The sequence below is a fragment of the Pelodiscus sinensis genome, chromosome 22 (assembly GCF_052426305.1).
Source record: "Pelodiscus sinensis isolate ZL-2025 chromosome 22, ASM5242630v1, whole genome shotgun sequence".
Classification (NCBI taxonomy): domain Eukaryota; kingdom Metazoa; phylum Chordata; order Testudines; family Trionychidae; genus Pelodiscus; species Pelodiscus sinensis.
The window spans coordinates 2,340,621-2,563,482 of record NC_143073.1 but is presented as its reverse complement, the minus strand read 5'-3'; the positions used below and the strand labels follow the sequence as shown (position 1 = coordinate 2,563,482).

General features: G+C 62.3%; 9 protein-coding genes across 38 annotated transcripts; 6 read left to right on the top strand and 3 right to left on the bottom strand.

Annotated features, from left to right (window-relative positions):
* The first annotated feature begins 17,817 nt into the window (after nt 1–17,817).
* On the top strand, nt 17,818–61,562 carry TPM3 (tropomyosin 3). 16 transcript variants are annotated; one of them, XM_089772504.1, is made up of 10 exons: nt 17,819–17,996; nt 19,389–19,514; nt 41,436–41,569; nt 43,335–43,452; nt 43,683–43,753; nt 45,111–45,186; nt 45,720–45,782; nt 45,996–46,065; nt 53,223–53,301; nt 60,463–61,562. In XM_089772504.1, the coding sequence occupies exons 1-10, from the start codon at nt 17,883–17,885 to the stop codon at nt 60,464–60,466; spliced, it is 855 nt and encodes a 284-aa protein (XP_089628630.1). In that variant the 5' UTR covers nt 17,819–17,882; the 3' UTR covers nt 60,467–61,562. The 16 variants fall into 16 exon arrangements, with proteins under 16 accessions (XP_089628632.1, XP_089628630.1, XP_075763433.1 ...); XM_075907318.2 differs by lacking the exon at nt 60,463–61,562 and adding an exon at nt 53,893–54,396; XM_075907320.2 differs by lacking the exons at nt 45,111–45,186; nt 60,463–61,562 and adding exons at nt 44,551–44,626; nt 53,893–54,396.
* A 140-nt stretch (nt 61,563–61,702) lies between these two features.
* On the top strand, nt 61,703–117,597 carry NUP210L (nucleoporin 210 like). Of its 3 annotated transcripts, XM_075907314.2 has the most exons (40): nt 61,703–66,857; nt 72,789–72,925; nt 73,476–73,607; nt 74,658–74,751; nt 76,118–76,268; nt 77,274–77,406; nt 77,946–78,104; nt 78,659–78,727; nt 80,984–81,090; nt 82,505–82,645; nt 85,732–85,869; nt 86,626–86,781; nt 87,300–87,498; nt 88,086–88,231; nt 89,076–89,297; nt 89,797–89,970; nt 90,378–90,570; nt 91,472–91,560; nt 91,877–91,981; nt 95,767–95,868; nt 96,756–96,884; nt 97,769–97,896; nt 98,821–98,953; nt 99,588–99,650; nt 100,129–100,308; nt 100,862–100,942; nt 102,605–102,736; nt 103,637–103,795; nt 105,555–105,646; nt 106,865–107,039; nt 107,621–107,796; nt 108,053–108,273; nt 111,095–111,231; nt 111,808–111,934; nt 112,541–112,690; nt 112,774–113,024; nt 113,864–114,068; nt 115,376–115,480; nt 116,876–116,950; nt 117,450–117,597. In XM_075907314.2, the coding sequence occupies exons 1-40, from the start codon at nt 66,595–66,597 to the stop codon at nt 117,539–117,541; spliced, it is 5,721 nt and encodes a 1,906-aa protein (XP_075763429.2). In that variant the 5' UTR covers nt 61,703–66,594; the 3' UTR covers nt 117,542–117,597. The 3 variants fall into 3 exon arrangements, with proteins under 3 accessions (XP_075763429.2, XP_075763430.2, XP_075763431.2); XM_075907315.2 differs by lacking the exon at nt 100,862–100,942; XM_075907316.2 differs by lacking the exon at nt 115,376–115,480.
* Nucleotides 117,598–118,801: 1,204 nt separating this feature from the next.
* RPS27 (ribosomal protein S27) lies at nt 118,802–121,316 on the bottom strand. Its single transcript, XM_075907331.2, has 4 exons — nt 121,170–121,316; nt 120,515–120,623; nt 119,703–119,813; nt 118,802–119,046 (listed from the first exon to the last, which is right to left on the bottom strand). The coding sequence occupies exons 1-4, from the start codon at nt 121,173–121,175 to the stop codon at nt 119,018–119,020; spliced, it is 255 nt and encodes an 84-aa protein (XP_075763446.1). The 5' UTR covers nt 121,176–121,316; the 3' UTR covers nt 118,802–119,017.
* Nucleotides 121,317–124,969: 3,653 nt separating this feature from the next.
* Nucleotides 124,970–132,555, top strand: RAB13 (RAB13, member RAS oncogene family). The gene is made up of 8 exons (XM_075907337.2): nt 124,970–125,220; nt 129,349–129,409; nt 129,742–129,802; nt 130,378–130,455; nt 130,914–131,003; nt 131,135–131,200; nt 131,620–131,670; nt 132,388–132,555. Exons 1-8 carry the CDS (start codon nt 125,097–125,099, stop codon nt 132,460–132,462), a joined length of 606 nt encoding a protein of 201 aa, XP_075763452.1. The 5' UTR covers nt 124,970–125,096; the 3' UTR covers nt 132,463–132,555.
* Nucleotides 132,556–138,278: 5,723 nt separating this feature from the next.
* Nucleotides 138,279–140,775, bottom strand: LOC142819484 (cocaine- and amphetamine-regulated transcript protein-like). Its single transcript, XM_075907062.2, has 3 exons — nt 140,559–140,775; nt 140,127–140,210; nt 138,279–138,734 (listed from the first exon to the last, which is right to left on the bottom strand). Exons 1-3 carry the CDS (start codon nt 140,682–140,684, stop codon nt 138,627–138,629), a joined length of 318 nt encoding a protein of 105 aa, XP_075763177.1. The 5' UTR covers nt 140,685–140,775; the 3' UTR covers nt 138,279–138,626.
* Nucleotides 140,776–145,530: 4,755 nt separating this feature from the next.
* On the bottom strand, nt 145,531–155,956 carry CREB3L4 (cAMP responsive element binding protein 3 like 4). 2 transcript variants are annotated; one of them, XM_089772428.1, is made up of 10 exons: nt 155,852–155,956; nt 155,085–155,219; nt 152,040–152,196; nt 150,356–150,465; nt 149,468–149,563; nt 149,031–149,137; nt 147,795–147,863; nt 147,543–147,627; nt 146,609–146,702; nt 145,531–146,302 (listed from the first exon to the last, which is right to left on the bottom strand). In XM_089772428.1, exons 1-10 carry the CDS (start codon nt 155,921–155,923, stop codon nt 145,989–145,991), a joined length of 1,239 nt encoding a protein of 412 aa, XP_089628554.1. In that variant the 5' UTR covers nt 155,924–155,956; the 3' UTR covers nt 145,531–145,988. The 2 variants fall into 2 exon arrangements, with proteins under 2 accessions (XP_089628554.1, XP_075763176.2); XM_075907061.2 differs by having other exon boundaries at nt 149,468–149,560.
* Nucleotides 155,957–159,040: 3,084 nt separating this feature from the next.
* Nucleotides 159,041–167,504, top strand: SLC39A1 (solute carrier family 39 member 1). Of its 2 annotated transcripts, none has more exons than XM_075908128.2 (4): nt 159,041–159,195; nt 162,302–162,601; nt 163,923–164,053; nt 165,062–167,504. In XM_075908128.2, exons 2-4 carry the CDS (start codon nt 162,403–162,405, stop codon nt 165,704–165,706), a joined length of 975 nt encoding a protein of 324 aa, XP_075764243.1. In that variant the 5' UTR covers nt 159,041–159,195; nt 162,302–162,402; the 3' UTR covers nt 165,707–167,504. The 2 variants fall into 2 exon arrangements, with proteins under 2 accessions (XP_075764243.1, XP_075764244.1); XM_075908129.2 differs by having other exon boundaries at nt 159,052–159,195; nt 162,307–162,601.
* A 3,493-nt stretch (nt 167,505–170,997) lies between these two features.
* CRTC2 (CREB regulated transcription coactivator 2) lies at nt 170,998–187,808 on the top strand. 2 transcript variants are annotated; one of them, XM_089772276.1, is made up of 14 exons: nt 170,998–171,191; nt 177,715–177,816; nt 178,010–178,128; nt 178,262–178,321; nt 179,556–179,624; nt 181,447–181,550; nt 181,922–181,951; nt 182,255–182,337; nt 182,550–182,599; nt 182,805–183,049; nt 183,541–183,932; nt 185,516–185,716; nt 186,034–186,244; nt 186,838–187,808. In XM_089772276.1, exons 1-14 carry the CDS (start codon nt 171,054–171,056, stop codon nt 187,041–187,043), a joined length of 2,010 nt encoding a protein of 669 aa, XP_089628402.1. In that variant the 5' UTR covers nt 170,998–171,053; the 3' UTR covers nt 187,044–187,808. The 2 variants fall into 2 exon arrangements, with proteins under 2 accessions (XP_089628402.1, XP_089628401.1); XM_089772275.1 differs by having other exon boundaries at nt 171,000–171,218.
* Nucleotides 187,809–190,711: 2,903 nt separating this feature from the next.
* DENND4B (DENN domain containing 4B) lies at nt 190,712–220,586 on the top strand. 10 transcript variants are annotated; one of them, XM_089772293.1, is made up of 29 exons: nt 190,713–190,851; nt 191,535–191,651; nt 196,173–196,490; nt 197,456–197,708; nt 197,829–197,898; nt 198,474–198,643; nt 198,854–199,095; nt 200,365–200,431; nt 200,909–200,967; nt 201,735–201,879; nt 201,952–202,127; nt 202,569–202,669; nt 203,734–203,949; nt 204,062–204,207; nt 208,169–208,308; nt 208,379–208,502; nt 209,339–209,545; nt 209,631–209,759; nt 210,030–210,180; nt 210,517–210,672; nt 210,819–211,279; nt 212,969–213,091; nt 214,391–214,566; nt 214,789–214,939; nt 216,539–216,784; nt 217,305–217,410; nt 217,752–217,917; nt 218,271–218,335; nt 219,509–220,586. In XM_089772293.1, exons 3-29 carry the CDS (start codon nt 196,192–196,194, stop codon nt 219,652–219,654), a joined length of 4,491 nt encoding a protein of 1,496 aa, XP_089628419.1. In that variant the 5' UTR covers nt 190,713–190,851; nt 191,535–191,651; nt 196,173–196,191; the 3' UTR covers nt 219,655–220,586. The 10 variants fall into 10 exon arrangements, 8 of the variants coding, with proteins under 8 accessions (XP_089628418.1, XP_089628419.1, XP_089628415.1 ...); XM_089772292.1 differs by having other exon boundaries at nt 190,712–190,851; nt 198,474–199,095; XM_089772289.1 differs by lacking the exon at nt 191,535–191,651 and having other exon boundaries at nt 190,729–190,851; nt 198,474–199,095.
* The last annotated feature ends 2,276 nt before the right edge of the window (nt 220,587–222,862 follow it).

Genomic DNA, 222,862 nt, shown 5'->3' with positions numbered 1-222,862 from the left:
CCCAGGAGTCCTGGCCCCCATCTCCTCGCGCTGTAACCAGCAGCCCCCTCCAAGCTGGGAATAGAGCCCTGGAGTCCTGGCTCCCAGCCTGCCCTAACCACTAGATCGCACTCCCCTACCCAAGCCAGGACAGAACCCAGGAGCCCCGGCAAAGGGAATTCCAGGAGGCTCCTTGGCACCAGGTAGCAAGTTGCGACTGCAGCCACTGGGGGGCGCCCGTCCCAGCGGTGACGCGTGGGTGACACCCGGTGGCCAAGTGGGTTCATGCGCTGGGCGGAGAGACTGGGGGGCCTGTCCGGGACATGCCAGCGTGGGGTGGGCTTAGCTAGAGCTGCGGGGAGCCGCTGCCCAGGCCAAGGGCAAGGCAGCCGCACCCCCAGCCGGTGCCCAAGGAATCCCCCGCCCCAGGAGGCCTCGGCTAAGGGAAGGGATCGGGCCCGGCAGCCGCTGGCTGGAGGGATGGGGTGGGAGCGGGGAGGGGAGGGTCCGGCACGAGAGGCAGCGTGTCTGGGCACATGACACAAGCACACACGCGTGTGCACTCACGCTCCCTGGGGAGAGCCGCACGCCCAGGTGCCACAGGCTCACGCAAGCCGGCGCGGCCCCACCTCACGCCAGCCCTGGAGCGCCCGGCCCGGCCCTGGGGGCACTGGCTGGGGCAGGAGATGCCAGACAGCGCTGTCAGGGGGGGGGGAGCAAGGGGATCCCCATCTGCCCCCTCACCCCACCCACGAAGCTCTCCAGTGCGGCAACCACGAACACCCCTCCACGCAGGCTCACACCTGCCAGCCGGGACCCGTCCCAGCAGCCCCCCCGAGCCGGCCCAGGGCCCCCGCTGGAAAGGGCAGATAACGAAGGGGGGCGTCAGTATTTAGCGCTGCTGATCGCTCGGCCTGCGCCCGGCTGCTGGGTCTGCCCCTTCCCCCGCCCGGCTGCTCCCCGGGGGTTCCCTGCCCTGTCCAGGGACGCGCCGATTCGGCCAGTCTGAGGCCAGGAGGCTCCCGAGCGATCAGCTGGCCCGGCCGGGGCAGACACCCCCTTTCGCAGACCAGCCCGGCTGGACGCAGCAGGCCAGGCCGGGACAGCCCAGCCCCGGGCATCGTTCCGGGGGCTAATTACAAATCTGCTCCCTCGTGCGATGCCCCTTTACACGCCAAGGTGAGCGCCAGTCCCTTCGGTCACCCCCCAGCAGCTGCCCCCCCCGACACATCCTGGGGCCCGGCTCAGCCCAGAGCAGCCGGGAGGGGCAGGTTGTGCTGCAGAGACCTGAGGGGCCAACTGAGGCAGGGTGGGGGCCTGCCAATGGGGGAACAAGGCCTAGCGCCCCTGAGGACACTCATCCGGGGCCGGGGGGCACCCTGCTCCCCATGCCTGCCAGTGGCTCACAGGCCCAGCATGGCACTGGGGGGGCTTGGCCCGCAGCCTGGGTTTGGGGTGGGCGCGACCAGTGCGGGGGCACCAGAGAGTCCATGGAGCGGCACCGCCAGGCCTCACGCGACACCCCTGGCCACAGGCTCGGGGCAGGGCTGAGCCGGGGGTGCTGCCTTTGCCCAGCCCCGCGGGCAAGGGGCCGGACCCTGCGGAGCTGATCAGCTGTTCACCCCCTGGCCCTGGGTGGGGGATGGGGGCAGAGGGCAACGGACGTTGCTCTCGCTCGGGGCCAGGCCCCCAACACGTGGTCCTGAGGGGTCACCCCAGGGCGGCCTGCCCCCCGCTCTGCCGGGCCCCGACACCGCCCGCCCCGGGGCCCGGGCTTTGCCCTTGGCTTCGGTGCCCCCACGCCCGGACACGGCGCGGAGCCCCGCCCCCCGGCCCGACCTTGGCGGCTCCCCGCCCGAGGGGCCGTCAGCGCCCGCCTGCTCAGCGTATTGACAGGCTGCGCGGGGGCCGCACGCTCCCAGGAGGGGCCTTTCATTAGCGCGGCTGTCAGCTCCCATCAGATCAGCCCCAGGGACACGCGCCAGGGCCCATGCGGTGCCCCCCTGCCCAGAGACCCTCCCCCCGCCCGGGCTGGGCTGCCCCGTCTGCCCCCCTTGTCCCCTGCCCTGCCGCGCCCTACCGTGTCCCCAGCCTGGCTTTGCCCCCTCACCGCATGGGGGGCAGGGCAGGGGGATCCGGGCCTGGGGCTCTGCATTTCCTGTCTCCTCCTCCTCTCTCCCAGCCTGGCAGGGGGTGTGCGAGGCCCCCCAAGCCCTGTTCTTCCTCGCACATCTGCACCAGCCCGGAGCAGCTCCCTCCCTCGGCCAGCAGGAGGCGGGCACAGCCCGCCGTAGGAGCTCCATGCTGGGGCTGGGGGGGCAGGGGCCCCGAGTCGCCAGGGCCGAGGCTGGGGGGGGGCAGAGCGGTCTCCATCTGGGCCTTTCCCAAGGTCAGCGTGTCCCGCCGCGGGGAAATCTCCATCAGGACCCAGGGATCGATGCGCCAGCGTGTCAGCAGGAACTAATGGGCCGCACGCGGGCTGGGCCATGGGGAGGGGCACCCCGACACCCCGGAGTCACCCCAGCCCGGAGACAGCCGGGGAGCACGGCCTGAAGGGGGGCCTGGTCGCAGCCGGGCATGGGGGCAAACTCAGGGGAGCTCACGGGGGGGGGGCCCTGCGCTCCGGAACAGCCCCCCCTTCGCAGCTGGGCAAACAGGAGCACAAGGGGGAGGGGCTGGTCCACAGTCACTCACTTGGCCCATGTCTGAGATGAGAACCCAGGAGTCCTGGCTCCCCCCCCCCATCCAGCAGACCCCAGACTCAGAGCCAGGACAGCCCCAGGGAGCCTTGGCTCCCCCCCCACATCCAGCAGACCCCAGACTCAGAGCCAGGACAGCCCCAGGGACCCTGGCTCCCCCCCCATCCAGCAGACCCCAGACTCAGAGCCAGGACAGCCCCAGGGAGCCCTGGCTCACCCCCCCCCCCATCCAGCAGACCCCAGACTCAGAGCCAGGACAGCCCCAGGGACCCCTGGCTCCCCCCCCCATCCAGCAGACCCCAGACTCAGAGCCAGGACAGCCCCAGGGAGCCCTGGCTCCCCCCCCCCATCCAGCAGACCCCAGACTCAGAGCCAGGACAGCCCCAGGGAGCCCTGGCTCGCCCCCCCCATCCAGCAGACCCCAGACTCAGAGCCAGAACAGCCCCAGGGAGCCCTGGCTCCCCCCCCCCATCCAGCAGACCCCAGACTCAGAGCCAGGACAGCCCCGGGGAGCCCTGGCTCCCCCCCCCATCCAGCAGACCCCAGACTCAGAGCCAGGACAGCCCCAGGGAGCCCTGGCTCCCCCCCCCATCCAGCAGACCCCAGACTCAGAGCCAGGACAGCCCCAGGGAGCCCTGGCTCCTGCCCCCCCCCCATCCAGCAGACCCCAGACTCAGAGCCAGGACAGCCCCAGGGAGCCCTGGCTCCTGCCCCCCCCCCATCCAGCAGACCCCAGACTCAGAGCCAGGACAGCCCCAGGGAGCCCTCGCTCCCCCCCCCCCCATCCAGCAGACCCCAGACTCAGAGCCAGGACAGCCCCAGGGAGCCCTGGCTCCCGCCCCCCCCCCCATCCAGCAGACCCCAGACTCAGAGCCAGGACAGCCCCAGGGAGCCCTGGCTCCCCCCCCCCATCCAGCAGACCCCAGACTCAGAGCCAGGACAGCCCCAGGGAGCCCTGGCTCCCCCCCCCCCCATCCAGCAGACCCCAGACTCAGAGCCAGGACAGCCCCAGGGAGCCCTCGCTCCCCCCCCCCCCCCCCCCATCCAGCAGACCCCAGACTCAGAGCCAGGACAGCCCCAGGGAGCCCTGGCTCCCGCCCCCCCCCCCCCATCCAGCAGACCCCAGACTCAGAGCCAGGACAGCCCCAGGGAGCCCTGGCTCCTGCCCCCCCCCCCATCCAGCAGACCCCAGACTCAGAGCCAGGACAGCCCCAGGGAGCCCTGGCTCCCCCCCCCATCCAGCAGACCCCAGACTCAGAACCAGGACAGCCCCGGGGAGCCCTGGCTCCCCCCCCATCCAGCAGACCCCAGACTCAGAGCCAGGACAGCCCCAGGGAGCCCTGGCTCCCCCCCCATCCAGCAGACCCCAGACTCAGAGCCAGGACAGCCCCAGGGAGCCCTGGCTCACCCCCCCCCATCCAGCAGACCCCAGACTCAGAGCCAGGACAGCCCCAGGGAGCCCTGGCTCCCCCCCCCCCCATCCAGCAGACCCCAGACTCAGAGCCAGGACAGCCCCAGGGAGCCCTGGCTCCCCCCCCCCCCATCCAGCAGACCCCAGACTCAGAGCCAGGACAGCCCCAGGGAGCCCTGGCTCACCCCCCCCATCCAGCAGACCCCAGACTCAGAGCCAGGACAGCCCCAGGGAGCCCAGGCTCCTGCCCCCCCCCCCATCCAGCAGACCCCAGACTCAGAGCCAAGACAGCCCCAGGGAGCCCTGGCTCCCCCCCCCATCCAGCAGACCCCAGACTCAGAGCCAGGACAGCCCCAGGGAGCCCTGGCTCCTGCCCCCCCCCATCCAGCAGACCCCAGACTCAGAGCCAGGACAGCCCCAGGGAGCCCTGGCTCCCCCCCCCATCCAGCAGACCCCAGACTCAGAGCCAGGACAGCCCCAGGGAGCCCTGGCTCCTGCCCCCCCCCCATCCAGCAGACCCCAGACTCAGAGCCAGGACAGCCCCAGGGAGCCCTGGCTCACCCCCCCCATCCAGCAGACCCCAGACTCAGAGCCAGGACAGCCCCAGGGAGCCCTGGCTCACCCCCCCATCCAGCAGACCCCAGACTCAGAGCCAGGACAGCCCCAGGGAGCCCTGGCTCCCCCCCCCCCATCCAGCAGACCCCAGACTCAGAGCCAGGACAGCCCCAGGGAGCCCTGGCTCCTGCCCCCCCCCATCCAGCAGACCCCAGACTCAGAGCCAGGACAGCCCCAGGGAGCCCTGGCTCACCCCCCCCCATCCAGCAGACCCCAGACTCAGAGCCAGGACAGCCCCAGGGAGCCCTGGCTCACCCCCCCCCCATCCAGCAGACCCCAGACTCAGAGCCAGGACAGCCCCAGGGAGCCCTGGCTCCTCCCCCCCCCAACCAGCAGACCCCGTCCCTGCACACAGGTCTGTGGCTCCCAGCTCAGAATGGCTCCGCTAGGGGCTCCTGGCTGGCCTTGGCACTGTCCCTCCCTCTCACTGCCCATACTTTCAGGGATGCAGACCCCACAGCCCCCTGCGGGGTCCTCTGGCTCATCAGAGCTCTGCCCCCCATGACTCAGCTAGCGATGGGGGGTGCCAGCTCCTGCCCACTGTGGGGTCCCCTGGCCTATGGGCACTCTGGCCCCTCCCCGTGACCCGGCTAGCAATGGGGGGCCAGCAGTACCCTCGGCTCCGAGCGACCAGCCTGCACGGACCCCTGGCAAACCCACAAGGGCTGCTCTGTGCGCCCCTTGCCCGGACACTGTGCCCAGGCTGGCGAGGGGGCGCTGGGGGTCGTTCGCCAGGGACCCCAGGGTGCCCGTAACCTCCGTGTACAGACAGTGAAATGGGGGGGGTGGCTGCTTCCCCCTGGAGATGCCATGTCTGGGGTGGGTCTTGGCAGCTAGTTAGGGGAGGACTGCCACCCCAGCTCTGAGATGCGGCTGCCTCTGGGGTGGGTCACCACCCCTACAGAACAGCCTCCGGAGTGGGCATCCCCGCAGGGGGATGTAATCGCCAAGCTGGGTGCAGGGTCCCCTCCCGGTGCCGGGTGCTGGCCGCCAGGGGAGGGCAGCGAGGCAGCTTTTCAATGAAGTCCGGCTATGGCCGAGGGTGGCCGGCGGATGGTACGAGTCCCCTAGCGCCCAGCACAGCTCCACTCGCTGCCCGCAGCACCTGAGCCCCACCTGCCTGCCCCCCGACAGCTCTGCCAAGCAGGAGTGAAAGGCCCATGGAGGGGAGCTTTGCACAAGGGCTGGGGGGGGATCATAGCTGGGGGGGCTGTGAGCTCATTTGGCTGCTGTGTGTGAGTGCCCCCTGCTGGAGCAGTCTGCGCCCTGCATGAGCTGGCAGCCGGCTGGGGGCAGTTTGGTGCCACTGTGGCAGGCTGGCTGAGGGCAGAGTGAGGGGCGGGGTTCACCCCGGCCCCGGGGGTCACATCCAGCTGGCTTCACCCCCGGATTTCACACCTCTGCCCCACGTGGCCACGGGGGTGGGGGGCCGGGGTCGTGCTCCTGGCATCGGTGAGGGGAGAGAGCAAACCCGGCGCGTGGCCGTGGGCAGCTGGCCGCGGCGCGGGCGGATCGAACGGCATTGATCAGGGGATAATTTGCCTCGGAAGGCGGGGGTGGGGCCGGAGGGGGGTAATTAATGGGAACGAGGACACGTGCCTACGGTCCGGCCGCTCGAGTGTGCGATCCCCCTCCCCCCCGCATGCAGCCGAGTACGTTTATAAAGCGGCGCGGCGTGTGGGGCCCGACCCAGAGCCGCCGGGAACCGCCCGGCCAGCGCGCCCGGCTCAGGTAAGGCCCCGGCTCCGGCTCCCCCTTGTCTGAGCAGGCGACGGATCCCGGCACCAGCAGGCCAGGGACCCTGGGGAGCCCCTGCTGTCCACAGCAGGCCCCAGGGTGCGTGGCTGGGCGTGGGGTGAGCTCCCCTTCCCGTCCGCGCTGCTTCGGCCGCTCTCCTGAGGCGCGTGCTCCCGGGCGGCCGGTGGCTCCTCTCTGCGGCAAGGGGAGGGGGGTCTGACAGCCTGGTCCAGCCCCAGCCCTGAGCCCATCCCGCTGGCTCTTCCCTGAGCTCTTCTCTCTCCATCCACAGGACACGGCCACTCCCACGAGCTGCCAGGCGGCCTGTCCTGTGCCCATCCCCATAGCCTCTGGGCTCCGCCAGGTATTAGCCCTCCAGGCTGGCCAGCAGGACTCCTCCTGGGACAAGCTGCAGTCAGAGCCGGGGGAGACCCTGCCCTCAGCCGCACCGCCTGGAGGTGCTTCTGTGAATGGGGAGGGGCCTTGCACCCCCATCTGCCAGCCCCCTCCCCAGCAGGGCCAGGCAGGTGACTCTAGGACCCCCCAGTCCATCTCCCTCCCTCCCCAGCATCCAGCATCACTGTGGTCCGGGGCAGGAGGCTCCCTCGCCCAGGCGGTGGGTCTGGGCTGCGGCGGCCCCCCGGCCACACTTGGGCAGCTGGAGATGAACCAGCAGGAGCCATGGGAGGGAGGATTAGTCATCAATAGCCCGCAGGAAGCAGGGTTGGAGCGAGGACGCAGAGTTCTCCGACCACTGACCGACTGTGCGTGCCTCAGTTTCCCCTGCAGGACGATGAAGCTAATGCTCCTACCCGTTGCCCGGCGTTAGCCCCGTCTGTAATGCTGATCGGTGCCTGTCAGTGGGATCGCAGTTAGCAGCTGGGGGGCTGGGGGGGCTGTGAGGTGGGGGTGGGCTGTGTGGGCGGGTTGTGTGGAGAGGCATGGGGCATGTCGGTGTGGGGGGCCAGGGAACACGTGGGGGGAGGTATCATGGGGTGACGTGGGGGGCCAGGGAGATCAAGGGGGAGGTGTCATGGTGGGATGTGGGCTTGGAAGGGCTCTGCACCAGAGCAGGGTGCACTCCCAGGTCTAATGGCCACCCCCAGGCCCGGTTCCCTGCCGGTGACTCCCTGGCTGCTGGCGCCCTGGGGTGCTGGTGGGGCTCCTGGCTCCCCAGAAGTGGCCCACTTGGAGCTCCACCTGCTGAACAAACACCAAGGAAGGAGCCCTGCTCACTCCGGTCCCATCGGAGGTACAGATGGGAAACTGAGGCACAAGGTGGGGCAGGGGCTTGCCCACGAATGGAGCAAGAGCCAGGAGTCCTGTCCCGGCCCCTCCTCCCCCCCGCGGAGCCCATTGGGGAAGGGGTCAGCCTGCGGCTGGGGCTGCAGAGGTTGGCGTTTGGGCAGGGGCAGGGACGGGGTCCGGCAAAGGGGGGGCGGGGGGGAGGGGGCCGAGCAGGCGCAGAGCTGGGGTGGAGCCCGCCGGGGCAGGAGCCGCGACCCCTCACGTCTCCCTCTTGTCTCCGCAGCGAGCCCAGGCCGGACCCTGCCCTGCCGCCGGCTGATATGTTTGATATTAGGTTGTTTGATTGGAAAACCAACTAAATATCAAACATATTCTTCTGGCGCCAGGGCCCCTCAGCGCCACCTGACCGCAGCCGCTCTGCCCGCCCGGCACGGCCCCGGCGAGCCCCGGCCTGGGGCGTCTGCAGCCCGGGGACCCCTCGCCCGTCGGCTCTGGCCAGCCCCCCTCCTGGTCCCCTCCTCCTCCACAGCCCCCCGTCGGCTCTGGCCAGCCGCCCTCCTGGTCCCCTCCTCCTCCACAGCCCCCCCGTCGGCTCTGGCCAGCCCCCCTCCTGGTCCCCTCCTCCTCCACAGCCCCCCCGTCGGCTCTGGCCAGCCCCCCTCCTGGTCCCCTCCTCCTCCACAGCCCCCCCCCCCCCCGTCGGCTCTGGCCAGCCCCCCTCCTGGTCCCCTCCTCCTCCACAGCCCCCCCCCCCCCCGTCGGCTCTGGCCAGCCCCCCTCCTGGTCCCCTCCTCCTCCACAGCCCCCCCGTCGGCTCTGGCCAGCCCCCCTCCTGGTCCCCTCCTCCTCCACAGCCCCCCCCCCCCCGTCGGCTCTGGCCAGCCCCACTCCTGGTCCCCTCCTCCTCCACAGCCCCCCCCCGTCGGCTCTGGCCAGCCCCCCTCCTGGTCCCCTCCTCCTCCACAGCCCCCCCGTCGGCTCTGGCCAGCCCCCCTCCTGGTCCCCTCCTCCTCCACAGCCCCCCCCCCCGTCGGCTCTGGCCAGCCCCCCTCCTGGTCCCCTCCTCCTCCACAGCCCCCCCCCCCCGTCGGCTCTGGCCAGCCCCCCTCCTGGTCCCCTCCTCCTCCACAGCCCCCCTGCTCTGGCCAGCCCCCCTCCTGGTCCCCTCCTCCTCCACAGCCCCCCCGTCGGCTCTGGCCAGCCCCCCTCCTGGTCCCCTCCTCCGCCACAGCCCCCCCGTCGGCTCTGGCCAGCCCCCCTCCTGGTCCCCTCCTCCTCCACAGCCCCCCCGTCGGCTCTGGCCAGCCCCCCTCCTGGTCCCCTCCTCCTCCACAGCCCCCCCCCGCGTCGGCTCTGGCCAGCCCCCCTCCTGGTCCCCTCCTCCTCCACAGCCCCCCCCCCGCGTCGGCTCTGGCCAGCCCCCCTCCTGGTCCCCTCCTCCTCCACAGCCCCCCCGTCGGCTCTGGCCAGCCCCCCTCCTGGTCCCCTCCTCCTCCACAGCCCCCCCCGTCGGCTCTGGCCAGCCCCCCTCCTGGTCCCCTCCTCCTCCACAGCCCCCCCGTCGGCTCTGGCCAGCCCCCCTCCTGGTCCCCTCCTCCACAGCCCCCCCGTCGGCTCTGGCCAGCCCCCCTCCTGGTCCCCTCCTCCTCCACAGCCCCCCCGTCGGCTCTGGCCAGCCCCCCTCCTGGTCCCCTCCTCCTCCACAGCCCCCCCGTCGGCTCTGGCCAGCCCCCCTCCTGGTCCCCTCCTCCTCCACAGCCCCCCCGTCGGCCCTGGCCAGCCCCCCTCCTGGTCCCCTCCTCCTCCACAGCCCCCCCGTCGGCTCTGGCCAGCCCCCCTCCTGGTCCCCTCCTCCTCCACAGCCCCCCCCCCCCCCGTCGGCTCTGGCCAGCCCCCCTCCTGGTCCCCTCCTCCTCCACAGCCCCCCCCCGTCGGCTCTGGCCAGCCCCCCTCCTGGTCCCCTCCTCCTCCACAGCCCCCCCGTCGGCTCTGGCCAGCCCCCTCCTGGTCCCCTCCTCCTCCACAGCCCCCCCGTCGGCTCTGGCCAGCCCCCCTCCTGGTCCCCTCCTCCTCCACAGCCCCCCCCCCGTCGGCTCTGGCCAGCCCCCCTCCTGGTCCCCTCCTCCTCCACAGCCCCCCCGTCGGCTCTGGCCAGCCCCCCTCCTGGTCCCCTCCTCCTCCACAGCCCCCCCCCGTCGGCTCTGGCCAGCCCCCCTCCTGGTCCCCTCCTCCTCCACAGCCCCCCCGTCGGCTCTGGCCAGCCCCCCTCCTGGTCCCCTCCTCCTCCACAGCCCCCCCCCCCCCCCCGTCGGCTCTGGCCAGCCCCCCTCCTGGTCCCCTCCTCCTCCACAGCCCCCCCGTCGGCTCTGGCCAGCCCCCCTCCTGGTCCCCTCCTCCTCCACAGCCCCCCCCCCCCCGTCGGCTCTGGCCAGCCCCCCTCCTGGTCCCCTCCTCCTCCACAGCCCCCCCGTCGGCTCTGGCCAGCCCCCTCCTGGTCCCCTCCTCCTCCACAGCCCCCCCGTCGGCTCTGGCCAGCCCCCCTCCTGGTCCCCTCCTCCTCCACAGCCCCCCCCCGTCGGCTCTGGCCAGCCCCCCTCCTGGTCCCCTCCTCCTCCACAGCCCCCCTGTCGGCTCTGGCCAGCCCCCCTCCTGGTCCCCTCCTCCTCCACAGCCCCCCCCCGTCGGCTCTGGCCAGCCCCCCTCCTGGTCCCCTCCTCCTCCACAGCCCCCCCGTCGGCTCTGGCCAGCCGCCCTCCTGGTCCCCTCCTCCTCCACAGCCCCCCCGTCGGCTCTGGCCAGCCCCCCTCCTGGTCCCCTCCTCCTCCACAGCCCCCCCCCGTCGGCTCTGGCCAGCCCCCCTCCTGGTCCCCTCCTCCTCCACAGCCCCCCCCCCGTCGGCTCTGGCCAGCCCCCCTCCTGGTCCCCTCCTCCTCCACAGCCCCCCCGTCGGCTCTGGCCAGCCCCCTCCTGGTCCCCTCCTCCTCCACAGCCCCCCCGTCGGCTCTGGCCAGCCCCACTCCTGGTCCCCTCCTCCTCCACAGCCCCCCCCCCCCCCCCCCCCCGTCGGCTCTGGCCAGCCCCCCTCCTGGTCCCCTCCTCCTCCACAGCCCCCCCGTCGGCTCTGGCCAGCCCCCCTCCTGGTCCCCTCCTCCTCCACAGCCCCCCCCCCCCGTCGGCTCTGGCCAGCCCCCCTCCTGGTCCCCTCCTCCTCCACAGCCCCCCCGTCGGCTCTGGCCAGCCCCCCTCCTGGTCCCCTCCTCCTCCACAGCCCCCCCGTCGGCTCTGGCCAGCCCCCCTCCTGGTCCCCTCCTCCTCCACAGCCCCCCCCCGTCGGCTCTGGCCAGCCCCCCTCCTGGTCCCCTCCTCCTCCACAGCCCCCCCGTCGGCTCTGGCCAGCCCCCCTCCCGGTCCCCTCCTCCTCCACAGCCCCCCCCGTCAGCTCTGGCCAGCCCCCCTCCTGGTCCCCTCCTCCTCCACAGCCCCCCCCTCGTCGGCTGGGGACAGCCCCCCTCCTGGTCCCCTCCTCCTTCACAGCCCCCCCATTGGCTCTGCCCTTCCCCCTCCTGGTCCCCCTCCCCCTTCACATCCCCCCCATTGGCTCTATCCTTCCCCCTCCTGGTCCCCCTCCCCCTTCACAGCCCCCCTCCCGCTCTGCTGCTGCAATAAAGGAGTTTAAGACCCTGCCGGGCGCTGGCTCCTGCTTCCCTCGGCCCCACGCGGCCTGGGGCCAAGCTCTGAGCAGAGGCGCCCATCCGGGCCAGCGCCGCCAGGCCCCGCACAGCCAGGACTTCGCCCTTCCTACCGGACCCAGTCTCTGCAGGGGCACCAGGGTGGGCCCCGCTATGGGGCGGGGAGCAGTGCAAGGAGGGGCCCTGCTATGGGGCGGGGAGCAGTGCAAGGAGGGGCCCCGCTATGGGGCGGGGAGCAGTGCAAGGAGGGGCTCCGCTATGGGGCGGGGAGCAGTGCAAGGAGGGGCCCCGCTATGGGGCGGGGAACAGTGCAAGGAGGGGCCCCGCTGCGGGGCAGGGAGCAGTGCAAGGAGGAGCCCCGCTATGGGGCGGGGAGCAGTGCACGGAGGGGCTCCGCTATGGGGTGGGAAGCAGTGCAAGGAGGGGCCCCGCTATGGGGTGGGGAGCAGTGCAAGGAGGGGTCCCGCTATGGGGTGGGAAGCAGTGCAAGGAGGGGCCCCGCTATGGGGTGGGAAGCAGTGCAAGGAGGGGTCCCGCTATGGGGTGGGAAGCAGTGCAAGGAGGGGTCCCGCTATGGGGTGGGAAGCAGTGCAAGGAGGGGCCCCGCTATGGGGCGGGGAGCAGTGCAAGGAGGGGCCCCGCTATGGGGCGGGGAGCAGTGCAAGGAGGGGCTCCGCTGTGGGGCGGGGAGCAGTGCAAGGGGGGGCCCCGCTATGGGGCGGGGAGCAGTGCAAGGGGGGGCCCCGCTGCGGGGCGGGGAGCAGTGCAAGGAGGGGCCCCGCTATGGGGTGGGGAGCAGTGCAAGGAGGGGTCCCGCTATGGGGTGGGAAGCAGTGCAAGGAGGGGCCCCGCTATGGGGTGGGAAGCAGTGCAAGGAGGGGTCCCGCTATGGGGTGGGAAGCAGTGCAAGGAGGGGCCCCGCTATGGGGCGGGGAGCAGTGCAAGGAGGGGCCCCGCTATGGGGTGGGGAGCAGTGCAAGGAGGGGCCCCGCTATGGGGTGGGGAGCAGTGCAAGGAGGGGCCCCGCTGTGGGGTGGGAAGCAGTGCAAGGAGGGGCCCCGCTATGGGGTGGGGAGCAGTGCAAGGAGGGGTCCCGCTATGGGGTGGGAAGCAGTGCAAGGAGGGGCCCCGCTATGGGGCGGGGAGCAGTGCAAGGAGGGGCCCCGCTATGGGGTGGGAAGCAGTGCAAGGAGGGGTCCCGCTATGGGGTGGGAAGCAGTGCAAGGAGGGGCCCCGCTATGGGGCGGGGAGCAGTGCAAGGAGGGGCCCCGCTATGGGGTGGGGAGCAGTGCAAGGAGGAGCCCCGCTATGGGGTGGGGAGCAGTGCAAGGAGGGGTCCCGCTATGGGGTGGGAAGCAGTGCAAGGAGGGGCCCCGCTATGGGGCGGGGAGCAGTGCAAGGAGGGGCCCCGCTATGGGGTGGGGAGCAGTGCAAGGAGGAGCCCCGCTATGGGGTGGGAAGCAGTGCAAGGAGAGGCCCCGCTATGGGGCGGGGATCAGTGCAAGGAGGGGCCCCGCTATGGGGTGGGGAGCAGTGCAAGGAGGGGCTCCGCTATGGGGTGGGGAGCAGTGCAAGGAGGGGCCCCGCTATGGGGTGGGGAGCAGTGCAAGGAGGGGCCCCGCTATGGGGTGGGAAGCAGTGCAAGGAGGGGCCCCGCTATGGGGTGGGGAGCAGTGCAAGGAGGGGCCCCGCTATGGGGCGGGGAGCAGTGCAAGGAGGGGCCCCGCTATGGGGTGGGAAGCAGTGCAAGGAGGGGTCCCGCTATGGGGTGGGAAGCAGTGCAAGGAGGGGCCCCGCTATGGGGCGGGGAGCAGTGCAAGGAGGGGCCCCGCTATGGGGTGGGGAGCAGTGCAAGGAGGAGCCCCGCTATGGGGTGGGGAGCAGTGCAAGGAGGGGTCCCGCTATGGGGTGGGAAGCAGTGCAAGGAGGGGCCCCGCTATGGGGCGGGGAGCAGTGCAAGGAGGGGCCCCGCTATGGGGTGGGGAGCAGTGCAAGGAGGAGCCCCGCTATGGGGTGGGAAGCAGTGCAAGGAGAGGCCCCGCTATGGGGCGGGGATCAGTGCAAGGAGGGGCCCCGCTATGGGGTGGGGAGCAGTGCAAGGAGGGGCTCCGCTATGGGGTGGGGAGCAGTGCAAGGAGGGGCCCCGCTATGGGGTGGGGAGCAGTGCAAGGAGGGGCCCCGCTATGGGGTGGGAAGCAGTGCAAGGAGGGGCCCCGCTATGGGGTGGGGAGCAGTGCAAGGAGGGGCCCCGCTATGGGGCGGGGAGCAGTGCAAGGAGGGGCCCCGCTGTGGGGCGGGGAGCAGTGCAAGGAGGGGCCCCGCTATGGGGTGGGGAGCAGTGCAAGGAGGGGCCCCGCTATGGGGTGGGAAGCAGTGCAAGGAGGGGCCCCGCTATGGGGCGGGGAGCAGTGCAAGGAGGGGCCCCGCTATGGGGCGGGGAGCAGTGCAAGGAGGGGCCCCGCTGTGGGGCGGGGAGCAGTGCAAGGAGGGGCCCCGCTATGGGGTGGGGAGCAGTGCAAGGAGGGGCCCCGCTATGGGGCGGGGAGCAGTGCAAGGAGGGGCCCCGCTGTGGGGCGGGGAGCAGTGCAAGGAGAGGCCCCGCTATGGGGCGGGGAGCAGTGCAAGGAGGGGCTCCGCTGTGGGGCGGGGAGCAGTGCAAGGAGGGGCCCCGCTATGGGGCGGGGAGCAGTGCAAGGAGAGGCCCCGCTATGGGGCGGGGAGCAGTGCAAGGAGGGGCCCCGCTATGGGGCGGGGAGCAGTGCAAGGAGGGGCCCCGCTATGGGGCGGGGAGCAGTGCAAGGAGGGGCTCCGCTATGGGGCGGGGAGCAGTGCAAGGAGGGGCTCCGCTATGGGGCGGGGAGCAGTGCAAGGAGGGGCCCCGCTATGGGGCGGGGAGCAGTGCAAGGAGAGGCCCCGCTATGGGGCGGGGAGCAGTGCAAGGAGGGGCCCCGCTATGGGGCGGGGAGCAGTGCAAGGAGGGGCTCCGCTATGGGGCGGGGAGCAGTGCAAGGAGGGGCCCCGCTATGGGGCGGGGAGCAGTGCAAGGAGGAGCCCCGCTATGGGGTGGGAAGCAGTGCAAGGAGAGGCCCCGCTATGGGGCGGGGAGCAGTGCAAGGAGGGGCCCCGCTATGGGGCGGGGAGCAGTGCAAGGAGGGGCCCCGCTATGGGGTGGGGAGCAGTGCAAGTGGGGGCCCCGCTATGGGGTGGGGAGCAGTGCAAGGAGGGGCTCCGCTGTGGGGCGGGGAGCAGTGCAAGGAGGGGCTCCGCTATGGGGCGGGGAGCAGTGCAAGGGGGGGCCCCGCTATGGGGCGGGGAGCAGTGCAAGGAGGGGCTCCGCTGTGGGGCGGGGAGCAGTGCAAGGGGGGGCCCCGCTATGGGGCGGGGAGCAGTGCAAGGGGGGGCCCCGCTGCGGGGCGGGGAGCAGTGCAAGGAGGGGCCCCGCTATGGGGCGGGGAGCAGTGCAAGGAGGGGTCCCGCTATGGGGTGGGGAGCAGTGCAAGGAGAGGCCCCGCTATGGGGTGGGGAGCAGTGCAAGGAGGGGCTCCGCTATGGGGCGGGGAGCAGTGCAAGGGGGGGCCCCGCTGCGGGGCGGGGAGCAGTGCAAGGAGGGGCCCCGCTATGGGGCGGGGAGCAGTGCAAGGAGAGGCCCCGCTATGGGGCGGGGAGCAGTGCAAGGAGGGGCCCAGTGCAGCCCCCGTGCCCAGGTCCAGCAGGCTGAGCCCCTGGCCACTCACAGACAAAGCCGGGTCTCTCCGGGCCCTGCTGCCAGGCCTGGCTCGGGTTACCTGGCCCCTCAGACTCCGCTGTCCATGGCAGCTGGGCTCAGGCCGGGCGTGGGGCTGGGCACGGGCCCCTTCCCGCCCCCTGGCGGGGCGGCTGGAATATCCTGGGCGCATGGTTGGGATGGCCGGGGTGTCACACGCGCCCAGCTGTCCGCTTTCGGTTTCAGGAATGGAATGAAGCCGGCCTTGAATAAACATGGCCCCGCGCCCGCCGCCCTCCCTGCGGGGGGCTCCGAGGCGCCGGGGGTTATTTCCAGCTCCGGAGCAGTGGGAACAAAGGCCTGGGGGGGGGGGGCTCTTTGTGGGCCGCTCGCCCCCCCGCCAGGCCCCTAGCTCGCCCATGCCTGGGCTGGGCTGGCAGGCCAGGCCCCCTGGCCTGAGGGAAGCCACGTTTCTGGGCCGTTGGGAGCGGGTCCCCGCCTGGCTCGGAGATTTTGTCTGGGCAGAGCCCTCACCCCCAACTCCTGGCACCATCAGCCCCTCGAGCCATCGGGCCGGCCTGCCCTGTGCCCCTTGGAGGGCTCCGCACAGGCCCCTGCAGTATCAGAGGGGCTGCCCTGGCTGGCCACGCCGCCCTGTGGGACCGCTCTGAGCCACGCCCTGGGCAGGGCCCTGGCACTTACTCCTGTCCCCTGCTTGCCCAGCAGTCCCCGGGGGGTGCCCCCACTGCGCCAGGCTCTGCCCAGCCCCTGCGGGGAAGGGACACACCAGGCTTTGGCTGGGGTACGGTCTGGAAGGAGGAAACAAGGCCGGCGCTGAGGTTCCCCACCCGCCGGGGGTCTCAGACACCCCTGCCCCCCAGGGCACGTGGTGGGCAGGCTGCAAAGTGCCGCCGGGGTGGTTCTTACCGCGCAGGGCCGGGCTGACCTCTGCCTGCCCGCACTGCGAGCCGAGGGGCCGACGGCCGGAGGGGAGAGGGGCCTGGCAGAGCGAGCGCCTCAGCCGCGCAGGCGCCTTGGCCCGGGCACCTCCCCGACCGTCTGCCAGCAGGGCACAGCCGGGGGGCTGCTCCTGTGCCCCCAGAGAGGCCCCTGCCCGGCCCCACATCACACCGAGGCCCTGGGGGCCGCTCGCACGCACCCCGGTGCCCGACAATCGCTAGGGAGCCCCACACGGACGCTAAGCCCGGCTCCCTCAGCGCAGCTGCCTTCAGGCCCTTGCTGGTCCCCTCCTCTGAGCCAGGGCAGGGCAGCCGCCCCCACAGGGGCACCGCTCCGGCGGATGAGCCAAAGCCCAGCCCGGGCAGCCGGAGCCGTTCCGGCAGCTTTGGATCGGGCCCATGGTGGCTGCAGACAGAGCTGGGGACCGAGTCTCGCCCGCCGCACCTGCAGGGCCTCTGGGCCCCCAGAGCAGGGTCGGGTCCCTTTGCCCCACTCGGTGAGGGGAGGGCAGTGGCTGGCTCCCCCGGGGCAGCCCCACTGAGGGGCTCGGCCTTTCTGTGGCGCCTTCCGGTGGCAGCAGGGGAATCGCCGGGCAGCAGCGCAGTGCGGGGACAGGGTCACCCACCGTCACCGAACCAGCCACTTGTTCAGGAACAGACCCCAGGCACCCTGGCTCCCAGCCCCTCCCCCCACCGCTCTAACCATTAGTCCCCACTCCAGAGCCGGGAACAGACCCCAGGCGCCCTGGCTCCCAGCCCCTCCCCCCACCGCTCTAACCATTAGTCCCCACTCCAGAGCCGGGAACAGACCCCAGGTGTCCTGGCTCCCAGCCCTTCCCCCCACCGCTCTAACCGTTAGTCCCCACTCCAGAGCCGGGAACAGACCCCAGGTGTCCTGGCTCCCAGCCCCTCCCCCCACCGCTCTAACCATTAGTCCCCACTCCAGAGCGGGGAACAGACCCCAGGCGTCCTGGCTCCCAGCCCCTCCCCCCACCGCTCTAACCATTAGTCCCCACTCCAGAGCCGGGAACAGACCCCAGGCGTCCTGGCTCCCAGCCCCTCCCCCCACCGCTCTAACCATTAGTCCCCACTCCAGAGCGGGAAACAGACCCCAGGTGTCCTGGCTCCCATGCCCCCTGCTCTAACCACTAGCCCTCCCCCTTCCAGTGCTGGGAGCTGGGCCAGGAGTTCTGGCTCCCAGTCCTGTGCTCCGACCTGTCGGCTCTGCTGCCTGTGTTGGGGGCCAGGAGGGTCCCTATCCGCTCCCTGGGGCGGGGAGATGAGCCCGCCCGGCTGCCCGCGGCCTGACGCGACCCCAGGGCTGGCAGTGGCGGCCGGAGCCCAGGGGCCCGCGTCACACAGGTCGGTGCAGGGCGCTGCCTCTGGGAACAACCTCCCGTGGCGGGCCGGGGGGCATGGCCCTGGCTGGACTACGCCTTGGCCGGTGTCCCCTTAGAGTCACGGGGGCAGGGCTCCGGCCCTGGCTGCCCTCTGGCCTCGGGGCTCTGGGCCAAGCCGGGCATCTCCCCCCGTCGCCCCCGGCCCCCAGCACTCCTGTGCTTTTTATAACCAGCTCCCAGCTGTCCCACGGGGGCCCAAATATGGCCCTGGGCATGAAGTCACTGGCCAGGCATCCCCCCACGCTCCCCAGCGGGCGCGGAGACAATGGGTTCCTGCGAACAGACGTTTCGGCTCGGCCCAAGAAAGGCAAAGGCCCCCGGCCACCTGGCAGGGGTGAGCTGATAAAAGCCGCGGCCGGGGAAGGGCTGGCACTCGGCCGCCACAGCCCAGCCCAGCCCAGCCCAGCCCAGCCCGCTCCGGCGCCCCCAGCCCCAGGCGAAGATGGAGGCCATCAAGAAGAAGATGCAGATGCTGAAGCTGGACAAGGAGAACGCCTTGGACCGGGCCGAGCAGGCGGAGGCTGAGCAGAAGCAGGCGGAGGAGAGGAGCAAACAGGTGGGCGAGAGGCAGGTGTTCTCCCTCCCCAGGGCAGGCGCCCGCCCCTCAGAGACGGGGTTCCCAGGCCGTTATCCCAGGGAAAGGGAGCTGCCCCCAGGGGCCCAGCTGTTCCCCCTCCGGAGACTCACTTGTACGCTGAGGTGGTTCCTAGCCCTCTGCCTGGAGGCTGGCCCCTCATCCCTGGCACAGGAGGGCTGTCGGGGACCCTCAGGGTGCAGGGCAGGACCTGCCCTCGGCTCCGGGCGCGGGTGCACAGGGTTTGAGTCCGGGGGTGCTCGTGGCTTTGCCTTGAGCCCCAGTGGGTGCCCGAGAGCCAGGAAGGCAGGTCCAGGAGCTGGGAATGCCCGGGATCTCTCGGACAGGCACGCTCCGCCACCCCATGGCACCCAGCCAGAGAGGCCAGCGCGCCCGTGCCCGCCCGCAGCCAGATGGGCCCCTGGGCACACCGACTGGCACCCAGCGGGCTGGCGTCCAGGGCTCAGCAGTGTGTCGCGAATGTACCGCGCACAGGCACACGGCTCAATAGACACGGCACTCACCGAGACTGTGTCCCAGCACACCCACCCCGCGGATTGCGTCTCTGATACACACCACACTCACAAACCCACCCCTTTGGAATGGGGTCACACACACTCAAAAGATTGCACAAACACACATACACTCCATAGATGGGGATCACACACATTTACAAACCCACTCCCATGGGTGCATCACTCTCTCTCTCTCTCTCTCTCTCTCTCTCTCTCTCTCTCTCTCTCTCACCCACACACTCCATAGATTGGGGTCACGCACACACTCGGTAGAGTGGGGTCACACACACTCACACACATGCCATAGATTGGGGTTACACACTCACACAGACTCACACACACAGTCCATAGAGTGGGGTCCACACACACAAACACCGTAGAGTGGAGACACACACACACACACACACACACACTCCATAAAGTAGGATCACACACACACTCCATAGATTGGGGTCTCTCACACACACTCCATGGAGTGGGGCCGCACACACTCACAACCCAGCCCACGCGGGGATGTGGCTGCATGGCAGCAGGAGAGGCGGGAGGCGGGTTTAGCCCTTCTGGGCTCTGCCGTTTGGCCAGCGGGGGCCGGTGGGGGGGGAGGAGGGAGGCCCCTCTGCAGGCAGTGGGGGGGGGGCAGATCCTCCCCTGCTTCCCAGATACAAGCTGGGGCGACTGTGCCAAGGGCCAAGGGGCCCCACTGTGTCAGGGAGCTGCCAGCCGGGCCCTTCGTGCCAGAGTGGGGCTGACCGTCCCCACCGGTCCCCAGCCAGCCCTGGTCAATGGGGCGGGGGGCTCGGCGGGGCTGGGGGGGGTGGGCAGCAGCCAGGCGCCGGTAACAGGCCGCCTCTTGCTGCAGCTGGAGGACGAGCTGGCGGCCATGCAGAAGAAGCTGAAGGGGACGGAGGACGAGCTGGACAAATATTCCGAGGCTCTGAAAGACGCCCAGGAGAAGCTGGAGCTGGCCGAGAAGAAGGCAGCTGACGTACGTATGGCAGCCCAGGCCCACCGCCTGCCTGGCAGCACACACACCACGTCGCACACATGGGCAGCCACACGCATGTCCATGCTGACACACGCCTGATCACACACAGGGACGGGTCACACGCCCACACCCCCAGGACACACACCTCTGGAGTGACACACGCCTGATCACACACAGGGACGGGTCACACACCCACACCCCTGGGACACACACCTCTGGAGTGACACACACCTGATCACACACAGGGACGGGTTACACGCCCACACCCCGGGGACACACACCTCTGGAGTGACACACACCTGATCACACACAGGGACGGGTCACGCACCCACACCCCCGGGACACACACCTCTGGAGTGACACACACCTGATCACACACAGGGACGGGTCACACACCCACACCCCCGGGACACACACCTCTGGAGTGACACACACCTGATCACACACAGGGACGGGTCACACCCCCACACCCCCGGGACACACATCTGATCACACACAGGGACGGGTTACACACCCACACCCCCGGGACACACACCTCTGGAGTGACACACACCTGATCACACACAGGGACGGGTCACACACCCACACCCCCAGGACACACACCTCTGGAGTAACACACGCCTGATCACACACGGGGACGGGTTACACACCCACACCCCCGGGACACACACCTCTGGAGTGACACACACCTGATCACACACAGGGACGGGTCACACACCCCCAGGACACACACCTCTGGAGTGACACACACCTGATCACACACAGGGACGGGTCACACACCCACACCCCCGGGACACACACCTCTGGAGTGACACACGCCTGATCACACACAGGGACGGGTCACACGCCCACACCCCCGGGACACACACCTCTGGAGTAACACACGCCTGATCACACACAGGGACGGGTCACACACCCACACCCCCGGGACACACACCTCTGGAGTAACACATGCCTGATCATACCCAGGGATGGGTCACACGCACCCCCCCCCCATGACACAGACGTCCGCCATAGCAACACACCTGATCATACCCAGGGATGGGTCAGACACACACCCCCTGTGACACACACATCTACAGTAACACACGCCTGATCACACCAAGGGACGGGTCACACACACTTGCTCGTGACACACGTCTGCAGTAACACACACGTGATCACACCCAGGGACAGCTCTCTCTCACACGCAGACACCCCCCTCAGTGACACACACATCTGCAATACACACCTAATCAAACCCAGGGACAGATCACACACACACCCCCCTAGTGACACATGCCCACGGTAACACACACCTGATCACAGCCAGGGACGGGTCGCACACCCGCGCTCCCTCTCTGTCCACACCCGGGCTGCTGAGACCTGACTGCACCTCCCCAGGCCTGGGCCGGGGCTCAGTCCCGCGTCCTGTTTCACCTTCTGTTCCTGTCTCCTTGGAGAAGAAACTCCCGAGCCGGCGCCGAGGGGCAGCCCGAAGCCCCAGCTCAGGCAGCTCCCTGGGGTGAGAGGGGCCCGGGGCTGGGCACACGGCTCACATCTGGGCCCTGGGCCAGGACTGCGGTGAGGGGAGCCAAGGGGCAGGACTGCCGCCATACGTCTTGGGGTCGGCTGCGGCCGCGTCGGTGCCCCAGCGTGAGTTCCAGCAGTCTCAGGGCTCCAGCCAGCCCAGGGGCCGCACTGGGAGCCAGAGCTCCGGGCTCGCGGGCTGCTTCTGCCTTCTCCAAAGGTGCGAAGGGCGGCGGGGGCGTGGGAACGGCCCCGCCCGCGTGGTGCCACCCAGGGATTGCCCCAAGCAGGAGGCAGGGGCTGCCCGGCAGAGAGCGAGAGCGGCCTGCGGGCGCCCGGCGTGTGCGGGGGGATTAACAGGCCGTCAGGCAGGGCTTGGCCACAGGCTGACATAAGAGACGAGCTGCCCGGCGCTGGCAGGGCTGCGGGAAACAGGTGCAGCTTTGTTCCCGCAGGCGGGAATTTGCCACTGCTCTGTGTATCCCCCCCCCCCCCCCCCCCCCCCCCCCCCCCGCGGGATGCAGGGCTTAGGCGCCTTGCCGGCTCTGGGAGCGTCAGCCCTGACCCAGCAGCCGGGAGTGGGGCAGACCAGCACCGGGGGCGGCCCCCCCGCGAGACCAGCCGAACCTGCCCCAGGGCAGCCCTTGCTCCGAGGGGGTTTTGCTCCTCTGCCACTGGCCCCCGCAGCTGGACCAGACTGGAGCAAAGCCCAGGCTCGGCCGGGCCTTGGCCACGGGGGCCAGCCCCCAGCTCTCCCCGCCCCTGGGCTGGGTTCCTTCCCAGCTAGGGGGTGAGGGAGGCGCTGGAGGTGAGAGTGGGGGAGGGGCAGCAGCACCCCAGGGGGAACGAGGAGCAGGGGGGCAGGAGTAGCAGAGGACAGCTTTGTGTGTTTGTGTGTGAGTGTGTGTTTGTGTGTGCGTCTGTGCACTGCCTGTCTGGTGTGCGTGCAGGGCCTGGCACTCGCCCTCCGCCCCCGGCTGCTCAGTGGAAGCCCGCGAAGGTGCTAATCAGAGGCGGGGGAGCCAACGGCCTGGGATTTTCTCCTTTGCCCAGCTGAGCGCCTGCCCGGAGGCTGGGCTGCCCGGCTCCGGGAGGAGGGCGCTTATCCCCGCTCTCGAGCACAAGGCATCCTGGGAGCGCGGCGGCAGCGTGGCTGGGGCTAGGCAGGGTCCCGCCCGAGGCGCAGCCCCCTAGGCCCGAGGCAAACAGTGTGGGCGGCGCGTTGGCACGAGGGTGAGGCACTGCCAGGCCGGTGTGTCAGGGCCCTGGGCTGTGTCCAGGGCCTAGCATTGGGGTGCACGCTGCAGCTGACTGGGATGGGGCTTGGAGCCTGAACTCCCCTCTCTCTGCTAGAGGCGGTCAGGCTCAGAGGTGGGAGCCCGGTGCCTAGGGAGCCCTTCTCTTGGGGGGAAGGGGCCTTCGTCCCTAGGGCTGACACAAGGCCACCTCTCACCAGCAGGAAAATCCCTTGTGGAAGACTCGGCCGTGCCAACTTGACAGTGGGTGTGCGGGGTACAGGGTGTGCACAGGGTGTGAGAGGGTGCACATTGTGCAAGGTGTGCAGGGGTGTGCGGCTGTGCAGTGTGCAAGGTGTACAGGGGGTGTGCAGTTGTGGAGCATGCAAGGTGTGCAGGGGTATGAGGTTGTGCGGTGTGCAAGGTGTACAGGGGGTGTGCAGTTGTGCAGCGTGCAAGGTGTGCAGGGGTGTGAGGTTGTGCGATGTGCAAGGTGTACAGGGGGTGTGCAGTTGTGCGGTGTGAAAGGTGTGCAGGGGGTGGGCGGCTGTGCAGTGTGCAAGGTGTGCAGGGGTGTGAGGTTGTGCGGTGTGCAAAGTGTGCAGGGGGTGTGAGGCTGTGCGATGTGCAAGGTGTATAGGGGGTGTGTAGTTGTGCAGTGTGAAAGGTGTGCAGGGGTGAGCGGCTGTGCAGTGTGCAAGGTGTGCAGGGGTGGGTGGCTGTGCAGCTGTGCGGTGTGCAAGGGGTGTGCGGCTGTGCGGTGTGCAAGATGTGCAGGGGATGTGCAGTTGTGCGGTGTGCAAGGTGTGCAGGGGGTGTGCGGTGTGCAAGGTGTGCAGGGGGTGTGCGGCGTGCAAGGTGTGCAGGGCTGTGCGGCGTGCCAGGTGTGCAAGGAGTGTGCATCTGTGTGGTGTGCAAGGTGTGCACAGGGCTGTACCGTGGGTGTGGCGTGTGCACGTGGAGTGAGTGAGTGAGTGTGCAGTGTGCACGGTGTGCGTGAGTGAGTGAGTGTGCAGTGACACAGAGGCATCCTGGCTCCCTGGGCTGGCCGGCGGTGCCCGGAGCAGCCCTGCAGCGTGGCGGGAAGCAGCTGCCTGCAGCGATGTGACACTGTGGAAGCACCAACCGCACAGCCCGGCCACAAGGAACAACTGGGACAGATAAGGGTATTTTCAGCTGCTGCGTTTCCTGCCCGGCTGCCCGGGGCGTGCGGCTCCTCACTACGCTCACAGGGCCGCCAGGACAGCAGGGCGGGAACCTGCACTTGTGCTCTGGGCCCTGGGCACGCGGCAAAGGGGCAGCAAATCCCACCCAGGCAATAGCGGGGCAGGGGCAGGGGCAGGGCGCGGCTGGGACGGAAGGGCAGTGCCTGGGAGGGGCCTGGGCTCTGGTGGGCCCCTGCCTCTGCCATGGAACCAGCTCCAGCCCCCTGCCCGCAGAGGGTCTGCTCCCAGGGCCGCCTCAGGACGGAATCGGGGCCTCGTGTTGTGGCAACTCCCGGGGCAGGGGCCTGGCTTCGCTCCCTCCTGCTACTTTCCTCCTTCCGGGGAGCAGCTTCCAGGCACCCTGGGCGGGGGAGCTGTGCGCAGGCAGAGTCAGAGGGCAGAGTCCGGGCGGGCCGGCGCGCCGGCGGGGAGCGGGCAGGGCGTGTTCCAGTGCCGAGCTGATGGGCCAAGTGGCCGGGGAGCTGAGCTGTGGAGGAGAAGGCTCCGGGCCGGCCGGGGATGAGAGGAAGGGGCAGTCAGGGGCAGTTTGAAAGCAAAGCCCGGGGGGGGGGGGGTAGGTGAGGGCTACGTGGCTCCAAGGCACTGGCCAGGATCCTGGGCCTCTCCGTGGCTGTAGGAATCCTAGAGCCATCCGAGCTGTGGACGGAGCTAGGCCCTGTGGAAATAGAGAAGGCGCCATGGGCCCTGGCGGGGCAGGGGACTCGCCGCGGCCCCCACTGCACAGCCCGGCTATTGTTGGCCGCGGTTTCCAGGCAAACAATAGCGCGGGCGGCATAGGGTTTCGCTCCGTGCCGCCCGTCCGGCCCGGGGCTGAGCGCTGTCAGAGTGCCACGCAGCTGCTGCGGAGAATTAGCAGGGGACGGGCTGTTCAGATTTATCATCCCCGGGGATTTGAGGGATGCAGGAGCTTTCAGCACCTCTCGCCGCCCCCGCCCGCTGCCGGGTGGAACAGGATGCCCCGCGGAGGATGCCTGAGTGGACACAAGGAGGAGAAAGTGGCCCCCTGCCGATGGGAGCCAGAAACGAGTCCTGGGTGCAGCCCGCAGGCTCGGCTGGCTTCCCGGGACAGCGGTGTGCGGAATAGTCACCTCTCCGCCCGGCACGGCCGGGAGCACAGGACAGGGAAGGCAGGCTGCTCCCGGGGCGCCCTCCCCTCCGCCCCAAAGGCCAGCCCTGAGAGCCGCCTAGAGGCTGGGGAGAGCCCTTGGGGAGGGGCAGGCACTGGTGCGGTGAACAGGAACACGCTGGCTCCGCACCAGCTTCAGCATGGCCAGGGGTGACTGTGACGGCACATGGGGGGTCCCTGACCCTGCACCCCCATTTGCAGCCAGATGTGACTCTCAGGCAGCCGGTAGAGTAGAAGGTTTTATTGGTTCTCAGGGACACAGCGTAGCACAGGCCCCGGGAGCAGACAGCCGTATCCCTCGGGGGGAGGGGCTCACAGGCCCTGAACCCCCCTTTCCTGCTCTCAGTCTCCTCACCTCATCCTACCCCCCGAGACTGACTCAACTCCCAGGCCCTACCCTCCCAGCCTGGGGACAGTCCCCACCTACATCCCATTGTCTCTCTCTCTCTGGGTGTCTAGACTACAGGGTTTTATCGAAAAAAGGGGACAGAACTCAGCAGTTTTGTTGACGGCTGTAAACCTCATTCTACGAGGAATAACGCCGTCTGTTGACAGAGTTCTGTCGATAAAAGGCGTTATTGCATCGACACTGTCCTTTGCGTCCACACTGTCATGTCGACAAAGCGCCTTGCTTTGTCAGCAGAACTGGATGTCGTCTAGATGCTCTTTGTCGACAGAAGCTTTGTTGACAGTATCTGTTGACAAAACTTCTGTTAACAAAAGCCTGTCATCTAGACGTACCCTCTGGGAACAAAGTTGTTATCTTCTTATCTTCTTATCTTCTGAGGCTGGCCCTTAGGAGTCCACCACCAATACCCATGTGGATGAGCCATTTGGAATCACACGTAACACCATACAGAACAGGCAGAAACACCAGGTTACAAAGTAGACAGCCCCCTCACTCTGTCACGATGCTTCTACCCGCGTGGCTTTGCTCAGGGCTTGCTCCTTTAGTACCGAATCAGCCAGCTGCTTCAGGAGGTGAAAAATCCCCGTGTGCTACTTCGGTCCTTAAGGGTAGACTCGTGTTTAGGGACCGTTCTGAACCGGGACCCCTCTGGTCAGTGGGTTCTGGGGTTTTCTTTCCTCTGCAGCTCACCCTCTTTCTTTCCACGTTCCCCCGGCCCCCCTCTCACTGTCCTGTCTTCGGACTGCTCTTTCCAGGCCCCTCTTGCGATCACTTTGTGGACTTGCCAGGTTCTCAGGGGCTGGGTCTCACCACACACAGCAGGCTTCAGTCTGGATGTCTTTGCACGGGCCGATCTCTCTGTTACATCGGTGGGCATTGTCTCTGAACGTGGCTGGAGCATAGTGCTCAGGACTCAGGCGCTGCAAACCACGGCAAAGGACAAACCCACCGCTTAGCTGTACCAGGCAGAAAATGGGCAGTTTCTCTAGAGCCTGTTTACACACTGCTGTTGTGCTGGATTAACTTCAGTCAGATTGAAAACGTGTTAGTTAAACCTCTGTGTGGACACACGCATATCAGTGCAAAGCTGGTGCTAGAGGCTTGGCTTGCTGTACCTTCCCCAGTGCCAGCCAGGCTGTCGCCAGTTTCAGACAGATAAGTAAGCAAGCTGGTGTGAAATCACACTGCCACCACCAAGCCAGGAACAGGCCTTGCAGGGGATGTGTCACACTTCCCAGCCTGACCATGTCTGCAGAGAGCACATCTGAACTGGGTCAGCACGTGGTTATAAATTAATAGAGATTGCCTATCTCCTAGAGCCAGAAGGGACCTTGAAAGGTCACCAGTCCCCTGCCTTCACAGCAGGACCAAGTACCAGCCCTGACAAATTTTTGCCCCCAAATGGCCTCTGCAAGGATTGAACTCACAACCCTGGGTTTAGCAGGCCAATGCTCATACCACTGAGCTATCCCTGCTTCCCCTTGTGCTTGCTCCTGTGCCAAGGCTTGTGGGAAGGTGTTGGTGTGCTGATGGGCACATTGTGTTTTGGTGGTAAAGCTCTGTGGGAATGGGGCAGTAGCGCAAATCGGGCGCAACAGGGGTTCTCTTTGGGAGTAAAAGCCGCAGGCCCCGCACCGGGCGCCGCTGACAGATTCCCAAGGCAGAGGGGCCGCCGTCTGGGCGCAGGCTAGAGGTGGCAGAGAGGGTTCGGCGCTAGCTGAAACGGCTGGGCTTCCCGGCATGCCTGAGCCGAACCCTGCTGCACTGGAGAGCACAGGCTCGGGGGAGCTGTGAGCTACTGGGGGAATGTAGCCCTGCGAGGGGCAGAAGCTGGTGGCAGAGCGGATCAGGCCCCGCGCGACCCGTTCCTCACATGGTGCTGGGCGCGGCGGCTCTGTGGAAGACACCGCTCAGCCGAAGGCTTGTGTGGGAGCTGGCCCCATGGCGCGGGCCCAGGGTCACGGCCGCTCAGCGGCCTCGTCAGCCTGTGTCTTTGGGGACACGGTTGCCCCGTGGCGGCAGGCAGCTGATGGCCACATAAGCCAGCAGCCTAGGGGAGGCCGAGGGCTGCGTGGGCCGTGGAGTCTGAACTCTCGTCTCACCCTCTGGAGAAGGGGGGGGCAGAGGCTGGATCTTCCTCAGCACCTGTTTTGCTGCCTGCCCGTTCTTCCTTCCGCGCTGCCCGCCACAGGGGCCAGAGTGGGGCTGGCGGAGGGCGGGCGGGGGAGCACATAGGAATCCCCAGCTGGCATATGGTCCTTTGGGGACCCCAGCCATCTGGTGCAGTTTAGTGCAACCCCAAGGCGGCTGGGTGGGGGTGGGGAGACTGTCAGAGAGCTGGAACTCATTCCCTGAGAGCCCCGCCTGTGATGGGTTGGATCACAGGGGGCCCCTTGGGGCTGTGACCCCAACTCTGCACCTTGGCTGGGGGAGACCAGAGCTTCTGGCCCAGCAGACAGGGAGGTAGAGCACCCCAGAGGGCAGGGGGGTGGGCTCAGAGGCATGCCCAGCACCCAGGGTGACACCCCCAAGGGGATGCCTGTGATCCACTCCGTCCCACCACTCTCCATTGTGCCCAGCAGAAAAGCTAGGCTGGGGGTCCTTCCAGGTCAGGGGCAGAGCAGGTGTGTATCTATGAGTGGGCCATGGCCCATGCACTTCGCATCCAGGTCCACCCCTTGCCAGCCCACCCAGTGCTTCAGCCAGGGAGCGGGATCAGAGTATGGGGTCTGACCCTACTCCTCCTGGCAAGCCAGCTGGGGAGCGGGGCCGGGGTGTGGGGGCTTACCCCCCTCCGCCCATCACTGCAGCTGGGGAGCGGGGCCGGGGTGTGGGGGCTTACCCCCCTCCGCCCATCACTGCAGCTGGGGAGCGGGGCCGGGGTGTGGGGGCTTATCCCCCTCCGCCCATCACTGCAGCTGGGGAGCGGGGCTGGAGTGTGGGGGCTTACCCCCCTCCGCCCATCACTGCAGCTGGGGAGCGGGGCCGGGGTGTGGGGGCTTATCCCTCCCCCATCACTCCAGCCAGGGTGTGGAAGTAGCAGGGCTAGAACATGCACTGGAACACCACCCCCGGCCTGGAGCGCCAGGCAGGCGGGGAAACAGGGCAAACCCTTGCATGAAGGCCCCGCTCTCCAGGTGCAGCCCTGTCCGTTCCCCCCAGGCCAGTTGGGGGAGGAGGTGGCCCCATCCCTACTGTCCTGCTCCCCTGCCCCCCATTCTTGCCCACCCACCCAAGTGGCCTCTTGTGGCTACACCACTGGAGCAGAGCCCTAGAACAGAGGCAGCTGATCTTTCCCGAAAGCTAAAGACACTTCAGAAGAAAAAGGGTGCTACAGAGTGTGAGTCCGGTTCCCTTCCAGAGACAATGGAGCAGCAACCCCTGGCAGCTGGCTGGAGCCGGAGCTGGAGCCATGGCGTCCCCCTCATCCTGCTGGGGGGAAGCCGTGGGAGGAGTGAGCCATGTGTGAGCCCAGCTGAATGGAATGTCTAGCTGCACCCGCAGAGGCTTGTGCTGCTGTTCTGGGAGGGAAGATGATGAAGTCTATCTTCATGCCCATATATGCATATGATCTCGTGGGCTGGGGTCCGTGTGGGTGGCCGGGGGACTCCTGGGAGTAGGGCTGGGTGCTGGGATGATGCTGAGGCATGACACTGTTAGCTGGCAGCGCGGGCTGAGCGCCCTGAACGATTTCTCAGGGCAGCTACCTAACGAAATGGAGGATCATGAGGAAACTGGGACAGGCAGCAGGGCTACAGGCATGCGGGGGGACTGTTCGTAGCTTGTCTGTGTGCGGCATCAGCGAGTCCTAGGTCTATTATTAGCAATGTTCCCTCCAATTTATTCCTGTGCAGAACAAATGTTTTTCTGTGCACCGAGACATGGGCAGATGTGCACCACCAGTAGACACATCTGCTGCCAGCTGTGGGCGCTCTGCTAATCAGCTGGGTGAAACCTGAATCTCTCCTGAGTGGCCACCCAAGGGCTCAGCTTACAGGCAACACTGATTTTCAGTTGAGTTTTTTTGCCCCCACGGGGTGGCTGGGATTGGTGGGGCTATGAGCAAGTTGTAACTCTGGGACTTTGGGGATGGGTTCATGGGGGGAGGGGCAGGTTGTGGCTTTTGGGGCCTTAGTGGGGACTCTGGCCTTTACACTCATTAGCGTGTGTTCCCTATGGGGGTTGTTTTAGGGGCAGGCTGAGAGTTGGGGGGGTGCGCCTCACACATTGGGGTCTATGGGATAGGGGTTTCAGGGTTTACCTACACAGTGTAACTTTGAGCACAGGGACCCTGACAGACTGTGGGGTACTGTGACTTTGGGGTGTGACAGATTGGGGATAAGAGAGGGGAAGAGGGTATGGTTTGGGGTATCAGACTGGGGCTTGGGAGTATGTGGCTCTGGGGTGTCAACGACGGGCTCAGAGAGGGGGAGGGATGTGGTTTGGGGAGTCACAGAGTTATGTGGCTCGGTTTGGGGTGTCACAGATCGGGGCTCAGAGGGGGAGGGGCGCGGTTTGGGGTGTCACAGATCGGGGCTCAGAGGGGGAGGGGCGCGGTTTGGGGTGTCACTGATCAGGGCTCAGAGGGGGGATGGTGTGTCACAGATCGGGGCTCAGAGGGGGAGGGGCGCGGTTTGGGGTGTCACAGATCGGGGCTCAGAGGGGGAGGGGCGCGGTTTGGGGTGTCACTGATCAGGGCTCAGAGGGGGGAGGGGCGCAGTTTGGGGTGTCACAGATCGGGGCTCAGAGGGGGAGGGGCGCGGTTTGGGGTGTTACAGATCGGGGCTCAGAGGGGGAGGGGCGCGGTTTGGGGTGTCACAGATCAGGGCTCAGAGGGGGAGGGGCGCGGTTTGGGGTGTCACAGATCGGGGCTCAGAGGGGGAGGGGCGCGGTTTGGGGTGTCAGATCGGGGCTCAGAGGGGGAGGGGCGCAGTTTGGGGTGTCACAGATCGGGGCTCAGAGGGGGAGGGGCGCGGTTTGGGGTGTCACAGATCGGGGCTCAGAGGGGGAGGGGCGCGGTTTGGGGTGTCACAGATCGGGGCTCGGAGGGGGAGGGGCGCAGTTTGGGGTGTCACAGATCGGGGCTCAGAGGGGGAGGGGCGCGGTTTGGGGTGTCACAGATCGGGGCTCAGAGGGGGCGGGGCGCGGTTTGGGGTGTCACAGATCGGGGCTCGGAGGGGGAGGGGCGCGGTTTGGGGTGTCACAGATCGGGGCTCAGAGGGGGCGGGGCGCGGTTTGGGGTGTCACAGATCGGGGCTCAGAGGGGGAGGGGCGCGGTTTGGGGTGTCACAGATCGGGGCTCAGAGGGGGAGGGGCGCGGTTTGGGGTGTCACAGATCGGGGCTCAGAGGGGGAGGGGCGCGGTTTGGGGTGTCACAGATCGGGGCTCAGAGGGGGAGGGGCGCGGTTTGGGGTGTCACAGATCGGGGCTCAGAGGGGGGTGGGGCGCGGTTTGGGGTGTCACAGATCGGGGCTCAGAGGGGGGCGGGGCGCGGTTTGGGGTGTCACAGATCGGGGCTCGGAGGGGGAGGGGCGCGGTTTGGGGTGTCACAGATCAGGGCTCAGAGTGGGCGGGGCGCGGTTTGGGGTGTCACAGATCGGGGCTCAGAGGGGGGCGGGGCGCGGTTTGGGGTGTCACAGATCGGGGCTCAGAGGGGGAGGGGCGCGGTTTGAGGTGTCACAGATCGGGGCTCGGAGGGGGAGGGGCGCGGTTTGGGGTGTCACAGATCGGGGCTCAGAGGGGGGAGGGGCGCGGTTTGGGGTGTCACAGATCGGGGCTCGGGGGGGCGCAGTTTGGGGTGTCACAGATCGGGGCTCAGAGGGGGGAGGGGCGCGGTTTGGGGTGTCACAGATCAGGGCTCAGAGGGGGCGGGGCGCGGTTTGGGGTGTCACAGATCGGGGCTCGGAGGGGGAGGGGCGCGGTTTGGGGTGTCACAGATCAGGGCTCAGAGGGGGCGGGGCGCGGTTTGGGGTGTCACAGATCGGGGCTCGGAGGGGGAGGGGCGCGGTTTGGGGTGTCACAGATCGGGGCTCAGAGGGGGAGGGGCGCGGTTTGGGGTGTCACAGATCAGGGCTCAGAGGGGGCGGGGCGCGGTTTGGGGTGTCACAGATCGGGGCTCGGAGGGGGAGGGGCGCGGTTTGGGGTGTCACAGATCGGGGCTCAGAGGGGGAGGGGCGCGGTTTGGGGTGTCACAGATCGGGGCTCAGAGGGGGAGGGGCGCGGTTTGGGGTGTCACAGATCGGGGCTCGGAGGGGGAGGGGCGCGGTTTGGGGTGTCACAGATCGGGGCTCAGAGGGGGAGGGGCGCGGTTTGGGGTGTCACAGATCAGGGCTCAGAGGGGGCGGGGCGCGGTTTGGGGTGTCACAGATCGGGGCTCGGAGGGGGAGGGGCGCGGTTTGGGGTGTCACAGATCGGGGCTCAGAGGGGGAGGGGCGCGGTTTGGGGTGTCACAGATCGGGGCTCAGAGGGGGAGGGGCGCGGTTTGGGGTGTCACAGATCAGGGCTCAGAGGGGGCGGGGCGCGGTTTGGGGTGTCACAGATCGGGGCTCGGAGGGGGAGGGGCGCGGTTTGGGGTGTCACAGATCGGGGCTCAGAGGGGGAGGGGCGCGGTTTGGGGTGTCACAGATCGGGGCTCAGAGGGGGAGGGGCGCGGTTTGGGGTGTCACAGATCAGGGCTCAGAGGGGGCGGGGCGCGGTTTGGGGTGTCACAGATCGGGGCTCGGAGGGGGAGGGGCGCGGTTTGGGGTGTCACAGATCGGGGCTCAGAGGGGGAGGGGCGCGGTTTGGGGTGTCACAGATCGGGGCTCGGAGGGGGAGGGGCGCGGTTTGGGGTGTCACTGATCAGGGCTCAGAGGGGGCGGGGCGCGGGGCCGGGGGCGGGGCTGCCAGCCCCGCCGGTGGCTCGTCCCCATGGCAACCCGGGCGGGAGGCGGGAGGCGGGCTGCATCCGGGGCCCGGTGCGGAAGTGAGGTCACTTCCGGGCGGGCGGCTCCCGGTATTTGAGGCGGGGCGCGGCGCGCGGCCGCAGTCGCTCACAGCCATGGCCGGGGTCACCACCATCGAGGCGGTGAAGCGCAAGATCCAGGTGCTGCAGCAGCAGGCGGACGACGCGGAGGAGCGCGCGGACCGGCTGCAGCGCGAGGTGGAGGCCGAGCGGCGCAACCGCGAGCAGGTAGCGCGGGCGGGGGGGGGAGGGGCCGGTCGGCTCCCTGTGGGGCGGCGGCTCTTCCGCTCGCGGCTCAGGAAACGAGGCGGCACATTGGGGGGGGGGGGGGGCTCAGTGCTGCGCGCCCCCTCCCCCCACACGGCGGGCTCACGTGCGCTTGGGCGTTGGCGCCGCCATCCCGCCCTGCCGGCCGCTTCCGCCGGGGCGTGGCCCCCTCCCCCGCGGGCCCGGCCTGGGCGGGGCCGGATGGGGCTCTGGGGGCCCAGGGGATCGGCCGCCCCGCCTCTGCAGCCGCGGGTCCTGCGCGGAGCCTTGGGGCTCCCGGCGCTCGGCTTGTGGTCGGGAGTGGGCCCCACGTGGTGGGCGGGGAGGGTGGGTGCGTGGCAGCCCCATCCCCTGCTCCGGCTCCGGCTCTGGGTTCGGCCGGTGGCTGCTCCCGGTGTCCCTTGCCCGCGGGCAGCCTGGCTCTGCGGAGGCTCCGTGTGTCCCTGGTAAAACCAGTTCGGCGTCACCGACTGGTTCTGTGGCTGACTGGCTGATGGTGACTCCAGGGCTGTGTGTGCCAACTTCCAGGGCTTAACACCCTGGCTCCTGGAAGCTTTTAACCAGCAGTTTTCCCTCGTTGCTAAAAGAAGTCTTCCTGCTCTTAGTCTTTGGTCCTAGCAAACGGGCATATCCGATCCAGAAGTAGCGTTCACGAGCCGGCCCATCTTGTGGTGAGCTGCTCTGACAATGGCAGGGATGCTATGCATGGCAGAGGCTGCTGCACTAAGCTGATCAGTGTCTAAATCCTAGAGGGCGTGGGAAGGGGTTCTGAAGTATTGAAGAAAAACTAGTTTTCTGGTGGGTTTTTAATCAAGTGGGCTAAGATCTATCACCACCTTCAGACATGCCAAGAAAGCTCCCTAGTACACAAGACTAGCTATGTTAAATCGTGATTGATCAGCTAATCGAGTAGTTGATGGGGGGGGGGGATGCGATGGGATTTCCTTGACTAGTCGATGGGGGAGGCTCTTGCTATCCCCACTAAAGCTTAGGTTAACTCCCTGGGGACAATGTGAGCCGGGACTAAGCAGTCCTGCCTTGTGCTGGTCCTGGGGGCTAATCCTGCTGTGGCTCTTTTAAATGTACTAAGAGTGGGGTGCTTCCACCGGGGCGTGGCGCCCCCCCTTGCAGGCCTGGCCTAGATGGAGCTCTGGGGGGCTCAAGGGCCTGCAGCTGGTGGGGGGGGGGGAGGAATAGGCCATGTCCTGCTCTTAGTACATTTAAAAGGCAGAATTGCAGCAGTTGAGGACCTGGTACCGGCAGTGGCTGCTTCAGTCCCTACTTGTACCTGGTCCCCATGCCCCACGCTGGAGACTGTGCTGGGGGGACGGGGGCTTTTAAGATGGCTCCTGCCAGCTCCCGCTTCCCCCTTGCTGCCTCTGATATAGAGGCAGCAGCAGACGGGGAGAATGAGTAGTCGACTTGCTACCCAATAAGCCTCGTGTATTTGACGGTTTTACAGCTCTACAAAAGGCAATCTGTTTCCCTTTCCTGAAATGCCTTTTCAGAGTCCTGAGTGACCCAGTTGTGTTAAACTAGGGATGCTAGAATATAATCAAGAAACCATTTAACTAATAAACTGATGGATAATGGCCATGGTTACACTCAGCTGGCTCCTGGGGAGGTGGCTTTGCTGTGGCAGGGCAGTGAAGCCACCTCCCCGGAAGCTGCGAGGGTAAGGGCTGGCAGCCCCGATCCTTGGGAGGCGGCTCTGCTGTACAAAGCTAAGCATTATACTACAGAGCCCACAGTGCGTAGCCATGTCACTGTTGAGATTTTCAGGGGTTACACGGTTACCTTGTTGTAAACCTTTCCCTTCCCATAGGAAGATTCCCACTAATGGGTGCAGAGAAATCGTTTCTGTTCATGACCAATATGGCTTATTGACCAACACTACATTGGGCAGCTTTGTTGGCATAGCTAAGTAATACTCGTTTGAAGCCAGCGTGGAGGAGGGGCTCTGGCAGTTGGAACAATGGCATACCCTGAATGCTTTCCCAGCATGCAGACGCCCAGCAGAATGAAGTGGTGGCAGAGCTGAGAAACCTCTCTGGAGTATATGCCAGGACACCCCCGTTCTCCTCCAGTAGAGCAAGCAACTGTGCAAATGGCTAGTAGGATTAGGCAAAACTCCCTAGACTCTGCAGTCACTGGCATGCTCCTGGCCCACTAACTTGGTGAGGGGCAGAGCTTCAAACCTGAACAGAGAAACCTGCACTTCTAACCAGTGAGTGAGAGATGAGAAATGGGTGGGCCAGCCACTGAGTTTCTGAAGTGGTGAAAGCAATAACTTCACGTTGCGTCACTTCTGTGTTCAGCTGCACTGGCATGTACTGCTGGAGGGGATGTCTGGTCCTGCAAGGACTCTCCTCTGGTGGTTATCAGGTGATCTTGCTTCTGGTCAGCCATGTAGTGACAGGGACTGAGGTCTGCATATCTCCTTGTGGCCGTGGCTGGCCTACAGGTATACCAAGCTCTAGGCTCGAGACTCGCCCCTTACAAAGGTGGCAATAGGAATGTGCAAACTGGGTCACTTGTTTAGTTACTAGGTCTTCAGAAAGACAAGCCTGATAATTCTCGTGGGGGGTGGTGTAAGACTTTTTCAGAGCTCCCTTTTAAAGACTTCCTTCAGGTTTTGATCTCATTTATTTCCAGAGATCTGATTCCACCTTCCCTTTACAATCTTCCCTTGCTGAGACTGCCTCCTTTGTCTCCGGGCTCTGTTTGAAGAGGTGTGTAGCTAGCATTGCTTGTTCACATTCCAGGCTGTTCTTTGTTGAAAGGCTGCCCAGGTCTACAGCAGTGCTGTACGGGGCACTCCCACTAATCCGAGGTCTTGCTTGGAATACTGGTGTGGTTTTCTGCTCACTGTACTGTTGACTCCTTATGAGAAATTCGGGTGACTCATGTTGGGTATTGTGTCAGTTTAGGGTAGGTAACTCTCTCAGGAAGCTGTAGTGATTGGCTAAGAAATCCACCTATTTGTGTGGCATGACTGTACTAGAAACTCAGATCTGTACAGCAGCACTCCAATGAAGTCTGGGCCTGTTTGAACATCTGTGTAAACTTAGTCTGGTTTTCTACAAATTCCAGCATTACCTCAGCACACAACTATTTGGAAGCTGCTGCTCCAAAATGGTGGCTGTCAGCAAAGGCGAGGTGGAGTTTACTTTTCTCTGAATGGTGCTGGCATACCTCACTCAGCCAGATGGCCCTCTGGCCAGGGGCTCACCTAGCCAGGGAATCTCTTCTGGCTCCATTTAAGGAGATCCAATTTGAGGATATCCTGAATAGTAGCAACTGCATCTATGGCGGAAGGAAGGGTGGGGTGGAGTCTACTCTGACCCACAGTGTTGTCACACTGCACTTCTGCATTTGTCTCTGCTTCACTGATTTCTTGGTGTGCACTGATGAATAGGCTGCTCTGGGTTGTCTGTTTCACTCAAACTCTGAGCAGAGGCCTAAGAATCTGCACCGGGAAATGAAGTGATTCCTTATGCTTGCCTCAATCGGTTTGTCCTAAGATACCCAGAGCCCTCTCCCAGCTCAGACACATGGTATCCTTGGAAGCCTAACTAAGCACGCTGGCAGAATAATTGCCCAGCTGTGGAAAGGGTTCTCTAGACAGTTGGTGGATTTTCCCTTACTCCTGAGCTTTCCAAGTCAAGGCTGTTTTGGCCTGGCATAGCTTGGGACTTGCAAGGGGAGGGGTTGTCTTATCAGTCTGCATCTCTCCTGTGTCTGGGTATTTCCTGGTCTGACTCAGTCCTGAACCATTGAGGGGAAATAGGGGAAGGATGACAGCTAGGGCTCAAAGCACAAAAGGTGTGAGTGGTGCTTGGCATGGACTGAAGTGTTCTGGGAAAATGCAAGTGATAGCAATTGAGCTGCCAGTGCAGGAACTCTGGGGGGAACTCCCAGACTTTCCATCCAGCTGAAATACTGGCTTAATGAGCAGAGCAACAAAATTGCTCCGTTCATGGTGCTCTTGAATACTGAAGCCCTTGTTAGGAAAGTACGTGAGGCAGGGTTGGATAGACAGGCTGGTCTGGAATTGCTGGAATCAGGGCAGGAAGAAGTAACCACATCAAGGTCTTAGTGCGAGTGTAAGTTAGACTGAAGCCGCGGTAACTTAGGTTGACGTATGGGCCTAGTCTACACTGCTTCCCCCATCAATCTAAGACAAGTCATGTAGCTGATGTCAGCATATTTAACGTGGTGTCTTCCATGCGGGCAGAGGCAGCTCTCCCATCGACTGACGTCTCTTCTCGGTGTGGTGGCATACAATGGGATTGTGCTTGGAGGTGGGCTCATAGCGTTTAAGCAAATGCGATAAATTGACCACTGATGGATTGATCGCGGCAGTGCCCGTCCACCATGTAGTGAAGACAAGCCCACAGCCATGGCAGTAATTGCATCCTTTCCACATCCACGCTGCACTGCCTGTGTCCTCACGAAGGGCACTTCACCAATTTCACTGTCAGCCATGGGCAGTAGCGGCAGCTTCTGAAAGGCAGCAATACTCCAGGCAGGTGATGCAGCGGCAGCAAAGCGCCATGCCTCGTGTGGAGGTGAAGTTGAGTTGCAAAGGTGGAGGCTGCATTATAGTGCTACCCTAATGCTGGTGCAGACCAGGCCATAAGCTGACCAATACGGTGTCCTTGCAGTCTAGTCTGACACTGACCACAGCATGTGAACTGGCTGTAAGGAGTGGCTGTGCTGCCTTCTGGTCAGCTGTAGAATATGGAATGGGCAGAGGGCTTTCCCTGCCTTCTACTCACTGGGCTCCTACTCACCTAAGTGCCTTCACAGCAGACTGGAATACAAACTGTGGAGAGACCTCAGAGCTCTGAAGGCACCCACAAACAGGCTGCCATCAGTGGGAGTTGGAAGGGAAAATTGGGCTCCAGGTTCTTCATGCCTCACCCTGGACAGCCCTGGCTGAGAGCAGGTCAGAAAGTCATGACCCTGGGGCTGACCTCTGCCCAAGCTGGTCTGAAACCAGATGGGTTTCCTGAGGGCAAAGGGATAGTCGGATCCGGGTAGCAAGGCCTGTGGAAGACGAGGCTTGGATCTGATGCGCTGATTGTCTTGCTGTCGGTCGCTGGCCTGTTCAGCCAGATCAATAGAGGCTTTGCTAGGTCTAAAGTCAGCTGGGAGGGGGACTGAAGTGAGGAAGTTGGCCTTAGGGCGGAAGACACACCTAACTTGTGAGTGAGTGGAAGGAGGTGCCCTGTGAGATAAGCAGGCAGCACTGCAGCTAGGAGTCCAGGGACAGCCCTGCACTTGGCTGGTGCAAATCTACTCTAGCTGTAGAGACTCTGCTGTGCAATAGGGGTGGCCACTCCCAGGCCTTGGTTCAGCTCGTTATTTGCAGCCTCATAAGGATTCTTTTGTAATTGGTATTGTCATATTCTAGCTAAGCCAGCAGTTGTCATGGGAACATGGACACTGCCACCCTGGCTTGTTGCAGCCCTGTGTGTTCTGGGTAGAGTGCAGATCACAGGAGTCGGGCCCAGATGTCTTCTGGCTTTAGGCTGCCACTAACAGGGCCTTACTTGTGTGAGGAGCCCTCTTGGCCCATGGGCTGTCTGGCCTGTCGGGCCCCTCAGTTCCTTATGGGGAGTAGGGTTGGGACTGCCTTGCCTAGGAGGAGCTAGTACTGGCCCCTCCCCTGCAGGCGCCGCTCCCCCAGCACCTGGGCAGCATAGTTATTGCACTGCCAGCCCTGATCTGCAGCTCTGCCCTGGGTGGCGCAGTCAGGAGGTGGAGAGCCTGGGGGAGCAGGGAAGGAGTTGGGCCATACCTGAGTGTTTGGGAGGCACAGCCTTCCCTGCCTCTAGGCTCTCAGGCCAAAATGTCTGCCCACCCCAGTACTAAGCTGTCTCACTCTGTCCAAGACTCTAAATGCAAGTTTCTGTACCCTGAGCATCAGAGGGCTCCACATGCAAAGTGGCTTATGGTTGCCTCCCTGAGGCTGGTGGCAGTCGGCCCCAGCTGCTGCTTGCTCTGCAGGTGCATTGTGACATGGGGGGGGGGGGGGGGGGGCGCTCCTGCACAAGGTAATGAAACTAAGCAGGTTTCTGTTGCCTCTGCAAAGCTGTCGGGAATGTCCTGCCTTCACTGTGGGGGGGGGAAGTGGCAGTGTGCGGAAACCAGCTGTGAGGCGAGTGGTGAGAGGGTAGAACCCCAGGGCAGCTGCTGGGCCGAGGCAGACTTAAAGCACCAAGTAGCCAGAAGGGAAGTGACGGTAGGTCCCCCCTACAGCCATGGTGTGGGGACGACACCTCGCCTCTCCAGCGTCTGTGCACAAGGACATAGACCTTTCCCTTTTGGTGTTCCTCTGGCCATGCGCGGACTGGAGCCAGACCCGTCCCTGGCCAGTTCCTTTGTTTCCCAACTGTAATCACCGCCTGTGCTCTGTCACTGGCTCCTGTCAGCTCTTCTGGCCTCCAGTGCTGTGCAGAATTTCAGGGGAAGCTGGGGTGCAGGCTTGGTTGAAACCTGCCACAGAGGTACTGGCCTCACCCCTGCTAATGGTCCAGCCAAGGAGAAGAGCTGACAAGGCTCTTGAGTGATCACTACAGACACATTGGCACTGGCTTCTCCCATTGCTGGGCTGTTAGAGCACTGCTGCGCCGCTGCCGGCTCCCTGGGAAGCCACAGGGCCTGCAGGCTGCTCTGGGACATGTGGCAGTTAGGCTGGGTATTTCAGCTCTGAAGGCCATGCCAGACTCACCAGCTCTGCTGCACTGGAGTGGGCTCCTGGATGGCCCCCCCATGACTTCTGAGCTCCTAGGAAGAAATGAGACTTCCCTGGACAGGGGGGGGATGGCATTACTGTCTTAGAGCAGTGGTTCTGGGGGCCAGGCCTGGGGTACGCTGCCCTCGCTGCTGCTGTTGGGAGAGGCATGTCCTGGCCCCTTGGCCCACCAGGGCAGGGTCTCCTCCCCAGTGCAGAAGTGCTTTCCTGCGTGTCAGGAGGGCCACATGAAGCTGCTCCACCCAGTCCTCGCACAGTGCAGGAAAGCACTCTTCTGCAGCTGGAGGAGACCCTGGCATTGGATGGCTGCGAGGCGGGGCAGGACACGCCTCTCCCAATAATCATGGGGGGGAGGCTGAGCAGTATACCCTGGCCCCCAGAGCTGCTATGATGTGGGCAGCAACGCAGGGCTAGGTGAGGGGGGCAGAGCAGGCACCGGGGGCTCCAGGGACAGGGCTAGTGCTGGGGGGCTCCAGAGGCTGAGCTAATAGTGGGAGGGCTATGGGGGCAGGGCTGGCACTGCAGGGCTCTGGGGATAGGGCTAATACTGAGGACTGGCCTGGGAGTCACTGGGGGTTGGATGTAGTGGGGCTCTGGGAACAGGAGGCTGGTAATGGGGAGGGTCTGGTGGTGGCTCTAAGGGCTGGCGGGGTTGGGTGCAGAGGACCCTGGGATCAGTGGCTGGTGTTGGGGAGTAGTGAAGGGGTGGGGGGGCTCTAGGGGTTAGGGCTGGCTCTGGGGGCTGCACTTTTGGTGGACTGGCAATGTTTTTGCCTATTCATCTGCATAATGAACATGCAAATGTTGCCGGTCCACCAGGAGTTTGTCTGGGTATCGATGGCTGGGACCCAGGCCCTAGAGTGGCAGGTGGATCTCCAGAGACGTGAGACGGCCATGAGTCAGCAGGGAGCAGTGGGCCGTGGCTCCGTGGGAGTGTTCATCGGCAGCCCCAGGCTGGGCGGTAATGGGCCTGAGTGTTCTGCAGCCCCTCTGGCATCTTTCAGAGGCTTGTCCCCCACACAGGCTTGGCTGACCCCTCCCCTTGGCCCAGGGGAATGGCTGCAGTGGCAGCTATGGCAGTGAGGGGGTTTCCTTGGTCACTGCTGTAAACCCGCCTCTGGCAGCAGCGTCACTGGGAGAATTGTCAGCCTAGCAAGATCTGCAGCCAGGCTTGAACCAACATAATTGGTGCACAGGGCATGAAATCTGTCACTGATCTGTGCTGGAGCTAGGTGGCCCAAATTGGGTGGGGACCAGGCCTGAGGCTCCTTGTAGCTGCAGTGACACCTCTGCAAAATTCCCTGTAAGCTGAGCAGCTGCCTACTTAGCCTTAAGTGCCTGTGCAAGGTGGGGAGGAGGGCTGCCCCACCCTAGCCTCCAGCTTGATAGCCAGGAGGGAGGGTCTGACCCAGGCACCTCTTCCCTAGCCCAAAGGCAACAGTGGCTGGAGGGACCAGCCCCTTACACTTGCCCTGCACCCCAGACAGAGCCCTTGCACCCAATCCTCTGTCCCAGCCCTAAGACCATCAACCCTAGCCCTGTCCTAGAGCCTGCACCTCAGTCCTGCAGCCCAGGCCCAAGCACTCAGAACCCAGTGGCCCTGCCCCACCACATGAGTGTATAGTCACTGATATGAAGGTGGTGTGGTGCACCACCTCCGTATTTGTGCCCATAACAAATTTCATTCCGCTCAGGGAACCTGGCTCCTTAGTGGCCTGTGGGGCTGACTCCTGCCGGGCCTGCACTGTTGCTGCAGCTGTAGAATTCCCTTCACGGCATTCTGAATTAGAACAGTTCTTGAGCTCCCCCTCTGTCCAACGTCCTGCCAAGTGACTGAACAAGCGTGTGGCCACATGCCAGGCTGCTGTTCAGGGTTCCCAATGGAAAGGCTGCTAGTGACCAGCCCTGGACAGCACCTCGGGTGCAATCCCGCCTGGTCCAGGGATCCCCCAAGCTGCTGCCTCCAACAGTTGAGCTCAACTTGCACTTGCTGGCTGACTTGAAACTTTGCTCCAGCCATATGGTCACAGCTCTGCTGGCCACATGGCTCGTTCTCCGGCAAAGTGCTGGCTGCCACATTCACGGAGTGGTAGGCTGCTGCCAAGATAAAGGAGCAGCGTTCATCCTAGTAGCCGGCCTTGCACGGTTCTGGGTCATGGGGAAACGTGGCAGGTCATGTCCGTGCAGGTAGAGGCTCGTTGGGCAGGTACCTGCCTGGATTCCTGGTCAAGTTAGACTTGTATTTGTGGTATGTGGGACACTGGCATGGAGCAGCTTCCCTGCATCAATCTCGGCCCATTAAAGAGTGCCCAGAGTCTCCGTGCTGTAGCTGGGTTGAGCGATGCTGCTTCCGTAGCAGTCGGTGGCTGCAGGGAAACTGACCCAACAGCACTGAGGCCCTTCTAACTGCTAGACCCACTGTAGACTGTCCTCTCCTCCCTAGGCTGAGGCAGAAGTTGCATCCTTGAATCGCCGTATCCAACTGGTAGAGGAAGAGCTGGACCGCGCCCAGGAGCGTCTTGCCACGGCGCTGCAGAAGCTGGAGGAGGCGGAGAAAGCAGCAGATGAGAGTGAAAGGTGAGCTGCATGACAGATGCATCAAGTCTCCTGCAGGCTCCACTCCTCTGGCTCTGCTCTAATATTGCAGAGTCGGCTGTTGGAGATGAGGGTGGGGGAAGCAAACAGCAGTGGGGCAGGACGTGAGGGACTTGCTGTGGGTCTCCCGAATGCTTGAGCACAAAACACTGAAACCTACAGATGGGTATGGGTTAGGGGATGTAAGCGACTAGTCAGCTGCCTGACCAAGCAAATGCTTATCTGGTAGCTGAGTAGGAACTCGACTAGTCACTCCCCTCCCCTCCCCTTGCTGTCCGAGGCAGCATGGAGATATGGGGAGCGGGAGTTGGTGCTGGGGCAAGTCGGCTTAAAAGCCGGTTCCTGCAGCACCATCTCCACTGGAGGCAGAGGGCAGGGAAATGGCAGGAGCAGGGATTGACAGTCCTACTAGCACTAGTGCTGACTGCAGCGCCTCTCCCTTTGAAACATAGAGCAGCCCATGGCTCTTGTACATTTCAAAGGGAGAAACGCAGCGGGGAGAGGGAGTGCCCCCTTATGGACTAGTCAGTGGAAATTCCATCGACTACTCGATTGACTGACTGAAATTCCACATGCCTAATGTGGATCACGGGCTGACGTATGTAGTGGAGGAGACTTGCCTGACTGAGGAGTTATCCCTTTCGAAGTCTTTTCAGGCGTCCATCCTCTACTGGTCACAACCTCCACCTTGAAAGACTTCATGACCTGATCTGGTCAGGTCATGCTCTAGACTGCTTCTGCTTGGGCCCCTTTGGGGTCTTTGTCCATGAGCAAAGATGCTGCTTAGCCAATGTAATAGCCCACTGTGCAGACTAAGGCAGCTCAGCCTCCTGCCTCAGCACTTGGTAAGTCTGCCTCCGTTAATGACTTGGGTGAGGCTTTCATCCAAGCTTACTCAGCACAGCTGTGTCCACATAGCTGTGGCTGTAACGTCACTGTAAGCTCTCCCATCCATAGAATATAGTTGCTGGTGCTCAGGGAGCTGGCTTTGTCAGCAGTAGCAACTTCCCTGAGTGTTGCATGCTACCTCTTAGACCTATGAAACTGTTGCTTAGGGAGTTGTCTGTCACACCCCTGAGTGAGGAAGCTTTGCTGAGTAATTGCGTAGACATGGCCTTAAACCAAGTCTGTTCAATCTTGCATACCTACCTGAGCAACATCCAACTGATGGAGTTTGACTTCATGGCATTCTGCTTCAGTGTTACTCACCCGAGTTTCCCTGCAGGTCTGAGTTGTGGGAGCCTGTTGCCAAAATGGGTGATGGTACCAGCAGTGTCCCAGTGACCCTGTTGTACCAAACAGCCTGTTACAGCTGAACCTTGGATTGCCTTCTCCAGTTACTTGGCTCTGCCATATACAGCTCACTCCAGGTGTTTAGGGCTTCACACTCAGCTCCTGCACAAGGAGAGCTAGGTAGGAAGGGGCTGCATGAATCCAGGATGGGTTGGTCCCATGAGCTCAGCAGTGTGACAGTGGTTCAGTGCTCTGGTGTAAGCTATGCCAGATAGCTGGCCTTCATGTAACACAGGAGTTGAGGTGCTCGTCAGATAACAAATAGGCTGCTGATGTGGCAAGCGTCTTGGATCCAGGTCATGTTCCCCATGAACCCTAATATGCTGGCTAGGTAGAACCCCCAGTGCCGGCCCTGCATTGAGCAGACTCTGAAGGCACTCGAGCCTAACGGCATTTCCATGGGCATTTCCATGTCCGTTGTGTGCGTCACCTCACTTTCTGTTGGCTTGGGCAGGGGCATGAAAGTGATTGAAAACAGAGCCCTGAAGGATGAAGAGAAGATGGAACTGCAGGAGATCCAGCTGAAGGAGGCCAAGCACATCGCAGAAGAGGCCGACAGGAAGTATGAGGAGGTGAGGCTCACAGCTGGCTTGCCTCACTGCTTGGGAGCAAGGTGGCTTTCCCAGTGGATCCTGCTGTGGGAAGTGTTGAGTGGGCCCCAGGAGTAGGTGTCTCTCCTGGAGGACATGCCACACCTTTCCTGTAAGGAAACTTCTGTCCTCAAGCCCAGGTGGCCCAAGTCCTTTGGGAGCCCTGTCCACAAGTCCCTAACTCAGCCACTGCCCATGGCTTCCTCTTGCAGGTTGCCCGGAAGCTGGTGATCATTGAAGGAGACTTGGAGCGCACTGAAGAGAGGGCTGAGCTTGCAGAGTCGTGAGTATTTTGCCATGGACCTCATCTGCATGCCTCCCTTTGCATGGGAACTAACACTACTGAGGCATCCCCAACCTTGTTAAACAAGGCCTGAAGCATAGGCTGAGGCGTGGCCCTTCGTGCTCTCCGAGTGGGGTCTCTGTGGGCATGGGTGCAATGTGCATATGGGCCAGTTTGCCTTGTGGTGGAGGCGGCCAGCTTCTGTGCATGGCGCCACTTTGTACTGGTAGGATGAGTCCCCCTCTATCTCGCTCCTGTGCCCAGCACTGCTTGGTGGGTCACTACAGCAGCTGGTCTTCTAGCTTCCCTGGAAACTGCTGTGGGGCATGGAGGCCAATGCACAGTGCCCCTGCTGCTGTTGCCAAGGCCCCTGGACAGGGAATTGAAGCAGCACAAGGAGCCATTGAGCATCAGCCCCAGAGTCTGATCTGGGCTTAGGATCCAGTTCCAAATCGCTAGAGACTCTTGGGCAGAGCGTCGAGTAGCAGGCTAATTCCTATGCGGGATGTGCACCGACACAATGGAAGGGCTTTTATTTCCTCCGGTGTGGCTGCTTTAATTGGTCTAAAGAGGGAAATCGGGGCCTTCCTGAGGCATCTTTTAGGCCTTGTATAACAAAGTCCCTTGTGTGCATGTACCGCAAGTAGTTGTGCTTCCCATCTGCCGTGCATGTCGTGACCATGACTCTTCTTTGTTTCCCCTTCCCTTTTTTGGCTCGGCTTTGTTTGTGGTGCTGCTGCTCCTTTTGACCCTTGTCCCTTGCCTGGCTTGTGCCATCATGTGACCGTCCCTAACAGTCGTTGCCGGGAACTGGATGAGCAGATGCGATCGATGGACCAGAACTTGAAGTGTCTGGCTGTGGCTGAAGAGAAGGTACTAACACGTAGTGTCAAAGGCCTTGTGGCCTCTTCACACGCCTGCCCTCAGCTCCTTAATAGCATCTCTCCTTCACTTCTCCTTCTGGAATGCTCCCTTCTGTCTCTCCTGCTGCCTGGCAAACCTCTCCCTCTGAGCGGGCAGCAGCCGTCCCTCAGAACAGCTTCTCTCCCCACAGCAGACTCACTAATGGTCAGTTTTTTGCGTGCAAGACTTTGGGTCCCGCATGAATCTGCATCTGGCTCTACCTGCTCCATTCCAGGGCCTTGCTGTCAGTGTGGACAAGGCCCTAAGTGTCCTGTCAAAGAACCCGTGTGGGTGTTCTGATGGCTTGGACGTGAAATCCCACCTGGCGTGCTCACGAGAGATCGGTCTCCAAGGAGCTCTCCAGGCTTCTCTGCTCACAGATTCACTTTTCGTCTCTCCTGTCTCCCTCCCACTTTTCTTTCCTCCTCTCCTGCCTGTTGTAAAACCTCCACAGTAAATGTTCCGAGCTGGAGGAGGAGCTGAAGAATGTCACCAACAATCTCAAGTCTCTTGAGGCTCAGGCTGAGAAGGTAGGGCTGCCTTGCAGAGGGCCTGCATGGGCCTCCTGGCTAAAGAGCACCCAGTGAGACGGGATTGCTCCCTGGGCTGTAGTAATTGTAACGGCCTTGGTATCAGGCTGATGGTTAGTCCATCTGTGCAGCTGGGGGAGTGGCAGCTGTGGGTGCCAATGGCTTTGGATGCAGAACTAGGTGCCATAGGCTGTGACCAGTGCTAGCAGGTGAGGTCATCTCCCAGCCTGTGCATTGGTGGCGGCAGCCGTGGTCAGTGTCAGACAGTGGTCGCCTGGCTACGCAGCAAGCTTAACGCTGCCTGTCAGACATAGTCTCGGGTTTGTTTCCAAACCACCTCTAGGGCCATCCTCCCTGTGCTTGGCTCATTGGCTACAGCGTCTGCAGGCAGGAATGTTGAGGTGCAGGAGCAAGCCTCTAACCTCTCTGCAGCCAAGGTCTGGACTTAGGTCCTGAAGTCTGAGTTGCTCTTTGTGGAAGGCAGTTCCTAGCCATTCGCAGTGCTGGGATTTGACTCTCTGCCTCTTCCACAGTACTCTCAAAAAGAGGACAAATATGAAGAGGAGATCAAGATCCTGACAGACAAACTCAAGGAGGTGAGTGGATGGAACCCCTGTTCCTGGGGTTATGGAGCTTAGCTAAACCCCTAAAAGGGGCTGTCTGCCACCAGAGGCCATCCCAGAAGCACCTCGTTCTGAGGCTGGCTAAGCTAGCTTGACCTCACCGTAGACTCCCGTATCCAACTCCTAGCACCATGTGTTGCAAAGTGCAGCAGTGCTGATGGTCCATCCTATTGGCTGTTTTGTCAGGCGGAGACTCGTGCAGAATTTGCTGAACGATCAGTAGCCAAACTGGAGAAGACCATTGATGACTTGGAAGGTACGTTCAGGGAATTGGGAAGCCAAGTAATTTAGGGTGTGGCCAAGATCACTTAAGATGGGCCAGTGGGGTCTGTTGCCCCGGGTACCATGGGGCATTGGTGCTGGCGCTTGTGGGGGGAGAGCTGATGGGCTACCCAATCAAAATCCTCTTTGTAGGTATGGCCTGTAGTGGTCCAGCCAGTGCCATGAGCTGCTGTTGGAGCAGCTTAGTCACTCAGCCTGGAGGCTGAGTAAGTGTTGGTGTGACTGTTCCCCGGTTGTGACTTGGCAGTTGGCCTGGAATAGCAGCTGGGATTCATTCCCATGAGAAGGAGCTATCCTGACCACACAAATGCAAGTAGAGTGCCTGGGCTTGAGGAAAGGCTATTGTATGGCATCCTGAGACAGCGGGATGTCTGTCAGATTAGTGCAGCTGAAACCATGGTCTAGGTTTTTATAACTGGGTACAAGCAAGTACCCAGTGTCTTCAAGTCAGCAGGGCCTGATGTCATGCATCCTAGAATACTCAAGGGGCTGGGGGGGCGGGGAAGAGGAATACCTGAGCCGTTGGCTGTTTTTGAAAAGTCATGGACTACAGGATTGATCCCCAGAAGACAGAAATGGAAACTGAGGATAACCCAGGAAATTACAGGAGTTGAGGTGACTGGTCTTGACCAGGAAAGGTAATGGAGCAAATAGGAATTCATTTGCAGACATCTAGAAGATAAGGTGATAAGTCAGCATGGATTTAAAGAACTAAGCATGTCAAACCAACCTGATGACCCTTCTTTGGCTAAGGGGGAAGTGGTGGACATGGAACGTGTAGACTTTAGTAAGGCTTTTGATTACAGGTATGACCTTTTAACTAACTAGGCTAGGGAAATACAGCCTAGACATGGCTATTAAGGTGGGCATGTAACTAGTTGGATAACTACTCTGGAAATTGATCCATGGTAGTCTCTGCTGGAAGAGCATAATGAGTGGGGTTCCACAGGGATAGGGTCTGTTCAATCTCTGTGATTCAGGTAATGGCATAGAGTACACTTACAGTTTGCAGATGATACCAATCGAGGAGGGTTTCACGTCCTTTAGAGGATAGCATAATTCAGAGTGATCCTGAGGAATGGTCTGGGGTAAATAGAATGAAATTGAACAAAGACAAATGCAAAGTCCTCAACTTGGGAAGGAACAATCCATTCCACATATGCAAAATGGGGAGTGACCATCTAGGAAAGACCTGCAGAAAGGGACCTAGGGGTCAGAGGACCACAAGCTAAATAGCAATCAACAGTGTGACACTTGCAAGAAAAGCAAACCCCATCCTAGGATGTATTGGCAGGAGTATTGTGAGCAGGACACAAGTAATTGTTCTGCTCTGGGCTGATCAAGCCTCCACTAGGGATATAATAGTGTAGTTGATTGAGAAGTAAAAACTTATAGGTTAATGCTATAGGCCAGTGTTTCCCAATTTTATTTGGCCGAGGAACCCTTTTCAGCTTTTCAGAATTTCAAGGAACTCCTAGGTTTGTCAAACAAAAGGGGGAAGGGGACGGGAGGAGAGGGACCCACCAATTCATGAAAATCACATTCCTTCCCCAAGACTCCCACCTCCCTTCCGTGAGGCCTCATCCGCTCTGTTCCCCTCCCCTCCATCACTTGCTATCCCCAGCCTTATATACTCTCACTAGGTTGAGACAGGAGGGGTGAGGTGGGAATGAGGGATTTGGGTGTGGGAAGGGGTGAGAAGTACAAGCTCTGGGAGGGAATTTGGATGCAGGAGAAGGGGCTGTTGGCTCGAGGAGGAGGCTCTAGGCTGGGGAGTGTTGGGCTCAGGTGGAAGGCTGGGGTGCTGAGCAAGCCAGGGCTTGTGCATGTGAGGGTGCAGGAGTTTGGGCTGGATATGAGGGACTCAGGGCAAGAAGGTTGTGAGTATGATGGGCTCAGGACACAGATCTGTGATGTGTGGATGGTGGAGGAACGTTGTGGCAGAAAACTGAGGATGTGGGGATGCAGGGGTTTGGGGATGAGAGGCTCAGGACAGGGTTCCAGTGTATGATAGGCTCAGATTTGGGGTCACGTGGTGCAGGAGTGTTATGATGCTGCAGTGAAATGGGGGTTTGGTCCCAATTGGGGGCTTGTTGGCCTGGCTTCATTTTTAAATAAAATGTCAAACTCAAGTTTTTAGCATTGTCTTTATGAGAGAGGGGTGAGGAACCCGTTTTGGGTCAAAGGTCACTGACCTGCAGAAAAGTCAGTTGGGGCCACATGAGTGAGATGCAAAGAACAAAAACCAAAAAAACTCCTCCAAAAACCCCCAAGCCTCACTAATGTGGCTCCAAATGCCCTGGTGGGGGTAGGGGACAGAGTGCTAGTGGGTGCTGCTGGGTGGAAGGATGCTGGCTCAGGTGGTGGGGTGCTGGGGCAGGCAGGTGGCAGGGTGCTACGGTCAGGGACATGGTCCTGCTGGGCACTAGTGGGACTGGCAGGGGGCTGGGGTGTGAGGCAAGGTGCTGGGGCCAGAGTGGTGCTAGGTGCTAGGGTGGATGGCAGGGCTGCCAAGGAGCAGGATACGGATGGGGTGCAGGATCTGGGAAGGATGTGGGGGGCAGAAGGTGTCAGGATCTGGGTGGTAGGGTGCAAAGGCAGGCTGGATGTAGGGTGTCTGGCCAGGGGGAGGGAGCAGGAGCAGATAGGGGGTAGGGTGTCTGGCTATGAGGGAGGGTGCAATGTAGGGGACTTGGGTAGGAGTTGGACCTCCCTGATCTGGCACCCTCTGGACCTGACTGGTCCCAGATGAGGAATTTTTGGACCAGGGGAGGTAATTTCAGGGCTCCTGGTCTCCCCCCCCCCTCAGGCTGCTTTGCACCTCTTTCCCCTGCAACCCAACTGAGCTGCCCACCCCTGCTGGTTCCCTGTACTTCCCCCACAATCCAAGGGAGTGCAGCACCAGTTCCCTGCAGCCCCTCAGCCCTGCTGAGCTGCCTGTCTGTTTTGTATGCCCTCCCCATCCACCTCAGCCCAGCTGAGCCCTGCACTGGTTCCCTGCATGCCTCCCCCACAGCACAGCTGACCCCCGTTTCCCTGCACCTCCCCCAAGTCCCACAATTGCTGAGCCAAGTGCCAATTCCCTGCTCCTTGAGACTAGCCCTGGTTCCTGACATCTCCCTCCTCCTGCAGCCAAACTGAGCTCCACACACACCTCACCCCACAGCCCAGCTCCCTGGACCTCCCCACTCTGCAACCCAGCTGAGCTCAGTTTCCCTGCACCTTTCCCCAAACCATGCAGACATGCTGAGCCAGTGCTGATTCCCTGCCTCTGCCTTCCTCCCTCCCCTTGGCTGTGTCTACACTGGCACGATCTTGCACCAAAGCAGCTGCTCTTGTGCAAAAATTTGCTGCCTGTCTACACTGGCCGTGTTCTTGCGCAAGAACACTGACGTTCGCATGTATGAAATCAGGGCTTCTTGCGCAAGAACTACAATGCTCCCGCTCAGGAATAAGCCCTTTTGAGCAACTATTCTTGCGCAAGAAGCCAGTGTAGACAGGCAACATGAATTTCTTGTGCAAGAAAGCCCGATGGCTAAAATCAGCACCTTCTTGGGCAAGTGTCCACACTGCCATAGATGCTCTTGCGCAAGAAACAACTAGTGTAGACACAGCCTAAGAGTTCCCTCCCATGAGCAAAACGAATGTTGTGTTGTGCACCAGTACTGAGCTCATGTGGCTTGTTTGGATGTGCCACCCAAGTTAAAAACCTCGACCTTCTCCCTCTGCTGCCATGTCTCCTCCCCTTGCTCCATCAGCTCCCCTGGTACCTGCTGCCCCCCACTCCTCACCCTCCTCTGCTGTCCTGACTCCTGCCCTTCTCACTGCCCTCAGCCCTCCTGCAGCCTGCCCCCTCCACCAGCCCTTCTCTCCTCCCTGTGCCCACTGCTCCAGTAGCCCCACTCTCATGTGAGCTACCCCTCCACATTCCCTCTCCCTCCTCATCCCCTCTAACACCTCCCTCTGGAAACCTGCCCTGCATCTCTGATGGTGGTGGTCTCTCCCCTGCAGGTGTCTGTCCTTCTGCTTCACCCCCAGAATCCCTTGGCACCTGCCCCTTCTTACCCCTGCACCCTCCTGGTGCCTCCCCCTTTGCTCCCTTTTTCCCTGATGCCCTCCCCTCACCACCCTCTGCTCCCATTCCCCTGTGCCCTCTCACACGACTTGCTCCACCCCGGCCTTCCTCATGCCCACCCCTTCTTTCAAGCCTTCTCCCAGCACCTCCCCTTGCCCCTCTAGCCCCCAATGCCCTTCCCCTCTCCCCTCCCACTGACACCCCTCCCCTCCTGTCCTTTTCCTCATTGTCTGCACTTGGCCTCCTGCCATGTCTCTCCTCCACCCCTGTCCCTTTGGTGCCTTCCCCTTTCTCTTTCCCTTCCCCTCCGCCTCTGCACAAGCACCTTCCTCTCCCAGCCCTTCCCCTTTTCCCTCTGCACAAGCCCCTTCCCTCCCTCTCCCTCTCCCTCTCCCGTACCTTCTGCCTTCCAGTTTGTGGGGCCGGAGTCTGTGCTCTGTCCCCAGACTCCAAACCCACAACTCAGCCATGCAGCATCACACAGCGTCCAGGAGGTTTAAAATCCCGGGCCGTGACGTTACGTCACGTCCGGGCGTCTCCCCACCCACAGGTTTGAGCACGCTGCACAGGGCAGCAGCAGCCAGCAAGGGGGAGCTCAGAGAAGGTTGCTCACGGCGGGGACGGGGGAGATGCTCTGGGGCCGGGGGGGGGGGGGGGGGGAGAGGACCTGCTCTAGCTCCAAATATTGCTGGAGCATGGGCACCACGAGCCCCCACAAGTTGCCGCCCTAGCCAGCACACTCTTTTTTTCAGAGGGGGCGGGGGAGTGCCGGCTCCTCGCAGAACCCCAGGGTTCCGTGGAGCACCAATTGGGAAACACTGTTATAGGCTACATGCGTTTCCCTTCCCCCACTCTCTTGCAGGCTGGCCAGCAGCCTGCCTCAGTTCTGGCTCTCACCGGATCCAGGAGCTCAGACCCCCTTCGCAAATTGATACGGGGTAGCAGCAGTCCGAGGCAGGAGCACAGGGTGCCAGGTAGCCAATCCACAAGGGGAGCTGGCTTTTAAACTGGCTCCCCTTGCAGATCAGCTCCCGCCTGCATCCCGCGCTGCTCCCTGTGTATCAGAGGCAGCAGCGCGGAGTGGCAAGGGGCTCCCTGGGAGTGGGGTCGAAGCGCACCTGCCCCTGGGGACTCTAGACTAGTGGAGTAACTAAATTCATGAGGTTACTTGACTGAGTTAGCTGATATTTAACATCCTGAGCTTGTACTGTGTCCAGTTCTGGGCTGTCATGTCAGGAGAGAGCTCGGTGAACTGGAGAAGTTCAAGAGGAGGAGCAAAAATATTAAAGGGTTAGAAAACACGGCCTGAGGGAGGATTGAAAAGTGGGTTGGTTTAGTCTGGATTAGACTGAGAGGACACAGCTGCTTTCAAGTACCTAGCAGATTCTTCCTCTTGTAACAAAGTATTCTCCTTGACTTCTGATAGAAGGAATGGGCTGAAATTGCAGCAAGGGAGATGTAGCTTGGAAGCACTGGAATAACTGGCCTAGGGAGGTTATGGGATCTCCAATCACTGGAAATCAAAGAGCAGGTTAGACATGGAGGGGTCTAGATCAGCAGTTCCCAACCGTCTCCAGATGGGGACCCATTTTGGCAGTTCAGGAAGACTTGGTGACCCAAGGCAATTTAAAAACGGGGGGAGGGGGGCAGACACTTGGTGACCCTTATGAAATGTAATGGCGTCCCATATTTGGGTCCTGACCCATAGGTTGGGGAAACCCTGGTCTAGGTGGTGCTTGGTCCTGCCATGAGTACAGGGGACTGGACTTGATGGCCTCAAGGTTTTTTCTTCTGGTTTTGATGAAGTAATCGCACTAGTCCTGTTGAGCCCTAGGCCCATCAAGCCTTTGCTCAGGGGGTGCCAGCCATGCAGTATGCAGAGCCTCTGCCCCGCCTTGTCGAACAGCAGATCTTGGCTGCTTCCGGAATGATCCTCACCTGCTTCATGTCCCCCACACGAGAGACCTGGCTGGGGGCCAGAAGCATGGATGACTCTGGTCTTCAGCAGTAGCCTCAGCCTGTTAAATCCCCTCTGGAAAGCTGTAGTTCAGGCTTCAATACGGTCCCAACACAACCTTCCCTGCCCTAGGGACTTAGGGAGTCTGAGTTAATCGCTGACCTGTAACTCCAGACTTGGCTCTAACTACCCTCTTGGCTCCATCAAAGCTTGACTCTCAAAGGTCGCTTCAGGCTAGAAATCCTGTGGTCAGTACAGCGAATGTTGCCCCCAGAGCTGGACCTGCATATTGGCTTCTGGGGCTGACACTGCTGCAAGCCACTTAGCCCCGAAAGGCTTCACTCCATTACAACTGCAAAGAACCTGCAGGTTCCGCTTGGCACGTACGACTCGTGAGCTGGCTCTGACCTACAGGCTGTGGCTGAAGTGACGTAGTCTGGCCTCTGGGCACTTGGTTGCTGTACTGTAGCTAGAAGTCTTACTCCCTCGGCATTGTGGCGCTGACAGGGTGGGTCTAGGCTGGATTCCGCATCTCTAGGGTCCTGCTGATTTTTCTCCTGATTACTGGACAACAGGTGTGGCTTGTGTGCTAGGATTTCTCCTAATGGTAGGCTCTTGTAATGGGCATTCCCTGGATCTGTAGACTAGACCATGAAAGCACTAAGCACGGTAACACTTCAGTGGTGTTTCATATTGAAACGGGGGTAAATACCCATTTTGCTAATCTCTGCCCTCGTGTTGGGGGAGGACCAGTTCAGCCCTCCCCCAAACTGGGGGTTCTTGCTTTCCTGCTTACATCTCTCCATTAGTTACTATGGATGCAGTCGACTCGAGTCAACCCACCTTATGTTGCATTGGCTTGAAGTTATTGGCTCTGCTCATCTAGGGGCTGGTATCTGACCTACAAGGCAGCTCTGGAATAATGTCAAAGCTGGTTCCCTGTCTCCAAACCAAGTGGATTGATGGGTTCCTAATGACGTAGTTGCAGCTTTTCCACCTCTGACTTCATTTTGTCCTGTTCCTGGATTCCACGCTTCTGGGTATTTGCACTATTCCCCTGCCTTTCCTCATTCCTTCTGTTCTCTTCAAACCTCTTTAGATGAGCTCTATGCCCAGAAACTGAAGTACAAAGCAATTAGTGAGGAACTGGACCACGCCCTCAATGATATGACTTCCATGTAAATATCAGCTGCTGCGGTGGTGTTTGCCTCTGCTTGAGCAGGCTGAATGGCCAGGACTTGCTTGGCTTGCTGTGACTGATAGTCTGGCTATGAAGCTGTCTTGTGTGTGAGCTTGGTAGTTTTTCTGCAGGTCTGTGCCTCTAGATGAATGTGGCGGTGTCTGTCAGCATGCTGTGACTAACTCCTTGTGCCTGTACAACACTAGTATGTTGTAGGGAACTGCCGTGAACTCATTTTAACTTGTCAGTAATGCAGTTCAGTCACTCCGCAGGAGGCTTCCTGTAGGAGAGATGTCACTGTTTTGCAAGATCTACTGTGGAAGAGGCTGCAGTTAGTGCTAGTCTTAATCCTGGGAGCGTGGATCCCTTTAGACTGTCTGCAGAGCACTCCGTGGGGAGTAGCCAGCAGCGGTTACTGAAGCTAGCTTTGGCTTGTTGTGGACTCTGCATGCTGTCTTGCCCACTAACCAAGGAAGGCTGATCTTCTCGAGGATGCTGCCTTCTCAGTGTCTAACATCCAGAAACCCAAGTTTGCTGTGTACTTACCTTAAGGGCTTCTTAAAACAAGTGTCTCTTCTGTTTCATACAGATAAATCTGATTCCAAACTCCACTTTGGATTTGCCTCTCTGCTTGGTGGCTTGTTCTGCATCAGCACCTTTCACTTGTCTGCTACTCTCCTGTCCAGTTAGACTGTGCAGGGCATCCCTGGGAATAAACACAAGCACGGGAGCAGTTACAGCCCCCAAGTTGTGCTGCACTTGCACGCAAACAAAGCTTCCTCTGTCTGACCTATTGTGCCAGACACGGCTGTGCTCAGAGGGGCTGCTTTTCCAGGGGGTCTGGGTCCAGGGGCTGAGTGGAGCGGGAGGCTGGCTGTTCTCATCTGCATATTTCATGTCAAATCAAAGCTCCCTTTGTCCTGGCCGTTGCTTGAGCATGATGTCACTGAAGGAACAACGTCTGTGTACGTCGCTGGGAGTGCCGGGGCTGCTGCTGCTGAGCAGTGGATTGCTAGGCTTCCAGGAACCGTTTCAGCGTTACCTCCAGGCCCAAGTCACTTCCCTGTCAGTGGAATATATAGCTCTTCATGCACTAAGTTCTCCCTCTGTCTGTTCTTGCTCACGTGTCTGAATTGCATCTGAGCGCTCGGTAAGAGCTGAATAGCTCCTTGTGGTTGCAGCGAGAAAGGGGAAGCTGCATTTGTCCTGGTCTGGCAGCTCCTGGTTCCCCTGTATGAGGCAGTCAGCATGGCCACAATCGAAGGCTGGCTTTCTGGAGTCTCTACACCAGGTCTTTTCCCCCAGGCGGGTGGGGGTGGGGGGGGGGGGGGTGACAAGCTTAACAGAAAAGCGCATGTGAATTCCTGCTGGTCGGGCACCCACTGAATTGTATCTTAGTGGCACCGAGATCCTGGCATCAAGCTGAAGGGTGTGGAAGCTCCTGTGTGAAATCCCTGGATGCCACATGGCCAACAGTCTGCCGGCAGATCTGGGGCACTGTAGGGTATTCAGCCGAGCATTGCTGGGTTCCCAGCTGGGGACAGGAACTGGTCACATTGCATACAGATCCTTGTCACATGACTTAGCCTCCCCAAAAGGCTAGTGACTATGGGTAGTTCCAGGAGGCCTGCCCACTGCCTCACCCAGTGTCTGCTTCCCTGTTATTAGAGCTGTTACGCCAGGGCAAAGGGGAACCTCAGCCCATAACCCTGCAGGAGTCGGGCTCTGGGTAACAGTCTCATTTATGGGGCCCAAAAGACGGGCTGCCGCCTGCTCACCTCATTCATCTGCACTTCATCTGGGCAGCCTAGAAACCTGGCTGGGTAACAGTGAGGGCAGCCGTCCTGCAAGGAGTTGTGTGCAGGTGGCACGGATCCCTGCCCTGAAGCGCTCGCGTCTGAGGTTCTCGGCGTGAGCGGAGCTTTCCGAGTGTACCCTAGGAGGACACGGGCCCTGCCTCGTCGCCTTGCTGTAAGGCTCCTTCAGCGGCTCACGCTGGGAGGCTGGAGACCTGTTAGCCTAGTTAGGCAGAAGCAACTATTCCTCACGCCGCTGCCCTTGGAAATGACTTGTCCGGGCCAGAGTGCAAGTGCCCTGCCTGCCCTTGTGCTAAACAGTCTCATTCTGCGCCGGGGAGCTACGCAACAGCCACTCAGCCAACCTCTCGCTGAACTCGCAGCTCCGGGTGGCTCCCCTGTGGTCTAAGCAGTGTAAATGGAGCCAGCCAGCGATGGGGCAGGGGTGTCAGCAGGCCCCCTCCTGCCAGTGATGCTAGCTCACCCCGGAAGGTCATTCCTGACCGGCGCTTATGAAAGCTTTATGGGGGGACCTGCCAGGCTGGGGTGTTCAAATGCAGTGGATTCTGTAAACCCGTAAGGCTGCACTGTACAGCCTTGCCATATAGGCTCCCCGCAAGCACCAGTGCCCGCATGGCCCCCTGCATTGCTGCCTCTATCAGTGATGGGCATAGGTGGCTCTGCGGGAGCCAGTTCTCACCTGTCTTGCTGCTGCCTCCCCCTTGCCTCTGGGTGGGGTGGGGGGTCTGCATAGAACCATTCGGATTAATCAGTGAGCACAGGCTTATCAAACGGGTACATGCTCACACCCCTAGAATCGGCTCTTCAGGGGACAGCTGTCCTCACCTGAGCGTCCCACAAAGGCAGGACAGATACAGGTTCCAGAGCACTGGTACTGTCTGATAGAGGTCTATAGAATCAGGAGTGGTGTGGAGAGGGCCGATAAAGAAAAGTTATTTATTAGTTCCCTAAATAGAAGAACTAGAGGTCACCAAATGAAATTAATGGGGAGCAGGTTTAAAACTAATAAAAGAAAGTTCTTCACACAGCGTGTAGTCAACCTGTGGAACTCCTCGCCAGAGGAGGCTGTGCAGGCTAGGACTGTAACAGAGTTTAAAGAGAAGCTAGATAATTTCATGGAGGTTAGGTCCATAAAAGGCTATTAGCCAGGGGATAGAAATGGTGTCCTTGGCCTCTGTCTGTCAGAGGCTGGAGAGGGATGGCAGGAGACAAATGGCTTGATCATTGTCTTTGGTCCACCCTCTCTGGGGCACCTGGTGCTGGCCACTGTCGGCAGACAGGATACTGGGCTAGATGGACCTTTGGTCTGACCCAGTACGGCCGTTCTTATGTAGTGACACTTCTCCCTTAGGTCTGGGCAGTAAACGAACTTGAGGGAGGGAGAGATCTGGTTCCTAAGTCTCCCTCCGCTTCCCAGTCTGGGGATAGCGTCTCTGGCTTGTGGCTCTAGTTAGCCTAGCCCTGGTGTTACACTTCCATGCTTTGCTTTTTGGGGCTCGCACTTGGGCCTCCCCAGCATGCTGAGTCTGCCAGCACAGGGCGTGGGTCCCAGCAAGCAGCAGTAACCAGGCTTTTAGCTCCCCCTCCTGCTCCAGTGCTGTGACCTGTTCAAGGCCAATTGTTAGGCACACTCTAGATAACGGTAGGCTTCAACCCACGCAGCCCACCCCCAAATCCTGTAATCTGGGGACTGGCTGCACAGGCTTGGTGTGGAATCAGCAGAGGCGCCTTGTTAAAAATGGGTGGGTTCGTGTGAAACAATCAGATATCCCAGCCTTGGGCTGAAGACCAAGTAGAAGAAACAGCTATTTGGGGAGCAGAAAACACCTGTCAGCCCCTAGATCCGTGCCCTGCTCTGTCTCACTGACATGTGCTGCTGGGAACTTGGACTCCCACTATCCGGGGTGTGTGTTGTGGACAAGGAGGGGCCTGCAGTTGTCAGCCTAGTCCTAGGGCTGCTTTGAAGGGCCTATCAGCTGTTACTGACCAGTGTACACCCATCTGATCTGTGCGCCATGTTGGCTGGACAAAACCATGCCCCCTCCCCCCGGGAGTCTAGTGCTTCCTGCCCAGCAAGATGTATTGCTGAGCACTGCCTGACGGGAATGTGGTGCTGTCAGGACTGTCTGGGGGGGCGGTGTTCATTCGGACTCTGGAGGGCAAACGTTCCCACTGGGATACAAAGAGGCGTCTCGGTGACATGGCCTTGCAGCTGAAGCGACAATCGTACTCTTGCCAGGCCAGGGCCTGCTTAGCATGACTGCTGGGTGGGGACCTCCAAGGGGAAGCCCAGGCTGCTGTAGGGAGTGAGGGTCTGCAGTCTCCAAAGGGGATCTGTCTGCCCTGACCAAGCAGCTTGGCGTGGGGCCGGTCCATTGCCGGCTGGTGTCCTGGCTGGCTGCCCTGCTGTGGCTCGGCCTAGAGGAGCTGCTCTTAACTCCCACCACGTTAAAGGTGGCTGCTCTTAGCTACCTGGGGGAGTGGTCCCCAACTGGCCTGGGGGGCCTATGCCTGAGCTGGGCTCTTGGCTGCCACAGGACCCATTGGTAGGAGAGCTTGGCTGGCTGTCCTGAGTGCGTGGCTCCGCTGCCTGGGGCTTCTCTGGAAAGGGGGGCAGGCTCCTGTGTTGGCCGCTCTGCGGGAAGCCCAGCGACCCTGTCTCGTCTCTGGTGCTTGAGGGGTCTCCCTGTGGCTGACCACCCTGCTGTTGGGCGCTAAGGGCCTGAACCCACCTCTGGTCTTCAATTGGCTTTGGTCCTGTCTGAGTTGCCAGCCTGGCAAAGCCAGGGACGGGCGAGGCTGTGCTGCTCCCTTCGGGGGATGCTTCCTGTGCCTGTCAGTGTCACAGCTGCTGTGTAAGCACATGGGGTTGCCTGAAGGCTCGTCCTCACTTAGCCATGTCCTCCTCGGGTGGTTGGAAGCCTGACGTGCCTACCCAACAGCTCCTATTGCTGGATGCAAGACACTCCCGTCCCAGCCCCCTCTTCCGGGGCAATCCGTCTTCCTTCCTCTGCCTCTGCGCACCCTCAATACTTCCACTCTCGCCACGCTTGGCTTCTGTCCCCGGCTTTGAGCTGGAAAGCAGGTCTGCGGTGCTGGCCGCCTCCTGTCTCCGCTGCCTCTGACTTGTGACCCTCCAAATCCCACATCCTGGGGAGGGGTGGTATGACTCGCTCCTCTGGGTACTCTACTAACCTTCCCTTTCTCTTTTCTCTCTTCCTCTTGTTCCCCTAATGCTCCTGTTGCTGATGCAGAGCGCCTGTACAGCCAGCTTGAGAGAAACCGCCTGCTCTCTAACGAGCTGAAGTTAACGCTGCATGATCTGTGTGACTGAGAAGGGGGCCCACTAATGACACTAAACGAGCTTATTGTGAGCACGAGCTGTGGACCACAGTGAAATCTGATCACTCTTAAGACTGGCAGATTAGCAGATTTTGTGCAGTTACTGCTATTTAATGAGGCAGCTAGTCTATCCTCTAATGTACTTTACTTTCAAAGGTAACCTCTGTTCCCAGTGCATCCCCCTCCCACTGGCTGGAATTCTCCTGATTCCGATTGCTCTGGGCAGTCGTGTGGCAGGGAGCCTCTGGTAGAGCCGGGAGAGCAGCCCCCAGTCAGGTGTGAGGGTGGGGGCTAACTTGGAGACCTGTCTCCACTAGTGAGTTGCTGTAGATGCTGCTTTTGATGATGTCTAAGTGCTGTGATTGACCTAACACGCTGTATGCCGAATTGTGTGTAGCATCTCCTGTGGTGCGGCTGGAGGGCTGTTCCTAACGACAATAAAGTGACCTGGTGGTCTGAGAACTGCAAACCTGTGCTGCTTTCACAAAGCCGTGCTCCACCCAGACAGCCTGGGGAGAAGCCAGAGGGCGTGGGGGGGCGCAGGCAGGTTCCACAGCTGAGACTGCGGATTGAGAGCTGCTGTTGTCCGAGGATGTACTGAGGCATTGGAGGCTGTATCCTCCATTCTGCACTGGCAGACTGGGAGGGGGCCCAGGAGAACTTGTGCAGAGAAGCCCAAAGACCCGGCCATCCAGGGGTCATGGGCAGAGCTGCCTTGAGTCTCCAGGGCAGTGGCTCTTTGCCTTGGGCTCACTGCATCTGCTCTGCAGTGTCCTGAAAGCCAAAGCAATGCTCGATGCTTTCGCTGATCACCAGCACTGCCGCGGGAGACCCTGTGCATGGGGGAGGGGGGGGCGTATGCTGCTGCGGGAGACCTGGTGTGTGGGGGGGGGGGCGCTGCCTTGGGAGACCCTGCGTATGGGGGAGTTAAGCTGGCAGCGGGAGCCAGGCTGTGCAAATAGCAAACAGCTTGAAAGCATGTGCAGTGCTCCTGCGTGCTAGTATGTCCGGGCCATTCTTCCCCGTCTTACTCCAGGTCCGCTGTGGGATAGAGCAGTGGTTCTCCAACTTCCCTGACAACCCGGTGGATGAAACTGGATGCTGTGACCCAGCTTAATGTGGGCTCCCCGGGTGGGGCTTCAGGCTGCAGGAGGGGGCTCTGGCTTTGGGGGCAGAAGGGGCTCCAGGTTAGCGGTGCAGTGACCCACCTGTCCTGGCACCCTAGAAGCAGCCAGTGGCAGGCTCCCAGCTGAAGGGAGCATGGGGCAGGGGCAGTGCATGGAGCCTTGTGCTCTCCACACAGGACCTGGGCCTGCTACCAGCTGTTTCTGGGGCACAGCACAGTCTGCAGTGCCAGGACGGGGGAGAAGCTGCTCACCTGAGCCCCAGTGCCTGACGTGTCCCCACCCAGCGCTGGGCCGCAGTACCTAGCTGGAAAACCCCTGGGCTGTGGACTCTTTCCTGGCTTCAGAGATGCAGGCTGACCCGCATCCCCTGCTCTGCCGTCTGCTGTCCTAGAACAGGATTGCTGTGGGCAAGAGGCAGTGGCTTGTAGACAGGCTTGCTAGGAGCCAGGGTGGCTGGCAAGACCTTTCTGACCCACCTCAGCATGGGCTGTGGGGCGCCCCCTGCAGGAGGACTCTCCTCTGCCTCGAAGGAGCAGGTCATGCTGGGGCAGGCAAAGCTGAGCTTTGGCTTTTGAATCTGGAGACAGGCAAATGTTGATGCGCTGGGTGCCGGGGGAGGCTGGCTTGAGTCTGACATCTGCATGCAGACTGCGGGGGGCAGTAGCTGGGGGTCCATGGGGAGCCTGCCTTCTGTGGAAGCAGCAGCACTAGTAGAGGTCAGGAACAAGGCAGGCAACTCCCCTGCTTGCGGCTGCAAGTGGCCCTGCCTCCCCGGCCAAATGCGCTCACCAGAGCAGTTCTGGGAAACTGAGGCACCGTCCTGGCTGAGATGGGCATTACGTGACTGGTAACTGTGACTCTTCCTCCCACTAGATAAACTGAAATCCACCAAAGAGGAGCATCTCTGCACGCAAAGAATGCTGGACCAGACCCTGCTCGACCTGAACGACATGTAAAGACCCTGCCATTGCCTCTGCCCCACACAGCGGTTTGCTGGGGGCCAGCCCAGCCAACGCTGCCCTCTAACCCCACGGGTCCTTCTCTTGCCAGGCCAACCAAGCCAACTTCTGCCAAGCCTCCTGAGGGTTAAAGGTCATCTGGTTGGGCAGAGCTTAAACAGCATCATTAAGGGAAATGCAACCAATGCAGTAATGTCTGGCGGAGGTGTGAGATGTACACGTTTTGTAACGATCTTTTGTAGCAATTGTAAACATTCCAAATAACGGGCTCACAAGCTGCACCGTGAGCTGTTGGCTCTTCAAATTTGAGATTAACCTCTCCTGCTCATCAGTGCTGCTCCCTTTGCCGGTGCTGGGGGGAAGCAGCAGTGGGGGGATGGTGCTAGCTCTGGCTGCTGAGTTAGAGTAGCCAGGCTGGGCATGCAAGCTCTTGCCACGATCTCTTCTGCAGGGCCCTCACGCTGCCCTGTCTGATCTAGGTCTCTGGCAGGAGCACCTGCCCCCGAAAGAGGCATTCAGTCTCAGCTGTGAGGTTGCTCTCCTTGCATTGCAGAACCTTGGCGCACAGAGCAGGCTGGCTTGCTTTCTCTAAGACCAAACCTCTTCAGAGAAGACTCGTGAATGGCAGAATTAGTCAGGCGTCTTGTCCTCCTGCGTGCCACTCGTTCTCCCCTCGGGCCACAGGATGCCGACAGCCTGCCCCCCTCCCCCTGGCTGCCCCTGGGGGCATGTCTGCCTTCACTAAGTGCTGCACAGAGCCCTGTGCATGCAGAGCTTTGCTTACACTGAGGGGATGCTGCCAGCCGCCTGCCCCAGGAGCGCGCTCTTGTCTTGCAGCAGGTCCCAGTCCCTGTGCAGCGCGGTGGCACAGTGTGCTGGGTGATTTGCATTGTGTTGCGGAGAGGCATGGTGGTTGTAGGGGCCAGCTGGAGGAATTCCCATATCAGGTGTTTTGATACAAAAATTGACAACTGTCTTCTATTGTCTTTTGAAATAAAAGAACCATTCCCGCCATGCTGTTTCTAGACATAATGGGCTTTGATTAAAATGAAGCAGCTGTACACCCCGGCTGTTTCCATGTCTAAGGATGGTGGTCTGCAGGAGTCAGTCACCAGTTCATCTCCCACCCACCACATCGGGCCCCTGTCCCATATCACGGCCCTGCTGCCTCCTTAGCCTAGCCTGCCCGATGCTCTGTATGCTGTGGCTGGGGGAGGGCACTTGGACATAGGGAAGCCATTCACTTGCTGGCACTAGCGTTTCCAGGTCAAGCAGGTGACTGTCTAGTGTAGAGATGGGGAACCTTGGGCCTGATCCAGCCCCAGCTTGCCATGATCAGGCCTAGCTGAGTTGAGTTCCTTCCCCTTTGTGCCTGTACTGTACCCCCCCCAGCCTTGTGGCCCCCTCATGGTGCTGGAACACCAGCAGTGGGTCTCTGCTGTGGAAGATGGGTAGGGAGGGGCTCTGCTGTTCTTCCTTCCCCAGCTGGGCAGCACAGCACTTGCTTGCAGGCTCCAACCCATCACAGCCAATGGGAGCAGCAGGGAGCCCAATGCCTCCAAGCACAGGGCCCTGGGGAGCTAGGCCAGGTAAGCACCCCTCCTACCATGCTTCTGCTCAGACCCCCATGCCCTGGCAGCCTGCACACTGAGCCCCTCCTCATTGGCTCCACGTCTATTAACTCTTGGGAGCCTAGTGCTAACACCCCTCCCCCCTCGCTGCATGAGGGAGCTCTGAGCCTTGGGTTCCATGGGTGGGGGGAGCACCATGGGGCGTGGGAGTTTAATTCTTCATTTTGCTTCTCAAGGGTGGCCCCTGATTGATTTCAAGCACTAGCGGGGCCCCAGCTGGTCCTGTCAGATGCCTCTGTCCTTGCTATATGGACCTTTACTGCAGCTACAGGGCAGGGCACCTCAACAGGCCTCACCAAAGGTATCTTGGAACTGGTGCTGGCTGCCTCGGTCCTAGTGTCAGTTTCTTCCCCCAAGCACAGAAACTGCTGTAGTCTCCACCCCGTGGAGTCGGGAGGAGGGGAATGAGAGCACTGCATTCACCCTTCTGGAGAGCTGACGGCAAGCTGTTGCTACAGTGCTCCACGCACCCTCCCTCTTTCCAAGGACTGGACGTCCGCAGGCTTAAGCTAGTCCCCTGCTCAAAAGCCCACCCTGTCCGTGTACCCTTGAGCTGATCTTATCAAGCCTGTCACTTTTCAGAAGATAAAGGAATTGGTCTTGCTTTAAGGCAAGACCTACCCGCACCCGCCACTCTTGCAAAACCTGTTCAGATAGCTGATAGGCACCCAAGGGGCCAGAGTCCAGCTCCCTCGGGAATACTTCTCAAGCCTGCTGCAAAAAAGAAAGCCCCACTAGCCTGGGGAAAGTGTGCAACTACCTAATGCACAGTGCCAGAGGCCCTTTTCTGCAGAATAACCCAGTCTCCTTACCCCCACCCTTTGTTCCCACCCTGTTGGGGGTGGGGGGAAGCAGCTCCCCATCTCTTCACATTTCTTAAAAATGCATCTCACTGTCATGAAATCATGAGGATTTTAGAAGATGGGGCAGCTGGTGCTAAATCTATTAAGCTAGAACATTCTTTGAAACATGTTTGTTTCTAGCAAGGTCCACTTATTTCAGAAGCCCCTCAAAACATTTAAAAGATCTGCTGTAGAGTGAGTCTGTCTACATCAGTTTCTTCAAGAGCTCTTAAACAGTAAGGCTGCATCTAGACTGGCATGATTTTCCGGAAATGCTTTTAACGGAAAAGTTTTCCGTTAAAAGCATTTTTGGAACAGAGCGTCTAGATTGGCACGGACACTTTTCCACAAAAAAGCCCTGATCGCCATTTTCGCGATTGGGGCTTTTTTGCGGAAAACAAATCTGAGCTGTCTACACCGGCCCTTTTGTGCAAAAGGGACTTTTGCCTGAATGGGAGCTGAATAGTATTTCCGCAAGAAGCACTGATTTCTTACAGTAGGAAGTCAGTGCTTTTGCGGAAATTCAAGGGGCCAGTGTAGACAGCTGGCAAGTTTTTCCGGAAAAGCGGCTGATTTTCTGGAAAAACTGGCCAGTCTAGACACAGCCTAAGAGCTAGGATGGCCACATGTGGTATTCAGCTTCCTCTTAGCATACCTTGCTGTCAGGGCTTGGTTGTGCCAGGACAGTGGGTTGTGCCTGGAATCCGATTGCTTCTCAACCAGACAGAGGGTTGAGAGTAGAGACCATTTTATACTGCAAAATGACCACAGGGGAGCAGCAGCTGCCAGCCTGGGAGCACAGCCCCTGCCTGAATCCTGCATGCCCTACACCTTCCAACCCTCTGAGCTGATTCCTAGGCCCATCACACCCCCTGCTCCTGCACCCCCCTGCCTTGAAGGATCTAAGTAATGCTGGATAAGTCTCCTAGTAAAATCTAAGGAACAAATATTGTGGCAGTTGTACAGCTGGCTTTAACTTCCAGCAGGGAAGTAAAATGGCTGTGGAAGACTCAGGGCTAAATAGGACCATATGTTGCTCACATAACTAGAAGGCAGAATCTCCCTGTGTGTTGAAACCCAGTTAGGGAAAGTAAATTAGAACAAGACTTGCAAGCTGGCTTCCACTGGAGCTAAACAAATACCGCCTTGGCTTGTTTTCCTCACGGTAGGAGAGTCAGGAGTACGGGGAGTAAATGGTACCGGCACCAGCATATGAAAAGCAAAGATTTAATGCTTACGGGGCAGCTGTGGAAATGCTGCAGGGACTTGCCAGTTGCAGAGCTCCACACCCTCTCCTTGCAGCCCTGCTGCAGTAAAAGGGAAAGTGCCAAAGCTTTGTCTGACCAGGGGAGGGGGAACCTTAAGCGGGGGAAGGAAGAGGGAAAAAAAAATCACATCACTTAACTAGGGCAGGCTGCAAGTAGGAGGGGTGCGGTGGGGCCCTGTGCCAGCTGTACTTGCTCCCATTTGCATCACAGCTTCCTCAACATCCCACTGCAAGGAATTATGGTGTAGCCTGCTGGGCCCGGGACAGAGCTGCTCTTGGCCCCAAAGAGCTGTCAGTCCCCCTGTAAGTTGCCAGACCAGCTGGGGGGAGGGGGGGAGCACAGGAAACCCTGGTGCTATTGGCGGAGCAGAGGCTGCTGTGCTGTGTTCTTGCCTTCCACCTTGGTGCGATTTGCAGAGACCTGCTCTTGGCAAGGTGCTTTCACCCTCAGCCCATTTCATTTCTGCCACCACTTCGTGCCTGACCGCTCGAGGACTCTGCTTACTTTACAAAAGGGCCTCTGCAGGCCGGATCCGGCCCATAGAGATCCTGCAACTCCCCTGCCCCCAGGTCAATCGGGGCCTAGGGAGGGGGGAGTGGGCACCGCTTATTCTAAGCACCGCACTCCAGAGGGAGCAAGAGGCTTCGTGCTTCCCCACCTCCACCTCCACACCAATCAGGGCAAGGGCGGAATCTGCTGCCACCCTGCAAGGGGCAGGGCACTTAGTCAATCACCGGCTGTTGCACAGCTGATGGGTGACTTGAAGCACCCCACTCCCTTGCAGGGTGGGGGCAGGGAGTAAGAGACTTGTGTGCTCTGCCTACCCCATGCCCTAACTGACTTGGGGGCACGAGCACTTAGAGAGAGCTGCCCACTGCTCAGAACAGCTGGTGGTTCTCTCTGGCAGGGACAAAGACTTTGCATGCTCCCCCACCCGGACCAATCAAGGCCTGTGGGTGGGGAAGCACTGAAGCAGCCTGCCCCTGCCCCTGCGGGCAGCCCAGAGACACTTCAAAAGTTTCTGAAGTGGCCCTTGATCAAAAATGATTGCCCACCCCTGCTTTACAAGATGGTATGGTCCACCTAGACCTTCCAACAGGCACCTCTCCTGCATGCAGGGGGGCTAAGAGCCATTGAACCGAATTGTGAGCCCTCTTAATAGTGGAAACCACTGCCAGCCAAGGGCTGCTGCTGCAGCCGCCCTTCCTAGTACCTCTGGCTGTTGTTCCCAAGCCACAGCAGCGATTCTACCTCTCCCCTACTCACATGGGGCTTCGGAGGACCCTGTTTCCTTGCACTGTAAATGCTGGGGCAAAGGACAGAGCCTTTGGGAGGGGTGAAGCTCTTAAAGCTCTTCACGTTACCTAGCCATTCAGGGAGCTAAGGAAGAGGTGAAGCCCAGCTGCTTAGCACACCTCCTGCGGTTGGAGGCCACCTGGAGGCTCTGGAGATTTCCACAGGGCATTTGGGGTTGGCTTTTGCTGGGTGTGTGCCAACCTTACAAGATTTTTATCCCAAGTCCATGCTGCAACTTGGGGTATTTCCCAGTGCTCCCATGCTTGGAGCCACATCACAGCAGGGAGGGAAGAACTCAGCAGTTGTTAAAAACATTTCTAGGCTCACAAAGGTAGAGAATCCTGAAGGCAGCTGCCCTAGCACCTGGAGCACTAGGCAAAGCTTTTCACAGATGATTTTAGGAGCCTGGTTTGGGTAGTTAAGGACTTTTGACTGTCACTATGGCATTGCAGCAAGTGCTTGTGCCTCTCTCCCCTTATCTGCCTTTCCCTTTGCCCTCTCTTACCCCCCTGCTCAGACATGGCTCAGTATAAAACAACAGGCTCACAGCCCACTCCTCTCCTGAGCAGATGGCTCTGTGCTGCTTTCCTCCTGCCCACTTCCAGCGTGACCTCGCTTTGCACCCGGAGAGCATGCAGCTGGCTCTGGGGTGGAGCAGGACTGCAGACCAGAACGTGTGTGGGGGCTGAGGAAATTGGCCCAGGAGTGCTTAGGGGGCACAGTGCTCCTAGCGCCTTGTTCTAAGTTAACTCTGCCCTGGGGCCTCTGGAACCTAGTTTTGCAGCCAGAATGTGAGTCCTGGCCCTGGCGTTAGGAGCACCCTTGCCTCTCACGGGGACCCAGGCTGAGTCCCTCCTGCGCCGGGACTCGAACCTGCGGCTCCACGGCCGAGTAGACCACGCTTACCCGCGCGTGCGTCCAGGGCAGCCTGCGTGCGCAGAGCCCGGCGGAGCATGCGCAGTTGTTGGGTGGCACGCGGAGAGGGCGGAGCGGAGCAGCGTCTGGGCGCATGCGCAGAGCAGCTGCGTGCCAGAGAGCGGGAGCCGCGCTCGACGGCCGCCGCCATCTTGTCCCCGCTCCGCACCTCGACTTCAGCATGAGGCCGGCGAGGCGGGGCCGGCCGCCCCCGCGCCTCCTCCTGCCCCTCCCCCTCCTGCTCCTCCTGGGCCCCGCCCGCCCCTTCAAGCTCAACGTGCCCAAGGTGCTGCTGCCCTTCAGCCCGGAGCTCCGCGTGCCCTTCGTGCTGGAGGCCGAGGGCGGCTGCTACTCCTGGTGAGGGGCGGGGCCCGGAGGGGCGGGGCCTAAGGGAGGGGAGGGGCATTCCAGAGGGGTCTGGATGGGGCTTGTGGGAGGGGTCTGAGAGGGGTGGAGTTTGTTGGTCTGGGGGTGTGGCCTCGGGCCTGGGGGTGGGGCCTCTGGGGGAACCTGTGGGGCTGGGATCTTTGGGGGGGGGGGGGGTATGGCGGGACCTGTGGGGCAGGGGCAGCAGTTGCAGCTGCAGGAGGGGCCTGTATGTGGGGGGAGTGGGGGGGCCTGGGGCTGCAGGAGGGGCCTGTATGTGGGGGAAGTGGGGGGGCCTGGGGCTGCAGGAGGGGCCTTATGTGGGGGAAGTGGGGGGCCTGGGGGTGCAGGAGGGGCCTGTATGTGGGGGAAGTGGGGGGGCCTGGGGGTGCAGGAGGGGCCTGTATGTGGGGGTAGTGGGGGGCCTGGGGCTGCAGGAGGGGCCTGTATGTGGGGGAAGTGGGGGGCCTGGGGCTGCAGGAGGGGCCTGTATGTGGGGGGAGTGGGGGGCCTGGGGCTGCAGGAGGGGCCTTATGTGGGGGAAGTGGGGGCCTGGGGGTGCAGGAGGGGCCTGTATGTGGGGGAAGTGGGGGGGCCTGGGGGTGCAGGAGGGGCCTGTATGTGGCGGGAGTGGGGGGCCTGGAGCTGCAGGAGGGGCCTGTATGTGGGGGGAGTGGGGGGCCTGGGGGTGCAGGAGGGGCCTGTATGTGGGGGAAGTGGGGGGGCCTGGGGCTGCAGGAGGGGCCTTATGTGGGGGAAGTGGGGGGCCTGGGGGTGCAGGAGGGGCCTGTATGTGGGGGAAGTGGGGGGCCTGGGGCTGCAGGAGGGGCCTGTATGTGGGGGGAGTGGGGGGCCTGGGGCTGCAGGAGGGGCCTTATGTGGGGGGAGTGGGGGGGCCTGGGGCTGCAGGAGGGGCCTGTATGTGGGGGGAGTGGGGGGCCTGGGGCTGCAGGAGGGGCCTTATGTGGGGGAAGTGGGGGGCCTGGGGGTGCAGGAGGGGCCTGTATGTGGGGGAAGTGGGGGGGCCTGGGGGTGCAGGAGGGGCCTGTATGTGGGGGAAGTGGGGGGCCTGGGGCTGCAGGAGGGGCCTGTATGTGGGGGAAGTGGGGGGCCTGGGGCTGCAGGAGGGGCCTGTATGTGGGGGAAGTGGGGGGCCTGGGGCTGCAGGAGGGGCCTGTATGTGGGGGAAGTGGGGGGGCCTGGGGCTGCAGGAGGGGCCTGTATGTGGGGGGTGTGGAGGGGCCTGGGGGTGCAGGAGGGGCCTGTATGTGGGGGGATGGAGGGGCCTGGGGCTGCAGGAGGGGCCTGTATGCGGTGGGACAGGGCTGTGGGGCTGGGGCTGCAGGAGTAGGCTTGCCAGATGCTTTCACCAAAAATCCCGAACGTAGCAAAAAACAAACAAACAAAAACTGGGAGCCCAGACTTGTTGAGCGCAAAAAAAAAAAACCCACCCCCAAGGAGACAAAAGTTGTTGAGCAAAAGTCGCTGCACCTTTAAGAATCCCCGCACTCCTCTCTTCTCCACGCCAGACACAGCAGGGGAAGATTGTCATTTTACAAGTCCGGTATTTTCTGGTTTCATTTTTTTTTTAACTGTACAGGGCCCAGAAAAAACAGACTGTCCGGGCAAAAACCGGACACCTGGCAACCCTGTGCAGGAGGGTCCTGTGGGCGGCTCTCCTGGTGCTGGGAGGGACGGACAGGCCAGGTATTTGGGCTGTGGGTGTAGGGTTGAGGAAAGTTAGGCCTAGCGATGCGGGAGGGCTTTGCCGGAGAGGGGGTACGTGGGGTTGGATTGAGGAGACGGTAGGGAGCTTAGCCTCAGTGGCAGCCCACAGAGACGTACCGTTGGTCAGACCAAAGGTCCATCCAACTCATTGTCTTCTGACAGTGGCCGGTGCCAGGTGCCTCAGGGAATGAACACAACAGGTGTTCAAGTGATCCATCCTTTGTCACCTGTTCCCAGCTTCTGGCAAAATTAGGTTAGGAACATCATAGCTGCCCATTCTGGTTTATAGCCATTGGTGGACCTATCCTCCATTAACTTACCTGGTTTTTCTTTGAACCCTGTTGTAGTCTTGGCCTTTGCAACATCCTCTGGCAGGGAGTTCCACAGGTTGTATTTAGTGTGAAAAATACTTCCTTTTGTTTCTAGTATTCTATAGAATACTAGAACTGGAAGGGACCTGGAGAGATCATCAAATCCAGTCCCCTGCCCTCATGGCAGGACCAATCATGATCTATATAGTACCTGATAGGTGTCTGTCTAACTTGCTCTTAAATATCTCCAGTGATGGAGATTCCACAGCCTCCCTAGGCAATTTATTCCAGTGTTTCACCACCCTGACACGCAGGAAGTTTTTCCTAATGTCCAACCTGAACCTCCCCTGCTGCAGTTTAAGCCCATTGCTTCTTGTCCTATCCTCAGAGGCCAAGGAGAACAATGTTCCCTCCTCCGCCTTGTGACACCCTTTTAGATACCTGAAAAAACCGGTATCATGTTCCCTCTCAGTTTTCTCCTTTCCAAACTAAACAAGCTCAGTTCCTTCAACCTTGCCTTATAGCTCATGTTTTCTAGACCTTTCATCATTTTTGTTGCTCTTCCCTGGATCCTCTCCAATTTCTCCACATCTTTCTTGAAATGTGGTGCCCAGGACTGGACGCAGTACTCCAATTGAGGCCTAATCCGCACAGAGTAGAGTGGAAGAGTGACTTCTTGTTTGTTGCTCACAACACTCCTGTTAATGCATCCCAGAAACATGTTTGCTTTTTTTACAACAGTGTCACACTGTTGACTCATATTTAGCTCATGGTCCACTCTGACTCCTAGATCCCTTTCTGCCGTACTCCTTCCGAGATAGTCGCTTTCCATTCTGTATGTGTGAAATGGATTGTTCCTTCCAAAGTGGAGCACTTTGCATTTCTCCTTATTAAACTTCATCCTATTTACCTCAGACCATTTCTCCAATTTGTCCAGAGCATTTTGAATTATTACTCTATCCTCCAAAGCAGTTGCAACCCCTCCCAGCTTGGTATCATCTGCATACTTAATAAATGTACTCCCTATGCCATCATCTAAATCATTGATGAAGATATTGAACAGAACCAGTCCCAAAATAGACCCCTGTGGAACCCCACATGTTATGCCCTTCCAGCATGGCTGTGAACCATTAATAACTACTCTCTGGGAAAGTTTGTTTGTTTTAAACCTGCTGCCTATTAATGAACTAGATGACCTGCTAGTTCTAGTGTTATGATAAGGAGTAATTAACGCATCTTTTTTTACGTTATTTAAACCAGAAATGATTTTATAGATTTTAGTCATCTCTTTTCCAAGCTGAAAAATCCCTGTCTTATTAATCTCTTCTTTTATGGAAGCTGTTCTGGGTCCCTAATCATTTTTGTTGCCCTTTTCTGAATCTTTTTAAATTCCAATAAATCTTTTTTGAGATGGAGTGACCATGTTTACACACAGCATTCAAGTTGTGGAACTATGGCAATGGTTAGGAGTAAGGAGCTGGGTCTGTGGTAGCAGAGTACCACAGATAGTGGGTAATAGAATACTCAACTAACTGCATGAATACTTAGCAGTTAGTCAGGTATTCTATAGTCTCTGGGGGCCAGCAGCCAGTGCAATCTGGCTCCACTCCCAGGGAGCCTCCTGCCACCTTGTACTGGTGCCTCTGTATCTGATGCAGAGGCAGCAGCATGGGGTGGCAGCAGCCCCTGTCCATAGAGGGTCCAAGCTCCCTACAGACAGAGGCTGCTGGTGAGGGGGAAAGGGTTGGGGGAGGCTGCCACAAGCCAGCGTTTGCTGCGGGGAGAGGCTGCTGTCCCCTGGCCTCCTCCCCACTCTTTGTGAGGTGGAGGGAGGCAGGCGGCACCATGGAGCCTATGCTGGGGGGAACCAGCTTTTAAGCTGGTTCCCCCAGCACCGGCTCCTGCTTCCTTTCCCCACACCCCCAGCTGCCTCTGGTACAGAGGCAGCAAGAGAGAGGGAAATGCAAGTAGTCAGCTAGATTAACTGGTAAGCCTAGGCTTATCGGTTAATTAACTAGTCAACTACATGTTCGCATCCCATAGCAGAGAGAGGCCCAGATCTCTATTCAGAAGGAGTCTATGGGGAGGAGAGCAGCTGAGACTCTGTGGAACTAGAGGGGTTTTGGCCTATTTGGTTATGGATAGACAGTCCCCACTCTTTGGGAGGCACACACAAGCTTTTGGAGGGTTAGAGGGCTCCCAGCCTGTGGGGAAGGCCATGAGGGCACTCTGCATAAACTGTGCCAGGAGTTGCAGCAGGAGGTCTAAGAGCCTGACACTGCTTTGCAGCAGGTCTGGCTCCATGGTGAAAGTGCTGTGGCATCCGCAAGGGCAACCAGAGCACACAGTGTGGTGTTTGCCGTCCCTTGAGGAGGTAGGCAATGGAGAAGAGTCTGAGACTCGGCTGTAGAGAGGAGCCCCTTTAAGTACAAGCCTCAGAAAGCAGCTACAGGAAGTGACTGCTCTCCTAATGTGCTGCCCAGAGGGCTTTCGGGGGCTTTAAACATAATTCAGGTTCCAATCAGGGAGGATGTGCTATTTTGACATAAATCTGTGCTATCTCGATGGGGATTTGTAGTGTAGACGTGCTATTTCCAAATAGCTTCAAGGGGTGGCCAAGTTAGTTTGTTACAGAAAAAAACAACAAATGGTCTGGTAGCACTTTACAGACTAACGAAACATGTAGATGGTATCGTGAGCTTTCGTGGGCACAGCCCACTCCGGTCATCTGAAGAAGTGGGCTAGACCCACAAAAGCTCATGACACCATCTACATGTTTCGTTAGTCTATAAAGTGCTACCAGACCATTTGTTGGTTTTTTCCAAATAGTTATTTTGGGAATTATTATTTCAAAATAACTTATGTGGAAATAACCTTGTAGTGTAGACAGAGCCTAAGACACCTCTTTATTAGGGATGTGAGTGTGAAATCGTGGGGGTGCTGTCTGCTCTGTAACCCAGGGTTCCCCTGAGCTATGATGTGTGATTCCCACTGACTCACCCATATGTGTATTGGCCCAGACACCTAGTCCCAGTTTGAGCAGATAACAAGTTCTTTCTTCCCAGAGGAAGAGACAAAGGAAGGGCGGGAGAGAGGGCCACCTGGCTGGGGGCAGAGTCTGGGAGCGGGGTAGTTTCTGGCTGGGAAACATAAAGGGAACAGACTAAGCTGAATGCTGAGGGTTGAGGGGGCAATGGATCCCCTAACCCAAGGGTCTGAGGCATCCTATCCCTGACTCCTGTAACCACATCACGTCTATGCTGTGTTGTATCCTGGAGAAGCAATAAACCCTCTCTGTTCTACTGGCTGGTGGAGTCTGTTCTGGCTGCAGGATTGGGGGGAACCCCGACGCGCCATCACAGTGAGCGACTAGTCGACACGCTAGTTGACTAGTTGCTTCCCCCCCTTGCTGCCTCTATCAGAAAGAGGCAGCAAGGGTGGGGAGAAGGGGGTGCTTCAAAGCGGCAGCTGGCCTGTGCTCCCAGCGGCGTTTCAAAGCAGCAGCGTCACTCAGCTGGGATTCTGAGTCCCCAACTGACCCTGGGCTCCATGTGGCGCTGCTGCTTTGAAACGCCGCAGGGAGCTTGGTTGGCCCTGTGCTCCCTGCAGCGCTTTTGCTTTAGAAGCATAGTAACAGCCCTGGGGCTGTTGCTGCACTTCAAAGGCAGAGGTCTTATCAACTAATCGAATAGTCAGTACAAATTGCATCGACTATTCGATTAACCAGTTAATCTAAATTTAACATCTCTACTCCTTATACTGAGTTGCAGGTCCATCTGATGGTGAATCTCTCTGTAATATGCTGGGGAAAAGTAGCACCTTCCTTATTTTGTCCAGATAATAAAAATATGAATAAAAGGATCCACATCTCTCTGTTTTCCAGGTATTCCACACGTCACGATACAGTCACCATTGAGCCGATTTACGAGAATGGTACCACTTGTTCACAAAAAGCTTTGCTGTCTACTCAGTCTACACAGGCCACAAAGCTAAGCAGCGTTGTTATAGCTGAGGAGCTTGGTAGGTGGATAAAGAGGAACAAGATAAGGAAGGAATGAGGTGTCTAGTAGGGGCATGCAGGGCTGAGGTAGAATAGGCTCATCAAATCATCCATGTCTCCCCAGAGAGACACATTCAGGATTGGCCACTGTAGTTCTCGCGCTGTGTTTTTAATAATGCAGGATGTGGAAATGCAGGATGTGGAATTGTGGTGTATCTCATTGTTCGTTTCAAAATCAGAGATTTGAGTGATGTACATGGGGAATGACAGTGCCATACAGTGGGCACACCACAGTCTGAACATGACTCAAGGAAGAATAAGAACAAAATGTTTAACTGTATAACATCTATGCCCATCATAGTCCCAGAATGGACTTTTCAGAGGCTTGGTTGAGAAATTTGTGCTTTCTCACAAAGGTGCCTCCTCCTCCCCGCTCTGATTTCAGAATCATAGCTTTCTTTTTTGTTTTTGTTTTTTTCTTCAATAGTACTACCTTCTCAAGATTTGGGAAATCAGCATAGATTTACAGGATGTTGAATTAAGGCATACTCATTTATTCTCACATTTTAGTGACAGGCCATTTACTACGTTGTGACATCATTGTCGATATGATAAACAGTATTGAAATTATCTCCCGAACCCGAGAAATCTATGTGGAAGATTCTCCACTTGAGTTAACTGTGAGAGCTCTGGATATTGAAGGTACAGTAACGCTGGACAAACTGCTGGGGCAACTCCCAGGATTGAACTCTGCCACCTAAGAAATGATGACATCCCTTCATCTGAGTGTTTTAAAGATTGCATGATGTTCAGTGTTCCCTCATTTTTCCATCCATTTGCGCAATAAATTGTGTTATGTGCACCAAGGCATGTGCAGATGTGCACCACCAATAGTAACAAATGGTGGCAGTTGTGGGAAGCGGTGGGTGCTTTGCTAATCAACTGGGCTGCATTTGAATCTCTCCTGGGTGGCCGCCCAGGCACTCAGCTTACAGGGAACACTGATTATGTTATGTAGCAGATTTTGTTCCCAGCCTCAATGTAGAAACTTTTGGGCGTATTACAAGCTCCTATGATATTTCATGTGCTACCTCATTTTCAAGTAGGGAAAATACGCCTGTTTCTAACTAGTTCCTAACGTTTTAATATGAGCAACATGAAAATGGAGTGTGCTTCAGATTATCGTTCTTTTGAAGTGCTGAGTAAAAATAGTTTCCCACTTAGCTTGAGCATAACAACTTGTGTAACATTGCAAGGTTCTCAGGTGCCATGTTAATGAACCTAGTATAAAAACCTAGATAACAGTAGCCAAAATATTTTTCTTTGCTGTTGTCCCCAACCACAGAGTCAATTTACTAATAATTGTTTAAAAATATTATAAGCTCATTGCAGCTAATTTTCAGCATGAAAATAAAATAATGTTCTTCTCATCCTAGTTTGTGTTTTGTCTGTACATGGGTTTGCATGCCTGTGCATGTTTAAGGAGAAGTTGGATAGGGTTAGAAATATTTTCAGTTGTAATAGGCATGCACAAGTGTACAGGAGTTGTCATCAGAAATATTCTACACGTGGAGCATGGGCCTGTGGCTGGTTTGTTCACCATTCTGTAAAGGGACGTGAGGAGCTTTCCCAGTTCTCATAGTAGACAGTAGAAAATAAAATAACTCATTTAGTTGGGCATGCCTCCATAACTAAAAATGTGTGTTCACCAGCACATATTTCTGAGTTGGCCTGTTTGGTTTCTGTCTTCAGGAAATACATTCAGTAGTTTGTCAGGAATGAGATTTGAGTGGAGCATTGCTAAGGACGATGACATGGAAGGCTTAGAACTGTCTAGCAAAATTAGGTAACGATATTTAGAATGATTAATAAATATCATCTGTTGCATTTCTATAGCACCTTTCATCCCAGCACCTCCCAGTAGGGCAGGAGATACTATTATCTCCATTTTACTTATGGGTAAATGGGAATGCAGAGAAGAGAATTGATTTTCCCAAAGTAACAGTGGGTCAGTAATATTCTTCCTGGGTTCTCTGATTTCCAAGTTTATGGGCTGACTCTTCAATCCCACAGAAGTCCCCCTGCTGGTAAAGACAAAGGCAGCAGAAGCTGGCTGAAAGAATACTTGTGGTTCGTATGGCTGTAATTAGACACTGAGGATGCATCTACACTGGACCATAATTCCAAATAAGATATGCAATTTGAGCTACATGAATTGCGTATCTTATTTCAGTGCTATTTGGAAATAGCTTATTTAATCATTTGGCACTGTCTACACAGTGCCAAATTTCGAAATATAGCACTATTCTGAAATGTTCCTTCGGCTACATCTAAACTGCAGGCTTCTTTCAGAAGAAGTTTTTTTCGGCAGAGCAGAGCGTTCACGCTGCAAAAGTGCATCGAAAAAGCAATGTGCTTTTTCGAAAGAGAGCATCCAGACTGAATGGACACTCTCACATGTAAGCTGTGATTGCTATGGACAGAACGGCCACCAGGGCACCTGTGCTTTTTCCTCTTTCCTCTTCTTCCGAAAGAACTCCCTCTTCCCCATCCATATATGCCTTTTTGCGAAAGAGCTCTTTCACAAAAAGGCTTCTTTGTCGTAGAATGAGGATTACCAATGCCAAAAAAACCCCTCTGTTCTTTCGATTTTCTTGCAGAAGAATGCAATTGCAGTGTGAATATTCCTCAAGTTTTGTCGGAAAAACAGTTGTTTTTCTGAAAAAAAAACTCTGTAGTGTAGACATACCTTTCCTCCTCGTAAAATGAGGTTTACAGGGACTTTGGAACAGTGAGCCTGAAATAACAGGCTTTCTGTGAAGACTTGGGATAGCCATTTCTGGATACTCTGGTAGCCCAAAATAGCGTTGCAGTGTAGACATACCCTGCGTGCAGATGGAGAGTTCTATAGAGAAATAGCTTCAGATACCTGTGGGGACACTACCTCACTCTGTTCTGTTGCCATGTACACCCATGGGAGGTGGGGAGGTCTGTTGTTTCCCCGAATTGGTGATGAATGGATGTGCACATATCAACATAGAAGTTACAGAGATTTTGTCCCTTTATTCAGGCTAACATAGGTCCTTGTTCCACATGATCATGTAAGGTTAATCCTTGGATCACAAAAACGTTTTTATACACATTGAAAATATAAACAGACGTGACTATGGAGATCCTTTTCTATCTATAAAAGCCTAGTTTGGTCTTCTTAGGATTTTGAAATACTCTGAAGCAGAGTATTCCCCACCAGACTACATTGTGGAGATGGAAACAGCAGAAAAACAAGGAGATAGGATTCTGGTATCAGGCATCAAAACTGGTGCAGCTGTCATAAAGGTCCGAATTCAGGAACCCGCTTATAAGGTGAATTCTTACTGTAGATTTCCCACATTTAAAACAAAACTTGTGCTTGTTACAATTATATTTTCTTTACCATCAGCACTGTTATTTGTTAAGTTATTGGCAGAGATACCATTCAAATCATTTTCCATTTAAAATGTATACGTTTGGATAGTTTGGTGTTGAGAAATAAATTAAGAAATAAATCCCTACAATATATTTTATATAACAATACAATATAATATAATCCAATTAAATGGATTCATGTATAGTAGGTTAAGAAGACACTCAATTAAAATCGCATTTCTGTCTCAACTAGCTTGTAACAAGAAGCGAATAAAAAGACACCTAAGATTACTGTAATGAAGAGGTTGGAGAAAAAGGGTTTTTTTCAGTTGGCGGCTGCATTTGTCAGCATTTGGTGGATAGTCAGTTTCACTGTTTTTCAAAATGTTGAATTCAATTAGTATTTTTCTCTGGTTGCTTGTGGGAGTCTTTCACACAGCATCAGAAGAAATAGGAATATGTGATTGTAAAACCACAAAAATTAGCGAGGGAACTCAGGCAGATGTAGTGTTTGAAACTGCTTGTAACATTTGTTTTAATTATCAAGAGTTCAAGCTAACCATCCCTTTAAAATAAAATGGCCACATAATACTGTATCTTGTGGGCAGAAGCTTCAAATGGCAAGACACTTCTTCCCATGAGTAACAATTTATTTTTGAATAATATTTTAATAATAGTTTGCATTTTGAAATCTCCTGATGCTGGTGGCCTTTTGCTATAAAATGGGATGTCTGGTCAATGTCAAACTCAAACTCCTTTCTCTCTTGCTTGTAACACTGCTGTCACAATCATGGCAAATCTTTTGCTCATTAAAACCAAGAGTTCTGTGTCAATAATACTTTTTAAACTTTGCTTTTGATTGACCTATACTGAAGCCTTGAGGGAGCTGTCCTCTCGCACACATTTCTGTCCAGTATTTGCCTAGTGGTAGTGAGCGTCTGTTTTTTATTCATCCTCCAATAGAAAGTAGCTGCTGCACTGGTACGTCTGTTGGTTCTGGAGAATATATTCCTAATACCATCCTATGACATTTACCTTCTGGTTGGAGCCTACATTAAGTACAAAGTTGCTAAAATTGTACAGGGAAAGATCACAGGTAAATTATTTTTAATAACTCCAAGCTTCCCAAAATATTCAGAAATTTTGTTCCAAGTAAAATTACAAAAGTTTCTTGGACGGGGTATTTTACTTTCCTGCAGTGGCTGGGGAACTCCTGGGGAAGCCAAGGTTAAACCAAACCCTGCGAACCAATAGAGCATACATTTTCCCTGCATATCTATTGTCCGTTGTGAGGGGTCTGTGTCCTACTCAAGTCATAATATCAGTGGATACCTCTGTACAGAGGCCAAGGACTGTTGAGTAGAACAGTGCTTAAATCGTGAGATCTGAAAATTTGAACCGCAGGTGCTGGCTGCAGTCAGTGTTACCCAGCCAGGGCTGCCAACGCTTTGTACACAGCTATTTGACTGTCTTCAGGGCTAACATCCCTCCCCCCTGCTTGTGTGTGTGTGGTGGGGTTACTTCCTAGGTTGCTAGGAGCCCAAATTTGTGCCTTTTATAAAGAAACTATCTTGTGTAAGGCAGACATTGACTATTGTGAAATAACTGTTTTTAAAAGTAACTTATTTCCTGCAGAAGTGGAGTTGCCTTTTGAATATTATGAGCTTGAACTGCGTGACTCCATTGTTGCACCTGGTGGGTCTGATGTTATTCCGGTAGCCAAACTGGATGTGGACACAGTCACTGTGACAGCAATTCAGCTGGGACAGATTAGTCTGGTCTTTGTTCATAAGAGTATCCTTTAAATAAAGTTACCACCATGTTAGCCTTCTTTATTACTGGTGCCTTTCTCTTTCCTAAGCATGTAAGACCTAAATTAAGTAAAGCCATGCTTCAGAAAGGTGTGACATGAAAAGCAGATTTGGTGAGACCCCCTCCTGCAACATCTCAGAGAATTCTATAACTTCTTAGGGTAACTCTCTCTGTCATGAATACGGATTTTCCTTCAGCCCCTATCCCTTCTTCAGGCTCATTCATCCACTCCCAAGTCAATAACATTGGTTCTTTGTGGCCAATTGGGAAGCACCCACTGCTCACCTCCTAACTCAGCTCCATCACCTGTGACACTTCTGGAATGAGAATGAAACTCCTTGCCAGGTTCACAGTCCAGTTTTCATTAAAGTCAAGAGAAAAGACACTTATTGACTTCAGTGGGAGTTGGCTCAGGCTCCAGGTTCTCTTACAAGCTTAAGAATCCAAGGATATGTTGTTTATTTAAAGGCTTCTGTTGCTCTAATACCTCCCTTTTTCGCAATAAGACTGAATTCCTTCTTTATGTGCAAACTAAGATATTCACATGCGAGCTGCATCTGGACTTCCAAACTGCACTATCTATGTGGTAGAAGCTGGATTTCTAGGTAATTAATCATAAGATAAAAGCTTGAATTTTAAAATATTACTGCTTCATGTTACTGTCTAATAACATGTTTGATTTTTAAAGAAGTAACTTAATTATTTGGTAGTATTGCTCATGTTAGACTTTGTTTTATATCTGTCACCCAGAAGCCTGCTGTTTTTGTTTGTAAAGTGCTCTGTAAATTTACAGCTCTGTATATGTGTTTGTTTTAATAATACATTTAAAAATAAATTCTTTGTATAGTTTACAGAAAAATGAAAATAATCCCATGGTATTTCAAGCTTCCTCTTGGCAATTTTTGCATACTTTTGTTTATTGTGTACTTCTTTTAGGGTCATTTTAAAGCATTGAGTGTTAGTTAAAAGCTTATGTTCAAATTCCAACACTTGCCACGTTTTGTCATGACAGCATGAATTGACAGGCAAAGTGGCATACATATATACACGCATGCACACACTTATGTGCGCACACAATTTGTATGGCTGCTTTGTATCAAGCACTTTGAACCTTATGAATGAAATGTCTTCTGTAAATGAACAGATCATTCTCATGATCAGTTAGCTTCACTTCATGAAACAGGTCATGATAGTAAGATGAGACCGTCTTACTGAAAAAGCAGACTTTGCTTGTCTCCATCCAGATATATGTGCTTGAAAATTCAGCCATGCACAATCACAACCCAGAAATTTAGCAAGGTGCCTGTTCTATAATTTAGAGGAGTTAGTTAAATTTAAAGATTAATGGCACAGAATGGAAATAACGGGTCTCAGTTGCCTTATGAATTTATACAGTCGTGCTACATTATTTAAAAGTAACTAAGCTCTTTACTGAGCTATTTTCCATAAGAGAATTGTGTGGAGCTCAAGAATTGTTGAAAAGACAGTGTGAGTTGTTTAAAAGGGTCCATGACCCATCCCTTACGTCACAAATGCTCATCCAGAGTAAGTGCATAGTGACCATAAATTACCACCTCCTGAACGGCTGTTGAGTCTCATTCACTTTGCAGGGAACAGATGCCTGAATAGAATCATAAAACACTAGAACTGGAAGGGATCTTGAGAAGTCATCGAGTCCAGTCCCCTGCCCTCATGGCAGGATCAAGCACCATCTAGACCATCCCTGATAGGTGTCTGTCTAATCTTCTCTTAAATATCTCCAGAGATGGAGATTCAACAACCTCCCTAGGCAATTTATCCCAGTGTTTCACCACCCTGACACGCAGGAAGTTTTTCCTAATGTCCAACCTAAACCTCCCCTGCTGCAGTTTAAGCCCATTGCTTTTTGTCCTTTTCTCAGAGGCCAAGAAGAACAATTTTCTCCCCTCCTCCCTGTGACACCCTTTTAGATACCTGAAAACCGCTATCATGTCCCCTCTCAGTTTTCTGTTTTCCAAACTAAGTAAGTCCAATTCCTTCAGTCTTGCCTCATAGCTCATGTTTTCTAGATCTTTAATCATTCTTGTTGCTCTTCTCTGGCCCCCCCTCCAATTTCTCCACATCTTTCTTGAAATGTGGTTCCCAGAACTGGACACAATACTCCAACTGAGGGCTAATCAGCGCAGAGTAGAGTGGAAGAATGACTTCTCGAGTCTTGCTCATAACACTCCTGTTAATTCATCCCAGAATCATGTTTGCTTTTTTTTTTTTTTTTTTTTTTTTGCAACGGTGTCGCACTGTTGACTCATATTTAGCTCGTGGTCCACTCTGACCCCTAGATCCCTTTCTGCAGTACTCCTTCCTAGACAGTTGCTTCCCATTCTGTATGTGTGAAACGGATTGTTCCTTCCTAAGTGAAGTATCTCAAAACTGAACACTGGTTTAAATTGCCCCTTTGCCGGCAATTTACAGGAGGCCTCCGACTTGTGACACAATTGGTTCCTGGGGAAGTGTTGCAAGTTGGGGGAGTTGTAACTCGAACCCTCATTGACGATAGGCACCGTGCGGGGGGTTTTGGCCCCTTCCGCACTTACAAAAATTGTTAAGTGCAGAGGGTTGGAACTCAGGTAGTCGCAAGTCAGTTCTTTCTTGCTTCTGTAAGTGGTCCAGAGTAGCAGTTAGGTGCATTGCAGAGAAATGTGCATTTACTGTTGCCTGTGTTCTTCCATTCGGCAGGAGATGAAAAGAAAGCCACAGTCTTCAAAGCTGTTGCTCCATTTCCTTTCACCACCATTATATTAATTAAACTGAAACCTAGATGGGTTTTTAAAAAATGATTTTCTTTCTTTTAATAAGCCACTTCCTGTTACATTTTATTTCAGGGTTCACTGTTCAGCCAGGAGACAGGTGGGTTCTAGAAGTGAAGCGAGCATACACAGTCACTGTTGAAGTGTATGATAAAGCCAGCACTAAAGTCTATTTATCTGATGTGAGTATGTATAACATTAAAAACATGAGCATCTCCCAAAGGGAAGGGGGTTGTACTTTATACCTTACAGACAGACCCACAACTTCATCAACTGAGGGATTCAGATCCTTTCAAAGTCTAATTAGAACTAGTCCAAGCTATTTACCACAGGTTGGACCTCCCTGGTCTGGCTCCCTCGGGACCTGAGTAGTCCTGAAGGAGGGATTTTGCCAAACCAGGGAAGGTAATTTCTGCCCCCCTGCCACTGGCCCCCCATGCCCCGCTCCTTCTGGCCTGGCCTCTCAGCCGGCAGCCCGCAGTCCCACTGGTGAGGCTCTGAGCTTCACCGCAGCAAACCACTGCCCCGCTCCTGGTGCTCCCAGTCCCGCCAATTCTACAACAGCAGCACTGGCCCCACCAGCCCGCAGTCCCACTGGTGAGGCTCTGAGCTTCACCGCAGCAAACCAGTGCCCCGCTCCTGGTGCGCCCGGTCCTGCCAATTCTACAACAGCAGCACTGCCCCCACCAGCCCGCAGTCCTGCCGCAGGACTCCCATTTCTGCCACCCCCCCACCATGGCAGAGTGCTGCTCAGCTGCTAGGGTTCCCGACCTGTCAGTCCTACCAGGGAAGCACTGGCCCCACCACAGCAGACTGCTGCCCTGCTGGGGTCCGCTGGCATTCCAGCCACCCTGCCACCGGCTCCGCTGGACTCGCACGGCAGGACTGTCAGCCACTGGCTTCCCTGCAGCCACCCTCGCTGGGTCCCCAGTCCCTGCAGGGCTCCTGCCTCTGGCCCTTCACTAGGTCTCTTTGGTCCAGCAACATCAGTGGTCCTGCTGGACCCTGGATGTTGCCGCACCAGAGAGTCCCAGTTGAGAGAGGTTTGACCAGTAGTGGCTTATAGTGACCTTATGCAAGTCAGTTCTATCTTCTTGAGCCTTTGTGCCAGTGTACAGCCGGTCCCCGAGTTACGCACGCAGCCCGCGCTTACAGACAGCACTGTCACGTGCAAATGAACGGGGTCCAACTTACGAACACTTCGAGTTACGACCAAGTGTTTGGTCTGTAACTCGTTCGTAAGTCGGGGACCGGCTGTAATTAAAATGGCAATGACAATGTTTCCTTAACTCTCAGAGGTTTGTCGGGGTTGTTCTCCTAACAAGCTGTTTCCTATGGAAAATTTTTCTTCAGTCCAATTCAGAAACCAAAGTAGGATGACTGGGGCCTTCATTTACCCAGCTGTATCCAGAATACATTCCCTGCTATAGTTGTTTCAGAACCATGTTGACTTAGGAACGCCAGCGTGCGTTTGCATGTGTCATGGCCCTGCAGAATTCTCTATCTGTATGGTTTGTGATTCTGCCGATAGAAAGTGGATCCAGTGTCTCTGAGAAGTAGGTCCTTCGTTGATTTCTGGTTTTTGTTGTTTTGCAGAACCTCAGGATAACTCACCAGTTTCCAAAGGAATATTTTGAAGAATTCTTATCTTCTGATAATGGTTCTTACCATGTAGTTCAAGTCCTGAAGGATGGCATCACAGTAATAAAAGCTGCCCTGGTATCTGTTCTTCTACAGGTAAGAGATGAAGGCTGTACCCTTGCCTTTCCAGAATTTGCTGTTGCCTAAAGAGTTGGTCCACTGTCCATTAAAGCGAGTGGCAAGACTCCCATTGATTTTGATGGGTGTTGGCTTGGACCTTATGATAGTACTGTTCGCAGATGTATAAGTGGAATTCCTGTATGTTTCACGCTATGGCAATATTGTTAATGCCATATTTACTTAGGGTCACAGCAAGTAGTCTTGTCAAACTGTGTGATAAGCATCTCCCCCTGGGCTCCTAGGATACCCAGCGCTCTCTGAAGCACTGTGTGATTTCCTCAGAGACATGCGGCTCTAGCACTAGAAAGAAATGCCATAACAAATTGAACTAGGTGATGCTGAAGATCAATAGACATGCCTAAGCTGCTCATGTGAGTCAGTGCTACACCCTTTCCTACACTATTCTGAATGTTCTAGGGGCTCCAAACCGGTTGAAATGAAGAGAAAGAAAATGTATGCTGAATATCAGGAAAATATTTGGATCAAAGAAATTGGTTAGACTACGGACAGCCCTTGAGAACATACAGGAGGCAATCCTATGCTAGTCATAGGACAGATGAGATGTGGATCCTGCTAGCTAGACCATTTCCGTTTCTAACTCCCAGATAGTGTTTAAACTGACTAAAGAAGCAAGCTAATCTTCCCCTAGAAAGAATCATAGAATCACAGAATAGTAGGACTGGAGGACCTCGAGAGGTCATCGAGTCCAGTCTCCTGCCCTTCTTAAAATCAGTGGTAGACGATAACAAGGAAGAAGATTACCTATTAAACATTTGTTCAGGGAGCATGTATGTTTAATGTATGAAACACTCTTCTCTGTTCAATTCCAAGATGTATTAAATGTATATATGGAAGATTTTGCAGAAGTCTGCTTAATGTGCACAGATTAAGACCACATGGGGCCCTTCAATTAGAGAACATCTCTCACTGAACTGAGTGGGCACTGAGGACAGTACATGTTTCTTGAATTAATCGTCTTGACTAAAATGAATTCTTGGGATAGCACATTAGGATTGTAAAGATTTTTTCCAAATGGTTTTGACCCAGGGAGAGATCTTGGTGTAACTAAATAGCTGGGATTCCTCTACCCTTCCTCTAAACTTGATGTAAAGTACAGTTTAGTGTTATTGCATAGAATCCTAAGGCTGGAAGAGACCTCAGGAGTCATCGAGTCCAGCCCTCTGCCCAAAGCAGGACCAACCCCAACTCAATCATCCCAGCCAGGGCTTTGCCAAGCTGGGACTTAAAAACCTCTAGGGATGGAGATTCCACCCCCTCCCTAGGGAACCCATCCTAGCGCTTCCCCACCCTTCTCTTTTAATTCTCTGCTGGCACAGGCAAGTGTCCTATAGCCCAGATGTGATGATCTGGGAATTGTGTTTGCTCTGTTGCTTTGTTATGTTGCGAGTAGTTTCTACTGACCTTAGTAACTCCGTGTGTGTGCCTTAGTTTCCCTGTGGACTGCACCAATACCTAGATAGTGATGGGAATTTCTATGTGTCTCCCCCACATACACAGTGGCTGATGCTTTCTGTAACCTGAGCCTGGGAGGGGTATGTATGACCAAGTGACACCTTTTGTCTGGGAAGCTGGATAAAGGCCAGAGGTGGGGCTGGCTGCAGGGCTGGGATGGGCTTCTGAGTGTATGAGTTAGTCTCACTGGCTTGGGGTGCAGAGATAGGCGGCAGGGTCTTTGGGTTGTGCTGACAGCTTCTGGTGTCTGTGCTGAGAAGTCTGTTCTACGCTGTGTCCCTGTGGACTAATAAACCTTCTGTTCTCCCTGCTGGTTCAGAGTCCCCTCTGGCTGTGGATGGGGGTGCAGGTCCGATGGCTTCCCACACCTCAGCTCCGCCATACAAACCAAACATTAAGGGCTGCTCTTTAGAGTCTTTCAGTTTTGTTTTTATAACTGCAGCAGCAGTTTCCTGTTATGAAATCTTGGTTTTGCCCCCTCTCTCTGCTTGGTAACAAACTTTACATTTCTCAGGGCACATCTTCACTGGCTGCACTGGAGATCGATGTTCTGGCGTTTAATTTAGTGGGTCTAGCGCAGACACGGGTGCGTCTAGACTGGCAAGATTTTGCGCAAAAGCAAAAACTGCAAAAACTTTCCAGCTGTCTACACTGGCTGCTTGAGTTTGCGCAAGAGCACTGACTTTGTAATGTACAAAATCAGTGCTTCTTGCGCAAATACTTTCCTGCTCCCGCTTGGGAAAAAGCCCTCTTGCGCAAGAATACTCGTACAAGAGGGCCAGTGTAGACAGGGAAGAACTGTTTTGCACAAAAAAGCCCCGATGGCTAAAATGGCGATCGGGGCTTTCGTGCGCAAAATCGTGTCTAGACTGGCCAGGGATGCTTTTGCGCAAAAGCACTTTTTGTGCAAAGGCATCCGTGCCAATCTAGACGCGCTTTTGCGGAAATACTTTTAATGGAAAAGCTTTTCCGTTAAAAGTATTTCCGCAAAATCATGCCAGTCTAGACGCAGCCGTATATTAAACTCTGAGGACAGCTCTGCCTGGTGTCTGTACTTCTTGCATTCGTGAGGACTCAGGGAAGCCAAAGGGAGCTTTTGCTCCTTGGCCTCCCACAATGGGGACAGTGCCAAGATCAGTGTAATGTAAGCTGACTCCAGCTATGTATTCTGTGTCGCTGGAACTGCGTACCTCAAGCTGACCTTCCAGGTCTAATGTAGACCTGGCCTCAGTTGTGAGAGGCAACAGCTGGAGGTATTACTGCACGTTTCGAGGAATTTTGATTAATTATACAAAACAGAAAAAAACTATTGACTTAAAATAGAAGCAGGGTTTTCCTTATTCCCACCTGGTTTTCCTGGTGATCGGTATAACTAGGAGCCACTGCTTCTTCACAAAGTGTCACTTGTCAGCAGCTTGAAGGGAGGAGCATGGCATGCCTCGTCTGCACATGCTGCCCCACGCTGTCACCTGTTGTATTGTCTCTTAAGCACTAGTATACCGTTAGTGCTAGCTAAGCACTAGTTTACCACGTTTCTGAGTGGAGCCTCTTTGTTTGACAGATTATTGTTCCTTGTTTTGTGTCTGTAGACTGGCTCTGAAGATTACTTACCTGTCCCAATCAGCCATGAACAGGAGGTGAAGATTTACCTGCCCATCAAGCTGACACCCTCCTTCCTCGCATTTCCACACCATCCCCTGGAAATCTTGTATCGGTACAAAGTTCAGGTGAAGTATACATGGCGTGGAACACTAGGAAGATCTCTCTGATATGAGAAAAGAAAAGCTTATTAATTATTCCTAGCCAAATAGAGACTCTGTGAGTATCCTCAGTGCTGAGTGAGAGGGGCTATCAGCCTGTCTTTCTTTGCTAGCCTGATCTTGCACCCATTAAAATAAAGGGCAAAATGCTCATTGAATTTACTGAGGACAGGAACAGGCCCCTGAGCTAGCAACATCATGGGCAGATCATATCTAGTGTTTCCTTTAACCCTCTGCAAGCTCCTCTCCTCTTCACAAGGCTTGTCTGTGTTTTCCCTCCCTCACAGACGTCTCATTTACCTTGTCCTAATTCCTAAACTGCTCTTTGGGAAGCCTGTTTCTCTGAGGCTTCATCTGCCGGCATCTCTTCTTGTTTCTACCTTTACTGGTCATACTCATGTTCGTGGCCCCGCTTATCTTCAGCCTTCAAACTGACTGCATGTTTGTATTATCCTAAGTTGTACTGTGTGTGCAGCTGGAAGGGGGGCTGAGACAATGTTCTGTGTCTGGCTTTTCCTGACTCTGCCACCAACTTGCCTGTGTCTCATTTGTATCAGTACGGTTTATACTTCCCTGGCTGTCCCCCTCACAGGGAGATTGGAAGACTAAATGAATGCAGGCAAGATGCTTGGAGATCCCTGCACACAATCTTCCTCCTGCTCTAGTACCCTCATTGATGGTAATCTGCACTGTTTGCCTTTTCTGTCCTGTGCTGTTTCATAGGTAGAAGGAGGCAGTGGCAATTTCACATGGACCTCTTCCAATCAGACTGTAGTCACAGTCACCATAAAAGGAGTAGTGACTGCAGGAATGGTCAGAGGGCAGAGCACAGTACAGGCGAGAGACGTGCAGAACCCCTTCCATTATGGAGAAATACAGGCAAGTCCTTTCCTGACAGATCTTGCTTCAGTGACAAAGGGGTCTCTTATCTAGGTTTAGATATCTCAAACTTGTGTCTGCAGAGCAGGTTTGATTTGATTTTTCTCTGACCTACATTGCAGCTCCACGCTTCAGACGAGTTACCCCTCGTGTTCACTGGAGGGAGGGAGTGGAATCGCACCCCCGTGTTGCTGCTGTTTGTTAAGCACAAGCTTCTTATCCTCATGTTAACAATTGTCTGCTGAGCACCACAATCTAAGATTTATTTGAGTCAAGGTGCTTGGTGCTGTACAGTAACCATAAAATCAGCTGAAGCTCTTAAACCTGTCTGCTGGAATTCTGCCTATGTGATTAAGGCTGCAAGTGGAATTCAGCTGCTAAGCAAGAGGTGGCTTCCACTTTGATGTATTCTGACTGCCTGTTATGAAAGATACTTGATGTCCTCCTTTGCAGTGGCACAATTCTAACCCCGCGTGAGCTAACTCTTCCTGCTTTGCTGTCTGACTCTGTCAGTGCAGGTGTATGTCCTGAAGCTGACGAAGATGGAGATTTTGCCATTTCATGCTGACATTGAGATTGGGCAAGTTTTGGAAGTTCCTCTCATGATGTACCACACCGATAGGGAAACCAGGGAGACCATTGCTTTTACTGACTGCTCCCTCTTATCCCTGGACATAGGCATGGATAAGCAAGGAGTCTTCATACTTGCTGAAGAGGGTAAGATAGACGAGCTTTAAACCTGATCACTTCTTACAATATTTCCATTTACAACAGTGGTTCCCAAACTTTTCGGCATCACGCCCCCTTTTTGATTTTTGAGAAACCCTCATGCTCCCCCACCCCCCCCCCCCCAAAGCATTAAAACTTGTTGAGAAAAAAAAAGAACTGACCAGGGCCGAAAAACAAAAATAGCAGCAAAGCTTTGGAGGGGAGAGGGGGGACTGGGTTGTCTCACGCCACCCCCCCCCCCCCCGAAATTTCTTCACGCACCCCAGTTTGGGAACCCATGATTTATAATTTATTTCCCCATTTTCCAGTCTGAGTACTACATCAGCCAGTCACCAGGTCTAGGCAGCTAGACAGAGGGATAGTCATCCTACCTTAAGGTGTGGCACTGTATCATTAGACTCTTCCACCAACTAGCAGGGACAGGACAAGTGGAGAGAGGGTGACAGTCTGGGAAACATTTAGAGAAACTTGAGAAGTCATGGGTTCTATTGCATGGATTCTGTAACCCCTGGCCAGACACCAGCCTTGCTCACTGGAGACGTAGAAAGTGCTTAAAAATGCTTTCAAATGTGCAGGTAATCAGAAACCTGGCCTGGCCTTCTGCTCCAGCATCCAGCTAGCAGCAAAGTCCCTGGGACACACGTTAGTCAGGGCGAGCGTTACAGTGTTCCAGGAGTATTTCGAAACCAGTGCCACGTTTGCTGCTTATGAGCCTCTCAAGGTGAGGAGGTGCTCCCCTTTCGCTCGTCCCTTCCCTCCTGTTTGAACCATTCTTTTGTCTTCGCTCTCTTCCCTTCTGTGCTTCTGCTGGTGGTGGGGAGGCAGCAGTGCTAGTGCACGTCCAGTCTGTTATGGATACCTGCCCGTACCTATGTTGTCATGGACGTGTGGTCAGAAATAGAGGGGCCTTTACCCCTACCCCGCTGAGGGATTTGTGAGGTTTTATTAATTAACATTTGGGGAGTTTAAAGCATATCACCCTGTAACGTTGCTGTATTTTTCTCTGGGAGGTAGAGGTTCCTCCCAAATAACTTTTTCCTTGATGTTACACCTGGCCTCAGTTGTAACCATATTCATCCTACCAGACTCAGAGGATTGAACAAATTCCTTTTGTGAAAAGCCATCAGATGCATCTGAGCGGATCCTCTGTTTCAGTAGTAATTTCTCCTCTCCCGTTAGCCGAGCTTTCTGCTGCCCCCCTAAGGTGTCTTTTTTACTTTTGAGGCAGTTTATTATATAATATTTGTTTTCTTACAGAGAACTCAATGTAGTCCACCCCAGATCTGATAGCATATGGTCTCTGTCTATAATATTATGTCATTTTCAACCTTTTGGTCCAAATTCTCCTTCACACTTAGGCCCCTTTACCCCACTGTAAGTGTAAAGGGGCGTGGAAGTGGACGGCTGCATTTAAAAGCCCCTTGCATGCCAAGTGGTATAAAGAAGCTTGAGTGTACATGAGAATCAGTCCCATTGCTTGTATTCTAGACTTTACCTTTTGTATGTCCTTGCTGAGAAAACAGATTAAAATAGCAGCGTCTGCTCATGTCTCTGTGTGTAATCAGGCTTTAAACCCAGTGCAGGTGGCATTGGTGACCTGGCAGGCAGTGAAGCAGATGGTATTTGAAGGAGGGCCTGGGCCATGGGTGTTGGAGCCATCTCGCTTCTTCCTGGAATTGACTGTAGAGCATGAAGGAAAGATTGAGGTTACACAGGTCCGGCTGCCAACTACAAGGAAACAGAACCAGTACATTTACCGGATTTTGTGCCTGGAGCTGGGGGAGCAGGTAGGAAACACACCTACATTTTCTGCCATATAATAACCAACTGGCTACAGAGTGGCCAGAATCTCACACCTAAAGCCATACCATGGAAAACCATGTTCCATTTCTCCTGACAGGAAAGTTCATGGCTTGCAATAGCACCAGCTAAGCGAGGGAGAGTTAGACTCTTGTGTACCTAAAAGCCATTTCAGAAACTCCGACTGGCCACTTCAGTGTGGAAATAGAAAAAGGGATAGTGTAATGCTGCAGCTGATACTTACAAGTATCCTGTGCAAAGATCTTCTTTAGTGATGGTTTCTCCCTTGGCCTCTCAAAATCCCCCCATGGAATGTTTGTGTGTTTCTCAGTCTCAGATTAGACTTTTATCACAGCCCCTGACCTGGTATGGTCTTGCTTTTGTTTTCTTTAATCCCACTTTGCGATGCAGTTCAACATGCAGCCATGTGGATAGCTGAAACTGAAACGCCTGCTGCTTAACCATCTGCCTTGCATGTCTTTGCAGGTGCTTACACTCCAAGTAGGTAACCAGCCAGGGGTCCTAAACCCCAGTCCTGCCGTGGAAACTGTGCAGGTGACTTTTATTTGTGCTCATCCAGCCAGTATGTCTGTGACTCCAGTGTACAAGATAGCTGCCGGTGCCCAGCCTTGCCCATTGCCTCAGCACAACAAGCAGCTGGTACGACTTTCTATGGTTTTAAAAGAACAAATAGCCCTCCTTTCTTATAATCATTTGTAGGGTGACTAGGAACCCACAATGTATGTGATGTGGTTGATGTCCAAATGAAGCATTGTAGCATAAAATGATACTTTTTTTTACCAGAAAATACATTATCTGAAGATGGACTCACCTCTGTCAAATGCTTTGATGGTCTCAGCTCAGTCCCTCTGTCCATCAGACTGGCTGAGACGGTCATGTGTCATTTGGCAGTAACTCACAGCATCCTGGGCCCTGTAGTCTCCTTAGGCTGGCTGCTCCTCTCTCATTCAGATGAAGGAGGCTATGGACTGCCTTGTACAAGGTGGTTTTCCTCCAGAATCAGGCTGAGTTACTAATGAGATTGAGTTCTGTCATTTTGGGTGTAGATCCCTGTGTCCAGTTTGAGGAATACAGTTTTGGAGCTGGCCGTGTTTGATCAGCATCGGCGGAAATTTGACAACTTTAGCTCCCTGGTGCTGGAGTGGAAATCAGCCAATGAAACTCTCGCACGCTTTACTGACTCACGGTCCATGCAGATGGTAGCAAAGGATGATGGGAGTGGACAGACCAGATTGCACGGTACCTGTTCAGTTTTATACACTGAACTCCAACTAAGTCAGCGTTGCAACTGCTTACTCCCGTACTGAATTTAGGTCAAACCCTCTCTCTCCTTCCTCCTGATGTAATCTATCAATGCTTCACTATGATATGTGGGCTTCACTTTCTCTAACAATTTGAAACTTATAATATGATTTGTGAAATACAGGCATTTAGGGAATAGTTTGTGGCCAGATTCATAACACTAAAACTTAAAGGAGAAAGTCATGATGTTACTATAGGTGGAACATTTCTGACCATGCTGAATGTGAAGAGCTGCCTTTTTAAAGCACCTAAATCTGCATACTGTGTAGAGTCAAAAACTCAAGCTCTTCCAAGGATTTGGATTTATTAATAAATAATTTATGTAACATAAATAAGCTCAGACTTCAAGTTTCCTCCTTAGGCAGGCTCCTCCTAGGTTCTTCCCTAAGGACTGTTCAGCCCATTTGCTAGGTCATTTCTTTAGTGAGCCAATCCTAGTTCCCTTATATCTGCAAGTACCAAGCCACCTGCCTAAGTGAGTCAGCAGCAACCACTTAACCCTTCCCAGCAGAATTTCAGTCTGCTTGCAGGGTGGGTGGCGTATGTCAGACAAACACTGCTACTCTGTTACAAACTTTAAAAGTGCCATAGCACGGGCAATGGATTGTATATGTGTGTGATTTCACTATCAAAGAGCAATCCAAGTAGATTTCTAACAATTAATTAATTGCTTCCAATTCTTAACACTGAAATTATTGCCCATGAACCTCATTTGTAAATATTGCATCCTATTCACTCTTCTCCCTACTTGGCCGTGGAATGTTTCTGCCCCCTTTTTTTTTTCTTTTTCAAATTCTCTCTTTTGTTTCCAGTGAAATGTCTGCTCTCTATTACTTAGGGCATCAGCTCCTGGAGGTGCACCACATCAAAGGGACTGTTCTAATTGGGGTCAGCTTTGTGAAGTATTCACAGAGAGGCAGTCCAAGAGTGAGTAGAAGAGGACATTTTGGGGCACGTTTGGGCATAGTATGGATGGCCGATCTTTGACTGATCTGTCTAGCAAAGTGATAAATTGAGCTGGGCAGGTTAGGTTTGCGCAGATAAAATTATCTTCAGGTTTGAATGCTGGGCCTTGTCCTGACTTAAGAGGAAAGTCCTATTTCTGCCATTACAGCAAATTGGGAGAAGTGCTGGTGCACTCCCACTACAGCTGTGAGTGTGGGAGAGAAGGTCTGGGGTTTTGTGAGGAGAAGGAATATGAACATCACTTAACTTCTGTCTGCTTCTGGTTACTCTGCTCCAGGAAGTCACTAACTTGCCTACTTCCACATCGGTGGAGTTGTTATTGGTGGAGGATGTGACGGTGGTGCCAGGCAATGCCACTATATATAATCATCCCGCTGTGAAGGTAAGAATGTTATTAGTATAGTTTAATCGTATCCCATCAGTCTTTGATGTAGTCTGTAGCCTTTTACCATCAGGAGAGGACTTTCCCCTCAACCCCCTCGAGAGCATGTGAAAGACCGGGAATGTGTGTCCCTGCACACAGCTCATGGCCATCTGTGCATAACTGATCCCCGCTTCATGGAATGATCTTCCCCATTCTGCTCAATGGAATGTAAATACAGCGTGTTGCTGGACAGCAGGGGTTGCTTATGTTCACAGGGTAGCAATGCTCCACTGTTCCTGATCAGCATGAAGCGATATGGCCCACGAGGATTCTTCATAGTGCGGCTTGTCCTGGCCTGTCTCGGTGGAACTCAAGAGACAGTGCCGTCACGTCGGGAGTAATCGCTGTGCATTGCCTTACGTCACCCTTCTGTGGCGTGTCTCTGGCGCACTCCCGAGTCCTGCCCACCGGCCAGTGAGCAGTGCGTAGCCTGTCTTGGGATTCCCATTTGAAAATGCAAAGCACTAAGCCCCCGGCTGGACCATTCACGGTTATTTTGGATAAATGGTATTAGCTAATTCCTGTTGGGTCAGCGGGGTCGCCTTCGGGGGAATCACAGCTTAGTGTATTAGAGCTGGCTATTCTTGACACCTCATCACTTAGGGCCAGATCCTGAGGCCTTTACTCAGTTTTTACTCATCAGAACATAGCCATGGCCAGACTGGGGCAGACCAATGGTCCATCTAGGCCAGTGTCCTCTCGCTGCAGAGGGAATGATCCGAGTGGGGCAATTGATTGAGCGATTTGTTGTCCTCTGGCCAGGAGCAGGGCCTAATAAAACCCATAGGGGCCTAAGCCCAGTTTTAAAGGTGCGCCCCAGGATGAAGTACCAGTTACCAGATCCTCTTCCACTAGTCTTGATTCTGCCATGCCTGGACCCACATTACCACTGATTGCTGGGTCCTGAGCACAGTGGAATCGGGATCTCTATCCAGTTCTGTGCCCTCCCATCCCTCTTCCCAGGCTCTCTTCAGGGACCTTTCAACAGGAGGTAAAGTCACTCCTAGGCTTAGGCCTATCGAGGAGGTTCCTCAGGAATTTTGGGGTAGGGGTTTTATTCCCATAACTTCTTCATGCCAAAGGGGGGGGCTATGCCCAATCCTTAACTTAAGGGGCGTCAGTTACTTTATAATGAAAAAGCGGTTTCCTATGGCCTCTTTGGCTTCCATTATCCCTTCTCTGGATCCGGGAGACTGGTGTGCCACCCTTGGCATGAAAGACACATACTTTCATATAGCCGTCCTTCCAGCCCACAGGAGAGATCTTTGTTTGTTGTAGGGGGTAACCACTATCAGTTCAGAGAGCTTCCGTTCAACCGATCATCAGTCCCCCTCCCTGTGTGTTCACAGAGAGCATGGCAAAGGGCGCCATACACGGGGTTCACGTGTTTCCACACGTGGATGCTTGGCTTATCAAAGCCAAGGAGCATGTAGCCCTCGCTTGAGCCACTCTCCTGAAATTGGGCCCAGTTCTCAATGCACCCAAATCCATTTTGATGCCTGTACAACAGATAGAATTCGTAAGTGCTCTGTGAGACTCACAGGGAGCCAGAACCTCCTTACCCAAGAGCTGATTCCAGACCCTGAAAATACCAATTCCCCACAGTAACGGTGCAGAATTGCACAGGACTCTTAGGACACATGGTAGCATGTACATATGTAGTCCAGCATGCCAGACGGTGGCTCAGAGCACTCCACTCTTGGCTAGTGCAGATGCACCAGCCTGGATGTGATCCCCTGGACGTGGTAGTGACCCTTCCTCCACCTGTCCTACTGTCACTTATGTGGTGGCTGCAGCACCACGTGGTCTGTGCAGGGGTATCATTAGCCAGACCCCAACCAATAGTGGTGCTTGTCACAGATGCCACGACCCTGGGAGGGCACACCTGGGGAAGATCAGGACCCAGGGTTTAAGGTCACAAGACCAGGTAGCCCTTCTCATCAGTGTGATGAACTCAGAGTGGTGCAGCTTGCATGCCAAGCCTTCAGGGAGCATGTGCAAGGGGCCTGTGTAGCAGTGCTCCTGGACAATACAGCAGCAATGTTCTGCCTAAACAGGGTGGTGTGCATTCCTCCCCTGTGCAAAGAAGCCCGAAATCTTTAGGAATTTTGCATTGCGAACTCAATACACCTGACGGCCTCATACTTCCCAGGGGCCCAGAACGAGCTGACAGATCATCTCAGCTGCTCGTTCTTCAAACTGGATATGGTCGTGCTCATTTTCCAGAGACTTCCCTTGTCGACCGCGGCGCGTCCAGACTGCCCTGCTGTGCCGCCACACAGCTGATCGGCACAGCGCGGCAGCCATTTTGATGTAAATGAAACGGCGATTATTTAAATCGCTGCTTCATTTTCCTATGTCTAGTAAACTCATCTACATGGCTCCGTCGATGGAGCCATGTAGTCTAGACGTACCCTTACTGTCCCTTAAACAACAAGGGCTTGCACTGCTGTCAGTTCGAGTACACCTGGCAGCTGTCTCAGCCTTTCACCTGGTGACGGGGTAGAAGGGTGTTTGCTAACCCCGTGGTCAGCTGCTTCCTCAGGGGCCTGGACAGGCTCTACCCACAAGTGCAGCCACCAGTGCCCCAGTGGGACCTCAGCTTCACCTTACCCGAGCTCACGGGCCTTCTGTTTGTGCCCACCATCGCCTGTCCTCTTTCCTGGAAGGCAGTATTTCTGGTGGCGATCACTTCCACTATGAGGGCCTCTGAGCTCAGGGCACTGATGTCTGAGCCCCCGTATGCGATTCTTTTTATAAAGATGAGGGGCAGCTGGGCCCCCACTTCCCTCCATAACGTGGGGTCGGAGTTTCCTGTCAGTCAGGAAGTTTTCCTCCCCATGTTCTTTCCAAAATCCCACGTGAACAAGAGGGAGCAAGCGCTTCATCCCCTAGATGTCAGGCACACACTGGCATTCTAGATGGTGTTGTGTCGTGCCGTGAGGGCCGGGGACTGGGCTTGGTGACCTCTCGCAGTCCCTCCCAGTTCTAGTGTTCTGTGAGTCTGTATTGAGCTCACAAAGCCGTTCCGTAAAACTCCTCAGCTCTTTATTAGCATCACAGGAGAATGAGAGATCTCCCCATTCCTCACAGCGTATATCGACATGGATCGCGTGGGGCTGTAAGCGGATAGTCAGCTATCTGATAAGCAGAAGCTTATCCGATAGTCAATTAGTGATACGACCCCTGCCCTCTGTTGCTTTCTCTGTCAGGTAACTGGGGGGAGGAGCAGAAGCTGGTGCTGTGGGGAGCTGGCTTAAAAGTCGGTTCCCCCCGGCACCGTCTCCGCGAGGGGCAGGGGAGGTAGAGGCACAGCGGAAACGGTGCAATCACGGACTGAAGCAGTCTCCGCCGCTGCGATTCTGCTTTTGAAATATACAAGAGCCCGGGATACCAGAGTTCATGTTCCTTTCTGGTTTTTCCTCAGTAGGCTTTGACTTCCAATTTTTAAACAATGTCTGTGTCTCTCATCCCTTCTTTTACTCTGATATTTAGCCATACTGGCATTGGGGGGATTTTTTAAAGTGGGGATTTACTTATTGTTTGAGCCTTTATTGCAATGTTTTTTAAATGTTTCCATGCAGCCTGCAATTCTCAATGCTTACTTGGGCTAATGCTCTCTTTGGAGACTGCGTGAGAGCAAGGACTGCAGGGGGTGAACCCTCAGGGAGTGAGCCAGCACTCTGAGTTGGTAGAGGGAGTCAGTCCAGTAGGATTTTACTCATTTTTCTGTCCTCTTTAAGGAAATATTTGATCTAGTGGAAGGGTCTGGATACTTTTTGGTCAACAACAGTGAAAAGGAGACTGTAAACACTACCTACCGGGAAACAGAGAGTGCTATTGAGGTAAACACATGCAAGATATTTTGCCCTGGAGAAAAGCCCAGGTTCACAGTCTCACAGGGAGATGCTCCCTTGGGAAAGAAATAGATATTGTCTCTTGCTTTCCATCCCTCGTTTCCTTTTGCCTCCAGAATTGTTTATGCAGTTCTCTGTAACACACTGCGTTGTTTTATTGCAAGCAAGTGTGGAAAGCGAGCCAAATATTTGTTGGAATAGATTTCTGAATAATAGAAAGCATTAGAATAATGGCTTAAAGAATGCCTGTCACCAAATGGTACAACATACACAGCATCAGCTACTGGGTATAGATTTTATTTACCATTTGGGTTTTATTATATGTTTAGGGACTTGGCTGACTTCCAGATCTTGTGTAGAGTGACACTTTTAACCAATATAGTTGCTCAGTCAAAATTAATTCTCTCGTATATTTTTCCTTTCTGCTGTTTCCTGTAGCACTAAATATAATACAATAAATTATTTGATACTATCTGATCCAGGGACATGAGTGAGCTGCGGGGTCAGAAATCAAACTTGAGTCAACTTTGATTTCCTGTAGAGAGACATTCTATAGCCTGAATATCAGGGAGAAACATCCTGACAGTGTGACCTTGTGGACTGTAAAATAATTTCCAAGGGAAGTGGTGAAAACACTAGACTGAACAATGCTCTAGTAACTGTACTGTAGGAACACTCCTGTAATGGCTTCTGAATGACCCTAACAGAACTGTTCCCTCTGTCATTTACAGGGTTGTTCGAACAATGACTTTTCAGCAGCATGGTAGACTTGATCACTTGTACAAGTTTAGCTTTAGCTTTTTGGTAAAAGAAGTGCATATTAATTCACTATCCATTGCAGATAGTCTGGCCATGTTGTCTAACTTTCCTTGTAGATCATCCCTTTGCAGCCTGGATCTCTAATCTTGGAGGTCTATGATCTCTGTCTGGCATTTCTGGGACCGGCTACTGTCTCTCTTCGTGTGTCTGATATGCATGAATTGGAGGTGGATCTCATTGATAAGGTGAGGTAATCTTAGGGAAATAACAACAAAAAAATCTAGCCTGGTGGGATGTGATTTTTTTATTTCTTCTTATTTCTGTTTAAACTTTGACTGTTTGAGTTTTTTTGCACTGTATGGAGCCATCTATGAAGTAATTTTTCTTTCAAGAGATATTTGCTTAATTTTCATGCCAGTAGAGAAATCTCTGTGCATATATCTTCTTAAATTCAAAAGACACTGTCAACACAGCAGCCCTTCACCTGGTCATCCAATAACATCATTTTTGGATATTCCAATATGCTGTTGACTCCCAAAGGCAAAATATGTGACTACACAGCATGCATTCATGCACCCTCCATCATGAAGAAACCCATCTTTCTCTTAGTAAAGAAGATCACTTCTTAACTGTGATGGGTGGTGATTTTGAGATTTGAGACTTCAAAAATATGTGTGTTACCTTTGGTTCTCTAATGCCTATGATTTGTTCTTCACATCCTGTGGAGCACAAAGATTTCGCATGACCCACTTAGCTGGGCTTGGTACACTTCATACAAGATTGGCACACAGGACTTCAAGAGGAGTTGTGGTTTTAGTTTAATACTTGGTTAGCCATTCCAGGCTCCTTCCCACGTATCTACTCTTCTTCCTTGGGTGGGGCAGGGCGGGGCATAAGCATTTTCCTCTGGAACTGAGCAGCAGCAACTCTGTTTCTGATCAAGCAATGACAGTGAGAGGAGATGGTGCCTGCGTGGACCCCCCTGAATGTCTTGCCTGTGTGAGTGCTTCTCGGCAGGTGGGAAGGAGAATTGGGGAGGCAAATGATGGTGCCCTTTTGCAGCTCCTCCCAAGGCAGGCACAGGTAGAAGGACCCCACCCAAAATAGTAAAAGCGCTTTTCTTACCTAGATCGAAATTGGCAAATCTGTCCTCGCCAGCGTGCGCGTCCTTGGTTTCCATCGACATCCGTTCCAGAGTAAATACTTCAAGTACATGAAGCTGAGACTGCAGGCAGCATCTGCCATTGTTACACTTGTGTGAGTACTGCAGAGGCATTTCTACCAAATAACAGATGATAATATCCCTCCAGTACTGCAGAATAGATTGTTACAGATCAAAACCCAGCCCCCTGTCCATCCCCTGGCTAACGGGGTGTTGTAGGGACTGAATGTCTGGACCCCTTCATTCTGTCCAGTTACATCACTGACTCAGTGTTTGTGTTCTTGGGAAACCTCCCCATGTCTTAGGTTTAATCTTTTGTAAAGCTAGGATCATACATAAGTACGTCATAGGGTAGGTTCCAGGCTTAATTCATATTTGTAACCCGCATTGTAGGTCGTCAGTGAAAAGGGATGTAGAAAACAAAGTGTTATCTCAGCTCTCATCACTCACTCAAGTTTCTACACTACCATAGAATCCCCTTGCCACAGAAAAATATAGCTGTGTATTAAATAGGTTTACATGGTTTATGTCTGACATGGCTAGTCCATAAATGTATAGCTCTTTTGATTAAAATAGCTTTCTTGGAGTCCCTAGTTTATCTTAGTACTGCATTGCTTGCTTAATGTGGAGGCAGGTGAAAAGATCTGTATTTACTTATAAATATCTTAATCTTCAGCAGTGATGTCAGAGCAAATGAAGGACAGTTTAATGGATTTAACCCTTGCCACATCGTGACGGAACTGTTGGGTGCACGAGGCAGGAGATATTAATTTCCCTGGAAAGAATCGATTCCAGAGCATTTACATGATTCAGCTTAGCCACAAGAGTATTACAGAGTATTTCTGCCTCTCAGAGCCTTGTGCAACTCTCTGGGGCTAGGGCTGTGATGGCTGTCTAGAAGCATGAATCTCAGTATTGAAGGCTCCTTGTAAACTCCAGTCCTCCATTATCTGTCCCCCGCATTGCATGATTTTAACATGGGGTGGGAACAGTGAAATCACCGGTAAGTATCTTTGCAGGCTAATGGAGGAAGTGGGTGAATACTCTGAAGTCTACATGCTCCGAGCTGTTGCAGTCGGCCAGACAACGTTGGTGGCGACTGCCTGGGACAAGATGGGAAGAAAATTCACTTCTTCGCCTCGGAAGGTTGAAGTAAGAATGCTCCCAATGTGCCTGCCTGTCTTCAGATGCTTCTTGCTTGGTCCAGAAACATTTCCTTCAGCATGCAGTGAGAAAACCCACTTGCATGGCATTGGCCTGAGAAGCTTGGGTTTTAGGCGGTTTGACAGCCATGAAAGAATGGAAAGATCTTATAAGAAATCAGAGATCTTGGAAATGGCAACGGCAACATGCTGCTATTTGTATATTTTACCAAATTATCCCGTTTTCCTTGTAAAAATTTGTGTTGCCCTGATGTTTCTGTGTCGCCCTGATGTTTACAAAGCAGAGAGTGGTTGCTAACTGAGAGTCCCTTTCTCCTTTGTAGAGTTCTCACAGGGCTATGGCATAATCAGCTGAGAGAGATGCATGCGTGATTTATTTTGCATGTAGCAAAGAGCTCAGATACTGAGCTACCATCAATCATGTGGTCTCTAAAATATAGGCTCTTTTAGCTCTTGTGTGGTTTTTTGGGGGAGATGGGGGTAGAATTTTCATGGCACTTCAAGACTGGCCCAGTGCCATGTATAGTGCACTACTGAGCAAAGAGTATTTTTTAATATTAATGGTTTGTCTTGTTTTAAAAAATCCTGCAGCAGAAAAATTGTTCCCTCCTTCCCTTGGCTAGGTCTTTCCTCCATTCAAACTCATCCCAGAGGAAATGACCCTCATTCCACACAACATGAGGCAGGTGAGCTTTCAAGGGTATTAGTTCTTCCAGAGACAAATGAAACTTAGCCAATCCCCTTTGCCTCTTTCTTTCTTCTACCCCCCTACTAAATGAGTACCAAGTGTCTGATAGAACAGCCGCTAAAGGCTCTGTGTCCGATTCCTAGTCTTATTCCTGTTTCCTTCTTGGCTGCATCTTCCTCACTTACCCTTCTCCACTCTTTCCTATGTAGCAGAAGTCAGAATTATGTGTGGTATGCTTGGTCTGTCTTCTCCTCCCTCTCAGACTCTCACCTCCAGAGTATTTCCAGGCTAGTTTCTCCTGTTTGTTTACATTGATTTGCCTTTCATTTGCTCTGCGAGGTGTAGCTGAGACACTCGCTTGGGAAGGCAGGGAAGAGGCGCTGTTTGTTTCTCTGTGGACAGGGGAAAGCGCAGACCTGGCGTGTGTTTCGTTTTCTGAGGCACCAGTTTCCTCAGTCTGTTTCAATCTATTGCAGGTGATGTCAGAAGGTGGCCCTCAGCCTCAGTCCATCATCCATTTCTCTATCAGTAACCAGACGGTGGCTGAAGTTAACCGCCTGGGCCAGGTGGTGGCTAAGGCTCTTGGAACAGCCACGATACAGGGTACCATTCAGGCGGTCAGTGAAGACACAGGAAAAATAATTGTTTTCTCCAAGGTATCACCCTATCTTGTTTTGTAATTCCTCATTGGTTCCTCTGGCTTATTTCCCTTGCAGCGCTCCTGTCATCCCATGCTAGAGGCACGCCGTGCCTGGACAGACGTAAAACTTATTGTAGGGTTGTTACCTAGTTTGTTGGTTGGCTTTATAGTTGAAGTGAGAGGAAAGGTGGCTAGAGGGACAAATGCCTGACTAACTGGCACCAGTGTCAATACACCTCTGCTTTGGTTGAAACAAAGTAGGTGTTTAATTCATGGGGGAAATCAATGGGGCACCGAAGAACTCCCTGCATGGCTAGCAGGCAGGTTCCTTCGGCCCCTCTCTTGGTGGCCACCGTGCCATGTTCGCTTACTGTTTTGCAGGGACTGTTACTACTACAGTTCGGCTACCTTTGGGCTTGCATGCAGAGCTAGTTCTCCTGCCAAGCTGCCAGCTGAGCCCCTAGCCAGCCTCCAGGGTGTTTATTTTGGTGTTGGGTCTCCAGACTCCTTCCTCGGATTGTCTGTTTTACTCAGATGTCCCAGAGCATGTTGTTTGCCTTCTATTGCAGGGCCAAGTGGGACTGCAAGTAGTTCAGCTGAGAGCAGTAAGAATCCATGCACCTGCCACTAGGCTTATCACAGCCACCAAGGTTAGCTCTGTAGCTAATATCAGAAACTCCTGTGGCCTGCAGGCGGCCAATGGCTTTCTAGCACTAGCTAGTTGGGGCTGGCATGTGTAACCCTTCTCAGACCCTGCTTCCACATGTATAAAAGGTGCTGAAAACCAGGTTCCCTGAAGTGTGAAGGACTGCTCTATCATCTAGGGCAGTAATTTCCAACCTCCTCAGGCAATGACACCGGCTTAGCAAATGAAGACTTTAGCTGACTCCTGTGCTCCTGTGTAGGCTGGAACCTGGCCCTAGAGTGGGTTACAGCTCTGTGCTCAACTGAATGGGAGCTGGGACATGAGCATGCAGTAAGGCCCAGCAGAGAGATGCCATGAAAGTGGGCAGAGGGAGCCTGGAATATCAGTCACAAGCGCCTCAAGAAACAGTACTAGTTGAGAACTGGGCATCTAGGTCACTGCTGTAAGATAATTTCTGTAGTGCTTTACCCTTGGAATCTAGAAGGGCTCTCAATGCTTTGGGTGTATAAATGAGAAGGAAGTCATGTGCCGGACAGCATGGAAAGTGCACTGAAATGGTGAACTGCTTGCCTGCTGCCAAAGAGCTGAGCAGGGTTGGTGGAATATGCTTGCCGTATACAGTTCCTTTCACCAGTCTAGTGACTGGGGGGGGGAGGTAAGATTGGATCTTCTGCACACAAGTGTATGCCCCTCTAGGAAGGGGCTATAATTGCAGTAAAGGAGGTTGAGGTTGGACATTAGGAAAAACTTCCTGCCTGTCAGGGTGGTTAAACACTGGAATAAATTGCCTATGGGGGTTGTGGAAACTCTCTCACTGGAGATATTTAGGAGCAGGTTGGACAGACACCTGTCAGGGATGCTCTAGATGGTTCTGGGTTCTGCCGTGAGGGCAGGGGACTAGACTCGATGGCCTCTCGAGGTCCCTTCCAGTTCTAGTATTCTGTGATTTTCTCCATGGCTGGGCATTAGCAAGGTTGTTAGTGTGTTTCATAATAGGGGTGTGAAAGTGTAACCGTGTACACAGTTAACCAGAAGCCTGGGCTCATCAGTTAACCTTCACGGTTACATGCAGGCTCCCACTATGTGTGGGGAGCCAACTTCAGAGCCAGCTCCTGGTGCTCACCTGCTCCTGGGAAGTCCCCCGCACTGCTGCCTCTGTATCAGAGGCAAGAGTGCGGACAGAGGAAGCAAGGGGGAGCTGCCTGTCGCCCTGCAGTTACATGTTTACTTAATTTTCAGCGGTTACACGTTTATTTAATTAAACACATTTTAACATCCCTGTTTTACAGTAATGGGAGGGGACTCAGAGAATATGCTTCAGAAGGAAGCTGTGTTAGTCTGTTTCAGCAAAAACAACAAGGAGTCCAGTGGCATCTTAAAGACTAACAGATGTATTAGGGCATCAGCTTTTATGGTGGAGCGAGCGGCAGCTCACAAAAGCTTTTCCCTCATACCTTTGTTAGCTTCTAAGAGAAGATGTGATGGCAACAAATTCATGACACTTGCTGCAAACCCCTGCCTACTTTTGAGGGGGTCTTTTTTGGAGGGAATCTCCCCTCCTCCAATGGAAGCGATTCCACACCAAATTGAGCTTAGTTCCAGACTGTAATGTAGGAAACTTCAGCAACACCCTGCGTTCCTATGGCAACCGAACTTTTATTTGCAGATGCCTGTTTACGTCATGGGGCTGACCAGCGCGCTGACTCCGTTTGCCTTTGGCAATGCCAACCCAGGGCTGAAATTCCACTGGTCGATGAGCAAACGGGATGTTCTGGACCTTCTCCCCCGACACTCCGAGGTATGGAGCTGTCCAAAAGTCTGCCCTTCCCACCTGCCAGCTGGCAGGTGGGGTCTAAAGCCATCAGGGGTAAGGCAAGGTGCTTGTAGAATTCCTTGCTGGGCAGACTAGCACTGCAGACCATATGGTGTGAATGTCAGCATCCCTGCATCCTGGCTTCCTAAATCAGGGCACCAAGTGGCCTCCCCTTCGTCCTCCGAGTCCTTTCTCAGGACAGACAAAACCTCACAGAGTTCTCTGCCCAGGCCTTTGCATGGTGACCTCTGCAGGGACATCGCCATGCTCCCTTGAACTGTCTCTGCTGGGGGTATGTTTCGGGTTGTAAGCGCCATGGGGCAGGGACTGTCCTTAGCTGCCTCCTGGCCCAGGCAGAGCCAGTCGGTGCTGATCTGCGTAGATCTTAAGAGGAATAGTGCTAGGCTCTTGAGAGAGTTGCTCCTCAGCCATTCTACCCAGAGGCAGGGAACTCAGGCTATGTCTACACTATGGGGTTTTCCAGCATATCAGAGGTATCCTGGAAAAACTCGGCCGCATCCAGGGAACGCATCTGCTCTTCTGCTTTTTTTTTTTTACGGAAGAGCAGATGCGCTGTTTCGGAAGCCCCATCTTCCTTCTTCCATGAGGAAGAAGGGCTCTTCCAAAAGAGGAGGCTTTTCCAAAATTTGGCCCAGTGTAGACGGGCCAAATTTCGGAAAAGCCTCTTCCGAAAAAGCTATCAGATCAGTGTAGATCAGCGTAGTCTAGATATAGCCTCATCGCATCTCCCATCCTAAAGAAGAAACCCAAGAAAAAGTGAAACCCAGCATGTGGCAGCTTCCTGCATTTTTCCTTTACTATAAAGGGACAGTTGATCAGAAAGGCCTGAGCAGCCTGCAGTGACAACCCTGCCATCTCTATCAGGTCTCCCTGCAGGTCCTACCTGAGAATAACTTTGCCATGGTTGTACACACTAAGGCGGCTGGGAGAACCAGTATTAAAGTGACAGTGCAATGCCTGAATGTATCTGCTGGCCAGTTGGAAGGAAACCTCGCTGAACTCTCTGATGAAGTACAGATATTGGTAAGTTCCCTGGTCACTCCAGTGGGATGTCTGCCAGCCATGGGAAGGTGTAGAAGGCAGGATCTCATATGTGAAGCAAGGAGGAACAAGGCAACAAAGCCGAGGCAAGATACCAAATCAGGCTGGCAGGTGTGCCCGGGATAGGAATATTCCGTGGACTGCGCATGGACAGGAGCATCACGAACAATGCATTGTATTCACAGTGTGCACAGAGATGTGTACACCCCTGTCGTGATGCATACACACCCTGGTCGCATTCAGGGGTGGCTGGGGTTCTGTGGACACCCGCAGCGCTCCTACAGGACAACGTAGCCTAATAGCCAGAGTCAGTACTGAAGCCCTTTCCTACAGGGCAGTGTGACCTAATAACCAGAATCAGCCTTTGATGTAAAAGTACATCAGCCTTTGCCCTTGGGGCAGCATGGCCTAATGGCCAGAGTCTGTAAGGTAGCCCCTTCTTGTAAAGCAGCATGGCCTAATGGCCAGAGTCTATAAGGTAGCCCTTGGTTGCAGAGCATCAAGGCCTAATGGCCAGTACTGTTGCTAGAAGAAAGGGGTGGGGCAGCGATCCTAGTAGGGGGGACCTGGGCCCACCCAAGTGCTGACCCAGGGCCCTGGTAGTGGTGGAGTGGTCTACCACTAGCTCAGTGGGGAATCCCACTGAAACACACCAAGCTTACTCAGGTGGGAGGGGAGATACCTACTGCTTGTGCACCTTCCTGGGTCACTTGCTATAATCCCTGGCAGTGGGGCAATCTGTGAAGCTTTGGGTCCTCGGGCTCCGCAGCACAAGTCACTCCCTTGTGCTCCACCAGCTCTGGAGGTTCATCCCAGTTTCCTGGGTCTCCAGCTCCCACTGTTAAGATCTGTGACAGGTCTGTCTCTGGAGCTCCTGCCACAAGTCCTTGCTTTCCCACGTCCAGTCCAGACTGAGCCGAGCAGCTTCCTTTTATACTGAGCCAGCACTTCAAATAGGCTGGGTACATCCAGAGGGGTGGGACTTCCTCTGCCCATAGCGTATTGTTAACCCCTTCCAGCCCCATGTGGGGTATGCTCACCCTGTCACAACCTGTCTCTGCATATGTCTCTGTTTCTTGTTAACTGATGCTCATGGTTAATGGTGACTTCCCTCAGGCTGCCCAGGGAGTGAATATGGCCGGTGTGTAACTCCAGCCCCCCCTTGCTGCAGAGCATGGGAGAGCTCTTAACGAGCTGGCCTGCCCAATGTTAAATGTTCAGCCCACACTTCTGATATGGATTTTATGGATTTCATTTATATTTGAGTCTTGAAGCCTTTGGAATAGAAAACATCAGCCCCTGCGCAGCAGCAGTTTGGGTGACTGCTCTCAAGCCTGGAGCCAAAATATCCCGGCATTTTCACAGTAACAGCAAATATTGGCCAGTGAGCAGGAGAACGTTCCTCATTTCCATGCTGGTTGAGGAGTAATAAAGGAGGAAAAACCCGGTGTTCCTGTTCTGTTATTCTCTACTGTACATGTGGATCCTGTCGGGCAGCAATCAACCACTTAACATATCTTAACCCCTGCCATATCTCATATAAAGTTATTGATAGAAAATTACCCAGTCTCTACATTTTAGTCTCATCCTTTTAATCTCTGATCTCCTCTGGGAAGGAGTTCCCCAGGATGTCACAAGCTGTGTGAAAAAGCATGTTGTTTGATTGGTTCTAAACGTACCTGCTGTTTAGTTGAATCCAGATGTGTTTCTCTTTATAGCATGATTTGTTCTGTTCCTACAGGTGTTTGATAAGCTTCTACTTTTCTCTCCTGAGTGTCCAACAGAGCAGATTCTGATGTCCACAAACTCACAGCTCAAGTTGCATGCAAACAGGTAAACAAAGAAAAGCCATTGCATTCTGATCCTGGGACATACAGGACAGAGAAAGAGTTCATAGCGGGGTGCCCAGCCTATGGCCCATGGGTCATACATGATTCACCAGAGCATTTCGTAAGGCTGCAGCCCGCTTCAACACAGTACACTAACCGCTGATTCATTAGCTTTGTGTTGTCAAGTTCGCATCGTTTAGTGTACACAATTGTGTAAATGGACAGCATTGTACACAGAAACAGCCTCTCTAATTACATACAAAACAAGCAGAATTTAAAAGATAAATCAATACTGGTGACATTAAAATACGTAGAATCTGTTTGGCCCACATAAGGTTGAGCATAGGTTACTGTGCCCCACCCCGTATAATATAGCTGGGCACCACTGGTTTATAACGTGTCCTTCCTTTTAGTGCAGGGAGCTGTCCATCTCTTTACATCGCAGCCAACTTTTTATCTTCTTTCCAAGAGCTACACAGACTTGCAGAATTCTGGTGCATGGCACACCCCTTTTGGGCATGCAGCCTCTGCAGTTGCCTTCACATCAGTCTTTAAAGCCATGCCTGGTGCATACTCAGTAAAGCTCAGGCCTGGCCCCCAAGGGCTTAAGTGAAATTGAAGTGTGGCACCAGCCCCGTGCTAGCCCCCTGCACAGGGATAATAAGACCAGGTTGAGCTCTATGGTCAGTGCCAGAAATGAAGGGTCGCACATCTGCAAAGGCTTGTCTCGGGATGATGGCTTGGGTGGTTCTTAGCTCACGCGCACTCCCAGAGCTGTTCTTTTCCATGGAGAATACAATATGTGCTTTGCTGAGGGGTGTGTCTGGTACCCTACCGCCCCAAATGTGACCTTGAGCAGGGCTGGGTCTGAGCATCTGGAGAATACTGTGCCTTCCTCATGTCCTCAGTCTGTCGGCACAGGGAGCGAGATCGGCTCTGGGGCCCTGACTGATCTGTGAATGCGTATGTGGTGCTGCCACTAAGCCCCTTGCTCGGCCCTTCCATGCCTCATGTAAATAATAATAAAATATGCTAATCTGGGAACTGAAAGAGCTCGGAGGCCCAATATCAGGGGGGAGTTTGAAATTGCTGGGGGTGTGGCTTGTGTGAGAAAAGCCTTACCTGCTGAGGTTTCTCAAAACTTCACTGCCCCCCATTCAGACTGAGATTCCCAGCCGGGTACAATCTAACCATAGGTTTGTTCTCTCTGTTCTTGACCTAGGGAAGGGGCGGCACTTGTGAGCTCTCAAATCCTGCAGTGTTTCCCCAACTCTTCTGTCATCGAGGAGCACGGCCAGGGGCTGCTGAGAGCAGGACCCGTAACAGGCACTGCAGTGCTTGAAGTGACATCTCTAGAACTTTTTGGAGTCAACCAGACGATCCTAACTGGGGTCCGGGTAAGACTCACTGCAGACGTCTGCTGGAAAGAAAGGAAAGGAACAGCATCTCATCCTGTCATATCACTAAAGCCAACTGATGCTGAGAGGTCACCAGTTCGTTTGATCAGGATCTCTATGTTGGAGGGGGAAGGACCTGGTTCGCGTAGGTGTACTGCAAAGCAGACCTCCTGGGTTTAACCTCTGCTCTGCATTGACCCAACTTGTGACCTTGGAGGCCAGTCGCATCACTTCTCTGAGCCTTAATTTACCCACCCAAAAAATGGGGGGTGCTGTTGTGGTGTGAGGGTTAACATTTGTAAATCGTCCCGTTGCGTGAAAGGCCCCAGGGAAGTGCAAAGTATCTGTTGCTTTGTATTTTAGGGTATTGATAATTTAAGGGCAATCTGAACTGCTTTGACTGATGGGAGAGCAAGCAGAAAGAGATATTGATGGTTCGGTGCATGATGCTTTTCCTTCTGAATTTCCGGTAGCTATGAACCATTGTACACTTGTACATAACAATTGGTCTGTTTTGGGAGGAAAGACAGGAATTTCATGTGTGTTTGTAAAGTGAACCAAGGCAGCATTGTCTCTTGCAGGTGGCTCCTGTGTCATACCTGAGGATAAGCACCAGCCCTCAGCTCTACACGACTAGCAGCACATCTCTGATGGCCTTTCCTCTGGGCATGGCTCTTACTCTCACCGTCCAGTTCTATGACAATATCGGGGAAAAATTCCATGCCCAGAACACCCAGCTTTACCTGGCTTTGAACAGGTACTGTTGAGGAGACGGGCACATAGCTGACTCACAGGTAACATTTTAGCAGCACAAGTGGTGGGAGAGGTGCAAGGCTGTGTGTGTCAGGGCTATAGCAGATTTGAAGGGAATTTTCCAGAAGTGAAAAGCTGGTTCACTTCACTCACTGTGCTAAGTTCGCGCTGTGGCTTTTACCCTTGAAATACCTGATGATCTCTCCTGGGCATCCCAAGTGCTGCTCGTTTTCCTTTGATTGGAGCTTGTTTGCTTTCAGAGATGACCTGCTTCTAATCAGACCGGGAACTAGGAATTACACGTATGTGGCTCAGGCTGTGAACAGAGGAGTGACAGTGTTGGGAATCTGGGATGAGAAGCACCCAGGCATGGCTGACTATGTCCACGTGTCTGTAGAGCATGCCATCCAGCCGGAGCTCTCCAAGCCCATTGCAGTAGGAGATGTGATCTGTTTCAGCACACCCCTGGTCAGCCACGAAGGTTTGTATGCTGATTTGTTGTTCCTGCTGGCTTGTAATCTCTCGCTGTTGTAGTATCCACATGTTAGATCTCAAGAGAGCGAGGCAGCCCATACTGGAATGGGAGGCCACTAAAGGGACATAGGAGCTGTGTTGGAGCTTTAATGGGGGGCATCTTCCCCAGAGCTTAAAAGTCTCAGAGGGGGAGCCATGTTAGTCTGTAACTGGAAAAAAAAATAAAAACCAATGAATGGTCCTGCAGCACCATAGAGACTTCCACCACCCCCATCAACCTCAGCCTGGGCCAGTCCACACGAGAGAGACACTTCCTGGACACTGCAATACAATTACATGGTGGCCACATTTCCACCACCTTATCCCGGAAACCTACCGACCGCTACACTTATCTACATGCCTCCAGCTTCCCTCCCAGACACATTTCACAGTCCATTGTTTACAGCCAGGCCCTAAGATCCACCTGGATTTGCTCTAGTCCCACAGACGGAGACAAACAGCTACGGGATCTCTGTCAGGCATTCTTAAAACGGAAATACCTACCTGGGGAGGTGAACAAACAGACTGACAGAGCCAGACGAGTACCCAGACATCAGCTTCTCCAAGACAGGCCCAACAACAGAACACCACAGGTCATCACCTACAGCCCCCAACTTAACCCCCACCAGCGCATCTTTAACAAGCTACAACCTTCTCCTGGAAACGATCCCTCTTTCTCAGAGGCCATGAGGGACAGGCCAATCCTCGCCTACAGACAGCTCCCAACGCCAAACCAATTCTATCCAGCAACCACACAGCACACCTCCATCATACTCACCCAGGAACCCACCCCTGCAATCGGCTCCACTGCCGACTTTGTCCACACACCTATGCAAGCGACATCATCACAGGACCTAACCACATCAGCCACCACATCAGAGGCTCATACAACTGCACACCCACCAGTGAGACCTATGCCATCCAGTGCTAGCAATGCCCCTCTGCCAGGTATAGCGGCCAAACTGGACAGTCGCTACTACAGAGGATTAATGGACACAAACCAGATATTCAAAATGGTAACACACAGAAACCTGTTGGGGAACATTTTAACCTGCCCGGGTGCTCATTTGTGGATCTATAAGTGACTATATTACAAAGCAATTTAAAACACCAGGTGGAAAGAGAAACTGGAGCTTGCCTGTATCTACAAATGTGACACCTTTAATCAAGATCTGAACAAAGACATGAACTGGTTAGGCCGGGACATTCAACACCCTCATGACATCAAAAGTTAAGTATCGGGCATGTACAGCCCACTCTATTAGCCTCATTTAGCACGGACACTAATTGACAAGATTGCTCCCCCTTCTCTTCTCTTCCCCTCCCCATCCCCTCCTTTTCTGCTATTTATTTGTGCCCTGGACCCCTTGCTCCTTTCATCTGTAGAAAGCTCATAACACCATCGACATTTTTGTAGCCTCCAAGGTGCCTCAGGACCATTCATTGTTTTTTAAGTTTCCCCGGAGTTGGAACTGAACTGAGGTCCCAGCATGAAATTTGGGTTCTTTGTGCAGCTGAAGGTGCTGACTTGCAGGCAACATAACACGGGCTGTGGTAGGGGAGTTCACACCAAATTCTAATTCAGACACACACTGCTTTCAGAAAGTTGTTGTCCGATTTCAAGATGGCTTCCGCTGCCTCCGGTAACTCTGTGGCAGACAGGAGAAGAGCCAGTGTAAAACGCATCACTGCTCCGCCATGGGAGTTTGAACTCTTACTGGCACCAAGGAGCTAATTTTGGACATGTTAAGGGGGGCTCCCTTTAGCTTGCCCTCCTAGGACGAGCCTGGGTAGCTGATTTTGGCAGCAAGTAGTGAGGAGGAGGAGATGGGCGCCACTGCACAGGGGAAAGCAGTGTTGCCGTGACGTCTGCATGAAGTCAGTTTCTGGGATTGAGCACAAAGGGAGCTCTGTTGGGCCTTTCCCTACAAGAGCCTCGCCTAATGCAGTGAGGGGCTGCCAGAGGCAAGCCCTAAGTCTAGCCCAGAACCAGAAAGTGTCAGCGTTAGAGGGGCCTCAGGAGAGAGTGGCTGATTCTCACCCTGTACTAACAAGGGGTCTGGTCTCTCCCTGACACTGCTTTATGCGTGGCCGTGGGTGTGTTGGTGACAGTGGCTTTGTCATGGATTTGTGCCAGTGCAAGTAAAAGTGTCAGGCCAATCTTTGCTGTCTGCAGGAAGCCTCCTCCCTTCTCCCGCTCTACCATTCAAGGGTGAGCTCAGCTTTACTGGCCTGGCCTGGCCTCCTTCAGGACTGCTGCTTTCCTCCTTTCTCCTCACACACCCGTGTGGCAGGCTACACAAGGGCTACTGGCTGGTCTTCTCTATACAGTGAGTCTGCAGCTGCATTTAAACCCTCCATCCAGCTGCATACTGCACCTTGTTTTCTTGCTGTCTCATCACTGTGACAGTGTCTTAGGAACAAAGGTAACCAGAGAGCATCGCTCAGAACGCCAAGCCCTTCCCTCAGCCATGAAACATTAACCTGCCTTCCTACAGCTCTTTTATTCACGTCAATAGGATTTACAGGCAGCCTTTGATGGAGCAGGCAGTAGCTCAGTGTGTTTCACTGGCTGGGGAAGGGAGGGTTGTGTAGTGTGGTAATTTGAAAGGTTCCCTGTGATCTGCAAAGAGACAAGGTCTGTGAGTGTGGCCTACCCAGTCTGAACTCTGTGAATGTGGGGGGGAGGGGGAGGGGGAGTGACATCTGAAACTTAGTAACTTATTCCCAGCACCTTCAGTCATTCCTTTCATGGAGGGACCTGACTAAAGGGATCTCCGTCTTTATAGGTGAACCTGGGCTGTGGCAGGTCTCCCCCACTGGCATTCTTCAGACAGACCCTGTGAGTGGAGCAGCGTTTGTGAAGAATGCTGGGACAGCTACAATCTTCCATGACATCCCAGGGATCGTGAAAACATACAGAGAGGTATTTCTTGCTACGCTCTTCAGTAGGAGAGGCCAGCTTGCTGCTGCTTTGCCAAGGAAATTCTTCCCATAAGTTACTTGTACGCTGCACCCATGGCAGTTAGTCTGTATTTATCTTGGAATCCTTTTGTTTATAAGAATGCACAGCCTATACTTAGAAACTGAAAGCAGCACTGTTGGCACAGGGGTGGAAGACTGTATTATGGTGCTGCAAAAGCAGACAGTTTTTACTGTAACTCGACATGGGTTCATTTGCAAACCTGGATTCAGTTCTTCTCTAGGAAGAACAGTCCTGTAAGCAAGTTAATAGGGTCTTTAAAAAGAAGACACCAAGAACTTGATTCTCTTTTACACTGCTCTACCCATGTAAAAGAGCTTCCTTTGCACCACTCTGAGAGTGAAAAAGGGAGGTAGTGTAAATGCCAGACTTCTCCCAAAGGTAGTACAATTGTCTGATTCTAGGGAATGGGAAAATGTTCAGTAGCAAAAAAAAAAAAAAGGTACAGCACTTAAAACTCTCCACTGTCTCCACACAAGTCTTTCGGACACAAAGTTATATTCTGTTTTATTGTTTTAGGTAGTTGTCAATGGTTCAACAAGATTAAGCCTCACCCTTGGTCCCAAAAGCTACCTAACCAATACTCTTAACTCATCTGAATTCTGGGTCTTTGTTGCCACAGGCAGTGCAGGAGCAAGCCTCAGAGGTAAGACTTGTTACTGCTGCCTCTTAAATTCCACCAGCCTGGCCTACACTGGCTTACAGCAGTCACTAAGGTGTTTGTCCATGAGCCAGCAAGAGTATTTATCCATAGTACCCTCATAGTTAAGAGAAATTGAATTGCAGGTATAAAAGCAATTTGTAGGCTGTAAGCGCTTTACTCAGAGCCAATATAAACCCTGCAGGCTTCGTAACCGGAAAGTGAGGTGAATTGCAGCTCAGCTTTTGTAACTGCTAGACTACAGCCCACTAGCACATTCCATTTGTCCTTCCAAGAATGTCAAAGTTCGGGATCGTTTCTCATGTAAAGTAGGGTCTGGGCCAGCTTCCCTCCCTCAGATGTCGCTGAATGGACATAATGCTTTGAAAAGGGACAAGGCCTGTTTTTATGCTGTCGGTAACAATTTCAAGTATGGCTTTGTACTTCGCCATTAAAATGATGGGACATGTAAGTGACCTATTGGGAAGGGCTCTTCTGTGTAGGGAGTGTAGGACAGTGGAAATTACAGACTAGCTCCTCTGCCGCTCTGTCCACTGAGAGACCCGTCGTGGCAATACTGGCTTGTTCTTTCTCCCTTTCGCTTCCTTCTAGGCCCATGCAGCCCTTCTCAGGTTTATGCAGTCACTCATCTGCTTCGCCCAGAGTCTCACCTGCTGTGTCAAGTTGAGTTCAGCAGCACAGTGCTGGATATTCCAGCCAGTAAAGTCTTTCACATCCAGCCGCACTTCAGTATTGAAAAAGGTAGGCGATGATAGATGGCTTCTGTGTTAAAAACAATCAACAACAAACCCTCTACTCTTTGGTTTTCCTTGTCTTGAACGTAGGTCTGTACGCCTGCGTCATCACCGCTAAACCCCAGTCCGATGAAGTCCTCCTGGCTTTGAGTTTTGCTGAGGCCTCTGTGTATGTGATGGTCTGTCTCTTCAGTGAACAAAGCAAGGATGGAATGCAAAGAATCCTGGTTCCCTTCCTCCCTGCCTTTTACCTCAATCAGTCAGAAGTGGTTTTTAGCAGCAAACTCCTCACTGGCAAGATCAGAGTGCTGGGAGCTGAGCAAGTGTTAGAAAAGCTGGAGGTACATAGAAAGCTCTCTCTGCCTCTCCATTCCTGGGGAATACACATACATGCGAAGCGGGAGGGAGGAAGGAAGGAAGGAAGGTATTTAGAGGGAGAATCTGATCCTGCGGAGCTAGGTTTGGTTGGAGCAGTCACTCAGTCCCCTGAAGAACTTACCTGACTTGCTTCTCGTTGGAAAATGTCTTTTTTGGTTTTGAAAACGAGAGGGCCTGTGCCACCTTAGGGGCCAGCCAAAATGTGTAGAATCATGAGCTGTCATGGGCAACAGTGATTCTGTCTATTTTGGTTAGCCTCTAAGGTGCCACAGGACCCCTCGTTTTTAGACACAGACTAATGTGGCTGCCCCACTGAGATTTTTTTGGTTGTAGTACTTGAGTGCTCCCTCCCTCTCTTGGATATCAGGAGAGGGAAAAGGTGGGCTGGTGGACAAGGAGAGCCTAAGTCACAGTAACCCCGTTGCCAAGTCGACCATCAGTTGTAAACTGGACAGTCCTCTCGGGCGGGGGAAGGGGTTGTCGCCTGTCTGCTACTGAAATAGAATGAGATGGGACGGGACACCGGCCTCTCACACATGCAGTGTGCTGGGTCCCTCTCGCAAGGGCAGGGGCCAGTGGTATAACCTAGTGCGCACTGTGTGCATGAGTCATGCCAGTAGGCCCGGGCGTCCAATATTCTGCTCCCCACTGTAAGTGAAGGTACTTACAGGAATACTTGTGTTATCACTACTGCATTGTTGTGAAGGGCCTCACTGTTTGTACCTGGCTGTGTAATAGTGTACAGCACTGGCTTTACTGTGTGTTTTCCTGTTAAATAACTGCTTCCTGTCTGTTCCCAAAGGTCCACCCCACCAGTCCTGTGATCATAGTGCGGCAGCCTGAACATTCACCCAACATGCCTGGGCTTGTCTCCTACCCAGTTAGCGTGGTCAATCTCACATCTCTCCAGCAGATGGCAGCCCCCATCTACATCAATGTCTCTTGTGTCCTCACAGGCCAAAGAGTTACAGTATCAGTGAGAGTGGTGGCAGAACCGCCTGTGCTCAGTAAGTGTCCCCTGGTCCTGTTTGCAGGAGAAGATGGGGGGGGGGGGGGGGTGCTAGGTCCTGAAGCTCATTTTTCACCAGCCCAGGCTCCAATACAGTGACACAGACCACTTACTCTCGTTGGCCGTAGTGGGAGCTGAGTGCCCAGTGCTACCGAGGAGTGGTCCTTTGGAATGCCAACTTGGGCAAGGGGCCCCTCTGTGTTCATGTCACGGTGAAGACTCAGCTGGATACAAGGAAGAGCTCCCTCCCTCCGTGAACTTGTTGGGGGTGAGAAGAGAAGTTCCCCTCTTTGTCACTACTTCCTGCTCTGTCTCAAGTTAATGATGCAGAGCAGTTTCCATCTGGTTTTATTCCATAGTCTGCATTAAATGTGGTGGTGTTGGTCTGGGTGTATCCCTAGTGAACAGATGGGATTCACCGATAGACTGTGGAGACTGAATTGGTCCCTCCTAGTCCTAGAGAGACACTTTGACAGAGCCTGAGTCAGGAAGCTTTCAGTACTGCTGTTTATGCTGCACCTGGTTTAGGGAGAAAACTTCATTTCCTAGGGCTCCAGCACCCAATTCCTATTAAAAAGATAAATGATTTTGAAATAGCTTATAGTACGAGCAGATTTCCCCACTGTTACCCGGAGCCAAAACAGAGCACTGCTTCAGATTTGTTTTGTCTCTTTTCTGCAAGGTTTATTGAGACGCGATCCAATTCCAGGTTCATCCCATTTTTCTGGCTCATCGTTTGTCCAGCATCAGTCTCTTTCAGCATTTGCTCAGTTATGTCAGTTGAGGACTGTACTTGCTTTGGTGATTCTGTGTCTCTTCTGTTTGGTTTGGTTTTCTGAGGAATCCCATTCCAGGCACATGCCATTTCCCTGGCCCAACCAACCCCTCACGTAGCTTTAAGTTACACAAGGAAGCTGTCTACCAAATGTGGTGGTCCTGACTCTTACCGTTTAGGAGGAGTTCTTGTTCAAAAACTGTCTAAAACAGCAGTTCTCAAACTTTTTGGGCTCCGGAGCCCTTTCCATGCATAAAAGTGTACGCAGAGCCCCAGCGGTCCACTGATTGTACGTGTTGTACCTATCGCTGTTTCCAGTTTGTCAACCCCACGCAGCCCCTGGAGATGTCTCGCACAGCCCTTGGGGCTCCGTGGAGCAGTCTGAGAAATACTGCTCTAATACATAGTTCTTTTCAGCGCCTGCAACAAAGCTGAAGGGTGGTTAGATGCGTCTCTGCAGCGTCCTTTATTATAGAAAGCAGGAGTCTGCCTGCATCCATAACTAATCACCTTTTTTCTGGAAATGTTAGGTCAGTGCAGTGAAGCAGGAATTGTCCAACAGCTTATAGGCTCTTACCAGATCCTTCTCTTCACCCTCTTTGCTGTTCTAGCATCAACCACCGTCATCTTTCTCAGTAAGTGAAAATGCAAGAGAGGTTTGCAGTTAGTAATGAGGGGAAGACAGAGAGTTTTACCTTGTGTTCGTTCACTGGATCCACTCATTTGTCTGTTACATTTTGAAACCAACCATACACAACTCAAACAACTACATATCAGAGCATGTCCTGAAATAAAATACATTTAGCATACAAAGGGTTAACCCCGACGCAGTCCTGCTGGTGTCCAAGTCCTATTTCAGCAGTGCCTTTCAAGAACCTCTATAGTATATTGCAGCACAGGGAGGTTGCTGTTTTTCCAGTGACACCAACTGATATGCACCTGAGCGAAAAGGACATTTTGGCCACTAAGATAGATACATAGGTAAATAACCCGCTACCTTTAACAACCACATAAAGTAGGGGGCCCTCAGTTTATAAAATCTCCAGTAAGCGTCACGTAACTTAGTGAATCTGCCTCTGAAGGATGATGGAAGTCGCCGGCACGCAGCCTATCAGAGCCTGTAGTCCCTCAGCTTTAGGCTGTGGGGCTGCGATGTACCCAGTAGAAGGGCCAGGCCCATACCTCTGTCACACTGTATTTCTGGAATTAAAAATCACAGCCTCTTTGCCCTGGGATATAGACACTGTTAGAGCTCAGCTGCTCCAAGCCAGTAGTCAACCAAATCAGCCACCTACAGGAAATGCATCCACTTCCTAAAGGGCTTGTTCCTCCATGGAAAAGCCAAACTCCGTTCTCCTCTGGCTGTGATTACTCTGGAGCAGGGCTGAGGTATATTGGCAAAGGGCAGGGGGTGGAAATTCACCCTGTTGCTACTTCGACTGGATCATTTCTGGGAAAGACCACATTATTGGCGCTAACAGAGCTACCTTTAAGCACTAATGATTTCACCTTTTAATACAGAAAGATTTACACTTACAGTGGTACCTAAAAAGCACAGCACTTCTGCCAGTTTCACCTTCGTTTTGCTTTTGGGAATTCTCATTTATAATCTGATTTCTTCCAACATGCACGTTCTCCTCCTCCACACAACTTCATAAACAGTGGTGGGGTTTATAGGATTTTGACCTACAGAAGCTGTGAAAAGGTGTTAAGCAGAAATCTCCAGTTTGGCCATTAGACAAAGTTGTATTGGTTTAGTTGAACTTGTGGGAAAACCTCCCCCTCGTGTTCGTGCAGCTTACTGCACTTAACGGAGTGAGGCCACCCAGCACCTCTTCAGAGCGCTCAGGAAAGCCAAGGCCAATCGACAAGTCTGAGGTGACTGCACCTAAATTAATGGCTCTGCAATCTGGGTTGGTTTAAATCACACCTTGAACGGTTGTAAATGGATACACAAACTGTTAGAGCAATGGGACTGGGCCTTCAAGCCTGTTCCCCACACTTCATTATAGAACTGGTTATTTTTGCAGCATACAATGCCTTCCTCACCAGAGTGCAGAATGTACCTGTTGTGTACGTGCCTACCTCAGCTACACCTCAGACAGGTAAGCTGGAATTTTCTAAACTTGTGTAAAGTACAGTATGGGACACTGGATACTTAAGTATCTAAAGCACAGTTCCTAGAGGTTAGTAGAAACATCAGTAGATAGTGAGGAGTCTAGCTTGTGCCCCTGCCCTCCCACATCCCAGCCTACTTGCTGTAAAATAAACTCACTTCTCTAGCTCTAGAATACCCAGACTGCTGTCCGACTGCAAGCCTGCTTTTCCAGAGACCAGAAACACCAGGTACTCGTGTTGGTCCAGGGTTTGAGACAAAGTGGGTGAGGTAGTATCTTTTGTTGGGGACACCAATCAGTCAGTCCAATGAAAGACATTATCTCTACCTTTTCTAGAGCACAGGAAAAGGCTTGAAGTTTTAAGAACTTCTTCTAGTAATTGCCAGGCTAGATAGCAGTTGTCTTAAGTAAAACCATGGTTCCAGCCTCGTATTGGTATTCACGCAGTCCAGTATTAAATTGAGTAATCTTTTCCCCTACCCTTTAGGGTATTCCTATCCTCCTGTTGGTCCTCAGCAGCCCAATGGAAGAAACAGGACACAGCTGTGGCTTTGGAGTGTACGGAGAAGACATTTTTGAAGGCCTTGCCTTTTTGTACTTTAATAAATGTCTGTGAAGTGTGCTAATGGATCATAGCACCTGCCTGTTTCTCTGGACTAACTCTAGACCCTTCCGGCCCCAGCAATGAGCACTGGGCCAAGCCCCTCTATGTTGGCAGACGCAGAGTAGGGTTCATGCCATTCTGAACAGAGCAGTGTGGTAGAAGACTCCCCCATGTTATGGGCTAGAATAAAATCCAGAAGCCACTCAGCAGTTTCAACTTTGACCCTTTTCAAGCTGTTAAGTGTACGGGATGTTAATCATCGGTTAACTCATCAACTCTTATTGGTTACTCGACTGTTCTGTAGTCCCCACTGTGCTCTGGCCCCACTCCTGAGGAGCCCCCTGACACTTTGTGCTGCTGCCTCGGTTTCAGAGGCAGCAGCTAGTTTGTGAGGGGAGCCAGGTTACAAACCAGCTCCCCTCAGACTGGCTACCTGTTGCCCTGCGTATAGAGGCAGCAGTGCAGGGTGGCAGCAGCCCTGTCCAGGAGAAGCTCTGAGCTCCCAGACTTGGTGCAAGACAGGTGTCCTGCCCGCCTGGCTCCTAATACTCTTTAAATCCAGATCCGGTGCAAGCCAGGACTGAGCCAGGCTGCTAGCCTGCCTGCTTAAAAAAAAAAAGTACTCAGGAGCGGGGGAGAGGAGAGAAAATGCATGTAGTCTGTAGCATTAACCTGTAAACTTTTGTTTATCAGTTAATTGATTACACCCCTAGTAAGTATGTTACAACACGCTTCTATGGCCTGCCTGCAGAGGTAGGGTGCAAGACCAGAGCCCTGAAATAGTAACAAGGCCCCATCACAGTGGTTTGAGGAATAGCTGAGCATCACTTGCAAAAGCCTGTTCTGTCAGTAGGGCAAAGCAGTTGAAACTTCCGCTTTAAGAATGTGGAGATCACTCTGAAGTCTCAGGGAAGGGACAGGCTAGAATCGTGGTGTCCAACACACTAGCCACATGTGGCTATTGGGCCGGTTGAGGGTGGCTAGTTGGCTATTGCAGTAGCTATAGTGGCTACTGCTTCCAAAATGGTTGGACCCCACAGGGCTAGAGACTCCTAGCTGGAGGCCGTAAGGTGAAGAGCTCACTGCATGTGCATATTCTTTCCCCGTTGAGGGTCATCACAACATCTGTTGCAAGCACAGGCAGTGCAGAGTCAGACACTGCCCAGAAGGGGTTTGCTTTCACGCACGTCGCCCAAAGAGCATTGACAGTATTAAGTTAAAGCAACAGACAAAGCTGTATTTTATCCAAAATTTATTGACAGTCAGATGGGTGAGGCTACAGGGACAGTATGAGTCACGTTCTCCCCTCATATTCTATAGACATGTCTAAAGCCCTCGGCTCACATCTTAACAGTGCGTCCTGTGGCTGAACCCCATGCTCTTGAACCAGCTGTATTTGTGCAGCGACTGTGCAGGTAGTCCCACCCATCTCAGACACGCCTTTGTTTAGTTTAGTGCTGCTTTCGTCTGAAGGAGCATCCTAGATGAGGAAAGAACAGTAAGTAATCTCAAGCATGTCACCAGGCCACATGGGGACGGTTGGGTTGTTCTTAGCCCCTTTGACCACTGTATACAGTAAACTGACACTATGCCCCCCCACCGCAGGAGGGGGACCGCACAAGAGCTCCAGGGGCTGTGACAAAAGCAAACTATTCCCATTACTCTCCCAGAGCCCTTGCTGAGCATGAAACCCTGAAGTATCAACACTCCCCAAATCCACTGTCAGATATGCTGCTACACAAGTAGCATGGTAGCAGAGCCAACAGACACGGAATGTGCTCAGATAGACCAAGCACAGGACATAAACATCAAAGCCAGCAGAACAGTAACTATAGCTTCAGTAATCCCTTAGGAGCACCAGAAAACAGCCACGAACCCCCACGGTTTCTAGTAGTTCTGACCTACCATGTGCTGTAGCAGAGTAACTATTGCTGGTCACTTAAGAGTTTTACAAGTTAGCAACCCCGCTCCCTCCAAGCACTGGAGAAACACTGTAGCCAGACTGCCTGTTCATGCAGCATGCCATGCATTAATAGCCACGCTCTGCATTCCATGCCCCGAGAAATGTGCAGTTCCAGACAGACAAGAGGACTACTCACAACCAGGTCAAACAATGCACTGACTGGGTGGTTTTACCTTCTGTAAGCCTTGCCTTTCCTCCAGTGGGCTGGCACAGCACAGTTGAGCAGCCCACACACAGAACCACAGTCTGTGCGTGGCTGAATACAGTGGTGATTTTATAGCAACCTGAAATAAAGCAAAGATTTGAGATGAGCATATTCTCCACAAAAGAGCTGGGGACAGGGCATTTCCCCTGCTGGAGCAAGTGACAGAGCTAGTAAGCGCTCCGTGCAAGCCAGTGGTGAGAGAGGGTTAAGGGCAGCTGTGCCAGTATAAAAGCCAGGAGTTGTCAAGGCACAAGCCTTTCAAGGTTGTATTTTAAAGGTGGACACTGACCAAGGAGCCCTCCCCCCGAGTCCCAGAGGGAAAAATCAGTTGTCCATTAGCTACAATAATGCATTTAGCTAGCACCAAGTAACTAAATGGAGACAAGCAAATCCCAGAGCATCCCCTGGTTAGAACGCCACCCAGCAGACATCCATGGACTTCTCTGGCACCGGGACTAGTGGGGGTCTACTACTTTGCATGGCTGTCCTAACTCTTTGGTGAAGGGAGAAGGGCTTCGGGCTGCCGTCTCCATAGTGACCAGGCTACTCTAGCTCCCCTGCAGCTCTACAGTTCTGCACAGGCCCCATCTTTAGGCGAAAAGCCTCCACCACAAACAACTCGAATCCGCTCCGAAAATTGCGACTACGAAAGCAACCCAGTCGGCGCTGGACTCCCGGGGCAAACAACGTGGGGCCTGCTGGCCGGGCCTGGAGCAGGCGGGACACGGCGCAGGCTGCCCTTCCCAGCAGCTGGCACAAGGGGCCGCGCCAGGAGCTCACCAGGGCACTTCACGTCCATGAAATAGGAGTTCGGGCTCTGGACCAGGCGCTTCTTCTTGTGTTTCCGCTTCTCCTCCTCGGGGGAGGGATGCAGCAGATCCTTCGCCAGCTGCAAGCCGAGCGGAGCAGGTTAGGCCGAGCTGAGGGGCAGAGCCCCCCCCGGCCCTCCCCGCCAAGCCGCAGGCCTCCCCCCACAGGCCCCCTCCTGCCCAGCCCCCACATCCCCCCCCAACCGCCATGGGGCAGGGGCAGGGGCAGGGGCAGGGCCCCCCCCACCCCCCTCCTGCCCACCCCCCACATCCCCCCCAACCGCCATGGGGCAGGCCCCCCCTCCTGCCCCCCACATCCCCCCAACCGCCATGGGGCAGGGCCCCCCACCCCCCAAGCCGCAGACCTCCCCCCACGGGCCCCCGCCTGCCCCCCCGCCCCCCACGGGCCCCCCCAAGAGCCCCCCCCGCCGCCGCCATCTTGGTCCCTCCCCCGCCGCCATCTCCACGCTCCGGGCCCGGCTCCCGCTGCTCGGCCGGGCCTCGCGGGCGCCCAGCCGGGTCCCCGGGCGCAGAGCCGGCCCGGCCGGCGGGGAGAGGCCGGGCGGGGCCGCCCAGGGCGAGGGGCGCTCCCGGGCCCGGCCCGCGGGCCGCTCGGCCGCACTCACAGGCATGTTCGCGTGGTGGCAGCCGCGGCCGAAAAGGGGCTAAACCGGAAACTAGAACCGCTATATCCGCTCCGGGGTTCCCCGCACGGGCGGAAGTGAGGCTTTGGCACGGCCCTGCCGCCATGTTAGGAAGGATCGAACGGCCAGCCAGGGCGCAAGGAGCGTCAGCAGACGGTCATTACGTCAACAACGTGCTGAGCGCACCGCGCGCTCCGCCATGTTGGGAAGGTCGTCCCCCCGGAAGAACGGATGTAACTGGCCATATTAAGAAGGTCGGTCTGAGGCGGCTGAGGAAGCGGGAAAATGACGCCATCTTGGGAAGGTCCTTGGAGACCGGCCATGAGATAACTTCCTGCCAGTCCCGCCCACGCCACGGCCCGCGTGACGTCACCACAAGCGAGACGAGGCGCTAAGTGATGTCATCTCTGGACTGGTGACATCACGGTGCAGCAGGGACCCTCCCTGAGGAGGCGGGTTTCTAATTCCCGAGCCCTGCAAACCCCAACACTCTGGCCCCGCCCCCCATGACCCCGCCCCTTAGCACGCCCCGCCCTTCTAGTAAGCACCGCCTCTTCTTACGCATGCCCCTTCGTGGCCCCGCCCCTTTGCATGCTCCCCGCCCTTTTGTAAGCCCCGCCCCCTTCTTAAGCATGGCCCCGCCCTGTTCATTCCCCCCACTCCTAGGGGTTGGGCTGGAAACTGGGTGCCTGGTCCCCTCCCTCCCCCAACATCCAGGCGCAGGGGACTCCGCCCCACCCCGCCCTGCAGGCGAGTGACAGTCGTGATGCCGAGGGGCCCTGTGCACGGCCTGGTTCCCGGCCCTCTGGTCCCAGCCAAGCAGCAGTTCCTGTTACTCCCCTTCCTGACCGAAAGTGAATGAACATAAATGGAGGTACCTGATCAGGGCGGGGGTTGGGCTCTGGGCTGGGGCCAGGGTTCCCTGGGAGATGAGCGCTTGGGCAGCCACCCAGGAGAGAGTCTACTGCTGCCCAGCGGATGAGCAGAGCGCCCACAGCCGGCAGCAGATGTTTCTACCGGTGCTGGACATCCGCACTGGCCTCGGTGCACAGAACAAAATTTATTCTGTACATGGAAAAATTAGAGGGAACATTGGTTGGGATGGAGGTCGGGCTCTGGAAGGAAGTTTGGTTGGGGGAGGGGGCAGCACGTGGCATGGCTCCCAAACTGACCAGCATACCCCTTTGGCAGCCGCTTCTAGGTCTGGAGATGTCCAGGCAGTCTCTGCACCGCTGCCCTTGCACCTCCCACTGGCTGCAGTTCTGAGCCAATGGGAGCTGAGGAGTCGGAGCTTGGGGCGGGGCAATAAACAGACACACCCCCAGGAGCTGCAGGGATATGCTGGCTGCTTCCCGGAGCAGAGTGATGCAGAGGGAGGGAGGTAGAGCCCACTGAGAGCTGCCTTGGCCCTGCTGCAGGCACATCTCTGTGCACCCCATGCAGGGAGGGGCACAGCAAATCTCCACGTGTGGGCAGGGTCAGTGTATGTGGAGCCACCTCTCCTCACATCAGGGGCTTGCAGAAATGAGCCCGCAGCTGGCTGCTTCCAGGAGCAACGTGGCACCCTGCGCCGTGGCATGCAGGCAGCTCACCTAGGGTTGCCAGATGGTTTCCATAAAAACACCGGACACACTGGATCTCAGCTGCGCGGGGGGGGGGACCAGCCATGGGGGGAGCTGGACTCGTGGAGGAGATTGGGGTGGGGGGGAACTAGTTGTCGGGGAGCAGGGCTGGCCAGGAGGGGAGCAGGGGGAGCAGAGCTGGCCAGGAGGGGGGAACCAGCCGGTGGGAAGTGGAGTTGGCCCGGGCACAGGCAGATCTTGGGGTGCTGCCCATCCCGCTCATGGGTGAGTCCAGCCCTGGGGGATACTATCCCGCCCCAGCCCCCTTCCCCCCCACTGCGTAGTTGCGTACTGCCTGGCTGGAGGATACGCTCGTGCAGTGTGAGCGTGTCTACCAGCCAGGCACTACGCAACTACGTACTGATACTCATGAAGATAATTAAACTTATTTAATTAGAAAATAGCAGACATTACTAGGTCCGATATTTTCTCAATTTGTTTCCCGAACACAAAGCTCAAATACCGGCCTGTCCAGTTCAAAACTGGCCACCTGGCCACCCTAAGCTTGCCTGCCTGAGCCCTGCTGCACTGCCACATTTTGGGGGGCCCCTGCCGCTGGGGGCTGTGTGCCACACCCGACTGGCAGACTCATGGGTCGGTATTACAGGAATGTTTGCTGAGGGCGGGCGTCTCAGACCGGACAGGGCAATGAGGTGAGTTTGCGAGAACTGTAGAAAAGACCTGCCAGGCCTTTGCGCCCTGCATTTGTCTCAGCACGAGGCAAGTCAGGGAGGGCTCCTGGGAGCATGTTTGGCCCCGGGCATGAGGTGTGGGCCCCACACCTTGGATTTCTGGGCCTCCTCCTCAGAGGGGTTTGCAAACAGCCAGGCATCCTGGCCTCCCCAGAGGGACCAGCAGCCCAGGCATCCCTGAGTGCAGCAGCTGGTGCGCCCTGCCTGGTGTGGAGGCACAGAGCCCTTTCTGCCCCTGCCTGTGCCTCCCAGTAGGTAAACTCACCCTCTGTGGCACAGAGCCAGCCCCCATTGCCAGCCGGTTTCGGGGAGGCTCTTTCTGACGACACAAAGGGCTGAGCTGTGGATTAGGATTTGTGGGATGTCAGGACCGCGACCGGCTCCCCTGGCCCTGCCACCAATTCATATCGAGACGTTTTTGGAACATGTCTGCAGTGCAGTGACACCCCCCCCCCCCCCCCCGCAGCTGGGCCAGCGCCCCTCAGCCCTGAGACACAGCTGCGGGTATCCCCGCCCTGGGTCCTTCTCCTCCCTGCTGGTATCCGGCGTTCCCACCCGGCAGTCCCTGGGCTCCCCCGTCCTGCCTGTGCCCCTCACTCCCGACCCACAGCCCCCTGCCCCGCCAGTGCCCCTCACTCCTCCCCACAGCCCCTCCCACCCTGCCTGTGCCCCTCACTCCTGCCCCACAGCCCCTCCCACCCTGCCTGTGCCCCTCACTCCTGCCCCACAGCCCCTCCCACCCTGCCTGTGCCCCTCACTCCTGCCCCACAGCCCCTCCCACCCTGCCTGTGCCCCTCACTCCCGACCCACTGCCCCCTGCCCCGCCAGTGCCCCTCACTCCTCCCCACAGCCCCTCCCACCCTGCCTGTGCCCCTCACTCCTGCCCCACAGCCCCTCCCACCCTGCCTGTGCCCCTCACTCCCGACCCACTGCCCCCTGCCCCGCCAGTGCCCCTCACTCCTGCCCACAGCCCCTCCCACCCTGCCTGTGCCCCTCACTCCTGCCCCACAGCCCCTCCCACCCTGCCTGTGCCCCTCACTCCTGCCCCACAGCCCCTCCCACCCTGCCTGTGCCCCTCACTCCCGACCCACTGCCCCCTGCCCCGCCAGTGCCCCTCACTCCTCCCCACAGCCCCTCCCACCCTGCCTGTGCCCCTCACTCCTGCCCCACAGCCCCTCCCACCCTGCCTGTGCCCCTCACTCCCGACCCACTGCCCCCTGCCCCGCCAGTGCCCCTCACTCCTGCCCACAGCCCCTCCCACCCTGCCTGTGCCCCTCACTCCTGCCCCACAGCGCCCCCCGCTAGTGCCCCTCACTCCTGCCCCACAGCCCCTACCAGCCCAGCCTCGGGCTCCCCCCAGCTCCGCCAGTGGCCCTCACTCTCAGCCCAGCCCTGAGCTCGCCCCCCCCAATCTCCCGGCCGGGGGCAGCCCCGGCGTCACCCCGCCCCGCTCCGCTCGCCGCACGGGAGCCGCGGTGCCCGGCCAGGCAGGGGGAGGGTCCGGCGGGCGCAGGCGGGGTGGAGCCGGGGCCGCCTCTCGCCGCTCCCGGCTGCAGGAAAGTTTGGCCCAGGAGCCGCGCGGGCCGGGCCGGGCCATGGCCAAGTCCTACGATCACCTCTTCAAGCTGCTGCTCATCGGGGACAGCGGGGTCGGCAAGACCTGCCTGGTGATCCGCTTCGCCGAGGGCAGCTTCGCCAGCACCTACATCTCCACCATCGGTGAGCGCCGCCCCCGGGACCCCCCCCCCGGCCCCCCCGGGCCCCCCCCCGGGACCCCCCCGGGATCCCCCCCCGGGACCCCCCCCGCCCAGTGATCCGCTTCGCCGAGGGCAGCTTCGCCAGCACCTACATCTCCACCATCGGTGAGCGCCGCCCCCGGGACCGCCCGGACCCCCCAGCCCCCCCCGGGACCCCCCCGGCCCGGCCCCCCCGGGACCCCCCCCGGGACCCCCCCTGAACCCCCCCCCGCCCAGTGATCCGCTTCGCCGAGGGCAGCTTCGCCAGCACCTACATCTCCACCATCGGTGAGCGCCGCCCCCGGGACCCCCCCGGCCCGGCCCCCCCCGAGACCCCCCGGCCGGGCCCCCCCCCGGACCCCCCAGACCCCCCCCGGGACCCCCCCCGCCCAGTGATCCGCTTCGCCGAGGGCAGCTTCGCCAGCACCTACATCTCCACCATCGGTGAGCGCCGCCCCCGGGACCCCCCCGGATCCCCTCCGGACCCCCCCCGGGACCCCCCCGAGACCCCCCCCGGGACCCCTCCGAACCTCCCCGGCCGGGCCCCCCCGGACCCCCCCGAACCCCCCCCGGGACCCCCCCCGCCCGGTGATCCGCTTCGCCGAGGGCAGCTTCACCAGCACCTACATCTCCACCATCGGTGAGCGCCCGGGATCCCCCGGAACTCCTCCCGGCCGGGACACCCCCTCCGCATGGGGCCCCCCCCACCTGAGACCCCCCCGGAACCCTCCCCGGCTGGGACCACCGCTCCGCCTGGGACCACCCCCCCGCCTTGGACCTCCCCGGGACTCCTCTGCCTCGGACCCCCCCCTCCGCCTGGGGCCCCCCCGCCTGGGACCCCCTCTGGCCGGGACCCCTCCCCCCGGGCTCCCCCGCCGCCTGGTGATCCGCTTCTCCAAGGGCAGCTTCACCAGCACCTACATCTCCACCATCAGTGAGCGCGGCGGGCCTGGGACCCCCCTCCTCCTGGGCCCCCTCCCGGCCAGGACCCGCCTGGGACCTCCCCCCGGGACCCCTGCCTGGGACCCCAATCCACCTGGGACTCCCCTCAGCCCAGGACCCCCTGCCTGGGACCCCCCCCCGTCTGGGACCTCCGGACTCAGGACCCCCGCGTGCCTCCCCCCCTCCACCTGGGACTCCCCCGTCTGGGACCTCCCAACTCAGGACTCCCACCTGTTCCCCCCTGCCTGGCACCCCCCTGTCTGGGACCGCCTCCCACCTGAGACCTCCCAACTCAGGATCCCTGCCTGGGACCTCCCCCCCCCCACCTGGGAACCTCCTGCCAGGCCTCTCTGCCTTGGGACTCTCTTGGGACTCCCTCCCCCCCCAGAACCCTGCCTCAGGACCCCTCCGCAATGTCACCAGCACCTACATCTCCCGACCCCTCACCGGAGACCTTCCACCCAGGGACCCCAAGCAGCGTCACCAGCCCGTACATCTCCCCCTGCCTGGGAACCCCTGCAACCACCTCACACCTTCACTAGCACCTGCCTCTCCCCTTGGGCGAAAGGGGGACCTGCCTCAGGCCACCCCTCAAACTAGGACCCCCCACGTCCCCTGCATTGCGATGCTCTCGGGGTGGGGCAGGGAGCCCCATTGTGCCAGGCACTGAGCTCCCAGCTGGGGAGCCCCCATCTCCCTGGGAGCCCCAAACAATCCCCCTGGTGGTACCCTGGCCTGGATGAGCATCTCGACCAGGCCACCCTCTGTCCCAGGGAGCGCTGGGCCTTCCTCTCCTCACCTACCTCCTGGGGCGCCCCCGCCTCTCCAGCAAAGCAGGGAAACGAGGCCTGGGGGGCCGCCAGACACACGGACTCAGAAGAGGAACAGACACGCGGACACGGCCCAGGTGCAGACAGACACGCGGACGCGGGACAGATGCAGACAGACACGCGGACGCGGGGCCATCCCGCACGGCCCCGGTGCAGACAGACACGCGGACGCGGGGCCATCCCGCACGGCCCAGGTGCAGACAGACACGCGGACGCGGGGCCATCCCGCACGGCCCCGGTGCAGACAGACACGCGGACGCGGGGCCATCCCGCACGGCCCCGGTGCAGACAGACACGCGGACGCAGGCCAGTCCCGCACGGCCCAGGTGCAGACAGACACGCGGACGCGGGGCAGATGCAGACAGACACGCGGACGCGGGGCAGATGCAGACAGACACGCGGACGTGGGGTGGTCCCACAAGCCTCAGGTGCAGACAGACACGTGGACATGGGGTGGTCCCACAAGCCTCAGGTGCAGACAGACACGTGGACATGGGGTGGTCCCACAAGCCTCAGGTGCAGACAGACATGTGGACATGTTTTCCACTGAAGTTAGTCACCTTTCCACATCCAGATCTAGTGCCCATCTCTAAAAAGGGAAATAAGAACAATCCAGGAAACTACAGACCAGTCGGTTTAACTTCTGTGCCAGGGAAGATAATGGAGCAAGTAACTAAGGAATCCATCTGCAAACACCTGCAGGTTAATAAGGTGCTAGCTAACAGGCAGCATGGATTCCTAAAGAACAAATCACGGCAGACCAATCGGATCGCTTCTCTGGTAGGAGAACAAGCCTTGTGGAGAAGGGGAAGTGGTGGATGCGGTAAACCTAGACTTTAGTGAGGCGTTTGATACGGTGTCACATGACCTTGTTAGAACATCAGAACGGCCGGACTGGGTCAGACCAAAGGTCCATCTAGCCCAGTATCCTGTCTGCCGACAGTGGCCAGCACCAGGTGCCCCGGAGAGGGTGGACCGAAGACAATGATCAAGCGATTTGTCTCCTGCCATCCCTCTCCAGCCTCTGACAGACAGAGGCCAAGGACACCATTTTATCCCCTGGCTAATAGCCTTTTATGGACCTAACCTCCAGGAAATTATCTAGCTTCTCTTTAAACTCTGTTACAGTCCTAGAAATGTAGCCGTGTTAGTCTGGGGTAGCTGAAGCAAAATGCAGGACAATGTAGCACTTTAAAGACTAACAAGATGGTTTATTAGGTGATGAGCTTTCCTCAGGAAGTGGGTCTGGCCCACGAAAGCTCATCATCTAATAAACCATCTTGTTAGTCTTTAAAGTGCTACATTGTCCTGCATTTTATTACAGTCCTAGCCTTCGCCGCCTCCTCTGTTATCAATGAACTAGGGAAGTACAGCTGAGATGGGGCTATTCTAAGGTGAGTGCCGAGCTGGCTTGGTGCCCATTCTCAGCGAGTGGTTATTAACGGCCTGAGGTAACTAGGAGAAAGTTTAATAAGAACCAATGCAAAGTGCTCTGCTTAGGGAGGACCAATCCGTGTGTCACACACAATGGGAAGCGAGGGGCTAGGAGGGAGCCCTGCGGAGAGGGATCTGGGGTCAGCGTGAATCACAAGCTCAACATGAGTCAGCCGTGGGACGCTGTTGCAAAAAAAGCAACCAAATGATTCTGGGCTGCAGCAACAGGAGTGCTGGGAGGCCCCGAGGAGTCGTCCCGCTCTGCCCTGTGCTGACGAGGCCCCGTGGGAGGGCTTGTCTGGGCACCACGGCGCAAGAGAGAGGAGGCGGAACTGGAGAGGGTCCAGAGAAGAGCAGCAGGAATGACTCAAGGTCTAGAGGCCGTGAGCTAGGAGCAGGGCTCCACAAACTGCTGCGTCTACTCGCCCGCGGCGCCAGTCGCACCGTGCGCCCCGTTCACCGGCATGCGCCATCCCCTCTGGGCCGCCCCGCCGTGGTCTCTGCCCCTGCCTGCTCCAATCGTCTGCTCTGAGCTATGGAGGCCGGGGGGGCCAGGCCCATCAGGTTCTGCCTCCTGGACCCAAGTGGCAAGAACTCCCCTGGGCAGCTGAGGCCTTGGCTCCCCCCCACCCCATCTCCTGGGGGCTGGTCTGTCTCCAGCTGCCTGGGCATCCCGGGGCCCCTCAGTGCAGCCGCCCCTCCCCTGCCCCGTCTGTAGGGACCGGCCCCCCAGCGTCAGTCCACAGAACCCGCCAGGCTGCTCAGTCCTGCCCCCCGACCTGCCTGTTACATCCAGTGGCCCTGATGCTAGCCTGGCTGCAGGGTGGGGGTCATGCCAGGGCCCCCCCATGCTAAGAGCCCCCCTGCTCCCAGCTCTGACGTTTCCATCTGCCCTTATGCTCCAGGGATCGACTTCAAAATCCGCACCGTGGACATCGAGGGGAAAAAGATCAAACTGCAGGTCTGGTAAGTGGGGCCCCGTCCCCTCCCGCCTGCCCTGGGGGGCGCTGCGCTGGCTGGGAAGGGGCGTCAGGAGAGGGGGGGTGGCTCAGGCCCTGGTGGCCCTGTGGCTGTGGCCGTGCCCGGCTGCGGGCGTGGAAGGGGCGTGTGGGTTGCCAGAATGGGCCTGAGCCCGGGACAGCAACCAGCCCCTGCGTTGTCCCCCCAGGCAGGGGCCGGGGCTGGATGGGCCCTGGGGGCAGGCCCAGGGGGCAGGGCAGGGCAGATGCCTCAGGAATGAATCTCCCCCTGGAGGCGAGCGATGCTGACCCCCATCACCCTTCCCCCGCCTCTTGCAGGGACACAGCAGGACAGGAGCGCTTTAAAACCATCACGACGGCGTATTACCGAGGAGCCATGGTACCGGGGCGCAGGGACCGGGGGGGCTGGGCCGGGCCATCCCAACGGGCGGGGGTGGGGGGGCTGCTCGGGGCTGAGCCGGGCCGTCCCAATGGGCGGGGGTGTGGGGGCTGCCTGGGGCTCGGATGGGCCGTCCCAATGGGCGGGGGTGGGGGGGCTGCTCGGGGCTGAGCCGGGCCGTCCCAATGGGCGGGGGTGTGGGGGCTGCCTGGGGCTCGGATGGGCCGTCCCAATGGGCGGGGGTGGGGGGGCTGCTCGGGGCTGGAGGGTCCCAATGGGCGGGGGTGTGGGGGCTGCCTGGGGCTCGGATGGGCCGTCCCAATGGGCGGGGGTGTGGGGGCTGCCTGGGGCTCGGATGGGCCGTCCCAATGGGCGGGGGCGTGGGGGCTGCCTGGGGCTCGGATGGGCCGTCCCAATGGGCGGGGGTGGGGGGGCTGCTCAGGGCTCGGCTGGGCCATCTCAAGGGGCGGGGGGGGGGCTCAGGCCAGGCTGTGGCATTGACCAATGGGGGGGGCGTTGGGACTTAGGGCCCCGAATCCCCAGCAGGGCCAGACCGCTGAGCGAGTCTCTTCCAGGGAATCATCCTCGTCTACGACATCACGGATGAGAAATCCTTCGAGAACATCCAGAACTGGATGAAGAGCATCAAAGAGGTGGGGGGGGGCCTGTATCCTGGCTGGGGGGGCCCTGTGAGGGCCACATATCAGTGAGGTGTTATGTGGGGTTACAAGCTGCTCAGGGTTGGACTAGCAGGGGGCTGGGGGCCGGGAGCGTGGGGCGCTGGCTGGGCTGGGGGGTGGGGGGCTGGGGGCCGGGAGCGTGGGGCGCTGGCTGGGCTGGGGGGTGGGGGGCTGGGGGCCGGGAGCGTGGGGCGCTGGCTGGGCTGGGGGGTGGGGGCTGGGGGCCGGGAGCGTGGGGCGCTGGCTGGGCTGGGGGGTGGGGGGCTGGGGGCCGGGAGCGTGGGGCACTGGCTGGGCTGGGGGGCGGGAGTGTGGGGCACTGGCTGTGACTGAGGGGAATGCAGGCCTGGGGCGGGGGGCGTCGGGGGGGCTCAGTGGGGCTGGGCTGGGGGGAGGGAATGCGGTTCAGGCCCGTCTGCTCTCTCCCCCAGAACGCGTCGGTGGGGGTGGAGCGCCTCCTGCTGGGGAACAAGTGTGACATGGAGCCCAAGCGCAAGGTGCAGCGGGAGCATGCGGAGAAGGTACCGGGGGTGTCAGGCTGGGCAGATCCTCCCGTGTTCCCGTCGGGGGCGCTGAGGCTGCCGTGTGGGCGAGAGGGGGGACCGGGCGGGACCGGGGTGCCTGGCTCACAGGCCCCTTTCTCTCCTGGCAGCTGGCGAGGGAGCATGGGATCCGGTTCTTTGAGACCAGCGCCAAGGCCAGCGTGAACGTGGAGGAGGTAAGCGGGGCGGGCGCTGGCTCCTGCCACGGGGCGGCTCTCCAAGGGCCCGTCTGCCCCCTCTGCGCCAGGCACTCGCTGCCTCGGGGAGCCCCAGGCGGGCCCACGGGAGGGGCTGGGGGGCCGTGACCATGGGGGGAGAGGAGAGATCTGTTGCAGGGCCCTGGGCAGAGCCCCTGCCTGTCCCTGGACTGGATGGGGTGGGGGTGGCAGTGGGGGGCTCCTGTAGCCCCATGTGGGGAACCTCTGGCCCCAGGCACTTCCTCCCCGTGCGCCCCCCTGGACTGGGGGGGCAGTAAGATTCACCCCCGGGCTCTTGTTTCCCACTGCTGAGTGTCCCCTCCCCCACCCAGGTCTCTGCCCCCACCCCGGTATCCCTGGCCTGCTGGGATGCCCCTCACCTGCTCCTCTCCCCTCAGGCCTTCAGCACCCTGGCCCGGGACATCCTGCTGAAATCCACCAAGAAGCCGGTGAGCCTGCGGTGCTGGCAGCCTGGCGAGCCCTGCTAGAGGGGCCAGCCCGGCCCGGCCGCCCCCCGGGGACAGAGACGCAGGAACCTGCCTTTCCCCGGGAATGATCTTTTCTCCAGCCCCTGCCGCTTGGAAGGTCCCGATTCAGGCCCCTCGCCTGGGGCTGACATGCAGCTGCCTCTGGGGTGGGGCGCAGTTGATGCCACGACCCAACATAACGTGACTTGAGCGTGGGCACCGAGGGGGGGTGGCTCTGGCTTTGGGGGGGCAGGGGTGGGGCAGGAGGGGCTTCCCTGCAGCAGCTCCTGGTCAGCGGTGCGGGGGGGGGGGGTAAGGCAGTTGGCAGCAGGTTCCCAGCCAGTGGGAGGGCGGGACTAGTGCTCTCGGCAGGGGCAGTGGGCGGAGCCCTGTGTGCTCCCCCCCCCCACACCTAGGAGAGTGTGGTACCAGGGCAGGCCTTAGCCCCCCCCCCATTGCTCACCTGGCCCCCTGCAGCACCGAGCCCCAGCGCCCGGCATTCCAGGACCCCTAGTTTGACAAGCGCCGTGTGGCGCCCTGGTGGGGCATGGGCCCCGTCGCGCCGCCCGCAGGGTGCCCAGCCCCACCCCTGACTCGGAGGGGAGCCACCCGGCTTCTCCTCCTGCGGCTGCTGGGCTGGAGCCGGGCACCGTGGCGCCGGGCTGCAGGGGCAGTGACCGCTCGCTCTGTCTCTCTCAGGGTCACAGCCCCAGGGGGCAGCTGGACTTGAGAAGCTCTTCGAAGAGAAGCAGCAGTAAATGCGCCCTGGGCTAGCGGCGGCCGGGCCCCAGCCGGAGCGTGGAGGTCGCTCCTCGTCTGTCTGCCCCCCTCCCCTCCCCCCCCCTGCCACACCCCCCCCTCCCCTCCCCTCCCTCCTCTCCCTCTCTCCCCCCTCCCCCCCTCCCCTCCTCTCTCTCTCCCTCCCTGCCCCCCCTCCCCTCCCCTCACTCCCCTCCCCCCTCTCCGCCCCTCCCCTCCCCTCCCTCCCTGCCACCCCCCCCCCCTCCCCACCCCTCCCTGCCCCTCCCCCTCCCCTCTTCTCTCCTCCCTGCCCCTCCCCCCCTCTCCTCCTCCACCCCCCCTCCCCTCCCCCTCTTCTCCCTGCCACTCCCCCCCCTCCCTCTCTCTCCCTCTCCCTCTCCCCTCCCCCCCTCCCTGCCCTCCCCTCCCCTCCCCTCCCCTCTTCTCCCTGCCCCTCCCCTCCCCCTCTTCCCTCCCCCTCCGCCCCGCCCCTCTCCCTCCCTCTCCCTGCCCCCCCCTTCTCCCTGCCACTCCCCCCCACCCCCCCTCCCCTCCCCTCTTCTCCCTGCCACTGCCCCCCTCCCCCTCCCCTCCCCTCCCCTCCCCTCTCCCGCCCCTCCCCTCCCCCCCTCCCCCCCCCCTCCCCTCTCTTCTCCCTGCCCCGCCCCTCCCTGCCACTCCACCCCCCTCCCCTCCTCTCTTCCTCTCGTCTCCCTGCCACTGCTCTCCCCTCCCCTCCCCTCTTCTCCCTGCCACTCCCCCCCCCTCCCCTCCTCTCTTCTCCCTGACACTCCGCTCCCCTCCGCTCCTCTCCCCTCTTTTCCCTGCCACTCCCCTCTCCTCCCCTCCCCTCCCTATCCTGCCACTCCCCTTCCCTACGCACCCCCTGTCCACTCTCCTCTCCTACTGCTCTGGGACAGCGCAGGTCGGACATGCCCAGCACCCCTGTGCCCAGAGCCAGGCTGAGCTCCTAAGTTGGTGTCTCCAAAGGACCATGCCCAGAGCCAGGCCAGCTTCCTGCTGCTCTGAGAGGGGGTGGGGGATCTGCAGGCTGAATGGAGGGGAAGGGAGCAGAGGGGGTAGGGGGCGAAGGGGGAGGAGCTGCAGATAGGAAGCGGGGGGGGGGAGAGGTGGCCATGCTGCAGCCAAGGTGCAGGGACCAGGCGCCTGTGGCTTCCAGGGGCGGTTGATTCAAAGCCCTGGGAAGCCGGGATCCTTCTCCCAACTCAGCCTGCGGGTCCCCCGGGGGCCAGGCAAACCCTGTACATAGGACTCGCTGCTCCACTGTGCCTCTGAATGACTGTCTGGAAACCGGCCCCCGGCCAGTGCGGGCCCGGGGCCACCGAGCCCCGAGTGTATCGGGCGCCTGCGCCGCGCGCGGCCTGTGAATAATAATCAGCTTGTGCCTCGGCTCTCGGCTCCAGGAGTTACTGTCTGGGCCCGCGGGGGGGGGGGGGGGGGGGCGCGGGGCGTCAAACCCTCCGGGGGAGCCGGCAGCTGCCAGGCCATCGACGCGAAGAGCAGGAAGGGCCGATGCCAGCGGCTGGGCTCCGGCCTGGCCCGGCTGCGACCGACCGCCCCCCCCGGGCCCCTCGCCTCCCCCCCCCCCGACCCTGCGCCCGACCGCCTCCCCCGGGTCCTCGCCCCCCCCGACCCTGCGCCCGACCGCCCTCCCCCCCCCCGGGTCCCTGCGCCCCCCCCCCCCCGACCCTGCGCCCGCCCCCCCCCCCCCCCCGGGTCCTCGCGCTCCCGGCCCTGCGCCCGACCGCCCCCCCCGGGTCCTCGCCCCCCCCCCGTCCCCGCCCCCCCGCCCGCCCCCCCGCCCCCCCCGGGGTCCTGCCCCCCCGCCCCCCCCCTCCCTGCGCCCGCCCCCCCGCCCCCCCCCCCCCCGGGTCCTCGCCCCCCCCGACCCTGCGCCCGACCGCCCCCCCCCCGCCCCCCGGCCCTCCCGCCCCCCCCCTCCTGCGCCCCGCCCGCCCCCCCCGGGCGTCCCCCCCCCCCGGCCCTGCGCCCGACCGCCCCCCCCGGGTCCTCGCCCCCCCCCGGCCCTGCGCCCGACCGCCCCCCCCGGGTCCTCGCCCCCCCCCCCGGACCCCCCCCCCGCCCCGCCCGCCCCCCCCGGGTCCTCGCCCCCCCCCCCCGGTCCCTGCGCCCGACCGCCCCCCCCGGGCCCTCGCCCCCCCCGGACCCTGCTCCCAGCCCCCGCCCCAGCTGCTGCCGGGGGAGGAGCCGCAGCGCGGCGCTGCCTGAGGTCGCCGCGGGGGGGCCGGGTCCTGCTGGGGGCGGGGGGCCCAGGGGGCGGGGCTCGCTGCGCAGGGTTTGCCCCGTGGCCCAGGCCCCGCCCCCGCCCGCCGCTGCGTCACCGGCCGGGATTCCCCGCACGAGCCCCGCCCCTCCCGTCATGCCCCGCGCCGGCCAAGATGGCGGCCAGAGGCGGGTGAGAGGGACTCGCCCCCCCCCCCCGCCATGGGCCCGTGCGGCCTCCTGCTCGCGCTCAGCGCCCTGGCCTGGGGCCTCAGGTGAGCGGCCCCGCCCCCGGCACGTGACCCCCCGGCAGCCCCCCCGCGGAGCCCCGCCCTGCCCCCCCCGGCAGCCCCCCGGCCCCCCTGCCCCCCCACCCCCACCGGCAGCCCCCGGTGTGAACAGCCCCCGGGTCCCCGACTCTCCCCCCCCCGGTGTGGTCAGCCCCCCCCCCGCCGGGTCCCCCCCCGGGCACTCCCCCCCCCCCCCGTGTGAACAGCCCCCGGGTCCCCGACTCCCCCCCCCCCCCCGTGTGAACAGCCCCCGGGTCCCCGACTCTCCCCCCCCGGTGTGAACAGCCCCCGGGTCCCCGACTCCCCCCCGGTGTGAACAGCCCGCCGGGTCCCCGACTCCCCCCCCCCCCGGTGTGAACAGCCCCCGGGTCCCCGACTCTCCCCCCCCCCCGGTGTGAACAGCCCCCGGGTCCCCGACTCCCCCCCCCCCGGTGTGAACAGCCCGGGTCCCCGACTCCCCCGGTGTGAACAGCCCCCGGGTCCCCGACTCTCCCCCCCCCGGTGTGAACAGCCCGCCGGGTCCCCGACTCCCCCCCCCCCCCCCGGTGTGAACAGCCCCCGGGTCCCCGACTCTCTCCCCCCCCGAGGTGTGAACAGCCCCCGGGTCCCCGACTCTCCCCCCCCCCGGTGTGAACAGCCCCGGGTCCCCGACTCCCCCCCCCCCCCGTGTGAACAGCCCGCCGGGTCCCCGACTCCCCCCCCCCCCCGGTGTGAACAGCCCGCCGGATCCCCGACTCCCCCCCCCCCCCCCCAGTGTGAACAGCCCCCGGGTCCCTGACCTCTCCCCCCCCCCCCCCGGTGTGAACAGCCCCCGGGTCCCCGACTCCCCCCCCCCCCCCGGTGTGAACAGCCCCCGGGTCCCCGACTCCCCCCCCCCCCCCCCCCCCCCCCCCCCCCCCCCGCCCCTCCCTGTCCCCCCCCCCCCGGGTCCCCGGGTCCCCCCCCCCCCCGGTGTGAACAGCCCCGGGTCCCCGACTCCCCCCCCCCCGTGTGAACAGCCCCCCCCCGGGTCCCCGTCCCCTCCCCCCCCCCCCGGTGCCGGGCAGCCCCCCGGGTCCCCGACCCCCCCCCCCCCCCCGGGTCCCCGGCCTCCCCCCCCCCCCGGTGTGAACAGCCCCCGGGTCCCCGACTCTCCCCCCCCCCCCCGGTGTGAACAGCCCCCGGGTCCCCGACTCTCCCCCCCCCCGGTGTGAACAGCCCCCGGGTCCCCGACTCTCCCCCCCCCCCCGGTGTGAACAGCCCCCGGGTCACCCGACTCCCCCCCCCCCCCGGTGTGAACAGCCCCCGGGTCCCCGACTCTCCCCCCCCCCCCCAGTGAATAGTCCGCCGGATCTACCTTCCCCCCCCCCCCCCCGAATAACCAGCCGGGTCCCTTTGTGGTTTCCTTGCAGGCTGGCAGCGGCCACAGCGTCCAGCGAGGCCAAGCACCCAGGTGGGCAGAGCGGCCCTGGCGTTGGTCACAGGCCCAGCGCCATGGGGCTGGTTCCAGGGGTGTTGCTTGTCTGTCCGGGGGGCCCCTCCTGTCTGTGGGCTCCGGAGGAGGGAGATGAAGCCGGGGGGGGAAGGGGGGGGGTTCAGCTGGGGGTGGCGGCGCCATCATCCCCGTCCTGGCTCCCCAGTGCACTTTGTCCCTGGGGCGTCCCCCATGCACGGTCCAGACCTTGATCGTTCTCCTCTCCTGGGGTGGCCGGAATGGGGCAGGGGCTCAGCCCTGCAGCCTCTGGCTCCCCACCCCCCCCCCCCCCCGTGTGATGCAATCGTCAGTGTGTCAGTCCTGTCCGGGGGCGGGGGGGCTGCCCTGTCTTGCGCTCGGGCCTGGCCAAGCTGGCCAAGCAAATCTTCCCTTCAGCCTGGCAGCCTGCTGCCTTGTTAGCCAGCCGGGCGCCTCCGCGCTGGCCCTGTGGGCGGGGCTGACCCTTGCCCCTCTCTTGGCAGCGAGCCCCCTGGCAGCCACGCCGTGCTGGCAAGCGGAAGACTTTGTCGTCGTCCGGGACTGTGCGCCCTGCTCCACCTTCCAAGCAGTAAGTGGGGGCCGGGGGCTCGCAGTGTGAGTGTTGGTGGGTGCACGTTGCTCTGGCCCGTGGCCTGGGGCGCGCTGAGTGGGATCCACAGGGCCCCGGTCCGGCTGGAGGGGCAAAGCAGAGACCCCGGGGTAGTGGGATCCACAGGGCCCCGGTCCGGCTGGGGGGCAAAGCAGAGACCCCGGGGTAGTGGGATCCACAGGGCCCCGGTCCGGCTGGGGGGCAAAGCAGAGACCCCGGGGTAGTGGGATCCACAGGGCCCCGGTCCGGCTGGAGGGGCAAAGCAGAGACCCCCGGGGTAGTGGGATCCACAGGGCCCCGGTCCGGCTGGAGGGGCAAAGCAGAAACCCCGGGGTAGTGGGGTCCCAGGCCTGGGGCCCCGCAGGGCTGCTGGCAGGCAGAGCGTGTGAGCGACGGGCGTTTGCTTTGATTGCAGAAGACGATGCCCGAGTGCAGCTCGACAGGGCTTCATCGAGGCAAGTGACCTGCATGCAGGTCCCAGAAGGAGGAGTACAAGAGGTGAGCCGGGGCCCTGCACTTACCCCTGCCAGGCCCCTTGGCCCCTGGGCCCTTCCCCCCCAGCAGCGCTCGGATCAGCAGCTTCCCTCGTGCCCCTGTCAGCCCCGTGCTAGGGCAGCCGGTTACAGCAGCATTCCCACAGCCATGCCCAGGGTAGGTCCCTTAGCTGGCCCTGTCTCCTGGGCGCTGTGCCCATCGCAGCCTGAACCCGCTTGCCCAGGCGCCTGGGTCCGGCTTTCACCCCCCCCCCCCATGAGCTGGCTGGTCGCTAAGGCGGCCGCAGGTCAAGCCCTCGGTTGGGTGCCCCAGTGCGGGTGGGGGGCCGGGATGCAGACTGGTCTCCTGCCCTAGTTTCGTGTCACTGCTCCTAGGCGGACAGGGCCTCCCCAGCGCCCAGCTCTCCCCTTTCGCTGACGGGCTCCGCAGCCCTCGGGCCTCCCACCGCAGCCAGGCTGTGACCCACCCCCACCCGCTGCACCTGGCCCGGGAACGTGCCTGACTTCCCTGCCCAGCGTGCTGCTCCTAAGGGGGGGGGCGTTTCCCCTCCTCTTCCTCCCCCCCACCCTCCCCGGGACGGTGCCTGGGCCGAGCCCTGAGTTGGGGTGCTGGGCTAGTTGAGGGGACTGGGCCGGGCTGAGCTGGGGCTCCAGCGCTGGGGCTGTCGTGGTCTCGCAGGCCAGGCCCCTCCCCAGTGCCGCAGCAGGCTAGCTGGACTCCTCCCGCCTGCCCCACCCTGCAGTCCAGTGGGGGGGGTGTCACGCCTGCTCGAAAGAGGTTGCACTCGCGTGACAGGGTTTATTTTTTTAAAAGGCTTTTACAAAACCGACTGGAAGCGGACGCATCATTAAACCCTTTCCCCGCTCGGCTCGGCTCTCAGGGCAAGGGGTGGCCGGGGCACCAGGCGGGTCTGAGGGCTGGGCCGGTGGAGGGGGCGTGCTGGGGGGGTTGGAGGATCAGCCCCATCTCCAAAGGGTGGGCTGGGGGTGCTCGGCCCCTGGGGCGCAGACACTGGCCTCGCCGCGCTCTCCCCCTTCTGTGGGCGCGTCTGCCCGTCGGCGGGATGCAGGGGTTGAGGCGGGAGGTACCCTGCGGGGGGCAGCAGTCTGGTCTCTCGTGGCAGCGGCTACAGGCACTTGAGGAGGAGGACGTGGCAGGTGGCTCTGTGCGGGCAGTCGCACAGCCGGCCGATGCGGGCGCCCTTCCGCACCGCGCACACGGCGCCCACGGAGCACTGCGGGGACAAGGGAGGCAGAGCTGTCACCCTGGGCCCGTGTCTCCTGGGCCCCATGGTCCGGTGGTGGCAGCCGGGCCCTGCAGCCCCTCGGGTGGGTGAGACGCACCTCACGTGGCCGGGCTGTATCCCTGCCTCCCCCCGCCGCTCTGGTTACCCGCCCAAGGCAATGGCCAGGGTCGTGCTGCAGCTGCGCCTCCCCCGGCCCTGGACTGGCTCCGAAGTGCTCCTGCCAGGACTGGGCGCGCGCCCACCACCCGGAGTGCTAGAACAGCTCTTGGCCCGGAGCCCTGCTGCTCACTAGCCAGCCCTCGCTGCAGAGCACATCAGAACGGCCGGACTGGCTCAGACCAAAGGTCCTTCCAGCCCAGTATCCTGTCTGCCGACAGTGGCCAGCACCAGGTGCCCCAGAGGGGGTGGACCAAAGACAATGATCAAGCGATTTGTCTCCTGCCATCCCTCTCCAGCCTGACAAACAGGCCAAGCACCCGCCAGCTGAGCGCCCGGGACTTGTGCCTGGCCCAGGGACGGCACGTAAAGCACCCGGCGGGGAAATGGGAGGGGGGTGGGGGTAGTTACCCACACGGGTCCCTCAGCCTGGTGCTTCTCAAGCTGACCTGCCGCAAACCTTTCCACGCCCCCCCCCCCCCACACCACACCCCTGATGGCAAAATGGGGGCAGGAGTGGCTGAGGGTGGAGGGTCTGGGGGGGCGGTTGGATGTAGGAGTGAGGTGGGGGGGCTCTGCAGGGAGGGAGGGGAAGGAGATTGGGTGTGGGGTCTGCAGGAAGGGAAGTAGGGAGGATGCAGGAGGGGGCGCAGGGACTCGGGGAGGGAGGATTCAGGAGGGCGGGAGGGGAGGGAGGATTCAGGAGCGGGCTGGGGGCACAGGGTCGAGGGAGGGTGCAGGAGCGGGCTGGGGGCGCAGGGTCTTGGGGGAGGGGAGGGAGGAAGGGGCAGGAGCGGGCTGGGGGGGTCTCTGCAGGAGGGGAGGGAGGGTGCAGGAGCGGGCTGGGGGCACAGGGTCTTGGGGGAGGGGAGGGAGGAAGGTGCAGGAGCGGGCTGTGGGGGTCTGCAGGAGGGGTGTGTGAGGGGGATGGAGGTCTAGGATCTGGGCATGAGGGGGAGGGGGGTGCTTACCTTGCGCCATACCTCCTGCTGCTCCCATTGGCCGTGATTCCAGCCAATGGGAGCAGTGGGAAAAGCCTCCAGGTTAGAGGGGGAGCAGGGACCACCCCACAAGGCCCAGCCCCCACCCCCTGCAGTGGGATGCTGGCGGGGGGAGGGGGAACAGCCTGGAGCACCAGCCCGGGCTCCCCACTCGGGGGGCTGTGCCGAGCCCGCAGCCCCCCGCTTGGCGAGAGCCGCGGCTTTGCCCCAGCCTGGCCGGTACCTGGGGGACTTGGTTGTGTTTCTTCTCCCAGGTGGCAATGGCCTTGCTCTGCAGTTTCTCCAGCACGTCCTGCAGCTCCTCCAGCTGGGTGCAGCAGGGGACAAGAAGGCAGGTGAGCCCCAAGCCCTGCCGGCATGTGACAGCCGGGTACCCTGCCCCCTCCCTGCACGGGGCATTGCCCGGAGCTCTGGCAGGGCTCCTGGCTTCACCCTCGCAGGAAACTGCCCAGCCCCGCCCTCCGCAAGGCCTGGCCAGCACCCGCCGCTTCCAAAAGGGCAGGACCCCGCAATGACGGGGAGACGCCACCCCCGATGGGCGTTTGCCCGGGGCTGCAGACAGCGCCCAGGCGTGTCTGTGTGGCCGGGCGAATGCCGTGGCCGCAGGAGGGGGCACCGTAGGGCCCATGCACGCCACGCGGCGGGGGGGACTCACCAGCTGTTTCTCGTGCGCCTGGGAGGAGTGTTTCAGGGGCAAGCCCTGGGGTGGTCGGGCGCCCCCCGCTGCCGGCGGGTGGGCCAGGAGCGCCAGGCAGAGCAGGAGCAGGGCGGACGGGCGCATGGTGGGAGCTGGCCGGCGTCGGGGCAGGTCGGGCGCCGTCACCAATGTGCCTCTCCGAGCGCGGAGAGAGACTGGAGTGGCAGCGGCGCGCCCAGCCCACGCACGGGGAGGGGGCTGCGGTTTGATAGGCTGGGGGCAGCGCGCCAGGGCACCGAGACCTCCTCTCCGGGCGGCGGGGGTGGGGGGATGTCAGAACAGGCTGCGGCTGAGCAGTCGCAGGGGCCAGCTGGAGCCAGGGGCCTGCGGGGCGTTAATATTTATGGGAGTGTGTGTGGTGGAGAAGAGGGGATTTAATTGTAACAAATCCCTCATCTTGCAGCTCCCCGGGGCTCCTGGCAGCATCAGGCAGCGAAATCTGTCACCGTCTGCTCCCCCGGCCAGCCCAGCCCTCCAGCTCAGCTAATCCCCGTGTCTGGATATCTGCCCCCTTGCTCCGTCTGGGCCCGCCTGCATTCAGCTCCCGAGTCCCGCGTCTGTCGGGGGCCTGGCCCCACGCCACTGGCTCTCCTGCTGCACCGTGTCCCTCTCCAGCCGGGGGATTGTTCCGCCGAGAGGCAGCGTCTGGCTGCTGGGGCTCCGGGAGTGGGGTTCCCTTCCTGTTTGCCGTGGGGCTGGAGCCAGGGTGGGGACAAGGGACCCTTCCCCACCTGGTTCAGAGACAATCTGGGCCCAGCCAAGCCGAGCCTTGCTAGGTGGGCACCTGCCTGGCCGCTGGCCCTGGCAGGATGGTCCGGGGCAGGGCAAATGGGGGCAGGTTACAAGTTCCTGCTGCAGACCGAGGGGTGCCCAATGCACCCCAAGGCCAAGGTTATGGGCTGACCCTCCTTTCTCTAGTGGCTGCTGTGGGCAGTGCGGGGCTGGAGTAGGCACTGGGCTCTGGCCACAGCCCTGCTGGGTGAGGGCCAGTCCCTGCCCCGCTCTAGCTGGGAAGCATCAGGGCAGAGCCTGGGTATGAGCCCGGCTAGAGGTGGCCAGGGCCTTTGGCAGCAGCCGAGCCGGGCTGGGCTCAGCCCCCGGCCAGGCCTCCTGGCTGTAGTGAGACCAAGGCTGAACACAAAAGCCCAGGCAGCACCGGCCTGGTTAGAAGCCTGAGGCCTGGCTAAGGGACGGAAGGCAAAGCTCAGCTGGGAGTGCGAGGCAGGGCCCTGGGCAGGGCAGGGCTGGGAGAGCAGAACGCAGACTGGGAACAGGCTGGGGTGTGACGGACCGGGTCTGGGCACCGCTCAGGGCGAATTGCTCGAATTCGGGGCTCCTCACAGCCCCAGACTGGAGACCTTCCCAAACAGGCCACACACCAGACACACACCGAGCACTCCAGCTGCCTGCCTGGCCAGCCAGAAGCCTCACGAGCAAAACCCCTCCGACACCCCAGCAATATCCGTGCCCCAGATGGCCCCGGGCCTCATACACAGCCGAGGGGTTTTAAAACCCAATCCCACCTACCCCGAACAGGTTCTGTCCGGTCCCACGAAACCAGCCACAGATCCCGGGTCAATTTACCCTCCGGATCTTACCCACAAATCACGCTGAGCCGATCCTTTAGCATCTAACCTCTAAGAAAGAAAGTGAGGCTGTTCAAGTATCATACGTTACATGCATCGAATCTCCCAGTTCTCCATGCAGGCTCTAGCAGAGATGTTAGAACTGCTGGCTTAAAAGTCTTTGGTGCACATCTTATGCCAGGATGGATCCACGGTTCTTTCCGGCTCCTCGATCCCTGCACTGCTGCCTCTGGGATGAAGGGCTGAGCTGAGCACCAAGATGGAGTCGGCCACATGGCATCTTTATACCCCCTCTTGGCTTCCTCCAAGCTGGAGGGAGTCACGTGGCCAGTGGCCAGGTGTGTCTTTTGGCCAGAGGTCCATTGTTCCCTGGAGCTTTGCTCGTTAGCATGTCCATGAGCAAACATTCCCAGCCCATTGCTCTGCCTCAGACAGAGAATCCTTCAGCATCCGCACAGAGTCCAAGTTTATAACTTCACACCCAGACATTAGACAGGAGTACGAAGAGCAGATACAGAACCCGTAGACAATCAGCTTTCGTTTGACACCTCACACGGCCCCCTTTGTATCAACTTTTGGGGCAAACACCCCCCCATGGGCGCAGCAGTGACCTGGCTGCTCCCCTTAAAATCCAGTAACGTGACACGGGGGTAGAAGAGTCGGTGGTGCCAGGCATACGTGGAAAGCAGCTGGTACCGCCAGCTCGTTGGAAAAGACCTGGGTCCCCCTTCCCCCCGATCCCAACCCACGGCCAGGGCAGGGTCTAGCGGACAGCCTGATGGGCAGGGATGGTCTAATCAACCCAGGGTGCCCGGTGGCATCTACGAAGCGCCAGGAGGGGCAGCCGGACCCTCAGCAGCGAGGTGACTTGTTTGCGCCTGGGGTCTCGGGGGGCAGCGGTTTCCCACCAGTTGTGCTGAGGCCATTGGTGCGAGTCACATGTGCACAGTCCGGCAGAGTCTGACAGCTGGGACCGCACGTTGCTTCACGCTAACCCTGGCCGGGCACCTTGGCTCCGTCTCTGCTTCGTGGTCTTTGGGGGCCCCCTCGGGGTCTGCGGTGGTCACGGGGCCCGCAGCATGCGCACAGCCACCAGCAGCCTTCTGGTCCTCACCCTCAGCGGAGCCAGAGACCCAGCCGGCCAGCGTGGAGGTAAATCCACCCCACAGTGGCCCTTAACGTCAGGCTCTGCCTCAGCCAGGGAGGGGCCCGGGGCTGGGTCAACAGTGTGGTGTGTGTGAGATCAGTGAGTATGAGATTAGTGAGAGTGTGATCTGTGTGTGTGTGTGTGTGTGAGATCAGTGAGTATGAGATTAGTGAGTGTGTGATCTGTGTGTGTGTGTGTGTGTGTGTGAGATCAGTGAGTATGAGATTAGTGAGTGTGTGATCTGTGTGTGTGTGTGTGTGTGTGTGTGAGATCAGTGAGTATGAGATTAGTGAGTGTGATCTGTGTGTGTGTGTGTGCAAGCAATCTGTGTGAGATTGGTCAGTGTATGTGAGATCAGTGAGTGTGTGTGTGCAATCAGGGTATGTGTGTGCAATCCTTATGAGGTCTGTGTGTGTGAGAGATCAGTGAGTGTGTGTGATCCATGAATGTGTGAGATCAGTGAGTGTGTGAGATCTGAGTGTGTGTGCGTGTGAGAGATCAGTGTGTATGATCTGTGAATGTGTGAGATCCATGAGTGTGAGATCAGTAAGTGTGTGAGAGAGATCAGTGTGTGTGATCTGTGAGTGTGTGTGAGATCCGTGTGTAAGATTAGTAAGTGTGTGTGAGAGAGATTAGTGTGTGTGAGATCCGTGTGTGTGAGATCAGTAAGTGTGTGTGATCTGTGAGTGTGTGTGAGATCAGTGAGTGTGTGCGCACGGCGGGTCTGGGGCCTGCTGTCTGTCTGCCCTGCGCTGTGCCGAACGGCCGTTGCTGGAGGGCGTTAGGTCTCCTATGTGAAAGGGGCTGCTGGTGCAACCCCCCCCCTCCACCGTGAGCGGAGGTGGAAGGACCAAGGCCCCACCGTGGAGAACAGCTGAGGCCGCCCCCTCTTCCGTGCAGGGCTGAGGCCCGGAGCGCCCTGGGCAGCCGCCACTCGCCCACGCGGCTGGAAATCTCCTTCCCGGAGTGCCGCCCGCGCTGGGCTCGGGGTGGGGGGGCCGTGAGCCGTGTGGGAATGAGCCAGGCGCGGTGGCCTGGGTTGGCACGGGCAGGGCGGCAGGGGTGCCCACGGGGGGCAGGAGCTTGGCCCGGTTGGCCCCGAGATACGGCCCTAGCCAGGAGTCGCCCGCTGCAGGCTGAGCGCACGCAGGCGGGGGGCAGAGCCCCAACATTGGCACCGTTAGCTCAAGGGCCAGAGCCTGGCCAGGGCATCCGCCGAGCAGCTCCGTGCCGCGTTGCCTCCCCCTCCAGCAGCACCAGGAGGCGGCCCAGGGCCGCGCCCGGCAGCGCTGCACAGACGGGGGCCGTACTGCCACAGCAGCTAGGGACGGGCCGCGGCGCCGCGGGAGTGTGTCCGCTCTGCTGTAACCCTGGGGGTGCCTCGGTTTCCCTGGGCACTGCAGTGCCCAGCTGGGGATGGGAATGGGGGGGCTGCCCCATCTTAGCACACCACCACGGCAGGCTGGCCTGTACCCTGAGGGGGCGGGGCTGCCTCCAGGCTGGGGGAGGAGTTGCTGGGGGGTGAGCGCTCGGCCGGCAGCGGGTACGGGGGGGGCCCTGGCTCTGGGCCCCCCGCTCCCCAAGATGGGTTGTACCGGCTGCTGTAACAAGTCTGAGCTGCACTGGGCCCCCATGAACCGATAAACCTGCTCTTCTACCTGCCGCCCGAGTCATGTCTGGCTGCGGAGGTGGGGGGGGGGGGGGTGAGCACAGGGACTTCCCCACACCCTGTGATGGGGGTTCATGGGGGGGGCAAGCCTTTGGGGGCCTGTGCTGCAGGGCGTGGGGGAGGGGTGTGCCCCCCTGGGACGAGAATCCCTGGCAGCCTGGGGCGGTTTCTCCTTCCAGCCCCGGTTGGAGCCTCGCGTCGCCTCCTGGCCCAAGCCGTTGTGCCTGTTGCTGTCGCAGCGGCCGTGGCCCACCCCAGAGGTAGCCGCTTGCAGTGCCAAGCGAAGCAAAACCCATGTGTCTGCAGCGCCCGCTCGGTGCTCTGAGAGCCTCGCTCACCGTCCCCGGGCCGCCTTTCCCAGCCAGCCCCGAGCGGGGAATGAGTCAGGGTCTTTTATTAGCTACGGACGTGCTACATCCCTCCCCGTGCAGGGGCCGCTGCACATGCCTGGCACGGGCTGGCGCGTGGACGAGACGAGTTCTGCCATTAGCACCGCCCGCCAAGCCAACCCAGGCCCCTGCAGCCGTGTTCTGGCTGCACCTGGTGCAGCCGCAGCTTTAAAGCTTTTGTCTAAATATAAACATTTCTGGCCCCTGGGGCTCCCATGAAACTGCCCCCCCTGGGGGGGGGGGCTGTGGCCCTCACTCAGCAGAGACTGGGGCACGTGATGACTCTGGAGCCTAATGGTGGCCAATCCGCCAGCGCTGTCTAGGAGAGCCAGCGGGAATTGTGGGCGGAGCTTGGCAGCAGCTAGTTATTTCCTTCTGGTCAGAAGCCTCCTCTACAGAGCCTGGCTACAGCTGTTACCCCGGGGGGCAGCTGGCAGGGCTGTTCAGGCCTGGGGTCACCCTCCTTGCAGGCTTCCCCCCTCCCCCTTCCCCAAGGGCAGCTGAGAGGGGTACAACAGGGGTTCCAGGGATGCTGCCTCCGACCCCAGCCAGCCCTGGGAAAGTCTCTCTCTGGCCGGCCAGGCCTCTGATGCTCCCTCACATCTCGTCAGCATGGCCCAGCTTAGCAGCGTCCCCACTGGCCCCGGGTCCCTTCCCGCGGGGCAGGCCCATGGGAGGCGCCTGCTGCTGCGGGTGGGCCCGAGCGGATGCGTTTGCGCCTTTCTTCTGGCTGCCGGTGCCCAGAGGAGCTGGGCCCCCGTCTGCCCCTTCCGCTCTGTTCTCCCCCGCAGCCTGGGGGCCCGGCTGCTCCCCCGGGACGGGCCCGGGCTCTGTGGCCTGCAGGTCCTGGGATCCGGGGGCTTCGGCCTCTTCGGAGAACTCCCCCCGGGTCAGGATGTTCCTGGAGATCACTGGGGTGGGGGAGGAGGGCAGGGTTAGCGTCTGGTGGGGTGCCCAGTGCTGGCAGGGTGGGGGGAGCCCAGAGCTTGGAGGGGGGGTCCCGGGGCAGGGGTGCAGGGTGTCGGGGTGCCCAGTGCCCGGCCCTGACAGGACACAGATGCTGTGTGTGGCCAGGTCTCTGGGCAGAGCCGGGCCAGGCAGCGTCAGGCAGGTGCTGGATCCGCCGGGGGGGGCTGGTAGCTGCAGGGCTGCTGGAGGTGCCAGCTCGGGGGGGGGAGCATGGGGAAGCTCAGCCTGCCCCAGCGTGCGGCTGTTACCTCCGGTGGGCGTGTAGCCTGGGCTGACCCGCGCTCCCCTGCGCAGGGGGCTGTAACTGGGGAAGAGGAGCAGCGCCAGGGAGACGAGCAGGATCTGCAGAGGAAGGGAGACGGGTCAGAGCCCAGCCCCCGGGGGTGGGGGGGGGGGCAGCCACGCAGCTGGGCGTGGTTGGGCGTCCGAGCATCGGCACCACCCTGCCGATGGTGTGGACAGGAGCACGGCACGGTCTGGTCACGATGGACGTGGTGCGTGTGCGCAGTGGGGGGCGCTAGACGTGGTGCTTGTGGGAAGTGGGGGGCGCTAGACGTGTGTGTGCACGGCGGGGGCGCTAGACGTGTGTGTGCGCGGCGGGGGCGCTAGACGTGTGTGTGCGCGGCGGAGGGTGCTAGACGTGGTGCGTGTGCGCGGCGGGGGTTGCTAGACGTGGTGTGTGTGCACGGCGGGGGTGCTAGACGTGGTGCGTGGGGGCGCTAGACGTGGTGTGTGTGCACGGCGGGGGCACTAGACGTGGTGCGTGGGGGTGCTAGACGTGGTGCGTGTGCACGGCGGGGGCACTAGACGTGGTGCGTGGGGGCGCTAGACGTGGTGCGTGTGCACAGCGGGGGCGCTAGACGTGGTGCGTGGGGGCGCTAGACGTGGTGCGTGTGCACGGCGGGGGCGCTAGACGTGGTGCGTGGGGGCGCTAGATGTGGTGCCTATGCGTGGGGGCGCTAAACGTGGTGCGTGTGTGTGGTGGGGGGTGCAGTAACTCAGGGTCCCCATGCAGGGGCTGTAGCAGAGAAGGTGCCTGTGCACGAGGGGGGCCCGGCAAGGGGACGTGGCCAGCCCGGCAAGGGGGCGTGGCCAGCCGCGGGTCTGGCTGGGCGCTGCGCGTGTGCAGCCCGGAGCAGGGCCGTGCACGGGGCCTCGTGCGCCTGGGAGCTCTGCCCGTACCAGGACGCAGGTGCTGGTCTGCGCGGCTTTGCTGGACGTGGGTTTGATCAGCTCCCGCAGCTTCTGCAGCTGGCCCAGCAGGGACCTGTGGGGAGCAGGCAGCGGTTGAGGGACCCACAGCGGCCCCAGCCGCCCTCCGGTGCCCCTGCAAGGTCCAGTGGGCTCGGTGCAGCTCGGCCGATGCCCCTGCCCGCCGGTGGGTGCAGAGCTCTCTGCCCGGCCCGGGAGGGACCCAGCGGTTCTGACACTCACACGTTGTGTTTCTCCAGCTCCTGCACCTTCTGCTGCAGCTCCTGGTTCTGGGCTGCACACGCGGCCACCCTGCCGAGGGACAAAGCAGGGCGGGTTCAGGTCCGTGCCAACTGCCACGCAGACCTGTGGGTGGCAGGGCCTCCGTGGCACAGGATCTGCCGGCGGGGTAGGCTCGGCAGCGGGGATGCTCCGCGTGGCTGGCTCTGAGCAGGGCAGGCAGGGCCCGGGGCGACGGGGTGCACGTGCATGAGCCTATGGTGCAACACTACTGGATTGTGGGAGGAGCGCACTTGGCCCTGGTGCAGCCACTGCTCCGTGCTTGCACCAGCCTGGTGCAAAGTGGGCACGGGAGGGGCCGATGACTTGCTGAGTCCGTCAGGGCTACTCGTGGGCACGGCTCCGTTCTGAGCCTGGGGTCTGTGTCAGCCTCCGAGGGACCCCAGAGCAGCCAGCCTGGCTGGGGGTCTGGTCAGCCCGGCCCGGACCAGCCAGTCGGCCATGGAGCTGGGAGGCACCAGCACTGAAGGGACTTTCCTGCCCCCCTCTGTCTGGAACAGGGTCCCGGCGCCTGCCAGCTGAGGCCTGAGTCAGACCTGGCCCTGAGACAAAGTCCATTGGGGGAGGTGCTTTCCCACTAAGGATGTGAAATATCAAGTAATTGTCTAGTCGAGTAGTCGATGGAATTTCCATCTACTCGACTAGTCGATAGGCCCTTCCGCATTCCTCCTCTGAAATGCACCAGAGCCCCCGCTGGGCCCCCACTGGGTCGCTGGCACATTTCGAAGGATGCGAAACGCCGCAGGCGGCCCGGGGCCCATGGGAAGTCCCCCACTCCGGGCTGCACACCAGGTGCCAGGTGTGAAAGGCACAAGAGTCCCCCGCTGACTCTGGGCTCCATGCTATGCTGCCGCTTTGAAATGCCACATGGGGCCCAGGGTCGCTCCCCAGCTGCTCCCGGGCTCCGTGCGGCGTTTCCCAGAACCCGGGATCAGCTGGGGACTCCCTCGCTGACCCCGGGCTCCATGCAAACGCCAGGGCGGCGTTTCAAAGGGACAGCGCGGCTGACAGAGGCAGCAAGGAGCGGGGCAGTCGACTCGTCCTTCACACCCTGAGGGGCTCGCTGCGGCTGGTTGGTGCCTGCCAGGGAAGGACGCGGGCTGGGGCTGCAGCAGCCCTGGCTCTGAGCAATTGGCCCCAAAGCGCCTCGTGCGTCCCAAGCGGTGCCCCGGCTCTCACCGGCTCTCCAGCCCGTCCACGTACTCCTTCTTGCGCCGCCGGCTGTCCTGGGCCGACTGCTTGTTCCGGATCTTCCTCCGCACCTTCTTCAGGAGCCGTTCCTCCGCCTGGGGGGCAGACGCAGCCTGAACCGGCCGCGCAGCCTTCTCCCCCCCCCTTGTGTGTTCTTGTGTCTTGTCCCCTCTGACCCCCCCCGCAGGTTACACTCCGGGCCTGTGGCTCTGGGCTCCCAGGCTGGGCCCTGCCTGCCCTGGCCCCGGATCCAGAAAACCCGCTGGCTTTGCACCGGAGTCAGGACCAGCTGCCCTGCAAACTCGCACCCGCTTGGGCCTGTGCACATGGCTCCGCTCACGTCGCTCATGCACGCTCCTTGCACGCTCGGGTGCACGCTCAAGCCAGGCTGGCTCCCCCCCACTGGCGCCCGCTGGCTGCAGTACCTTGGTGAGGGGCAGGTTACTGGGCAGGGCGACACCCTCTTGTGACAGCAGCCGCTGCTCCTCCTCCGTCAGGAACAGAGCCGGGAACTGCTGCTGCTGGAGAGAACCACCGGCTGCAGGCCACGGGGGCCCCTTCCGCCAGCCCCCCTTTCTGCCAGCCCCCCACTTCCGCCAGCCCCCCACTTCTGCAAGTCCCCCCTTTCTGCCAACCCAACCTTCCACCAGCCCCCCACTTCTGCCAGCCCTCCTTTCTGCCAGCCCCCCACTTCCACCAGCCTCCCTTCCATCAGCCCCCCTTTCTGCCAGCCCCCCACTTCCACCAGCCCCCCACTTCTCCCAGCCTCCCTTCCATCAGCCCCCCACTTCTGCAAGTCCCCCCTTTCTGCCAACCCAACCTTCCACCAGCCCCCCACTTCTGCCAGCCCCCCTTTCTTCCAGCCCCCCACTTCCGCCAGCCTCCCTTCCATCAGCCCCCCCTTTCTGCCAACCGCCCCTTCCACCAGCCTCCCTTCCATCAGCCCCCCTTTCTGCCAGCCCCCCACTTCCACCAGCCTCCCTTCCATAAGCCCCCCACTTCTGCAAGTCCCCCCTTTCTGCCAACCCAACCTTCCACCAGCCCCCCACTTCTCCCAGCCCCCCTTTCTGCCAACCCCCCCTTCCACCAGCCCCCCACTTCTGCCAGTCCCCCTTTCTGCCAACCCCCCTTCCACCAGCCCCCCACTTCTGCCAGCCCCCCACTTCCCTCCAGGCTGGGCAGGGCTGCGGCTCCCTGGGGGCAGCTGCGGAGTGTTTCCCTGCAGTGGGGCCTGGGGCGCCCCGCCCTGCCCTGCCCCCCGCTGGCCAGCCAGTCTGCGTGTGGGGGGGGGGTGGATCCTGAGCCACACTTACCGCGGGCACCGCTGCCTGCACGTCCCCCGGGCCCAGCACCGCGCCCGGCCGGGCCAGCGTCTCGTTCACCATGCGGGTGTCAGGGATCAGGGGTGGGGGCAGCCAGGCACCTGGCACAGACAGAGCCGAGGGCTCAGGAGCAGGGGCAGTGGGGGCCTGTCCATAGGCGCAAACCGGGCAGTCGCCTGGGCCCCAAATTAAACGGCCATTGAGGGGGCTGGAGCCGAGGCGCCGAACGCGCGTTTCACCCAGGGCGCTAGTTGCCGGCAGCTCATCTAGGGCCGCTCCTGAGCAGGGGCAAGGTGGTCAGAGAGCTGGGGGGGTACAGAGTGGGGCGGGGCTGAGAGCTGTGGGGTGCAGGGCAGGCAGAGAGCTGGGGAGGTTACGGGGCGGGGGGCCGAAAGCTATGGGGGCAGGCAGAGAGCTGGGGGGGTTACGGGGCGGGGGGCCGAGAGCTATGGGGGCAGGCAGAGAGCTGGGGGGGTTACGGGGCGGGGGGGCCGAGAGCTATGGGGGCAGGGCAGAGAGCTGGGGGGGTTACGGGGCGGGGGGGCCGAGAGCTATGGGGGCAGGCAGAGAGCTGGGGGGGTTACGGGGCGGGGGGGCCGAGAGCTATGGGGGCAGGCAGAGAGCTGGGGGGTTACGGGGCGGGGGGGGCCGAGAGCTATGGGGGCAGGGCAGAGAGCTGGGGGGGGGGCTTACGGGGCGGGGGGGCCGAGAGCTATGGGGGCAGGCAGGCAGAGAGCTGGGGGGGTTACGGGGCGGGGGGGCCGAGAGCTATGGGGGCAGGCAGAGAGCTGGGGGCGTTACGGGGCGGGGGGGCCGAGAGCTATGGGGGCAGGGCAGAGAGCTGGGGGGGTTACGGGGGGGAGGGGGGGCCGAGAGCTATGGGGGCAGGGCAGAGAGCTGGGGGGGTTACGGGGCGGGGGGGGCCGAGAGCTATGGGGGCAGGGCAGAGAGCTGGGGGGTTATGGGGCGGGGGGGCCGAGAGCTATGGGGGCAGGGCAGAGAGCTGGGGGGGTTACGGGGCGGGGGGCCGAGAGCTATGGGGGCAGGGCAGAGAGCTGGGGGCGTTACGGGGCGGGGGGGCCGAGAGCTATGGGGGCAGGGCAGAGAGCTGGGGGGGTTACGGGGCGGGGGGGCGCCGAGAGCTATGGGGGCAGGGCAGAGAGCTGGGGGGGTTACGGGGCGGGGGGCCGAGAGCTATGGGGGCAGGACAGAGAGCTGGGGGGGTTACGGGGCGGGGGGGCCGAGAGCTATGGGGGCAGGGCAGAGAGCTGGGGGGTTACGGGGTGGGGGGCCGAGAGCTATGGGGGCAGGGCAGAGAGCTGGGGGCGTTACGGGGCGGGGGGCCGAGAGCTATGGGGGCAGGGCAGAGAGCTGGGGGGGTTACGGGGCGGGGGGCCGAGAGCTATGGGGGCAGGGCAGAGAGCTGGGGGGGTTACGGGGCGGGGGGGCCGAGAGCTATGGGGGCAGGGCAGAGAGCTGGGGGCGTTACGGGGCGGGGGGGCCGAGAGCTATGGGGGCAGGGCAGAGAGCTGGGGGGGTTACGGGGCGGGGGGCGGGGAGCGGGGTGGCAGCTGCCAGCGTGTCCCAGGGCTGTTTGCTGGGAGCGTTGCCCGCCGGGCGCAGGGTGCTCGCCCCCGGAAGCCAGGCTGGGGAAGGTGCCCGGAGCCCCGCTCACCCACGGGGATGGCCGCGCCGGCGGGGAGGGCGCTCAGGGGCGGGGGGCTGTGGGCGCCGGGCCCCTCGGAGATGCCGCTGTCGCTGCCCGCGCTGTACACGGCGTTGGGGTCCACGCTGGCGCCCAGCAGCTCCTCGGCTTCGCTGTCGTCCAGACCCTGCAGCGACGCGGGACGTTGCCGGGAGCCGCCGGCCCGAGAGCAGCCCAGGCGGGGCCGGGGGGACACCCAGGAGCCGGCAGCTCGGGCCATGGGCCCCGCAATGGGCCTGGCAAAGTTCCCCCTAATCTGCCCGGCTGCCCATTAAGCCCCGGGCAGGGGCTCCAGGCTGGCACTGCTGTGGGCAAGAGGGGAGCCGCTCCCCGACCCCCAGAGGAACCCCAGCCCTCTGCCCCCCCTGATGCCCCCTCAGCCCTGAGCAGCCTCCTGCGCCCCGAAATCCACATCCCCTGCCCAGAGCCCGTACCCCTCCTGCACCCCAAACTCACATCCCCAGCCCAGAGCCCGACCCCTCCTGCACCCCAAACTCACATCCCCCGCCCAGAGCCCTACCCCTCCTGCACCCCAAACTCACATCCCCCGCCCAGAGCCCTACCCCTCCTGCACCCCAAACTCACATCCCCCGCCCAGAGCCCTACCCCTCCTGCACCCCAAACTCACATCCCCAGCCCAGAGCCCGACCCCTCCTGCACCCCAAACTCACATCCCCCGCCCAGAGCCCTACCCCTCCTGCACCCCAAACTCACATCCCCAGCCCAGAGCCCTACCCCTCCTGCACCCCGAACCCACATCCCCAGCCCAGAGCCCTACCCCTCCTGCACCCCAAACTCACATCCCCCGCCCAGAGCCCGACCCCTCCTGCACCCCGAACCCACATCCCCCGCCCAGAGCCCTACCCCTCCTGCACCCCGAACTCACATCCCCAGCCCAGAGCCCTACCCCTCCTGCACCCCAAACTCACATCCCCAGCCCAGAGCCCGACCCCTCCTGCACCCCAAACTCACATCCCCCGCCCAGAGCCCTACCCCTCCTGCACCCCAAACTCACATCCCCCGCCCAGAGCCCGTACCCCTCCTGCACCCCAAACTCACATCCCCAGCCCAGAGCCCTACCCCTCCTGCACCCCAAACTCACATCCCCCGCCCAGAGCCCTACCCCTCCTGCACCCCAAACTCACATCCCCCGCCCAGAGCCCGACCCCTCCTGCACCCCGAACCCACATCCCCCGCCCAGAGCCCGTACCCCTCATGCACCCCAAACTCACATCCCCAGCCCAGAGCCCTACCCCTCCTGCACCCCAAACTCACATCCCCAGCCCAGAGCCCTACCCCTCCTGCACCCCAAACTCACATCCCCCGCCCAGAGCCCTACCCCTCCTGCACCCCAAACTCACATCCCCCGCCCAGAGCCCTACCCCTCCTGCACCCCAAACTCACATCCCCAGCCCAGAGCCCTACCCCTCCTGCACCCCAAACTCACATCCCCCGCCCAGAGCCCTACCCCTCCTGCACCCCAAACTCACATCCCCCGCCCAGAGCCCTACCCCTCCTGCACCCCAAACTCACATCCCCAGCCCAGAGCCCGACCCCTCCTGCACCCCAAACTCACATCCCCCGCCCAGAGCCCTACCCCTCCTGCACCCCAAACTCACATCCCCAGCCCAGAGCCCTACCCCTCCTGCACCCCGAACCCACATCCCCAGCCCAGAGCCCTACCCCTCCTGCACCCCAAACTCACATCCCCCGCCCAGAGCCCGACCCCTCCTGCACCCCGAACCCACATCCCCCGCCCAGAGCCCGTACCCCTCATGCACCCCAAACTCACATCCCCCGCCCAGAGCCCTACCCCTCCTGCACCCCAAACTCACATCCCCAGCCCAGAGCCCTACCCCTCCTGCACCCCAAACTCACATCCCCAGCCCAGAGCCCTACCCCTCCTGCACCCCAAACTCACATCCCCAGCCCAGAGCCCTACCCCTCCTGCACCCCAAACTCACATCCCCCGCCCAGAGCCCTACCCCTCCTGCACCCCAAACCCACATCCCCCGCCCAGAGCCCTACCCCTCCTGCACCCCAAACTCACATCCCCTGCCCAGAGCCCTACCCCTCCTGTACCCCAAACTCACATCCCCCGCCCAGAGCCCTACCCCTCCTGCACCCCAAACTCACATCCCCTGCCCAGAGCCCTACCCCTCCTGCACCCCAAACTCACATCCCCTGCCCAGAGCCCTACCCCTCCTGTACCCCAAACTCACATCCCCTGCCCAGAGCCCTACCCCTCCTGTACCCCAAACCCACATCCCCACCCCAGAGCCCATACCCCTCCTGCACCCCGAACCCACATCCCACGCCCAGAGCCCGTACCCCTCCTGCACCCCAAACCCACATCCCCAGCCCAGAACCTGTACCCTTCCTGCACCCGACTCCCATCCCAGAGTCCAAACCCCTCTTGCATTCCAAACCCCTCAGCCCCAGCCCCACCCTAGATCCTGCATCCCCCGCTGGAGCCCTCACACCTCTGAACCCCAACCCTCTGCCCCAGGCCTGAGCCCCGTCCCACACTCCGAGCCCCTTGGCCCCACCCCGCCACATGAATGTTGTCATGTGCACCAATATGAAGGTGATGTGTTGTGTCGCACGTCCCCTCCGTGTCGCACGTCCCCTTCACATTGGTGCACGTAACAAAATTCATTCCGCACAGAGGCAGGAGATAGTCGAGGGAGCCCTGGGCTGGGGTGGCAGAAATTGCTGCTCGCCCGTAGGCAGCGATGCCAGGGCAGGGCCCCTTCCCCAGCCCGAGATCCCACCGCAGCCCCCATGGGCCCCTGGCCTGTGCACTGCAGCTGCCTGGGGGGGGACAGCTGCTGGCTCCCACCCCTAGGAGGCTGGCTGGAGAGGGGAGCGGAGAGCCGGGCCTTGCGCCTGCACGAAGGCAGCAGCAGGGCCCTGCGTGGCGAGGGGGCTGGGCAGGGGCGGTTCCCGCAGGGGGCTGCTGCTGCACAGAGGGGCCCGTGGGGCTCGCTCTGCCCCCCAACCTGCCCGACTCACGCTGCTCGCCCACATCTCGGGGCCCGGCTCGGAGCCCCCAGCCTGCTCCAGCAGGCCCAAGGGGGGGCTGCCAGGGAACAGCTCCTGCTGCACGAAGAGAAGAGCCTGGAGCGTGGGGCTGCCCGGCTCGGCCATCTGCGACAGACGGACAGACAGACAGACAGCCCGTCAGGCAGCCTCGGTGCCACCTGCCCCGCCCCCGCCGCTCCGCCCCCACCCCTGCTGAAGCTGGCGGGGGGAGTCCCTGCGCCCGGGCCTGCGGGGGTCCCTGGGGGCCCTGTGATGCCCAGGCGGGGTCCCAGCGATGGGGACCAGCTCCCGCCCAGGGCCGAAACCGACCAGTCCTGCTGGTGCGGCATGGGCAGGCCCAGCCCCCGCGGCGGGCTGAGAAGATGCCAGGGCTGGCTGGAGGCTTGGTCCTTGCTGTCCCGGGGCTCAGCCCTGCCAGGGACCGGCCCAGCCACCGGCCTGGACTGCTGCCTGAAAGCCGCAGCGGTGCCCCTGAGGCAGCTCTGGGAGCAAGGCCAGGCCCGGGCAGGGCAGGGCAGAGCCAGGCCTTGCTGCTCCCAGCACCCTGCGAGCACCCCTGGGTGCCCGGTCACGCGCCTGCCACGCAGCCCGGCTAGGGAACCGCTGGCTTTGCAGCTGAGCGCCCCCAGCCTGCGCCGGCTGGGGAAACTGGTCCCTCTGCTCCTGCCGCACCGCTGGCTCCTGAGCTGCGAGGGCCCCAGGCCCCGTGTGCGCGACGAGTGTCCCGCACCCCCTACCTCAGCCCAGCTCCAGGCAGCTCCAGCACCCTCCTGGCACCCAGCCTTTCTGCAGACCAGGATCTCCGGCATCCTGGGCAGCCCCAGCCAAGGCCCACCCCTGGGCTTAAAAGGGCCAAGGCAGCGTGTGGAGCCGGCGATGGACGGGCCTTGCCTGAAAGTCCCCGGGGCTAGAGGCCCTGGTGCAGCACCCCAACTGCCCAGGGCAGGCCTGGAGGGGCTGGGGAGGACAGGGGGAGCCCAGCAAGGGGACAGGGACTGTGGTGGGGATCGGCTGGGGGTCGTGCTCTCTGGTGGCCTCTGGGGAACCTCAGTGCGCAGCTGCCCCTTTGTGGCCCACTGTCCCCGGGGCTGCTCGGTCGCGCTGCCCCCCGGCGGGGGCGGCAGAGTCCGGGGCCAGGCCTGGTGCTTCCCCCCTCCCCCTGCCCGCCCCCAGGATGAGCAGCACTGACCCCGCCCACTCACACAAGCGCTCAGTCCTTGACACGAGGATCTTTATGTCTATGGGTGGTGCACGTCCACGCATGCCTCAGCGCATGCATGCATTTATTCCGCACATGGCTGGAAAAGTTTAGCGGAAACACTGGTCTTTGTAGCTTGTGTAAGGCCCCTCCCCCCAGCCCCGGACATGCAGCTGATGTCAGGGGAGTCCATGAAGTGGCTTCAGCCGGCGCTGGGGCAGCCCCGGGGGCAGTTGCATTTCAATGGAGGGGGGGCTCAGGCTTCGCTCTAGTCTGAGCACTGATGTCCAGCCACAGCCCCGTCCGGCTCCCCAAGGGCCACTGGGCTGTGGGGCCCTGGCTCCGAGGGCCCTGGTGTGGTGGGTTAGAGTGGGGACTGAGCACCCCACAACTGCGGGGTGGGGGCGGGGGCGGGCAGGAGAGCTGCTGTGTGTGTATGAGGTGGGACAGACAGCCCAGCGGGGGCTAGACAGACTGGGTTAGACAAAGGATGGGCATGTAGGGGGGTGGATGGACAGACGGGTGGGGGGGATGGATAGTTAGCTAGATGTGGGGTGTGCAGGGGCTGGATAGACAGACAGACGGGGGTGGGGGCTGGAAGGACAGACAGGGTGGGGGCCGGCAGGACAGGCAGACGGGGGTGGGGGCCGGCAGGACAGACAGACAAAGTGTGGGGGTTGGCGGGACAAACAGACGGGGTGGGGGCTGGAAGGACAGACAGGGTGGGGGCCAGCAGGACAGACAGACGGGGTGGGGGCTGGAAGGACAGACAGGGTGGGGGCCGGCAGGACAGACAGACGGGGGTGGGGGCCGGCAGGACAGACAGGGTGGGAGCCGGCAGGACAGACAGACGGGGGTGGGGGCCGGCAGGACAGACAGGGTGGGGGCCGGCAGGACAGACAGACGGGGTGGGGGCTGGAAGGACAGACAGGGTGGGGGCCGGCAGGACAGACAGACGGGGGTGGGGGCCGGCAGGACAGACAGGGTGGGAGCCGGCAGGACAGACAGACGGGGGTGGGGGCCGGCAGGACAGACAGGGTGGGGGCCGGCAGGACAGACAGACGGGGGTGGGGGCTGGAAGGACAGACAGGGTGGGGGCCGGCAGGACAGACAGACGGGGGTGGGGGCCGGCAGGACAGAGACGGGGCAGGGGTAGCTCCTGGGGTGCAGGCCGGGGGGAGCACAGCCCCAGACGAGGATGAGGGGAGCGCCCCAGAGCCGTGGCCGGGAAGTCACTGGCTGGTGCGGCCCCGGGCCGAGGTGACAGACCCTCTGGCTGGGCGCTCTGCTGCGGGCTCCATGCAGTGCCAGGCACACGGGCGTGCCCATTCCCTCCGGGTGCCCAGGCTGGCGTTGCCCTTTTAAGCAGCACTGAGGGGGGGGCGGGGTTTGGACCTTGACCCGCCAGGTGGGGCTGCAGGTGCCTTGTCTGGGCGGGGCCGGATGCCGCTGGGCTTGGCCTGGTCCTGCCAAGGGCCTGACCCTCCTCTTGCTGCCGATCAGGAGGGGCCGCAGTGGCACAGGCACTGAGCCAGGCTTCCAGCCCCTGGGCCCGCGCCCGGCTGCCATGCGGCTGTTCCCACTGCAGCCTGCTCGCCCAGGCACACTCTGCGGCCCGGCCCATAGGCAGCCCGGGAGGGGAGCCCCCAGCTCTGGGCACTGGGGCTCACAGCCGTCCCGCCTCTCTCTCTGGGTCCCTGAGAGGCAGCAGGGTGGGTGTGTCCCGGGGTGGGGGAGGCTCAGCCCTGGGGAGCCCTACAGGGACACCCACCTAAAACCAGGCCTTGCTTTGTGCCAGGTTGTAGCCCTGGCACTGCTGGGCCCAGTGGGTCATGCTGAGCCCCCTGAGCCAGGCCCCCATGCCGCTTGATCAGGCGCCCGGAACAAAGGGCCCTGTCCCTCCCCCCTCCAGTCCCCTCCTCGGGTTTCCCCCACGATTATGTGGGGGATTCACCCCAAATCCCTGACTGTGAGGGGTCGGCTGCAGCCTGGAGAAGTTATGCCAGGACAGAGCCTTGTCCAGCCTGCAGGGTGACCAGGTGTCACCGAGGGGTGGGGGAGTCCCTGGGCCCTGCCCCCCCCCCCCGGCTGCAGCCAGAGGGGGCTCTTGGCCGCAGGGAGAACGAGGGAGGAGGGGGGAGGCGGTGGTGACAGGGACCCTGCGCAGCACAGACTGGTCAGCACAGGCCCAGAGCCAGGGCCCTGCCCCTCCCCCTGCCTGCACCCCCCAAGCCAGTCCCTGGGCCTTTGTCCTGCTTCCCCAGCAAAAGGGTGTCACCTGCCCACCCCCTTCCTGGCCTCAGGTCACAGCAAGCATCAGCCAGTGTGTGCCCGGGGGAGACACTCACATGGAAATTCCCATCCCCACCGAGGTAGTGGTGCAGCGCCCAGGGAAACTGAGGCACGCCCAGGGGGGTGCTAAGGACAGTAGAAGCCAAGTGCAAAGTAACAGGCAAATCCAATCCCCACCTTGGCATGCATTTTGCAGTAACGGGGGCTCCCTGGCTAGGGGGGGCAAACTCTAGTCTGCACCCCACTCAGCCCCCAGGCCGAAAGCTACAACGGCCCCATCTGCAGTGGGGCTGGAGGGGGTAGCCCCTTCTGCCCCGGCCTGGGCAGGGCGCGGAGGGGTCAGGCGGGGGGGCATGGAGCTGAAAGGCCTTGGCGGGGGGCGGGGTGCCCCAGGAGCCGTGTGCACGGCGCTGCGCATCCCGGTCCCCCCGCCCCGGGGGTGGGCTCTGGATCTGCCTGCTTTTCATTGGCCTTCGCGCGCTGCCAGTCGTGGGCCTTCCCTGTCCCCATTGGCGGAAAGCGATCCCTAGCCACGCCCCTTCCGAACGCTTGGACACAGCCGGGCCCGGAGACAATGTAGCGAGCCCCGAGGTGAGTTCGGGCCGGGCGGGGTCCCCCTTTACCGCCCCCCCCCCCGGCGCCAGGCCGGAGCCCCGTACATCCCCCCCCGCACCAGGCCGGAGCCCCGTACAGCCCCCCCCCCCCCCCCCCCGGCGCCTGCCGGAGCCCCGTACAGCCCCCCCCCCCCCGCACCAGGCCGGAGCCCCGTACAGCCCCCCCCCCCCCGGCGCCTGCCGGAGCCCCGTACAGCCCCCCCCCCCCGCACCAGGCCGGAGCCCCGTACAGCCCCCCCCCCCCGGCGCCTGCCGGAGCCCCGTACAGCCCCCCCCCCCCGCACCAGGCCGGAGCCCCGTACAGCCCCCCCCCCCCCGGCGCCTGCCGGAGCCCCGTACAGCCCCCCCCCCCCGGCGCCAGGCCGGAGCCCCGTACAGCCCCCCCCCCCCCCCCGGCGCCTGCCGGAGCCCCGTACAGCCCCCCCCCCCCCCGCACCAGGCCGGAGCCCCGTACATCCCCCCCCGCACCAGGCCGGAGCCCCGTACAGCCCCCCCCCCCCCGGCGCCTGCCGGAGCCCCGTACAGCCCCCCCCCCGCACCAGGCCGGAGCCCCGTACATCCCCCCCCGCACCAGGCCGGAGCCCCGTACAGCCCCCCCCCCCCCCGGCGCCTGCCGGAGCCCCGTACAGCCCCCCCCCCCTCGCACCAGGCCGGAGCCCCGTACAGCCCCCCCCCCCCGCACCAGGCCGGAGCCCCGTACAGCCCCCCCCCGGCACAGAGCCCCGTACAGCCCCCCCCCCCCCCGCACCAGGCCGGAGCCCCGTACAGCCCCCCCCCCGGCACAGAGCCCCGTACAGCCCCCCCCCCCGGCACAGAGCCCCGTACAGCCCCCCTCCCCCCGCGGCGCCAGGCCGGAGCCCCGTACAGCCCCCCCCCCGCACCAGGCCGGAGCCCCGTACAGCCCCCCCCCCCCCCCCGGCACAGAGCCCCGTACAGCCCCCCTCCCCCCGCGGCGCCGGGCCGGAGCCCCGTATCGCCCCCATGTCCGAGTGCTTGCCCTTCCCGCTGGCATGGCTGTGTTTCGGCCGGGGGGGAGGTACGGGCCCCGGGCCCCAGCCTGCGTTTGTGCTGCTCCCGACCGGCCCGTGGAGCTGGGGCTGGGGCTGGCGCCGGGCTGTGGCTGTGGCTGTGCGGAGCAGCTGTGGGCTTCGCTGAGGTCAGGGCCCGGCCGCGGGACCGCAGGTTGCCTGCCCTGGTCTGGGCCCAGAGCTCTCGCCCCCGCCCGTGTCCGCAGCAGCCTTCGGGGGCTCCCCGCCCCATCTCTGGCCGCCGGCCTGGGTGGGCCGGGGGCTCCCAAAGCTCCTTCTCTGGGCGTATGGGGTGTTCCCGGGGGCGCCCCCAGGTGCAGCGAGGGGGGGCCTACGCCTGAGCCCCGTGGGGCTCGCCAGGATGTCATGGGGGGCACAGCTGGGGGTGAACACGGGCAGGCGGGAAGGGCGCCAGTCGCAGCCCGGTCCCTGGCACGCTGGATTTGCCCGTCGGGTGCCTCCGTTGGACGGCGGGGCCGGGGGAGCCCCCAGGCAGGCCAGGCCCGGTGACCGGACCTGCTCCCAGAGCCAGCTGGCAGGGAGCGCGCAGGGGTCGGGCGTGGAGTCGGGCCTGGGTGGGGCCTATTTGAAACCCCAGGGGTGGGCGGCGCTAAAATAATGAAAAACAGTCGGGGGTGCAGGTCAAAGGTTGAAAGCGAGGGAGCCGGACGGGGACACAGAGCAGAGAGCCCCGGCCAGCGCCCACGGCTCCGCCAAGCTGTCAGTGGAGCCGCCCACAGGAACTCTGCCCCGATACGTGGCCCAAGGGAGGAACGGAAATCGGCCCCCCAGTCGCAGAGCCCCCCCCAGCATCCTCCTCCTGGTGTTACAGATAGCAGCTTTCGCCAAGGCCAGGAGGAGGTTGCTGAGGTCTCGTGACTTTGGGGGGCACGGATGGGCTGGGTGAGAATAAAAAGGTGAGGGGAGAAGTGCAGCCAGAACGGCAGTCGGAGGTTCTGGAGGCGCCGGAATAGGGGCGACCCCCTGGTGCATTCTAGGTAGGCGTGCGCCAGGTTTTCCCTCCCGCCGCAGAGGGGCAGGCGTCCGGGAGGGGTGAACCGCGCCAGGTACACGCCCGTGCTCACGGCTCCCGCCTGACGGCCCCGACGGGCCGCGGGATTAGGGTGGAGCGCGCACTGGCCCATCGGGGTTCCCCACCCTCTGCGGGTCTAAGATAGTCCCGCCACTTGGTGTCGGGGCGGGACACGAGGGAGAGGGAGTGTAACGTGTGGCACACGCGTGTGCGCAGGTGGTCTCTGGGTGCGGGTCAGAAGCAGACTGGTTGGAAGGGGGGATGCCCCGACCAAGGCCCTGCAGACCCGCTTGGAGCACCCCCCAGGGAGCGGTGCCCGTGGGTGGAGGGGGTCCTGCCCGTGGGTGGAGGGGGTCCGTGCCCGTGGGTGGAGGGGGTCCGCACCCCCAGCAGTGTGGGCTCGGCGGTGCTCCGAGCGGCTCAGGGCGAGCCTGGGCTCTGGTTTCTAGGCCCCAAGAGCCCTGAAATTCCCAGCGAACGCGGGGGGCAGGCTGGGATCCCAGCCCCCCACTGTCGCCTGTGGGCTCAGCTCTCCTGCAAGCGCGCTGGCCTCCCCCTGGGGCGACCCGCGGGAGCAAGCGGGGTCCTGCCAGGCCTGAGCGCAGTGCCAGTGGGCGCTGGGACCAGGATGGCTGAGCTGCGGGCGTAGCCAGAGGTGGGCAGTGCCTGGGAGCTCAGGTCTGCAAGGAGAAGGGGGGAGGAAGTCGGGCTGGGCGGTTCCCTCTGGGGCAGCAAGTGACAGACGGGGCTGGTGCCCTGGAAAACCAGCCCCAGGCTAATCGCCCCAGCGAGGACCCCGGCCTGGCAGCCCTGGGCATGGCCGGCTCCCGAGCAGCTCTCTGGAGCGAGGGGGGGGGTCAGAGGTCACAGCCCGTGGGGGTTCCTAGGCTCTGTCCTTTGCTCTTTGTAGGGCCCAGCGCGGGAGCTCCTGGTGCCTGGATGCACTGGCCCCCTGCTCCCCCCCCCCCCCCCCGGCATCAGGGGCTGCTGGTTCTGCCCTGACGTCGGCTTTGTGTCCGCAGGGCAGGCGCTGCTGGTCCAGGGCTTTCTCCCGCCGCTTCCGGAGACAGGCCCAGGCTCCTGCCAGCTGAGCGGACTGGGAGAGGCCTCTCCGCCTGGGGCCATGGCTGAGTGGGCGGAGCCCCGGGCCGACCCCGACCAGCTGATCTGGAGCCCCGGCTCCGGCGGGACTGCGCTCCGCCCCCCCACGGGCCTGGAGGTGAAGCTGGGCTCCTTGGTGACGCTGCTGCTGGTGACCATCCTGTGTGGCCTGGGCCCGCTCTGCCTCTTCCGGCCCCACGGGAGCGAGGCCGGCTCGTCGGGTAAGGCCAGGCCTGCGGGGCTGGGGGGCAGCACCATTACTGCCAGAGCATGGGGGCGGGGGCGAGACGAGAGACATTCCCTGGGGTCAGTGGCGGAGGCTGGGATCAGGCCAGCTCTGTACCCACGGGGCCAGGCTCCCGCTGGTGGTTCTGCCCCCATGGCTCTGCCCGCCCTTTCCTCCGGGCAGCGCGGGCCAGTGAGGAGGGTGGGGGGGCTCGTGGTGAAGCTGAGCCGCCCTCGTGGCTAGTTGCACCGGGCCCGAGGGGAGAGAGGTGCCACCCTTGCCAGGAAAATGCCCAGGCGAGCCAGGGCCGGTGCTTGGTGTCATGGGCTCCTCCGTTGCTGTCTGAGGACCCCTCACGGCACTCCGTGGGCCCTCTGCCAGCTGGCAGGGCGTGGGGCGCTTGTCACTCGCCGAGTGGCTGCTTCGCTGGTTGCCCGCGGGCGCCATCGGTCCCTGAAAGGGGGCCGGGCTTGGAGGCCGGCACGAGGAATTGGTCCCTCGGCCAGGAGCAGGTGCCGGGTCGTCGGCCGCGGCTCCCCATCCGAGGGCGGCGGAGGAATTTGGACATGGAGAAATGCAAACCCGACGATCTGCGCGGAATGACGGGGACTCCACGACCGGTCAGCGCCCGAGAGAGGCCGTGGGGTCCTTGCGGCCAGTTCTCCGTGTGCCGCGGCCGTCGGAAACGCAAAGCGAATGTTCCCCACCAGCGAGAAGGGGACAGAGAATAAGTCCGAAAATATCTTCCTGCTTCTCTGGACGTCCCTGGGATGCCCACAGCTTGAACATTGCCGGCAGGTGTGGCCGCCTCGTCTCAAGGGATCTGGGCTTTGGAAAAGGGCCAGAAAATGACTAGGAATGGCTGCCGTATGTGGAGAGATGAAGAAGATTAAGCTTGGAAAAGAGGAGACTGGGAGGGGGGGGCGGGATAGGATGCAGGTCTATACAATCATGACAGGTGTGGAGAAAGCGAGTAAGGAAAAGTTATTTGCTTGTAAGAACTAGGGGTCATCTAATGAAACAAATAGGTAGCAGGTTTAAAAGAAACCAAAGGAAGCATTTCATTGCACAACCAACCTGTGGAACTCCTCGCCAGAGGATGTTGCAAAGGCCAAGACTTTACCAAGGTTCAGAAAAGAGCTGGATACATTCAGGGAGGTTCAGTCCATCGATGGCTGGTGTCCCTGGCCTCTGTCAGAAGCTGGGAATGGCCAATAGGGGAGGCATGGTTCCCTGTTCGGGTCACTCCCTCTGGGGCACTTGGCCCTGGGCGAGACGGGCCCTTGCTCTGACGGTTCGTCCGTTCTCCCTGGCAGACAGGCGCAGAAGGGCCTTCAGTCTGCTGAGCTGCTTTGCGGGGGGCGTGTTCCTGGCAACCTGCCTCCTGGACCTGCTCCCCGACTACCTGGCGAGCATCAGCATGGCCCTGGCTGACCTGCGCGTCACGGTGAGTGGCTGTGAGGAGCGGGCCGGGCCGCGCCGGTGTTCCCGTGGGGCCAGGCGCTGCCCTGCCAGGCCCTGGGGGACTCACCCCTGGGGTAGGGGCGGTGCTCTCAGGGCTGCCTGTGAGGCTGAGGGATGGGGGGAGGCCGGGTGAGCTGGCAGGGCAGGGGGCCCCTCCGTGTGCTCAGATGCAAAGCTCCCGGTTGGTGAAGGGGGAGCTCTGGCAGGGGCGTGGGGGGGCGCGAGGGGAGTTTACAGGGTGGGCGGGGGCACAAGGGGTACGGGGCAGGGCTGCCCATGGCTTTGGGAGCGGGGGGGGCCACGTGCTCTCTGCCGGGATCTAGCCTGGGACTTGCTGCTCTGGGGGATTGGGGCCTGGGCGGGGCCTGGCCGATGGGACGGGAGGGGCTTGTGGGTGACTCACTGGAGCGACACGCCCCTCCCCCCCTTCCCACGCAGCTTCCTGGCAGCCAGCTGTCCCAGCTTCTCGGCAGTGATGCCTCTGGCTCCCGCCCTGCTCTGCCTCTCCCAGCACGGGGGGGTCCCGCCGTCACTGCCTGTAGGGGCCCCCCGCTGCCCCAGAGCCTCTGCTCCTTGGGCTGCCTCCAGCGCTTTGCACGGGCTGGTTCCAAGGGCTCCTGCCCAAAGGGAAGCCTTCCCTCCCGGCCCCCCATCTGCCCGCGGGGTGGGTGGTCCGGGAGCCCGGCTCTCGGGGCTGCTGGGGACGTGGCGTCCGAGGGAGGGTGGGGAAGCTGCGGGCTGGGCTGGGCGGGGCCCCTCTGGCCCCAGGAGCGGGCCAAGGCGAAAGCCAGAGGCTCCAGACGTGCCCCTCACTGTGGTGTCGTGGCGCCGGTCAGGGGGAAGCGACAGCTCACGGGTGGGGCCAGTTGGCTGCGCCACCAGCCCAGCTGGAAATGGGGCCCCTACTCACCCCCCCGCCCCGGGCCCCGAGCAGCGAGAGGGGGGGCGAGGGGACCGGGTGCCCAGCTGACCCTGCCCCTTCCCTCTGCAGCTCCAGTTCCCCCTGCAGGAGTTCATCTTGGCCATGGGCTTCTTCCTGGTGCTGGTGCTGGAGCAGATCGTGCTGGCCCACAAGGACCAGTCCGGCTCGCTCGAGGAGACGCGGGCGCTGCTGGGGGCCTCGGTCCAGGCCGGGACGGTCCAGGCGCTGCACTGGCCCGAGGAGCCCCCGCGCCCCCACGCGCACTCGGCCCTCCGCTCCTTCCTGCTGGTGGCCTCGCTCTCGCTGCACTCCGTCTTCGAGGGGCTGGCCGTGGGGCTGCAGGAGACCAGCGCCCAGGTGCTGGAGATCTGCTTGGCCTTGCTCCTCCACAAGTGCGTCATCGCCTTCAGCCTCTCGCTCCAGCTGCTGCAGAGCCGCCTGCGCCCCCGGGCCGTGGCCGGCTGCCTGCTGCTCTTCGCTCTCATGTCCCCGCTGGGGATCGGCGTGGGCGTGGCCCTGACGGAGACCTCGGGCGCCCTGCACCAGCTCTCGCGCAGCGTGCTGGAGGGGCTGGCCACCGGCACCTTCCTCTACATCACCTTCCTGGAGATCCTGCCGCACGAGCTCAGCTCCTCCCAGCAGAGGATCCCCAAGGTCATCGTGCTCCTGGCCGGCTTCGCCCTGGTCACCAGCATCCTCTTCATCAAGATCTGAGCCGCCTGGAGGAGGCGCGAGCGCTGCCGGGGGCCTGGCCGGAGCCGGCGGTCCCTCTCCCGGCGCGGGGGGGCCGGAGCCGGCGGTCCCTCTCCCGGCGCGGGGGGGCCGGAGCCGGCGGTCCCTCTCCCAGCGCGGGGGGGCCGGAGCCGGCGGTCCCTCTCCCGGCGCGGGGGGGGCCGGAGCCGGCGGTCCCTCTCCCGGCGCGGGGGGGGCCGGAGCCGGCGGTCCCTCTCCCGGCGCGGGGGGGGCCGGAGCCGGCGGTCCCTCTCCCGGCGCGGGGGGGGCCGGAGCCGGCGGTCCCTCTCCCGGCGCGGGGGGGGCCGGAGCCGGCGGTCCCTCTCCCGGCGCGGGGGGGGCCGGAGCCGGCGGTCCCTCTCCCGGCGCGGGGGGGGCCGGAGCCGGCGGTCCCTCTCCCGGCGCGGGGGGGCCGGAGCCGGCGGTCCCTTTCCCGGCGCGGGGGGGCCGGAGCCGGCGGTCCCTCTCCCGGCGCGGGGGGGGCCGGAGCCGGCGGTCCCTCTCCCGGCGTCTCCAGCTGCTGTCTGACCTGGGCTGGGTGCTTGGGTCTCCTCCCCCACACATCCCCGCAGAGAAGCGATTCCCCAGCCCTGGCCAGGTGGCAGGAGCCCTGGTGCTGTGGGCAGCGCAGGAGGAAATGCTGATCGGTCCCTCTGGGGCTCAGGGCAGCATCCGCGACCCTGCTAAGCCAAGGGCGCCAGGCCGGGGAGGTCGGAGGCAGGGCAGGGCGCCACTGCTGTGGAGCTGGGCACCGATTCGGCTAACCCCTAGGGCATGTGCTTGGCTCAGCTGGGGTCTGCCGGGCTTTGGGGTGGCTCTGCTGCCCTCTGTGGGGCACAGCTCCTCTGCAGGGGGCAGTTGCCCACTTGGTAGCATGGCCCTCCCCATCCCTGGGAAGGCAGGGTCGGCGTGTTCCTCCAGCCAGAGCGCCCAGCCTGGGGGGTGCAGGGTAGAAGGGGGCTGACAGCGCCTGCAGTCTTCCATGGCCCTGCTTGGCTCAGGCTGTTCCTGGGGTGGGCCTGGGCCTTTGCCCCATGCCAGAGGAGCCTGGCTGTGCCGACACACCCTTCCCCTCCCTGCAGGGTTTCCCCCAACTGGAGGGCAGCAGGGCCTAGTGGCTAGAGTGCTGGAGTGGAAGCCCTGGGGTCTGTTCCTGGCCGTGCCGCTGGGCGATCTTGGACAAGTTGTGGCATGCCCCGTGCCTCAGTTTCCCCATGTGTAACCAGGGCACCGGGCTCCCCTTCGGACAGGGTGACAGCCGTGAGAGGAGCTAGAGTGATGAATTATTGTTTTTAAGGAACACCAGCTGTAGATGGTGGTTTGTTTTAGAGGCGCCGGTCTGGTCCCAGAGCGTGGTGACGTGGGGCTGGCGTCCGTGTGACCAGGGCTGTGCGGGGGGATAGAAACGTGCCTTAGAGCCGCCCAGTGTGGCTGCCTTCCTGCCCGACGCCGTGTAACCCTGGAGTCGCCCTGGGAAGCCGGGCCTGCCCCAGAGAACTCGTCTCACGGGTTCTAGCTGGCGCGGGCAGATCCGCCGTTCCTGGGCAGTGCTGGCCAGTGGTCGGGCGACAGGGTCCAGTGGCCTTAACTCCTGCTCGGGGAGCCCGTCCTGCTATTTTTATACACTGCCCTTTCCGGGCTATTCGGCTGCCTGGCAGGCCCAGCCCTTTTAACGCAGAGTCTATTTTACTAACTCCCCTTCCCCGTCGGGACGCGGCTGCGGGGTTCCCATGCTGACCGAGAAACCCGTAGAGGCGAAAAATAAACTGACGTGAATCTAGCTTCTTGGGTGCCGCGTTTCCCTCGCCCTCCCCCGAGCAGCGACATGTCCTGGCTTTTGAAAAGCCCTTTCTTTGCGGGATACGTGCCCGACTACAGAGAGCGGGCTTGGGGGGGAGGGGTAGCTCAGTGGATTGAGCCTTGGCCTGCTAAACCCGGCGTTGTGAGTTCAATCCTTGCAGGGGCCAGTTAGGAACCTGGGGCAAATCCATCAGGGATGGAGCTTGGTCCTGCTGTGGGGCAGGGGATGGACTCGATGACCTCTCCCTTCCAGCTCTGAGATAGATCTAGCTCCATATAGGACCACACACAGCCAGACCCAGGCCTGGGCTCACGTACAGCCTGGTGCCCCTCAGGGAACGTGCGGCAGGCTCTGGCCAGCTGCGTGGGCCAGCTCCGGGCAGGCTCTGGTGCACTCCGAGCGCCCGACGCGCCCCACAGCGTGCGGATCTACGTGCCGGCTTGGTGTGCGCTGCTTGCTCAGCCCGCTGGCCGAGCGCCCCCTCCAGTCCCTGCGGGGCCTTGCACGCTCGCTGGTGGGAGCCGCTGGCTGCGGCACTAGTCCCTGCTAATCCTGCACCACAGTCCGCAGCCCCAGCGTCAGCCTGTGGGTGCCCAGGCCGTGCTGAGCGGGTCCGTGTGAGAGCAGAGCCCTCTGGGCTAGACACAGAATCCTGCCCCTTCCCACGGCCCGGCCCGGCTCCCCAGTGCCCAGCCAGACCTGCACGAGCCGCTCCAGCACGAGCCGCTCCAGTGCTGGGGCGCACGGGCAACACCGGGCCACTGTGACTCGTTGGCTTTGGCCGGTCCCCTTGGGGCTCACCCGGCCTGTTGGCTGCACAGGGATCCTTGCTGTGGTCCGTGAAGCAGGACAGAGCCGGCCTCTGGCATGCGTGTGGCTGGGCTAGTGCCAGTGTTCCCTGCCCCCGCAGCTGCAGTGAGAGCAGGTTCGCCTCTGACCTGTGGGGCTCCCTGGGGCTGGGGAAGGGATCCCCTGGCTGCCCCGGGGGCCGTAGGAATGCTTTGGGCCTGCCCCTGTGCTGGACATCCCCACACTGGTGCCCAGCCAGTCGGCGGGGGAGGCGTTCCAAAGGGGGAAGGGCATGGCTCGGTGCCCGAGCAGGCCTACACAGACCCCCGCACGGCAGGCAACCGGTCCGCTCCGCATGGAGCTAGCTGCACGGCTGGCTTTTGGGGCGGAACGAGCCCCGCTCCCGGCCTGCTGGATGCTCTCGCCCATCGGGCTTCGCTGCTAACCTGGCTTGCCCGCCTAGGTTGCCAGGGCCCCTGCCGCTTCGGGATCCTTCCCGGGAAATCAGAGCTTGGCTTGAGGTTAATCAGGTCACAGGCGGGTTGGAGAGGCTCCGGGCGCTTGTCAGATGCTCTCCGGCATAAGTGCTGGGGGTCTAATGCGCCCAGGGCCCCCAGCCCAACCTGGGGCAGGTCACTGCAGCTTGGGATGGGGGGTTCCGCTATTTGCTGCCTCGCAGGGTCTGTGAGCTTTGCCCAGCGTCTGTCGGGCGCTTTGCTGGGGTTAGGGCCAAGGCCGCGCTGTGTGACCCGGGGGGGCGGGGGGGATGTCCAAGCTGGGGAATCGATGTGCCTGCCCTGCCTTGGCCGGTCTGTCCGACCGACGCTGTTCTCCGTGCCTGACGGCTCTGTAAGTCACTTGACTGGACGCCTTCATGTGGTTCTCGCCGCCTCTTTTCCTTTTCCGGCCGGGCGGAAGTTTGCACTGGCCTGGGGGGGCCTGGAAATTCCTTTTGCAATTTAAAACAAAATAATGCGGGGGGGAAGGGGAATGTCTGCCGTGTGATGTTTGCACGAGAGGAAGCACATGCACTTTGCACTGGGAATGGCAGCTGCAGGAGTCTGAGAATTCATTCCACGGCGGCGAAAGCTCTGTCTCTTGCACAGGTTTATCCTGGCCTGGGCATTGGTGCCAAGGGCCCCGGGCGGTGTTCCCTTTCTCTGTGCAAAGGACAGTCAGGGGCCACATTCACTAGTGCCCCGTGCAGCGTTGTTTTTCTTTGTACGAGGGAATGGTGCAGATGATACTAAGCCGCTCATGAGTGTTAAATCCAAAGCAGACTGAAGAGCTTCAAACTAGGTGACTGGGCAACAACACGGCCAATGAATTTGAATGTTGACAAATGCAAAGTAATGCCCATTGGCAAACACGATCCCAACTTCACAGACAGAATCAGAGGGACTAGTTGAGCTATAACCACCCAAAAGAGAGATCCTGGAGTCACGGCGGAGTCCTCTGAACACATCCCCTCGTGCGCAGCAGTATTCCCTTTGCCTGCACTCAGCAGTGGTGCAAAGGGCAGCCCGGGGCCAGGTTCACTAGTGCCCCGTGCAGTATTCCCTTTGCCTGCACTCAGCAGTGGTGCAAAGGGCAGCCTGGGGCCAGGTTCACTAGTGCCCCGTGCAGTATTCCCTTTGCCTGCACTCAGCAGTGGTGCAAAGGGCAGCCCGGGGCCAGGTTCACTAGTGCCCCGTGCAGTATTCCCTTTGCCTGCGCTCAGCAGTGGTGCAAAGGGCAGCCCGGGGCCAGGTTCACTAGTGCCCCGTGCAGTATTCCCTTTGCCTGCACTCAGCAGTGGTGCAAAGGGCAGCCCGGGGCCAGGTTCACTAGTGCCCCGTGCAGTATTCCCTTTGCCTGCACTCAGCAGTGGTGCAAAGGGCAGCCCGGGGCCAGGTTCACTAGTGCCCCGTGCAGTATTCCCTTTGCCTGCACTCAGCAGTGGTGCAAAGGGCAGCCCGGGGCCAGGTTCACTAGTGCCCCGTGCAGTATTCCCTTTGCCTGCGCTCAGCAGTGGTGCAAAGGGCAGCCCGGGGCCAGGTTCACTAGTGCCCCGTGCAGTATTCCCTTTGCCTGCACTCAGCAGTGGTGCAAAGGGCAGCCCGGGGCCAGGTTCACTAGTGCCCCGTGCAGTATTCCCTTTCCGTGCACTCAGCAGTGGTGCAAAGGGCAGCCCGGGGCCAGGTTCACTAGTGCCCCGTGCAGTATTCCCTTTCCCTGCACTCGGCAGTGGTGCAAAGGGCAGCCCGGGGCCAGGTTCACTAGTGCCCTGTGCAGTATTCCCTTTGCCTGCACTCAGCAGTGGTGCAAAGGGCAGCCCGGGGCCCCGCTGCGAGCTCCAGCCGTTGTGTAACAACCAAAGCAGGAGCCTCCGGCGCCCGCCTCCCGCCCCGCTCCTGAGTGGCCGTAGCGGGCCCGGCCGTGCAGGTTCAGGACGGACCCGTGGGGCATGAGGGCGAGGGAGCGCGGTGCACGACGGGAGCTGCAGTCTTCGAGCCCCTCGCCAGCCGCGAAGGAGCGCGTGCTTCCGCCCCGCGCAAGACTACGCCTCCCAGCAGCCCCGGCGGCGGCGCGCTCGGCACTCTGGGAGCTGTAGTGCGCTTCCGCCGGCCGCCCGCTAGGGGCGCGCGGCGGGCGAGGTGGTAAATAAACTACGCGTCCCGCCCTGCCCCGCGCCGCCGTGTTGTTCGGCGGAGGCCTGTGGCCTGCGAGGCGGCGGCAGGCGCTGCCTGGGCAGGGAAGATGGCGGCGTCGGGCTCCGGGGCCGGGCCCGGGCCGGGCTCCTCGGCCGCCGCCGGCGCCTCCAACCCGCGCAAGTTCAGCGAGAAGATCGCGCTGCAGAAGCAGCGGCAGGCGGAGGAGACGGCGGCCTTCGAGGAGGTGATGATGGAGATCGGCTCCACGCGGGTGAGCGCCGGGCGGGGCCACGGGCGGGGGCCGGGCTGTACCATGGGGGCTGGCGGGGGGTCGGGGGCTGGTGGCGGGGGCGGGCTGTACCATGGGGGCCGGCGGGGAGGGGGCCGGGCTGTACCATGGGGGCTGGTGGGGAGGGGGCCGGGCTGTACCGTGGGGAGGGGGCCGGGCTGTACCATGGGGGCCGGCGGGGAGGGGGCCGGGCTGTACCATGGGGGCTGGCGGGGAGGGGGCCGGGCTGTACCGTGGGGAGGGGGCCGGGCTGTACCATGGGGGCTGGTGGGGAGGGGGCCGGGCTGTACCATGGGGGCTGGCGGGGGGTCGGGGGCTGGTGGGGGGGCCGGGCTGTACCATGGGGGCTGGTGGGGAGGGGGCCGGGCTGTACCATGGGGGCTGGCGGGGGGTCGGGGGCTGGTGGCGGGGCCGGGCTGTACCATGGGGGCTGGTGGGGAGGGGGCCGGGCTGTACCATGGGGGCTGGCGGGGGGTCGGGGGCTGGTGGCGGGGGCGGGCTGTACCATGGGGGCTGGTGGGGAGGGGGCCGGGCTGTACCGTGGGGAGGGGGCCGGGCTGTACCGTGGGGAGGGGGCCGGGCTGTACCATGGGGGCTGGTGGAGAGGGGGCCGGGCTGTACCATGGGGGCTGGCGGGGGGTCGGGGGCTGGTGGCGGGGCCGGGCTGTACCATGGGGGCTGGTGGGGAGGGGGCCGGGCTGTACCATGGGGGCTGGCGGGGGGTCGGGGGCTGGTGGCGGGGCCGGGCTGTACCATGGGGGCTAGTGGGGAGGGGGCCGGGCTGTACCATGGGGGCTGGCGGGGGGTCGGGGGCTGGTGGCGGGGCCGGGCTGTACCATGGGGGCTAGTGGGGAGGGGGCCGGGCTGTACCGTGGGGAGGGGGCCGGGCTGTACCATGGGGGCTGGTGGAGAGGGGGCCGGGCTGTACCATGGGGGCTGGCGGGGAGGGGGCCGGGCTGTACCATGGGGGCTGGCCGGGGGTCGGGGTCTGTGCTGCGGGGGGCGGGTTGTAGCATGGAGGCTGGGCTGTACCATAGGGTATGGGGGGAGGTCGGGGGGGGCCGGGCTGTACCATGGGGGCTGGGGGGGGGGGGGCAGCTGGGGGGGCGGCGCTGGGCTCGGGGTGGGGGGGGCTCTCTCTCTGCAGGGCGGAGGGCGGGGGAGGGGGGGGGCGTGTCCCTGGGGGTGGTGGGGGGGCCTGGCGGGACTCTCGGGGGTGGGGCGGGGGTGTGTCCCTGGGGGTGGTGCTGGGGGGCCTGGCGGGACTCTCGGGGGGTGGGGCGGGGGTGTGTCCCGAGGGGAGCCTGGCTGGACTCTCGGGGGCCGGGGGGGGGGGCGTGTGGGTCCCTGGCGAGGCTGGGGGGGGGGCTGGTTGCTGCGTGGGCCCGGCAGGGGGCTGGGGCCGGGGCCTGTGGCCGCCACTGGCCCGCTCAGCTGGGAACGTGGATCGTGGGAACCGCCTGGACTGCGCTGTCCTGGGGCCGCCCGCGGGGGAGAGGCCTTCTCCTTCGCTGACCTCCCCGGCTCTCGGCCACGAACACGGGAGGCCGAATCCAGCAAACCTGCCCCCCCAGCGGGCCCTGGGAGAGCGGTGGCAGCGGTGGCCCCAGGCGTTAGGGCAAAGACTGAGACCGCAGCAACAGGGAGCTGCTCGCCTGGCCCATGGCGCCCTGGGATCCGGGAGGGCCCCCCCCCATCGGTGCTTCGTCCAAAGCTTTCAGGAAGGGTCCCAGGGGGCTAAGGAGAGGGCCAGGCGGGGAGCCCTCGGTGAGTGGTTCTGGGGGCCGGCGGGGGCTGTGCTGTGTTTCCCCCGCCCCCTCCCTGCGTAGGAGTCCGCATGTGCCCGCAGCGAAGGGGACGGGTTGTTCTCCACGCAGCCCCTGGAATCGGTGGGGGTTGTGTGAACCTTGCCCAGACTGGGAGAATCCGTCCGCTCCTTGGACGTGAGATTCCCTTCCCAGAAGAGCTGCCGATGGCGGATCGAGGGGGGGCAGGTGCGTGGGGGAGGGTTTGAGATCCAAGGGCTGAGGGATCCGGGTGGCAGGCCCTGCGGACTGGTCGTATGGTAGAGAAGGGACAGAGGCCGGCAGTGCGGTTGCGAGATTGAACAGGCTCCTGGGCTTGAGTGAGGAGATCGGCCCTGGAAGAGGAGTCTCTGGGGACTGGGGAGGTCTGGGCTAGGGGCTTGCAGCCCCCCGTGGCAGCAGGGCCTCAGCACACGCCAGCTGGTGATAGACAGGCGTTGCCTGGGGTGCCCTCTGTCCCCGGGTCACTGCTCCGAGGCCGGACAGAAAGCCGTTCCCGAGCGTGTCCCTCGGTGTGCTGAGCCAGGGCTCTCTGACGGGCGTGCAGGTGAGAATTAACGGGTGAGCTGTCTGGGCTGGGAGCCGGCCCTCTCGTCCTGGCCCAGGGCTCCTGGGCGGTGTTTGCACAGCAAACAGCTGGTTAATGTACAGCAGAGCTGGGGGCTGCCGGCCGAGCCACCCTCTTCGCGGCGCGGGCCCTGCGGGGCTGCCCGGTGATCCCTGCAGCCGGCTGGCCAGGAGCCGTGTGAGAGCCCCGGGGTGCCAGTGGCTCTGGTGCCGCGTTGAGCGCCCCCGTCCTGCGTCTGCTTGAGAGCTGGGCCGCCTGGGCCACGGGAGCTAGAGGGGCTGGCGTGGAGCATGTGCTGGGTGCCCGTCTCGGGCTCGGCTTGTCGGGAGCCTCTTCGCAGCCCTGCCAGACTGGCTCCGGGCTGTGCTCGGGCAGGGTGTTCCTGGGGGGCTCGGAGCCGGGCACGCTGTGGAGTGGCAGCTCCCCTCCCCCCGCGGGTCTGAGGGCAGTTCTGTCCCCACGGCCTCAGTGCTGGGGCTGCCGGCCAGGCCCTGGCTGGAAGCTGGCTCCTGTCAGGAGTTGTCCCACGTGTTGGCTAGTGTGGGCCATTCCCCAGGCAGCCGCTGTCTGAGGCCGGGCGCCCTGCGTGGCCCTTCGGCTTTGCGGCTGCTTTATTCCAAGCTAGCGGGTGCTGGAGCCCTGCTCGGGGTCTGCAGCTGGCCGCCAGGGGCCTCCGTCTGCGCGCACGTGGGGGGGGGCACTCGCTGTGCCGGAGCTGTTGGCGGAAGGAGCAGTCTCTAGCCAGGCCAGACGCTGGCCCTGCCCCGAGCCAGGGACTGGCACTCAGACGCCGGTGGGGGTGGGGGGGTGGACCGGCTGCGGGGGGCAGGGAGGAATTCTGCCCTCCCGCTCTGAGCCGGGGGGCAGCCTCCCTGGGATTCCGAAGGGGGCTGTCTGCTGGGTGGGGTCTGCCTCTCCCGCTGGGGCAGTGGAGCTGAAACCCCAGGGAGGCTCCGAGCCCTAATCCTGGAGCGCGGCAGAGACAGCTGGTGCCTACGTCTCCCCTTTCCCAGGCTCTGGATGTTGCCGGTTTTAAGCTGAGGAATTTACAAGGGGGCTTTGTAGCCGCAGGGGTGTCTGAGCTGCTCTGCGCTGCCCACACTCGGGGGCTCCCCAGCAAACTGGCCCGGGGGGCCTCTTCCCTGGCGGCTCTTCTGGCTGAGCGACGGCTGTTGGACCCCTGGGAGAACAGGCCGGGGGGGGGCTGGTGGCTGGTTCTGCAGCAGAACCCGGAACCCTGGTGCTGGTGGAGATGGATTTTCACTGATGCCTGCAAGGGGGGGGTCCTGGCTTTCTACATGTGCTGCCCCATCGTAGGGCCCTCTTGGCGGGCACAGGAAGGGCGAGGCGGTCGGTCTGCCCTGGCCGGTGTGCCCCGGTCCCGCAGGATGGCCGAGCAGGCAGCGGGATGGGCACCGTGCCCGGGGTTGGAGCTTCCCGGCCAGCGTGCTCCTGCTCTGGGCTGAGCCCCGCCTGCTCTGCTCCTCTGCCCCCACCCGAGGGAGGCTGGTGCCCTGACCCCAAGGCCGGGAGAGGGATGCTGGGATCCTGATGGCAGGGGCTGGCCTGTCGTGGGAACCCGCGTGGCCCTGCCCTGGTGGTGGCTGAGCCCCGGCGCTTGGGCCATGGGTCTGTGGAGACGCTCTTAAAATATCCCAGTGTGCTCCCAGGGCGGTGGCGGGGCCCGGTCCCACGCCGGCCTGCGGCCCCTTGGGGCGGTGCCAGGGGCTGGTCAAGGAGCCGCAGTGGAGATGTGCCAGCCGGAGCCTGCCCGCTGGAGACGGAAGCTTTTTCTCAAGGCTACACGGATTCCCTGCCCCCCACCTCCCCCCCGCCAGGGCCTGACTCCTGCTGCTCCCCCTGCCAGCTCCCCTGCCCCCCGGGCCTGGCCTGCAATTCCTGGGGCTTTGCTGTGCAGGCCCCGTGCAGAGCCCGCGGTTCCCCAGAGCTGCTCGCACTGAGCCCCGGAGCTGGCCAGTCTCTGCTGGGCTCCCGTGGGCGCGGTGGGGCTGCCCCTCCCCACGCTTGGTTTGGTTCCCGCTGTCGCACTGGGGCGGCTCCGGGCCCGGCTCGGTTATTTCTCAGGCCCAGGGGCTGCCCTGCTCTGCGCCAAGGCTGCTGCCTCAGTCTCCCCTTTTCCCGGCTGCTCTGGGTGCCCCGGCGTCCCAGCTCCAAGCCATTCCCACTGCCCCGGCTGTTCCTGCCTGGCCCGTGTCCCTGCAGCTCCTGGCTCGGCCAGAGGGGGCGCTCTGGCCACGTCCCACCAGGGGCCCGGCCTGGCCCAGGGCCCGCCTGCGTGTCCCTTCCTGCTGCTGGCTTGTTCCCGCTGGGTGGCGGCTGGCTCGGAGCGCCCCGCCGTCCTGCCTCCTGAGCTGGGCACGGACGCTGGGGCCTCTGGGTGCTGGCAGGCGCTCGAGGGCTGGGGAGGCCCCAGCGTCCAGGCCTGCGAGCCAGCGGGGGCTGTGGGCCACCTGGGGCCTCAGTCCTCAGTGCCTCTGCCTGGCCGTCCATTGCCAGCCTGCTGCGGCCCCTCCCGCCAACGGCAGCAGGGACGTAGGAACTTCCTCTGGGCTTCCCCTCCGCCGGGGCTCTCGCCAGCCTGTGGTTTGGCAGCGGCGGGTTCTCCTGCCAGACTTCCCCTCCTTTGCCAGCCCGCGCCGGGCGGGGGAGCCCCGGGACGTGCTGGGAACTGTCCAGCCTGGCCCTGCGGGCAGCACGGGGGTCTCTGAGCAAGTGGAGATCTGGCCCGGCGTCGGGAGGGGCGTGTGGCACCCCGGCACCGCGGGGCCAGAGACCCTGGCTGCAGCCGCCTCGGCGCTCCCCCGCGTCTGGCCTGGAGTTCTGCCCCCCAGGCAGCGGGTGTTTGGGGGGTCGCGCCGTGCCTGTGCCGTGGGCGCTCGGCCAGGTGCCAGCCTGCGTGGCGGGCGAGGGCGTGTCCGGCCCCGGCGCGAGTCCAGACCTCTGCCCAGCCTCGGTCTGCCACTGCCCAGGCGGAGCGCTGGAGGCCTGGTGCTCTGTCGGGGGGCCCGCAGAGCGGGGGGCGCCTTCCAGCCTGCTCTGCCCCGTACGGCCCCGGGGCTGGGAGATCCCTTCGGGCCCCTTCCCAGGCGGCTTTGCACTGGGCTGTCGCATGGGGCGCTGCGACCAGGCCGGGCCTTGGACTCAGTTTCCCTGCTACTGAGCTCAGGGTCGGGCCTGGGGCCCTGGCCAGTCAGCGACACGTTAGCGACCGCCAGTCGCTGGTTGCAGGGATGGTCCCCCCCCCCCGGCTCAGGCAGCATCCTGCCTCTGACCTTGGCTGTGGCTGCGCCCGCTCCCCTGCCCTCCATCATGCTGAGTTGGGGTAGGGGCCCGGCGCCTCCCCTTTCCTGCAGCCGTCTGGCTCTGGCGGGGCTGGGATCAGGGCGGCGCGAGCCCGCGCTCAGCGAGACGTGAGATCGGCCGGACCGGGCCAGAGCCCTGCTCCGTCCTGCCCGTGACCAGTGCCAGGCACTTCAGGGCCGTGAGCCCACCGGGGCCTGCTCCAGGGAGCCCTGTCGGACGGAGCCCTGGCACTCGGGCAGGGCGCCCGGCGTGTGAGCCTACCGGGGCCTGCTCCAGGGAGCCCTGTCGGACGGAGCCCTGGCACTCGGGCAGGGCGCCCGGCGTGTGAGCCCACCGGGGCCTGCTCCAGGGAGCCCTGTCGGACGGAGCCCTGGCACTCGGCAGGGCGCCCGGCGTGTGAGCCTACCGGGGCCGTGGGGGGGGTTCAGGCTCTGGAGCAGGGGCGGGGAAGCTCAGGGCCAGATGTGGCCCCTGTGGCTCAGGGTGCCTCAGCATTGGGGAGCCTGCGCTGGCCCCCAGGATCTCCTAGGCTGGGCCCCCAGGCTCTGGTGCGGGAGGGGAACGTGGGGAGAGTCTGTCGCCGCGGCAGTGAGGGGGGCTTGGTCCAGAGATGCCCCCCCGCTGCAGAGCCAGTTGGCTGCCAGGCAGGCGGTACACAGAGGGGGGCTGCTGGACCCAGCCTGCCCTGGGGCTAGAAGAGGGCAGGGGGCCCGGCCCTGCCCGGAGGGGGTGGTGCTGTGTTCCAGTGGGCTCTGACGCTGCCTCCTTCCCTCTGGTCCAGTTGCAGGCGCAGAAGCTGCGGCTGGCTCACAGCCGGGGCCCCTACTACAGCGGCTCACTGCCCAACGTCAACCAGATCGGGAGCGGCGTCTCCGAGTTCCAGGTACGCGGGCGCCACGGGAAGCTCTGGACACCCCCAGCAGAGCCGGGGCGCGGAGCCGGAGGGGAAGGCGGGTTCTCCGCCATCCCCCCTCCCCCAGGACGCCATGGGCGCTCTGCGTGGCTTCGCCGTCTCCCCCGGCGGGTGGGGGGCTGGCCCCCGGCTCATGGGAGTGTCGCCCCTTGTGTCTCCGCAGGGTCCCCTGCATTCGCCTCTGGACTCGGCGCGCAGCACCCGGCACCACGGGCTGGTGGAGCGAGTGCAGCGCGACCCCCGGCGGATGATGTCCCCGCTGCGCCGCTATGTGCGCCAGATATCCTTCGCCGCGGCCGGGGGGGCGGGGAGGCTGGGGGGGCGTTGCTCACCGGGGCCCTGCCACCGCCCCTCCGGGCAGCTCCAACGCTGCTTCCTCCGAGGCACTCGGCTTGGTCCTTAACTCTGCTCACATCGACAGCTCTCCCTACAGCCCGGCCTACCTGTCGCCGCCTCCCGAGCCCGGCTGGAGAAGGTAACGGCCGGTCGGGGGCTGCCGGGTCTCTACCCCCCCCCCCCCCCCCCCCGCAGGGTCCTTGGCTCTGGGGCCAGCTCCGGGGGCGCGGCTGGGGAAATCCCTCAGCAGGGCTGCCGAAGGGGGTGGGTGCCGGTTGCGGGTGCCCAAGGCCCGGGCCCGTGCGGCTGAGATGCTGCAGCTGATGTTGCTGCTGGCTCCAGTGTGGTAAGATCAGGGGTGTCTGGCCACGACCCTGGACCCAGCGAGCCCGTCGGCTCCCCTGGGGCTGGGCGCTCGGAGCACCAAGGGCCGGCCGGAGCCAGGCTCAGACAGCTCGGGCTGCTCTCCGGCTGGGTGGAGCCTGCGTCTGCCAGGGCCTTGGCCGGCTGAGGCTGGGGGCGCGCAGGGAGCAGGCCTCGGGGGCCGCTGTGCTTGGACTGTTGGCGGGCGGAGGCCTGTGGGCCCCGCGCTGGGCTGCCAGAGCCGTGCCTGGGCCGAGAGGCAGCAGGAGCCCCGGAGACGAGGGCCGGGCAGCGCCCCCAGAGCCGCACTGAGGGTCGTTGGAGCCATGACGTGAAGGGAAAGCCCCTGGGCCCCCCCCGACATTGTCCTGCTGGCAGCCCATGCTCGCCGTGCGTGGAGCGGATCCCACCCCGGGCCCCCTGGCCCCAGGGGCCTGGCTGCACCCAAGGGAGCTGCGTTGGTCCCCTGAGTGAGGGCCCAAGGGTGCTAGGCAGGAATCTCTGGCCCAGGGGAGTTAGGCGCTGAGCCCCAGGCAGCGTGCCCAGCTCCCTTTGCCCCCTCCCATCGACTCGTGCAAGCCGGGGCCTCGCAGGTGCTGGCTGGGGGTGCAGTGGCCGGAGGTGCTGCCCCTCGTGTCCCTGGCTCTGGGTCACCCCTCGCTGCACGGCCCGCGCCAGCTCCCCCCTGCGGCGCCTCCCTCAGCCCCTGCCCCCTCCAGACCTCGGCGGCATCCTGGGGTGGGGCAGCTCGCTCGGGCTCTGTCCCCGTTTCACCTGGGTCCCCCGGCAGCCCGGCCTGGCGGTCACAGGCTCTGCTGGGGCAGCCCGGCCTGAGGGTCACAGGCTCTGCTGGGGCAGCCGGGGATCCCAGCTCAAGGGCGGCGTCCTGGGAGGGGCTGCCTGGCTGGGGCGTGCCCCTTAGCTCAGTGGGGCCACGGCCTCAGTCCCAGTTCCGGGCAGCCCGGCCCAGCCCCCCGTCCGGCCCAGTAACCGGCTGTTTCTCCTTCCAGGAACGTGGCCTGGGGGAACTTTCCCATGGAGAAGGGCCACTTGTTCCGGCTGCCCTCCGCGCTCAACAGGTGACTTGCCCTGGGCTCCGTGCCCAGCGGCTCCTGGGTGGGGGGCTTGTGAACAGCCCCCCAGGGCTCTGCTGGATCCGTGCCCCCGGCAGCCCCGCCCCCGCCCCGGCAGCTATGAACAGGCGTTCGTGTCCCTCGTCTTCCTGCCCCTTGGGGCCCGGGCGCTAGCCCCTGGGGCAGCTTGGCCCGCTCAGTGCCCCCCAGCTGGGGCCCTTCTGCCAGCCCGGAGCCTGGGGAGCCAGCGCCTCTTGGCTTAGGAGCAACAGACCCGGAGGCGCCCTGGGGGCAGGGACACCAGGAGAGCTGGGCCCCGAGGAGAGGGAGGTCCCCTGCAGGCCAGGGTGCTGCCCGGCTGGCCGGTTCCTGGCTCTGGGGCTCTCCACGCTGCGCAGCTGCGAATGCACCTGGAGCGCTACCAGGACCCGCGGCGGCGCATGCGCCCGGCTGAGCTCCCTGAAGGGCTGGGGCCGAGGCCCCGCGCCCCTGCGCTCCGGCTGCCCTTCCTCTGCGTGCAGCAGGCTGGCCTTGGGCAGCCGCCTCCTGCCACCGGCCTCGGGTGCCCCAGGGCCTGCGGGGGAGTCAGCGGCCTCTGGCCAGAGGGGGAGTTGGGCATAGGCAGCTCGCCCTGCCCTGCCACTGGGCGGGTCGGCCCTGTGCCCCCCCCATTGTCAGTGGGTCGGCCCTGTGCCCCCCCCATTGACAGTGGGTCGGCCCTGTGCCCCCCCCCCATTGACAGTGGGTCGGCCCTGTCTCCCCCCCCCATTGACAGTGGGTCTCCCCCCCCCCCATTGACAGTGGGTCGGCCCTGTCTCCCCCCCCATTGACAGTGGGTCGGCCCTGTCTCCCCCCCCATTGACAGTGGGTCGGCCCTGTGCCCCCCCCCCCCCCATTGACAGTGGGCCCCCCCCCCCCCCTCGGCTGTTCAATCTTCCATCTCACCGCACTGGCTCCAGGCTGACCTGTGCCCCCCCCCCTTCCCCCCGGCTGCTCCAGGCTGATCTGCCCTTGGCTGGTGCGGCCTTGTTGTCCCCCCAGCATAGTGCAGCACACCCCACCCCATCCCTCTGGCCTGGCCTGCGCCTGCCTGGGGCTCTGCTGGTACCCGGGCTGGTTAAGATGGGGGGGGAGGGGGGCAGGAGTCCTTTGTGGGGTTAGCTCAGGCCCCGGGGGGGAGGGGGGCGTGTCCCTTTTGTGCTCCCCGGGGCTCAGCGCTGACCCTCGCGCCCTGTGGGTTTCGTTACCAGGGGCTGGGCCCTTGGGGGTGGGGGGCCGACTTCCTGCCGCTGAGCACAAGCCTGGGCGGGGTCCCAGAGGTGGTTAGCTGTGCCCCAGCCCAGAGATGGCGGCGCTGGGCCTAGGCCGGGAGCGAAGCAGCGTCGGGCTCCCTGAGGCCCGGGAGACGCGCCCTGCACCCCTAAGGAGTCGGCAGAGGGGGCAGGAAACGCTTGGGCTGTGCCGCCTGACACGGGAACGGCTAGAAATGGGCAGCGCGCCCCCCCCCCCCTCCTCCCGACACAACACTGCAGGTTCCTTTCGAGCTTAGCTGGGCCGGAGCAGCTGGGGGCGGGGGGGTCCCAGGGCTGTTGATGGGGTTTCTGGTGTGATTCGCTGAGCACAGCTCTCCCCCCTGCCCCCACCCCGAGCAGTCCCAGCCCAGGTCTCCCCCCTCGGGGACTTGCATGCAGTCGGAGCCGCGGGGGGTCCGGCGAGAGCCGGCGCTGCTTTGGGGAGGGGTGTGTGGAACCCGCAGCCGGGGGAGGAGGGTCCTGCCCTGTCTCGGCCCGGCGGGGGGTCTGACTGCGCCCTTGTCTGTCCCCCTTAGAACAAATTCGGATTCGGCGCTTCACACGAGCGTGATGAACCCCAGCCCGCAGGACGCGTACTTGGGCCCCTCGCAGGGCGCCCCCCCTCCCAATCGCAGGGGCGGTGAGTACCCGGCCCTGCTTCCGTGGCGGGCATGCAGCCCGGGTCCCCGGCTGGGGCAGGCTGCCAGGGGGGCAGTGCTCTGTGCCAACCTGCTGGCAGGCTGCTACTCCCTGGCGCTAGCTCCCCGTGCCCGGAAAACTGCAGACTCCCCTCCCCCCGTCACATCTGCAGCTCTATCTCCTGGGCCTCTGCAGCTGCCCGCGTTGGCCCGGCTGTTCATCCTCCCCTCCCCTCCCCTTCGGCTCTGGCTCGCCCGTCGGGCGGCTGCCCCCGGGGCCCTGCCTCGAGGCGCCCAGCCGGTCGGGCGTGACTGGGCTTTGGCCCCGCGCAGGGCTGCCCTGCTCCCGGCTGACCCTGTCCCCCTCTTTCAGGTTTCCTGGACGGGGATGAGGACAGTAAAGGTAAATAGCCCCCCCCCTCCCCCCCCAGCATGCAGCGGCCGCTGCTCCCGGCCCATGGAAGGGGGAGGCTCTGGGGCCGGGGGAGGGGGGCTCGTACAGAGTGAAACTGCATCACGTCGCCTGGGCGCGCTGGCAGGCCAGGCCGAACTCCGTTTCCCAGTGTGCACTTGGCCAATGGAGCGTTGCATGCTGGGACTTGTAGTCTCAGGCTCATTGCCCTGTGCTAGCGCCGGGCATAGCGACCGTGTGATGCCACTTCCAGTTACCTGGGCTTTGCTCACCCCGCCCCTCTGCCCTTGCCAGTGTTCCTCTTCCAAGTGCCGCCCATCGAGGAGAACTTCCTGGACGACAACAAGCACTTACTGAAGCCCTGGGACACCAAGAAGGTGGGTGCGGGGGACCTGGGGGGGCTGCACTGCTCTGGGGGTGCCCTGGTGGGTTTCTCGGGGGGGGGGGGTTGTGCTGTTGTCCCTGTGCCCAGAGCCTGGCGGGATGGTTGGCCTCTCCCCTGCCTAGAACCCGGTGCCTGCCTGTGCTGGTGGGGGAGGGGTGGGGTAAGCGCCGGGCCCAGGCTCACCCCCTGTCTCTGATTTCCCAGCTCTCGTCGTCCTCAGCTCGGCCGCGGTCCTGCGAAGTGCCCGGGATCCAGTAAGTGCTGTGCTGGGCGCGGCTGTGGGGATCCAGGCCCCGTGGGGGGAGGGGGGCGATGTCTGTTATTTCCCTTTCCCACTGGGGACTTGGGCAAGGCCGCCGGGATGGGTCTGTGGCAGAGCCAGGCCCCGGAGTCCAGCCTCCCCGCCCGGGCGCTCGGGAGCGTCGCCTTTGCTCAGCAGCGTCTCTCTGTTTCTTTCAGCGTCTTTCCATCCCCAGCTCAGCCTGCCAACGCCCCCCTGCTGCCCAACGCGCTGAACACGGGCGGCTCCCTGCCAGACCTCACCAGCCTGCACTTCCCCTCCCCGCTGCCCACCCCCCTGGACCCCGACGAGCCCAGCTACCCCAGCCTGAGCGGTGGCAGCAGCACCGGGAACCTGGCCAGCACCATGACACATCTGGGCATCAGCAGCAGCATGGGGCTGGGGACGGGCTACGGCTCCGCAGGTGAGGCGCCAGCCGCTGCCCCAAAGAGGAGTCGCCTGGTGGCCGTGCGGGCCGGGGCTGTGGGACGCTGGCCTCCTTCCTCCGCCCAGCTCCTGGACTTCGCTGGGCTGAGCTGGGGAGAGGGCGAGCGAGTCTCGGAGCCGGGGGGGGGGCTGCTGGGGGCGGAGTGGGGACAGCCTCCCGCGAGCTCTCGACGGGGAAGGAGCGTCTGGACCACGAGCGCCCTTCCGGCATCAGGGCCAGCAGACCGGGCACCAGGAGGAGCGACGGAGAGCCCCTGAGCCGGAGGGGCCGGCCGGCTCCCCTGCCCCGCGGGAGGGCCCCGTGTGGGGCTCGCGGGCCTCCGCCCGACTCCATCGCCGGCTGTGTCTGTCTGTCTTGCCGTCTCCATCGTGTTGGTCTCCCCTCCATCCCGCCCGGGGGGCGGGGCCTCTCGCGGGCGCTGGCCTGGGTGGCTAACGCTGGTGTCTCTTCTGTTTTTGTCCCCACAGGACTTACCTCACCTATGCAGAGCTCCCTGAGTCACCCCGCCCTGCAGTCCTCGCTTAGCAACCCCAACCTGCAGGCCTCCCTGCGCCCCCAGAGCAGCGCCTCCATGCCCTCCTCCCTCAGCACCCCCTCGCTGTCCTCCTCCCTCAGCACCCCCTCGCTCCCCTCCTCCCTCAGCAGCCAGTCCATGCAGTCCTCGCCCAGCAACCCCAGCCTGCAGGCCGGCTCTAGCAGCGCCTCCTACTCCCCCCTGGTGCAGGCGTCCCTGAGCACGTCGCCCCGCCGGCGGGCCCCGCTCAGCCCCCTCACCCTCCCCATGGGCGGCGAGTCGAGAAGGCAGCACCCCAAACAGTTCTCACCAACAATGTCACCCACATTGTCCTCCATCACCCAGGTATGCATGCTCCATCGCCATGGCGCCGCCCTCCCGCCGTCCTGTGTTCGCCATCCTCATCTCGGGCGGAGCCCAGCGCTGCGCCCGCCCCTCCGGGGCTCGCGGGGGCAGGGGCGGGGAAGCTGGTTCTCCCCAGTCACGGCCGGGAGCCGAGGCCCACAGCGGCGCCGTGACCGGTCCAGGCGGCTGGCGGCAGAGCCGCCTGTCCTGAGCCCTGGCTCGGTGCTGGCCTGGGGGCCGCGATTGTCCTGGGAGCCGGGCTGAGCCGCTGGGCAGGGCGTCAGGAAGCCGCGGCTGCTCGGGGTGCAGGGGGCTCAGTGGGGCGGTGGGCAGGAGGGGGCCGGCTCGGTCTCCCCCGGCCGCGGGGGGCGCGCGGAGCTCTGGGGCCGCCCGGCAGCACCAGGCTCCACCTGTGGCTGGGCTGTGTCCTGTGGTGGGGCCGGGGTGAGGAGGGTCTCCCCCTGCACGTGGCTCCCTGCGGGGACGGGAGTGGCAGGGGCTGAGGGATCCAGGGACCTTGGAGATGGGTCCCTGCAGGGTCTGCCATGGGGCGGCTTCTCCTGACCCTTGCATGGAGGGGAGCCGGTGCGATGCCCCAGGCGGGCGCTTCCCTCCCTGGCCGTCTGCGTCTGCTGCCCAGCCACAGGCCAGAGAAATGAGACCCGGCTTGCCTGTGAGGGGTGGAGGAGGGGAATTGGCAGCGGAGCTGGGGGGGGAATGTGGCGGCGGAGTTGGTGGAAGTGGAGCTGGGCTGTGGCAGAGCCGGGTGGGGAGGTGGGTGGTGGCGGAGCTGGGGGGGGAGGGGTTTGGCAAAGTTGGGTGGGAAGGCAGGTGGTGGCAGCAGAACGGGGGGGGGGGGGGAGAGCGGGAATATGGTGGCGGGGCGGGTGGTAGTGGAGCCGGGTGGTGGCAGAACGGGGGGGGGGGGGTGAGTGGTGGTGGCGGCGGCGGTGGCGGAGCCGGAGTGGGGGAATGTGGCAGCGGAGGGGGGGAGCCGGGCAGGGGGCAGGGAGCTGGGTGGCGGTGGCGGCAGAGGAGCGGGCGGGGGGGCGGCGGAGCCGGGCGGGGGGGCGGAGGAGGGGGGTAGTGGAGCCGGGCAGGGAGCTGGGTGGCGGTGGCGGCAGAGGAGCGGGCGGGGGGGCGGCAGGGCGGGGGGTTGGCGGAGCTGGGCGGGGGGGGCGGGTGGCGGGGGGGGGGCAGGGGGGCTGGAGCCGGGCAGGGAGGTGGGCGGCGGTGGCGGCAGAGGAGCGGGCGGGGGGGCGGAGAGGGCGGGCGGGGGGGGGGGCAGAGCCGGGCGGGGGGGGCGGCGGAGCCGGGCGGGGGGGCTAGCCTGCGGAACGCTCTGCCACTGGCTCTCCCTGAGCCCAGGCTGGGAGGAGGGGCCGTGTCCCAGGGCCCGGGGGGATGGAGGGGGAAGGGCCGGGCTGCTCCCCTCCGAGGGTCCCTGAGGGGCCGGTGCTGCTGGCTCAGCGACAGGAGTTGGGGCCAGGGTTTCGCTCGGGGGGGGGAGGCAGGGCGGGGCCCTGGGCCTGCCCCCGCGGGCTGGGGGCCCGGCTGTAACCCTGGCTGCCGGGCCGTTGCAGGGCGTGCCATTGGACACCAGCAAGCTGCCAGTCGACCAGAGGCTCCCGCCGTACCCCTGCAACCAGCCCGGCCTGCTGGCGCAGTCGCAGCAGCAGCAGCACGGCGCGCCCGCGCAGCACCCCTACCTGCCGCAGTACCCGCATAGCCCTTCCCTGCAGCAGCAGCTCTGCCAGCCGCTGGGCGACTTCAGCCTGGGCAGCGTGAGTATGGATGGGGCCTGGGGGGCGGGGCCTGGGGGGCGGGGTCTGGGGGGGGGGCCCGGGGCGGGGCCTGTGCTGCCCCCCCGTCGGGGCTGGGAGCTCTGGGCGAGGTGTCCGGAGTGCCTGCCCCGAGCCAGGCTCCCTCTGGGGTGGGTGGGATGGGCCTGGGCAGGACTGACTTGCACCAGCAGGGGGCGCTGCTATGGCCCTTCCCCCTGCAGGAGGGGGCTTTCTGTGCCCCCCCCGGGCAGTTCCCCATTGGCCCAGGCGGCCTGGCGCCCGGTGCAGTCTGAGCCCCACCCCGTGTCTCCCTGCAGCTGGAGCAGTTCGGCATGGGGGAGAGCCCCCCCGGCAGCATCCCGCTCAACCACCACGGCTTCCCCGAGGGCCTGGGTGCCTTAAACTACCCCTCGGCGGAGAGCCTGGGGCTCTCGGCCAGCGGCAGCCTCCACGAGCCCCGTCTGCTGAGCCGGCACGCCCTGAGCAACTGCAGCCGCCACGGGCCCATCCCCAACATCGTGCTGACAGGTGCGTGTCCTCTGCCCCCCCCCCGGCCTGCCCCCTGCACCGGCCTCTGTCCCCTTGGCAGCGGGGGGGGCGCTCCGGGGTCCTCCAGGGCAGGGCCTGGGGGTCTTGGCCCTGCTAGTGCCCCCTGGAATGCAGTTGGGAGCCCGGACTGGGGAGGGTGTGACGGCGCCGGAGCCCCGACCCTGCCCGCGGCCGCAGCCCGACGTGACCCCGCCGGCCAGTGGAGTAGAAGGGTCACGGCCTCTCCAGGCGCGATGCCGACACCGGAGCCAGGGCAGAGCCCAGACCTCTTGGGGGAGGGGTCACAGGCCCCCGACCCCCCCGGCCTGGGCTTAGCCTGCTCTCCTCCGCTTCCCCCAGCCCAGCCCCCAGCCAGGTGGCGTCTCCCCCCCTTGTTCCCTGCCCAGGCTGGGCCGAGGTGCCTGGGCCAATCCACACGTGGGGGAGTCCGTGGGAATCCCACAGCGCAGCCAGGTGGGGGCACCGGGTCACAGAGCAGACCCCCCCACGGCAGAGGGAAACTGGCCCAGCCCCCCTGCTGGTGGGACGGGCTCTCCCCGCCCCCCTCCCCGACCGTTCCTCTCCGTCCGCAGGGGACTCCCCGCCCGGCATCTCCAAGGAGGTGGCGTCGGCGCTGGCCGGGGTGCCCGGCTTCGAGGTGGACACGTCCCTGGGCCTGGAGGAGGATCTCAAGATCGAGCCGCTCACGCTGGACGGCCTGAGCATGCTCAGCGACCCCTACGCCCTCCTGACGGACCCGGCGGTGGAGGACTCCTTCCGGACGGACCGGCTGCAGTGAGCGGCGCCGGGGAGAGCGGACTGCGAGCCTCGCAACCAAGCCGCCCAGCGCGGCCCCATCCCCCGGGGCCAGGAGCACTGAGCCTCGGCCAAGAATCACTCGCGCCGGGCCAGCGGCGACCCCGCCGGCGGCTCCGGGGGCCTGCCGCTGAAGGGCAGGCGCCGCGCCCCAGGATCTAGAGCGCCAGCCTAGATGGAGGGGTGGTGAATCCAGCGGCCCGTGCGGGAGGGAGTGGGCCCCGTGGCGAGGGGGGTGCCCAGGGCCCCCAGCCCCACATCCAGGACTCTGTGCCCCCAGCTTCCGGGCGACAGCCTGTCCTCGTGCAGGCGCTGGCGGGGCTGCGTGTGCAGCCCTGGGCCGGCCCTGTATGTTCCTCTTCTGTTAGCTAGTGGCCTGCGCCCAGCGCTCCGGGCTTGGGTCTTGTTTTTGCTAATCATACCGTTGAAAGACAAAGTGTACCCCTCCCCATTCCCCCGCCGCGCCGTGTGCACCCCGGCCCCTGCGGAGCCGTGCGCGGGGCCCCTGCTCAGGGGCGGGGCAGGACAGGCCTATGTATAAAGCACTTGTAACTTTGAATCCTTGTCTGTCATGAGCTCACGTCTTGGGCCCGGGTTGGGGGGTCCTTGGGGGAGAGCAGGCGCCATGGGGCTGAAGGAGGTGGGGGCCCCTGACCCCTGCGCTCCCCCGTGGACCCCTTGCCGTGGAGGAGAGAGCCAGAGTGATTTATTATTATTATTTTTTAAATATATTCTATGTTAATTACCAGCGTTGGTTTCATGTCTGGGGGAATGGGGGGTCTGTGGGGGGGGCAGCGGGCCTGGCGCAGGTCCTGCTCTTCCTTCCCTCTCCCTGGGGCTCCTCGCTCATCCGGGGGTGGGCAGCCTGAGCAGCTGGGGGGCCTCCGGAGGTGGTCAGGACCCCCCCACACACACACAGCTGTGGCAGGGGAGAGCACCCCCCTCCCCCCCCGGGATATCCTCACCGACCTTCCCAGAGCATCTTGTGCCAGGCCAGGTCTCCCAGCGGCAGGACAGGACCTGGGGGCTCCGGGGAGGACAGCGGGAAGCTGGGAGTGGAGACGGCTCTAGCCCTGGCCCAGGGGAGGGTGCTGGGGTAGCCCCGGAAGGGGGAGGGGCTGGGCCCTGCCAGGGCTGGAGGGAGCTGCCGGTGGCTCTGGGGAGGGCAGCCAGATGGGAGGTGACTGGGTCAGAGCAGGGCTGTGTGGGGTGAACCCGCCTTGCCTCTCCCTGCAGTCTGCCTGGCACCCACTGGGCCGCCCTGCCCGGGGGTCTGGCCACTGCGGTCAGGCCCCCGGCTGGCCCAGGCCGGCTCGCTCTGGCTGAGGGGCTGTGAACTGCCAGGTCTGCGAGCGGCAAGAACAGACCCGGCCGGTTGAATGACCCGGGCCAGCCTCCGGCTGTGGAGGGGAGGGAACACGGAGAGCAGAGTGCCCTGCCTGTCCTGGTGCTCAGCCTTTGGGGCTCTCCCTCCGGCCTCGTCTCAGCCCCCGGGCCCTTCCCAGCCCCTGCCCGGAGGTCCCCGGTTCCCTCGTGTGTTAGCCCTGCGCCGGCCACGCCTGGGGGGACCCTGGTTCTTGTGTCCTGCGGCCTGAGGCAAGACGTCCCCCCTCAGCCTGGAAAAACCCACCGGCCCCCCCCGCCTCCCCTCGTGCGCAGCCGGTCCCAGCGCCTCTGCGGTTTTGTCCTTCCCTGGCCATCGGGCAGCCCCTGCCTGCGGCCTGTCGCAGTGTGAGCTGGGGGCAGAGCCAGCCCCCGTGTTTCTCGCCCGCGCTGGCTGGGACTGGAGGTTTTCCCGGATCTACCCACCGTCTCCGGCTTGAGTGGGGGGCCAGCCGAGCCCCCGCGGGCTGCAGCCGGAGCTGGGTTGTGTTTTCCCATGGGCGTCGTGTGGCAGACGGTGAGGGAGGGGGGGTTTGGGGGTCCAAGGGGGGGCTGCATGCGGAGGGGGCGCTCAGTGCCAGGAGGTTACTGGTTAATGTGAGAAGGGCGGGGAGTTGCTGCAGAGAACAGCCCAGAACTGGAGCCTGGTGCCCCCGGCCCTGCTCAGAGGACACGGCTGGTTCCGGCCAGAGGCAGACAAGGGGCGGCTGAGGGGAGACGCCAGCAACCGGCCCAGCTGGTCCCAGCGAGGGGGGACACTGGGTGGGGAGGGGGGTGGAGAAGAGGGGCCCAGGCGACCCTGTTAGCTGGGGAGGAGACAATGGCCAGGGGAGGGGCTGTGGCTGGGGGTACCGGGGGCTCTGCTGGGAGACGGGGGCTGAGGGCGGAGCAGGCAGGACTCAGCCGGCTGCAGGGAGGCTGACGTGCGGGCGGAGGCCCCGGCCGACTGGCCTGAGGGATCCGTTGCTGCGCCCAAAGCTCCATAGACCCCCTGTTCTGTGCTGGCCGGAGTCGCTCTGGGCTGGGGAACAGGCTGCGCTAGGCCCTCTGGGAGGGGAGACCCGGGGGCCAGAGGGAGGGGACCCCCGAGGGGGCTCACGGCGGGGGCAGGCGGCTGGAGGGGCAGACCCCCCCGGGGAGGGTCGCCGCACTGGAGTGGCCCCGGGGAAAGGGCCGTCTCGCTGCTGCCGGAGGGGAGGGGGCTCCCCGAGAAGCGGCTGCCGCACGGGACGGGGGGCTGGAGGGGCATGGGAGAGGTGCAGCGTGGGGCCTGGGCCCCCAGGGCAGGGAGGTCTGTCCGCTTGGGATGGAATGAGCTCCATCCCCCCAGGGCCGGTCTGCCCGCAGGGCCCGTGCCAGGCGCCCCAGCAGGAGGGAATCCCCAGGTGACACCTGCCCTGTGGCCCATTCCCAGCCCCTGGCAGAGGCAGGGACCCCGCCCTCCCAGCCTGGCTGGCGCATGGGTGGACCTGCCCTCCACGAATCCATCTGGCTCTTCAGTGGGCCCCACCCCTGAGTGTTGCAAATGCCACAGCTGGCTGCTTGCCCCTTGTGCAGACCCTCACCACGGGGCAGAGCCCCCGATCCCGGGCCTGATCCAGGCGGGTGCTGCCCCACCTCGCCCCCTGCCCCGGCGCTCGGTGCTGCCCGTCACCCCCGGCATTTCTGCAGCCGCCCGCTGGCCTGGAAGCGGGGTGAGCCCTGCCCTTCCCCGCACACGGGCTGCCCCCCACACCCTGCCCCTCCCTGCTCCGGTGCAGCCAAACCACCCCAAGTCTGCCCCGGCCCAGGGCTTGGCCCTGTGCTACAGCCCCACCCCCACGCCGGGTTCCTTGGCCCAGGCCCTCCTGGCTCGGCCCGGCCTCGCTGGGCGAAGCTCCGTGCTCAGAAGCCGGGGTCCCTCCTGCCCGGCGGGGGTCCATGAACCCTGCTACAGCTTGGGCCAGTCTCCAGCAGTGGGGCAGCCCCACCCCCTGCAGGGAGGCCCAGGGCCTCGTGGCCCCCCCAGCACAGACTGAGCCCGGTCGCCCGAGGTCCCCGACTGGCTGCCTCAGTTTCCCCAGTGCGGCATCGTGCCCCCGGGGCCCAGCGCCGCCCGCCCGCAGCCCCCCCGGCTGGAGAGCGCGCGGCGGAGCCCCGGGGCCTTTGCTCCCGGCTCGGGCTTGGGCAGCGGCGCCGGGGGCCCAGGAGGGGCCGGGCCCTGCGCAGGGGGGCGGGGCCGGGGGCGGGGCCAGGCGTCCGGCCGCTGCCGAGCGGCCTCCGAGCCGCCAGGGGGCGCCGGGCCCGGGCCGAGCGCGGGGGGGCGGGGCTTCCCCAGGCCCTGCCCCCGGGACCCCGCGGCCCCCCCGCGGCCGCTCGTCCCCCCGCGCGCGGGACCCCGGAGCCCCGGCCCCCGCTCGGCGGGGCAGGTAGGGACGGGCGGGGGGGCGGGGAGATCGGGGGGGGGCAGGGCTAGTGGCGGGGGGGGAGGCCAATGGGGGGGCGGGAGGGGGGGGGCAGGCCAGGGCGGGGGGGGCAGTGGCGGGGGGGGAGGGCAGTGGGGGGGCAGGCCGGGGGGGGGCAGGGCAGTGGCGGCGGCGGCGGCGGCGGCGGGGGGGGGGCAGTAACTGAGTTATTAAGGAACTAGTTGCAGGTTCAGGTGTTTTTAAAGACCAGCCCCCCCCCCCGATGCTACGTCCCGGGGGGGCACAGACCTAACTGCCCCCCCCACTGCTGTCCTTCTCCCTGAGGTGTCCAGCCTGGCCTGGGGGGCCCACTGTCCGCCTTGGGGCAGTTGCAGCCGGCCTTCCTGCCCCAGCAGGGGGCTCTGTGCCCGTGGCTGGTGAGTGCGGGGGGCTCGGGGGGGCTGGGCTGAGCCCCCCAAACTCAGGCTGCGCCGGGAGGGGAGCTGCGCTAGACCCAGGCCGTACGGGGCGGGCCGCTCTGGGGACCCCCACCCCGCACAGCCTGGGGGGTGCCTGGGGCTGGGCCGGGGCCTCAGCCCGGTGCTGGTCTGGTTCCGCTCCCAGCAGGGCAGAAGGGAAACGGGCCCTGAGCCGCCCTGCCCCTCTGCCCCCTGCTTCCTCATTCTGAGTTCTGCTTTGCCTGGCAGCTGCCTCCTGCGCTGGGCGCGACCGGGCCACGGATGGAAAGTCCCACTCGCCCTGCCCCTGCCCACAGCCCACGGGCACTGGCGGGTCCCTCGGCCGCAGCGGTGTTTGCAGAGCAGGTACAGCCCTGGGCGTGGGGGGCGGGGAACCGGGGCTGAGACCCGCCCAGCTCGGCTCCCAAGGCGCTAACCTGCCGGAGGACTCTGGCATCCTGGGCCCGGGTGGTGGAAGGTCCCGCGTCCCTACGGACCGTGGGGTCACCGGGGCTGCTGGGGTTTGTGTGAAATCTCAGCTGGTTATTGGCCACGGGAGTCCTGACTCCCCGCCCCCCCGCTCTGACTGCTAGGCCCTACTCCCTTCCCAGAGCCTGGAGAGAGCCAGGGAGTCCTGGCCCCCGCCACTGGCTCTGACTGCTAGGCCCTGCTCCCTTCCCAGACCCCGGAGAGAGCTGGGGAGTCCTGGCCCCAACCCCCTGGCTCTGACTGCTAGGCCCTACTCCCTTCCCAGACCCCGGAGAGAGCTGGGGAGTCCTGGCCCGAACCCCCTGGCTCTGACTGCTAGGCCCTACTCCCTTCCCAGAGCCTGGAGAGAGCCAGGGAGTCCTGGCCCCAGCCCCCGCTCTGACTGCTAGGCCCTACTCCCTTCCCAGACCCCGGAGAGAGCTGGGGAGTCCTGGCCCCCGCCACTGGCTCTGACTGCTAGGCCCTACTCCCTTCCCAGACCCCGGAGAGAACCGGGGAGTCCTGGCCCCAACCCCCTGGCTCTGACTGCTAGGCCCTACTCCCTTCCCAGACCCCGGAGAGAGCTGGGGAGTCCTGGCCCCAACCCCCTGGCTCTGACTGCTAGGCCCTACTCCCTTCCCAGAGCCCGGAGAGAGCCGGGGAGTCCTGGCCCCAGCCCCCCGGCTCTGACTGCTAGGTCCTACTCCCTTCCCAGAGCCCGGAGAGAACCGGGGAGTCCTGGCCCCAGCCCCCCGGCTCTGACTGCTAGGCCCTACTCCCTTCCCAGAGCCCGGAGAGAGCCGGGGAGTCCTGGCCCCAGCCCCCTGGCTCTGACTGCTAGGCCCTACTCCCTTCCCAGAGCCCGGAGAGAGCCGGGGAATCCTGGCCCCAGCCCCCGCTCTGACTGCTAGGCCCTACTCCCTTCCCAGAGCCCGGAGAGAACTGGGGAGTCCTGGTCCCAGCCCCCCGGCTCTGACTGCTAGGCCCTACTCCCTTCCCAGAGCCCGGAGAGAACTGGGGAGTCCTGGCCCCAGCCCCCCGGCTCTGACTGCTGTACTCACTCCTCTCCAGGGCAAGGCATAGACAGTGGGGTGGGAGGTGCCTGCAGCCTCTGGCCCTGGGCTCATGTCGCTATGGGGCAGGGTGCCCCAGAAGCGGCAGGTGCCAGGCAGGCCGGTCAGTCCTGCTCTCCGCCACGCACTGCTTTGTCTGGTGCAGGGAGCCTTGTGCACCCGTCTGTGCAGCCCCCAGCCCCCTGGGAAACCCAGCTGCCAGCCCCCCTGCATGGCGCCCGTGTGCCCTGGGGCCACCAACGCTGCCCAGGCCTGGGGCCGACTCCTGGGGCTCTAGGCAGTCTGGGTTATCCAGCACCTCTGAAGCCTGGGGCAGGTCTGGCCTTGGCTGGCCCCTGGGTGGGGTCCCCCCTGCAGTAGGGCCCTGCTGTGGGGCTCAGTGGGAAGCCCGAGCTGAGGGGTGCTTGGACCAGTACAAGCCAGCGTCTAGCGAGGGGGGCCTCCCCACTGGGCCCTCCGGGGGGTGGAGGTGCCCTGCCAGGCTGGCTGGGGGCGGGGCGGGGTCTGAGCCTGGTGCTGTGGGTGAAGACCCCTCACCCCAGAGCCCCTGCACTAGCGCCCCTCGCTGGGGGGCAGCAGGGGCCCGTTGGCCCCGGCCCGCGTTAGGTCACAGGAAGCTAAATTAAGAGCCGCCCATGTCTCAGCGTGGGGATCACGTGGGCCGGGCTAAACATAGCGTGGGTGGGACCTTGGCAGTGCCTGTCTCTGGGGGCAGGGCGGCCTGGAGAGTCTCGGGGGGCAGCCTGGCACCGCCTTGCCCAGCCGCCTTCGTGAGCTGGTACTCGGGGGCGCCGTCCCCCCTTCTCCCTGGACCCCGAACTGAGGACGGGCGGGGGGGCTGCCCAGGCGGAGGGGACAGGTGTAGACAATGGCAAGGGGACCGTGCCGTGGGCTGGGGCAGCCGTGCCCCCGAGTGGGGCATGGGGGGCAGGGAGGGCTGATGTGCGCCTCTCCCTGCAGCAGCCTCTCCTCCCTCGGGCCAGCGCCAAGGGGCATTGGTGGCCCTTTGCCGGTGAGCCCCCGACATGCCCCTGGCCCCTCTCAGAGCTGCCCCCGGGATGGGGGGGTCGCCTTCGGGCCCTGCCATCCGCCCAGGCCTCCCTGGTCTCCCTCCTCCGCTTGGCAGGAGCGGGAGGGTTTTGCTTTTGGGCTGTGTCGGGGGGGCTCCCCAAGCCCTTCCCCCGTGTGATCCACCCCCCATGGGCGCTGGCAGCCGTGGTGCCAGGGTGCCCCGTCACGGGGAGAGAATGCAGCATTGTGTGCCGGGCACTGGGCCCTGCTGGCCTGGCATCGCCCTCTGGGCCCGCCGAGCCGCTGGGAGAGCCGGTCGGTCCGGGGCGGGGCCGACTTGCCCAAAGGGCCTGTGGCCGGGATCCTAGCAATGGCCTGGGCCCAGCCAGGGTTTCTCTCCTTGGGGCACCCGGCCCTGAGCCCACAGCTACTGCTCTCCTGAGTGCCCGCCCCCTGCACAGGCAGCCTTTCCTGCACCGCCTCGCCACGCCCCTGTGGCGGGGAGTTCCGCTGGTGGCGGGCGGGCAGGGCGGCTCCCCGCGCTGGGCTGTAAGTGTGCGCGTTCCGGGCTGGGGGCCGATCGATTGGGAGGGCAGCGTGACCCGGGCGTCCCGTTCTCTGTCCCTTCCCCACATCACGGCCACTGCCCGGCCCCGCACCGGCAGTGACTAACCCCGCTCGCCCTGTGCCCTCAGCACAAACGTGGCCTCTTCCTTCCCCTTCGGGGGTGTTCCTGGGAGCTTCCTTCCTGCCTCCGCGGGCCTGTGACGTTCCCCCTGCCCGGCTGGGGCTGGCCAACTTTGGGGGGCGGGGGGTACGAAGCGTGTGTTGAGACGGGAATCAGGCAGGGGCTGGCCAACTTTGGGGAGCGGGGGGTACGAAGCATGTGTTGAGACGGGAATCAGGCAGGGGCTGGCCGGCTTTGGGGGGGGCGTGAAGGCAGGCTGGGGCTGGCCGGCTTTGGGAGGCTGGGGGTACGAAGCGTGTGTTGAGACGGGAATCAGGCAGGGGCTGGCTGGCTTTGGGGGGGGCGTGAAGGCAGGCGGGGGCTGGCCGGCTTTGGGAGGCTGGGGGTACGAAGCGTGTGTTGAGACGGGAATCAGGCAGGGGCTGGCCGGCTTTGGGGGGGGGGGGGGCGTGAAGGCAGGCTGGGGCTGGCCGGCTTGGGGGGGGGGGCGTGAAGGCAGGCTGGGGCTGGCTGGCTTTGGGGGGCGGGGGGTACGAAGCATGTGTTGAGACAGGAATCAGGCGGGGGAGGGGGGGCGGGGGCTGGCTGGCTTTGGGGGGCTGGGGGAAGGCGGGCCGGGGCTGGCCGGCTTGGGGGGCTGGGGGAAGGCGGGCGGGGGCTGGGGGGGCGGGGAAAGCGTGTGTTGAGACGGGAATCAGGCAGGGGCTGGCCGGCTTTGGGGGGCTGGGGGAAGGCGGGCCGGGGCTGGCTGGCTTTGGGGGGCGGGGGAAGGCGGGCGGGGGCTGGCCGGCTTTGGGGGGCTGGGGGAAGGCGGGCCGGGGCTGGCTGGCTTTGGGGGGCGGGGGAAGGCGGGCCGGGGCTGGCTGGCTTTGGGGGGCTGGGGGAAGGCGGGCCGGGGCTGGCTGGCTTTGGGGGGCGGGGGAAGGCGGGCGGGGGCTGGCTGGCTTTGGGGGGCTGGGGGTACGCAGCGTGTCGAGACAGGGGACGCTGGCTGGGGCGGCCGCAGGCCCTGGGCAGAGCCCCGTCTGGAGTCCTGGGAGCCCAGGCAGTCGGGGAAGCCCGGCGTGCTGGAGGTTGCTGGGGGGATCGCGCCCCCCCAGCTCAGGGCTCCCCACTCTCTGATTTTCTTAGCACTGACTTGGTCTGAGCGCCCATCCAGGCGTAAGCAGGAAACAGGAAGCTGCCCCCCCCCCCAGCACTTCACTGCCAGCTCGGCCCCACAGGCTTGGTGGGTCGTGCCCCCTGGGTCCGCACTGATTGCGTCTGAATCACTCCAGCCTGGGCCTGCCCCACCCAGTCAGCCCCCCTCCCGCCTTCCCTGCCCCTTAGCCCAGGGAAGGGGATTCTTTGGGGATATGGGTCAGGGGAGCAGGAGGGGGCTGTTTGGCTGCCCCATAGCCCCCCAAACAGCCCTGTTGCCCGTGACCCCGCCCCCAGCACTCCCACTTCTCCCGCTGCTCCTATTGGCTGCTGGCGGCCTTGATTCCGTGATGTCACCATAGCGCGGGTTCTGTCCTGAGTATTGTAGCTCCCATTGGCCAGGCCTGGCCCGGCCCCTGTGAGGTCACTGGTGGGTCTGGGCTGGCCCCTGGGATCCGGCTGGGGGCCCCCGTCCCTCGCCCGTGACGCCACCTGCTCCCTCCCCAGATGCCGTGAGGCCGCTGCCATGGCGGAGGAGAAGCCGCCGCAGCTCGTGGACTATTTCGTGGTGGCCGGCTTGACCGACTCCTCCAAGGCCTTGGACGAGGAGAGCCAGCAGCCCCGGCCGGCCCGGCCCGGCGAGCCCATCACGGACGTGGCCGTGGTCATCCGCTCGCACGGCGAGGAGGTGCCCCAGGGCTTCACCTGCATCGAGAGCAGCACCTCCGGCCACCCCGTGGAGCTCAACGCCGGCCTGCTCAACAGCCCCCAGATGTACATCTGCTACAAGCGGGGCCGCGGCAAGCCCCCCCTCATCGAGCTGGGGTGAGCCTCCGGGCGGCCGGCCCCGCCCCCGCTGGCCTGGCCCCGCCCCCGCTGGCCTGGCCCCTCCCTCCCCTCCAGCGGGCTTCTGCCCCGCCCCCGCTAGCCTGGCCCCTCCCTCCCCTCCAGCGGGCTTCTGCCCCGCCCCCGCTGGCCTGGCCCCTCCCTCTCCTCCAGCGGGCTTCTGCCCCGCCCCCGCTGGCCTGGCCCCTCCCTCCCCTCCAGCGGGCTTCTGCCCCGCCCCCGCTGGCCTGGCCCCTCCCTCCCCTCCAGCGGGCTTCTGCCCCGCCCCCGCTGGCCTGGCCCCTCCCTCCCCTCCAGCGGGCTTCTGCCCCGCCCCCGCTGGCCTGGCCCCTCCCTCTCCTCCAGCGGGCTTCTGCCCCGCCCCCGCTGGCCTGGCCCCTCACTCTCCTCCAGCGGGCTTCTGCCCCGCCCCCGCTGCCCTGGCCCCTCCCTCCCCTCCAGCGGGCTTCTGCCCCGCCCCCGCTGCCCTGGCCCCTCCCTCTCCTCCAGCGGGCTTCTGCCCCGCTGGCCTGGCCCCTCCCTCTCCTCCAGCGGGCTTCTGCCCCGCCCCCGCTGGCCTGGCCCCTCCCTCTCCTCCAGCGGGCTTCTGCCCCGCTGGCCTGGCCCCTCCCTCTCCTCCAGCAGGGCTTCTGCTCTGCCCCCCCCTCCCTCTTGCCTGGCCCCTCCCTCTCCCCGGGTAGGGCTTCTGCCCCGCCCCTGCTGGCCTGGCCCCTCCCTCTCCCCGGGCAGGGCTTATGCCCCGCCCCCCCTGGCCTGACCCCTCCCTCTCCTCCAGCAGGGCTTCTGCCCCGCCCCCGCTGGCCTGGCCCCTCCCACTCCTCTGGGCCCCTCCCTCTCCCCTGCTGGCCTGGCCCCTCCCTCCCACTGGCCTGGGCACCCCGTTCTGCTGGGCTGGGCAGTGGCTGTGGGTGCGGGGCCCTGCCTAGCTCTCCGGTTCCCCCCAGGGTGCACTGCGAGGGGAAGGAGCGTCTGAAGCCGGGCTACGAGATCGTCCACACGACGCCCTACAGCCGCCCCGCCAACCTCAGCTCCGGCGCCCCCGGCCACCAGCGCACCTTCCTCACCTACCGGCGGGCCGCCGAGTCGCAGGGCCACCGCACGCTGGGCATCACCGACATCTGCCTGGTGGTGCCCAGCAAGGGGGAGAGCACGCCCCACACCTTCTGCCGCGTGGACAGGAACCTCAACGCCGGCATGGTGGGTCCTGGCCTGCCCCTGCCCGGCGCCCGGGGGGGGCGGCCTGGCTGGGGCCACCTGGTGCTGGCGCTGGACGGACCCGGTGCCGCAGCCTGACCCCGCTCTGCTCTGTCCTGGCAGTGGGGCCCGGCCGTGTTCCTGTGCTACAAGATGGCCATGTCCAAAGCCAATACCCTGGTCTACGAAGCAGGTAGGACCTGCTGCCCCCGAGCCCGGCGGGGGGGCAGAATTGGCACCCGCTGCGCCGCAGCCCTGCCAGTGCCCCTCACTCCCGCCCCACAGCCCCGGCCCCCACAGCCCTGCCGGTGCCCCTCGCTCCCGCCCCACAGCCCCTGCCCCCCCAGCCCTGCCGGTGCCCCTCGCTCCCGCCCCACAGCCCCGGCCCCCACAGCCCTGCCAGTGCCCCTCGCTCCCGCCCCACAGCCCCGGCCCCCACAGCCCTGCCAGTGCCCCTCGCTCCCGCCCCACAGCCCCGCCCCCCCAGCCCTGCCGGTGCCCCTCGCTCCCGCCCCACAGCCCCTGCCCCCCCAGCCCTGCCGGTGCCCCTCGCTCCCGCCCCACAGCCCCTGCCCCCCCAGCCCTGCCGGTGCCCCTTGCTCCCGCCCCACAGCCCCTGCCCCCCCAGCCCTGCCGGTGCCCCTCGCTCCTGCCCCATAGCCCCTAACAGCCCCCCCAGTTCCACCAGTGCCCCTCACTCCCGCCCCGCAGCCCCCGCCAGCCCAGAAGCCCCGTCCTGACCACTGGCCACCTGATGTGCCTCCGCAGGCCTGTTGAGTCGCTACCCGGAGCAGGACAGCGAGTCGTTCCCGCTGCCTGACTCGGTGTCCGTCTTCTGCCTGCCCATGGGGGCCACCATCGAGAGCTGGCCCCTCAACACCAAGTACCAGCTGCCCGTCTTCTCCACCTTCGTGCTGACGGGGGCCTCGGGGGACAAGGTAAGAGCTTGGGGGGTTCTGGGCCCTGGATCTTGGGGTCCTGCCCGGCTGCAGGCTCCCTGTGTGGAGACGCCCCTGCTGGCAGGTGAGCGAAGGGGCTGCTTCTCCTGCCCCCCTGCTCCCCCCGTGACCGGGGCCCTGCACCCCATCATCTCCCCGATTGGGCCCCCTGTCCTGTGCCTGGCCTCTGGCCCCTATTGCCCCCTGCAGGTGTACGGCGCGGCCATCCAGTTCCACGAGGCCTACCCGCGGGAGCGGCTGTCGGAGAGGCAGAGCCTGCGGCTGGGCCTGCTGAGCGTGGTGGACCGGCGCCCCATCGCCAGCCGCTCGGTGCAGACCCGCCGGAGCATCTGCGTCCTCTCGCACTGGCCCTTCTTCGACGTCTTCCGCAAGTTCCTCATGTTCATCTACCGCTACTCCATCTCCGGCCCCCACGTGCTGCCACTGGAGACGTGAGCGCCGCCGGGTCGGCCGGGGGCGGGGGAGCCCCTGGGCTGGTCGGGGGGCTGGGGAGGGGCGGGGGGAGCCCCCGGGGCTGGTGGGTTTGGGGAGGGGCAGGGGAGCCCCCGGGGCTGGTGGGGTTGGGGAGGGGCGGGGGGAGCCCCCGGGGCCGGTGGGGTTGGGGAGGGGCAGGGGAGCCCCCGGGGCTGGTGGGGGGGAGGGGCAAGGGGAGCCCCCGGGGCTGGTGGGTTTGGGGAGGGGCAGGGGGAGCCCCCGGGGCTGGTGGGTTTGGGGAGGGGCAGGAGAGCCCCGGGGCTGGGTGGGGCTGGTGGGTTTGGGGAGGGGCGGGGGGAGCCCCCGGGGCTGGTCGGGGGGCTGGGGAGGGGCAGGGGAGCCCCCGGGGCTGGTGGGTTTGGGGAGGGGCGGGGGGAGCCCCCGGGGCTGGTGGGTTTGGGGAGGGGCGGGGGGAGCCCCCGGGCTGGTCAGGGGGCTGGGGAGGGGCAGGGGAGCCCCCGGGACTGGTGGGTTTGGGGAGGGGAAGGGGAGCCCCCGGGGCTGGTGGGTTTGGGGAGGGGCGGGGGGAGCCCCCGGGGCTGGTCGGGGGGCTGGGGAGGGGCAGGGGGAGCCCCTGGGGCTGGGGGAGGGCGGGGCGGGGGGAGCCCCCGGGGCTGGTGGGTTTGGGGAGGGGCAGGAGAGCCCCCGGGGCTGGTGGGTTTGGGAGGGGCGGGGGGAGCCCCCGGGGCTGGTGGGTTTGGGGAGGGGTGGGGGGAGCCCCCGGGGCTGGTCGGGGGGCTGGGGAGGGGCAGGGGAGCCCCCGGGGCTGGTGGGTTTGGGGAGGGGCAGGGGAGCCCCCGGGGCTGGTGGGTTGGGGAGGGGCGGGGGGAGCCCCCGGGGCTGGTGGGTTTGGGGAGGGGCGGGGGGAGCCCCCGGAGCTGGTCAGGGGGCTGGGGAGGGGCAGGGGAGCCCCCGGGACTGGTGGGTTTGGGGAGGGGAAGGGGAGCCCCCGGGGCTGGTGGGTTTGGGGAGGGGCGGGGGGAGCCCCCGGAGCTGGTCGGGGGGCTGGGGAGGGGCAGGGGGAGCCCCTGGGGCTGGTGGGTTTGGGGAGGGGCGGGGGGAGCCCCCGGGGCTGGTGGGGTTGGGGAGGGGCGGGGGGAGCCCCCGGGGCTGGTGGGTTTGGGGAGGGGCGGGGGAGCTGCCAGGGAAGAGCTGGAGGGCAGGGAAGCGGAAGGAAAGGCCCCCCCAGGGAAAGGGGAATCCCTGATGGATTTGTCTCCCTCCAGGCACATCTCCCACTTCATGCATCACGTCCCCTTCCCGTCCCCGCAGCGACCCCGCATCCTGGTGCAGGTGAGCGAGCGCTGCCTCTGGCCCACAGCCCGACCCGAAACCCGCCTGGCCCCGGCCCGGCCCCGGCCCAGACCCCGTCCTACCCCGAACCCCAGCCCCTTCCCGTCCCCGCAGCGACCCCGCATCCTGGTGCAGGTGAGCGAGCGCTGCCTCTGGCCCACAGCCCGACCCGAAACCCGCCCAGCCCTGGCCTGGCCCCGGCCCGGCCCCGCCTAGCCCGGCTCTGACCCCGTCCTACCCCGCACCCCAGCCCCTTCCCGTCCCCGCAGCGACCCCGCGTCCAGGTGCAGGTGAGCGAGCGCGGCCCCAGCCCTGCCCGGCCATTCTCCGCTGGGCTTTGGGGCAGCGCTTCCCGGCTCTCTGGGGGAGCCCAAGGCTCCTGTGAGCCCCCTTGCCCCGGGCTGCCCCCCACTCTCACCCGTCCCCATCTGCCCAGTGGGGGAGCTGACTGCGCCGTCCATCTCGTCTCTCCCCCAGATGTCTCCCTACGATAACTTGCTGCTGTGCCAGCCCGTGTCCTCCCCACTGCCGCTCAGGTACGGCCCAGGGGGCGGGACACCCGGGTGCTAGTGCCTGGGGGGGCAGGAACTTCTCCCAATGGGTGGGCGGCGCTCCCTGGCTGTGGGGGGTGCTCAGGGTCTCTCGGGGGTTAGGGGCGCCCTGTGGCTGTGGGGGGCGCTCAGGGTCTCTCTCAGTGGGGGGCAGCGCTCCCTGGCTGTGGGGGGTGCTCAGGGTCTCTCGGGGGTTAGGGGCGCCCTGTGGCTGTGGCTGTGGGGGGTGCTCAGGGTCTCTCTCAGTGGGGGGCAGTGCTCCCTGGCTGTGGGGGGCGCTCAGGGTCTCTCTCAGGGGTAGGGGCGCCCTGTGGCTGTGGGGGGTGCTCAGGGTCTCTCTCAGTGGGGGGCGGCGCCCTGTGGCTGTGGGGGGTGCTCAGGGTCTCTCGGGGGTTAGGGGCGCCCTGTGGCTGTGGGGGGGAGTGCTCAGGGTCTCTCGGGGGTTAGGGGCGCCCTGTGGCTGTGGGGGGTGCTCAGGGTCTCTCTCAGTGGGGGGCGGCGCCCTGTGGCTGTGGGGGGTGCTCAGGGTCTCTCGGGGGGGTAGGGGCGCCCTGTGGCTGTGGGGGGTGCTTAGGGTCTCTCTCAGTGGGGGGCGGCGCCCCCTGGCTGCGGGGGGCGCTCAGGGTCTCTCGGGGGTTAGGGGCGCCCTGTGGCTGTGGGGGGTGCTCAGGGTCTCTCTCAGTGGGGGGCGGCGCCCCCTGGCTGTGGGGGGCTCTGTGTGTCTGGATGCTGCGTGCTTCCCCCCCCCCCAGCGGAGCCAGCTTCCTGACCCTGCTGCAGAACCTGGGCCCCGAGAACGCCGTGAGGCTGCTGCTGGCCGTGCTGACCGAGCAGAAGCTGCTGATCCACTCGCTGCGCCCCGACGTGCTGACCAGCGTGAGCGAGGCGCTCGTCTCTGTGAGTCTGGGGGGTGGCGGGGACGGCTCCCGGTGCCCCCCCCGGTCGCTGACTCCCTCCTCCCTGCCCCAGATGATCTTCCCGCTGCGCTGGCAGTGCCCCTACATCCCGCTGTGCCCGCTGACGCTGGCGGACGTGCTGTGCGCCCCGGTGCCCTTCATCGTCGGCATCCACTCCAGCTACTTCGACCTGCACGACCCGCCCCACGACGTCACCTGTGTCGACCTGGACACCAACACCATCTTCCAGTGAGTGCCGGGCCGGCCCCACGCCCGCCCCGGCCAGGCAGCGCACGAGGGCTCTGGGGGCTCCGCTCAGAGGGGCGGTTCAGGGCAGGGAGCTTCGAGACACGGTACACGGGCCCGCCGCCCGAAGGCTTTGCCACGCTGGCTCCCAGGACTCACTCCACAGCCCTGCTCCTCCTGCCGGCGATTGGAAACCCAAACCCGCCAGCTCCCAGCAAGCCCTTCCAATCCCAGAGGACCAGCCACGCTCCCAGCGCTCGCTCCTGGGTGCGTCCCCAGACACCAGTGTCCTGGCCAAGCGCCCGCCGCAGCCCGGGCTGTCCCCCCTGCCCGCAGTGGTGTTTGAGGGGCTGATCTCGGTGCTGGGCCAGGGCGGGCGGGAGACGGGGCGGCCCAGCCGGAGGCGCTCACAGTGAGGGCAGCTCGCCTCTGTCTGCCCCCCAGGAGCGAGGAGAGGAAGCTGCTGTCCCCGCGAGCGCTGCCCCGTCGGCCCTGCAAGGTGCTCCTGGCCGCGCTGCACGCCCACTTCCAGCAGCTGGACGAGAGTGAGTGGCGGCTGGGGCCAGGCAATGCTGGACGGAGCACTGGGGCTCGGGACAGATGCTGCTGGCGGGTGGGTTGGAGCAGCTGGGAGGGTGGCAGTAGGCATCTGGGGGGCAGTGCCGAGCGGGTCATGGGGGGGCAGCAGGCAGCCAGGGGGTGGACCACCGAGGCCAGCGGGGGCAGAGCACTGGGGGTAGCTGGAGGATGTGAGACAGAACCTGGGGCAGGAGTAGAGGTGTGGGGGGGCAGCAGGCAGCCAGAGGAGGTACTGGACAGAGCACTGGGGCCAGCAGGGGGGCAGCACCAGACAAAACAGGTGGGGAGTGGAGGCGCGGGGGGGGGGCGGCGGCAGACAGCGCGGGGGGGAGGGCTGCGCGGGGGGGGCGGCAGACAGCGTGGGGGGAGTGGAGGCGCGGGGGGGGGGGCGGCGGCAGACAGCGTGGGGGGAGTGGAGGTGCGGGGGGGCGACGGCAGACAGCGTGGGGGGAGTGGAGGCGGGGGGCGGGGGCGCGTGGGGGGGGGGGCGGCGGCGGCGGCAGCAGCGGGGGGGAGGGAGGCGCGGGGGGCGGCGGCAGACAGCGTGGGGGGAGTGGAGGCGGCGGGGGGGCGGCGGCAGACAGCGTGGGGGGGGGGGGGGAGTGGAGGGGGGGGCGGGCGGGGGGGCGGCGGCAGACAGCGTGGGGGGAGGCGGGGGGGCGGCGGAGGCGGCGGGGGGGCGGCGGCAGACAGCGTGGGGGGAGTGGAGGGCGGGGGGCGGGGGGGCGGCGGCAGACAGCGTGGGGGGAGTGGGGGGAGTGGGGGGGTGGAGGCGCGGGGGGGCGGGGGGGCGGCAGACAGCGTGGGGGGAGTGGAGGCGCGGGGGCGGCGGCGGCAGACAGCGTGGGGGGGCGGGGGGGCGGGGGCGGTGGGGGGAGGCAGGGGGGGGGGGCGGCGGCAGGCAGCGTGGGGGGGGCGGCGCGGGGGCGGCGGCAGGCAGCGTGGGGGGGGCGGCGCGGGGGGGGGGGCGGCGGCAGGCAGCGTGGGGGGGGCGGCGCGGGGGCAGCACCGACCCGGCCGCTCTCCCCAGTGTACAACAAGCCGGTGGAGGAGGCGTCCCTCGAGTACCTGCTGACCGACTACGACCTGGTGCACGGGCGGCGCAAGCAGCTGGAGCTGGAGATCCAGGCGTCCTTCCTGCGCTTCATGGCCTGCGTGCTGAAGGGTTACCGCGCCTTCCTGCTGCCCATCACCCAGGCGCCCTGCGACACCACCCACGACGCCAGCAGCCTCTTCTACCTGCAGGGTGAGGCGGGGCCGGGCCGCGGGGCAGACCCACGGGCTGTGGGGTGGGCAGAGGCAGGGAGGGGGCAGCGGGGGGGAAGCTGCTGTGTGACCCCCCCTCCGTCCTGCTCCAGGCTTTCTCAAGTCCCGGGACCGCGCCTACCACAAGTTCTATGGGCAGCTGCTGCGCACGCAGCTCTTCACGCAGTTCATCCAGGAGTGCTCCTTCGTCAGCGACCGGCACGCCTGCCTCGAGTTCTTCGACACCTGCGTCGACAAGGTGCCGTCCCGCCCCGAGCAACACACTGCCTTTGGCACCGCCCCCTGGCTACGCCCCGCCCCTAGCAACACACTGCCTTTGGCACCGCCCCCTGGCTACGCCCCGCCCCTAGCAACACACTGCCTTTGGCACCGCCCCCTGGCTACGCCCCGCCCCTAGCAACACACTGCCCTTGGCACTGCACTCTGGCTATGCCCCGCCCCTAGCAACACACTGCCCTTGGCACTGCCCCCTGGCTATGCCCCGCCCCTAGCAACACACTGCCCTTGGCACCGCCCCCTGGCTATACCCCGCCCCTAGCAACACACTGCTGTTGGCACCACCCCCTGGTTAAGCCCCGCCCCTAGCAACACACTGCCCCGGCCACGCCCCTACCCCAAGCAACATGCTGCCCTTGGCACCTCCCCCTGGCTACGCCCCACCCCTAGCAACACACTGCCCTGGCCACGCCCCTACCCCAAGCAACATGCTGCCCTTGGCACCTCCCCCTGGCTACGCCCCGCCCCTAGCAACACACTGCTCTTGGCACCACCCCCTGGCTAAGCCCCGCCCCTAGCAACACACTGCCCCGGCCACGCCCCTACCCCAAGCAACATGCTGCTCTTGGCACCTCCCCCTGGTTATGCCCCACCTCTAGCAACACAGTGCTCTTGGCACCTCCCCCACCCTTGGCACCTCCCCCGGCTATGCCCCACCCCTAGCAACACACTGTCCTTGGCCCCTCCCCTAACCCGGAGCCCCCCCCACCTCGGCAATGCATTGCCCTTGACACCTCCTGTGATGGCGCGTCGGGTTCCCCCCGATCCTGCAGCCCCGTAGCAGCCAGAGCAGACTCCGCCGGTAGAACAGGGAGGGGTTATTGCTTCTCCGGGATACAGTGTTTCCCAATTTTATTTGGCCACAGGACCCTTTTCAGCTTGAAAGAATTTTAAGGAACCCCTAGGAGGAGGGAGAAAACGTGTTCCCCTCGGCCTCTGAGGACAGGACAAGCAGCAAGGGGCTGAAACTGCAGCAAGGGGGGTTCAGGTTGGACATTAGGAAAAACTTCCTGCCTGTCAGGGGGGTCAAACACTGGGATAAATTGCCCAGGGGGGTTGTGGAATCTCCGTCCCTGGGGATATTGAAGAGCAGGGTGGATCAATGTCTCTCAGGGATGGGCTAGGCAGTATTGGGTCCTGCCATGGGGGCAGGGGACTGGACTCGATGACTCTCGAGGTCCCTTCCAGTCCTAGTGTGCTATGATTCTACAAGCCAATAGCCTGTCATAAGATGGGATTTTCGGGTCTCTCCCTCCTCCTCCTACTGCCTCCCCCCCCCCAGCTCTCCTCCCCCTCCTGCCTCTCACTGGGGGTCCACAGAGCCCAAACGGTCGCTTGCGCCACTTGCTCGCGCGCGGCAGTCCAGCTGGGGCGGTGATGTTCACGGCCAGGGGGCGGGGCCTGGAGCCACTGTCACACTGCATGTCACCGCCCCGACCCCCTCCGCCTCCCGCCGTGGTGCTCAGCTGACTTCTGCGCCGCTCAGCCGGGCCGCCGCGGGGGAGCAAGCGGCTGTTTGGGTCCCGCGCTCCCCATGCAGCAGGGGGCCATGGCGCCCAAACGGCCGCTTGTGCCACTTGCTCCCGCGCGGCGGCCTGGCTGAGCGGCACAGAAGTCAGCCGAGCACCACGGCGGGAGGCGAGCGACGTGACTCAGGCAACAGCGCCGCCCAGAGGCAACAGCATTTCAGCGTTAGAGTCACAGACATTGGGTTACTGTCTGATGATGAGGGTTGCCAGGGTAAAATTTGTCGAGACAAAAAAAAAAAAAGACCTGCCAAGTCCTGCCGCAAAAAGACGCCGTCTCTTTAAGAGGGGACGGGGGAGGTGCCAGGTTCTCATGGAACCCCAGGGTTCCACGGGGCACTAATTGGGAAACACTGCCCTAGAGAGAGGGGACACAACAGGGAATCGTCACGTGATCCCTCCCCTGTCACCCACTTCCAGAGAAACAGAGGCCAGGGACCCCATTCCTGCCCAGCCTGGCTAATAGCCTCCATGAATCTATCTAGCTCTTTTTTGAACCCTGTTAAAGTTCTAGCCTTCACCACATCCTCTGGCGAGGAGTTCCACAGGTTGACTGTGCGCTGAGTGAAGAATAACTTCCTTTGGTTTGTTTTAAACCTGCTGCCTATTCGTTTAATTGGGTAACCCGTAGTTCTTATATTGCGGGCATATGTGAATAACTTTTCCTTATTCACTTTTTCCACACCTCTATCCTATCCCCCCTTAGTCTTCTCTTTTCTAAGCTGAAAAGTCCCAAGTCTTTTTAATCTCTCTGCATATGGAACCTGTTCTAAACCCCCAATCATTTTTGTTGCCCTTTTCTGAACCTTTTCCAATACCAATCGATCTTTTTTGAGATGAGGCGACCACATCTGTACACAGTATTCCAGATGTGGGCGTCCCATGGTGTTATACAGAGGCAATAAGAGATTTTCTGTCTGACTCTCTATCCCTTTTTTAATGATTTCTAACATTCTGTTTGCTTTTCTGATTGCTGCTGCACACGGAGTGGATGTTTTCAGAGAACTATCCACAGTGACTCCAAGATCTTGAGTAGTTGTAGCCAAATTATTCCCTACATATTGTATGTCTAGTTGGGATTATTTTTCCAATGTGCATCACTTTACATTTATCAACATTACATTTCATTTGCCATTTTGTTGCCCAATCACTTAGTTCGGGGAGATCCTTTTGAAGTACTTCACAGTCTGCTTTGCTCTTAACTATCTTGAGCAGTTTGGGATCATCTGCAAATGTTGCCACCTCCCTGTTTAGCCCTTTCTCTAGATCCTTTATAAATAAGTTGAATAGGATGGGTCCCAGGATAGACCCTTGGGGTCCCCACTAGTTACCTCTCTCCTCTCTGAAAACTGACCATTTATTCCTACCCTTTGTTTCCTGACTTTTAGCCAGTTATCAATCCACGAAAGGACCTTCCCATGACAACTTACTTAAGAGCCTTTGGTGAGGGACCTTGTCAAAGGCTTTCTGGAAATCTAAGTGCATTATATCCACTGGATCCCCCTTGTCCACCTGTTTGACCCCCCTCAAAGAACTCTAGCAGATTAGTAAGGCCTGATTTCCCTTTACAGAACCCATGTTGACTTTCCCCCAACAAATAATGTTCATCCACGTGTCTGACAATTTTATTCTTTACTATAGTTTCACCTAATTTGCCCGATACTGACGTTAGAATTTCTGGTCTGTAATTGCCAGGATCACCTCTAGAGCCCTTTTTAAATATTGGTGTCACGTTGGCTACCTTCCAGTCATTAGGTACAGAAGCCGATTTAAAGGCTCGGTTACAAACCACAGTTAATAGTTCCGCAATTTCCCATTTGAGTCCTTTTCAAACTCCTGGGCGATGCCGTCTGGTCCCGGTGACTTGTTGTTACGTTTATCAATTTGTTCCAAAACGTCCTCTAATGACACCTCAATCTGGGACAATTCCTCAGATTTGTCTCCTAAAAAGAATGGTTCCCGTTTGGGAATCTCCCCGGTATCCTCAGCCGTGAAGATTGGAGCAAAGAATTCATTCAGCTTCTCCGCAAGGACTTCTTCACCTTTGAGGGCTCCTTTAGCATCTCCATCGTCCGGGACCCCGCTAGATGTTTCGCAGGTTTCCTGCTCCTGATGTGCTTAGAAAACATTTTGTTGCTACGTTTGGAGTCTCTGGCTGGCTGCTCTTCAAGCTCCTTTTTGGCTTTTCTTATTCTACTTTTACACTTAATTCGGCAAAGTTTCTGGTCCTTTCTACCTCCCCCTAGCAACGCCCTGCCTCTCGTGATGCCCCGCCCCTAGCAACACATTGCGCTGCTGGCTGGGGGCCGGTGTCAGGGGAGGGGCGCTCCCAGCCAGGGGCCGGGGTTCAAGTTCGGAGCCGGCGTCGGCCCCCTGAGCTGCCTGCTGCCCCCACAGGTGCAGGCCGATCTGGAGAGGGCGGAGGACGTGCCGCTGATGGAGCTGGACGACTCGCACGGCAGTGAGCACACGGTCTTCATCATGCCCCCCGAGGAGCCCCTGCGCCCCGATGGCACCGAGCTGCCTGCGCTCTACTGGTGAGACCCCCGAGCTCCCTGCCCCCACGCCCTCCAGCCACCCCTGACACCCCGTCTCCTCCCCCCACAGCTACGACAGCTTCCCCGTGCTGCAGGCCGAGCTCTTTGAGCGCCCCCAGGATCAGCTGGCAGCTCCGCTGTGCCAGGCCAAGAGCAGCGCCCCCAGCAGCCCCGCGCCGCGCCGCACCAAGCAGGTAAGAGCCATGGCTCACTTGTGCAGTGAGCGGGCTGGGCTCAGCCCTTCCAAAAGGGAGCACAGGGAACCCTCTGTCCTGGGGGGAGTGGCGGGGGGGGGTGCCAGCCCCCGGGGGGCGGCCTGTTCTGAGCAGAGCGGGGGGGGGCCAGTCCCAGGAGGCTGGGCTGTGCTGGGTGGGGTGGGGCGGGGTGCCTGCCCCAAGGAGGCTGGGCGGGGCAGGGCGGGGGGGTGCTTGCCCCAAGGAGGTTGGGTTGGGCTGTGCTGGGCAGGGCGGGGGGGTGCCCGCCCCGAGGAGGATGGGTTGGGCTGTGCTGGGCAGGGCGGGGGGGGTGCTTGCCCCAAGGAGGTTGGGTTGGGCTGCGCTGGGCAGGGCGGGGGGGTGCTTGCCCCAAGGAGGCTGGGCGGGGCAGGGCGGGGGGGTGCCCGCCCCGAGGAGGTTGGGTTGGGCTGCGCTGGGCAGGGCGGGGGGGTGCCCGCCCCGAGGAGGCTGGGCGGGGCAGGGCGGGGGGGTGCCCGCCCTGAGGAGGTTGGGTTGGGCTGCGCTGGGCAGGGTGGGGGGGGGGCCCGCCCCGAGGAGGCTGGGTGGGGCAGGGCGGGGGGGTGCCCGCCCCAAGGAGGTTGGGTTGGGCTGCGCTGGGCAGGGCGGGGGGGTGCCCGCCCCAAGGAGGCTGGGCGGGGCAGGGCGGGGGGGTGCCCGCCCCGAGGAGGTTGGGTTGGGCTGCGCTGGGCAGGGCGGGGGGGTGCCCGCCCCAAGGAGGCTGGGCGGGGCAGGGCGGGGGGGTGCTTGCCCCGAGGAGGATGATGTTCCCAGTCTGCCCCCGGCCCGCCCCCCAGGAGATGAAGGCGGCGCAGCGTGTGGCGCAGAAGTACTCGCTGGTGCCGGACATGTGGGCCCGCTGCCTGCTGGGGCACTGCTACGGGCTCTGGTTCATCTACCTGCCCACCTACGTGCGGGCTGCCCCTTCCAAGGTGCGGGCGCTGCAGACGGCCTACGAGGTGCTCAAGCAGATGGAGAGCAGGAAGGTGGTGCTGCCGGACGAGGTGCGGGCGCCGGCCGTGGGCGTGGGGGGCGGAGGGGGGACCTGGATTGCCCTGCCCCTCACGGTGCCCTGTGCTGCCTCCCCAGGTCTGCTACCGGAGCCTCATGCAGCTGTGCGGGCAGTACGGAGAGCCGGTGCTGTCCGTGCGCGTCCTGCTGGAGATGAAGCGGGCCGGCATCGTGCCCAACACCGTCACCTACGGCTACTACAACAAGGTGCGGTCGGGGGCAGGGAACACACGGCGGCCGTCTGCCCGGGGTGTGAGCCGGCGCGATGGCTCGGAGCGGGGCTGGGGGCTGGCTCGGGGACTCGCTATGGCTTTGCTCTGCTCCGGGGGGCGGGCACCCAGGGCTGGGACAGGGAGCTCACTGGCCAGGCTCCGCCCCGGGGGTGAATCAGGCGGTGATGGCCCCGGGGGTGGGCACGTGGCCCCCTGCCCTGCTTCCCCAGGTCACCCGTGGCCCGGGCGCCCTGTTCTCTTGCAGGCCGTGCTGGAGAGCAAGTGGCCCTCGGGCACGCAGGGCGGGCGGCTGCGCTGGGCCAAACTGCGCAACGTGGTACTCGGCACCGCCCAGTTCCGGCAGCCCCTGCGGCAGCGACAGCAGGAGAGCGAGGCCCACGGCGGCCCCCTGCCAGGTGTGTGGGGCATCGGGGTGGGGCCGGTGGCGCGGCCGGGCACACGGGGCAGGCGGGGCGGAGCCGGCAGCCCCTGTGGCAGCGGGAGAGCGAGGCCCGTGGCGGCGCCCTGCCCCATGGCGGGGGGGTGGCAGAGGCCAGTGGCGTGGCCGGGCACACAGGGCAGGGGGCAGGCGGGCTGGAGCCGGCAGCCCCTGTGGCAGTGGGAGAGCGAGGCCCGTGGCGGCGCCCTGCCCCATGGCGGGGGGGTGGCAGAGGCCGGTGGCGCGGACGGGCACACGGGGCAGGTGGGGCGGAGCCGGCAGCCCACGCTGTCTCTCCCTCCCGGCTGTGCAGAGCCCGAGGGTGCCCGGCCCCGCCCCAGCCTGCAGCGCCAGACCACGTGGGCCGGGCGCAGCCTCCAGGAGCCCTCGCCCCGCCACCAGCTGGTGAAGAGCGGCAGCGGCACCTTCCCTGGCAGCGAGCCGGGCGTGGAGGCCGGCGTGGCCCAGAGTGAGTCGCAGCCTGTGGCAGGAGAGGGGCAGCTTGTGGCGGTTCCCCCGGGGGGGGGGCACAGACCTGGGGGAGAGCCCCAAGTGGCGGATGAGGGGGCAGAGGCCCTGCTCTGCCCCCTGGTAACGCCGCCCCCCCCTCGCCAGTGATCAAGGCCCTGGGGGTGCTGGAGCCCGGCAGCGACTCCTTGGCCGCCCTCCCGTCCAGCCTGCGCCAGCTGCTCGACGGGCCCGGCAGCTCGGAAGACGGGAGCCTGTCGGACGTCAGCTTCCAGACGGACGAGAGCGACCGGCCGGGCCTGGACAGCGCCGAGGTGCAGCTGAGCCTGGGGCCGGGCGCTCGGGGCACCAAGCCGGGCTGGCGCGACGAGAACCACAACAGCGTGGGGGGGACGCCGCGCCGGGGGCTGGCCGCCAAGCTGCAGCAGCTGCTGTCCCCGGCCAAGCGCCCCTCCCTGCGCCACGTGGCCAGCATGGAGCAGCCCAGCGCCCGGCGGGAGGCCGGCTCCCTGCGCCGGGCCTCGGAGCAGACGGAGCCCCAGCCGCGCAAGAGCCCCGTGGGCAGCCTGCTGCGCCCCCGGGAACGCCCCGACTCCACTGCCTCCGAGGTAGGGACGGCCCGGCGGGTGTGGGGGGGGCGTTGCTGCTGGGTCGTCCCCCGGCGGGCGTGGGGGGGGGCGTTGCTGCTGGGTCGTCCCCCGCGGGCGTGGGGGGGGCGTTGCTGCTGGGTCGTCCCCCGGCGGGCGTGGGGGGGGGGGGCGTTGCTGCTGGGTCGTCCCCCGGCGGGCGTCGGGCGCGTTGCTGCTGGGTCGTCCCCCGGCGGGCGTGGGGGGGGGCGTTGCTGCTGGGTCGTCCCCCGGCGGGTGTCGGGGGGGGGGGCGTTGCTGCTGGGTCGTCCCCCGGCGGGTGTCGGGGGGGGGGGGGGGGCGTTGCTGCTGGGTCGTCCCCCGGCGGGCGGGGGGGGGGGGCGTTGCTGCTGGGTCGTCCCCCGGCGGGCGTGGGGGGGGGGGCGTTGCTGCTGGGTCGTCCCCCGGCGGGCGTGGGGGGGGCGTTGCTGCTGGGTCGTCCCCCGGCGGGCGGGGGGGGGGCGTTGCTGCTGGGTCGTCCCCCGGCGGGCGTGGGGGGGGGGGGCGTTGCTGCTGGGTCGTCCCCCGGCGGGCGTGGGGGGGGGGGGCGTTGCTGCTGGGTCGTCCCCCGGCGGGCGTGGGGGGGGGGGGCGTTGCTGCTGGGTCGTCCCCCGGCGGGCGTGGGGGGGGCGCGTTGCTGCTGGGTCGTCCCCCGGCGGGCGTGGGGGGGGCGCGTTGCTGCTGGGTCGTCCCCCGGCGGGCGTGGGGGGGGCGCGTTGCTGCTGGGTCGTCCCCCGGCGGGCGTGGGGGGGGCGCGTTGCTGCTGGGTCGTCCCCCAGCGGGTGTCGGGGGGGGGCGTTGCTGCTGGGTCGTCCCCCGCGGGCGTGGGGGGGGCGTTGCTGCTGGGTCGTCCCCCGGCGGGCGTGGGGGGGGCGTTGCTGCTGGGTCGTCCCCCGGCGGGCGTGGGGGGGGGCGTTGCTGCTGGGTCGTCCCCCGGCAGGCGTGGGGGGGGGGCATTGCTGCTGGGCTGGGAGGTGCCCCGGGGGGCGTGGGGGGGCCATTGCTGCTGGGCTGGGACGCGCCCTCCCCCCACTGCTCCTGCCAGGGGCTGGGCTGGGGGAACCCCCGACAGTGTCACCGGCCCCCACCCGCAGCCGTAGGGGGCTCTCGGCCGCGGGGCGAACAGGGGGGCTGAGGCGACGGGGACGTGGTGCAGCACAGGCTGGTCAGCACAGGTACCAGGAGCAGCCAGGGGAGCCCCGCTTGGGAGAGGGGCCCAGGGCCCTGCCTCTCCCCCTGCCAGCCCCCCCAAGCCAGCCGGACGCCCTCCCCCAGCAGCCTGTCCCCGCCCTGCGGCCAGCCCAGCGCCTCCAGCCCCTTCCCGGTCACCCCCCATTGGGGTCGGGTCACAAAGGGCATCGGCCAGTGTGTGCCTGGGGGCGGGGGGGCGGTCACTGAAATACCTTCCCCCATGTAGGGAGTGGGGCAGGGCCCAGGGAAACTGAGGCACGTGGGGGCTACTGCAGGACGGGAGAACTCACCTGCACTGCAGCAAGGGGGCTAAAATCCCCACGTGGTCACATCCGCGTCTCCCCCCCCCCGGGTGTGGGCTGGGCCGGGCCTGCGGCAGGTCCCCGATACCCTGCTGTGGGGCGGGGGAGTTTGCCCCCCTGGAACTGGCTGGGCCCTGGGCTCCGGGGTGCCGGGTGCCCACGGCCTGTCTCCCCCTAGAGCTCCATCTCCCTGGGCAGCGAGTGCGACCTGTCGGACACCTCGCTCGGCAGCTTCAGCCTGCGCCAGTCGTCGGACCCGCTGCCCGAGGCCTCGGCGGGGCCGGAGCCGCCCCCCGTGGAGGTGAGCCGCCCCTCCCCCGAGCGGCTTTGAGCCCCCCTCCCGCTCCTGCCCCCGTCCTGGTCTGGAGCCGCCCCCCGTGGAGGTGAGCCGCCCCTCCCCCGAGCGGCTTTGAGCCCCCCCCCCGCTCCTGCCCCCGTCCTGGTCTGGAGCCGCCCCCCGTGGAGGTGAGCCGCCCCTCCCCCGAGCGGCTTTGAGCCCCCCCGCTCCTGCCCCCGTCCTGGTCTGGAGCCGCCCCCCCCCCCCGAGGTGAGCCGCCCCTCCCCCGAGCTGCTTTGAGCCCCCCTCCCGCTCCTGCCCCCGTCCTGGTCTGGAGCCACTGCCCCCCCCCCCGGAGGTGAGCCGCCCCTCCCCCGAGCGGCTTTGAGCCCCCCTCCCGCTCCTGCCCCCGTCCTGGTCTGGAGCCACTGCCCCCCCCCCGGAGGTGAGCCGCCCCTCCCCCGAGCGGCTTTGAGCCCCCCTCCCGCTCCTGCCCCCGTCCTGGTCTGGAGCCGCCCCCCCCCCCCCCGAGGTGAGCCGCCCCTCCCCCGAGCTGCTTTGAGCCCCCCTCCCGCTCCTGCCCCCGTCCTGGTCTGGAGCCGCCCCCCCCCCCGGAGGTGAGCCGCCCCTCCCCCGAGCTGCTGTGAGCCCCCCCCCCCCCGCTCCTGCCCCCGTCCTGGTCTGGAGCCGCCCCCCGTGGAGGTGAGCCGCCCCTCCCCCGAGCTGCTTTGAGCCCCCCTCCCGCTCCTGCCCCCGTCCTGGTCTGGAGCCGCCCCCCCCCCGGAGGTGAGCCGCCCCTCCCCCGAGCGGCTTTGAGCCCCCCCCCCCGCTCCTGCCCCCGTCCTGGTCTGGAGCCGCCCCCCGGAGGTGAGCCGCCCCTCCCCCGAGCTGCTTTGAGCCCCCCTCCCGCTCCTGCTCCCGTCCTGGTCTGGAGCCGCCCCTCCCCCGAGCTGCTTTGAGCCCCCCTCCCGCTCCTGCCCCCGTCCTGGTCTGGAGCCGCCCCCCCCCCCCGCCCCTCCCCCGAGCTGCTTTGAACCCCCCCCCCGCTCCCCGCCCCGTCCTGGTCTGGAGCCGCCCCCGGGGAGGTGAGCACCCCCCCCCCGCCTGCCTGGCAGGAGTCCGTAGCCCCAGGGCTGGGAGGGGGGCGCTTGGACAGCAACCCCCCCCATGGGCCCAGTGAGGGTCCCAGCGACCTGGGAGAGGGGAGGCAGCGACCGAGGGGGCTGCAACTAGTCCCCTGAGGAGCGGGAATGTGGGGGGGGCCGAGCCGAAGGCCCTGCCCCCGGGAGAGCCGCGTGGGGGCTGAGCGAGTCCCCCCCCCAGATCCGGCTCTCCAGCTGCTCGCGGTGCCAGACCTGCGGCTCCCTGGTGCACGACGAGGAGGTGATGGCCGGCTGGACGCCCGACGACTCCAACCTCAACACCTGCTGCCCCTTCTGCGCCCGCCCCTTCGTGCCCCTCCTCGCCGTCGAGATCCGGGACTTCACGCGGCCCCCCAGGTGGGATCCCGCCTTCGAGGGGGCCCTTGGGGGACCCCCTGCAACTGCCCCGAGCCCCGCCCTGCTCTGCGTCTGGGGGCGGGTGGCCCGCGGGGCTCTCGAACCTGCCTTGCTGTGGGGCGGTGCCTCCCCTCACGCCGTTGTCATGGGAACCGGCGGGAGGGGGCAGGCTGTTGGGGGCCCATGAGCTGCCCTGCAGTAACCTGCCCCCTCCTCCCCCAGCCCCTCGGCGCCGCCCCGGGACGAAGTGGAGCAGCCGCCCGCTGGCCGAGGCCCGGTGCTCAGCGACCGCTACCAGTGCCTGGCTCTGGACGAGGCTGAGCCCCAGCCCGGGCCCCCCCCGGCGCTCTGCAACGGCTGCACGGACCCCTCGGTACGGCCCCTCCGGAGACGCCCCGCACAGCCGGCCAGAAGGGGGCGCTGCGGCCCCCGGCCCCCGCGACTGCCCACGCTCCTGCCCGCTGCCTCCTGCAACGCCTCTGCCCCCCAGCCCAGCCTGGGCCCACAGGAGCCGCAGCAGCCATGGAGGGGCGCTTCCCCCTGGCCCCAAGCTGTGCGGCGAGGGAGGGTTGGGGGCTTTCCTCTCTCCCCAGGGCACCCTGCAGTCCGGACCCCCTGTCCCAGCCTGGAGCCCGCGCCACCCCCTGTGCCCCCCCGGAGCTGGCATCACCCCCCCCGTGCTCTACCACAGAGCCCACGCCACCCCCATGCCCCACCCCGGAGCTGGCATCACCCCCCCCAGTGCCCCACTGCAGAGCCCGCGCCACCCCCTGTGTCCCACCCCAGAGCCCGTGCCCACCCCCTCCGTGCCCCAGCCCAGAGCCCACACCAGCCTCCTGTCCCAGTCCTGAGCTCCCTCCTGCACCCCAAAGCTCTCATCCCAGAGCTGTCCCCCCCCACACCTCCCTCTGCCCCAGCCCGGAGCTCCCATCATACCCCAAAGCCTTCAGCTCCCACTCTCCAACAGCCAGCCCTGCGCGCCCCCCTGAGCCCCACCACAGAGCCTGCACCCCCGCCGAGCCCTCAACCCTCTGCCCCAGGGCTGAGCCCCCTCCCACCCTGTTAACTCCTCAGCCTGCCCCCACCCCACAGCCTCCCTGTGCGGAGCATCACCCAGCGCCCGGTTGGCACGTCACAAAATTCATTGCGCACATGGACAGGGAACCCTGCCTATTGCTCCTGCCCGAGGGAGGGCTGGGCCGGCAGGCGGGCGTGGGTGGAGCTGGGCGTTGCGGGCCGGGAGTGATGGGTGCAGGCACAGATGGGCAGGGGTTTCAGGTTGGGCGTGGGGGGCGCGGGCTGCAGGTTGGGCCCAAGGGGACGCGGGCAGGGGGCTGCGGGCTGGGCCCAAGGGGACGCGGGCGGGGGGCTGCGGGCTGGGCCCAAGGGGACGTGGGCGGGGGGCTGCGGGCTGCGGGCTGGGCCCAAGGGGACGCGGGCTGGGCCCAAGGGGACGCGGGCGGGGGGCTGCGGGCTGCGGGCTGGGCCCAAGGGGACGCGGGCGGGGGGCTGCGGGCTGCGGGCTGGGCCCAAGGGGACGCGGGCGGGGGGCTGCGGGCTGCGGGCTGGGCCCAAGGGGACGCGGGCGGGGGGCTGCGGGCTGCGGGCTGGGCCCAAGGGGACGCGGGCGGGGGGCTGCGGGCTGGGCCCAAGGGGACGCGGGCGGGGGGCTGCGGGCTGGGCCCAAGGGGACGCGGGCGGGGGGCTGCGGGCTGGGCCCAAGGGGACGCGGGCAGGGGGGCTGCGGGCTGGGCCCAAGGGGACGCGGGCAGGGGGGCTGCGGGCTGGGCCCAAGGGGACGCGGGCGGGGGGCTGCGGGCTGGGCCCAAGGGGACGCGGGCGGGGGGCTGCGGGTTGGGCCCAAGGGGACGCGGGCGGGGGGCTGCGGGCTGGGCCCAAGGGGCGTGGGTGGGGCGCGGGCGGAGCCGGGCTGCGGGGGGCAGGGGCTCTGAGGGTGGCGCTCCCCCTGCAGGTGCCTGGGGGCGCGGCCCCACGGGCGGAGCTGGGGACCTTCGCCTACCTGAGCCCCCTGGTGCTGCGGAAGGAGCTGGAGAGCCTCCTGGAGCACGAGGGCAGCGAGTTCCTGGCCCAGCCGGAGCTGGTGGACAGCCATCCCATAATATACTGGAACCTGGTCTGGTATTTCCGGCGTCTCGACCTGCCCAACAACCTGCTGCAGCTGGTGCCAGCCTCCAGGCATGCCCGGCCCCCCCCCCAGGTAGGTAAGCCCCCCCCCCCCCGGGCCTATCTGCCCCACTGTGACCTAGCGGGGGGGTCTGCTCTGTGACCCGGGGTCCCTGCACTGAGGTTGGATCCCCCACGTGGGGATTGGCCCAGACACCTCGGCCCAGCCTGGGCAGGGAACAAGGGGGGGGGGGAGACGCCCCCGGGCTGGGGGCAGGGCCTGGGCACGAGGCAGGTCCTGGCTGGGAAACATGAAGGGGACAGACTAAGCTGGGGGCTGAGGGTCTGGGGGGCGATGGATCCCCTCCCCCAAGGGTCTGAGGCTGCCGGGCCCTGACTCCTGGAGCCACGTCCCGTCTGTGCTGGGCTGTACCCGGAGGAGCGATGAGCCCCCCGTTCTACTGGCCGGCGGGGTCTGTTCTGGCTGCTCCGGGGTGCAGGATCGGGGGGCCCCCGACGCGCCGTCACACCCACCCCGAAGGGCCCATCCCCTGGGGTGTTGCACCAAGACCCCTCCACCCCCTCTGCCCTGATCCACCCCCCGCTCTCTGCAGGTCCAGCCCCTGGAGGGCCCCCCAGTGTGCGTGCGCCTGCTCTGGGACGTCCTGACCCACGACCCTGACAGCTGCCCTCCCCTCTACCTGCTCTGGAGGATCCACAGTGAGTAGCAGGGGTGGGGCCACGGGGAAGGGCGGAGTCTGTGGCTCAGTGGGGGTGGGGGGGTCTGCGGGCCAGTGGCGGGAGGGGGTGACCATGGCTCAGTGGGGGTCTGTGGCTCGGCGGGGGTATGTGGGGGGGGAGGGGTGACCATGGCTCAGCGGGGGTGGGGGGGTCTGTGGCTCGGTGGGGGGTGGGGGGGGGTCTGTGGGGGGGAGGGGTGACCATGGCTCAGCGGGGGTGGGGGGGTCTGTGGCTGGGGGGGGTCTGTGGGGGGGTGACCATGGCTCAGGGGGGCGATTGGGGGAGGCCGGTCGGCGCCGTGACCTCCGCTCGCCCCACAGGGAACAGCGCTGCCCGGCTGCCGCCCTGGAGCCGCCACGGCTGCCCCTTCTCGCTGGCGTTCCTGGAGGCCGTGCTGAGCCACGTGGGGCTGGGCGAGGTGCACAAGGCCATCGCCCTCTTCCTGGAGACCCTGGCCAGGCAGCCCAGCCCCCTGCCGCTGCAGAGGTACCGCCCCCTGGGCCCTCCTGCCCCCCCCCGGGCCCTCCTGCCCCCGCCCCCCAGGCCCTCCTTCCCCCGGACCTCCCGGGCCCTCCTGCCCCTGCCCCCGCCCCCCAGGCCCTCCTGCCCCCGCCCCCCGGGCCCTCCTGCCCCCGCCCCCCCTCCCTCCTTCCCCCGCCCCCTCCTTCCCCTGCCCCCCGGACCCTCCTGCCCCCGCCCCCTCCTGCCCCCACCCCCCGGACCCTCCTTCTCCCCTCCCCAGGCCCTCCTGCCCCCGCCCCCACGCCCTGCTCCCACCCCGCTCCCTCCGGCTCTGCCCCCCGTCCCCACTCAGCGCCGCTCTCCCCTTCCTCTCTTAGGAGCATTTACCGGGAGATCCTCTTCCTCATGCTGGCCGTGCTGGGCAGGGACCATGTGGACATTGGTATGGGGCGGGCTTGTGGGGGGCAGGGGGAGAGGGTGGATCCAGCCGGCCGGGCCCATTGGTCGGGTGGGGGGAGATATCCAGTTGGCAGACCATTTGCTCCAAGGCGGGGACCATCCGGCTGGCCAGGACCATGGGTCCGAGGGGGGGACTATCCGGCTGGCCGGGCCCATTGGTCCGAGGGCGGTGGGGGGGGACCATCCGGCTGGCTGGGCCCATTGGTCCGAGGGCAGGGGGAGACTATCCGGCTGGTCGGGCCCATTGGTCCGAGGGCAGGGGGGGGACTATCCGGCTGGCCGGGCCCATTGGTCCGAGGGCGGTGGGGGGGGACCATCCGGCTGGCCAGGACCATGGGTCCCAGGGGGGGACTATCCGGCTGGCCGGGCCCATTGGTCCGAGGGCGGGGGGGGACTATCCGGCTGGCCGGGCCCATTGGTCCGAGGGCGGGGGGGGACTATCCGGCTGGCCGGGCCCATTTGTCCGAGGGCAGGGGGGGGACTATCCGGCTGGCCGGGCCCATTTGTCCGAGGGCAGGGGGGGGACTATCCGGCTGGCCGGGCCCATTTGTCCGAGGGCAGGGGGGGGGACTATCCGGCTGGCCGGGCCCATTTGTCCGAGGGCGGGGGGGGACTATCCGGCTGTCCGGGCCCATTGGTCCGAGGGCAGGGGGGGGACTATGCGGCTGTCCGGGCCCATTGGTCCGAGGGCAGGGGGGGACTATGCGGCTGTCCGGGCCCATTGGTCCGAGGGCAGGGGGGGGACTATGCGGCTGGCCGGGCCCATTGGTCCGAGGGCGGTGGGGGGGGGACTATGCGGCTGGCCGGGCCCATTGGTCCGAGGGCAGGGGGGGGGAACTATCCGGCTGGCCGGGCCCATTTGTCCGAGGGCGGTGGGGGGGGACTATCCGGCTGGCCGGGCCCATTGGTCCGAGGGCAGGGGGGGGACTATGCAGCTGGCTGGGCCCATTGGTCCGAGGGCAGGGGGGGGACTATGCGGCTGGCCGGGCCCATTGGTCCGAGGGCGGTGGGGGGGGGACTATCCGGCTGGCCGGGCCCATGGGGTTGAGCCAGCGGTGGGGGTACCCCCATGCTCGCTCAGCCTGTGGAGAGGCTGGGGGACCCTGGCCCCGGCTCCCCTGCCCCTTCCAGAGTCTGACCCCCTGTGTCCCCCCAGCCGCCTTCGACAAGAAGTACAAAGCCGCCTACGCCAAGGTGGCCAGCAGCCTGGGCAAGGAGGAGCTGACGCGGCGGCGGGCGCAGCCACTCAGCTCCAAGGCCATCGACTGCCGCCGGAGCTTCGGGGCCACGCTGGAGTGCTAGTGCCGGCTGCCCGTCGCCTGCCCCGGACGAGTTCAGGGACTGAACCGGGTCTCGGGGGGGGGGGGAGCAGGGCAGAGCGTCGTTCCCAGCGCCCCCTGGGGCTCTCCCGAGGTCGGGGGGCGGCGCCTTGAGCCCCTGAGCCGCAGTACAGTCGGGTGGGAGCCGGAGAGCCCCCTGCAGCTCGGGGGAAGGAAGTGGGGGGGCTGGATGGGCAGGGCCAAGATCCTGCTCTGGGCACAACCCACCCAGCCCCTCCTGTGCCGACCGCACTGGGGGCTTTGGTGGCAGGTCTCAGCGGCAGGCCGGTGCTGGAGGGATGGGCCTTGGGCATGTCTGGGGGTCGGCGCTGCTCCCCGGCCCAGCCTGGGAGGGGCCCCCGGCACCCTGGGTATGTCTGGGGGTCGGTGCTGTTAGGAGCCGGGACAGACAGGGAGATGGCCGAGCGACTGCCCCGCCCATGGCTCCTGTCCCCCCAGAGCTCTCTCTTTTTGGGGACACTGTCCCGGGGTCCCCCAGGATGCATCCCCCCCCCCCCCCCCGGACAGTTGGTCAGTGTTAATATATTTTTTTAATTTATTTATTCTCCCCACGGCTGCTGTTGGCTTGTGCTGTAACTGCTGTGCTGTGACCCGGGCCCCACATGCCCCCCCAGCACACCCTGCTGGGGTGAGCGAGAGACCCCGGGGCTGTCGTGGGCCTGGGGCACTGCACCCCGCCGGGGCAGGAAGGACCCCCCTCCCCGACTCCCCATCTGCACTGGAAGCGGTTTCTCTCCCCACCTGTGGCTGGGCGGGGGCCAGTGGGAGGCACTGACGGGGAGGGGAGGCAGGGGCCTGGCCCTGGGGATCTCACTGTGCAATATGGCGTCTCCGCTCCCCCAGCCCTTCGTTTCGTGGGGCTTTGTCGGGTCTGTAAATAAAGCTGCTTCTGTAGTTCCCTGCCTCGTGGTGTGTGGCGCGGGTGGGGGCTGAGAGGAACCTACGAGCCCCATCGGCTACGGGGGCCCCGGGCCTGCCCGCCCCCTCCCCTCTCTCCATGAGCCTGCCTGGGGAAGGGAGGTCTAATTGGCTGCTGTCCTGCCTCCCTAGGCAGAGTAGCCAATCGGAGTGGCTGCAGTGTGAGGCTGAGCCCCCCCCCCCCAGCTGCCTACGACTTCCTTCCGTGCCTCCTGTGCCCCCTTCCCCGCCCCCCAGCCGGCATCCCTGGAGCTGCCCCGGGGCTGGGACACTCAGCACGGAGGGGGGGGACTAGGTGCTCTGGTCCACCAGGCAGCACCTGGCACAAAGCTGCCTGCGTGGTGGCCAGCTGGGTCCGGCCAGCGCCGGCTTCCTGTGCCCGCCCAGCCCCGTGTCCCAGAGCCTTGCCCAGGCGCCTCTGACTGCCAGCAGGTGCCACCCGTCGCCCCCAGCGTCTGCCCGCCGGCTTGGAGTGGTCTGGATCCAGCGGCTGGCCCTGGCCCTGCTCTCCAGCCCCTGAGCGGCGCTGGGGCTCGTCCAGGCGCCGGGCGCGTGTGCTGAGAGCTCGCGGGGGGCTCTGCAGCGAGGTTCACGGCGTGGCCGCGCTCCGCGCGGGTTGCGCCTCAGCCCGGCCCAACGGCCCTGCCGCCGCCAGACGAGAGCCCCGCCCTCCCTGTGCAGCTGGCGGGATCCCCCCCGGCTGCTGCTTCCTGTCCAGTGCAGCCCTGCTCTGCTGCCTTGCTGCTGTGGCCTGTGGGTACAAGTGCCCCTTGTGTGCAGCCACCCTCCCCCGGCTCCCTCCGGCCTCACCGCAGCGGCTCGCAGAGCAGGTCTGCCCAGGACGCCAGCGTGATCTGGCAGCCCTGCGCAGCACGAGGCCGTGGCATGGGGCCGACCCTGCCCAAGCTGGACGTCCCTGCAGCAGTAGGCCAGGGGCTGCAGACGGCATGGGCCCCACCAGCCGTTCACCCAGCCCGGCCTCGTCCATAAAGCCCCCATGTGGAGCAGCTACTAACCTGCCTCCTTGCTGCAGTAGCCAGGAGGGCCCCAGGCAGGCAGAGCCCATGTCTGTGTGGGGCTCTGCCTGCCCCAGAGTGCGGGGCCTAACCCTGCCCCTAACTGACCCCAAGCATGGCCCCCTTGGCAATCTCCCCCCTCAATCAAGTAGCCCTTGTTTTGTGTAGGCCCTACTCTTGTTGTGGGACTGGCGGGCTGCCTGCGAAGGCGGGGCACTCCGGGCCCGGAGCTGTGGGTGCAGGGGGGGGACTCAGGCTGGGGTTTGTGCACCAGCTCGTCCCTACGACAGAACCTCCCTTCTGAGCCAGGTCCTGCCTAATGCCTTGGGCCTGAGCTTTCGGGGCCCAATAGGAGCCAGGCCTGGGGCTCCGCTCCCAGCATCCTGCCTTTGGCCGGGCCTGCTCTGAGCGAGCCGGTGGCTGGGGCTCTCCCCCTGCACGGCCTGGCTGCCGGCCTGACGCCAAGGACACCAGGGAGCAGCCGTCTGCAGGCTGGCGGTGTAGGGCTGCAGGGATCTGCGCTGCCCCTGGCCGCTGCCCTCCCCTGCACGCGTAGCCGGAGGCAGGCCGGCCCCGCTGCGGAGGACTCTGGACCAGCCTCTTTGAGCAGTGAGGGGGGGGCCCCCGAGCACTCAGCCGGGCCAGAGAGCAAACCCGCGAGGCCCCGGCTGGCCCGTCCTTGTGGGTTTCACGTGCCAGCCCCAAGCCCAGCGCACGGGAACCGGACGCGCCTGCTTGGGGCGGCTGCGCAGACCCCACGGTCGCTTGGCTTAATCACCCCGAAATCGCCTCTGGAGGAAGCTTCGGGGTTTGGCCCTGCCTGCTCATTGGCTGGGCCATGGCCGAGTGACGGGCCTCAGACAGAGCTGGCCAATCGGCGTATCCTGCAGCCGCACCGGGGCTTGTCAATCACCTGCGGTGAGCCAATGAGGCGGGAGAAGGGCTACTAACCCATGGCTCATGGACGAGGGTGGCAGTGTTGGCTTGTCTCCATTTCGCTCCCTTGGCAGCCTCCTTGCATCCCGGCAGGCAGGCTCCCCGCCTGGCCACTGGGCCATTTCCTGAGGCAGCTGGAGGAGGGAGCCAAAGGCTGAGAGCGTCCCAGGGTCCGGCTTCTGGCACCCTGAGCCCTGGATCAGCTGGCCCCGCGGCTTGCGGCAGGGAATGGAGCCAGGGCTGCCCTGTCAGGCGAGAGTGGGGCCTGGCCAATCGGCCTGGTAGTGGGGTGCACCAACC

Bases quoted from the DNA above. Each gene is read 5' to 3' on its own strand.
- NUP210L (XM_075907314.2), top strand. From the start codon at position 66,595: ATGCGCAGAGCAGCTGCGTGCCAGAGAGCGGGAGCCGCGCTCGACGGC. The intron at 102,737-103,636 runs GTATGGAGCTGT...CATCTCTATCAG, and splicing joins TTCTCCCCCGACACTCCGAG to GTCTCCCTGCAGGTCCTACC. The intron at 107,797-108,052 runs GTACTGTTGAGG...GTTTGCTTTCAG, and splicing joins CTTTACCTGGCTTTGAACAG to AGATGACCTGCTTCTAATCA.
- LOC142819484 (XM_075907062.2), bottom strand. From the start codon at position 140,684: ATGCGCCCGTCCGCCCTGCTCCTGCTCTGCCTGGCGCTCCTGGCCCAC. The intron at 140,211-140,558 runs GTGAGTCCCCCC...TGCTGCACCCAG, and splicing joins AGGCGCACGAGAAACAGCTG to CTGGAGGAGCTGCAGGACGT. The intron at 138,735-140,126 runs GTACCGGCCAGG...TTGTCCCCGCAG, and splicing joins AACACAACCAAGTCCCCCAG to TGCTCCGTGGGCGCCGTGTG.
- RPS27 (XM_075907331.2), bottom strand. The intron at 119,814-120,514 runs GTGAGCTCCTGG...GCTTTATTTCAG, and splicing joins CATGGACGTGAAGTGCCCTG to GTTGCTATAAAATCACCACT. The intron at 119,047-119,702 runs GTAAAACCACCC...TTCCTCATCTAG, and splicing joins AAAGGCAAGGCTTACAGAAG to GATGCTCCTTCAGACGAAAG.
- SLC39A1 (XM_075908128.2), top strand. From the start codon at position 162,403: ATGGCTGAGTGGGCGGAGCCCCGGGCCGACCCCGACCAGCTGATCTGG. The intron at 162,602-163,922 runs GTAAGGCCAGGC...TCTCCCTGGCAG, and splicing joins GAGCGAGGCCGGCTCGTCGG to ACAGGCGCAGAAGGGCCTTC. The intron at 164,054-165,061 runs GTGAGTGGCTGT...TTCCCTCTGCAG, and splicing joins TGGCTGACCTGCGCGTCACG to CTCCAGTTCCCCCTGCAGGA.
- DENND4B (XM_089772292.1), top strand. From the start codon at position 196,192: ATGGCGGAGGAGAAGCCGCCGCAGCTCGTGGACTATTTCGTGGTGGCC. The intron at 208,503-209,338 runs GTAAGAGCCATG...CCCGCCCCCCAG, and splicing joins CGCCGCGCCGCACCAAGCAG to GAGATGAAGGCGGCGCAGCG. The intron at 213,092-214,390 runs GTGAGCCGCCCC...TCCCCCCCCCAG, and splicing joins CGGAGCCGCCCCCCGTGGAG to ATCCGGCTCTCCAGCTGCTC.
- TPM3 (XM_089772504.1), top strand. From the start codon at position 17,883: ATGGAGGCCATCAAGAAGAAGATGCAGATGCTGAAGCTGGACAAGGAG. The intron at 19,515-41,435 runs GTACGTATGGCA...TCTCCTCCCTAG, and splicing joins CCGAGAAGAAGGCAGCTGAC to GCTGAGGCAGAAGTTGCATC. The intron at 46,066-53,222 runs GTACGTTCAGGG...AAACCTCTTTAG, and splicing joins GACCATTGATGACTTGGAAG to ATGAGCTCTATGCCCAGAAA.
- CREB3L4 (XM_089772428.1), bottom strand. From the start codon at position 155,923: ATGCCGGAGATCCTGGTCTGCAGAAAGGCTGGGTGCCAGGAGGGTGCT. The intron at 155,220-155,851 runs GTAGGGGGTGCG...CGTCTGTCGCAG, and splicing joins CTGCCTGGAGCTGGGCTGAG to ATGGCCGAGCCGGGCAGCCC. The intron at 150,466-152,039 runs GTGAGCGGGGCT...TGTCTGTGCCAG, and splicing joins CGGCGCGGCCATCCCCGTGG to GTGCCTGGCTGCCCCCACCC.
- CRTC2 (XM_089772275.1), top strand. From the start codon at position 171,054: ATGGCGGCGTCGGGCTCCGGGGCCGGGCCCGGGCCGGGCTCCTCGGCC. The intron at 181,952-182,254 runs GTAAATAGCCCC...TGCCCTTGCCAG, and splicing joins CGGGGATGAGGACAGTAAAG to TGTTCCTCTTCCAAGTGCCG. The intron at 185,717-186,033 runs GTGAGTATGGAT...GTCTCCCTGCAG, and splicing joins GCGACTTCAGCCTGGGCAGC to CTGGAGCAGTTCGGCATGGG.
- RAB13 (XM_075907337.2), top strand. From the start codon at position 125,097: ATGGCCAAGTCCTACGATCACCTCTTCAAGCTGCTGCTCATCGGGGAC. The intron at 131,201-131,619 runs GTAAGCGGGGCG...CTCTCCCCTCAG, and splicing joins CCAGCGTGAACGTGGAGGAG to GCCTTCAGCACCCTGGCCCG. The intron at 131,671-132,387 runs GTGAGCCTGCGG...TGTCTCTCTCAG, and splicing joins TGAAATCCACCAAGAAGCCG to GGTCACAGCCCCAGGGGGCA.